Source organism: Athene noctua, chromosome 5 (assembly GCF_965140245.1).
Source record: "Athene noctua chromosome 5, bAthNoc1.hap1.1, whole genome shotgun sequence".
Lineage (NCBI taxonomy): Eukaryota > Metazoa > Chordata > Aves > Strigiformes > Strigidae > Athene > Athene noctua.
The window spans coordinates 21,918,615-22,206,972 of NC_134041.1; the positions used below are offsets into that span (position 1 = coordinate 21,918,615).

At 38.6% G+C, this 288,358-nt stretch overlaps 7 protein-coding genes and 1 long non-coding RNA gene across 26 annotated transcripts; 4 read left to right on the top strand and 4 right to left on the bottom strand.

Moving 5' to 3' along the window:
* Nucleotides 1-5,314: 5,314 nt before the first annotated feature.
* Nucleotides 5,315-6,403, bottom strand: GPR88 (G protein-coupled receptor 88). Its single transcript, XM_074908210.1, has one exon. The coding sequence runs from the start codon at nt 6,401-6,403 to the stop codon at nt 5,315-5,317; it is 1,089 nt and encodes a 362-aa protein (XP_074764311.1).
* A 3,071-nt stretch (nt 6,404-9,474) lies between these two features.
* On the bottom strand, nt 9,475-75,794 carry CDC14A (cell division cycle 14A). Its single transcript, XM_074906660.1, is given in 17 exon segments — nt 9,475-11,249; nt 19,547-19,607; nt 19,609-19,869; nt 20,801-20,929; nt 22,532-22,579; nt 23,144-23,259; nt 25,598-25,754; nt 28,482-28,620; nt 30,949-31,179; nt 34,242-34,329; nt 37,589-37,651; nt 39,835-39,901; nt 48,700-48,779; nt 55,783-55,875; nt 63,821-63,896; nt 74,723-74,813; nt 75,354-75,794. Coding segments are annotated over 17 exon segments (1,836 nt in total). The 5' UTR covers nt 75,460-75,794; the 3' UTR covers nt 9,475-11,219.
* A 161-nt stretch (nt 75,795-75,955) lies between these two features.
* Nucleotides 75,956-85,224, top strand: LOC141960723 (uncharacterized). The gene is made up of 3 exons (XR_012633685.1): nt 75,956-76,069; nt 83,661-83,833; nt 85,111-85,224. It is a non-coding gene; the product is annotated as an uncharacterized LOC141960723 (long non-coding RNA).
* EXTL2 (exostosin like glycosyltransferase 2) lies at nt 76,679-87,362 on the bottom strand. Of its 11 annotated transcripts, none has more exons than XM_074906670.1 (6): nt 87,134-87,362; nt 85,594-85,649; nt 85,065-85,134; nt 83,378-83,805; nt 81,922-81,992; nt 76,679-81,350 (listed from the first exon to the last, which is right to left on the bottom strand). In XM_074906670.1, exons 3-6 carry the CDS (start codon nt 85,067-85,069, stop codon nt 80,859-80,861), a joined length of 996 nt encoding a protein of 331 aa, XP_074762771.1. In that variant the 5' UTR covers nt 85,070-85,134; nt 85,594-85,649; nt 87,134-87,362; the 3' UTR covers nt 76,679-80,858. The 11 variants fall into 11 exon arrangements, with proteins under 11 accessions (XP_074762771.1, XP_074762767.1, XP_074762764.1 ...); XM_074906666.1 differs by having other exon boundaries at nt 85,065-85,137; XM_074906663.1 differs by having other exon boundaries at nt 86,537-87,362.
* Nucleotides 87,363-87,414: 52 nt separating this feature from the next.
* SLC30A7 (solute carrier family 30 member 7) lies at nt 87,415-122,653 on the top strand. Of its 4 annotated transcripts, none has more exons than XM_074906676.1 (11): nt 87,415-87,577; nt 87,767-87,868; nt 93,854-93,967; nt 95,170-95,257; nt 96,942-97,068; nt 97,977-98,114; nt 100,262-100,312; nt 103,034-103,169; nt 113,727-113,817; nt 114,768-114,917; nt 116,939-122,653. In XM_074906676.1, the coding sequence occupies exons 1-11, from the start codon at nt 87,498-87,500 to the stop codon at nt 116,984-116,986; spliced, it is 1,125 nt and encodes a 374-aa protein (XP_074762777.1). In that variant the 5' UTR covers nt 87,415-87,497; the 3' UTR covers nt 116,987-122,653. The 4 variants fall into 4 exon arrangements, with proteins under 4 accessions (XP_074762777.1, XP_074762775.1, XP_074762774.1 ...); XM_074906674.1 differs by having other exon boundaries at nt 93,859-93,967; nt 97,977-98,132; nt 116,939-122,652; XM_074906673.1 differs by having other exon boundaries at nt 97,977-98,132; nt 116,939-122,651.
* Nucleotides 122,654-122,680: 27 nt separating this feature from the next.
* Nucleotides 122,681-143,894, bottom strand: DPH5 (diphthamide biosynthesis 5). 2 transcript variants are annotated; one of them, XM_074906679.1, is made up of 8 exons: nt 143,678-143,778; nt 141,550-141,687; nt 140,449-140,573; nt 137,016-137,124; nt 126,904-127,024; nt 125,020-125,059; nt 123,840-123,943; nt 122,681-122,928 (listed from the first exon to the last, which is right to left on the bottom strand). In XM_074906679.1, exons 2-8 carry the CDS (start codon nt 141,664-141,666, stop codon nt 122,705-122,707), a joined length of 840 nt encoding a protein of 279 aa, XP_074762780.1. In that variant the 5' UTR covers nt 141,667-141,687; nt 143,678-143,778; the 3' UTR covers nt 122,681-122,704. The 2 variants fall into 2 exon arrangements, with proteins under 2 accessions (XP_074762780.1, XP_074762779.1); XM_074906678.1 differs by lacking the exon at nt 141,550-141,687 and having other exon boundaries at nt 143,678-143,894.
* A 253-nt stretch (nt 143,895-144,147) lies between these two features.
* Nucleotides 144,148-194,302, top strand: LOC141960726 (putative oxidoreductase ZK1290.5). Of its 5 annotated transcripts, none has more exons than XR_012633686.1 (10): nt 144,148-144,263; nt 159,635-159,883; nt 167,459-167,560; nt 180,590-180,681; nt 185,671-185,853; nt 186,388-186,447; nt 188,680-188,781; nt 189,141-189,192; nt 193,419-193,457; nt 194,076-194,302. XR_012633686.1 is itself a non-coding variant. In XM_074906681.1 (9 exons), exons 1-7 carry the CDS (start codon nt 144,179-144,181, stop codon nt 188,773-188,775), a joined length of 867 nt encoding a protein of 288 aa, XP_074762782.1. In that variant the 5' UTR covers nt 144,148-144,178; the 3' UTR covers nt 188,776-188,781; nt 193,419-193,457; nt 194,076-194,302. The 5 variants fall into 5 exon arrangements, 3 of the variants coding, with proteins under 3 accessions (XP_074762782.1, XP_074762784.1, XP_074762783.1); XR_012633687.1 differs by having other exon boundaries at nt 189,152-189,192; XM_074906681.1 differs by lacking the exon at nt 189,141-189,192.
* Nucleotides 194,303-197,443: 3,141 nt separating this feature from the next.
* S1PR1 (sphingosine-1-phosphate receptor 1) lies at nt 197,444-201,615 on the top strand. Its single transcript, XM_074906684.1, has 2 exons — nt 197,444-197,639; nt 198,808-201,615. The coding sequence occupies exon 2, from the start codon at nt 198,940-198,942 to the stop codon at nt 200,077-200,079; it is 1,140 nt and encodes a 379-aa protein (XP_074762785.1). The 5' UTR covers nt 197,444-197,639; nt 198,808-198,939; the 3' UTR covers nt 200,080-201,615.
* The last annotated feature ends 86,743 nt before the right edge of the window (nt 201,616-288,358 follow it).

The following is a 288,358-nucleotide window of genomic DNA, read 5'->3' on the forward strand; positions in this document are numbered from 1 at the left end:
GCAGTTTGCTTTCCTTCTGAACAACTCTTACAAGTTTGGCTTTATATTTATGATGAACTTGGTGTGGGGTTGCAGATTAGGTATTCTCTAGTTTGCCCTAAACACCAAATAGTTAACCTTCCTGGAGTGGTGGTTATGTTTCTTCAGAAACCCAAAGCTTCAGGCCAGAAAGCAGCCACAAGTGGTTTTTCTTTGGGGTTATTTTGTTTCTAGTTCTTTAATTTCATGAATACCTGTCCGGACTAAGTGTAGGGCAGACTGCAGAGGAAGCCTTGTCATACTGAACTCAATAACAATAAACAAACAAGGTGTCCCACACTCCTAAAGCAGAGCCATTTTCATGTTTTCCAAGACAGAAGAGAAAGTTAGATCACCTTGTAATGGTAAAGATTGCCTTGAATACTTGCATAAGGGCATGTATTCTGTAAATGAGTTCACTTTTGAAAAGTTAATCGTAATGAGCTCTTCATCTACCAAGTTCTTCTCTCCAGCCTTCAAACTAGTTGTGACTTTCTTCTGTATTACCCTTTTTTTACATAGCCTTAATCAAATACAAGTACCTGTAGATATAGACACAGCATTTGTCCACTACTCAGGAAAAAACTCACCTTCAAAACCAACTCAGTCTTAAGTAGAAATTTAAGTATGTGGGATTTGTCCCTCAGTTCTTTAGTCTTGGTTTACAATAGTCTCCCAGAAGTTACACTGCTCAGGGAGTCATGTCTTGATCAGCAGGATCAAGTACTTTTCCCTTAGTGAAGGAAATTACAGAAAACACTGAAGAAAGGGAAAAAGAAAGAAAGAAAATAAGACTATTACCCTGGTAAAATGATGACAGTGCATGGGAAGGATTGACATAAAAGAGCAAAAAAAGGTAGCTTTCTTAGAAGTTAAACAGTCACGAGAAAAGCTATTTTCGCTGCTATTTGGGAAGGGGACTTCTGAATTTAAAGAATACTGCAATAATCTAGTTCTGTGATTTAAGATGAAATAGAAAGCTAAAGTATATGTTGTCACTTTTTTCTTTAATGAAATGCTACACTTAAACGTCTTCATTTGAAAATAATCTGTATGTGGGTTTTTTTAAAAATAGCATCAATTTGGTAGTTAGAAGAAAAAGGTTCACAGTGTGCTTATGGCTGACTGAATCTGGAGGTTAGCTAAGATGTTAACCCTGCTTGCAAGTCCAGCAATGCATCTGAATGCAGTCTCCATAAGAACGCTGATGTAATTCATACCTTTAGTCTTTTTTGATTCCAGAGGTTAAAAAAAAATTGCTGGTATATTCAATGCTTTGTTAAAATAAGAAATTGAGAATACAATTGCATGTTTTTCTTTATTAAGAAAAGCATAGAATTCTGTTTCCTCACATATATAAAGAATCAAATAATTCAAGATGGTTTATTTCATCATAATCCCAGGCCTCTTTTGGCTTTCAGACTTTTCTCTGTGTTGTTTCTCAGGATCACACTGTTAGTGCCCCTGTCCTGATATTTTCCCAGCTTCACTTTGCTGCCTGTACTTTTTTATGTACCTTTGTTTAGGGCAATGATTGTCCAGTTCTGGTAGTATTATTGTAGCTACCTGATTCCACAAGCAGCTCAATGGCTTTTTACATCTTAAATTAAGGGTAACTTCAAAACATTTAAACCAAACTATAACTTCATGAACACCCTCTGCAAGCAATTTTCACAAATAACTGTATTTCTGCCTTAGGGTGTTATTCTGACACAATATTCAAAATTTTAGCTCCAAAAAGCAGGACCCACGTATATTTCTGCATGGCCAAACCACAAACTGAGTGGCCAGTTTACTTAGTGCGTAATACACCAAATGGTTATTTGCAAGCCACATCAGTACAACTGGCTACAGTTCCTCCAGCCCTATCACTAACTCCTAGCTGCTCTTGTTTCCAGAAGCCCTGAGGAAAGAGCAAAGGAATAGGCACCTATTGCACATGAACAACGTGGCTGATCTTCACTATGGTACAATAAATCAAATGTTTTAATGGGATCACCCCCCTCATTTAATATATGTGAAGCCAGCCGACCAGCCATTCTAGGAAGGGCAGCTTTAGGCCACATTCAGACAACTTACTTGGCACAAAACCAGAGCAAAGGAGCAATTCAATTCAAGCAAATCTTGCTTGAATTGATAACAAGATTTTCCACCATCTTCATTTACACCTTTTGAAAGATTATTTGGTTGAGACACTTTAAAGGACGATTATCAACATATCCCTTGCATCTGCAAATCAGTTGTCTGAGCATGACAGAAATTCATATTGAAAAAAAGTCACCATTAAACTAGCAGTGGACACATTTGAATCAGCTGTAAAAGTAAAGCATAGATGCCAAAAACTGAGAGTCAGGTCAATTTTTCTCAACCAAGAAGCAGTACCACAGAGCCAAGAGAAATTAAGCTAAGCCAAGCTTCCATTGCAATTTACCATGGAGTATTTACAATGTGGAAACACAAAGAATATGGCTGTCGAACAAGGCATACAGGACTTTTCTGAGCAGTAATTTCTCAGAGAAATTCATCTCAAGTTGAGACAATGACTCTTTCTTAATTACTTTAAATTAAAATTACTTTGCTATTTAGGTCACCTGAGTATATTAAAACAGTCAAAGATTTACAGTCAGATGTAATTACATCAAACTTTCTAAGGGATTTCCAGCTGTTCTCTGGAATTAATGCATAGCATAAGGATAGCTGACTGGAGTTTTGTACATGATAGCATTTTTTATATGTGTTCGCATTTAAAACATAGTCTATATAAAATACAGACATTTCAGATTTAACTTGCATGCTCTTTTACACGGGAAGAAGTGCAGAAGTTCCAGTTATCTGATGTCTGGACATTGAATTCTGAAACAAGTTATTGCTTTAATTCCAGACTAACATGTTCCATAACCAAAACCAGGGAGGGATGTTGTCTAATTTTTAATTTTGTTCTTTTGCTTATGAGCCTGGTACTGAGCTTTATCAAGGGTCTTCAGTTCCTTTAATCATGGTGGGAAGTGTCAATGTGCATCCTTTTGTGGTTTCCAGCCTAAGGACTACTTTACAGTACAACAGGGTCTTACCTCTGTGTGGCCCTTCATTTAGATCTATTTTGGCAGTGGTCCAGAATATTTTCCAGAATTGGTATAGGTGTGGTTGGAACAGTTTTCCTTCTCTATTTGCTGCACAAAGTTAGCAAAAGCACAGCTGCTCTGATTAGGATGAGATTACAACAAGGACACAGTGGCTCCTCCACTCTCCAAGATACATGCACAGTGTTGATTAAAAAAGAAATCTTGTATATCTTATATGTTTGTGTTTCCTTGCTAGCCCTTGCCATCATTCTGATGCTGTCACTCCGTGGCAACTGTCTCTCACACTGTCACAAAGATGGAGGAAGGAGCTCTATGCAAGCCTCAGACTCCAGAGGCTTCTCTTACTTTTTCACAGGTCCTTGCAAGTGGATAAAGCTGTTTTCAAGATGATACATTTTCAGGATGTCAAAAAAATGAATTTTTTTTATTTTCACTGAGGCCTTGGTTCCTTGTCTCTTGTCAAATCCTGACCTCAAGAGGAATCTTTTCTGTGATGATGGCAATTTTTTAAATTTAGAAAAATAAGATATTAGTATGGGGATTTTAGATACATCATTGAATCACAGATGCCTAACAGATACTAGACTTGTGAAAAAATTAAATTCTTCATCTTAAAGGAACTTCTGTTGAAACTCAAACCCCATCAGGTAAGGCAAGCAAAGTGTGGAGCATTATAAAATATGGCAATAGGGCCTTTTACGCTATAGCCATCGTGCTTGTCACTTCCTTCTTGTTGTCGCATCATTCAAATATCCTCATGAGAGCTGCCAAGCTAGTCACTGAACGCAACAAATTCTTGTTGTGAAGAACTTCCCTATGTTCCCATGTGTCCATTCTTCTCAAGACAGCACAATTTAGGTGATACTGCTTGTGGATGCCCATGGATTCAGAAAACAACTACTTTCTTTCAGTCTTTTGGGCCAAAAGGCAAACAGAGTGCTAAATATCATCACCACAAGAACAACAGCAACTGCATTGGAAAAGAGGAATGAGGTGGTCAAGCAACAGAGGAGGAAACACAACGATTTTAGGTCCATTCCTGGTAGGAATGAGGCTGCAGCACTCACCACCGCAGTTTGTTTCCTTCGCCACCCGCAGTGCGAGGAGCTGTCGCCTTTCCAAATGCCACACAGAATCTGTCATTTTATATTTAGCAGAGGCTGTGAAATCGCACTTCAGCAATAATGCATTTAATAGAAACACAATAAACTAGTAACTGAACAGGTGACAAGGTTAGATGGACAACACTGGTCTTTGTATTGCATTGTATTTTACCAGGAGCATTACCACAGGCAGAGGTCTTTGTCAAAACAGGCCTTATATAAAGAGCTCTCAGAACAAAAAAACAAAACCAGATCACCACAAAGGTGTACATGTTTTTCTTTTTAACAGTCTCCATAGACAGCATCATCCGAAGTTTGCTGGGGAAAGCTGAAGGAGGATCTTGCATGGAGAACTGAGATTAGGTAACCTGGGAGAAAGGAAGCCGTTCCTGGTGGAATTGTGTGCGCGCGTGTGTGTGTGTGTAATGAGACACTTGTCAGTTCTTCACAAGTGAACCTTGTGTTCAGGGAGCTCACTTCAAAGAATTACTTCAGATGCTGAAAGCATTACATAGATTTTATAAAAACAAACTTGCAGTAAGTCTCAAAAAGAGCTGCCTAGGTGCGTGTCTCATACTGAAATCTGTAAAGCATAACAACAGTTACGTACGTTGCCATATTTACCAGCTACCCCAGATTCCTAAGCCCGCCGCGTTTGGCTGGAGTCCTGGCCGGCACCCGGGGGCGGGCAGCTGCCGCGAGCGGGAGCGGAGCTGAGGGGGCGGCGAGGGCCGCGCTGCGGGCGGGCGGGGGACCCGCACCCCAGCGCCCGAACCGGTGCCCCGAAAAGCAGCCGGAGCCTCGGGCCGCCTGCCAGCGCGGTGAGCGGGGCAGAGGTGCGCGGGGCAGAGCGGGGCAGCAGGACAATCTATAAAAGCGGGCGGGCGCGCTAGCGGGGAGGGGGCCGGGGCGGCGGCAGCAGCAGCAGCAGCGGGGCAGCGGCCGGCTCGGCTCCCCGACGTGAGGTGACCGCCGCCGCCGGGCTCGGCCTGAGGGGCCGCGGCTGCTCCCGCCCGGCGCGGGGTCGGCCCGAGCCGCGGGCGCCGCCAGGCGGCGGGGCGTGGGGCCGCCCGGCGGCCCTCGCGCTGCCCCGCGCTCAGCCGCGGCCCCTCAGCGCGGCGCGGCGGCGGCGCCGGCGCTGCCCGCCGTTCCCCGGCGCCGCGGCAGCTGCGGGCAGGGCGGGGCGGCGGCGGGGCCGGCGGCGGGGCCGGCGGGGCGCGGGGCGGCGGCGGGGCCCTCGCCGCGGGGCAGGACGGAGCGGGCCGCCCGGCGGAACTCCTCGCTGCGCCACGTGTAGAGCAGGGGGTTGAGGGCCGAGAGGGCGCAGAGCAGCAGCCAGCTGGCGGCCTGCAGCGCCGGCGGCGCCGGCCGCAGGAAGAAGCCCAGGAGGCTCACCCACACCAGGGGCTGGGTGCCCAGCAGGAAGACGCAGCAGAGCAGCAGGACGGAGACGCTGCTGAGGCGGCGCTGGGCGCGGCGGGGCGGCGGCGGGGCGGCGGGGAAGGGCAGCTGGTGCAGGAGGTGGAAGTTGAGGACGCTGACCCGCTTGGCGCTGCCCCGCACCCGCCGCACGATGCCGAGGTAGCAGTGGAGCAGCAGCGCGGTCTGGCCCAGCACGGCCAGGGCGAGGAGCAGGGCGGTGTAGCGAGAGCTGCCGTCCGTCTGCCGCGGGGGCGGCTGCTGGGCAGGGCCCGGCGTCCAGAGCCCGGGCAGCAGCGGGACCAGGAGCAGGGCGAGGGCCCAGGAGAGCCCGATCATGCAGCCCGTGTGCCTCCGCTGGTAGAGGGCCTGGTACACACTGGGCAGCTTGGTGATGAGCACGTACCTGTTGAAGGCCACCAGCAGGTGAGAGGCCAGGGAGACGGTGAGGCCGAGGCCGAGGAGCCCCCCTCGGAGCAGCCGGTACTCCGCCGAGCGAAGGGAGGAGGAGTTGGGGGGCAGCAGCCCCAGCACGGCCTCCTGGGGCATCCACAGGGCGCACACGCTGAGGTCTGCAGCGCAGCCGTTCACAATGAAGGCATTGCTGGTTGTCTGCAGCTTCTTGAAGGAGAAGACCAAGTAGATGACCATCACATTGGATAAGGTCCCTGAGATGGCTAAGACGGCATAGAGCAGCGACAGGAAGATGCGGGTCCCGGAGGAGTCCTCCCAGAGCAGCAGCAGCGGCGAGGTAGCACTCCAGGAAGAGGCGTTGGGCATCTCGCTGAATGCAGCTCAGTTTTGACTTCTCCTTGTAAATCCCATCCTTGCCTGGGCCAGAAGATCCTGCTGCAGGAGGTGTCCCCCACCAAGCACAAGCTGAGGGACTCCAAGGCAGGTTTCAGTCATGCAAGCTGCAAGGTCCAGAAAACGCAGTTAGCAGTGTCCAAGGCAGGTAGGTGGCAAGAGATCCCACAGATTGTAGTGAGTGAAGGTGGGTCCATAGGGAGCAGATGGCTGTTAGCAGACCAGAGCACGACTGAAGATTCTGTAGCTGTGAAAATGCCAAAAGCAGCAGCACCTTGCAATCAGCAGCAGAAACGGCAGCAACCGATACAAAGCTTTGCAGTTTCTCCTGTGCCACAGTACGTACACTGTATATCATTCCAGGAAGATTCAGCCCTTCCACTCTTCATGAATTATTCAGCAGATTTTCAACTTGTTAAATCAAGAAGAAAAAAAAAAAAAAAAAAACCAAACCCTATCATGCTCCAGAAATACTGCAACTACACAGTCTGACTCTGCCTTACCAGTTTCCTGGTTCTAACCCATTTACACAACTTTCATTTGCAGCAAGCTTTCAAACCAGTATCAGTCACTTCTGTCTGAAATACAATCCATTTACTGTAGAAATTCTTCTGCTAGATACTCACTTAAACTGTTTTTTTCTGATCTTGTTAAGAGCACACTATGCTTCTGCAAGCTTGAAGTTAATTTTAGAACTGGTCTGTAATAACAATATACTTTCCAAATTAAATCTTCTGAACACAATAGATACACAGATCCTTGGTAAGACGGTACTTATTATTTGAGGAAGCTGGTTCTCAATCTAAATATTCTACATTTCATCCTAAAACTCAGTCTGTCTCAGCCCACAGGAAATCCTGCATTGCCAACCTGCTGGAGGTGAACACCGGTGTCAGTAAGTCCACCGATAAAACAGAATCAGTGTAGCATTTGAAACTGTCTCAGACCAAAATTAATGCAGAGGACAAGTTCCCTCAGAAGTGAATGACAGGTTCTGAGGTGGACTACAAGCTGGTTGAAGAGTAGGGCTTAACAGTCCCTTCCCAAATGGAGAAGAGTTAGTAGTGGGATTCTCCCAGGAGCCCTACAGTGCTTTACTCAAACAGGGACAAAATGTTAACTGTTCTTACCCCGGATGAGTTTTAATAAGAAACTGAGTAAAAGATCTTACATTTCCTCTCAAAAGCTTTCAGAAAAAGAGTGCTGATTAATTTTGTGGTGAGTTTATGAGAAAAGCTGCCTTTTACAGGTGGGTTTTATGTAGGCTAAAGTAGTAAGCAGTCTCATAAGTTGTTATCTGTATAGTGACCACAGGTATCCTTATGAGGTGTTTTCAAGATATTGTTAAACTCATTATGCTAACAAATGACAATATCAACATAATCTATCAGGAGGCAATTATCATTACAATATACATTCTTTAAAACAAGTTAATTTGTGTGGGTTAACAGATTATTTTGTTGCAATATGGCACATCTTTTATTTGACAAAAGGCTTACGTTTGCAACTGACAGGACTATTGATCCAAATGTGGATTTGTTACAAACACGAAGATCTGTTCTTTTTTAATTAATTAGATTGCTCATGTGCTTAAGGTTAAAGACATACCTGAGTGATTTACTTGATCAGGCCCTTAATTATCATATTTTTTGCCTGCTGCACTTTACAGTGTAGATCTAATCAAGTGTCAAACCTTTTGAGGCCTTTCATTGTTTAGCTGTCAGTAGAGAACAGTTATTATAGAAACTAAAATCCTCCTCTTTCTGCAGTACTGTAATTGAAAAATATTCTCTAACTCTCTAACAAGAAATACCTCCCTAACCAAAAAGCTTCATAAAGCATACTTTAAAGAGATGATTAACAGTTTTGTAAGGCACACTCACAGGGCTAGTAGAGACCTCTAGATTTATTTAATCCATCCTTACATGTTTATCAAACCTCTTTTTAAAATCTTACTTGCTACAGCTTATTCTCCCATAACAAGAAGATACATTTATATATGAAGCCACAGAAATGGTGAAGTTCAAGGATAAGTGAACACCAGATATGAAACAAATTTCAGGGTATTTATTAAAAGGGCTCTAAAGACCTCCCTGACCTTTCACTGTCCCGAAATTTGTTCTTGTTAAGAAGCGGATTGTTACAGAATACTGGGTATATTTAATATTCATTTTTAAGAATAAAAAAATATGTTGTACATTAGCTGGCATTTACATATTTCATATAATAAATCAATAGAAGTCTAGAAAAAGGCTAAGGGGGATGTTGGTTCCTGTGTACCAGAAACTTTTTTAATTGGCTGTTCTCCCTTTATATTTACTCTACACATCCAAATCACCATCCATTAGTTATCTGAATGCAGTGGCAGAAGCCTCTTATTTGGGCAACTTCCAAAGCATCCATTCTATTCCTGGCTTTGCCATTCCTTTAGAGTGGCTGCGTAACAGTTACATACTGTCCACATCGTCTATTGCAGTACAGACTTACCTGACAGGAATATTAAGCACTGTGCGTAAATAATCATGCAACACAACAAAATTGCTGAAAATCAGCAGCAGAGTTAAACAATGTTAGAACCATTTGTGACTCGTTTTTAATTGAGGGATAAAAAGCTAAATAAAAGCATCATCTTTTAGGTTCTTATGGACAAAGACTCTGCTGTTAGAGTGAGACTAGGAAACCTGTTGTACATGCAAAAAACCCAAGGTATATTACACCTCTAATAGGGGTACTTGTCCGGGAAAAAAAAAGTTTCCTCAATTCAGACAGCTTTTAAATTACAGTATTTTGAAATACAAGTTTTACATCTTAATATCAACATGATGATTACATACTTGATGTTCTACAAAGCAAATAACAAGGTTAGATCAGTTATAAGATACCTATCATGCTAATGTCTTTTTGCAATGTCATCTTATTTATACATATATTACATCCTTTAAAAGAAAGAAGGTGACTTTAAAGAGCTACTCTTTAATTAGAGATCTAATCGTAGTGGTTTACATCAAAAGATCTAAGTAAGAAAAGCCAAGAAACATGGAAGCTAGCTGATAAAGGCATTTTATTATCAATTAGCTGTATGTATATATATATATATCTACATTTCAAAATTAAACAATATTTTATTAAGGAAAACTTTATAACAAAGTACATGACAAAATTATTTATAAGAGGTAGAATTACCTTACCATTAATCTATAATTCATATACAGTATATTGTATATATATATGCACACACATATGCTACTTCGTGTGTGTATATGTTACATATACACAATTGTGAAAAAAGTACAGTATTGCATGTAGATTTTATTCCATGATTTATATAGCTGTTCTCAGTATTGCTTAACACTTTCAGTACAACTTTCCGTAGCAATTTGTCACCTTACCGTTTTAAAAATTAATGCGGTACTCTGTTTTAACTTTAGTTGTAAAGCAAATGCAGGGCATTCACAGATTTTCAGGAATAAAGATTGACAATTCAATCAAGTTTTATTTTCAGGTTTCTGTAGATATTGGAAAAACTCATAGGTAACAAATCTGGTTTTGTTTTCTAAATTAGTGGCAAATCAAGTCCTCACAGCTGTTTACACTTTTTTTGCTTAGCATGCACTTGTGGAGTTCTGAATGTGATCTCTACTAATTCACTGTAACACCACTTCATTCTAAGTCTTATTCCTCATCACGCTATATGTTAAAGAGCATCTTTACTGACAAAAATATTCTGGAATACAGGAGGTTACGTTAGCTGTATGTTAACAATAGTTTTCAAATTAAAGGTTTATGAACTGTCCAATTTAGAAATGAAAATTTAATATACTTCCAATGTGCTTTGCTAATGAAACTGTACACAAACTCCCAAATGTAGGTTAAACACATGTAAGTTTGCAGCACTGCCAGATTCATTCTACATGCACATTCTTACCAACTTGTTTGGTCTTCCTTCATTTCTGCAGTATATATCACATAGCAAAATTTAACATTCTACATTGAAAAGAAAAAAGTTAAAACGTTCCTTTAAGACAAATTGAAAGAAAGCGTTAATTGTAAAATTGAATCATCAGATACCTTTATCTTTGCAGTGGAAGATGTAAGTTACATTACATCTCAACAAATATTTTCCCTTTAATTTTTTTTCATAGTGTTTCCTTATGGAACATTAGCAGCTGAAAGTGGAAAGCAGACTATGTATCAAGTGCTTTCAGTTGATGGTGTAATAACTAGTCTCTCACTAGTTAGACTTCCATTAAGTTACCAGAAGACCAATTAGTGAAAAAGTAATTACATTAGGCTTTAAGCAAGAAGATGGACCCATAAACCAAGAAAACATCTTGTTCTTAAAAAAAATTTTCATATCTTTGATAAGCATGTAAAAATTCTTTAAAATACACATTTTTGTAGCAAAGTGAACACTAAATTAAAATATATTCTAATTTATACATAATTTTTATATAGTTTACCAAAATATTCTCTTAATACATATTTTAACACTGTACACAAGTTAATAAATGTCTTAATGAAACTCATTAGAAATATATTCAAGCTGTCTCAACATTAAAAATTTAAATCTGTATATAACATGGGGTAATAATTTCCACAAATTCATTATCAGTGCATCCGCAGTAGTCATTAACAACAAATTTCTGCCCGCCAAGTTTCCTCTTGGTGTTAAGGTTTTAATATATTGAAGATTCCTCCTCTGAGCGAGCAGCTTCCTTCCTTAAATTCTTCTTCTCCATGAAGGACTTCAATTTAAGAGCTCAACAGGTTTCACCAAAGCAGCAAGGCTTTAGTGCTGAACATACTCAGACTGAAGGGACTGTATAGAGAAGAAAAACTGATTAGAACTCACTGGGGAGATTATATTTGTATATAATATGCATTTTGCACTTAAGGAGTAGAGGAAGGACAGGAAGGAGAAAAATAAACAGTTGGAGGGAGAGCTGAATCTCTGAATAGGTAAAGATCAATAAAATAGAAGAAACTCAAAAACTGGATATAGTAAAGTTCATCAACTTCCCTGTATCTACACTTACTTTTCCAAATCAAATTCTAGAGATTCTTAAAGTGTTACAATTCCTTCAAAACACCACCTTAAAACAATAGCATAAAAATGTGTTGGGAAAGCATATGATTGCAGTTACTGTAATTGTTTCTGTTTATCCTGAATGAGAATCAAAGTGCTATAGCATACTTTACATGCTGATTTGGTTAATCACATAGGAAACGTATACTGTGTAGCTAATTACTGAGAAACTACACACAAAACAGCACAATTTTGCACATGAATACATTTATCTACAATTACTAAAACCAGATGAAAATGAAGCACTGCAAATGGTTCATTTGGATTAGGAAGCAGTCTAATTAAGAGACAAGCTTAACCTGGTCTACTGTATTTATTTACATTTCTGGTTCTACTGAAGTCTGTCAGTTTAGATAGCATCCAAACATTTTATTACCTTCCTGTGTTCAGAAAGTCATTCTTACAGATAAAAAGTCTTATTTGAGAGAGCTTTTCATGGTACTAGTATGGTTACAAACAAATAGCAAATAAAAAACCCAAACTGTATTTTAAAATGGCATCACTTCATTGGAATTAGAGAGGACTACTGGAGAACAACATGGATCCCAAGAATGCTCAGAACCTTGGAGTATTCCATTTTCCCACTACTCCTACCTTGTCACTGCAGAAATGCTCTTTGCCATCCACAGTGAAACCTATTAGTAGAAGTGCACAATAGATATATAAACCTTTAGACCCCTAACTAGTATCACAAAACCACTTTTCTTCTGTATCTTAAGTCTTAGTGTATAATTCCAAAGTTGTCTTTTAAATTCATTTTCACATCTTGAAGATCTGAGACCATCTGGATATTGTTTCCTAGGTTGAAAAAGAAGTGCTGTCAGCATATAAAGATTTGGATACCACTGACTAAAAAGGGTCTGGTTTTAGTACTGGATGGATTCAATGTTGAAGGTTTTCATTTAATAGAAAATACCATAAAACTAAACAGATGTAACAAGTATTCTTCATTATAGGCTCAGAATCACCATGAAATACACAATCATAGAAGCTTATTTTTCCCCATTCCATTCTCTAATAATCATTCTGGATTATTAGCTTTGGTGAGGGCTTTTGTCAAGCTATTTACTACATCTGTAAGAGGCAGAAGGAATAGCCCTTCATTAATGAGGACTTGAAATTTCTGCTCTCTTCATTATTCCCACAGCTTTCTCATTTTCAGATGTGTATTTTAACAATCAGAAAGATGGTTACATTTAATTAGAGCAGTGTTTGAAATGGATCCTTCAAAACTGAATTCTAAGTAGAATTGATTAACAAACATTAAAAAAATGCATGAAATTTAATTATATAGTCTCATATGTTGTACAGTAATGGATTACTTTAAGCTTGGACACATGAAAGATGACCAGAAAACACTGTATACTTTTGGTGATCTTGGGAACAGCTAGTGTTAGTTGACAAGGAACTATGAACAGCAGCCCTTTATGTAGCAGACGGTAATTCTACATCATAATTTAATTAAACAAGAAAATAATAAATTAAAAATTCTGAAGTTTAAACTAATATTCTTAAAATTGTTAGGAATCCAAGTTACAAAAATATGGAAAAAATTAACGACAACATATAAAAAAGAACAAATATTCACACTGCACAGATTGCTTGGAAATAAGATTGCATGTTTTTTAATTTTGAGTAGGCGGGGTTTATTTTATTTATTTTCAAATCGAGAAATATGTTTTTCAGTGTGTTCCCATCATCACCATAGCTCTACTTCACATAGCAGTGATTTCTTCCCAATGTTTCAAAGCCTTTTCTGAATACAGGGAAGAATTAAATCTAAGCAGCATTTTTTCCAGATTAAGATTAATTGACATGAATTCCAGTAAAATTCCTATTACTAAAAACATGGTGATAGCAGTAACAATGGAGCTGTTGTAAAGTATACAGACTAATTTTTGAGATAAAAAAATTAAATTATATAGCTGGGGAGAGTTGTTTTTTTGGTTTTGTTTTGGTTTTTTTCTTTTGCAGTTAAGTAATTTGTGCTCTTATATCTCTCCACATTGTCCAGAGAGATTGACTGTAATGTTTCAGGGCCTGTAATTGTGAATTTTCCCCCTCATTTAAAAAAAAAAAAAAACTTTGGAGAAGTTTTCTATTTTAAAATTTACATTCCTACATCCTATTTGCAGTGACTCAAAGTATGGCCTGTGATTCTGAAAGCTTTATCAAAACCAAAAATCCCCAATCCACCTTTACAAGTCATATGCTGGTGTTTAACAAAAACTTACTTAAAATAGAGGTAAAAATAGAAGGAAAAAACCAAAGAAAATTGACTGCTGAATTGCAGTGCTGAGAGTATAAAATCAGTTAATTGAGTAGAATTCTCAATGTGTACTCCTACAGCGGTCCCATGCAGTGTCAAGCTTGGCATTTTATACCCAAGTATCAGACATTTAAACAAAGAACTAAGAATTAGGTAACTTCACTACAGTTAATGATATCTAATGAAGTTCATGCTGAAGCAAGTGCTTAGATCACTATCATTTTTCTTCTTCAATAGGAGGCACAGAAAGCCTCCTGGAAGAGAAAATAAGCCACAGGTCCATCTGGGCACTAGAGCTGTATCCTCATGCATTCAGCTTCAAGACAAAGTCCACTGCAAGTTAACTTTTAAGAGGGAACAACCCCATATCATTTAGGGCTATTTGTTAGGACTTGAACATGCACTTTTCCAGATAATTGCAAAAAATAATTTAAGTTTTTTGAATTGTGCTTCAGCTCTCCCAAAACATTGTTGCAACTGGAGTGTTGCAGCAGGTAAGAATTACTGTGAATACACAAGACCCACTAAAATAAATCAGGCTAAATTTTAGAAGATGCATACACACTTGAAGTGATCCTTTGCTGAAGTTAAAGATCGGTAAGGTGCACTAGTGTTTCTCTGTTTGCAAAGGCTGTCCTATATTCATTAATGGTAAGCTCTTACTAAGAAAAACTATTCTAGAAGGATAAAGATCATGTATATGAATTTTAAAATACTGCTACACTTCTCAATTTTTTGAAATTTTTCCATCTTGCTAGTTTCCATGACAGCTATAGAAGCAAAAGGTGACTCATCTTAAGACTACCCAGCTACATACTCTTCAATAAAAATACATTTTCAAGAGTGATATTTGGATTTATAACTATTGTAAGAACAAAGTAAAAATCTTGCTGTGGTATTTTAAATGTGATTATACCCGATAAGAATATTTCTGCAGATTATAATTGTGAGAGATTCTGTTTAATCAAAACATCCAATATGTAAAATCTGCAAATAAAATATTTATTTTATTTGGCTGGAATGACAAGTTGTCTATTCTGTGAAGATCAAGCTTTTCTTCTAGCTCATCAGCACACAGCAGCATTAACACGGTAAAAAGGAAGTGGATTATAAGCTTACAGTGATGAAGCACAAAAACCATTAGGGAAAAATATATGGCTGCTTTTTGTTTGTTTTAAATGGAATGTGTAGTATTAGTAAGTGTTTTTTAAATGTTTCATTACAAAACAGAAAAAAAAAAAGACTATTGAATAACTTTCTCTTCCATACTGGGGAAAAAAAAAAAGTATTTGCATTGCATAAAAATGAAACGCCCAATTTCCCCACTAATGAGATTAAAGAACATTAATTAGAACTGAAAATTTGCTTTTGTAACCATCTTAAAATGCTCCTGCACCACTCGTGTTAATAGTTAACAAACTTAGAAAGCTAAATAAGAGTGATAAGATTATTTTCTAAAATAGAGTACCTATGGAATTACAGATGGTTAACCTGACACCTAAACTTGGATAAGTGAGATTTTGCTAATAAAAAGAAGAGGAATATAGTTCATATCATTCAAAACTTCTTTGATGAGATAAGTTAAATGAATGAACATAACCATCAGTATATGTAATAGACTTCTGTCTATCACTACCTCATGCGATGTGCTCCAATTAGAAAAGTGCAATGTAATACACTTACTGCAACAAGACAGGTTTGGCTGTCAAGACTTCTGAGTAATTTCAGCATCTAAAGCAGTGAAGTGGAAATCATTAAGCAGAATGTTTTTAACATTAAGCATCTGCTTTTAACAGAATTCTGCCAAAACTAGTATTAATGCTGCTTGATGCTACTCCATATTTTGCTCATGAGCTTAAGACCACTGATGAGTATCACCAAAAGCGAAATAGCTGGATGTCAGTGGTTGAAGTGGTAAGACAATACAATCTTCCTTGGTTGGTTAACTGGTCCCATTAAGAAGAGGGGAAGAAAAAAAAAAGGATGATGCTTTTCCACAGAGTTCCACATAAAAAAACCCCAGGGAATGCAGGACATTGGACTAAAATACAAATCAGCATCTTGGATGGCAAGAACTCTTTTTTTTCCCTCCCCCTGCACTCCCAAAGCACTACAGTTAAAGGAGCTAACACAAGCTATGGATTTACAAGCAGTACAGCACTAAGTAGCAGCTTTCTGGACCCGAAAGATGAACGTTAAGAGATTTAAACACTTTCCAAAAGGATCTTTGTGCCAATTTAGCTTATCAAAAGACAATCAAGTTGAGATGACTAGCATGAAATATCTTCCTGACAAGAAAATAAGGCAATAAAGGACTATAATGGTGACATAATGAAGAGATACAGCAAGTTTCAGATTAAAAGTAAAATGGTTTTAAGCATGACTGTATTCAACCAATGGGACTAATTATCAAGAATTATATTGTCTTCAAAATAAAACACCATCAAGACAGATCTGTATTAGCCAGTAAGTCAGAGGCTCGCTACCTTTAAACGCTGTGACATCACAGTAACTGCATTCAACTCTGTCAACTGTGCATAAACCAGGTAAGATTTTAGTGCACTCCATTGTGATTGAGACAGATGCACAGGGCCATACTGTATATTTAGAAGCACATACAACATTCAGGACATGTTTGAAAAATGTCTTCCAAGCAGGGAAGCAGTTTCACCATTGTTGAAATACAATTATTTTACAGATAAGTCAGAAACTTGTATTTTGCTACATAGACTTTGCATAGCATGATTCTTCCTAAGAAATGCTGTTTCTCACATCACAATACATAAAATCCTTTTTCTCTCACCTCACTCTTTCAGAGAAGACTGGATATAGCATCTCATTTAAAGATCTTGCTATATTTGACTGTGTATAACCTCTACGTCTCATCAGCAAATGATACAAAGCCAAGAACTGTTCAAAGGTTACATCCTTACATCCTTCCATACATTACTAAGTCCTTAAGATAAATAGAAGATTAAAAATGTTCTTAGAACAGAAGAAATATGCATTCTAGAAAGCTGTTTCTTCAAAAATTTTTCCAATTCAACCTAAAAATTCAGACTATGTATAACATATTTAAAACACCATTTTAAGTCATTTAATAGTTTTATTGTAAATGAACAATTAATTCTCCTCTTTACCGAGAGACACACAGCTATAGTCCCTCTCTGATGTCAAAATGGCTGTTCACCTGTTCATGAATTGCTCTTTTTCTTTCTTAAATTAAGCAGTAATCAACATTCTTTGCTTTTGTCCCTTTTCCTAAGTCATCCTTACTTAAGAAGGAAATGCGTGCTACAATACTAGAAGAGACATTGTTACATTGTAAAGCCAATCCTCTTCCCACATATATTTGGGGAATATCTGTGTCAGTTCCATTATGTTGAACCTTGAACATTTATGAGATTAAATAAAAACATAGTGCTAACCTAAAATTTTGTAAATATCTAGCCATAAATAAGAAACAAAGCGCCACAATTAATTAATTTCTTAGCTTATGCTTATGGAACAAGTCCACTAACTATGCTTTCACTGTTAAAAATTTTTTGTAGCATAAAGGTATGGAAACCACTTTTTTCAAAGAAGATGACAGTTCTTAGTTGTTAAGATGTTACATTTTCATTCAACCTTTTAAACCGTTTGAGAAAATGCGCTTATTATTTCTGTAATGGTTTATATTATCATTTGGTACTCTTGTAACTTCTGGCCTACTGTGAACAATGTCAGATTATTTTCATGAGGGAGTCACATTGCAGTTATAAGGCATTCTTCTCCCTAGGGTTCTGCATGTAGGTTTACATATTTATGGATAATATGCAGCTGTAACTAGAATATGGAAAAAAACTCTTAAGAATTGCTGCTGGTAGTAATACAGAAGATACAATAGAAAAGAATGGGAATGGGTTGAACTTCCAAACAATTGTTATTCAAATACATTAAATACAAGACAACATTGAAGGTGAAAATAAAAAAAATAAAAATCCTAACACTTTGCCACATAGTTATTCAGATGAGTGATTGCTCTCTACTGCTGTTGGTGTATTGACTTTGGCTTCAGTATACTCAACTAGAGCCTCTGTCAGTCCTGAGGACCTAAATTCTGTAAGTGTGTTGGATAAAAGACTGGGAATACCTAAAAAGGCTGATTTTCCAGAACCATCAGAATTCATGAACAAATGAAAGACTCATGTGTGTGTCTCAAAACAAAGATCCTCTGCTTGCTTTACAGCTTTTCACCTCTCTCCTCATCTCTATGCCTGAAGGAATTAAACCATTTTTTAAAAAAATTTTTTTTTATTTAAACTAAAACTGTTCTCTTGTTCTAGAACTGGTTTAACCATAAGAAAACTGAGAATGTTTTTATATCCAACTTGAGAAGAATCTTAGTTATATATAGTTTACCTCAGTCCCACATAGGAGGTAAAAGACACAGCCAAATTAAAGAGGTAAAACAACTTCAAAAAACTGAAAGGATGGGGCAATATTAAAGAATTCCTTTGCAAATAAGTTTAAAGTAAAGTTTAAACTCAAATTTAAACTCGGTGCAGAACACTCAGTGATCCTAAGATCATGCAACATTAACATTTATTTCCAGATAAGTTATAGTAAATAAGAAGCTAAATGTACTTTCAAACAAGGAGTCTGAAAGCATCAAGCATTTTAAAGAGTTGCTATAGATCAAGCACATCCTAGCACAGTAACTACTCCTTTTCCAGTGGAAGTATCCACTGAATTTAAGAGAATACAGAATCAAGTTCCCTCAACTAACTTCATTTTCAGTGTACTTCATATACTAGTTAGGTTTCAGTCACCCATGCAATTTAATTCCACAATGGAACAACGAGAATTTATTTCATACTGTCATCTGTCCTCAGAAAGTGCAATTTATACTCCCAAGCTATAAACATGTGGCTTCTGAACTGTAAGTGGTGCCACATCCTAGCTGTTAGCAAGAGGGTAGATCCCCCACTTCTTCAGGAAAAAGTGAGCACAACACATAAATGATATTTTTGGCTGACATCTTAGTTATGTGCAATGTGTGTATTAGCTGTTTTAAGACAGGGGACTCGCCACACTCAAAAACAGTAGCAGGTATAACACTAAAATTTTCCTTAACACTGAAATAATTTATCAGTGTTATGAAAACAGAAAAGAAAGGTGTAATATTCTGAAGTTAATTTTATGTGAAGGTAATTTTATTTCCAGCAGCTAAAAAAATAAAAATTGGAAGTGTCAGTACTACTAAACAGAGTTTGAAATATCTTGCTCTAAAATACTTATCACATTTGGTGTTAGAAAAGGAGTAGGTTTCAAATGAGCCCTGTCGTTAAGAATGTTGTACCTTCCATTTAGTATCATGGATACAAAGGCTTCTTTTAATCTGTTGCTGCATGAAGACTAAGATACATAATAAACTTATAAACTACGTTATAGATAATTTGAAATAAAAAAAAAATTTAAAGGGTAAGAAAGTCCATAAAAAAAGAGATATAATAAAGAGGTATCAGAAAAAGAGTTTTAGTTCAGGAGTGATTTATTTTCATGAACCCTCCATGATCTAGATGCTTATAAGAGATGGAAAAAAAGCAGCTGAAATGATAATTACTTAAAAAGGTAACAGACAAAGGTGCTGTTCAGAAACATTAAAGAAGTCAGAGAACTATGCTGGCTTAAGATTTTTTTGTGACAGCTTTTCTTGCAGAAGCAAGGAAGATAAGCATCGGTCAGATGCCTGAATATGCTGTTGTGACTATGAACTTACAGGAATTGATTGACTCTGGTATCGTGCTGGAGGAGTTGTAAGGTCCATAAAGGAAGGCTGATGCGTACTCATCTGTCACGGCGCTATGAAAACTGGTTTGGCTGCTCAGGTTGTTGCCGCTACTGCTGTTTCTGTTGTATAAGTTGTTGTTCAGTTCATGGTTATTTCTGTGAGGCAGCTGCAAGCTGCCATTCAAGTGGCTGGAGATATGGCTTACAGAAAAACCTGTCCTAGAGTACGATGATGTCATTTTGCTCTCATCATCATCTGAAGCGGCATACAGGTTCCCTAGAGAACTGGCTAGTCTGGAGTTTATGGAAAAGCTGAATGGAAAACACATGTGGGGAAAAAAAATATACACAACGTATGTACAGATATATACAAAAAAATAACAGACAATTCAGAAGACATTAGGTGAATAACATAGACCATTCTGAACGATTTTGTGTTTGCACACAGGTTCATCTTCTAGCTCTCAAATAATGAAAACCAGAATTCTTTGTCAGGAGTTCCCAAACTTTGTTTCTCCAAGTACTGTCACAGCCAGATTTCACCTCTGTCAAACCATATGCACATGAAGGAGACTGTGTTAAAAGGTTTAGGCAGTGGCTGATCTACATCGAAGTACTCTGTGTACAGGTAACAGTTTAAGAACTCCTATTTCTTAAAATTAATAATATGATACAAGTCTTCAAGTAACCAAGAAGTAATATGATGAAATTTGAGAATAGGGTGTCCTGAAATATCTCTTTATTTTCTTCAAGTAAATATTTCAGCACAGATGTTATTAAAAATGCATCAATCACTCTAAATTTCATTTAATATCTATAATTACTTAGTATAATAGTAACAATGAAATTAAATAGCAATAAATAAAGGGTTCATAAAAACCTTATTAATTACCACTCCGTATATTCTTCCGAGATTAATAGTACCTGGATTTGTGGGAATACCTGCAAAACTTTTATAAACTTGGGTAAGTAAAAAAACCAAACCTAAGCAACATAATACTGGTTTTGACTTGATATAATGCCACCAAAACTCTCAGACCAGTAGTATAGGTTTTGGGTTTTGTTTGGTTTTTTTAATCTGCAGGCAACTATGGTTTGACTAGTGGAACAGCAAATCACTTTGTAAATAAATTTAAGCCTTGTAACACCCAAGAACAGAAAGTGCTTCACAGAGTGCATATGTGCTGAAAACCATTGTAGTATACAGTAAGTATGTGTACCAAAATGAGAAGAAATAAAAAACCTTTTAAGGTTAGAGCCTGGGGATGTGGGAATTCTGTTTATTCTTTCTGCAGATGGTGAATTAACTGCCATCACTTTGGAGGCCTTCAGAGGAGACATGGATCCTTCGGTGCAACCTGAAGTATTCAATCTAAAAGGAGTGCAGAGTTTTAGTGAGAAGCAAGGTTTTTATAATTGAAATATACATCCCAGAAAGACATACAGTCTTTCAATAACAGACTGGTATTTTAAAAAGTGGGAATTCTCAAGTCTGAGTACTGAGAACTCAGGAGCAAAAAATCAACAGTCTGCCTGTTTTCAAATATCTTTTCAAAAAATCTTCTTGAATATCCCACTCCATGATGCAGTTACAGGCTGCCTTGATAATTTGTGAAGGTTAAATGTACATTTTGTATCAAATTTACTGTAAATTTGATTATAAGTGTTAAATATTGTAATTTTTCTTACAATATATAAATATTTTAATCGTGCTTATAAAGCAAGCATGAGTAGTAAAAACCCCTAGCTTTCATGAAAAGATCATCATCATTTCCAAATGACAGCAAAAATATTTTTACAAAGTTGCACAGAACATACAGCTCTTTAGGGTGGGACTCTTAATGACCAAATTCCTTGTACTTTGATCATGAGCTGTAAGTATGGTACACTGGACTACTCAAAAATGTTAGCATTATAGCTGTCCATATTAGTTTATTACAAACTAATAAATGAATAGCCTCACAGTAGTATGAAATTCTCTCCATCCTTAGACCAGGGAATACTATGATGATCAGCTCTTAAAGGATGGGTATAAGTCTCCAGCTACAAGCACAGAAGGAATGACATTTGGCAGAAACAGCTTTAATTCCACACCAAGAAAGGGTAAATGGACATCTCCAAGGTTAGACATCTGGAGTAACACATCTCAAAAACGTAGGTTGTCACAAAACTGAAAAGAATGTGTTCTTTTCAGTATTAATACTTTATAATAACAGAAATTTTGTCTTACATGTTTTATTTTAGATGCAATAGGGTAAAGGACATGATTACAATAACAAAAGACTCAATTTTGCTATTCCTATACCTCTTAAAATTAAGTCAATTTTCACTCTATGTTTTATTTTCTTTTTGGCGGACACTGTCAGTACCAATTTGAGAATAGTACAGATCATAAATAAACATTTAGAAAATGAGAAGAAACTATTGGCTTTATTGGCTTCACAGGAAGTTCTGAACAAAGCATGTAGTAAAGTGTACAGTGAGGACCCTGTATTAAAATATGAAAAGTTACTAAAGTTCAAGATTTATCTGGTACATCTTCTGGAAAAAAGTACTGATTGTATCCACTAAGCAATACCTCTAGTTCCTCTAACACACAGGACAAAAATTGTGATACACAGATGACATGCAGCAAATGCAGGCTTTTGAGACAAGTATTGAATTTTACAGGGCTAAAGTGGTTATGAGTTAACTAGTCATCCTTCATTACATAACATCATAGATGCTAGAAAATTTGACTGAGGAAATTACTTGTATCTGCTAATTATTAAGAATTCAAGGTATCCCCAAAGTAGAGCTGTACCCCTCTGTCCATTAGATTTTCCCCTTTTCAGGTGTTTAAAAAAGTTTGTTACCTGCCACTTCTCAGAAGTCTGAAATTGCTAATCAATTGATGTGATAAGTATAATTCAAAACACTGAAAGTTTAAGACCTGAGTAATATACATTTAGAATCATAATTTTAAAGTTAATACCTGAAAGGTTGTGATATTGACCTGGTGTGTAGTTTCATGTCTTGCAGCCTAAAGAAACAAAAGCTGCAATTTTTATCAAAGAATAAAAAGCCTTTCCACTCCCCCAAAGCATACTTGCATGGCTTGTATTAGCTTTAAAGTACAAGACTAACAAAAATTAAGAATTATTGACAATCATTATTTAAATTTACAGTTAAACAACAGAGAGGTACTTCAGGTTTATTTTCAAACTTCACATTTTTACTGGTTCTAAAAAATTCAAAGTTTATATAAGGAGTACAGGATAAGTAATTACAGAAAGATAATCAGGTTCATTGAAGAATATTCTGTTTGAGACATAAGCTTTAAAATTCTAGATAGATATAAATTTGAAGGTTTGGAGATCTTTTTTTACTTTGTCTTTTAGTACTACATAATAAGTAGGTATCTGAACAGGGAGATAGAGGAAAAAAAAACCCAGAAGATGAAATTAATAAACCAAATCTGCAACTAATATACCTACAGAAGTTTCCACCACAGAAGGTGGTGCAGCTAGTACCACTGCCTTAAACAAGGCCATGTACATGCCATAAAGATCTGATACCAAAGATTGAATTTAAAATGGCAAGTTACCTCAGAGCTCCAGTTGTAGCAGAACATGGCCGTCTCCGACTTTTTAAGGCATTAAGCTTATCTCCCTGGGTCATGCCATTCTGAGTTTCCACACCTGCTTTGTCTTCAAAATCATTCTGGGAAACACAAAGTATGCAAGCAAGGAAATATATCAAACACTTAAGCGTAGTGTAATTCCAAAGTATTGAACATCTCCTTTGCAAAGATGATAGTTTAAAAGGCTAAATACATTCTTCTGCATATATGGGGCACTACTCTGTCTTTGCCTAGTTCCAGTAAATTACACGTGTCATTGTACAAACGCACATTCACAGAGGCTTTTTGCAGAATCTGACTTCAAAGTCAGTTCAGGATGCTTGAGTCCAATACCAGTATCTATTTACTTCAAAGAAGTCTGTTTTTATAGAACATAAACTCCAACTCCTTCCTCCATAAATATTTTTAAAGTTATTATCAATGTGGAAGGGAAGCAGTAACACACAATTTTGTGATATGCACAAAATGAGGAAGGAATTTAGATAAATTAGATAAATTAGAGGAGCTAAAAATCAAATTTCCTAAATTACGAGGGTTTTTTTTTTAAATGAAAGTTTTCATGACCTCTAGAAAAATAGTTTTGAAAAAATATTGAACAGATTTCAGTTTTATCCCACTTCTTCCAGCTTTAGAAATTATAAACTCTAAGCAATATTAAAAGTGTATGCTAACACTGTTTAAATGCCTATATATAATTTCTTACTGATCTCAAAATAGACTTTTCTAAGACCCAAGTATTAAGTAGAGACAGTATCTTAAGTGGCAGAGAAATGTTACACAAAGCAAGAAGAGAAATGCATTTTTTTAAATTACCAAATGCAGAAGAACCTTATATCAATTATGCTTCATTTGACCTCAGATCAACATGTATTTGTTTGTATTGCTGCATTTCCTATTGTACATAAATGACCTCACTGCTCTGCATAGAACAATAGTTTCTGCCATCAACCAAGATAAACGATTGACAGAAGTAATAAAATAGAAGTTAATCAAATGATGTGATGGTCCAAGCGTTGCATTAATTATAGGAAAATATAAATATTTTAGCTAGATTTCGTTGAGGAGTATGTGTTAGGCCAATGTTACCTATCATTCAGCCTCAGTGCTGGTAAATTTTGTTCCACCCTTCACCTGCCCGACAATTACTGCATGTAGTTGATCTGTCTTCTGATTCTTAGACCTTAAGCATTTTTTGGACTGGGAACATTAACTTGTTCTGAGCTTCTACAGAGCCTAGTATAATGAGGTCTTGAAATACAACCAAATATCTAAAGAGATAAGGTTAAAGGTTTTGAAAACTGAATGTTAAACAGCTTTAATATGACATCTGTATAAAACTGAAATACACACATTACAGAGAGGGCTACAGTAGAAAAAAAAGCAGCACTGTGAATTTATATTGTTAATCTGTACATAAGCTGTTACACAGTGTACAGGTAGTTGAGCTACCTGCAAGTAAGTTGCCTTGAATACTGGAAGTGGTAAAGTTGTAGTAGCAGCTTATATTCAAAAACATTACTTTCACCCATATGGCTATATGCCAGCTGTTTTCATTAGGCATACAAGATCATCTCTACACAGTCTCATATTCTCCTGTTAGTAATCTAGATATTTAACTTTACATATTGCAAGCCACAAATTGAACTTCAAAAAGGGAAATAGTACTTTTACAGAAATGCATTCAAGGTGCTCTACCAGATTATGACAGATCACATGATAGATAATTATTTTCATTTACATTAATAACTATCTGAAGAAGATGCTCACTACATCTCTGGTCTTGTACATCATTTCAAAGATTCTGTCAGCAATGTAAAAGCTCTTTAGTTATTACAGAGCTAAGAAAGGATTGATCAAATGCGTAGTTCCTCTAAATTGCTTCTCACAGATACTGTAGGAAACTACAGTTTAAGATTTTTACTACCTGGAAGCAGAATTATGTTCACTTTAGTTCACACTTCATGACTGTGCTTCCAATAAATAATTGTAAGGTCCTTACCCTAAGTGTACACATCACATCAGTAATCCATAACACTGCGATAAAGGGATGGACATCTATACACTCATGCATTATTAGTTAGAAACTTGGAATAAATAGATTTCCAGGACCAAAACTGACTTCCCCCCCCCCCCCCCCCTCCATTCTCCCAATAAACAACTGAAAACCCTGAAAGAATGACTTGAAATAATGCAAACCTTTGGAAGTTTAGAAAATTACCTATAGCAGTTTTAAATATAACCTAAGCTTTTTTTTAAAAAAGATAATTTTTCTAATTATTACCTATAAACCCAAGAAGTTTAGCTGTGAAAAAGCAATCTAGTACAAATACAAGCCTAAAAAAAAAAATCTAAAAATTATAGCTAGGTAGTTACTAAAAGATCAGCTCCATGTCTGAAATTTTTCCTGTGAACTCTTACCTCCCTGTATGCATCCAGGTCTTGCACTTTATTCAAGCTGTCACTGATTGAAATGTCATTCAAACCACAAAGAACTCTGTTTATGTTTCCATCAACTACTCCTTGTTTCTGCTTTGATCTGATGAGATCTCCCTCCAGCCATAACATTGCTTGTTTCCTTTAGGGTATAAAACGAAATCTATTCATATCAACAAATTTGCATACACATAAAAACCAATATGAAAACATGCTCCTCTTACAGATTGCTAACATTTGAATCTTCTCTACATCTTTATTTGAAAAAAAAAAAATCTGAATGGCTATCACAAAAAAAAATTTCAGTGGTTAAAACCAATAAAAAATGCCAAAAAATGCCAGAATCAGCAAACAAATCTGTAGCCACCACAGAAATATAACAGGTACTAAAACTTCACAAAAATCCTACTGAGAAAAGAGATTAACTAAGCAGGAATTTGAAATGGTATTTCTCAGGTTTTTAAAACACAACTTAAAAATTCTTATAATGCTTTCAGATACGTAATGTGTACATTAAGTAATGATACAGCACTTTCTAACTTCATATTAGCATGAGTTTTGTGTATACAGATATTATGCAATAAAACTATAGCTGACCTGCACAGTAGAAGTCATCATAGTTATGTAAAATTGAACAGGACTCTAGTATCAATTTTCAGAAAATGAAAGATTATATCCGTCACACAGGTGGTAAAAAAAAAATCTAATTGCTACAGTGTGCACAGGCTAAGCGGGCTTTTGTTGATGAGACTGCATTAGTCCTCAATAAGGAAGTTTGCTGGGTAGGTACTGGTCATGCTAGTGCCTTCCAAGAACTGAGACCCTATTACATATTATTCTAATAAAATTAAATTCCTATACTGAGAAAAAAGGAATGCAGAACTACATCAGACTATACTTTCACTGAAAACTTTTCTTTGAAAATAAAATATTACGGCAAAGCTTAAAAGCCAAGTAGTCTGAGACAGCTGCCTAAACTTGTTCAATAATAAATGGGAAAGGTAAGCATTTCCAGAAAAATTTTATTATGTCCCAAGAAAACATCAAAAGAAGGGAGAAGGAGGGAAGAGTGGGAGAGGGAGCACAACTTATTCCACCTACCAGAAAACACGCTTGAATGGAAATATCCTTGAAATCTTTCAAGATTAATTGCATTCACAGTAACAAACTGATTCAATACATACTTGGGTGGGACAGTCTCTACAAAAATCCTACTCAAACCTCCCTTATTAAATCCCAAAGAACCTAAAAGATTAATCTTTGGCATCTACAAAGGTTGGGAGGTAAAGTTGCAAGATTTTACCTTTTTGTCAGACACAACTTTGCAGCCCTGAGGGCAAGATATTTTATATTAGAATGATAAAACTGATGTTAGCTCCTTTTTCCATCTCATTTTGACACTATTCATGACATTGCTTGAATCTTGTCTGATTGTCAAAACAGGTATCTATTGCCATGAGGACCACAGAAAATTCTAACTGAACAATACTACAGCTCTTAGCTATGAATAATGTAGGTATGAATGAAAAAAATCTGAAGGATCTTTGTCTATCTATAAAATCAAACCAATTATTTATACACCACTGCAGAAAAGACATGGGCCCTGTTTTTCCTATCTTCCAAGTAAACAGCACTTACTAATCACACTATCTACTACTACCTTTCTCTCCTCACTTTGCTGTATAGTGGAAGTTATTTTTAAGAGTGCATCATCCAAGCATCAGCATGGTGTGGAGAAGTTTAATCTGACTTCAGTATGCACTTGTGTTTTGTAAAAGTTTGTGATTCACAGTAGTTTGAATAATGGTGGGCCATCTCTCAAAAAAAAGGAGATCCCATTCAGTTGCACTGGAAAGTAAATAGGAATCCTCATTCATGCTCAATTTCTCTTATGAATTACAGTAATACTCCTTCTTTCTCTCTGATAAGCTAGGGATTTTAAGATGCAAGGTCAGTGCATGATTTACTGTATTTGCACAGTATCTAGCAGACTTGTTGCATTCTCTTTTTTTACAAAGAGAGACAAATTTGTGGAGGATTTTCTCAAAATGTTTTTTTCTCATAACAGCACAAAATGCCTCCAACTAAATATCATCATGGTATCAACTCAAAAAATATCAGCATAACCACTGTAATAGTAAATGTATAATGTAGAAACCACTACAAAATTAAAATTAACGTCTACACGGCTGAAGCCAGTGCAATTTTGTCATTCATTTCCTGTCAGGATCAAACCTGGAATCACCCAGAAAAAATTATCTGTACATATAATGTTCTCAACCCAAACTATACAGTCAATTTTGAGAAGGAGCTGTATTAAAACCATACATTTGTTTGCTAATGACTATTAATTTCAAATCAGAAATGCTTCATACAATATGCTAGGAATCTGATAGAGATCATAAGCTGTCCACCGCATAGTTATTTAATCTTTAGTTACAAGAAAGAAAAAACCCATATCAATTACACTATTGTAAGGTTCATTTTAAGTGTCATCATGGCTATATATAAAAGTCTATAATTTCTATGTTCATATTTAAATAAATCCTTATTGTTGATTTAATCTTTTGTCCACATCTGGACTTTACACTTCCAACACATTTGTCTAACACCTAAATCCCCCAGAACACAAACATGCAGAGTCTGGAGACCCTCTGACCCTTAAAGTGACAAAATGCATAGCACTCTAGAGAAGAAAACTGCTACTGAGTAAGTTTCATTTCAATCCCAAATTAACTAACATTAAATATATTGCAACAGGCAGTAATATATGACATCAGTAGACAGAAAGTAGATCCTATAAATAGTGCAAGATGGATAAGGATGTAGAGAAGCAGTTGATTCTTGGTAGCAAAGAAGGTATACATACTCTTCCAAGAAGTGTTGCTGGGGTCCTATAATAGAGCCTGGTCGACATATTCTTATCCAAGCAATGGCTTCAGCATGCGTGAACTTGTAGTGTTTAATTATGTAACAGGCAATCAGTGTTCCTGTTCTCCCCAGGCCAGCTACAGAAACACAAATATGAACATCCACATACAAAGACATGAGCATTTCATAGTTATCAAATTAAAGTATGGCATATGAGAAGACTTCTTTGAAATATTATTCACCACCTTAATATTTGAAGAAAGAATTTCTGATTCAGTATCCCATTTATCATATAATTGAATTTCAATGCTGTAGATATAAGAACAAATATATCAGAAAAAGTTAACAGCATTTAAGAACACATGCACTAGTGATCATTCTTGGCACTTGTGCTATTCTACTTCAAACTTTTATTTTTAAAAAGGCTGATATTTTAGGAAAAGCTGTGACAAAGCTGGACACAAGCTTCATATTTATAAAACTAGTAAAAAACAAAATCAAAGTACCTTTGAGGCCAAGATACATACTTTACAAACCAAGGTTCAAATACATGCAAACATGTGTCTTCTCAGACACTGGCTTTTTCTTTTTGACTCAGTTTTGTTGTGAAACCAACCTATAAAACTATTCACTGCTATCTGTATAAACAGCAATGAATGTTTACCAGTATATAATTTTATATATCAATATCTTAGAATAATTTAACCCATTGTCCCCCAAATCACAAACTAATCCTGGTTTTAAGGGAAGAATGGAGGCAAAAAAATCAGCTTTTATTATCAGACAAATCTCTAACTATAGAGTAAGAATCAATTTCTTTCTAGCCCTGTGTCTTATCTACTAGTAAAGCGTCACCCCATTTAAACCTTATTTTCCCACAAATATTGTATTTGTGATTTACAGTCTCATGATGGCCAGCTATTGTTTACGTACCAACAACTATCTAAATGCAAACTCTCTAAGCAGCTGGACATCCTTGCTGACAATTTTATACAAAAGTACAAGCTCTTTACATTTAATAGCTAAATAGCTAAATTTTGCTGTGACTTTTTGGAAAGTTAAGATGATTCAGGTAAAAGGATGAAGGTAAAAGTTCACAAATAGTGAGATTCTATAACTGCATATTGGAAGATTAGCTCTGAAGAATCATTTAAAAAGGAGAGGTATTGTTAGAGAGTGAGTTTTGGGCTTGTGTGGTTTTGTTTTGTTTTAAATGCAAAAGGAATGCAACATGCAAATAGATAACCAAAGGCTGTACTATACTAAATATACATCTGAATAAGAAAATGGTCTCTGAAAATTGCAGGTAACATCTACCAACTGTGTATATCACCAAGATTTCAGTACTCTTCTCTAAGTTCCTTCTAATGCACAAACTTTCCATAGCAACCCTTTGCATGAAACCATTCCATAACTTCTAGGACAAGCAACTTCTAGTGTGGGAGCTGTGCTTGGAATACTTCTGCAATAAGATTACAAGCAAAATACAGACAATACATTAACTCCAAGTTAACTGTTGATTTAACTTTGCGTAGACTTATTTAGAAGGGTGTAAAAAACTAAAAAGAATGACATTGTTTATTTCCTTATTAAATGGTCAGATGAAAGACCAAAAATATTTCAGTTTAGCAAGTGCATATCCATGTCACTAAAAAAGTATACTGTATTCCTTTAGCAACTAAGCCCAGAGAATAACAATGTACTCCTGCTAACCAATTGTTTATACTTTCATTTAGTCAATTAGCAGATGTCCAGCTTATTAATGCCAGAATTTCTGGGTTCTAGCCACAATAACAACTTGTTAGCAAGTAAACTTATTTATCTTTGATATGCGTGTTTATTGTTCATGGAAAAATTATGAATAGCACTATTCTTGTCTCAGAGCAGCAAGACATTTGTCTCCACAATGTCCTTACACAACTCTAAACATAAATCAAGCTGAACTCTTCAAAGGCTTTGTTAATCATTCTTGACTAAGCATGTTTTGTGTATTTTCTTGTTGATTTGCTGAAATAGGCTGGTTTGAAATGCTGGAATCACAATAACTCACATTAACTTGAAATGTGGAAGACATGCTCCACAGAAAAATGTAGAACAGTCCAAAACTACAAAGAAAACCTTTCAGTCTTTTGCGTTTTCTAGCCAATTATCATAATGCAGTGAAAGCATAATGCAAAAGAGAAATCTCCATGAAACTAAAACTCATGCCTTCAAGTGATATTAAGAAAAAACAGAACAATGAACAATGAATTGTCAGTTACTGTAAGTAGTAGTGTAGGGTGAAAAAACTTAAAATGCACATGAAAATAACAAGTATTTGTTATATATTTAGTCAGGTATCATAAAGCAATATTACTTTCACAACCAGAAAGTGTTATCTTTTTAAATGCTTTATTTCTGGAATAAACTCTATGGATTTATACTTATTTTGAACTTCAATTTGAGAATTAAATAAGTGCACATACCTTTACAATGTACAGCAATAGCACCATCCGCATTTTCACAGATGTTCAGGAACCTCTGAACTATACTGTCACTTGGTGTGCTTCCATCTATGAAGAACAGGTCATAATGATCAAAACCAGCATCAGTAAAGCGTTTTGCCTCATAAATTTTTTTGTTTAGTCTTATGATTGATGTGACATTATGTTTCTTGAAATAGGGAAAGTAGGCTTCAGGTGCATGAAGAGGATAACCTATAAAAAAATAAAGCAACAATCATTTAATGTCATAGATGAAGTTCAAAGTCCTACTAATCAAAACTGCCCCCAAAACCTTTTTTGAATGATAAATGTACTAATACTGAAAATGCTTTTAATATTTTATTCAGAATAAACAATTAAATGATATTAAAAATTGTCACAAAATGCTCATAAAAACCACTATAATTTTAAAAAAGGATCAGAAAAAAAAATTAAAACACAGTATATGTGAAACATTGTCTGTCTTCTGTTTAGCCCATTTCTCTCTATAAGTAAGGTTTTATACATAAAGCTAGGCACATATGGCTTTACCAAGGGCAAATCGCACCTAACGAATCTGGTGGCCTTCTACAACGGGGTTACAGTACTGGTGGAGAGCAACTGATGTCATCTACCTGGACTTGTGCAAAGCACTTGACACTGTCCCGCATGACATCCTTGTCTCTAAATTGGAGATGAGGATTTGATGGATAAACTACTTAGTAGACAAAGAACTGGCTTGATGGTCACACTCAAAGAGTTGGAGTCAATGGCTCGATGTCCTAGTGGAGAGCAGTGATGAGTGGTGTTCCTCATGGGTTTGTGTTGGGGCCAGCGCTGTTTAACATCTTTGTTGGTGCCACAGACAGCAGAACTGAGTGCACCCTCAGCAAATTCAGTCAACACCAAGCTGTGTGGTGTGGTCGACACAGTGGAAGGAAGGGATGGCATCCAGAGGGACCTGGACAGGCTGGAGAAGTGGGCCTGGGCAAACCTCATGAAGTTCAACAAGGCCAAGTGCAAGGTCCTGCACATGGGTTGGGGCAATCCCAAGCACAAATACAGTATGAGTGGATTGAGAGCAGTCTTGTGGTGAAGGACTTCATAGTAGTAGTGGATGGAAAACTGACTGGAAGACAGTAATGGGTGCTCACAGCCCAGAAAGCCAACTGTATCCTGTGCTGCATCAAGAGAAATGTGGCCAGCAGGTTGAGGGAGGGGATTTCTACCCCTCTGCTCTGCTCTCATGAGACCCCACCTGGAGTCCTGTGTCCAGCTCTGGGGCCCCCAACGTAAGAAGGACATAGATCTATTGGAGTAAGTCCAGAGGAGTTCACGAAGATCATCAGGGGGCTGGAGCACCTCCTCTATGAGGACAAGCTGAGTGAGTTTGGGTTGCTCAGCCTGGAGAAGACTCTGGAGAGACCTTATAGCAGCCTTCTAGTACTTAAAGGGGCTACAGAAAAGAGGAGGAGGGACTCTTTATCAGGGAGTGTAGTGACAGGACGAGGGGTAACAGCTTTAAACTGAAAAAGTGGATATATAGGTTAGATATAAGGAATAAATTATTTCCTGTGAGGGTGGTGAGGCACTGGCACAGGTTGCCCAGAGAAGCTGTGGCTGCCCCCTCCCTGGCAGTGTTCAAGGCCAGGTTGGACGGGGCTTTGAGCAACCTGGGCTGGTGGAAGGTGTCCCTGCCCATGGCAGGGGGGTTGGAGCTAGATGATCTTTAAGGTCTCTCCCAACTAAAACCATTCTATGATTCTATATATGAATTCAGCATTTCAGAAGAGCTGTTTATCTATAGTCAAGCTGCAGATCAAAGAAGAAGAATATGTTTTAAGAGGAAACACTGTGTTTTTGAGGAAATCAGGCTGCTGATCAAGGAGAAGAGGAACAGCCAAAGGATAAACTGCAGTACCAGAAACATTCTTGGCTCCACTGTATAGTAAAAAAATCTTCAGTGCCTTGATTCAGTTGAGACAGGACAAAGACAGGGGTGTAGGTAGAAAGGTCAAAGACCAGCCACACCACAACTATTTAGGACACTTTCACCAAACAGATGTTCTATGTTGCCAAAGGTGTGAGGGAGTGTGTGCACATGCACATGTGTCTATAGGATGTACGTACGTGAAATTTTTTTTTCTTTTCCATTAACAGTTAAGCCTTAAAAAGAAAACACAGGAACAACATGGCTACCACAAAAATCAGAAAGTCTGTCATTGCCTAAGTTCACTGGTTTATCTCTACAGTTTTTACTCCTGTTCAAACGAAGTCCAAAAGCTTCCTCACAAAACACAGGTCATTTCCAGAAGTCATATATGCATTAGTAAATGCAATTAGAGTCACAACATAATGAGAAAAATGTAGCTTTTTAATGTGTCCTTACACTCACCTAGGTGAGGCTTATTTGTAGCCTCATAACTGGATTTTAAGCATTAGTGTTAATTTAGTAATTTTCACTTATATACATGTTAAAAGTAAAACAGGTTTTCCAAATTCCATGGAGCAATTTAAGTGATTTTTGAAAAAATTCTGCAAGAAGGGACTGTAACAATGATTAAGCAAGAAACCCAAACCAACCTAAATATTTTCTCCCTGGATTTTGTTAAATCTTCAGTGGACACTATGTTATTAGCAACATTCTAGTCCTCAAGGAAACATGAGAGAGCAGCAGTGGGAGGAAAAAAAAAAATTAAAAATTCAGAAAACATGCTCACATAAACAAAGTAACATGGCACAAAGAATAAGGTGAAATTCAACAAAAATCTGATTGTAGTTTTTAAATGACCGATTTTCCTTTCAGCTAGACCAAATCTCTACTTTCACTTGTCAGTCCGGTTTCTCTCTTTTAGTCCATCAGAATCACATAGGTTCTTCCCATTATCCCAAGAATCTTCAGGGGAAAAGGCAAGCTTCTTCTTAAAGTCCTTCCTGTCCTTCGTTACAAAACTCTTAATACAGTCTCCTTGGTTTTATGCAACTCACCTTTAATTCCACATATTTCTCATATCAGGTGTCATGTTCCAGGGGAAAAGTAAGGGATCTGAATTTCTTAGGTACTTTGTCACTGAACAAAAGTCTCTGACTGTTAGAAGAATTGGAATTCTTGTAGCAAAGAATTCCAAAACCTTTGGAATTAAGTTCTATGATCATATATAAAATGTAACCGTATGATTATTTCTGAAGATGAAAATGAATCTATAAATCTCTATTATCTTCTGTTCATTTGCTGTGAGTGTTTAACATGCTGGAGAAAATAAGATCATAGAATAGCATTAAAATATATACCATACCATTTTCAAGTTTGCTTTTTGGGTGTGGTCCACTAAATGCCAAAAATTTTCCTGGAATAATCCAGTTGAAGTCACCATTTTCCACTCGCTATAAAAGTTCCAGAAGAGAAAGAGAAAAGCCTTTTAATACCTGTATGTACTAAGTTAAAAAATTTACTCAAGATTTTATTTTACTTTTTACTATGCTCTTGCTGCGTTAAAACAAAACACTTCAAATATAATTAGCTGGTTTACCTACATGGGACAAACTAACTATAAGCTGCTTATCTGAAATCTCTTAATAAAATGAAATGCAAAAAATTTTGCTGAAGTTTTCTAATAGGAGAAGAAAGATCGTACAGAAGATATTTCTTCTTTAGAGGGTTCAGCATTTTAATACACCTACTTAAAACAACACTAACAAGCACCAACATTCTTGTATGTTTTCATCAAAGAATACGGAAAAATGCTTCCCTGTAAGGCACTGGCTAAATAAGCCAATTCACAGAAAACAAATTAAAAATCAATTAGCTTTCAAAAACAATTATCCTTTCTCTGTAAGAACTGAAATTTACATATTGTCATAATCTCTGATGAGCCAGTAATCATAGAAGCAAAGTATAAATCAAATAAAAAGAGTAAATAAAAAAACTTTAGAACTGTGACATTTCACATTTCTTGCTCACTTTCAAATGAAAATTTCAAAAAGGCTCTGTAAATTCTGTCACTGCCAAAATTGGAAGGTTCTTTGGAAATACAGAACTAAAGTTCAAAACTGTTGTCTTGGGTTTTTTTAACTGAAGAGTGCTCATTCCTCATTTGGCAATGCATCCATTCTCAGCATGACTTTTAAGGACACGGCACTCAGTTCAACTACATTATGAAGCTTGTGTTTTTAGCTTTCAGCTCATCAAAACATTCTAATGAGTGAAAGGTTCTGATAATGCACATTACTGTAATCAATTCACCAACTGTTTGCTTAGCTAAGCCCATTAGGCTTGCTCTAAATGCCCTCAAACAGTGAAAACTCCTGGAAGTTAACAAGGTTGTGTAAGGACTAGTGAACCGATCTTACTGCCAAGTCAGGACTCCTCACCCCCCCGGTTTGTATCACAGACTGCAATCTCAACATTGCAGCACGTCTGTCCCCTTTAAGGAAGAAGTTCTGTTCAATAAGTTAAAAGTATTTTTGTATTTGTCTTACCATTTTTTTTGTGAATGAAGTAATTTTATACAGTTACATGGGTTATTGTGAATAATTTAAATTTTAATCAACCTGAACTACAGATATGTATGTATATATACTCAACACTACATGCAAATAATGTTAGTATTAAAAAAAAAGAGAACTTGAGGATTTTAAATCTATTCCAACAAAAGGGGAATTAGCTGCCTTCATAATGTAGTAAGGTGAAAGAACTATAAATGTGAAATAGAATTTCCTTTAGCCTTCTCCCTTTAAGTCTTATGCAACTTTTATCCACATAATTACACATTTGAAGACCTAACATAGCAAAAACCTCGAACATTTAAAGTTTTAGAAATATAGCACAGAAGATAGCTGAACATACAAAGCTGACCACAATGTGTAAAATAATAGATGACATACCAAAAAATGGACAAAAAATTAAAGATGATTCCAGGTTCCTGCTTTTTGAACTCAGACAGTGGGCAGCATACTTTAAATATCAATCACACATACACACTTTTCACAAACTAAGAAAATGTAAAGCATTAAACAGGATAATGAGATAGCTTTAGTCAATTATTTTAATACTTTTCCAGGCAGATTAATGCCTACTATATATACAGAATCCTAAGAATTCCCAACCATCATTTCTTTTTAGAACAAACGTTTTCCTTTTGCACATAGAGTAAGCAAAAAAGCAGCAATTTCTTACTTGAAATTTTAGTCACTGCTCGTTTAATTTTGGTAATTCAAAAAGGTTATACCAATTTCTCAATCTAATCATTATGGAACATTACAGTATACAGAAATCTTTCTACAACTGCTTTTAATTTTTGTGAATAGCTATATGTTATAGTGTGCCTATTGCAGCCAACCTCTACTGTATAGACTGTGTTGTTAATTAAGTTTTTCTACTGTTTATTCCTCTCCTGACTTTGCCTTCTTTTTTGAAGCATTTCCTATAGCTGGACTTCATATAGGTACTGTCACCCATATCTTCTTGCTTATAAAGCAAAATAGTTATTTATCAAATGTTAGAGATTTAAGAACAACAATTATCCCTAAAACTTGCTTGATATTAGAAATATTTAACTTAAGATAATAAATTTTTAAATGGACATTTTCAGACTAAGCAAATTTATTCTCATTATTTCTGAAAAGTTTTCTGAAAATTGCAATGGAGGGGCTGGGCGGAAGAATACTGGCTACCAGAAAGTAACATGACTCTAAAAAGAGAGTTTAATATATATTCAAATGCTTAGAACACCTCCAATTTAAATATCTTTCTCCTTAACTAATGCAACTGCAGGAACTTCAGGGAGTTCCAAAGCCAAGGTCCAGTACAACTACATGATTGTCACTGACTTCAGTAAAAACCCTTTCCCCTCCTTTGAGTGTGGGAAATGGTAGGCAAAGATCATGCAATTATTCTGGACCAGATGTATATACACCTTCTGTGCCTGTGATTTCCTCTGTACACAGCTCACTTCACAGGTGCAGCATGGGCATATTTATTTTAAAGGTTCTCTGCGGTAATACAGCTTGAGATAACTGTCTACTATTAGCAGATAAAGGCATGTATTTTACAGAACAAAACCCTAGAAGCATCTAGAGTCATTCAGAGTATCTATTCTTAAATTGAAAGAAGGCTGGCAGAACAATAAATGACATCTGTCAGCTTTCTAGGACTTCACTAGGGAAATATTTTGGATGTATTCTCATTACTGGAATCCCGATATAATGCATCTTTAATAAAAAAGCTCAAAATGCGGTTAATCTATGGGGCTATAAAAAATTTATCATATATTTGGGAAAAAGAGCATCTCATGAAGCAGCTCAATAAGTGTTGGCAGAAAACACAGATTCTGTGGGTCAGCTGAGAGATCTTGGATCATATCCTGGCAGAAGGTTGGGAAAGCATGAAAGAGGTCCCAGAAGCCAAAAAGGCTGTGAGAAAGCAGTAGACTTATTATGTGACTCACTGAAATTGCAAAGATATTCATCCTGCATGTTTTTCACATACAGCATACATGTTTGGATGTACATACCTGACATATGAACACTGGGTTTTACTTGAATTAAAATGTGTTTTCAGTATGTTTTAAGCTGTGGGTTACTGTATCTTCTAACTTATTTTAGGTAAACCAAACACATTCAACTCATTATTAAATGTACAAACCTCATAGTGTTCATATTCATCCACATCAAATGTCTTAAAGTCAAAAAATCCATGCTGCAAAGCCTAAAAGGTAACAAGGTGTCAGTTTATACTGAAATATGATATATAATCTCATTTTATAATACTATTTTTGAGAATTGAAACTAAATCACTAAATGTTTGTGCTTTTGGCTGGTTGAAGCCTCTATGTTAAGACAACATTACATTTTACACAGATTAACAACACAGACAACAAAAACTCCAACATCACTAAAGCATGTCAGGCTCATTATTTCCTCTTCAAAGACATGACAGTGAGACATAAGGTTGTTGCATATCACTTAAATCATTACATTGATTCTTCCCACCCCATTATGTATGTTTTCTTCTGTAAGGCAGATGACAAATTAAAAACCAATTCCCTTTTTGTCATACATTGCTTCAATGATTTCTATGATGAATATGTTTTTATGCAGTTGGGCAGAATGAAAATTAGAGCATTAAGAGTTTATTGATTTTTCTATACTTACTATGATACTCTGATTTTATCACCATAATACCCAGGCAAAATGGCATATACAGAATACAGTACTGTGTAACTTGTATTTTATGATTTGCTTTAATACACATTTCACTGACAATGAAGTTCACTAGACTACATTAGACAGTATTTATTACAGCACTGAAAGAAGTCATGTTTTGTATGTGATTACTGTACTATTATTAAATATGCCAATTTTGTACTAAAGATTTGTGTATAATAGCATATTAAAAACAATTCTATGAATAAGTAATTCATAGACCAAATTCCTTCCAAGGAATAGGTGGAAGAGTTCTGGAGCATATATTTATACTGAATCTGCTGCATTCTGGGAAGTATAGATATTACACAACATTCTACGATTAAGGTGTGATAAAAAGCACACCACATATCTATGATTCAAAACCCGATAATCATCAGTCTGCCATTATTTGCTACATATAGAGCATCTTTTTTAAGACAAAACAAAAATAGCTTTGTTATAGACCACATAGGCTCAATGATTGGACCTGTGATGAAACCTACGCTATCATATTTGGTTTGTCTGATTTTGAAAAATGTATTTAAGTTAAGCATGGTTGACTGGCTGCACTCCAGAATTTGTATGCTCCCTGAATTACACGTATATGATATATGTGCACACAAACACGAAATGTACCCAGGTAGACTTTAGATTAAGGCATACGGTTTCTGGTCAAAGTGTTTTTACCTCTGTAGATGAACTGGACAAAAAAATCAACAATAAATTTCATGGGAACAAAGGAGGAAAGACAGAGTCTCAAAGTCCTTTTGACGTGTTTGTTGCAGATAAATTACAGTGATTGCACTGACTGCTTCACAGCGCTTCAGGATCCGTAAAATGCCACACAAATCAGAGTCTTGCTGTTAACTGACAGCTCTTTTCCCACCCACACAGAACTAAAAATATTAAGCTTGATCTCTCTTTTTAAAATTTTAAAGAAACACTTGTTTTGCCATACTTTTAAGAATTACAAATAGTCCATAAAGTGTCTGTACAGAACTGTTCATATAGCCTGCTCCTTTCATAAATATCACTAGGAAGTGGTAAACGAAATTTCATCTTTGTTTACAGTATGAAGTATATACTATAACACAGAGTTGCCAATCGAGATATGATACAATATTTTTTAAAAAGCAATATTGGAGCCTAATATTCCCCAGGACCAGGACTGTTGAAAGTGACACATCAAAACACTAGATACAGTAGTTTTCATTCTTCTTAAACAATTCTGAAAAGATTAGTTCAAACACTGAACCGAGCATTTTGAGGGAAAGTTGGGGCCAAGTACATGCAAAAACTGCTCAGATTAAATCACAGTATACCTAGGTGTCTGTCTCACTTGACTTTATCAACCTATGTTATTCCCTTTTACCAATGGTTATAAATGATCTGTTAGCAGATCTAGTGCACTGCCTTGCACTGTTGAGAACTGCCCCCAGCCAGGCCTGGTGTGTTTGCACATTCCAATTCGGAAGATGAAGTTCAGAAAGCTGTCAAAGCCCAGGCCAGCCAGGTAAAAGCATAACATTCTTCCATTGTCACTACTCAAGCACAGTCCTCAGTAACCTAGGCTTCACGACAGCATACTACTCATTCACACACATTCTGCTTTGAAACCAGATTTTCTGTTGTATTTTTACAGTATTTTCCTTCATGTTTGAAAAGTTAATTTAAATCTGTTTTGCTAAGGAAAAGTGTTATTACCTTATTTACTCCCTGTAAACAGTCCAAGATTGTAAGATTGTACGTGCAGTTCCCAAATGAAGCATCCCTAAAGATTTAATACAAATGAATTTAATATACACAGAATTATGTTAAGAACTTATGGAAAGGCAACACACAACATAATATATTCAGGTTATTCAATCCTCTCTGAGAACTCTGAATTAAAGTTCAAAGAATACATCTTCTTAGAAGCTTTATGCTTTATGCTAAAGCACTCCCCTACCAAAGATGTAGTTCAGTGTAAATGCAGTTAGATACTGCAAATTATTTTAAATGCATATTTCACATCAGTTCACTACATATTCTTTACCAAATGCTGTCCTGAAACAGGAAGTTTTGCATGCTCTCTCAATTGTGTAATGATAGTAGCAAACAAAGCAAAACTTACTTTAACCATTATTCAAGTCTTAATTGAGTTACACTAACAGGGAAAGGCAAATAGACTACTAGTTTGTATTTCATTTACAGGCTCTCATTTTGATGCCTGATTACAGATGTGATTAAAAGTTATCCAGATATGATTAAATTTAAAATTATTTAACTTCAGTTCTGCCACTGTGAAAATAAAAATTTCTCTTTAAAAGATGACAGAATACCCCAAAGCAAAACATATTCAAGAGGTAAGGGACACCAACATAAAAGTGAACACCACCACCAAAAAAATAACAACAACAAATGCATTGTAGAAAAAAGAAAAAGTACTTTTCAAAGTGTGTTTCAGACCAGTTTGCATTTTAACAAAATTCTGCCTGGGCAGATTATTTCCTAATCACTCATTACAGAAATCTTTTATATTTTTGCTCTAAGATATTTTATCCAGAGTGCTAAGAACTGCAATTTATCAGAACAGCAAAATTTTAGATTTCAACTATATACATCTTTAATCTAAAATTGATCCAAAATTTCAATCTTTCATTGAAAACTCTCCTTTTTTCATAGTCTACTTAGCTGTAAGTAGTATGAAATTTTTGGGATTGAAGGACTGTATCTATACAAAGTACTTTAAGAATAGAATATTCCCACCCATTCTTTAAGAGGAGAATAAGTACAGCAGTTTCCAGCAAGCAGTGTTCATAGAAAATGTATTTAAGAAAATTCAAAGCTATAGTTCTGGTAGTGTCATACTGTAGGCAGGCTACTCTAGAAAAGCTTTCAAGTTATTAGATTATTAATAAAGACTTAGCCACAATTTTTACAATGTGAAATTCAATATCCAAATCCAACAAATATTTTTTTCAAAATGAATAGCCATAAAGTATTTTCATTACATTAGATAAGCAAAACACACCAAAGATGTAAAATATAAACTTCACAGACAATATATTTTTGACAGGGAAAAGTTGAGTAACAGATCATTTAAGCACAAAATCATTTTAGCAAACAAAAAGGTCTTCTGAGCAAAAAATCTTAAGGCTCCAATGAGAACACATACATAGCAGAAAATCTTTAAAAGCTGTATCAGTTTTCTGAAGGAGCTGACAGAAAAAACAAGACCTAAAACACAAAATGCAAACCACAAAGTATTTAGAGAAATATGAATGGAAGATATGATTGTAGCAGATGTGTTCTATATTACATGTTATTTTGCTATAACAAGAATATAATTTTTAGTTTATTTACATAACTATTTCAAGTCCTAAGGCACCTGATACTGCAGTACATAAAATACTGGGAAAAAAAGTCACATAATCTCTAATCCATTAATAAGAAGTGTTATGAGAGCAAGAGAGAGAAGGTAGAGGAGAGAAGGCAGAACGACATTGAACTTGACCTATGTCAAGTCAGATGTACAAGATAAGCCTATCACAATTCCAAGGTGTACAGTATTCTTAGCTCCAGTTCCCACAGACAGCTAATACCAGTGGAGTACACAAGGATGCTGCCAACTAACATATATTGTCTACATCATCCATGCCTCAAACATCTCATTTCTGTTGCTGTGCACCTAACCATTAAAGAAAGTAGCTCTGCTGACACTTGTCATCCACACACAGTGAAATAATAGAAAGACTGAAAGCTAGGAAAATTCCAAGCAGGCAAAGTTTTAGAATGAACAAATAAAAAGCTGTTTAAACCTAATTCCAAATTCCCAGAGTGTCAAAGAATAGCAGTATTCTAACATTTTTTTTAAAGAAATGCAACACGCTGAGTTATCACCTGAAAAACTCGCACACCCATCTACCTTTTGTTGCAGAATGCGATAGTGTAACCATATGAAACCATAAACAAACAATAGATATGAATGACAGTGCAGCATGGTAGCGAAATAACACCTGGAATTGGTGGCTTAATATTACCTAATGCTTTGAGGGAAAGCACGATGTCTGATGAACCGTGGCAAATGCTGAGCATATTATCTCAGACCTTGCCATAATCTCTTTCTTTCTCTCCCTCTGCCCCTCAAGTATCTTCTGGTAAGAAAACACATGCAAATCATAAAAGTTCCTTCTATCGTAATTTGGAAAACAAGAAAATGTAACAAAATCTATGTAATTTTTTTCCTTAAAGCCATAGACATTTTAATTTTAGCACTCCCAATCCTTTTCAAGGTAAATGCAGGAATATATGTACTTTTCTAGCTTTCAAAAGCGTAACTGGCTCATTAGAATCAATTCCAGGTGCAAACCTCTTTCTGAAACTTTACTGGTTTATGCTCCAGAATTTTAAGCTAAGCTATCTACAAGCATTAAATTTTACATATAAAAACAAAGAAATTAATCTGGCAGAAGTTTTATGTATAATCCGTGAAGACTCTGCATGCTGGATCCATTGATATAGTAGAGTGATATATCTGAACTACAGGTGAGGCAAGTGCTTGTGGACTCAGTATTAGGAGATAAATCCCAAGTTACTGGTTTCAGAACACACAGCAAGCAACAAAATGCACTTTACTTAAAAGAGCTCTTTTAAATACTAAACCAATATTTTTAAAAGTATTTTTTTATGAAGCAAAATCACACCGTGCTCGTGAAGTGACATTTTTTATAGTTAATCTTTCTATCAAATAGATGATTTCATATTATTCCAGAGAAGTGTTAGTATTCCTTTAGAGTTTAGTCAAAAAGCATTTTGCAGAAGTATTAGAGAGGACAGATCCTAAATGCTGATCTTACTGACGACTACATGCCCAGAAAGACCTTGAAACACTCAAAAGGCAAAGATTATTAGTTTATTGTGACCAGATTTCCTGAACGTTTTAAATAAATCTTTTTGTTTAGAGGGAGTTGTATAGGGTATTTCAAGTCACTAATTATTTTGATTTTCTCTTTGTTAAAGGCAAAACCAAAGCAAATCTCGCCCCAAGTCACACAGATGACTTCCTCCAGGCTGAGGCCGTTATCAAGTTCTTTTTCTATCCCAGAGAAATCAGTCAGAAGTCATGTCAAATCAACAAACATTTTTGGAAATATTTAAAAAACAAATTTGATCTTATTTTCTGAATCCTCCTGAATGAATGCATTTACTGGAGAAAACTAAGTAATTTAAAATTAATGCATAACAGCTAGTTTGATTTCATTGTTCTTCAGATCAAGCCATCTTCCTACTGATTTTGTATAAATTTCCAGATCATGGATAAAAACATTGGATGCTGTCAGAACTAGTACTAACCTTTACAAAAATCCCATTGGAAATACAGCTCTTTTCATACCTCACTGACTTGAGAAGTCTATATAGCACTAGATCTACGAGCATGCATTTTCTTTCTACTAATGACAGATGTATTGCAAAAGTTTTAGAGCAGTAATTAAAAATACTAATTTTACCTTGTATAAAATGCAATAGATTCTGAATGGGCCACACTTTGTACCACAGTTAAACCAAATGCAACCACTAAGTTATGAGGAAGAGCACTGTAAAGAAAAGATACCTTTGCTAACCTTGAAGAAACATAATTTTAATTCCAGACATGCTTCCTATTTAAAATTATTAATTTCCTTTGTCTACTGTACACAGTCAGCATCCTATCCTACAGAAAACTAATGTATGTGCTTATGTTTAAGACAGTACTAATTTTTAACTTACTGGGACTACTTATGTGTATACAAAAACATTTAAGTGTTTTTTACTGGTGGAAACCATGCTTTTTGTTCAACTCAGAACTCTCTGTTTAAAAAAGCATAGAACAGAAAGGAAGACCTCATTTCATATCAGAATAATAGAATAGGGCACATACAGACATCTCCTGCACAGTTTTACAGTGTGGCTGCTCTGAGTTCTGTTGCTGATCACATGTTTCACTACAGTATTCTTCCAGTCTTTCATGGCCAATTGCATAACCGCCTTGACTTTCAAATAGTGTTTTACCAACTATTACCTGATAGTACGCTATTTGCTTTCAAAATTAGAAAAAAAATGTGAATATTTTTGAGATACAGATGTAGTATGAATTCGAGCCAGCATTACAGAGCTGCAAATCCCACATCCGATTTCACAGTTACTGTCACTGACCTCAATACTGCATAACGCTTTCCCTTTCACCAAACCTCTAAACACTGTCAATAAAAAAATAGCTTCTTTCCCCAGCACTTACCAGTAAAGAAACAAAACCCAAAAGCTACTAATCTGGCTCTGAAATTCATGTCACATCTAGAGACTGAACACAATAATACTAAAATAAATGTTTTTTCTCTTTATATTAAAGTCAATACAGAATAGTATGAGGTAAAGATCTAAAACTTAGTTTCACAATAGGAAACTGGTATTTGTGATGATTTAAAATGGTGTTAGCACCATTTTCTTAAATGGAAGTGAGAAGACACAGTACAAAATCTTTAAGAGACTAGAGCATCACCAACTGACAGGGAATCAGCCAAAAATGAAATTAAAGTGTCTCAAAGACGTTAGTTCCTTACCCTCCTGCTTTCTTTAGTTTTTCTGTTCTAAAAACAAACCCCCCAAATTTCCATGCATCTTGTAATATGGGTATTCTGATTTCCTTCTGCCCCTGAACAGTATTTGCTGAAGCTGTCTTTAAATGAAATACCAGCTGAAGATCTAAGCCGATTAAGGCTTTTTGAGGTCACTGAGCTAGATGAAAGCAGATCAGTTTCCCAGTGATCAGTTCATGTAAACATAACTCAGTACTTCATAAAGAATCTGATAATCCTGCAGCTTCTACCTCTACCAACAACTGAAGGTTGCCTATTTTTTTTTGATAAATAGAAGACACTTCAGATATCAAATCAATGAACTTGTTAAATAGTCTACCTGTAACATCTGACAGATCACTGCTCACTGATAAACTCCTGAACTTGAAACTATTCAGGGATGACCTATACTACAGAAGTTATATAATATCTAAGTTCCAGGCTCCAAGAATAAATTCAAGTCAATAAGCACTGAACACCAATGATTAATACCTCAAATTATTTCCTTCCTAGACCTTAGAACAGGAGAGAAGAGGTAAGAAGAGGTAACATTTGGGCTATGTTTTTCATTGTACATAAGAGTCATTTTAGTCCCTTTCAAGACACTAAAGATGTGGAAGGAGCGCAAACTTTCTTATAGCACCAACTTGTTTTTTCACAGTATAGCCTGATGTCAAGAGATATACTACCTAAGGCAGTGCTACTAATTCCAGCACAGATTCATTTGCTTGAGCCTCTGTATCATGCTGTATTTTGCACCAGAGATGTCTCAAATGTCTTAGAATGGACAGGAAGAGAAAATAATCTCAAAGGCCTTGGAAAACCAGGGAAGGAGGAATAAATGTTTTCTTTCCCATTCCCAGTTAATCTAGATTGTCTCATTGCAGGCCCTCATCAGATCTACCTGCCCTTCTCTCAGCCCCAGTAATTCTTAAATTCCTTATGTATCTATTCCAGCCTCTTCCTATGAATTCAGCTCCCAAATATCCCCTCCCTATTAGACTCCCTATTTCTTACGTTCCTATCTTGTCAGAATCCTTCAGTTTATCTCTATGGGAGGTAAGACAAAGAGAAGTGAGGAAATAGATTACACAGCCTTCTCTCCAGGCAGGACAAACTATACCACAGGTGTAGTGTATATAGAATCTGCTTAGGCTCTAATCCAGTCCCAAGACCTGACATAGTCCAAAGCAGCTCCAAAAGGAAAAACTTCAGTGATTTCCAGCCCCACTGTCATATCAGAAAGAATGCTGAAGAAATCAAGATGTTTCATTCTTCTAGCAAAATAACACTAACTCTTCTTGCTCATAACACTCTATTCCTTCTAGGAACAGCAAGGCTCTCCTCAAGATTGACTCCCTCCCATCCTCTAAAATAGCTAAAGTTTTGTGTTAAAAAAAAAAAATAAAACAAACAAAAAAGAAAAAAAAATCCCAAAGCATACCAAAACATATCCACACCACAGAAAACCCACCACAAAAATCTCACAATCTCCCAAAAAAGCTTTTGTTTTTAGCCAATCATTTTTCTCCTAGCAACCCAGGGTTTGAAACACATGGACAAAGACCGCAGAGGAGTTACATGTCAGAAGACTGCCTACTCTATACATTAATTGCCCTTTTCTCCTGAAGCTGACCAACAGAATGAAGTTATTATTACTTTTGTAATCATTTTCACAATCCAGACTGCAAAAACTGAGTAGTCCCTTTGCTGGACATTGCCTTCTTCAATGTTTTCAGTTAGTATTCTCTCCCCTGGGAAACATGAAATGACCTTTGCATATAATACAAAGTTATCTTTAGAAAGTCTTGTTGTATCTTGTATTTTTTGACCCCTCCTTTGCTGATCTCAGAGTAGCTAACTGTTCTATTTCAGAATAGAATTTTATGAATACAAACTACAAGGATTTACTTTGAGTAACTATTTAACACTTAAAATTAAATAGTTTCATGTCATTAAATTTGTTACTGTGGTTTTTATCAGCCTCAGAAGAAATCACAGAGCCAATTACTTTCACTACTCCCTACGAGTCAAGCAGAACCAGCATTTTTTTATTATTATCACTAATATTATCATCATCGTTATTATAAGGAATTGGTTGCAAGGTGAAGGTCTGTATAGCCTTTGGTTTGAGCAAAGAGGGTCATATGAGACTGTTCTGCAAAAACACTATTCCTCCCAAGCTTTCTGTCTTACAGTTTTGGGATCTAACAACTAAGGTTCTTTACTTTGTCAGAACCTCTTTCCTACAGAACTTAATCTTGACTTTGGTGGTGAAGAAAGGAACCTAGAGACATAGCAATTTACCATAATTCCAAACAGTAAATTTCTTTAATTGGTGAACAAGATACAACTATTCTTAGGTAACGTACATCCTTCACTACTAAGAGTTTTGCCTGTTAGGCAAGTTTTGAATAAAGTAAGCTTAAGATTCTGAAAATTTTGTCACTTTAGTATTAAAAGCTCTTATATGAAAAAATACTCCTACCGAAGTTGAACCACTGAGAATGTGATATGAAAGGAAGAGTCCACTAAATGAATTAGAATGGATTAGCATCCACTAAAATGCTACATAGTAATCCCTGTAAGGAAGGGAAATATTGCAGGGAAATATTTCCCTTGTTGCTTCTCCAAAATGATAAGGAGACAGAAGAATGTATTGTCAGTTTCTGTGCTCAGAATAATAGAGTTTGCTTCAAATAACTTCTTGTAGCAATTCTCCAACAGCTGAACCTTCTGTAAATGGAAAGGACCAACATAATTATTTCAAAATGGGAGAAGGTCAGGAACCAAAGAATCTAAAAGGTGGAGAAAACTATACATTATTCATTAATTTAGATCATCACTCCTCTATTTTATATAGAATTTGGAGATGTTAAAGACACTGATATTTAAAATTACATATCTTTTAATGCATTGTACCAAGTATCTTTTATAATTAGCTGAAAAAAAAATATGGTTATCAATAGCTCAGTGAACTTCTTGGGCTTTGGAGACCTATCGATGACCAGGTCAATGTATAAACTCTCTGCCAATAAAAGCTATCATTGATTTGATATCTTTTTTAGAAAGATGTGTTCAGTGGTTTAAGATATCATAGTCAAACTGTTCTTTACATCCAAATCTACCATCCCAACAGTTTATACTGTATCTGGCTCCTGCACAAGCTATGAGAAGAGAGACAATATGATCTTCCTTTGCTGAGTGGCTGTAGAATCAGGTGAATTTGATATAGACAAGGTAGGTCTACATTTACAAATGCACTGGCTGACTGTGAACACTATTTCTAAAATGCTGACTGCCCTAAGAAAGAGGATATTGACCTTCTTGAAGTTGCCTTTTATTGCCAGTGTTTGCATAGGAATAGTGTGAGGTATTCATGAAGCACAAGGGCATTTCATTTTTCACACTATGAAAAAAATTTGGAAGTCTCTTTAACAGGTAGTCATGATAGCTAAAACTCCTCAGATTGAAGTCTCAATATGACCTTAGTATGGAGAATAAAGACAGATTGATAGAAATTATCTATGATTCATTGAAAACAGAAAGGCAAAGCAATTTAATTACTTGAACATAAGTACTTGTTCTGTAGAATAGAGAAAATATAACAGCACAAACCCTCCTTCATTCATGTAAGTCTAGTTAGGTACTAGGTAATTTAAAAGATCTGAATGACTTCCAAATTGCAAAACATGATACATGATGAAGAAAAGTTTAATTGCTAAATCAGAAACATTTTAAGAACTATTTTCAAAACCTGACAATTTGCAAGACTGCGAGTCTTACTTAAATCAATCTAAATGGCTTTGTTATTCCAACAGAACTAAAAAATATTTTTTCCTGGAGATCAGTCATTTTGATACAATGTCTGTATCAGACACGAAACTTTTTTCTGGGAAGTCAATCTGAAAAATTTATATTTAGCAAATTCCAACCAAAAACCCCAAAGTTAGGCCCATTTCTCATGTTCACATACCTAAATGGAAGATATGGTGGATTAGATCCCAACAAAAGTGTTCTGTAAGCTTCTTCTGGTGTTTTCTTCAAGTATATTACCTAAAAGGGATGGTGAGAGACGAAAAAAGATGAGCCCGGAGCCTGAAAAGTAATTAATCACATGTAAGCTTCCCCCAGCCCCTAAATTCCTAAGAATGTACACTGTACTCCTTCATGACCTTCATGACTCCTATGACACTTACAGGTCAGAAAAGACACAAAGTAAAAGATTCAGAAATCAACAGAAGTCAACAGAAACTGGGATTTCTGTTTTGTGTCATTTCCCCCCTTTAAAAAAAAAAATCGTATTTCTGCAACTGAGAGATTTTAAGACAGTCTCAACATCATATTAAGATGAAAAATACACATCTGTACTAGCTCTCTGTCCAATTTCAGATGAGTCAAAATACTATCACAGCAGCTAACAAAGGAAACATTTCTCCACCACAGCTTAATGGAAGATTTTCCGACACAAATATTTTTTGATTCTTAACTGTCAGTATCAAACTACTAATTTACAAAAATATCCAATTCAACGAGCTGAACCTGTTACTATGAGACCAACATATAGTTAATTTAACAACCTAAGCCAAGGCTCATTCTGCTATCACTGAACACTATCAGCTGCGCTGGCTTAAATAAGAAATTAGAATACAACCATATCTTGTTGCATTTCAATTTGTATTTGTCCAATAAAACTGGTCCTAAAATAAACCTAACTTGGTATACATATTAAGCAAGTGCATTATTTACAAAAAAAAAATTCATCCAGTTTGGAGTGGCATATTTCATGCACATAAACATGTTTTGCAAACAAAGCCACACAATTTTTCTAGACATTTCCCCACTACTCACCTTACAACCAGCACCTACATGGCTACCTTTTAGGTCTATATTCAACAGTTAAATGTGTGTAAAGTATTCTAATACATATATTCTTAACCAAGACATAGGTTAGATCCTGATCTGAAAGCTTTATTCAATTATTGACCTTGAACATATGAGACTATAGGAAAGTGGTGTTCACTCCCAGAATATTTGCTATTTGCTTTATGTCTAAAGTTATATCTCATGTTAATGGGAATCAGTATTCTGTAAGGCGCCAACATGGTAGGTAGATTTTCTTGCATTTCTTCCAAGTGTGGACAAGGCACACAGAAAAGGACTAAAAAAAAAAAAAAAAAATTGACTCAAGTAAAACAGTCTGAAAGCTCTTTGACATGACACAATGAAAAGAGGGTCCACAATCACCTCTGGTTTTCATCTACCACCCATTTCACTGCTTTGAACAACTGGTCTAATTTTGGACCAAAATCCTCTACACAAACTGATTTGCCTTCAATTGATCAATTCTCTGACATGGAGTTGTATTTCAGCCTCAGTCTCCAGTGCTGCTGCTCCACTCATCATGGTCACACTGATAGAATGCATCAGTATAACCAGCACCCAAAAAGAGGAATAAAGTGCCACTTATCTTCAAATATTAAATCTTAATACTGCAGCAGTGTCAACATTGCTGTTTCATTTAGCAAAAGTGCCCAAATTACATATTTCTCAAAATTAATGTCCTTGCATTTGACTGAACTTCCACATTCTCCCCTCCTTAATCTCTGAAAGCAATGCATCCTTTCCACCATCAAAACAGATGACAATTTCTACATGAATACCATCCCATTTATTCTCTGTTACCAGAACAATTGTTTCTAACTCAATTATTGGACTCTTCATCGTTGAGGTCAAACCAGTGATTACTAATATTGGAACAGATTGAGAGATTTACTTAATGGATATACATATTTACTTAATTTAAAAAGTAGAGGGGCCCATTTCTTTTTAAGCTGTAACAGTCTGTCTATAGCAATGACTGCTAACTAATGGCACCAACTTCATGCTTTCAACCCCTGCAGCACAACAATGCCATTCTGCTTTTACATTCATTTGTAAAAGATTCTGTTAGTCTGTGAAAGAAGTCTCCTTTATATTTCCTTTATAGTCTCCCTCACCACAAAGGTTTTACATTTAAGAACAATGCATCCTGTGCAAGAGATTTCAGTGGGGGGTGTATTTCAGAGAAAAATACTGATTTTATTCATGTCAATTAATGTTAATAATTTTATTAATTAGCTTCCATTTAAAGCCTAAATTCTTTCTTATAGTCAAAAGATCCTTAGAAGGTAGCTCAGAGGACTTCAGGGAAAGATGAGTTTCCATCTTACACAGTTAGGGAGTCAGAAACCTGACGTAGGGGCAAATTTGTATTATATGAATGTTTTCCCAACACTGCAGTTTTTATTTCACAGAAATTATGGTACTTCAGAGGTGTCTCTGCTCAAAGACATGTAGACATGTTTTGAACCAAACAGTGCTAGTTGTCTGTCCACAGAGCTCATAATAAAGACACCAGGATGGAAACAGAAAAAAGATATTAATACAAAAGGAAGAAGGAAAGAAACACTGAACAGAGCTCCTGAAAAAAACACAAGTATCACAGATGTCAAGAATAACGCAGTAGCTGAAGCAGTAGTGTGATATGCTTAGATTACAAGAGCACAAGCCCTTCAAGTTTCAGGGAGGGCTGAGAAGTCTAATTTGTATTTTTAAATTAGGGGAAAAGTTTCCTGCAAGCAAGTGACTGAACATGCTGCAGTAGTTCACTATTACCCAGTCATTTGCTCTGATAAAATTACAAACTTTAAGAACTCAACAGCTTTTCTACCTTACTGGCATTACAGAAGTCTAATAAGAGCTATTACTACCAAAATATACACCTAAAGTAACTGTGAGAAAGAAATATGACCAGTCCATCTGCTATCTAGGAGGAAAGCAGGAAAAAGCTCACTGAATCTATTTTCAGTTTGTCATAGTATGAAAGCATTAGGTTTCACCAGAACTGTTCAAAAGTCAGGTTTTGGTCCACTAATCACATTTTGGTGTTTGAAGAATTGCAAGAGAGCACTACTACTTGCCTTCTACATGGGTAGAATTAAAGCTCTAGGTTTACCAGGAGGAGCAAATGTCATACATATAGGTTCTCTCTTCTCCCTGCCTCATTTCTCTAGAAGTACAAGAGCAGTCACTGGTACAAACAGACTAGCATTTCTCCTGTTGTTCTCCCCCCACAGAATTCAAACCTTACTAGATACCAGAGTACACAACCAGGTGGGGGTTCCTTGGTTTCCAAACAGAAGAGAACAGTAACAAATACCTTAATAATATGGAAAGAGGGACCCAACCCCCAACTCATGCATGTTATCAGACAGGAGAAAATGCACTCTTCTTCACAATTTCTCCAAGAATTAATTCTCTGATGACAAGTGGAGAGTCCATGTGATCACTTCACTTTAATTCAGTTAAACCTACTCCCTCTCACCCCTTCCCCCCAGAAATTACTAGGGACAAATAGAATAAAACCAGGCTACTTTAGCTTTGGTATACATGAAAGTACTTGTAATATTATTTTGAAACAATTTTTGAAAATTACTTTCTTCTTTTCAAATTAACTATTGTGGTAGACTACATAAAAATATCCAAACTAAAATAAGTCTCCAAACAGATGAAGGGAAAAGCAAAGACATACTAGCTTCAGAATATTCTCTGTGGTGCTTGGGAAGACTTTGTAAAACCTAGTAGCACCCTGTTTTTGACATCACTGAACACTCTGCATTGTAGTATTGGCCATTTAGAAGAAAACCTGAACTTCCCTGTAAGATCGGAGAAGTCTGCATGTTCTTCTGTTCTTGTAACACTTTAAATATTTTTTTCTTCTTAATCTGAATTTTATGACAGAAATGATCTTTGCAGAATTCTTAAGAGCAAGGACAATAATTTAGCAATTGGACACTATCAGCCCAAATGTATTGAAAGTCCACTGTAAAACCTGAAATTTAGAAAACACATCTTACTGAGATGCAATACACAAACAGGCAAGCTATTGCCAATAACGTTTTAAGACTTAACTTTCACTTAAACTTATGACTCTCTTATTAAAACATTTTAATAGCTATAGGTTATTTCAGTACAAATGTCTAAGAAGCTGTTTAATGGAACAATCTAAGTTGCATAATCAACACTGGAAACCCATTCCTAGAACCTGACCCACTGTTTTCCACGTTTCATTTTACACTTAATGTTTTAACAGCAGGAAAAACAAAACAAGCCTTCTCAATTAACTTTCACACATTGGTAGACTTCATAGCTATAAGACTTTCTGGTTTCAAAATGCTTGTATAATCAAAGAAAAGACATAAAATCTAGAAGAGAAATCAAAGAGTACCTATATTTCTGTCACAATTTGGATATTCAAATTGTGATAGATCAAACTGCCAAATACACAGAGTTCTTTTACTGCAGAATATGATTAGATTCCATCAGGTCAGGAACCGCCCTATCACGTAACCCAAGAGTATACATCTACTGCATCTGATGAACATAGCAATTACAGGTAAAACACTCCAAAAATGCAACTACTATTTCTCGTGTGTGAAATGAACATGCCTGGATTACAAAAGCTAAGATTCTACTGGTAAAAAACAAAAATCAGATTATTAGATAGATGGTAAATAACTTTTAAGAATAAATAAATATTCATTTTATGCATTAGTATCAATGACTATAGAAGGTGAATGAATCCCATAACGCTTGCAAGTTTAGGAATACACATCTATAGAAATAACTCTGGGATGACATACTACGTAATATATTGGATACCTTTGTGGAAACTGTTTTCCAATGTTATTCTAAATTGAGATGAATTGGAGAGTGACTATAAGGTGTTTTCAACAAGAGAACAAATACTTTTTTGTACTGGTAGCAATGTATTAGTAAAGAATTACTCTTGGTATATAATATCTTCAATAATTATAAGATACTTAAAACATCTACTAGTCTGACAGGAGAGTAATACCAAATACAGATGCAGCTCACTTGCATATGCTAGCAATTAAGAGCTATAAGCAGCTTAAAACAGGCTAGGCAATGGTTAAATGTGCACACAGTTGTGGCACTCTAATTTGCCTTATTGCACACATAAGCTGCTGACTCCTTATGTGATATGCCACCTGATATCCATTATGGAGTACATACACAGTCACACCACGGTACACATACTGTGTGCTACCCCTCGACTTTCTTCAGAGGGATTTCTGCTGCCCTCCCCCCCACCCCAGACTTTCATTTTAGCTACTAAGCAGCTCCTTCAAATAAGGACTACCAAATATACCAGACTGTTCCCATGTTTAAGTCTTAAATACTGTAAGTATGGCATAGTCTTACTTAGGTGATTAGTCCTCTGCTTGGAGTTCTGTCTTGCATCATATGTATCTCTGTACCTTTCCGTTCCTACAACCTGGCTTTGCAGGAATTTCTCTTTATGGACAGCAGCACTCTTTCCTTGGGTCTAGCTAATTGTGATAAGGGCCTTTTAACCCCTTGCCACAGAGAACAGCTACTTAGTTGAGACAGTCACATAACAAGGACTGGACAAGGGGAATAAAAAGATAATCTTGTCCTCTTCAAAATGCCAGTGTCCTACTCTTTCCAAGGCTTCTAAGATGTATCAGAAGGTAAAGGCAGGATCAGACAAGAGCAATCCAGTGAAGGCAATTAGATGCTGTAATCTACAAATGTGCTAGATGTGTGTTCTCTATCTATAGGCTTAATTAGACCAGCTTTAAAACATGAAGTGAATCTTTCTAAATACAGAACTGAAGATATAATGATGCAAACACAAACCAAAAAGCAGCCTGAATGACTGAAGTTTCTTTACAAACTATAGTGTGGGAATCATTACTGAAGATGCTACAATTCAGACACATTTTTGATCTGAAGGGATAGAAAAGCTTAAAAAGATATGCTATCAGATTTGGAGGCTCCTTAAACAGAATATAAAACATAGAATTAGAAATTAATTCCACATTTTAAATAGAGCCTTGTATGGTCAAAAACATTAACAAACTTAGAACATTCTAACTAATTTGTTCTTATTATTCCTTTTGCAGAGTAGTTCCATCAGGTTGACTCCCAAGGGTTAAAAATCTATCCAAAAGATTTTAAAAATTTGAACTTAACCCAAATTTTTTCTTCATCTTTATAGATCTTCTTTCTCAAAAGCATTTACACACTACCCCCATACTTACAGTAAAACGTATTGTTCAAATACAAGAATCTGCAACCTAAATTCTTTCAATATTATCATCTGCATTTACTGAGCTTTGCCTTCAGCATGACCTCAGGCCTGAGAGAAACATACCAACTTTCACATCATATAAAGCCTGACTTACCAGAGACTTCCTGAACTCAGCTGACCATGTGGACCAGCAGCTTGTTTGCTTCAATACCTTATCAGCGTAAAACATGCTATTGCAAAGACTCTTTGAGTCTTCTACAAGTGTGCTCCAATTCTGGACAGTAGATCAGGAAGGTGAAATTGAAGTTTGAGCTACACTGCTATGAAGACACACAAGTGGCTGTGCAAGTGCCATCTTGGGATTAGCAAAACTTACGTGATATCATAATAAACTAGGCTTGTGTAACTAAGACAGCCCCATGTATTGCACATTATCTGTAATATTAGAAGGCTGAAATACCTCAATTTTTCCATTATTTTGGGTAGCCTATGAAAATTAACTGAGGAAAGAAATCCATCCAATAATCACTATGCCTCTGGTCTAATAACTTTAAGAAAGGCTGTGGAAAAAAAGCTTTCCTCTCCCCACTATGAGCAGCCATGAGCAGCGATTGACTCTACAACAGCCAAGTTAGAGGTAAGTTTGTGGTTTGCAATTTTGACATTGAAGAAAATGGTGTTCTATGGGAAACAGGCACATGATCCACCAAAGCCACTCTCTGTGTAGTAAATAGAGTTAGTCCTTTATAAAATAAAGTTAAAGTCAAATACAGGACTTCCATAAAACTCATACAGCAGAATTTTCCAAGACAGGTTAAAGAAGAATCAAATGACAATCTGCCTACCTCCCTAAAGGACCATTCCTTGAGATGCTATTTTACACATAGCAGATGTCTCCTAAGGAAGGTTAGAAGTATCCATGTGATAAATAATACTTACAGCATATGCACCTATTAAAAATGCTGCATTTGCTCGTTTGCGCTGATCAAAACTGGTATAGTATACTATCTTCTTTCTTGATAGACTGAAATACTGTTAAAAAAAAAAAGACGTCATATTTACCAAGAGAAGAATACACTTTAAAAATACTTTTAAAAATAACTTTTGCAAAACTGAAAAATAAGTCAGAAAAAATTCTTACAGAGATACTTAAAATTAAAGTAAAAAATATTACTGATACCACAAACAATTTTCTTATGTTATAGATAAGAGTGCAGGGAAACAGCCACTGTATCAGGGTAGGTCTCTCAGCTTGCTTTGTGAAAATATCCTAGAAAATGCAGTTGAACCAAAATGTTCAATATAAAATACTGGGGTTTTTCTTCTAATTTTTGAAAAATAGCTTATGAATATTGATTAAAGACACAGAAATTCTCAGACTAAAATGCCCTCCTATATGTTAAGTCTCTTTAGCACGTAATTCTGTGGAGAAGACAAGAGAAAAACTGAAGCAATCAATCTCGCAGGCATTTTATAAGTTAAACACCATTCTTCCATCTATACTACCTAAAAATGGAGTGACAGATATCTGTAGAAAGTTTCAACAGCAAGAATTAATTTTAAAAAAAAAAGCACAAGTAAAAGCCTGGGGAAAAAAAAAAAAAAAAAAAGGCTAGGCAGAGACAGAGCTAGGAACACTTGCAATTCTTTATTTAGGAAGAAAAGAAGTCTCTGTCAGAATCCTGTGGACAAAACTCCATTGAAAACAAGATCAACAAGCAGTAGAAAAGAACAATTATGACAAACTGCAGCAAAACTATTTAAAGCCAGAGAGAGATATAATTATCACTATCACTTAAAAATGGCAAGTTGGACAGTTTATTGCATTATTATATTTTTAGTGTCATTAATTGCTACACGTTCATTATATACTGCAACACTATTACTCATGTTTTTCCTGGCAGATTTCTACAGTAATCCTACAGTTTTGAGGAAGTCATCATCAGACATACTGGATTCTGCTTCTAAATATTTGAAGACCATTCCTATTTTTAAAAGTTGCACATTTTATAAACTGCCTTTATAACAGTGCTGCTGTTACCCAACTTCAGGTTTTTAACTCCAATTTGACAATCTTAATTTATTTTCCTTTCCTACTCTTGGCACTGATGACACTTGGAGGTGGGAGATAAGGTAACTGCAGCAGAATTGTGGTTTGTTTATTTAAGTAGTGCCAACTGTATTTCTCTGCCACAAATCTGTAAATGTAGACTCTCAAATCTTGCTGCAAATTTTAGGACATCTTTAACCACTGAATCAAATTGTGCAAAAAAACCTCAGGAGAAAACTGATGCATGTATCACTGTGAGCATCTTACTCCCACCTTCCACAGAAACAGCACCTTTAATAGCAGTTCTCACTGTACATTCCAGTCTGGTCTTCTTACCTACAACTTCCACAGGTGGAAGGAGGGAAAGTTAATGCAGCTGAGTATATCTAAGTAGGACTGTTAATTTCTGACATAGCTGGTTGCTGTTGATTGGAAGAGGTTGTATCTTGAGACCAAGAGCAACATCTTTCTTGGTGTATATGCAAACATAAAAAGCCCAAGTAGCTATTTAATTAGTGAGGCATTCAATTATTATTGAAACTTGAGAAAATTAATTCCAATATTTTAAGATCCCTCCTTTCTTCCCCCTCCTCAATTTTTTAATTTTAGTGTTCTCTAACTGCAATTCCACCCATGATGTGTAGGTGGGATAAGATTACAGTAGTTATGCAACAGTGACAGAATTTCAATTATAACTTGTTGACTACTACTTATTGTAAAGTGAACTTCTTTGCGACAGTTTACAGTTCACCTGAAATACAATTTTAAACTGCAAAAAGCAGATTCATTCTCATAGCTAGCCAGAAGTAAGTTCTATATAGTAAGACTATAGTTCTTGTTTAATTTTACAGACTGGGTTTTTTAAATCATATGGATATATCAAGTCATTTCAATTTTAAGACGCTTTTGCATCTGAAGTAGACAAAAAGTGACAGCATACTGTAAAAGTTCCCAAAACATCAAACTGAAAGCAATATATATTACTTCATTTTCAAAATGTAAGGGTTTAATCCTTAAGAGCCATATTGCTATATAAAATATTTAAATGTCTTTTGAATCCTGACTAAAGTTTTAACACAAAATTGAAACCTGACATTAATTAACAGCTTACAGCATAGCAACCAGAGGAAAACTGCACCAGGATTTTACTTTTCAGCACCTTGTAAAACAAACCACTGTTTTTACTTGCACACGTTACAGAAAATCAAGTTTTACATTAAGTGTTTGCTGAAGTATCAATGCAGTGCCTCTGTTACCATGAACACACAAATTCTCAACTCAATACACTTTCAATATCAATACTAAGCTATATGATCTATTTAGAAAAATATTGATTTTCTGACCATGTTTAACAAGCTGAGTCTATTTCTTTGGCTAGGTTCAATGATAACAAGTGTTAAAGATAGTTCTTTAAGAGCTCCACCTGAATTAAGGCTTTAGTTCCCACAGATGCTATGCAACTCAGAAGAACCAAAAATGTTCCAACAAAGAATTTTCAATGCAGGTTGTCTACATAAGAGCTATAGTCAGAGATAACATAGTACCATATTTGCAAATAATATTTTTTCAAAAACAAACCCAAGGCTGCACTAGGAAGGGCTAAAGATGTTTTCCTTTAACAGTAAAAAAATTTTAGCAGTTTCACACATCGTTAGAATACAAAATGTAACAACAGAACAGTATCTGTCAAGATATATCCCAGAGGAATAAACTCAAAGACAATCTTTTGAACTAAATGCAGAGGTTACATGAAAAGTGTGGCAAGTTTTGTTTTGGGTGATAAAATTCTTTGGGTGTATGAAAGAGTTCCAGAACACATTATTTTCACTGTGAGATTTATTATTTTTTTTAATAATAGGTCAGTTCGTGTTTCTTGAAGACTTCATGAGAGATTTAATTGCACAGAAATTGATGGCAGGCTTAGCAAGTGCCATTGTGGATGTATTAGATTGTACTATTATTGTACTAGATTGATACCTGTTTAGAATCACCTGATTATTTGACGGTATTTTATCTAATGGATGTGTTTTAATATATTTGCATTGTTCAAATAAGAAATTACTGCAATGTGTTTAATATGCCTGGATCAATGCAAATACTATTTTTATATATATACACACGTATATATATGTAATATGTACATGTAAATAGCAGTGAATACAAGGCTGGCAAACTGTTCATAGGAAATGATGTATTAAAACATGTACATGCAAACTGCCTCAAAGTCTAAGCTGTCCTAAAGGAGATGCTTGCAATTACTATAGTTCCATGTGTATGCCCAGCAGTTTATTTATATTAAAACAAAACCAAACTATTCTGTAATTCAGCAGCAATACAGTTAGAATACAAGAAATGTTAAATCCATATTCCATAAGCCTGCCAGAACCTTCCTTCTCCTGTCTTTGATCTTCCATACTCGTATCATTTATCTCAGCAACGCTCCCTCTCTGATTACCCTGCTTCTGAATTCATTAAAATTGTGTAAGTCTATATACAAATAAAACACAGCAGGTTTTTTAAAGCAGTTTTTATGAAATCAGACTTATTTAAACAGAAGAAAAAAATTTCTTTCATAAATGAATCACAGTTGCTTAGTCAAGCATTTTTTCCCCAAACAAAATTCAAAGAACAAGTAGGAAGATAGCATGGCCAAGCATTTCTCTTGCTGTTGACTTGGCTAGTCAAGATCATCTCCATAGCAATCAGCAATCAAAACATTACAAACATGACAAGGTCAGAAAGGTTTTCCTGTAAAGCATAACCAGAACTTCAGCTCCAACTTTCTCAGCAAATGGATATCTGAATAAATTCTTCAGCTCTTCAGAACAAAACGGTTCATTGATTCTAAAATCAGTCAGCATAAAGTTACAACAGTTTCCTTTAAAATGTTGGTCTCCCATTAGCACATTTCAGATTGGTACCCTTCACCTTCCCCACCTGTCACCCAAGACAGGAGAGGGGAAATCACAAAACTGTCTCTGTGTCTAATTCCTCTCCCAAAACAGAAAGAGATATAACTGAAAAACTTGGAGAGAACATTTGTGGGATTTGTCTTAATTAGATTTTATACACTCATTTCTCCTGTTCCTATTTATGTAAGTTTTAATTTAAGACTTAGTCGAAGTCTTAAATTGCTGTAGAGACACCATATTCAAACAAAAACTATCACATTTTGTAGATTTTTTTTTTTCCCCATATTTCTTTTTAAGTCTCTTTTCCTAAGAAAAGTTCATGAAGTGCATACACAATCAGGTATATACTAAATCATGGCAGGAGTCAACTGGGCTTAAGTACTATGATTGCCTCAGCATCCCAGAAGTGTTGCAGTATAGTAACAGCAGCCATCCAGCAGCAGAGGCTGGTTTTCCAGAGAATGATAATCTGCAGTGCCTTTTAATTCCTATGATCAGCCAACTCCTGCTGTTGGTCATAGGGCATGGTTACCCTTAATGCAAGGGTATGCAATCAGCAGGTTGCTCAACAGGACTCTTTCTCCATGTCGTTAGTCCAACTAGGACTTCCCATCTCTGAAACACTGATCACAGGCTGCCTGTGTGTCCCCTTGGTGCCATGAGAGAATTACCATACTTTTGCCACTGTAGTTGCTCATCGCATAAATGCCTTGCTGGCAGCTAAGTCACAGGTCATGAACTTCTGTCTTACAGACACTTGTTCAGGCCTCAGAAATTCTCTTGGGGACACTTCTGAAGGACAGATGTGAGAAGGTGAGGGGTAGAAGGGTAGAAACTGTGAATCCATAGCTCTCAACTTGTGAAGCTGAGCAGCAGTCTTTTGTAGCTGGACCTACAGCAGATATTAAATGCATGCTTCAGTGCAGGGATTTGGTCTTACAAGCCTACTTATCCACTGCAGATAGTATCTAAATTAGGACAGAGTCCGGTGTATATTTTAACTATTTGAGGAACAAAGCTTACATCAGCAGGTACAGACCTACCTCAGGGCCAGTGAAAATCAGACAGACTGGAATCTGTTAATGTATGAGTTTCTATACCACTCAGGTGGTATTCCAAGCTTTTGTTGTTTGATTTCAGGTATTACTTTCAAGTGGTTGCACTATCAGGTTACCCTTCTCTATTATGCACTACTAGTTTATATTAACCTATTTTGAATTAGCCTCTGGTAAGATAGCAGCAACAAAGAGCCCCTCCTCCCAGCTGAGAATGCAGCTGATCTGCAGGAGATTACTCTGTCCTGTTCTTGACCACCTGTACTCTTCACATCACACTACAAGTGTTTGCTCTTTTCAAAAAATATCTAAGTTACATTAAAATGACATCACAGGATGCTAAATCAACCATGTAAATTTCAGAGTTACTAATCAGTTTGAATTTGGCTCCCTTATATTATAATGGAAAGAATACACATGATCTTTGTATCATGATTACAAGCCATTTGTGACAAGCAACTTGTCTCATTCAATGCAGATGATGGTCTTACAACAAAAATGAAGACTGTAAAGACAGTCTTAAACAGGTTATTTTCATTTAAAAAACCAAAAGAAACAAAACCCAAACAAGTCCTGAGGTATTTATTAGTTGTGTTCTTATTTTCTGAGTGAAACTCTTGGTATCTAGGGTCCAGTTTGAAGGCATTCTAGTAGTATAGAAGTATAAAGGTACACTTCAACAGTGATACATGAGACTCTTCTCAGGTCCCAAACTGATCACTCTCAGTCTGAATCTGGAAAAAACAGAACTAAGTCCCCTAGCTCTCATAAGCACTGTGAAAGTTAGAATAGTAGGTTTATTATTGGTTCTTCTCTGGAGTAACTGCTTCACAGAACAATCATTCTCCATGGTCTTTTAAATATAAATAAAAGGTCACAAACAGCAGAATTAGGGTTAAAATGAAAAAGATACCTAGCAAGTGAACATCATTGGTCATGAGTTTGAATGGGACAGTGGCACGGGAAAATAGGTTAAGTATTTATAATCTATTGAGTGTTAACACAAAAATGGCAAACCCAGCATTTTCCCAATATTAACAGGCATTCAAAAGTATAAATACAATTAAACTAGTATTTCTAACTAACTTTCTGTATTAGGAAGGAATGTAAATTTTCACTAGAAACACTCTTCTGCAAAAAGGTTATACCAACTCTACAAAACCCCCAGTTTGCAAAATGTCCTTTTAGGACTACCTGACTTTAAGTCAGCATGTCCCTGGAAACAGCAAATAGCATGAATCAACTTGCGTAATGGTTTCATTTGTGCAGCAAATATTAGTCCCAAAATATAATGTAATTTTTGATACAGGAATCCTCTTAACAGTGGCCAATGTTATCACATCTGTTGTCCCATTTTACCCTTCTGTCAGTAACATGTCTAACATTTTATATTATATTTTAAATCTGTAATATTTAGTGAAGCATCTCCTTGCTATTTGCACACAGGTGATTAATTAGTACTTTGGAATTAAAACATCTGTTTCATTTCTTGCAGTTGATAAATTTTTTATAGATGCTGGAAGTCACTTTCACAGGCATTTGAGGGGCAGGTCAAACCTACAGCTGTGTGCTCAGTGTACTGGGTCTGGCTGGGATGGAGTGTGGTTTTCTCCATAGCAGCCTGCATGATGCTGTGTTTCAGACTTGAGACTAGAACACTGCTGACCACAAACCAGCGTTTTAGCTATTCTCAAACAGTGCCTGCACAGCATCAAGGCCTTCTGTTTCTCACTGCCCCCACAGCAAGCAGGCTGGGGTGGGCAAGATGCTGGGAGAACACATAGTCAGGACAGCTGACCCAAATGGACCAGGGGGATATTCCATCCCATATAACATCATGCTCAGCAATAAAACTGAGGAGCAGTCTTTCTAAATTAGAAGTTGCTCAGAGACTGGCCAGGTATTGGTCTGCCGGTGGGAGGTGGTGAGCAATTGCCTTTGCATCACTTGTTTTGATCCCACCCCCCACCCCTGCTTCTCACCACTTCTTATTCTCACACTTTAACTGTCTTTATCTCAACCCAGAAGTTCTTCTTGGTTTTGCTCTTCTGATTTTCTCCCCTGTCCCACAGTGGGGTTGTGGTGGGAGTGAATGAGCAGCTGCCAGGCATTTAGTTTTTGGTCAGCGTCAACCCAGATCAGGCTTATGGTTTTGTGACAGGGCATTTATGTTAGGACAAAATTACGTCACAGTCATCTTCAGAATTAACTGTGGCATCTACAAATTCTAGACAACTTCATTAAGAAAGGACCAACACTTTGCAGTCAAAAGAAAAAAGCTACTGTAGTATCCAAAGATGATATCAAAATTTTCTCTCTAGTGAAGAGCTACTCAAAAGTGCCTTGAATCAACAATCATTGTATGGAAGCAGGAAAGTAAGGAAGCTTCTACAAATGAATTGATAGGGAGTGAAACATCTACAAGACAGACAAAAAAAGGAACCATTTTTATATGTGTAAAACCACATTTCCATAACACTTATTAGAAGCAACAATTTATTAAATTGAATGACATATAGATGTTTTTACTTTTCCACCGAGTGAGATTTAGATTAAATAGTGTGATTTCAGCGCTCATGTTTTGTTCTTGTTCATGGGTGTGGGGTTTTCTGTTTGGTTGTTTTTTTAATATGTTTTTTCAGTTCATACTAGCACACCCATTTCATTAGCTGCAAACCCATGAAATATCCAGAGTGGTTTGTTACTGTTGTCTTGAAACTGTAAGGTTATGAGAAAAGGTGAACACAGCTTTCAGTGCCTCACCTGCTAAGCAACAATGAGAACATACTTGTTTTTTCCATTCTTTCAAGGGAAAAGAATTCAGAACAAAGAATAACCTTAAAGCTTAGTAGTAACCATCTAGGTAACTAGCACCTAACAACCACTTTCAAATTGGATAATACATCAGTTGCATTTCAAAATACAAAAATATAGGAACATTGTTTTTAAACAAAGCTTACCTTTAATTTCTTATTTAGTTTACAGCAGTATCTGTATAACATTGCCAAATTTAAAGGCCCAAAATCTCCATAGAAACTGGGAGAAAAAGAACAAAAAAAATGTGTTATACAAAAGAGCTAAGCAAATTTCAACATGCATGTTTGTTGATAGTTAAGCTGCAAATTGGTAACATTTGGGGGATACTGATCAGCCAATATATATGATACCACAGATAAGCCCTTTATTGATTCATCTGAGAGCACGATAGTGCACAATTAATTTGAAAGCATTTGTAGCTTCAGTTTAAGATGCTCCAGTAACTACCTTTCCATCATATACACACACTACAGAATTTTTTCTTCATCCCATGATATCCAGTGTGGTGTTGGTAAAAACTAGAGAGTACAGAACTTCAAAGCATGATCTACTCCCCTTTAAGGTGTGCTGGTGTCATCCTAGATAAAGGTTCTACAACTGCTTAAGATGAGAATGGATCATTAGATACTATGAAGAATAAGCTAAATAGACTTTCTTATGGGTAGTAAAGTTTAATAAAATCCAGTCTTGATCTCTGTCTGAAACTTAAGCTTATCTCTTTTTATCCCATGCTCCACTATTTCAGAGATTACATATATACTTTACATATAATTGTTTCTTTGTCCCCCCAGTCCTGTTGTCTCTAGGCTGTTCTTCCAATTTTTTATTTCATGAGTTCTGATTGTTCTTGCTTCTCTCTTCTAGAGGCTTCTTAAACATTCATATTACCTTTGAAGCAGCAATCACTGTCCTTAGGATAAGAACTTGTAGCAGTAGTGTGCACAGGAAAATTACTGCACAGTAGAAGTTCCTGACAGGAATTCACAACACTCTTCCTAGTTAACCCTTCATATAGGCATCTTTACAAGTAATAGCAGCCTTTATGCAAGTAACTCATAAGGACACCTTCTAGAGTTTTCTCCCTCCCCAACTATTGTACAAAACTGCTCAAAATTTAAGTTGCAAGATTTCTCCAATATTTTTCCTTTTTGTGTACAGAAGTCTTTATCTTGATAGTCTATGAAAATTTCTTGATGCATATGTTATAAATTACAGTAGGAATGAACTATAACTGTTTTAATCTGCCTATAAGTCTTTTGATAAAAGAGACAGGACACTTCTTGCCTACTAACTAACAAACAAAACAGGCCATCACCATCTGAATGTATGTTATTCAGGGAATGACAAAAGGTAATTATGTTCTAAGACTTCTGGGCTTTGAAGGAGTGAAGACTTACCAAAAAATCACATGATAGAATAGGTGGTAGTACCTTTCAAGCTTTCTTCCCCATGGCAGAGGGTTTATTTTTCAGGAATGTTAATTATGTTCCAATTAAACATAAGAAAGCTTTTTACTTTGAGGGCAGTCAAACATTGCAAAGAGGTTGTCAGAGAGGCTGTGGAGTCACAACCCCATTGTACAAGGCTGAACAACCTGCTCTTGCTGACCTTGTTTTGAGCCTGGGGGTTGGATTAGATGATCTCTGGAGGGGCCTTCCAGTTTCAGTCATTCTGCTATCCTAAGTGGACACAACAACCAAGTAGGAGTAACCCTATCCTTTTGGTGCTTATAACTTCATCCTCCTCCCCAAATTTTCTCAAACAAAAAAGCCAAGCCCAGTGCAAGAGACAATTATATTAGTCTGATTATTGTCTGGGACAAGTAGCCTGCCTGCCACACCAGTACTATTTCAATATCATCTACTTTGCAGTATCAAACAACAACGTAAGTGCTTGTTAAGATTCAGTTCAACTACAGAAGATCATCAGCTGGGTCAAAGCCCAACTACTAGGAATTTATTTGCAGGTTGCACAGAAGTTAACTCAAGGGAAAAATTGCAGTGGCAGTAAAGTAGGGTTGAGCTTTAGAATTCCTCATCATTTCTTAAATAAGTCTGCCAGATACGGTCAACAGTTATAGTTATCATACTTTTAACACAAAACCCTCCATACAGTTTTTAATAGAGATGAAATAAACAAAATTGTTCTAAGAAGGACAAGTATGAGTTATGACAAGAAGTTAAAACTGGAGCTCTAACACACTAGAGTGAATGTAGCTTCTACAAAAGCTATATAGAAGGCTTACTAACATCTCTTCCCATTCTGCTGCCCTAACACCTTCTCTAAATCAAAAACCAAAACCTATCTTGTTCCATTAACTCTAGAATATTCTTTCACTTAAATATATGATGAAAGAGTAGAATTCAGGATTTTAAAAGTATTTTTCACAAAATAAAGTATTGTGAAAGTGTGGAATATGATAATTACTGGAATACAGAATACTTTTTTAAACCACTGTGAGCAAAGCAGTTTTGATCAGCTCAAAGATATAACTGAATACACAGTTCATCTAAAGCATTGATGAACTACAGCCATGCTTTATGATAGTAAGTTTATTACTAGTTATTTGCTAGAAGTACATCAATATGAAGTCATATATCCACTTCTACTTTTCCACATGATTAAACTCAAACAGAAATATAGGAAAAGCACATTAAAATGAATTTACAAAGCAATTTATCCACAACAGATTACTTAATATTTTGGTGGGGATAAGGATAAAAATGCATTAATTGAGCCTATCCATAAAGTAATTCTATTTCTAGAAAAATAAAGCTATTCATATCCTCTCAGCTGCCAAGCTAAAGATTTCAGTCTTTCTCTTAATATGGACAGGGTCAGGTAGGGAAAAAGTACCTGCATTTAAGATTCTGGTACTACCTCTGTTTGTGCTGCAGAAACAAGATGTTTCTCAGAATCCAGAACACAATCATAAAGACACTTTCTACCACTGCTGCACCAGCATTATTGCCCATATACCAAACACTGGCAATTCCCAAGTTACTTACATAACAGCATGTAGGTAGCATAAACCAGCCATTGGCTACATTGACAAAACATTATGGTAGATATGTGAGGGAGAAAAGTTATTTGTTATATATCTAATTTTAACTTTCTCCATTTAATACCTCTAAGTTGGAATAAGCTTGGATGTCTTTTTTTAATGGGGCTAAGTGAAACAAATGCTTTACAAATCTCAAAATCAAAGAGTTCTCTGAAAGATAACACAAGGCTCTGTACTGAGGCCAATGGACTCTGATCTACAAAACCACCCTTCTTCAATTTATATGCTTAGAAATACAGTTTCTGCCATGTTTAAACAGAAGGGGGTTTAATCTTATGCACCCTCATTATTTTTAGTATAACAGGCCAGTTTTCTATTTGAATTAGAGACACTTGATCCTGACTCACCCAGAGGATTTTCTTCTCAAGAACATAATTTTAACACAAAGTTAAAGACGAGTGGAAGATGGGAAATGGGGGCTATAGGGACTGAAGAAAAGAATTACACACCAAGTCATCATCTGAATAAAGAATTTTATCTGGCAAAAGTTGAAAATAAAAAAAACATAAAAGAAGCCAAATCTTATTATATGCTAGTCCCTGATAACAACCTACCCAGTATTATTTTCCTTCCATCTCTTTTACAGGTAATAGACTTTCTTTGCATCTAGATGTTTCAGTAAGCATTTATACACAACAAGCAATCAGGATGCCTCTGAAGCTTAAGCCACTGAAGACAGCCAGCCATTTAGAATGGAGGTGGGAACCAGATATGATGAATAGAAGGCAAGTATAGTATTAATCTACATTTAATTATATTTTGCTTTAATCAAGTACTTGGATGATAGATTAAATTATCTTAAATTATTCTTCCCCCTCAACTCATGGAAACTTGCTTTCCTTATGCTTCTCAAACTGAGAGGTCACAAAACCCCAGAATATACTAGATTAATATTTAAATACTCTACTTCAAAAATACTATCACAATGCTACCTGGAAGCAGTAGCATAGGTTTCTTGTACTGTATTCTCTTTAGATTAGACTCCTAGAACCACTCCTTCCTAACAGTTCTTCTAGCATAACATCAAGGTATTTGCTGTATTGTTATCACAGGAATGGTCATCCACCTAGGAAGAACAGTCCGTAAGGAGTTCATTGGCCTACTCCATCATGCAAGCAGTTATTGTACATTCTTCCAGGGAATTTAATGGTGAAAGAAATGTAGTCCACAACTCTTTAGGCCAGCAACTCAAGTTGTTTCTGACTGCAGTTCCATGGGATGACATGTGAAGGTGCCATGGGTAAGCTCAAGCCTAGGGCACCTCTTCTGAATGCTAAAGTCACTTTTTACCAAGCATTTGAATACCATTGACCCTAGTACTGCAAAAGAACAATAAACTCTTCAAGTTCATATCTTGAACTACTGGATAAAGCCTGGTTATGAAAGGAATACTAGAACTGGCAGACTTTGAAATTATTTGATAACCTCCATATTAACACCACAGTCAATCTATTTATGGCCAAGGTATCAAGTTAACCTTACAAAAATAAATTGCACCATACTTTATCCCAGAAGCCTGAATTTTTCCCCCCAAGGATAAATACAACAGAGCAGTTTATTTTATGCTGCCATTCACTTACAATTTTGTGATACAGCAACAGAGGTATGGATGAAAGAACAGGAGATTTCTATCTGAAAAGCTATTTCAGGATTCTTTTCCTCATGACAGATCAGTCTAAGTTCAATGTTATTGCCACACTGAACACGAGGGTATGCATACATTCTTATTGGACTGTAAACATTTCCAATAGTTTAAATGTGATCCAAATCCTAGTTACCATACTGGGGGGAAAAAATAGGACAGATCCACCGAGTCAGTTCTAACAATGCAATAATGATCAAAGGGGATGATGCTACTTGCATGGCAGCTTACTCATTTATTGGTTTTGTAACTTGAAAACAGAGGCACAGTTTATCAATTGCAATAATTTTTTGAAGTATATACTTCAGAATTGGAGTACCACTACTCCTTTAGGTAGGAAGCTTGCCTTCTTGGAGGCTAGCAGCCATATAAAGTAAAACAGTAGCATCCCAAGCTTGCAATTACTCAAACCAGAAGATTAACAACAAGAACTTCAGGAACTAGCAGAAATACAGCTTCCTAACTGCAAAGCTACACTAGTTTTCCAGCATTTTACAAAGATCCAGCTTACTATTAAAATTAAGCAATGAGACTCAGAATAAGAAAAACACTCTCCACTTGCTTTTCTCTCCCCCTTTCCTAGGCTGGATTACTGGACCATTCAGGTCACTGCACTGTAAGTCCCTTGTTCCATATGGTCTGAATCTAGCATTAAGCAGTACAAGAACCAACTCCTGCAGAAGCGGCCAGCTGGCTACTACAGACAAATGCTCCAAAACATAAACCGAACACATCTTAATGCAACAAAGTTTCTGGATGAAGGCCAAGAGGATCAGTCCACACATTCATTACAGCCTAACTACTGCTCAGGAAAATCCTACCTATTCAGTCTTCTTTCTCTAACTCCTGTTTCCTAGAGTGTGTTGCTCCTTCCTACTTCTCAAGCACATGAAAAAGGTGGGATGCTCAATGGCACTGACTCCCTGCTCTAGCCCACCAATTCCAGTAATGCATGGATCTCCAGAAGCTTCCTTATGTGGGCTGAGACACAATCCCTAACATTTAATACTACATAGGGATTTCACACTTCTGAACAGACAAAGGATGATACAGCAAATATAACCCTAGAAATTATATATCACCTCACTGCTTGCATCTAAAAGTAGGAATAGTGCAGAGGCTCTGGATTGTGGAAAACACCAGGTAGTCACTTCATTTCTCCTTCAATGTTCCAAATCCTCCTCAAGATCACGATTCCTCAAAATCCAACAAGAACTAACAGATCTAAATTACAGATAATAGCTATTCCAGACATATGCATTTTTGACACAATGCTCCTTGACATCAAGAACGAAGTGTCAGTGAAGAGGTTCTCCCATAAAAAGTCTCCCTGTAGAAGAATGTTTAGACCATGTTAAAAACCCACTCTATGAAAAATCATCATCAGAGGCTAAGTTTCTCATAACAGATTTCCTATATCGAGCTACACTCCTGCTGAATATAAAACTGGAGCATAGAAAACATCTGTTTTATCCTGGTACCCTTTTACTGCAAACAAAAAAAAAATTCCTCAATACTGTTGGCAATTGTTTTTATCTTTTGCATACAAAGAAGTGAAGACAGATATGGTAAAGCAATGTGTAGGTATAAAATTCATGAAACTGTTGGACTGGAGAGAACACCACAGGTGTTAAGTGATAGCACTTTACAAGTGTCAAATGTAAAATTATGTCAGTAGTTCGTGTCTGAAGGAAAAACTGACACTCCCAGTTCATAGATCATCAGATTTTCATGTCTGAAGTAAATTTTAAATCTCTCACTTTAAGATGGAAAACAAAATAAAGCTGCAGTACTATTCTTAAAACTCATCTGTAAGAATCAGACATACAAAAGCTGGTATTAGTATATGAAGTTTTTCTGCTCTGTGTTTACATTCACATTGGCAGAAGTTAGAAGTTGGGAATTTTCCCTTTTTTTGCGTGTGTGTGTGAATTTTAGCTTACTAAGTTATCTTGGTTATCTGACAGTCAAGTTCAAGTCTTCAAAAGCTACTAAAGTGAACAAGGAACTCCCTGTTCTCTGTGTGGAACAACAGCTTTGTTTGTTGTAACTAGGCTAAGTTTTCTTTTTCCCTTCAAATAATATAAGCCACAGAATGATGTAGTAGTTCAGGTTTCCTATGCAAGGACCATTACTGGATAGCCACAAAAAAGATGCATTTAGACAAAGTAAAAATAAACAAGTTAACTCTTATTCTTCTCACAGGAAAGAAAAGCTGCTTCTTTGTGCGTACACATGCGGTGAAACAAGTCCTACAAGTCAAAGTCCAAACATTACTCAATATTATTGTAGCTAAGCATTTGAGTCTTATTCTACTGCTGCTTGAACTCAAAGTAGCAGCTAACTTTAAGATTGCTGTGAAACGAGCAAGTAACATACCATGGTTTGAAAGAAAGTTTTAGTGTAAAACATAGGAGATAGAGAATATATTAATTACTTTTACAGGTGCTCACAAGATGTCAGAGAACAGATCTGCAAAAGCTGCTTATACAAGAGACTCAGAGTCAGAACAAATAAAGACATTACGATTTATGAAAGCTGACACTAATTTATCAGTAAGAGAGTCCTGTTTCTCATTATCTAAATTTTAATTTTGTTTGCGAAAACTACTCAACAATAAAAAGGACATAAAAAGTTGCTTTGATAAAAGTATGTGAAAGCCAAAGTTAACCAGTCAAGTGTAGTATTCTCAACCCAGATCTATTTACAGAAAGGTGAAACATGAATGACACTATTCTTAGAGAATAAAAAGCTTCTTTAGTGCCTAACTCACTATTAGAGGTCTTGCCAAGGCAAGGTTTTTCTATTTGCCAAATGAGAGTCTTCATCAAGCTGGATTATTTCTCATTAACTTCATCTTCCTGAAGTAAGAGTTACCCTGGAAGACTGTATTCCCTTATAAGCAGTAGTGCAGATTTTCTCAGGAGAGACCTCAGAGTTTTAGGGGACTGACAAAATCTTACAGAAACCGAACAACCAAAAAATGGAATTCAGAATTGGATAAATTCATTCAGGTTTCTTGTTCCCTCAGCTGAGGAATTTACATACCATTTCCCTAGCATAATAGGTTCAAGGTTTAATTGTGGCACATTTAACTACAATAGTGACAGTTCTAGTAGCGAGTTCCTAGTCAGCTAGTATTTGAGATGTCCTTAAAAGCATTTAAGCCTATTTTTATTATTTTTAAAAGTGTGAATGTTTAAATAAGTGAAGACAGCATTATGAATTCGTTAGAACAGTTGACAACTTCAAGTGAAAACTGAAGGCTAAAGTACCCAAGATTACATAACCGCACTTTGTGTACAATTTAGTGATAAATCATGTGACAAGCTGCAAAGGCAAGTCAGCATTTATTAGACCAAAACTTCCAATGCCATTAGATCCAGCACTACAGCTGTTTGGTTTAATAAATGGGGTATACTATTAATGTACACTATTACTTCCTTTTATCTCTTCAAGAATAGGGAAAAAGAGGTAAGCGAGGCAGTGAGATTTTAAGCACTGTGATCCAATAACATGCTCGCTGTAATTTGATAACCCCAAATGTACATATTCATGAGTTTTTCAGATCATATATTGCTTCAGTGAAAGCAAACTGACACCTAAATAACATCAGCTAAATTTCTGTAACACTTCATACTTAAAGAGTTATCACTAAAAGTAACAGAATAACAGCCCAAAGAAAAGCAGTTTACTTCCACGCACAGCAAAGATCTTTGTCTTGTCACTAGAATGACACATCTACACAAATTAAGTCAATAAATAGTTGATTAAAAAAATCCTACATACCTCACAGGTGCTGAGGAGTTTGTGTGTGAGTAGACATCTCCTATCTTCTTCCTTGTAACAGTCTGACAACTCATTTGATTAAAAAGCAGAAGTGGCCATGAAATTCTAATCAGCAAGAAGCATAGGCAGGCCATTTTGAATGAAGACTCTGGAAAGCACTGTTCTGAGCTATAGCACTTCAAAACTCACTTCCAAATGTGTATTTTGTTATCGTGTAACAGGTACTTCTAATCACTTTCTCAGGAAGAAGGCTGCATTTCTGAGAAAATTAGCAGAAGATCCAATCTGGTGTATGAAAGTTACACTCCACTACTACTTACAGACAACCCCTGATGTCAGGCCCCTCACTTCACTGTGCAGCCTGTGAAACGTAAGACTGATGTCAGGCCCACTGATGAGCATAAGGAAAAGGGAAACTATAGTAAAATCAGTATTTCTCCAAGAACCAAGAGATTTGCATTCTATTCCTCATTTCGCCTCTAGCTTTCCAATTTCAGAAGGATTACTTAAAAAAAAATGGTAACCCTAACCTGCTATTACTTCCCTGAGACAATATAAACTTCCTTAGAGATGAGATGGAAAAGAGGAAAAACATAAAAATAAAATCAGGCATGGTTTTACTACCAAATACTGCATACACTGATAGTGATGAGTGCTGCAATACAGATATTAGGGGAAGGTTAGCACTGTTATGTAAAAGAGTCAAGCTATTACACAAAATTCACTTGTACCACCTGGTTAAGTGTCATTTAATTTCTACTCCATTTTACGTTTTAGTATTTTGAGGGTGCAAAAGGGAGAGTACTATTATGGTATCAGATATAGGATAATACCTTTAAAAGGAACCAAATAAACTAGGAACTATCATTTCAGAAAATACACCATGAGTTATATGTCCAGAATCTTTAGATGTGCCCTAGAAGATAAAGGAAACTTTGCTTCCTGCCATTATCTTGTAGTTATATCTAGTATCAAGTTACACCCTGGTATGTAGTTAACAGGTAATTGGGTTAAGGAGTATACTTACTGAATTTTCTTTACACATGTTAAAGTAAATTACTTTTTTTTTTAACTCCTCAAATTTCAGTACCTTGGGGTTTGGTTTTTTTTTTAAATGTGATACTGTCCACACACAAAATAACCCAGTTGCAGTCCTTGATTAGTACAATCATCTGTAACGAACAAAGTATAGAACTGTTCTCCCTTCCCACTCCCAAGATCAAACCCAACATAAGGTTCCTCCACCCTTCCTAGAAACATATTAAGAATGAGAAAAAAAATACCTCAGGTCAAGCATAACACAGAAGTCTGATAAGAGATACAAGATCAAATTTTTCCTTCATTAAAGAAAGTGGAATGTATTCATATCACACAAATTGCTCAGGACCTTCTCCAGTTGAATTCTGCTTTTAATGTTAGGTCAGCCTTGTCTTAGGGTCCTGAGGACCCTTCCAATCTAAATTAGTTAGTGATCATTACAGAACCAACTCCCAACCCAAGCAGTTAATTACATAAGTCAACTTTGGGAACAAATCATTGGGAACTCAAGTAGAAGGCACACAGCTTAAGATAATGAAGACTCAAAAATGTATGTAGAAAAGAAACCCTAAAACTGTAGGCTGTGCATAAAAAGTAAGCTAGGAAGCAAGAATGATTGGTTTACACCTTCACAGAAGCAACTGCAGAAGGGAAGGAAGAACGACGATGCTCACAAGTTCTTCAACTCACATGGAAAAAAACTCATTTAAAGTAAGATCACGTTTTTTTGTTTCACTTGTGCTGCAGCAAACCCTTTGTCAAGTGGCTAGATGTATCATCACACATGAAACAGTTGACCTGGGAACGCAGTGCAAAGCAGCTACTTTTTAACCACAGCATAAGAGTGATTACTTGATCTGTTTAGTGTCTTTTATGTCCTTTAATAGAAGGTCAGAAGTAAAATTGATTATAGCTGTGGATACTATATGCTGTCTGTGTCTTCCAAACACATGAAGCTTTTACTTCACAGAAAATATTTTCTGCTGTTCTAAAGCTACAAAAGTCAACAGGAAGTGCCATCTCAAAACCTTCTGCAGCTTACAAAAAAAGTTGCAGATGTTCTTTAAAAGCACATTTAAGCTGTGCATTCTTATGATTCAGTATAAAATGTGATCACTTCATACTCTATACAAGAAAATACACATAAACCAATCGTTTGTTCATACTGAACAAGTCTTCTATTTAAGACACCATTTAATAAGATGTAATTCGTCTTAAGAGATCTTCTCCACCTTATAAACAAATCTTACAGAGCTAGATACCCTTCTCCTAGCTCAATCACACTTTAAGCCATTTAACTGGTCACGCAGCTGTTTTTGTGGGTTTTTAAAATAACAATCTTGTTAAACTAGTTTGAGCTAATGTAAAAATATATCTAGGCTAACTTTATACTCGTGTTTTGTGTAAGCAGTTAAACGGGGCAAATGTACTCCATACAGCATTAAAGCGTATTGGCAAGAATCTCCGGTGATCACTTTAAGAGCGCAAAACACACCAGATCACAACACTTACTTTTCATAGACCAGTTCCTCATCGGTACAGAAGTAGTGGGTATTTACGGTACTCTTCGGTTTACTTCGTAAAGTAGCAAAGTACAACCGATCTGAAAGACAGAGGAGGGCAACGGCGTAGGACGGACAAAGCAGATCGCCGCCGACCCGCGGCACGGCTGTCACCCCGCGGGCCCGTCCTGCCCCGCCGCCGCCCGGGAGCGGAAGCGGCACCGCTGCCCCTTTTTCTCCTGCGTGCGCGGTGGCGGGAGCGCGAGTCCCGCTCCGCCTGCGGGCCCTGCCCACGGGGACCCCCCGCCCCGCTCCAGGCAGCCCTCGGGAGAGACTTCAGGCGGGCGGGGGCCGTGCCTGAGCCAGCACGCCGCAGCACATAGCAACAGGTGCTGGCCCCGCTTCTTACCGGAAAAGAGAGGAGGAAGGAACCGCTGAGGCGCGCCCCGCAGCAGCCGGGGGGCAGGCAGCTCGCGAAAACCGCAGGGCGAGGGGGGCACGCAGCACAGCCCGCGGGGCTGGGGGAGGGAGGCGGGGAGGCCGGGAAAGACGAAGCCAGCGGGTTTCCTTTCCGCGGGAGGCTCCGGCGAGCGGGCCCCCCGCGGCCAGGGGCCGGAGAGTCCTCCCCGGCCCCTTCTCACCTTTCACGAACTCCGAAGCTCCCCCCAGCACTTCGGAGGCGGCTGCCGCCGGCTCCATCTTAAACAGGGCGCGGAGCAGCGAGGCGCGGGGCGGCTCCGAACTCATGGCGCTCCCGGGCAGCCCCGGCAGGGCCGGGGCGCGCTCGCTGGTAAGGCACCGGCTGCCCGGAAGGGCCGCCCGCCCGAGGCCACGCCGCTGGGAGCGCCGCTGCCGCAGCCCGCATAGGAACGGGAGCGGAGAGGAGAGCTAGCTCCGGGACACGGCGAGCGGGAGGGCGGGCGGGCGCCCGCAGGGACTTCAAGCTCCACCCCGCCCCCAGCCAGGAGACGCCCCCGGAGCAGAGGCAGCGGGCGGTTACCAGGCGACCGGCGGCGCTCTAGCAACCGCGTTACCGAGCCTTTGTTTCGCCCGGCCCAGGCGTGCGAGTGTCCGGCGCCCCCGGCCCGGCGGCCCCGCCCTCCGCCTCCCCGCCCGCCCGCCCGCCGGGCAGCGGCTTTGCGCCCGGCACAGCCCCGCCCGCCGCCCTCGCCTTGCTCCCCCGCCCCCCCCCCGCCCCGACGTTTCCTGCTCCCCCCCGCCCGAGGGCGGCCCGTGGCAGAAGGCCCCGGGGAGACAGAGGCGGTTTCGAGGTCCAGCTCGCAGGGCCTGCGGCGGCGGGAAGCAGACCCGAGCCGGAGCGAGCGCCCCTGCAGCGCGGGTCCCGCTCGGGAGGGAGGTGAGCGCGCCGCGCGGGCGGGGCGGGGCGGGGCGGGCGGCCGCCCCAGAGGAGAGAGAGGGAGCGGGGCGGGGCGGGGCTCTCTCCCCTGGCTGGGACACTTACTCGCAGGGCCCAGCCCGGCTGGGTCGGCACCGCCATTTAGCCTGACAGACAAACCGACTCACCAATGACAAGCTGCGTTCTTACGTCTCCAGCCAATGCGCGCGCGGTGCCTGGCGAAAAGAGCGCAGCTCTCCCCAGCGGAGCCTCGGCGCCAGCCGCTGCGCGGGAGCTTCCTTTCCCGTCCCCCGGGGTTTCTCTCACCGGCTGGGTCGGTCCCTCCTCCCTCCCACCGAGGAGTTGTATCTGCCGGGCAGCGTCGTCTGCTGGGGAGAACTGAGGGGAAGCGTGATCTCGGAGAAGCCGCTTGCGAATGGGACAGGACGACGCGCACCCCTGCCCCAAGGAAGTCTCTTAACGCACTGGTTTGAGGTGTGGGCTCTCGCTCTTCCCGAGAAGTCATCCAGCCATGAGGAGTTTCATGTATGCTTCGAAGGCTGTGGTAAAACCCCACAAAATTACTCGTAGCTTGATGCTTAAAAAAAAAAAAAAAAAAAAGTGAAAGACTGACTTCCTGGTGGTCCATGTTAGCTTGCAGTCTGCAATTAACTTACTACCAAAGAAACGAAGTGTTAGAAATGCTCTTCTTCTACCACCCTTCCCTTTAGAAAGAATACGTGCCAAAGAGCAGATGGTCCATCTCGTTTTTACAACTAAACAAGCAACAGGTTGCAAAGGAGAGGTACCTTGAGATTCTTCCCCAAAACAAAAAAAAAACCACCCTTGAAACACCTTAAAAAGACATAATGCAAAGCAATATGCAGCCCTGAGGCTGCATTATTATTACCATGTTTTCCTAAATAACCTACTGTAACTACCAGTTCATGTAATTAATTCTAGTGTGTCTGCAGATGAGGCTAAACACGTGTGAAGCACTTGACTCTTCAATTTTTAATCTAGTGTCATAAGCAATGGATAACCTTTAAAGCCTTACAAATATGTTGAAGTACTACAGAAAATACTTTTCCTGTGCAATTGTAGTTGCTTATTTATTTTTGATATTGGTTCTAATAATTTGTACCTATGTTTTTACATTAATCTTTTTTCATTTTTTTCATAGCTCCAGAACTAACATTCCTAAATATGACCCTCTTTGGGCCTGGTTTTGTGAACTTAGGTAATAAACCTCATTCTCAGTAGTAAATACTATTCCATACAAGATGCTTGCAAGACTGAGTCTTCTGTAACAGCAAACTAAGTAAAGGTGCTTGGAGGGTACTTGCTTTTCATAGAAATCAATGTTTATAGTTTCCTATATTGTTCTATAGGACTTTCACTTGTCTTTAACATACTGCATTTTTTAATTTACAAGTAATTCTCTAAGGTGTAACATATCCTGTGTAAGAAGAGAGATACCAGCGTATTTTCTCCAGAACTTGTTTTTTAGCTCAAACTTTTGCTACAGTCTGTGCTGCATGCTACTAGAGGGGAGTTTGTGTGAACGTACTCACATTAGCTTTATCTAAGGTCTCTTGGGCAACAGAAGCATAGATGGAGCAGGAAACTGGCTAGCTATCCCGTACCTAGAATCCCTAGGTACATAGTTTGTGTTAAAGCCCATTATTTGTAAATCCATCTAGCTAGGCTGGAAAATCTAGGAGGTAAACATGACTAGAAACAACTGAATGTTGTTTTGTGTACAGCTTATATACCTTTTTGCAAAATTACAGATATTGTTTTGGTTGCATGCAAGTTCTCATTTGTGACAATTAGCCAGAGCCTCTGTAGGCATAGAAAATACTTAATCTTTCTCTTCTTTCCTGTAAGAACATGTACAAAATAACCTCCATGGTTTTTTTCAGTTCTAGTATTGTCTCATAGCTTTTAGTATGATTATCTAATGAATTTCACCTTGTACAATGCTAGCTTTAACAATGTTTTCACCTCATACAATTTTATTATAATCAATTTCAATTACTACTTTAAACATTTGATATCAAGTATCAAGGCTACAGTGACATCTTGTGGCATTTTTTTACCTGTAGGTAAAGAAGCAATTTTCTTGTAGTCCTGTTGCATCATTTTAAGACCATATCCTGATTTTTCCCACAAGGATTTTTCAAATATATCTTTTGGATACCATTTTTAAAATCATGTATTGCATAAACATTAATTTCTACAGAGAGGGTGATGAATCTGTTTAGACTCCAAAATATGTCCAAATGACATCTAGGTAATCTCTTAGAAGATCATCACATGCATATAATTTTGTTAAAAATACAAAGTAATACATTTCATTAAAGAACCTTAAGGCACTTTTATAACCATCAAGTGATAAAAAGTTACCAGTCAACAAAAAATAAACAAGCCCCTTTTGGTTCCCAATCACAATGAATTATGACTAGAGTTGAAGTCTTAGACTTTGAATTTTCTTTGCCATCTGAGCCTAACTGCCTAAGGCTGTTGTTTTTGATGGCTTTGTTTCCTTATGAGTGGGCCTTACCTAAATTAAGTGAATGTATGTGCCAACAAAACCATGGTTTTTAAAAACGGAAATCTTTGTGCTGCTTATATGTATGCAAACTGTGAGCTTACTTTAGACATCTAACACTGGAAAATTTGATCAATAGATTGAAAATAATTATATCACAGATCTGTTTTATGTAATTTATTTGACAACAGTACAAATTAAATTTACCAGTATAATAAAAGCTTTGTTCTATTAATTCATTCAGTGATACAGAAGAATAAAAAAAACCCACCAACCCAAAACAACTCCTTCTCCCCAACAAAGAACCCAATGCTAAGATTTGGCTGAGTTGACAGTTCATTTCGCATTTCAAAAGTAAGGTAAACAACATCTGTGAGTCTTCACAATTCTAGTTGATACTGCACAGAACAGAAATTACAGAAGACCAGTAAGTAAATGAAATGCAGTAAATTACCACTAGGAAAGCTGCATTTCTGGACAGATCGTAGACCTGTTTATATAATACTTTTCACTACTGCACAATAAATAAAAGCTGCTTTTCACTATTAAAACAAAATTAAGCAGACTTTACATTGCTGTTTCAGGATTTTTGCCCTTTAAATCTTGCAAAAGTACTAGGGAGACTTCACTGAACAGAAACCAAATCCTTTAACACTGACAGAATCTTCCTTCCATTCCCCCAAAGAAACCTAAAGACACCCAGAATCATCCCTGCTCTAAAGAACTTGTCACATTTTTCAACCACTTTGTTCAGCTACAATTACAAAAAATTATACACCATTTGTGCAGATGCTATCTGTGTACTAGGTATTAGCTGTTATTGATTACCCACAGATACCTTTGAACTGATACTAAGAATCAACTAAGAGTTGATACAGATGAAACTATATCTACTTTGGATGCCAGATTTGATTCCTTCCTGTGATCCAGGAAAATCACCATCTTTTGTTATTTCCTCCATACCACAAAAAAGTTCTGTAACTGCCATGTGAAAGGTGTGTCCTGTCTATGTTAACATGATGTTTCCAGAACTACAGAATCCAAATCTAACCAAAGCTTTTAATAGCTCTGTTTCTTTTTATAGATGAAGCCAGGGGATTCAGAGACTGATAACAGTCCAGCCCTGTCAAATATCACTGTAACTCAAAACTTTTTTTAATAATGGTTTACCCAGTCATTGCACATTTTAATTCTGTTGTCATAGCCACCAAAAATGGAGATGAAAAGAACAAAAAAGTGCATACTCATTTGAAGAAGTAGTTAAAAAAAAAGTAGATCTGTCATATTACAAAGGGTACACTCTGTAATAAATGCAGAACAGCTTGCTCTTATTAGGAATTGTAAATAAGACATTTCTAAAAAGTGAGGATTTTTTGGGCACATTTTTGTAACAACGTACATGCAAAATATCAAAATAAAACTATGTATTAAATAGAGTATTAATAAGCAATATCCCATCCATTTCTTCTGGCTGCTTATATAAGTTTCATATTTCATGTATTCATGTTCCTTACATTTCCAACTGCTAGGTTTTACTTTTCAGCTGGTTGCAGTGTTTCAGCAACTCTAGGCATATTAATAATAGGGGAAAAAGCCACATCAGAGATAATTTTCCACTATCTCAGCAGTAGTAGCTATTGCAGGCAACGGTTTTAGGACTATCTGAGATTAAGATGAGCTACTGTTTCCTGGCTGGCTTTTGTAGGAGGTTCAGAAACATCTCAGAATAAAGAACAGCTTATATACAAACTTCAAAGGTGTTTTGTACAGGAGTCTAGAAGCCTGGCCAACAATTTACTGTAGCCCTTCTATAGTTTCACTGGGAACTGGGTAGGAGGGGGTGAGGACAGGAGCGGGTTCAACATGTAATTATCAAATACATGCCTAGACCTCATTTGACTAGATACATATTTAAAAAAAAAAAATATCAAAGCGTAAGCACTGCAGGGTAGGAGTCCATTTTTGTCTTCAAGTTTCTGAAGAACTGGCCTAATGAACTAATAGGTTTTCAGATTTTAAGGAAAGAAGGTGATTTTATCACAGCTAAACATTGGTGTATATTCTTTGATTTTTCTAAAAGCTTACCTTGGAAAATTAGTAAGAAAGGGAAAAAAAATTACATAAAAAGCCATATGGAAAAAATTCAGAGGCTACAAATAAGCTGGCCAAGATGCAGTAATTGCACCTTCTTCTCTCCTTGAACTCAGTACACTTCACTGAGTATTGTTTAACATCTAACCCCTTAAATTCAATGGCTTATAATTTATTTTTGTGATTGGCGTAATTAGGAAAACCAAACTGAGAAATCATGATATTAGAATATTTTAAAGGCATGCCGTCATAAATATTAACCAGTTTATTTACACAGTAAGATCTCTGTAACAAATGCTCTGCTCGGTGCCACATTCCAGAATAGCCACTGTTAGTGTCTTTTTCTAAATTTCTTACATCAACAGGCTTCACAAACACCCCTGAAGGCTTGCCAGTATGCTTTGCTACCAGAAAATTCATGGCAATATCATCACAATTTTGAGTTTCATCTATTAAGGCATAAACAGCTTCTGGCTGTCTTTGAAAGTCTTCTAAATACCTGCTATGAAAAAATGCTGCACCAATAAGAACCATAGAATACTGATCTCCGTTTCCATATCCAGGGTTCTGCAATTCGAAGCTACCATAACTGTATACACCTGAAGGAGTAGAAATGTGCTTTCTAGGAACAAATCCAACTATATGCTCTGGAAATTGCTGAAAGAAAAAAGAAATTTGAAAAATCAAAATGAAACCCACACTGAAATGCATGTTAAGTATTTTTATAAGAGATTTATGCTTTTTTTAAATGAGAAGAGCACAAGACTATTGCCAGGAAATAATGAAATTGACACATGTGTTGCAATTACAGTTTTGTAAAACTGACAAAATATGCCTCATTCCATAGCATGTAGTGCCAGGAAACATCTATCCACAATTTGCAGCTGTATATTTGGCCCTCAAAGTAAGTTTACAGACAATTTCTCTTAGAGAGAAAAAAACCCACACACTTTTGTTTTGCAGCCTACTATGAATTTAAATAAATTCAGCAGTCAGCAACTTCAGTGTTCATGTACAAGAAAAGTTAAAAAGGTATAGATTACAGGTATAGCTGCTATTGAATAATTTTTTTTGCAATTTTGTCTATTCAATGCTTTAATCCTTCTAAAAACTAACTTTATAGCTAGAAAATCAATACTGAAACATTATGATATAGTTTTACTCTAATTAAAACCATTAATCTCAGTTGTAACTCACAGACATTGTCTGCCAAAGTGCAAAACATTACCTGCCAAACAGAAAAGGCAAAAGCAAGGTCATGAGCACTGACTAGTGTGTCATCATCCATCATTAAAACAGCTGAAGGGAAGGAAAAAAAAAAACAACTTTTAACTTCTCAAAAAATTAAATACATGAGCATAGTATGCAGCACAGTATTTGACAAATTAGCTGTGAAACTTCTATAACCATTAAGTTGAATTGCAGAACTGAACTGTAACTCCTTGAAAGTAGACTGAGAAAATTACATTTCTAAAGCAAGGTTGCAGCTTTGTGGTAATGGGAAACAAACCTAAGTTTTAGATTATTTGCTAAGCTGTAACAAAACTCAGCAACATTTGATCATCTGTAGTAGAGCTGGACAGATGTGTGTTGGGGAACTTGGAAGCGTTTGGCAAAGCAACTTAAAATTCTACTAATCTTGGGTAAAAATACAACTAAAAGAGTTAGATACCATTCTTTAGGGTATAAGATTTAGATGGGATTCTTAGTATAAAATTTTACCCGTCTCCTAACTACTTGAAAGTTTTAAATAAGCAAGCTTAATAAATTGCACAGGCAACATTCAGTATGATTAACTACAGAAGGAAGAATCTTTGCCTTGAATTTTAGGCAAAAAACTTTTGGGAAGTGGAAAGAAAAGATATTCTTAGATCAGAACTCCAGGTGCATTAAAAAGCTTTTTAAGTTTATAGTCAGAATAAATCCTATTGCAGTAAATAAAACACTTGGGAAGTTGAAGTTTCTAGTGCCTTCCTAGAAGTCACGGGTTTTGAGTAGCAAGGCATGTTAGGAAGGGGGCAGTAAACAGAATTACCTTTACTAATCATGAGTAAGGTCAGGTCTGTAATGCAACATATGGGGTTTTTTTCCACTTGAAACAAACAGGGCTTATTGTGGTGCTTCTCCTGGAAAGAGCTTAGGAAGAATATTTAGATGAATAGCCAAAAGACTAGGGAAAATACTGTTAAAAAGGATGCATAATTTGAGATAGAAAGTCAAACAGCTAGGGAGGGAAGTTTTTGTGAAGAGCAGGACATGCTTAAGAACTTAGTCTTAAAACGAATGGATTATACCAAGTCTTTTTCAGATGAATTATGTGCAGATTAATGCAGATATGCAACAAATAAATGCACTATGAATTTCAGTTTACACTATAAATGGAAGAGAGGCTTAACTACCTGTGTTTGCCTGACAAAGGAAATGGAGAACAGACACAGCTGCAAAAGCCTGTGAAATGCATTTGACATCCCTCTTATTTTCCTTACTCTTCACTGACAGGGTGCTGGTGGTGGTGGTGATGTGCATCTGATATCATAACATAGGTTTCTTCAATATTACCCACGTTCTATTAAGTGGCCCAACAGATCCATGGATTTATTACATAGTATAACTCAAATTGTACTCTCTCTTAGCATTCAGATTTTAAGTGTGAGAATAATATTAGTAGTAGCGATATGAATTACCTTTCGTTTCCAGCTCGGGGAAATTCTGGAGTCTGTTCCTCATGTGATTTACAGTTTGAACTTTAAAGACAACAGGGACAGGATGAGGCCCCAAGGAATTCCACATTTCCTCTGGTATCTTCTCACCAATGTTGTTCCACACAACGATTACTTTATGTAGGTGGGGGATGGCTTGATAATGATTTAAAAGCTTTAGCAGTAAGTCAGTTCTATTATATGTCTGCATAATAAGAGTAAATGAATCCAAGGCAGACTGACTCAGAGTTTTTGGTTCCCTTCTCAGATTGGGCATTTTGTCATCTTTGATATTGGGAAGCAAAGCTGTTAAAGCACCTGCCACAAGAAGTAAGACAACGATCACCACAGAAGTCAAGCGTAGTAGGCGGATTCCCATAACTCTTCCTGGAAGCTTACAGAAGTGAAAATACCTTCAAAACAAGTAACAGGAAAAGAAAGGTCATTAATCCCGTGCATAGTTATCTCCCTTACTTAAGCAAAAGTTCCACGATATTAGGTAGACTTTTGTTTAATTAAATGACTAAGGAAGATTTTGGACTTGGGCCAATTACTTTTAACTATCAAGACAGATACTTCTCGCACTGCATTTCTATGTTTACTTGGCTTTCACTTTTTTTGGCTAACTTTGAATTTCATTGTTTTGTGAAAATGAATCTAGAATCATTCTTTAACTCTATATTGTTCATCCTCTCTTATTTTCTCAGTACTGCATTTTTGATTGAACATTTAGATACCTCACCAAACCCATCCAGCTGAAATTAGAAAGCAGATTTGTACAGATTCAGGATTTTCAGTGCTGCAGCTCTGCCTTAGCTGGGAAACAAAAGGGAGAGAAGGTGCCTCCTCAAGAGCTCTGGCAGAAAGGAGGAAGTTAAATGCTCTTTCTTTTCCTGTTGCTCAGGCACCATACACAGAAGGAACAATCTGATTTGCTGGACATTTTGTCAGTAGTTTGTATATCTGCTCAATAATGGTTATTAATGTGGAAAATATGATTCTAATCATACTAACTGAGGCTGTAACACAGGAGGAACAAAAGAAACATGCCAAATGGAGCAATGTAGGAATGCAACGACATCAGTAACAGCTGGTCTGCTACATCTAGAGCTCAGAGGCAACTGCGAATGTCATATGCTAGGTGCTATGTATCAGCTAACTGGGGGAGCAGCCTTAGCAAATGGCAGGGGTTTCTGGATCCTCCTGATTTGGAGCTAAACAGCTCTTAAAAAACAGCTCCTACAAAGGTAGCCCTGACTTTCATGCCTCTTAGGCAGCACTTGCAGTTCTCCAGACATTTATAAACTGTAAACTCAGCAGGAACCAGCAGTCACTGCCTTCCATAGTTTGCCCCTCAACTGTGTCACCCACATCTGTTCTTCCTCCTTTACTCACAAGATTAGTAGGAATTGAATACAATATTAATATTCTAAGATTACTGCTAAACAGTTACTCATCCATACATATTACTTATGTTACTCCATTAGTAATTTCTAGGCTTTCAGCAGGAAATTCTGGTCAAATTAAGTGACCCAGGACAGCCTCGTCAATTACAACTTTTGAGAGACTGTGTTTTTTCAGACAAGTTTTGATAACTTTTTTCCAAAGTGCATATACCATGCCTGAAAATATGAATGTAAATTATTTTAGTCTAAAAAACTTCTCAACTTACCTCATTGTTGCCAAATAGGATTGGTTTTCTCCCCTTGTGTTTACAGGACAGTTGCTTGTGATCTTTGAATCTGCTGGAAATTAAAGAGACTCTGTAACTGAAGATCAACAGTTATCCCACATGCTACACAGCATTCTTTTATGAGTAAACATTCCTCTCAATCACTGATGATGTACGTGTTCTTGGCAGTTATCCAATCCCTCTTCTTTCTACTTAGTAGAGTAACTGTGTCTGCCTTTCAGTGACCATTCCAGAAAGAAGTTATTACACCAGCTGGTTAGAAAGAAAAGCACAGCATATTTCACTGCCTGTAAAATTGCTACTTTGTGCCAATGCAATGTCCACATACTCCATCCTTGAGGTCAACTACAGAGATACAAGCAGATCTCCAGAACCTTACAGCCTGTTGCTTTGTTCATCAGGCACCGCTAAAATAGGGATTTGGCTACCACAGTCAGGCAAGCAGTCCCAGTAAAACTATTTTCTTTTCTGACTCATCCCCTTCATGCTCTCCTTCCACTAAGCTTACCAGTTGTGTTAGAGGTTTAAGACCCAGCATTTTTTTCTTCCCATCTGGTTTGGCACCTTGGCAGAAGGGAAAACAAACGTGTGTGAGCACAAAAAGGACGGATATACACAATGCAGGACAGCAGCTTAAGGAACCTGTGTCTGTAAGGGTCCGAGGTGGCTGGAGGGTTTTTTGTTATTTTAAAACTAGTTGAACCAAAAAAAGTTTTAATTTTTGATTTAGGAATGATATTGTGAAAGCTTAGAGAACAAGAATTTGTTGAACTCAATTGAATAATTGAACTAATGTGAAATTTCTTAATTTGTTTAGGTTATATAAACTTGCTCCTTAAAAGCACAGAATTGCCAATTTGTCTATATACCAGCCTGAATATGTCCACACATATGCCTTCTCAAATTTGAGTTACAATTTCACCACTGACTTATTTTGTGAGGCCAGAGATGTCACTGAAACTACTTCCAGTAGCTAATCACTTGCTTTGGTTGTTTTTATAGGTGTAAATGATCACGCCCGATTTCTAAAAATCATTAGCAGCGGTGGCTGCTCAGAAGTTCCGAGGTCCACCGTATCTTGTTGTATGTGCTTTAAAAAAAGTGAACCTTAGATTCTCATTTTCCAGTTGCAACCTAGCTGCAACAATACTTACCAACATGGTAATGATTAATTAGTTAAAATTTAAAAACATACTTAAGATGAAAATATTAAGTGTTGTTTACTAATGAGACTTCCTGGCTTGCCATACATTCCTGCGTTTACTCAGCTACATACAAGAGGCTGTAATGATAAGTAAGAATGATAATATACTATTTAAATAAATGCCTATACAAAAGCATTACAATTAGCATCATGACACTTTCCGGTAGAAAAGTGCCAATCCGTTTTTGCCAATTAAGTTACGAAATTGCAAGGCAAGTTTGACCTCTTATAAAAATTCTTACAGTACCGCTCGTAGAGAAGAGCGCCTCCTCAAAACACAACTGACGAAAATAAAACCCCTGTGTCAAAACACGGTATTTGAATCCTCGTTCCAAGAAGAATGCTTCGGAAGCGGGTTGCCCCTCTCCGCGGGCTGCACCTCAGAGGAGCTGCAGAATCGCCCGGGCCCGCCGCCCCCGCGCGCGCGGCTCCGCTCACGTTGCGCAGGGCGGCAGCACCGGCGCGCACTGCCCAGCGGCCAGGCGGCGGCAGGCCCGGCCCGGCCCGGCCCGCCGCACCGCACCGCACCGCGCCGAGAGGAGGGGGGCTGCCGGCCCCGCACCCCGCGGCTCGGCCCGCCCGCGCAGGCCGCTCCGGTGACTCAGGGGTGGCCCGGGAGGGACCGCCGCAGCGCTACGCCGGCGCCGCAAGAACCGCTCTTCCTGTAGGGCGTCCCTCCGCTTCCTCCCGGCAGGCCCCGGTTTGTAGTTCGGGGTCCTGCTGCGGGCCGGGAGTTGCTCCCCCCTCGCTCGGCTCCGGCCGCCACGCAGCTTCTCGGAACGCGGCATTACGCCGCAGCCCGGGTCCGGCCGCGGGGGGGCGGGTCGCCGGCCCAGCCCCGTACCGAGGGCTGCCGCCGCCGCAACCGCTCTGGGAGCACCGGGCATCGAGAGCGGAACGCGGGCGAGCGGCTGGCGCGGGACGGGCGGCCGTTCACACTCCGGGGTCGCGGGCGGGGGGGATGTTTATGTCGGCCGCGCGCGCTCCGCCCTGCGCCCAGCACCCCGGAGCCCGGACAGCGCCCGGCCGCAGCAGCGCCCGCCGGAGCCACCGCCCCCTGCGCGGGACCGGGCCCCGCCGCGGCGCGCAGGCGCACGCTGGGAGGCCGGAAGTGAGGGTGGCGCGTGGGACGGGCGCGGGGGGAGCGCCGTTGCCCCGCCCCGCCCTGCCCCGCCGGCCCGGCACGCCGCGGCCCCGGCGCCGGGAAGATGTTGCCCCTCTCCATCAAGGACGATGAGTACAAGCCGCCCAAGTTCAACCTGCTCAGGAAGGTGTCGGGCTGGTTCAGGTGAGCGGGACGGGACGGGACGGGACGGGCGCAGCGGGGGCTGGAGCCGCGGCCGAGCCCCCGCGGCGGGGCTGGGGAAGGCTGATGCCGAGGGACCCCGGGCCGTCCGGAGAGCGGGGACTGCTCTCCGCCGCCGTTGCCTCCCGGCGTGCCGCCGGCGGCGGGTGACCCGCTGTGTGCTGTGTGCAGGTCCATCCTGGCGGACAAGACCTCCCGCAACCTCTTTTTCTTCCTCTGCCTCAATCTCTCCTTCGCCTTCGTGGAGCTGCTCTACGGCATCTGGAGTAACAGGTACCGGGGCCGGGGGGGGAAGGCCGGCGGGGCGGGAGCGGCTCCCGGCGCGCAGGAAGCGGCGCCTCCCGCCGCGGCCAGTGCCACGTCTCCCTCCCGGCGGGGCCGGCGCGGGGCGCCGCGGGCCGGGCCGTGCGGCAGGGCCTGCCCTCCCGCGCCGCCGTCCGGAGGAGCCGGGCCTGCCCTCCCGAGGGGCCGGCCGCCGTCCGGAAGGGCCGGCCGACAGGGCGTTGAGGGCTCCTGGAGAGCTTCCCCCGAGCGGGAGCGCTCTCGTGGGTAGCGACCGGCTCCACCATCCGTCCCCTCGGCCGGGTCCCCGCGGCTCAGGCGCTCCTGCGGGGGGGCGCGGCTCGGCGCCTTACGGAGGAATGCTGTTTGAAACGGTGTCTTGCCGGCCGTGCTGCTGGGCTCTTTGCTGAGGGGGAAGCCTGGCCTTGGCGTGACTTACAGCACCCAGGGGCTGTAACCGTTTCGCGCCTGCCGCTCGCCGTAGAGATCCTTTGTCTGGGAATGTGGCTTCATTTGTAAGTCGGTAGGTGGGTGGCAGAACCCAACACTGCACCAAACATCCTTGTCTCTTGAGTGAGAAACAGGAATTGGCATTTCCTGGTGTAGCTAAGTAGTACTTTATGTAGCACATAAATTCACCAAGGTGGAAAAAACAGGAGGGACTTGACTAAATTGCTACTGAACAATCTGTAGTAAAAGGTAAGCAGAAATGCAAAACACCTTTAGTACTGATGTATGGTGTACAGATAGAGAACAGTCAATGGTAGTGGTGTCTCCATCATGCTTGATTCTTGACAGAGTTGTTTTATGGTGATATTTCAGTCAGTACTTCAGGTCGAACTGGGCAGGTGTAGAAATGTCATTTAAGCCCAACAGTGTGTCCTTACATGTGGAACTTAAAAAGTAGCCTATATCAAAAGCTGTAGGATGGACATAGATTACTGGGACTCTTAATCAAGAGTCTTGAGTGAAAGCAGCAATTCAGGTTTGGAAACAGTTGCATCCTACTATTTATCGTTTTTTCTGAATCTCTCAAACTCTATTATGAAATCCTTAACCTTGATTACAGTAATTGCTACTGTAGCCCTAGTGAGAACACAGGATACTTTGGCAATGTGCAGACCACCTTGGATGTGCTTGGTTTCAACTTTGATGTTGATTCACTTTGCAATTGTGTAGGGATTGTTGTATGTGTGGCGTGTTTATTCAGGCACAGACTTACAATAGCTCAAAAGATGCAAATATTTTTCTCAGTGGTTCAGATATAAGGAGCTTTATGTTCACGTGAGTTTGTTCTGATATCTTTCTTTTAAGCATAATAACTTTATTGACAGTGTGACCAGAAGTGAAATCTATACCAGAAAAAGTCCTGTATATGAAATAATTAAACTGAGAAAATGAAGCGACACTTGCTGGAAATTTGTCACTGAAGAATTTGACTTACTGGAATTGAGAAGACACTTATTTTTGTTTGTCCTAGAGATTAAGAATTGGGATTTGCTAGATAGTTATTAGTTGGACCTCTTGTTTATATTTCAAGTCACTAATTTCAGGTATCTTTACATTAAGCCTAGATTTTGGTCTAGAACAAAACAGTATTTTAGCAAGTACCTCTTTAGTAGAGAGGAGTAGCAGAAAATACAATGAGGAATGCCTTCAGTCAAAGCAGACAGTTCTGCCTTGGAAGAAAAAAAATGTAACAAGCAAACAAGGAGCCCTGTAAGGAAAATTATTTCTCAAGTTTGAAAAACACAGCTCCTTTGCTTTCCAGATGAGACATGCAGAAATGGAACACTTCTAAAGGGGATTTTCTGTATCATCTTGGTACACTTCTTTATTCCACCATGGCCTGTCTTGGCTATGGCCAGTGCTTGATGCTGCAAGTGTTGGAAACATGATCTTGAATTCTGTTCTCTCTAGTGTCCTTGATGATGTCAGTGAGTGTAAGATAGCAAGGCTAATGGGCTGTCATGATTATTTGTGTGATTCTTCCCTTGGCTTCCACAGACTAAGGAATTTCTTTTTAACTAATTCGAAAACTGCACTTTTATCCTTTTAAATTTAAGCAAATTCCTGTGAGTTCTTTGACTAGGATATTCTTATTTCAAAATCAGATCTATTATTTCAGCCACCCACATTTTTGTCAGCAAGTTCTAAAAGTCTTCAATTTTAATTTCCTTTTTTTAATTCTTACTGCTTACATTCTCCTTAGCTTTTGTTTGCCTAGTAAGTTTTTTCCTGAACTCACATAACTGTTTTGACATTTGTATGATCCTCATGCAAATACTCTGGTATGTTGATGGTCTTGAAGCACATACAACAGAACTGTATGTGGTATTTTGCTAGCTGAGAGCTTGTTTAAATCTGCAACTGGGGCTGTTCCGTTCTAAAATACTGTTATGTGCAAACTTGAGTAATTTGGTATTAAACTTGTGTTTTTAAATCAACTATGGAAGCATCCTCATTTAGACACAATGTGTTTGAGTACAGGGTTTCTATTAGATTATACTCTGGATGATGTGTTCCAGTTCTAATGGAAGTTCTTGCATATGTTCGTGTTGCTAGTGGTTGACTGGATCACTTCTTTACTTTAGTAATCACTCTGCACCCATTGTTTTAAGGTCTCATTAATTTACAGGTCATTTTAAAAAAACCTCAGATGAAATCAGATTGGCCTCTTCCTAGGCTTCCTATTGTTTGTGCTGTTGAATCACTCATAGCTGTACCTATAATACAGAGCATCTTGATGCCATGTGGTGAGTTGCGTTGCAGGCACAGTCTGTACAAGCCCTGCTGATAAATCCATATGCCTCTGGCTACTTGGAGATGTTAGCTTAGGTCTTGAAAGCAGCACAGCTCTGTTCATGTTGCACCTATGGTAAGTCTTGTCTCTGAGATTTGCAGGTGTGAGCACAGTGCCATGATAACTTGCTGTATGATTTCTGGTTCTAGAGCTAGTATGGGATTTTGTTTCAGTAACAGTCCTTATACACTATTCTCTTTCCCAGGAGAGACTGTACAGAAAAACTGCTCAGAAACCACCACCTATCTCTGTTTTGCTATGATTACTCCTTCTATTTCATAATTATTACGGACTTGCCTTACTGTCACCTTAATTACCTTCTACCTGGACGTTTGGTGTTTTTGTGACTTCCCCCCCCCGCCCCCCAGTCTTGCTTACTGCTCAGAACCAAATGTAAAATGAGCTGTTTCCCTGGGGATGTCACCTGATTTTGGAGAGAGGGAAGCTGTCACCTACACCCTTCAAGCAGTTGATAGGGACTTCCGTTCTGGTGCTTCATAGTCATCCAGCTAAAAACTTTGGTCTTCCTTTACAGTTTGTTCAAAACAACTTCATCTATTTCCTGCTTTGGTGGCTGGAGCACCTAAGGACCGTCTATCATGCCATCATCCTCTGCCTTAAATGTGATACTGTTGTATGTATATATGACTCTAGATGTGTCCATAAAGTATGTATGTAAATATAGAGAGAGCATGACACTTCTCTCTCCTCTCCTCCAAACCAACTTCTTCCACAGCTGAGTGTTTCATCTGAAGCACTTCAGATTAATCTTGAAATTTATTTCAGTCAGGCAGAAATGCTTTGGTTTCTTAATGTGAAGTAGTCTGAACTTTGGCTAATGAAATTTTGTGTTTGACTTCAGTGTGAAAACATGGCTGCCCTCTAGAACTTGTTGCTACCAATAATTGCTTTTGGTTCTTCAGCTTCCAAGAACTGATTGTGTATGTGATTGTTCTTAGACAACCAAAGGATTGTGCAGATGGAACTTTTGGGATAATTGTTCCAAACGCTTATTAGTGCCTATTAAATGTCTTTACAAATATGAAGCAGTTTTTGTGTTTCAGTGCATGTGCTTTCCTGCAAACTTACAGAACCTGTTTATGATTAGTAATTTAGTAAAATTTGGCAACTGTTATATGTGGTGTTAAATCCAATTTACATATAGCCTACAAACTGGTATGAGTTCTATTGACTGCGTGACTTGTGAACTAAGTTAAGTTGCTTTGAACTTCGTAGGGTAAAACAGCATGCTAAACTTTTCCAGTGTTTGTCAATCAAGATTGTAGTTATGCATCGGGCATTGACATAAACCATTTAAGGAAGTGGTCTTTCAGCCTCTTCTTACCTTCAGCTTCTAGATCAAAGGGCAATGTGTGTCTTCTAGTCAATGTCTTCCAGTTGATAAGGCAAAGATTTAAGGACTGATAAGGTTTACAAGCAGTGTCTCATCATTTTTCTAATACTACTCTCATTTTTAAATGGGAATTAGCTTGGATCCATTCAGCTGAAAGCACAGATAGAACAAGCATTTGTTCGCTTTTATTTATGTGTGGACGTATTCTGGTCAAACTAGAAGAATAATGGTGATCACCAGGAAAAGGAACAAATGATTGCTATCTTAATGCTTAACAAAATGAAGAAGCAGCCATCCATAGCAACTTAGCACTCTTGTCCACTTTTTTTATTTTTTAAAATTGTTGATAGAGCTCTGTGCTCTCAGGAGTACTACTGTTGCTTCCTTTGATTTAGTGTAGCTTCCTCCCAGTATGTTAACCCTGGATGTGTGCAATCCCAGTAGAGATCAGAATGCTGTAAACCTTGCTTTTTGCTGTGAAGTAATGTAGTAACTTGTCCCTCTCTCATTATAGTCTGTGATAGTGAGACAAACTTGATGCATCTTGGATAAATACTATACTGTTTATGATTCAGGCTAAAACACTGGATGAAGGTTTGTGATTTGAAATTTGGAGACTGAGCAGCAATAAATTAAAAAGAATGTAGGTGTGGTGCTTTGTCAGTACCATCAGGGACTGGATTCTCTGCTCAGGTAAAATATAAAAATGGAAGTAAACTTAAAGATGGCTATTTAGGAAAGTTATGTAGTAGTCAAAAGTACTTAACAGTGCTTGCTGTTCTGCTTTTATTTCAGACAGAAGAGAATATGCTCTAATTCCCTGTGTACAGAAACTCCATTTTTTCTACATGCCCTGCTCATAGAAATTGTGAAGTTGCAGCAGTGTGAATGAACATCAAAGACAAATTCTCATCTGATGATGCATTAGTTCTGAAATAAGATGCTTGAGAGGAAAACTGCTATACTGAAGTAGACTTTACAGTCTTGGAATGTTTGACATCATGAATAAGTGGAAATGTCAGTCTTCACAGGCCTAAAATATTTTGTCACAGGCACATGTTTGTAAAAAATTTTATGAAACTGTATCTTGATTCATTCATTGTGGTTTTTATTGCAGACAGAAAGAATTTTTGAGACCGATTTTTCCCTGTGTGTGGATACTTCCAAAGTATCAAGTTTGAAAATGGATTTGAGAATATTCTTTCATAAATGCTTAGTGCCGTCACTATGGTGGTATTGGTAGTCTTCAGCAGAACAGTTTTAGTGTTACTGTACTAGTTAACCTATATAATAGATACTCAAAAGCTGTATCTTTAAACCCAATTTTCTTTTTTTAACTAGATGTGAAATACTACTTTTACAAACTTATGTGGGTTCAGTATTTAAGTCCAACTTGTATATATACACTTTTCTAGCCAAATTCGCTCATATGGTCAAACTATAAATCAAAATATAAGAACAGATTTCTGCTACTAGAATTATGTTGGTAAGAGATGCAGCTGTGGGTATATCTACTCAACAGGCTTTGGTTTATGTCAGTGGAAACCACCATCCACTACCACCAAAATCATATGCTAGGAGGATTTTTTGCCAAGTGCTCTTCCAAAGTGACAAAAGCTTCCCTACACTGACAAAAGTTTTGTGATTGTATTTGTATTGGTGATCTAGGGTGGATTTCTCTTCTCCGCTAGCAAAATCGTGACTGAAGCTTAGACACACAGTGCATTCTGCTAGTGTGTAAAAGATTAAATGCTGGGTTTTTTCATACTCAACGTGCAGTATATGGAACATAACATTTTTTTCCCCTGTTCTTTTCCAGTTTAGGTCTAATATCAGATTCTTTTCATATGTTTTTTGACTGTACTGCTCTATTGGCTGGATTAGCAGCTTCAGTTATTTCAAAATGGAGGTCAAACGATGCTTTCTCATATGGGTAAGAAACTTCAGGCTGTTACCTTAATATATTTCAGTAAATGTCTAGGTAGTAATTTTTCACTGTATGGATAAAACCTCTTTTTGCAGAACATGGAAAAGCTATGCTGAAAGTATTTTTTTTAAGGTGGGTTATGTAAATCTTTAAGTTGGTCTCCCTGGAAATAGTAAAAATGTGAAGGCGTTGCCTTTGGGGGGCAGGTTTATCACTTCTAAGATCTCTGTTATCATACTAGTGGAAACAAGTTACACAGCAGAAAATTGCCGAGCACTGTCATGTGTTAATGGCAGCAGTGAAGTAAAAGCATCTGCATCATGGGTTTGTCCTCATCATGCAGTGAGGTGCATTACAGGGAATCTCAGATTGCTGGTGCCCCATGCAACCTTTGAAACCGAAAGGTACAACTGAAAGGAGCTAAGTCTCTGTGATGCTGCACCTGAGTTTATAAGCCATGTTTCTTGGAACCAGCAGGATTCAACTGCAGTCAGTGGCTGCCATTAGCACAGATCCTCTAGGCTGAGGTATGTCATCCCACACTGCTCTTTATGGATATAGCTGCTGCAGCCGGTTCCGCTTCAAGGGCACTTGTTTCCGCTGCACACTGCAGTTGTGCCCTATAAAACAATACTGGTTATACAATATTATTAATTGGTGATACTGATTAATTACCAGCAAGTGAGCTGTAACATGGTTTCTGCATTCCCTGTAGCATTTCTGACCTGAATGTCAGCATTTAGCTTCAGCTGTCTTGCCTAAGCATGGGTAGTTTGAAACTTAAAGCGCTGCTTAATTAACATGGAAGCTCCAGTGTGCCTAGAAATCAGTTTAGGAAGAATTGATTGTACCATGAACTAATTGCAATGAAAGAAGGTTTTGTATTAATTACTGCTCTGCATTTAAACAGCTGGTGTTCCATTTATTAGAGAACAACCACAGTTTATTAAGTCTGATGTTTGCTACATTAGAATTACGTGTTTTTCTAAGCTGGCTGGTATTTATTGGAAAAATTTAGTAGCTGAAATAAATTAATTCATATATTTACCTGTAGTTTATATACTGCATCTTCCATGTAGCAAATCCCTGTGTAATACAACTGTTTGAGAACTAGAAGATTGTACTCCAGTCTCTAAGTTCCACTTCTAATTTTCAGCATTTAAATGGAGGTGGTAGTATTTACTCTTTTGCCTTTTTGTTTCTTGCAGGTATGTTCGAGCAGAAGTACTTGCTGGTTTTGTAAATGGTTTATTCCTCATCTTTACAGCATTCTTCATTTTTTCTGAAGGCGTTGAGGTATGTTATGAAGTCAATTGCACTATCAATTGTCTTGTTTCTATTTGTAGAGCGTATTTAATGGGGATAAAATTTTTGAAATTTTTTATATTCATAATTGGTTAAAAATCTGTGATTTGAACAGAGAATAGGGCCATCTGAAATTGCTTTTTTGTGACGGAAACCTAGCCTTTTCAGTGTATCGGTACTAGCCTCTTAAATAGTTTATTTTGACTATGTGTAAAGATTCTGTGAGATTCATCCTGTGCTTTTTTCAGCCAGTTATGGCTAAGTATGTCATAGAAAGATCTTTACTTCTCATTGTTAAAAGGACAAATGAGCCAAGAAAGGCTAGTCATTCAGAGGAGAGAATTTAATTATTAGAAATGGAAATACATTCTCTGAAGAAGTTGAACTAACTCATTAAACAAAAATCATTATCTTCCAAATCTTGAAGTCTGATATAAATGGAAAGTAGTAATAGTTTTAACATTTACAAAAGCACTATTCTTTAATTTTTTGTTTTTTAATACAAGATGGTTCAGGTATTAGTTTCAAGATCAAAATTTAGACATCAGGGGTGTCTGCACTAAAATGAGGTAGGATTAAGAGTAAAATTGATAACTGATTCTGATCAGCTTGCATTAATGCTTTTACTTTTTAATTGGAGGTGCACTAAAAATTTTATTAGACTTCTAGTTCAGAAGACATTCTAGCGATGTTTTTTTTTAATTAATAGAGAACTGGGAGCTTTCAGGAGCATATCCTCTACGTAGATAAGCCTGTAATTACTTCAAAATCAGTACAAACTGGGCTGAAATTGCCTAAAAGCTTGGGAAAACGTCAAATCTAGAATCGGCAACAAAACTTACTAGAAAAATGAAAAACTACTACTGGAAGTGTCAAGAGTAATGTTGAAACATCACTCTTCTCTGGTCTTAGCTCCCCTGCTAAGTATTCCCTTTGTTTGTGATGGTGACTCCTTTTCTCTCTGTTATTTCAGAAGTTAACATTTGCTGAAAGTTCCATTGTCTTGCTACTGCCCATACCTTTCATCCTTGTGAACAGATGATGAATGTTTCTCTCCCCTGTCAATAGTAATTTAAACTCTTCAACACTTAGCTTCAGATGCAAATTGTGTTAGGCCTATAATGTCTCATTAAAAAAAAAAATCCAAAGAAAGTAGGGTAAAAAAGAATTTAAAAAAAATTACTGTTCTAGATTTTAGACATTTTTAAAAATGGCACAATTGTTCTCACTTGTCATTTCATTCCCCTCATCACCTCACTCTTCTAAGGAGAAAGGAAGAAATGGCATTCTAGACTCTTGGAAGTTGTTTGGATGACTTGTGCAATCCATGTGTTACAACAAACTTGAATGTTTTCATATGGTGTTGCGCCACATCCCACAGCACAATGAAATCTTATAATAAAAGTTAGCTAGACTATCAGAATGTTCTACTATACTTCCACAGCTTTAATAATAAAACTTCAGCTTCAGACAGTAAGAATTAGTCTATGTGCCATCTGAAAAACTGAAAGTCCTAAGTAATTTCTAATTATGTCTTTATGTATGCCTGAGTTTATGACAGTGCTCCTGCATTTAAGCAGTTTTTTCAGTGCCTTTTAATAATGTAAAGAGATTGTTAAACTTTACATTTACTTCTTGGTTTGTTTTTTTGTTGTTTGGTTTGCTTTTTTTCTAGAGAGCACTTGAGCCTCCTGACGTGCATCATGAGAGACTTCTTCCTGTTTCTATACTAGGATTCATTGTAAATCTCATAGGAATATTTGTTTTTCAACATGGCGGCCATGGACATTCACATGGCTCTGGTAGGATATCTATACTTTTCAGTAGTTTCCTTTCTTGGCACCCTGTGTTCCAGGATTTGAGAAACCCAGGATTAAATTTTCATGTCTTTTTAGTGGCAATCCTAGCTGAATGTGTATGTGACTTGTTGCAATATTGACTTTTATGTTTTGTCACTAGCTCTAGTATGTCACTTCTGCAGTTCTCATGTTAATATCTGTTAATGTGAAGACCCAAAACTCCAGAATCTGCTTCCTGGAACATGCACTCTTTTGCATCTTATTGGAAGAGGTTTGCAGAGTGTCTTTCGGACAAAATTAAACTGGAGTTAAGTGAGGTCTTGGCTGGAAAATTTACAAAACACTGTCTGAACCAAATTTTAAGTATGGAGTGATTCTGCTTCAGGTGTTTCTCAACTTAGTTTCCTTTGAATTTAAATGCAGAATGTATTTACCTAAATATATATGGTAAACATTTTGTTTGTTTTTTTTCTGTAATGCTAATTTGTATCTCAGTTTAACATATAAATGATATAGAAGTGATGGAAGAAAATAGGTTTTGTTCTTTAAGCAGCAATTTAAGCTTTAATTTTTAACGTGTAAACAATAGCCAATTTCTAGTTTCTTATAAAGGCTATTTTTAATGTGCTTGTATCTAATTATGTGTCCATTTTTCAAATTGTACTAAGAGTAGCACAACTTTTCTCAGAAGCGGGAATGTATAAAAGCACCTGACTTCTCAAATCAGGTATATATATTATATATTATACGGCTGCACAGCATAGATTTAGATGACGGTTTGTGTTAATTTTCTGAACTTATTTAAAGCCATACTTTAAGGTGACCTAAAAGATTAATAGGTTTCAAGAAGCTTAGAAACAAATGTAAGTCAACACTTAAATTTATACTCTGATGGTGATATTTGTTTATAGGACATGAACACAGCCATTCTCTATTTAATGGTGGTCTGAGCCATGGTCACAGTCATGGAGGTCATGGTCACAGCCATGAACATAAGCATGCCCATGGACACAGTCATGGTCATGGCCATAGCCATGGACACTCTCATGGTCAGGATTATTGTCATGGTAAGTACTTAGTTAATGCCGTAGAGCATCTTGACTCGGTTGAAATTTGCTATTGATGATTTACTGAAAAAATAAGAGTGGTTCCTGCAGCTGCAAACATACATGGAAGTAGTTTCACTAAATATGCAGTATGCTATGCCACTGCCACATTCTGTGGTTCATTTTGGTAAATGCTCTTTCACTTGTAATAAATTCAGTGTTAGGTAAACCAAAACCTTTAAAAACTACATTTTTTTGAATGTTCACCATAATGTTCTGTGTTGGCAGATGTGGTGGTTTGACCTTGGCTAAATGCCAGGTACCCACCAAGTTGCTCTATCACTTCCCCCCACTTCCCCCTTTTTTTCTCAACAGGGCAAAGAGGGGAAAGAAAGTAAGATAGACCAACCCTTGTGGGTAAAACAAAAGCAGTTTTAATATAAGCAAAGCAAAGGTCCATGCGTGGAAGCAAAAAAAGAAAACATTTATTCTCTACTTCCCATGATCAGGCAATGTTGGGCCTTCTCAGGAGCAGGGCTCCCATACACGCAGTGGTTGCCTCAGGGGACCAAGGGTGACCCCACCCCCTTCCTCCTTTTTCCCAGCTTTACACTGAGCAGACGTCATATGGTCTGGAATATCCCTTTGGTCAGTTCGGGTCAGTTGTCCTCCCAAGATCTTTCCCACCCCGTCCCACTGGGGGGTGGAAAATGTCGGGAAGAGCCTTGGTGCTATGTAAGCACTGCTCAGCAGTAGCCACAACACCAGGGTGCTATCAACACCCTGCCAGCTTCCAACATAAAACACAGCACCGTGAGGGCTGCTGTAGGGGAAAACCAACTCCAGCTCAGCCAGACCCAGTACAGCAAGAAATGAAACAGATGTATGCTATAGAAATATAATAAAATTAATTATTAAGTGCTCTGTTTCAATTTTTCATTAAAATCAATAGACAAAATTAAGCCTCTTTGCTGATGTTCTTCATTTTAATAATTTTACAGATCGAGATATTAGGAAAGATGAACAAGCAGTTTGACTTTGGGTACTTAGGGATTGATATCTCCTATTTGGTTTGTGACCTCAGATACAAGATTTTCCACATCTTATGTAGTTGTTTTTAAGTGGGATATGAAAAAGATACTTGGTATCTTATCTATGCTTAAATCTTTTCTATAAAGGTGAACAGTCTGTGAAGGGACATCCATGGAAAAATATGATCAGTAGCCTTCACTGTGGGAGAAGAGACAGTGTGTTGTTTACTACCTATGTGAAACAATGCAAACGAAAGCCTTATTGTAATGCAGGGTTGTCAATTCTTCCTGCCTAAGCCATAAACTAAAATCTGATGTGACTGAAAAAGTGCATGTTCAGAGCAGAGAATACTGTGGTAACTTGCAGACAGGAGGTGACAAAGAGTATAAAAATATTTACTTGTCCTTTTCTTGCTATTTTTAGTAGAAAATCAGTGCTTGTTTTCCTGGAGTTTGATGGGAACGCAGGAATTCCCCCATCCTGTGTCTTGTTCTCTCCAGCCCCACCACCCCAGTAGAACAGGGAATGTAGCCATCTGTTTTGTGCAATTTGGTATTCAAATCAACTTTTGCATAAATTATTATATATCTTCACTAGAAGTCATTTGCTATCACTTAACAAATTTTTCTTAAAATACCTTTCTGACAATGTCCACAGAGGAATAAATCTTCTTGGATGAGAGGATTTTTTTGACTTAGTTCTACATTCTCCAAGTCTTTTTGTTTATATTGGGTATAAATGCTTGCTTAAGTGAAATACTGCTGGTTAGCAAATTTATGTGACCTTAGTTTTCTTGCTTATGTGTATGGCTGGTATTCTTGAGGGGGCCTTATTTTGCTAAATACTACAAAGGTCTTATTTCTCAGTTTGTTTTCATTAAAAAACAAATGTTGCTCTTTTTATTTTTACATATATAAAATTTATTGTGTAAAGTGGTATTTTGGTTTTTTTAAATGTGTTTTAAGACTTTTGACTTGATTGCTGCATTAAAAGACAATAGTTAAAGTATTGTGAGCAGCTTGTCTGTTCAAGAAATTTCAGAAAAGGAAGACCGTAACAGAATATACCACTAGAGAGAGCCTTTGTGTAGGTTAATATGCCAATAATTGTCTTCACAGATGACCATTCTCTTGAAGGGATGGCTGGATCCAGCAAACAGATTTTACAAGGTATGATAAGTATAGTGGTTTCTTAGTTTTATCATGATTGGCCTGCTTATTACTGTTTAGAGGGTGCCTCTGGGTAAATGCTACATTTTTCTTAGAGGAGCTATTTTACAAAGTCCCCTTCTACCTGTAAACAGAGCAGTGCCGTACCCTATGCATAGCTAGGCATCGAGACATTCACTGAAGTCTAAATGTAATGCAGTGTCAATACAGTTTAAGAGGGAGATCCCAAAAGCTGGAATTCAGCTTCTGTTACTGATGCTGAAAAATCAGATAATAAAAATCTAGGAAAGAGTGGGTGAAAGCAGAAACCTGAGGAGCCTAACTGCAATGTATGCTCCAGAAAGTGAAAAACAGTATTATTAAGTTAGAATATATTTGAAAAATGCAGATTGATTGATTTATTTGTTAAAGGGTACCTGAGCTTAAAACTTGCATTTCATCAGGCTATTACAGTTGATTTAGACAAGATGGTAATTCACTCTAAATTGCTTGAAGGAGTATTGGAGTCCATGATCTAAGCATTAGTGTAAATAAAATTACTGATAATTTAGATACCAGTTTTGAGCTTTGATTAATTATTTTTTTAAAGGTTCAGAAGTTAGAGGGAGAAAATTATGTAATGTAAGAGGGAGTATTTATTTGGCATACCAAAATGTACATACTATTTTCTCTTATTGAATGATTTTCTGTTTTGTTTGTAGTCTTTGAAAGGGAACGTTTTCAACCTCTTCTAGAAGGCATAGTATTCTGTACTACATACATGTATACTTAGTACTTCAGCAGAAGATACTTGAAAGTCAGCCTTTTCATGAAAGGCACATTTTAATTGACGTGTATTAAAAAGACTCAATTTTATATTTTAATTTTTCAATACTGTGGTGGGTTGGCTCTGGTCAGCAACTAAGCACCCAGCAGCTGCTTGCTCATTCCTCCAGGGGTACAGGGAAGAGAATTTGATGAATAAAAGCAAGAACTACTCTTGGATTGAGATAAAGACAGTTTAGTAAGTGAAGGGGGGGGGGGGGAAGAAAAGACCCCAACCCCAAGTAATGTAAAGATGTTGTGGTTTAACCCCAGCTAGCAACTAAGCACCAGGCAGCTGCTCACTCACTCCTGCCCTGCCCCCCCAGGGGGATGGGGAGGAGAATCAGGAAAAGATAGTAAAACTTGTGGATTGAGATAAGGGTTTAGTAACTAAAATAAAATATCAAAATATAATGATAATGAAAAGGAATATAATTTTTAAAAGAAATAAAACTCAAGAAAGGCAAGTGATGCACAGTGTAATTGCTTACCACCTGCTGACTGATGACTGAGCAACAATCTGCCCCCCAGCCAGCTCCCCCCACTTTATATACTGAGCATGATGTTCTGTGGTATGGAATATGCCTTTGGCTGCTTCGGGTCAGGCGTCCTGGCCGTGCTCCCTCCCAGCTTCTTGTGCAAGTGCTTGCTCACAGAGCATGGGAAACTAAAAAAGCCTTAACTTGGGATAAGTGATATTAAACAACAGCTAAAACTTCAGTGTGTTCATACTCATACTAATTCTCATATTAAATCCAAAACACAGCACTGTACCAGCTATTAGGGAGAAAATTATCCCAGCCAAAATCAGGACAAAAGGCAATTGCTCACCACCTCCCACCGGCAGACCAATACCTGGCCAGTCTCTGAGCAACTTCTAATTTAGAAAGACTGCTCCTCAGTTTTATTGCTGAGCGTGATGTTATATGGGATGGAATATCCCCCTGGTCCATTTGGGTCAGCTGTCCTGACTATGTGTTCTCCCAGCATCTTGCCCACCCCAGCCTGCTTGCTGTGGGGGCAGTGAGAAACAGAAGGCCTTGATGCTGTGCAAGCACTGTTTGAGAATAGCTAAAACACTGGTTTGTGGTCAGCAGTGTTCTAGTCTCAAGTCTGAAACACAGCATCATGCAGGCTGCTATGGAGAAAACCACACTCCATCCCAGCCAGACCCAGTACAAATAAAGTCTTGGGAAAATCACTAAAGAGCTGATTTATATTTGTACATTGTTTTTCTGAGGAGGGATTTGCAGAGTCTGGAGAACTGTATTCAGAATGCTGTTTCTGAATGACTGTTCCTGTCATTGCCAGCAGAGAGCTCCAAAGGCTAAATTTTAGCTGCAAAGTGTTTCTTTGTCTTTTAAGGTAGTGTGTTATTCTTCAAAACAAGAGTGAAGTTGTTCATGTCTGCAGTATTTTTTAAATTCTCAAAATCATTTGTCTTGGATTTATTTGCCAAATAACTTCCACAAGAAACCGTCAATAGATCATCAGCATCTTTCAGAGCTTTACAGAACTCTTTCTGTTAACAGTATTTCCATCTTACATAATACTTACTGTCTGTAGGCATTAGGGAGCATGAGCTTCTTTACTGTCTTTACTGTAATATGGGTGGATATTGAATGAAACAAAATTTATCTACATCTGTTAATCACTGCTTAAGTTGATAGCCATGCCGCGAAATACTTCTTAGTGCTAAGCGCAGAAAACAATGTAAATTTTTCACGTGCTCTATATTTTACAAGTGTGTTGAAGTCCTGTGCTTGCTTCCTGTGTTTGACCAAAAACTGACCTCAAATTTAGCAAGTGTAAATCATGTTATCTAGTTCTTGCATCCCTTCTCGGTAAACTGTCTTTGAAATACTCCATTAACTTTAACAACACCAAGTTGTAATGATACCAATTAATCTCTTGCAGGTGTATTTCTACACATTGTTGCAGACACGCTTGGAAGTATTGGTGTAATCATATCTGCTATACTGATGCAGAACTATGGTCTAATGATAGCAGATCCTATTTGTTCAATGCTGATAGCGCTGCTTATAGGTGTAAGGTAGGTGTTGCTATCACTGATACGTAAAATTTTGATGCTAGTTACAGTGCAGATTACAGCTCAGAAGAAAAGGTTTGTCTGTTAATGCTAATGACTTATGACATTAGCTTTTCTTCCAGGAGTGATACGTTACCTCTGTTACGTACAGCTGTTCTGGGTGCGCTCTTGTATCAACTTTCTTTCCTTTTGTACAGCTACAGCTTTTGCTCTTAAATCTGCATATTTTACCCCTGTTTGCATAACACTACAGAAATGTCTTTCAGGTTCAAACTGTAGAAAGCTTCCTCTCTGTATTTAGTACATGCTTATATAAACCAGTGTGCTCCAGTAAATGGAGCAGAATGGCTTGAGGGCAGCAGAGTTGAGCCTGCTGGCACAGGATGTGCCCTTGTCCTTGACAAATCAAGGCTGGTAATTTTTATTTATTTTTTTTCCTCAGCGAGAACTGTCATTTCCTTTGTATTTGTATTTTGAGACGTCCTTATTCCTTTTAAGATCTGATGGAAATCCTTCAGGTAGTTCTGGGTTTTCCCAGTTACTGCGTACCAAGATCACTGTAAATGTGATGCTCTTTGGAGTAGGCTGGACAAGCAAACGTTTCATTCAGTGGTGCTGTTATTGAGGCTTTTTTGGCAGCAGTTTCAGTGGCAACATAGGGCAGAGTGCCACAACTCCAGTTACAATGTAATAACTGAACGCCTTTATCTTTTCAGCAGTGAATGTCATCTGATTAACTGCAGCTACTTACGCTTATACCATATATGGCATGTTTGTACCATATGCATGGCAACATTCACAGAATTATTGATGTGAATCTCCCTATTTACCGGAGTAGGGCAGTGTGCTTCAGGAGCTAAATGCCCACAGAAGTCTGCTGGAGATCACCATTAAATTACCAGCTGAATATAAATGTAGTGTTTTGATTTAAACCTCTGATAATTTTATAAAGGGCAAATTATGACAAACTAAGCCCATTACTGAAATCTTAAAAAATGGGAAAGAAAATGTGCAGGTCACCAAGGGGGAAGAAACTACTGCTGAGGTAGTAGCTAAGTAAAACACAGGTTTTAATATATTTTGTGTACAGCAAAGCACAGGTGGAGTGCTGATCAGAGAATACCATGTGTGTGAAATTTTTTTTTTTTCTTCCATTCGTTTGAGAGATTGGAAGAAGACTACCTTCCATGACAGAGGCTTCATAATAAAGCTGTTTATAGGTCTTCTAGCACAATTAGGAGGAGTATCTGATGTCTTTGCTCTGTGCTGAAAATGCTGGAGAATTCACTGTTTGATGTGTCTTTTTGACCTAATACCAGACCTCAGCCTGTAATGTTATTCTGTTGGTCCAATGTGCTATAAATGATCTCTAGAATAACTATGCTGAGTGCAGTCAGCTGCATCATAGTCAGTAGAAGGAAGCTTACCTTTTGTGCAGACTGACACATCCTGGCACAGCAGTGGAGAAAACACTAATTGCAGGGGATTTCTTCTTAAATTTTTTTTTTTTTTTTAAGCCGTCCAACAGACTTAACTGCCAAATGGCTTGGCTTGAAATGCACTTAAACAAGATCATAAACAAGATGACTGTTTCAGGTGGATATTCTTTGAGAGCTTGAGTCCCTTTTGTGTTGTTTGACCTCAGTTAACTTCATTTACACTTCTGGACATAAAACCATTGTTTATTCTGCCTTATTCTTGACTATGCTATGTGTGTGAAGTGCTCTTCTAGAATTACTGCAAAAGGTTTATCAGATTTTCCCATAAGATGATCTTTTGTAACAGTAATATGAGGGTCCAGCTGATGATTGCTAGGATATAATAGTTTTGTCCATAATCTTTTCAAGTCACCTAAATCTAACCTAGAGAAAAGATTATACTGAAATTTTGTGAAATTCAAAACTTGAAGAGGAAAAGCATTGGCTGCAAAAAGTTTAAGCTGATAGCGGCAACAGGTGTGGGGTTTTTTTTTTTTTTTGGTCTGTTTGCTGATGGGGCATGTGTGGGTTTGAGGTTGGGAGGAGGGAGATGTTCAATATCTAGTATGGGGATTCCTGCCTGCTTCTGTGGATCTGTTTGCAACCTTGATAAATATCCTTTGGGGGGGATTTGGCTTTAGATTAAATAATTGTCTTTCAGAAGAATATTGTCAATTTTACTTTTGCAGACTAGCCCACTTGGGTCCCTTTTACTAGTTGAATCAACTTTGATAAGGTGAAGTGGGATAAGAGTACATGTGTGCTCTGACAAGTGTACCCATGCATGTGTGTTTAAAAATCAGGATCTGTTCTTTGTAGCTGTAATAAAGCAAGCATAGTTTTGAATCAGAGATGCAAAAGCCAATCTGGTAAAGTTGTCCAAAAATTTTAATGCTGTCTGGGGACTTTCCACTACTTGGGACTGTAAAGCTTTGCTTTTTTCAAATGGGGTTGTATAAAAGCCCCAAGGTGCTGTCTCTTCTAACAAGAGTACTTCAGCTGATTGGTTTAAATCTAAGTAGTAGTGTATTTTATTGCTGATATTCCAAAGCTCTTTTTCATGGCTCCACATTTTAAGTATATGAAATCGTCCATTTCTATTTTAATTAGCTGCTTCAACCTCTGGTTCTTACATCAAATATATTAGTTACCAACTGAGGGGTCAATAGAACTAGAGGGGTCAATAGTCTCCTTACTGCTGTTACTGGTTAACCAACAGCTCTTGGTGAAAGCAAAACCTTGAGCGTGATCTTGTAGATCTTTGAGTACTCTGAAGCTTTAAAATAAAGCAGTTGAAACATCAGAACCTGTATGGAAATGCTTTTGCTCTTGGCTGTCAAGCTGTGATTTGGGAGGGAGACTTCTTCCGTAGGACAATGTCTTTTTATGTGTGTATATCTTTGAGCTTTTGTTGTGTTGGCCTTCTGCCACTTGTTCTCAAATGCCAAACTACTATATTAGATTAAGACTTGCCTATGGTACAGGTGCTTTTCTGTCATCAGGAAAGTATCTTAGGAAACAGCTGTGAATACTGCAGGTGGCTACATGAGTGTAAATTTTAAGTCATGATGGGAGAGGGGTCCAGACTTGAATCTTTTCTTTTAATTTTTAGATAACGAGGATACACTATTCTGCATGTTGCAGTCTTGAAACTCTGCTGGTTGTATATGAAAATGAAGTATACATTGAGCAAATTATTTTCATAAAGTTGAAAATTCCCAATAAAATACAAACTGGTAAATGAATTTTTACTCATGTTGGTTGGTGGCTTTCTCCTCTAAGGGAAGGATCCTCAGACCAGTCTAGATTACAATATTGCTTTAGATGTGTGTTTGGTCTAAGTAGTTCATAAATTTTCCTGTTGTAATGAGCTTGCATAGAGATGAATTAGGACAGAACTGTAGATGTAAATTTGAGGCAGGAGTTTTCTACAGGATAAACAGCATTCTTGTAACGGTATAATAAGGTACAGTGAAAGAAGTCTTTGGATTCCAAACTTTAAAATGTAGTTTTCTTAATCAGCTGAACAATCTGGGACACTGTCACTATTGAGATTTGGGAAAGATTATATTCATTCTTGTACTATGATGGGTATTATTGGAAGTATGTATTCAGAAATATGTATGTTTGAATTATTTTCAATAAAACCAGGTTTATTTTCTAATGCTGAACTTTAGGTATATGTATTTAAAAGAGGAATTGAGGAATTTTTAGAGTAATAAGTGGAGGAGGAGCAAAGATAATGGTGTGACAGTAGTTATGTATGTGGGTTTGAGACTAGTGAGAATACATTCTGTCTTTTTTAAGAAATTACATTGGCATGTTTTTTTGGACTGATGAGAGATTGTCATAGGAAGATCTTAATAATGCATTAATGTGGTGCCATTGTATAACCAGCTCACAGCTTTTATATCGCTTTTATATCCTGTAAAGATACTATGATGCAAGTAGTAAGTAATCTAGAAAAGTAATTATATTAAAATGGAAGAATAACCATTGGTATCCATTACTGGATGTGGGATAGTGTTTATGAAATCACATGGTATTTTGCTCTTTATTGAAATAAGCAAATTAGTAGTATTGTAAACTAATAAAACTATCACAAAGAATTTCCAGGTTCTCAACTCTAGCTGCTTCACTGAGTATGTATTGAAATTTTCCTGAAAATAATTATCTGACTGAATTTTGGCTCAAATTTTACAAAAATACTTTGCAATTCAATTTCACGATTTTCATGAAACTGATGATTAAACATAGTTTAATTTTTAGTTTGCACATTTTTAGTTGTTTGAGGGTTTAATTAAGTTTATTTTTTGTGCTTTTTTTCCTGAATAGAATGTGCATATACCGTTTAACCTGGTAGTGATTTGGCTTCAATCACATATCCTCCAGGTTAATGGTCTGAGTTTGACTTAAAAGTGTGCAGGGCATGGGTAGGGGATAGGTTTGATCCAGGGGGTGTTCTTTTTCTTTTTTCTTTAAAATCTATATTCTTTCTGGGATACTTATGTATCCAAAGAGGGAATAAAGCCAGAACACAAATCCTTATTCCCTTCCGTGGAGTTATGTCATCAGTAGAATATCAGAGCAGTTGCATGCGAGGGCAGAGGAGAATCATTGCTCTTAATCCAAGATTGCTTTTATCTAGATGAAGATGATGTTGGGTGTTTGCTTGCTGCAAGTGTTGGGCGGCTCTCTGATTTACTCAGGTCTTGCCTGCTCCTATTAGTGAGTCTTCTCTGTCAGTTTTCGGAAATGATGGCAACACTTGCCAAAAGAAATCACAAAAATATCTGTATAAGATGACTAAAGAACTTATCATTGCAATATAAAGCTGTACAGCCTCTAATTTGTAACTTACTTTGCCTTGTGCAGATATATGAAGGGTTGAGCAATGCCTCTTCAGAGAAGTCAAGCAGTGCTTTTAATTCAAACGGCTGAGCCTTCCTGTAGGCAGTATCTCTAATTAGTGCAAATCGTCAGCTACTCACATGGTTGCTCTGTGTTGCTTGTGATCCTTCACGAAGGCTGCTCTAAGGTGGCATATTCTCTGCCTAACTGCTCGTGAGTTAGTGCAGAACATTCTGGCTGCACAGTGAAAATCCAGTGTGGGATTCTTCTGAGGTTGTTTTCACTGACAAATAAATACACTTCTAAGCTTAGTGGAAGCAGAAATTGGGTAGCTCTTACTAGAGTATAGACAGGTAAGATCAGTCTATTCCCTTTAGTAGACTATGACTGTCTACATCCCACTAAAAGCCTGTCTTCAGTAGGATTATTTAGAATATTGTTAATACCTATTAAGTCTCATGCTTTAAAATTTATCTTCTTGGAGGAAGAAAAATAGCTCACATATTACATATTCTGATATAGAGGCAAAGGCATCAAGTCAGATACTTTCCATAATTTCATTACGCTTTTACTTGATATAGAAAGTTGTGTTTTCTCCATGTAAGTATTTATCTGTTGAGTCTTAACAAGCAGAGGGCTTAGTACTTTGTGGTTTCTCAATTGGAGGGCTATATCCTGTAATCTTTCAGAATCTCTGCATCATCAATCTATGTCCTGAATGGTGAAGCTGGTGTGGGTGGGACATTGTAGCTCTTGAGTGATCCTGGATGCTAACACTAACATCTGATGAATCTTTCTTTGATTACTTTCTGTACTATCTCATAGAAGTGTCTAATTATAAAGCATAAGTAGGACATGCTTAAAATAGATAAGTCTATTTGGTAGTATTTTGTTTGAATTATTTTTTTTTTTAAAAAAAGCTTGGCTATTTCATAATTCTTCAGGTTGACACTCAAGCTTCTTCCAAGGTGTTTTCCTCATAATTTAATGTGCCTGAACCAATAAACAATTTCTCAAGACTCTAAAACATTTAAAACTGAATGTTCATTTATTTTTTCGCCTTAGGATTCTAAGCCTTATTCTGAAATGTTGAAGCAATTTTAGTATTTTGAACAGCTATGTGAAATTAGTCATCAAGCAAAAGCCACAACTCCAGTATAAAGCAAGACCACTATTAGAGCCACATGTTTCTAGAAAGGCACCGTAGACTAAATATGATACTAGATTGGATAGAAAATGCAGACTACATATTAAGTGGTCAAAGAGATGAGGCAGTTTACTTCAGTCATTTAATGAAGTTGTTTCCATGGGTTACATCATTTTTACATAAGAGTCTAGAGCTGCTTGAACATGATATAATATGAAACAGCTTTTGGGGAGCACATGCCTGTAACATTTTGGGTATATGCCTATAATGTTTGGGGCATAGAAGCATTAAAAAAAAAAAAATCACTTTTTAAAATGAAGTTCTGCATTCTGTAAGATATAGAAGGAATGTTCTGTAGCAAAACTCCCCCAAACTAGCATGCTTGTCACTGGTGTTTTGAGCCATCATTGCTAAATGGCATGCACTACCTTTATTTACAGGGTAATGGTACCTGCCAGCTTTGCCTGAGAGTCAAAGCACCACGTTATTATGAGAACAGACAATTTAAAATAGAAAAAGTAAATGTTAAAGCCGTGATCCTTGTCTTGAGCAAAGCTTACAGTCTGATTAAAACTGCCGTTGCCTAATAGAAAAATTTTGTTAAAGTTCAAGTTCTGAATTTGGTTGACAGTCTTGGCACTACAGTTATGGATGATGGATGAAAAAAAAAAAAAAAAATTTGAAATCTGGCAGTAGATTTTCTGTATTGGGGTTCTTTACCCCGGCGTTGTTTTCAGCCTTGCTGCCCAAGATGATGACGATGCCAGAGTCTTGCTAGCTGTGCCTGCAAGTGTCATAAACAGGATGGGACTGGAATGGGTATGAGTATTAGCTGTGATGCAAGTTGATTAAGCTCTGATGCTTTCACTCTTCACTGTTAATGAAGCCATGTGTAGCAGAGGCAGGCTGGATTTATCAGGTTCGTGTCAATAGCTTTTATCTGTTCGAACACCTTTCCTTTCCTCTGTAACTGTGTGTGTGACAGTGTAATGTGATGCGAACTAGTTCTGCATGCATTAGCTGCTTTTGCGATTAGGGCTTTTGTAGAGGATGTGTTTATGTCCCAAGTCTCCTTGTGAGTTAGTACGTATTTAAAATTCAATTGTCTTGTAATAGAATGATGTTTTAGATTCAAGGCTTGGTAATCAGAGACCATTGGAAAACTGTGTCTGTTTTAGCAACAAAGCTTACAGACTGCTTATGCATGAAAAAACCCTCCACTTAGTGAGAATTCAGCATTATTTCTTTTGCTCAGTAATCTTTTTGTAAATATAAAAAAAAAAAGGGGGAAGTACCAGTGCAATAGTTGCTGCAGAGACAACCACATATATTTTGCACTAATGACTAATCACACACACACATAAAAAGGAAAGCTTGGTCAAATTCTTTAACCACATTTTCAGCCTGCTTGGTATAATCGTATTTCCTAGTGTTTTCTTCAGTCACATGAGGTGGAACTAATATTTCTAGCGCCTCCTGGTGATTAAGTAATACTAGTTTTAGCATTTGTGAAGAGAGCATATTCGGTGGAGTTTTGTTTTTTAATTAAAGATTTTGTACTTGAGTAGTATGCATGAAACAGTGTAAAACCTGAGACATCAGAAAACTGGATTCTGTAGTTTGTCATGTTAGTTTGGCTTACAGTAAAAGACTACCTTATAAGATAGTGTCACTTTGGATGCAGAGATGTTTGCATGGGCTTCTGTGCTCTAACAGCATTTGTGAGGGCATATCACATCACTGCAGCTATCTTTTGGCCTTTTCAGCTTTGCAAAAGACAAATTTCTAACTGAACACTGTGTCTAAGTTAAAGGAAGGAGGTGTGACCTGGCATATACTTGAACTTTTATCTACAATATGAAGCCACATCCTGATTTACTTCTATTCTTTGGACTTTTAAGGTGTTGATGTTTCAGTTAAACATCATGGCTTTAGCTTTTTTGTGAAGTCTGGATAAAAGCATAATTTGTGCAGCATTTTTGCCAAAATCTTGCACAGGAGGTTTCTCTCTTAAAACTTCAGTGTGGAGCCATTGCTAAAACACGAATAGGTGAAATGTTGCCAGCAGGGAGGCTATCAAGCTGTACTACCTATACTAGGCGTGGAGTGTCTTTCCCCATTCACCTTTTTGTATACCAGTTGATTTTGAGCTAGTGGTTCCAATACTGGAACCACTTAAAACTACACTCCATTGCTGCTTAAAACTACACCCCATTGCCTGGCCAGGAGAGACAGTCTTTTCTTTGATGCGTGTACACACCCTGCTGATTGCATAGACTTAATCTTGGAAGATCAGTTTCTTGGGCAACATAGTTTTAAGAATGAAGCAATCTTAATTTTAAATGCATCTTCGGCTGAAGAGCTCTCTAACAGGATTTTAACTTCCTCTTTTCAATCCTGTTCCAGTTTCACTGAGCAAATCCCTTTTTTTTTTTTTGGAATGGATTAACATGCCCAACCTGCTAGTTTTAAATTTCAGTAGGCTGTCTCTCCAAATCTACTTGCCAGTTAATTTCCATTCCATTAATGTTCATCAGTTTTCTCAAATAATGTAAGTTGTGCAAATCAGACACAATTTGGTTAGATTTCTTTTGCAGATTTTTTTTTACTCTAGTACACTCATAGTAGTATGTTCCAATAAAAAAGGAAGGTCTTACATTCTCCATTCCTTTAGTCCTTTTCCTGGGAAAAAATATGCAACCTGTACGTGTGTGTGTTTTGAAGCCTTTGGATATGTATGTTAGAGGGGCCTTGTTAAATTCATGGGGACGGAGTCAGTGTTCAAAAATCTTGTATTCAGTTTGCATCTTGAACTTGTGTGTTGGTTTTTCAAGGGTTTTATTAAGAAGCAAACCTGCATTTTAAATAGTGAGTTAAACTGAAATCAATTCACCAATGGAGTATTTTGGCAGCTCCAACACCCTTTGATGTAATGCTTGTGACATGGACATTATTTAGTGAGATGATAAAAGAACCTTTTCCCCTAAACTTCTGTAATCCACTGACTGTAGAATGTGACACTCCAATTAAGATTCCTTTAGGCAGATTGACAGTTATTGCATTGCTAAATGTTTAATTGTCTTGGTGACAGGTCCAGTTTAGGCAACTCCTGCCTGTCCCTAATTGCTTCTTCCTATTTCAACTGATTCCTTAGTAGCAGTGCAACTGTGTGAGGCTGTGTGATGGACTGCATGAGGCAGTGAATTTGGGTGGAATAACCAGTGTGTCTGCAAGATGACTTAATTTTAGGTGGTTGTTTTTCCAGGGGTTCATTAGTCAGTAGTCATGCACCCTCTAACTCCCACTGCTGGCTAAGGATTAGCCAAGGAGTGAGTTGAGCAGTCCATCAGCCAGGACTGCTTCCATGTACAAATGGAACCATCTGCTTAAAATGGAAGGGAATGGTTAGGTCATGCTCTTCATGATGGGCAAATACACAGCTGGTCTGTGCAGTGCATTCTACATCACTTGATGAGATTTTAAGCAAAGCTTCTGTGTTTCCTTTTACAAACAGCTCAATCTCTTACAGATGTTTTCTGGATGCTTTTTATCCCATCACTCTGTGTACTCCAGCTGTGATGACAGTGCTGAACACTGAAATTCAGCTTACAATTTCTGAAATATATAATCACTTTTGGTTTAGAGTGTTAGGTGACTTTATAAACTATTGAAATTAGATTGTTATTTAAGTTTTAGTATTGGGCTATAGATATTTGTCATCCTCTTGAAAATTTTGGGATGCTCTACAGAGCCAGACATGATGCACTTACTCTTGAACAAAAAAAATCACCGTGCTTAGTAAGAGTATACATTTTTAGTGGTAGCTTCAGGTTATGGGCTTACTGGTCTCCTGGTTTTATCTTAAAAAAAAAAAAAAAAAAAAAAAGGAAAGTAATAATAATAAAAAAGGGTATTAAGTGTCACCTTAGTTTGCTGATTAAACAAGACTATTTGGCCAGGAGGGAACCTCTAATTGCTTCCAAATGTTTAATCCTTGAGCTTGGATGACACCCTACACTTCGCATATTCTTGAAGTGAACAAAGTTGTCTGTTTCTGACAAAATAACTTGGTTATAGCTGGACTGGTCCATACTAATTTTGTTTCATGATCTCCCCATTATTATCTTAGTTCATAAGAAAAATATGCCTTAAGCCAAACACAAAAGCAAAAACCATTCAGCTGCATATTTTTATGGTTGGTTGTGAGTGATTGCCATTGGAGTAAGTTTTGGTTTTGAGTTATACTTACCAGCTGTTTTGTCATATAAGTTTTATGACACTTAAGAGATTTCATCTCAAATCCCATGAGTAAACTATTAATCTTTTGTGATTGTCCACCAGTTGACTTTGTGGAAAATCAGGGGGAGAAGTAATCTTGCTGTTAGTAAGAAACCATAGCAATTTTGTCAATCCTTTTATTTAGTGTACCATGTTTTCATGACAACTTTCTCAGCTTCTCATGAAACAACTAAAGAAAAACTTCAAGAGCATTAAGGAATGTTGTGTTGCTCTTTGTTCTGCATCTTTTAAAAAGATTTTTAAAAAGATTTTAAAACAGTAGCTAACTTCCTTTTTTATTTCCAGTATTGTTCCACTTTTAAAAGAATCCATTGGAATTTTGATGCAGCGAACTCCTCCTTCCCTGGAAAACACCCTGCCTCAGTGCTACCAGAGGGTGAGCTCTTAGACTTTGCTTCAGATCAAGCTGCTGACTGAATGAGCCTCAACTGTGTGTATGAGGATATTTTGTGATGATTTTCCAGTAATGCATGTGAAAGGTTTCTTGGATTGTACAAATGGAGGTGCCAGGTTGATTCTTACTTTTCTGAAGTCCTAAATTGTATGTAGCTTCAACTCTGTGTTTTCAAACGTGCTATGCTGGTTTAGAGAAATAGATCCTGAAGCTTTTCCTCTTGAAGTACTTTGTACTGATACAAAGTGGATAATGTTTTTCTGTTCTCAGAGGTGGAGTAATGTTGGAAGTGTATTTATAAGAATATGTAGATTACTCTGGATTTAACCTCACCTGGTACTCCTGTTTAACTTACCTATTACTGTGTCATGACCTGAACATTTAAACACCTTTGCAAAGTTACAAAGAGCTGGTATGAGTGCCATCTTTCCTCAGGAAGTTACAGGATTGTACCTGTTACGTAGAAGGTTAGCTAAAACTTGACAGAGGAAAAAGAAGGGTTTCAACAGGACAAGCCTAAGCCCTCACAAAAGAGATATTAGTATATTTCTGTTAATAGAATCTCTCAAGTTGTTTTACTGGAAAATTCCTGCATTTGTAAAAATTGCTGTTTTAATTGAATGTCCTCTGAAATCAAGTAACTGACTTTTCTCTCTGGGACACCACTGTTTTCAGAAATGGTTTCAGTTAAAATATATGCAGAATGTAAATGTAGCAAGATAGAAAATGACACATACATACAATCTGCATGTCTTCACCTTCCTTACAATTGCTGAGATAGTAATAAGGAATTTAAATGAAATACCACAAATTGCACAGTGAACTAGAAGTAAAAGAATGCATTTACTTTCATTATATTTTCTGTAAAAAAACCCATAGTACAGACAAATGTTTTCTGAAATACTCTTTTTAAAATTTGCCTGTATTTTTAGGTGCAGCAGTTGCAAGGAGTTTACAGTTTACATGATCCACATTTTTGGACCCTCTGTACTGATGTTTACATAGGGACTTTGAAATTATTAATAGCTCCTGATGCTGATGGAAGGTGGATTCTAAGCCAGACTCACAACATTTTTACTCAGGTATGTCTCATTGGTGGAAGTTGGTGTAAACTGCCTGTCATGTGATGCAGCATTGCAATTCTTACCAAGAAAAATGCTTCTGTTTTTGGTATCAGTGTGTTTTGAAAAGCTTCTCTGCCCCAGCTCTATAGAACAATTTCAAAATACTCGGTAGTATAGACAGAATTACTGCTCCTCTCTGCATTGTTTTGATGCCACTTAATGGAAATAACAGCCATAATGCCCTTTCTCTGCTTCTGAGTAATGGAGAGTTCTGTACCTAAGAGACAAGTATTCCTGCTTATAGCAAGTCTTTTTAGGTAACAAAGTATTGTCAGCTAAAGGGTAATATTTGAGATGCGTAAACTACTGACTTCTCTAAGTCAGTTGGACAGTGAAAGAAGGGGGTTTCTGATTGAGTATATTTAAATTTAAATTTAAATTTAAAAAAAAGTGTCAACAGTTTAATTAGTGATTGCATAAATGTTCTTTTCAAAGTTTTTTACAGTGGGGAAAGTCCTTGTGTGCTCACATGCATGTTCTTTCCCTTGTTCTAAACGTTGTATTGGTCTGTTGTACTAGCAGCTTGAGTATGTGATGGCTTAGTGAATCATTTAGGCATCTGATAAGTGCCCCTTTTAGTAACTGTTTTATAACATTTATTTAAAATTCTAGACTTGATTTTTTTGTTGTTTTTTTATGCATCTTGCATCAGTTTCTGGACTCTCAGAAGAAACACCACTGAAGCCAACCCTACAATGTGCTGCCTGAGTCCAAGAATTCTTTTGAACTCCTCAAAGTTTAAGGAATTTTATAGTCAGTAATGGGGAACCCAATAAAAATAAACACATATACTTGTTTTTATGTTAGAGACTTAGAGAGGGAGGATTTGTTGTTACAGATATTCTAAAATCAAACTTTATTCATAAAGTTTGGTCCTTTTTGAGATGTTCCATCACATACAGCTCTAGCAATCAGTCTGCATGGCTTGTTCTGCAGACTGTGTAGTTTTAACTAAGGAATATTTTTTTTGAGCAACGACTACGCAGAATATTCTATTACATTAAAACCAATTTTACATCTCAAGTCTCTAAAGGATTGCATTTTTCAAGTGAGTTGTTAGCTCTTCAGCTATTTTATAGCTGCACCAGATATCAAGAGCCAGTGTCTAGGGAGGGAAGTTGAGAAAACAAGATCTGTCATTTTTCTTATCTGACCTTTGGTGTAAGTGGAAGAACAGTTGGAGCAAGTAGATTTTTCTTCACATTAATATTGGCCCTCGTTAATCTTAATATGATAGCTGGTTTTGCCATTCAACTGAACTAGAAGCAAGCTGATGATAGTTGAAGACAAGCTGATTTTTTGCAGTGTTCAGCCTAATGCTTTAAGTTCATGTTGCATAACCAATGACCATCACAACATTGTCACTGACCTGCCCCTGAGGTTAAAATGAATAAGTTATTTTTTTGTGCTGTTTTATACTGAATGATGATAAAACTAAGCAAGTCCATCTAAGCCTAGTTTAATAGGATTTGAGAACATAAATGCTTTAGTACAATTCACATATCTTTACCTGAAGCATTGTTTCTTGCTAAAATCTTAGTGTAGAACTGGTTCAAACAATAAATCCCACCTTTCGCTCTTGTGCTTAGCTCCATTTTAAACTGACAGCTCCTCAAGCAACTTGGGTTTTGGGAAGTTAAATGTACAAAAGTAAGAATTGCTTTTGTGCAGCTTCCCATGTGAATTATTTAGGATGAATCAGACAAGGTAATGTAGCAAAGCTAATCTGAATACATAATTACACACGTGCACTTGACTGTGTGAAGAACTATGTATTCATACAGCGCTCTCGAAGTTTGTAGGTTTCCAAATTGCCAGTATCTCAGTGAATGATGTGCTAGATGTGGAAGATGAGTTACAGAAAAATAAGATACTGAGGTTTTTTGCCAGGTAATTTACTGATCTGGACTGCTGTTCAGGGTGGTTAAAATTGCTTTAGCTTTACAGGGTTTTCTTAACTCTCCTTCTCTTTTCCATAGGCAGGAGTAAGACAGCTTTACATACAGATTGATGTCGCAGCCATGTAGTGAATTTCCAGAATTGTGCTGTTGGACCAAAGTTTTCTGTACTGTAATGGTATAACAACATAGTTTTCAAGACAGAGCCTGCCTCCGCCACTGTTCTGGAATGGACTGAAGAGATTTCTGCCCTCAGGCTATGGATGGAGTTAATTTCTAAGGAGTAAATATTGAATGAATGTTATGGACTTCGGGTCTTGTCTTTGTGTGGCCCCTAAACTTGTAAGTTTTTGAGAGTTTTTTACTAAGATTGTGGTACTGGAAACCCTGTCATGTCTTCAGTAAAGCTGCTGAAACCACTGCTCATTCCCATAAAACCAGTGTTACCAACAATTGGAAACTTGTTTTGTAGATAATGTCACAATGGCTGACATGCTTCAATATAATTGTATGTTTGTACAATTGTTTGTACTTTGCAAACTTAATGAACCAAACCATATTGGGTTTTCAAAGTGCCTTTTATATCAGGAGAGGTATTTGCCAGCATAAATATGGAGCATCAAAGGGTTTTATTACTTTTACAAATATCTTGTATGCAGTCTGATTATTTACTAGTGATGTATGGGGGGGGGGGGTGGTGTGTACTTGCATAACTGTAGATGTTAGACTTCCTTTATACTTGCATCTTACCAAACAGACAGAAAAATTCTAAATGTAAAAGGCAAAGCTGTTGTGAAGAGACTTGCTTTCAAAACAAGCTGGATATTTTGCTGCATATATATTGTGGAAATTATTTTAGTCAAAATACTAGATTTAATTGCGATTCTTAGTCTCTTCATACTATTGAAAGTAATGAAACATTGCACGATGCTACTCATATCCATAGTCATGGAAACAAGAGGCAGCAGAGGGAAGATGCTGGTGATGGACACAATGCTTGAAGTTTTTTATCTTCCAAATCATGTGGTGGGAAAAATTAAATCCCTAAATTGTTTGTGCAAGCTTAAATCGCCTTGATTTTAACAGGTTGTAATAATTTTTATTAAAGTGATTGGTGAGTTAACTTCTGCCTTTCCAAATACTGAAAATAGTTGTTCTTGGGGGTTATACCTGAAATGGAAATAAGGACCATGGTTCATGCTGGTTTAAGATTATGCTTTTTCCAGGTTGACAAGTCTGGTATTTTTGATGATCTTACTGTAGCTTTGTGTGTTTTCGTTGGGAAGAAGAAAAAATCCTCAGTGCAGGAAGTTGTTTTTCCCAGAAACATTAGTGTGTCATATTTTTCTAGCATTTATAATCATTTCACACTTTCAGATGTGAATGTTGTTTTCAAAGACAATCTGATATTAATCTTGATATACAGTTGATAATTCCACTATGCTGTAGTAGTTAATTTAGTAATGGAAGATTTTATAAGAGGAGATTTTACAAACAGAACATTGTGGAGCAAAAAACAAGACAGGCATTTTTCTGAAAAATCATAGCCGCTACTGACTGGTATGGATTTTAAGTATTCTTCTGGTGCATGATATGCGGTAATACTGAAATCAAGGCCCTCCGAAGCTGACAATGTCTGGATAGTAACTGCTAGACTATGAAAGTACTGATGATTCATTTACAGAAATAGTTTGTTTGCCACTGATGTTGCTGAATTCATGATAGAGATGAAGAGTTTATTGCATTCATTCTGTTGTTCCTATACAGCACCTAAATTTTGATCTCTCTTCATCTGAAAACACAATGGTTGACAAATTGATAGGTGGTTTCTGAATTTTCCAGATAAGATATTGAAACATGAGTAGGGATTTTGTACAAAGCTTGGGGGTGTACTCTTGTGCTTGGAACTGAAAACTGGGTGTAACGAAAAACAGCAGTAAAAAGCCACATACATGCTGCCTTTAAGCTTTAGAGTCTCTTCCAGTCTTCAGATCCTTCACTATTCCCGTTGCTGGCTGCTCCTGGGGATGCAGGTGCAGAGTCCCCTTTCAGCTGACTGCGCTGATGCTCTGCCAGGCCTCGAGTTCCTGATGGTAGGGTGGGATCTGAAAGTTACTCACTGCAGGGTAGGATGCAAGAATCTGTTGAGCAGATTTGAGTACTGCAGTTTGAGATACCATTTGCATATGTTGATAGAAAAGGTAATTAAAATATGGTTGTGATTCTAGGGCAGAGATCTCATATTGTTTTGTAGTATGTTGCATATGAACTGTTTCTTGTTGGTTGACAGCATGGTTTCTTGGGTTTTTTTATAGTTAATACTACTATTTGAGGCTAGAGAAGATCAACTGATACCACTTTAAAGGCAAGCACCAGCCAACTTCATTGCAATTGTCTGATCCAAGAGCAGGCTTTGGTTTAAATCATTTTTATACCAGTGTGTTTCAGGACTGAGTATTCCTGGACTTGCTGAAATACTGTAGTGCTGCTAAAGTTGCTGAGCTTGGCCACTATTTTTAGTTTTCTTAATGAAAAGACAACTGCTACAATTTGATTCCAAGTGAAAACCTGCCCAAGTGGCAATTGGGTTTGTTTTGTTGGGTTGTTTTTTTGGTTTTTTTTTTACGATGTACCTCTACAAAGTTTTAAATACGGGAAATTGATTGAAAAAGCCTGTAAGATGGTTATAATTACACAATATTGCTTTTAATAACTTCTGACATCTTTTTGTTGCTTACTGTGACTTACCTGACTGTTGGAATCGTATGTACAAGTCCGAGTTTTCTAACCAAGACAACACTTTCTTCATTACTTTTAAGGACAACTTCATGTTTTTATACTAAGAAATATATCATTTGTTTGTTAAATATAATTGAGGCTAGTGTAGGGAAGTTGAATTCAAAGTAGACTTTGAGCCTTTTCAGGCTTTCTGAAAAAGGGTAAGCATCACAAAATTCAATAGATAACATCCCCAGTAAGTAACTATAGTCACATTTAGTATGTCAGCAAACAGCGTGGCATCTGATTTCTTTTTTTCACCAAGGGGATACTTGCTCAGGTTTTAGAAAAGTACAAATTGTTCAATTGAAAGTGCAGCTTTTCTTATCCTGAGAGTCAAAGCACCATTATCTTGTGTTTTGCTAATTACTTAACACTTCGCTGCTTATGTAACGCTTTGATTTTAACACTTTATGGGAGATGCATTGCATCATGTAAATGAAGATTTGTGTGAATGACATCCAGACATGGGTGACCTATCTGCAGATCATCTGCTAAAACTCCAGCTTCCTGGTATCCAGTACGGAGTTTTGAACCAAATTTTCCAAGCAAGATTTTCACATGTTTTCATGTAGCTAAAGCTCACTGTCAGGTTACTGGTCTTTGTGGGTTTTTTTTCTGTGACGGAAAACAGTAACTTTCAACCATTACAAACTGCATGATTTTTACAGGACATACAGCAAAATAAGAAGATAAAACAAGTGATACAGAGTGTCTGTATTAAAATGCCTCAAATGTTTGTCATGGTAAGTAACAGTGGAAGAAAACTCCTCTTAGTCTTAAGAGTATGCACAGTGAAGAGTGGTCCTTCCTAGGCTAATTCTGTAAGTCTCTACACATGGATAGACTTGTTCTTTACATCAGTAGGGCCCCTACAGAGAGCTAAATTGTGCAGTTTGCTAAACTAAGGCCAAAAGTGCTGGTCCAGATAAATGACTCTGCTTTTTATGTAATACTGCTTACTAAAACGAAAGTTTAATTGCATCATTAGTATGAGCTGCTGACACTATTTTTACATAAAAATCGAAAATGCAGCTACTAATAAAACATACCTTAGTGATTCTTAACATTCTATTTTTTTTTTTTCTAAAATAATAAAGCTGTGTTTAAAGGTGAAGGAAAGAAAGGGTATATCTTTGTAACTGTTGTAAGTGAACCTGCTTTAGGAATGTAAACAAGATCTAAGAGGGAAGAGAAACTGCTGCTGAACTGCAGTTTTTCACTCTGCATTCACTGTGCAATCAGATTGTGAAGTTCATGGCTTTTCTCTCACAGTGCAGATTTCATTGCAGAAACCTTCATGCTTCTATAAAATGCAAATCCTAATTAATACTCCAGTAACAAGATCTTTAGATACCAGTTCAGAGCAACAGCTTTAGTTACTAATTAAGCCCTGTCCTGTTTTCCCCAGCAGCCATCAGACTGCCACTTGCTATGATTCTTGATTATCCCACCCCTTTAAGCGTGTTTGAGAATGAGCGTAGAGGGATTTTCTTCCCTTTTTTTTTTTTCTTTAAAATCCATTTCTCTGATTCCCTAATACCAAGTTGGTGGTTAATTCCTCCTTTACGCTTCTGTGAAAATCCCTGTCTGTAACTTGCTGGGATTTCCTTTTGGATTTCTTCCCTATTCAGGCTTTGTTGCAGTGACCATCCCTGTTGGGACTTCATTGGCCAGAGACCGCTATAATGTGAAAAGACGCCAGTTATGCTTCTGCTGTGCCTGGCATGTGAAGACTACATGTCTCACTGTGTGCAAATACTGGTTAATCTACTTGTCTGTTTCAGTGAGCCACAAAAGGTTCCTGCCTATGTGGTAATTTGGCGGAAATAATGTGTAAAAGGAGTTGTGTATTTCACTTCCCATGTGCATTGAAGTCTTTCATGTGTATGCTGGGATCTTGTACAAGAGTTAAATGAATCAGTACAGTATTTTGGCTGAAGTGTGAAATATTGTGAATGAAGAAATTGCCAAAACCATTCCTGGTAGCATACAGTGTTGCTTGCATTCAGCATATAGCTTGCCTTTACCTTTAAAGTACAGGAATTGCTCTTAGCAGTGAGCACAAAGTTGAATAGTACAGTACACCAAAATAGTTGTAAAGAAATCTTAATGATGACAAAAGGCAGCTCACTAAAATTCTGAAGACTATGTATGATTTTGTTCTGGAATGCTAATGTTAGTAGCTTAGCCATGACTTGTCCCAAGTGCAATATTAGAAATTTTTAATGTAATCTTTTCTACTTGAATACAGTCAATATAATATGTTAAATATCCTATATTGCTGAAAAAATATGGGATCAAATTTATTTCCAATAAATTTTCAGTTTTAAAAAAATATGCATACAGTTCTGCTTTGTTCTCATACATACTGTGAAGACTAGTTGAAATAGCAACCACCATCACCCATTAGATGATTATTAAAGAGAATTTTTGCAGGCTGTTTTCTGAGAATTGGCTTGAGGTTAATTGTGGTTGCTGCAGTTTGAGTCCAGCACTTCATAAATGCTGGCATTAACAGGGCAAATTCTTGTTTTTCTTGGTTTAGACATAAAGAACATTCTCACCCGTCTGTATTCGCTCTCCCAAGTGTAAAGATGGATCCAGACCTAACAGGTTTTGCACACTAGTGGCTTCTATTCGTGAAAGAACTACTAAGTTTCTGGAAAGTTGAAAAGCAAAACTTAACATCTCAAATACACTTAGAGCAATGTGTGCAGTAGGCTTGGTTAATGTGCTGCCGGACAGGTATCTGGTACACTTCCTCAGTTCTCTACGTGCACTTCTTACCCTAGTCATCAACGGGAGACTGATGTAGGTGTCAAGGAACTGAATCAGACACAAGGTTTTTAAGGTTTAAAGGCTTCTGGAGGCTCTACATGTTAGAAACTGACACCAGCAGGTGCAGCTTGGCAGTTTGTAGCCTCAGATAAAATGTGTTCCTACAGTGTTGTCTTTTGAAGCAATATACAATCTAACTGCACTTAGGCAAGCTCTAAATATTCACAGGAATAACTTTTTGCTGTTGTGAAATTAAAGATGGAATAAAAATTTAAATGCCTCTTTTATTTAAGTGGTCCTTTGAAATGCATTATTTTCAAAACTGGAACTATCTACAGAAAAAAGCTTAAGCATTTCTAATTCCAGAGGATGCATAGTGCCAGTAACAATCAAAGAATGTAGTGGACCCCCTAAGTCCACTGTGGACATCTGATAGAGTGTGCCTGAAGCAATCTTCTGATCTGGAGCACCCACACGTGCGAGGCCAACACAAATTGTGTTTTCAGTAATTTCTGTAAGAAAGAAGATTAAATGCTTAATTTGTTGACTAATGGTCCTATCATAGAGAAAAAAGTACTCAAAATGCTTAAACCTTAACACTGCTTTCTTAAACCTCCAATTAGTAGGTCATTGGAGCAGCCTAGAAAGAAGCTTGTTCTTTAAAGAAAATAAAGCTGTATATTAGGGATGTTTATAAGCAAAAATGGGAAGGCAGCAGAAGTAGAGTATGAAATTCATTCAAGAATTGTGTTCACTTTGAGGAAACTGCTGCTTCTGATTCATTCTATATAAAGGATAAAAGGCTTTTTATTTTAATAGTATTTAAAGCATTAACTTTTAAAAGGAGGAATATAGCTAGATGAACTTATATTAGAATTTTTCTGTGACACAAGTGCGTCATCTTTATAGCTGCTATGATTTCACCCTTGGTCTCAATAAACATCTTTCACAGTTTGCTTTTGACCAGTGTTAAGAATTCAGGGTCAAAATCACAGTTCCGCATTGCTGGGTTACGCTAAATTTATGCTGGTATTCACATAGAGCAGAGTGTGACCAGTCTAAATTAAAAGTAGCAGAGATACTTGAAGCTTGACTGATTGAAAATGCTCAGAATCCTTCCACCTCCTGCACCTCTAATGGATCAAAGAGCTCACAGTTAAAAGATAGATAGAAACAGTGCAGGGTTACCAAACTGAGGCTTTGATTAAACCTCCAGGAGCCACTAGTGCTCGTTCATCTGTGCTCACTGAACTACACTATGTTCAAGCTCTGCTAAATCCATCTCATGACTAGGATTTAAGGCAGCCCAATTCCACTGCAGAGCAAGAGAGCACCACGATTAAGAGGAAAGGAGAGAGTTCAGAGGCTCATCAGTGTGACTTGAAAGGGGTAGTAGCATATAGAAACATTGCAGTAATAGTACCTGGTTCTTCTCCTTGGAGCCTCCTGTTTTGAATAATGGCAAGAAGCTGTTCTGCAGCCTGAGTCACACTCATGTAGCGTGGTGGCTCATAAATCTTTCTTCCTCTGCAGGGAAAGAAAAGTAGACAAATTTCACATATAACCCATTTCATTATCCCTAGTGTTCTTACTGTTTATTTCAAGAAACCTCTAGACCAGCAAATTGAATTTAAACAGGCCCAGGGTCTCAGGCTGGGCCTTTCAGACAAGAGTGGAATTTTTAAGGAAGACAGAAGTTTCTTGTGCTCTCCCCCCACCTGTGAAACAGCAGGGCCTCCAGCTGGCAGATCATTTGAATCCTAAAAGCAAATTCAGCTGCTGCAAGCAATATGCAGGTTTTGCAGCTACTCCTGAAAGATTCGACTTAAAATTCAAGGGCGAACTACTGTTTTTCTCTCAAATGCCCTGTAGACAGATGATTACAGACTAGAAATATATTCTTAAATGAAATGCTGCTTTCTTTGCCAACTGTGGATTCAATCAGATTTTATTTTGAAGCTCCAGAAAAAACAAACCTCAATGATACTGTGAGACTTCACAAATGTTAATTTAGACCAGAGTTACAGCATTTGTATAATGTAACCAGTTATATTCCCCACTGTTAAAACATAACAGATTGCAGAGAGATGACAAAAATGTGGCAAAAGCTTTTTTGAATCCAGTTAAGTGAGATTCAGAGTGTTTTCTATATATTGCTTATTTAGCTGTTTAAAAAGGGTGGTGTGTGTTCAGTACTTCATACTGTTTCTAGCCAGCGTAAGGAAGAATAAATTCAGAACGCCGTTTCAGCTATTAATCTATTTCAGGATGGACAGAACAGTAGTAAAATAACACTTCGTTTGCCAAGCGGAAAGCCTACCCCATTCTGACTTAATGCTTCTCACAGAAAGAGTTAAAAAAAAAATTATGCGCTGCTGCAACTTCGTTCAGTTACTGTAACTAAAGCCAGGTCCTGTTGTAATGAACAAAAAAGTTCTGCTCCTTTTAAGAAACAAAAGACCATGGCCACTGAAAAGTACAAGAGAGAGAAGGCAGGTAAGTTCAGTGTTAGACTGTGGGCAAAGAAACTTTGTTCCTTGTACAAAAAAACCACTTTGTAAATACAGTGTGTGTTTCTATATATTTTCAAAATTGTGACTCACTTCATTAGATTCTCCAGAGACTGCTCCTTCACTTTAATATCTGTAGAACAAAACAGATATTAAAACACAGGTTCCCAACAAACTTGCCACTTAGTTTTCTAAGTAGGTAAAGCTTAATTTAATTAGCAGATTCTATAAACTTTAGAACAACATTTTAGCCATTACAAGAAAAAAGAATATGGATTACTTTCTACTGTTTCGTATGTTTATTAATCACAAAGTACTGTGATTTTATGCATGTGATTTCACCCCAAAATAGGGCACGTTGCACAGATTTCAGAGCAACATAGATGAATAAAAATACTGCTAAGTATACAAATAGCAGGCATATTTACCATAGGAAAGCTAAATGCCAGCATGTTTAAGCACACCAGGGTATCTGGACTACTCTTAAATTACGAGTACATTCTGGTCACAAAAGGTACAACTATGACTGATCGACAGTGATTACATCATTGCCATGCAGGAACCTGACTTTCGTTAGCACTTCCTTCCTGTCCCAATCAAAATTTAGAACAATCTTCTGTTAGGGGAAAAAAAAAGATTTGGTCAAATAAAGAAAGGGTCAGGGAAGATGGAACATCTGCAATTTTATGAAACTCTGATTGATCACAATCTCTCCAAGAGGCAATAGAACGTTACCTGTATTCAAATATCCCAAAAATATTATCACAGTGAAAGCTGGATACATTTTAAATCTTGATTTTTTAAAAAAAGTATTGCTTAAGTTATAGAATGAATTCCTAAGACAAAGTGACTGAAGAAAGGGCTTTAAAATGCAAAGCTTCAAGATTCTTAGTGCACAGTTTTCCAAATAATTTATACATCCATGAAGTCACTTTGAAATCAGAAGTTTATCAACACTAACCTTATCTGCTAATCTAATCTATTATAATCCTTGTTTAAAACACTTGTGAAGTCATCCTTCTTTAAAACAAATTACTAGAATTCTGATTTTTAGCCAATTTTGAAAACAACTTTTCAAGGCATTGAAAGTCTGATGTGCAGTGATGCTTACACATTTAAATTGTTTCCTGCTCAGGATCCTCCAGTTACCACAGACTTTGTTTTTACCCAACATATTAATTTATTTAGCACTGAGAGGTCCCAGCTGTGTCTAAAAGATGATACAGAAAGGTATAGAACTATACATACAAATATGCAAGTGCCTTAGAGTTGATTTGGAGGCAGTTCCATAATCTTTAAGGAGTTACCTAGACTAGTAGAGTTACTTAGAAAGGGGCTTTCAGCCAAGGACTGTTGGGTAGGATAAAGATCAGGCAGCACCAGGGGAGAGCCTGGGGACAGTGGCCAGCTAGAAGCAGTATTCCATTTCAGCTCCATCATCAGCAAGGATTTTGTTACAGCATTGAAGCTTCTCATGTGACAATCGCCTTCTGACAAAACATCCTTCGATAAGATAATTTAGGAAAAAGACTATCACCTTACAAAATAGAAATGTGGCTAAATGTACAATTTAGCTCCCCAGAAAGCCAAACATGTTGAGCTCTAACCTAATTAAGTCAGTAAAAGATAGCTGCTATTCACTACAATCTGATGGGGATCCTGAGCCAGAGCTAGCCTAAAATCACAGTGATCTTCAGAGCAAATATAGGCTTCCTGCTCCTATTTGGCTTCTACAAAGGCATCATTTCTTACAGATTTTCTGAAGAGGAATTTAATTCTTGGCCGCGGTGGCATGAAAAATGGCTGAACTGACTCTTCAGTACACATACACTAACATTCTAATTTTTGGTATATTTTCAAAGATACCTGTTAGCTAAGAACATTTGTTTTATCGCAGACTTCATCTTATTCCTATCGCTATTGTCTCTGGATGCTGTGGAAGATGGTAGCTAAGGAACCGACGTAGCTGCTGCTTACCAAGTAAGCACAGGGTGTGCATTCCATTCTGCCTGTTCTTCTCGATCTTGTCAAAAAAGCTTTCTGGCTTCCATGTATCTGTCCAGAAAACTACAGAAACAGTCTCTCCAAAATTGTACAACTGCAAAACAAAGCAAATACAGTAACACATATAGAATTAAAAAAAAACCCAGAGCATGCAATAAAATGCTGTGAAAATCATGAACAACTGGCAACACTGAAAAGTCCTGAGCCTAGGTAAGAAAGAAGTTTCATGCCACAGGGAAAGTACTCTCCTATAAGATGCCTGAGTTTGTTCTTTCATAGATACATTACAAAACATTGCATTAAAAATAATGCTTCCCTTTAAAAAAGCTGCCCTATGCTTCTCTCCCTTGACTAGTTTTAGTGCGTTCCTTTGCATTCCCTCCTTTCTTTTTAACATAATTTGTAATTAGTGGACTGTTTTTTCTTCATAATAGAGAAGTGCTGTTGTTCTTTTACTTTCCAAACAGTAAAGCATGGTAAAGAACAACTAATGAACTACCTGTGAAGTTTTTGCCTATCTCTGCATCCACCTTTCCAATGTATATAACTGACTTCCAATCTACCTTCTATTCTTTGTAACTTAACTGTGAACTCCTTTTAAAGGCAAAAACTTTGTGAGATTAGCACCAAAATTATTACTTATTATTTTTTACTTTGGTTAAAGCTAAGCAACTTCTAATAATTCCATAATACTTACAATGTACTGATTCTACTGATACAGTAGTATTTGTATTAAAACAGCACTTCCCTGCAGATGAAAGCTGTATCATGCAAAAGAAGTTAACAGTCTAAAGAGAGGGTGGATATGAAGATCTGAAGACAGGGACAGACTGTGCATGAATCAGAGAGGTGCAACATTTTTTATGTACATATGGTAAGAATATTGTTAGCAGATTCTATGTCAAACATACTGACTGATTTTATTCTCAATCTTAACAGTATATATTACTGTAAAACCTTAATCTCAGCAAAGACATTTGAAGCAATAGTCTTGCCAATCATTTCCAGTGATGCAAAAGTTGAGGTTGTATGAAGTTGGCTTGGAAGTTTTTGTAACCAACTTCAAAACGGGCAAAACCATGCATCAATTTTGGTCAATTCAGCTCTGGGATGGGGCGATCCCAGATGAATTTTACCACTTGCCAGTATTCTGTCTGCTCAAGTCCACCAGAGAAACAATGGCCATACAGACCAACCTCCCCCCTTTCTCTGTAAACCTGGAAGGAAAAACTGCTTTTCCAAGCCCACTACAGGAGGCACTGTGTGTGCTGTTAGTAGAGAAGAGGACCCTATGTAGAAGCAGCTCTGGCAGCTCTGTGCCATCTGGGGATTCCCCTACACATACTTATTTTACTGTGGCATTGGGTTGTGGTTTTAACTCCTTTACACTGGCAGAGCAGAATTTGAATCAAAGCAGAAACATGTTTGTTTTCAAGGGACCAAATGCTCAAATTTTAACCATTCTTGCTGATAGGAACAGTGTTTATTCAAAGATTCCTGGAATATTACTGAAAACATTTCCTCTTTTAAGTATTTCATTCTAGCACAAGGAAAAGAACACACAGCGTACATTTCACAACCTAAAGGTTCTTGCAGTAAACTAAATAGAGGTTGAACCAAATGAATTGCTCCTGATGTAACTTTTTAACTATTTCAAGGCTGAGTGGCTGTGTTTTAGAAAAAGAAGCTACATTTTGACTGTTACTCATGTGGCTTGCTAGAACTTTTTCCATTTTGTACCAAATCTGAAACTATTAGAACAAAGAGTTTCTCTTTCTTCCCTTCACTGTTAGAGCATCTGGGAGCAAGTTAACCTCTCATGTTATTGGTAGTATACTTTCAGTCATCAATGACCACTGAACTGTCTGGTAACAACCCAACTAACTAGCTTACCATCTGCTACCTGAAAGCTTCTGCAGTCATTTCCCAAAGAGCATCAGCCCTCCTTCAGGACAGAAAGTGGCCTCAATTAACCTCAAATCTTATTCCCGTCTCTTCGGCATTTTGATAACCTGGAGAGAACCTTCCACCTCTGCCTTTTGGCTAGAAAAAAGATGTGCAGAAATGGGCAAAATGTTATCATCTGTTAAGTATTTTGTTGGGCATTAGATCTTTTAAACCATTCTGCTACATATTAAAAACAAGTTGGGCATTCAACTTTATACCCTACAGCATTTGTTCTGATTGTTATTTTTCTCTTTTTAATTGATCATTACAAAGATTCTCCATCATCTTTGCCAACAAGAAGTTAAGCAAGTTATGCCTTTTGTGCAAGCACTGCCAGTCAGATTCACTGAATCTGTCCTTTGTTTACCAGGTTTTGCATTAAAACTTAAGTCTGAACGTCAAGAAAGACTAAAACCTTTTTGTCATAAACGTCTTGTCTATTCAACAGAAATAACTTCAGAATGTTTTAATGAAGTATTGCTATCACAGAAAACTGTACTTACAAGTCTCAAAAAATACACTTGTTTTCTCAGCACCTGGACAGCACAGAAGTAGCTTCTACACCAACAAGATGGAATGGAGCATATTTTATTAACTTCCTAGAAATGCCTTTGCAACTTATACCTCTCTACTAACTAAACTAAGGAAGAGATTTCCTAGTATTAATGCATACATGTTTTTACTTTAATTTAAAGAGGGGAAAATACTACTTTGGAAACTTTCTGGTACACCAACAATCTATGAATGCTGTGGAACTGAAGCAATAAATGGATACCCCTATTGTGCTTGACTGTTTGTAACCAATTACCTTACAAGCACTCCAACAGACACAAACAAATATTTCTTTCTCATCCAGCACTTGATCTCTGCAGACATGATATTTATGCAAACACAGGCACTGCTCCTTCCACCAGAGCAAGATTGCACATAACTATATCAGAACTTACATTTTTAACTCTCTACCTGTATCTCCTGAAGATTTAGTTTGTTCCTATACAGTTTCCTGTGCTGTGTTCTAATTTCTACTTCTTGAAATCTAGTGTGAGTTTTCAGATTTTCAAGAAAAGCCTTGCTGCTGAGAAAGCAGAAAATACCAAAAATTCCACTATTATCCTAAGGATTCAGCAGTTACAGCGGTCAGCAGGTCCACTAGAGTCAGAACCCACTGAAATTAAATTATTTCCACCAACCATAAAAGACTGAATAGGGCCCCAAAATTCCATAAATCATGCTTGTTGGAATAAAACTGTGATGTGTTTGTTAATCAAGGTGGATTACAACACAACTACGGATTAATGTCATGCTTTGAGAAGTTTAATAAGACAATGAAGAGCTCTGTATATTTTCAGTGAAACGATCATGCTGTACAGTTGCTGGCACAGCTTTAAAGAGAGGCAACAGCAAATGAAGTTTCACAGCGGTCTTCTGTGTGCTGCACTCTACATTAAGCAGATGTGGTTTAGGAGTGGGCAAGATCTGTTCTGTACAAGCTAAAACATCTCAAGCATCACACTTGCACTAATCATCAGATTTGTTAGAGTGCCTACACTCTGCTCAGGCACAAAAGTGCTAGTATTTCAGAGGGGCTCAGTGAAATGGTTGGACAGACATTTCATGCTCAGCTTGGTAACTAACTTTCTTACCTTCTCCCTAATGCTCAAACACTTCACAGAAAAATTTCAAAAGGTCATTTTGAAAGACCTCAGTCTTTGGAAACACCCCTCCCCCCGCCCAAGTAGTAATTGGCTTAAGCAAAGCTTTGTGCATTTCAAATTTTGCAATGCAATAGCTGAAGTCAGGAAAGGAAGCCAGAACTCTCTCCTCCGAGGCCATGCTGTCTCTTACTTGAGTTTTCTGTCTGTCACAAAATACTGCAGAAAGCTGTTCTTCAGCTCACACTTTCATCACCTCTGAAAAAGCTAGAACTTCCTATTTCATTTTAACACATAATATGAAAAAATGTCTGACAACTTCTGGTACTGAGGTACCTGGTTTGCAGTTAGTATTTTTAACCCTTCTGTTAATGACATTTCTTATTTTACTTGTCTATATAAGCAGAATGGATTACAAATTGAGAGGCCAGAATAAACTATGGGCAAAAAAGTGCTGTACCGTTACCTCAGCTTGCAAAGCCTTCATGCAAGTGAAATTTCAATGAAACTACTGATCAACTTCGTTAGTGGCCAGTCTGAATAACACCAGACACCTGAAGCTGTCCAGATCAACAGTCCTCACTTAAAATACTGGTGTGGCTTATCACCACAAAAATATAGGGCATAAAAAGAAGGAACAAGCTGAGACTAAATAGGGAAATTAAAAAAGGAAGATCCTCTATCCCCTCTAAAAAGTACTAAAGCAAGCAGGAGAGAAGAGCGAGATAATATTAAAGGTCAGTAGGGGAACAGCTGCAGAGAAACCAAGAAGTAAACATTTCAAAATACAGACATTTATTTTTACAGCATCTTTCCCAGAATTATTGCTGTATCAGCTGCAATGGTGACAAAGCAATTCTTCATTTATGAGCCTATCTCCTTTCCTAAAATTTCAAATGGCTTCAGAACTGGATACATGTCAGGAAGAAGCTAAAAAGGAGTCTTACTACATTTTTCAGACCTGGCACCTGTATACACATGCAAATGCCTTTAAACCCTGTAGGACTGAAATGCTACTCAGCTATGTTTGGTGTTGAGATGGTCACAGGTTACACTGCAGATAGTTCTCCCAGGGCAAATGGAGATACTGCACAGCCTGATCACACCCCACTGACAAGACACCAAGAGGCTTTTTCTCCTAAGGTTATTTGGACACCGTAGAGCACATTGTTTTATCCCAGCTTGCTTCTTGATAAATCCCAATGAACATACACAGAAAAGCTAAGACATGTTTTGTTTATCCTTGTTATAAGAGTTTTGACATGATGCTATGCAACATTCATCCTCAGAAAAAGGAACCTTTTTCCCCTTATCCTCTATAACCAGTTAACAACCTTCCAGACTATATACATCAGACTAAAGGGCTCCTACTGTTCTTTATACTATATACTGTTGCCAGGGAACAGCTTAGGAAGTAGGACAATCATCAACAAAGAGGCAGCAAGAGGCAGTCAAGCTTCATTTTTTTCTTGTAATTGGTCATATGAAACAACCACGAGCCTAGCTCTAGCCCTTTACACTATCTTATTTTAGTACCACAGACCTTTAGCAACTTTGAATGCCTCTCATGAGAAACTTCACAGGAAATTGAAAGTTTCTACCATTCACACACATGGGGCTATGACTCCTTTTTGTACTGGAAGCTGACAGATCAGCTCAGCTATCCCAAAAACCTCCAGTCCCCTTAGTACATGCCAGAGAGAAAGGAACTGTGAAGAAAAGGATGTTTGGGTGAGGGAAGCCCACTCCACATGATTGCAGTCTTCAGGAGGCAGATGAGACAAAAATCACATAAAAGCAGCTGAAGAACACATTTTTCTCTTGGCTGCCTCCTGTATCAGCACTTAGGAAATAGCCATTCCATAAGCAGAGCAAAATTCATCTATCAAAAGACTCAGAAACTCCAAACAAACTTGAACAGGGCAGGATTTTCCCTCCAAGGTAATGTCACCTTATCTTTAATAACTTTCTAAGACTCTTCCCAGCAATATCAAACAATGATTCCTTCCCTCCCTGGTCACTTGGGTTATTAATCTGAAATTAAAATAACCAAATGGAGAAAAAAATCTATTCTGATTAAATGGATGTTTCTGGGTCATGTTTGCTGGCACTAAATTGAACAGCAATTGTCAGTAATGAAGTTCTGTGACTAGCACTGATTTAACCTTTAATTGGTTTGAGAAACAAATGCCAGCTTCTAAAAGGCTCAGAAGTTGTTAGTAAGTGAGAAAACCAACCAGTGATATAAAGCAGTTTGTTTTAACTGTCAGTGAATAAAAAACATTTTGCATAGAGCCCCTATTAGGGCAAAGAGTATTTTTGAAGATTAGGGTACAGAAGGTGGAACTCAGAGGTTCTGCTCCTGCAGCTACTACAGGTTTTCTATTTGACTATGAGCACAGTGAGTAATGGTAGCATTTTTCAGCTTCCTTATCTATAAGTAATATTTTTCTGCTTGACACTGAAAATGTACTTACCTGTTCAGTACAGACTCAAAAATAACATAGTAAGCACTGCTTTTGCATTTAAGTGATCAGCTAGTAGTGAAAAGAAAAACCCTATTTTATAACTGTATTTGTCTTATAAGAATTAACTGGATTGCAAACAAAAAAATCGAGATGAGTCACTGAAAGAAACAAGAGGGCATGCAGATGTTTGTTCTGAAGCTATTCAGGTGGAAAGTGGGTATGTCTCAAAAGAAAGGCAGGTCTTTGCCGTGACATGTTTTTTCCTAGCTGCCCCACCAAAATATAAAGTAAATGCTTTCAAAACTAGCATCACCACTCTCCCAGAAATGAGTGGCTCATTTTAGCCTGTTGTCTCATCCCGTGGCTTGTCTCCAGCTTTGCACTTCAGTCCTCAATCCTCTTTTTCTAGAGTAATGCCATTTCAAGCTATTTCAAGTTGTATCATTCCTTCACATGCATCACAGGTCAGTATGATGCAGAGTCTTCCTCATGTGTTTGACCATCTGTACTGCTACCTCCAAGATACATTATGAGAACTGGCTCAGAGAGAATTCTGTCCTGAGAGAACTACTCTGGTCAGTGACCTTCCCAAACCTAACCCAGATGTCATGCAGGTTAGGAAGGAAGGAAAAAGGTGTAAATTAAGAGATTCTGAGTTTTATGCCGCTTTATTCTAGCACTAAAAACCTTAGCAATCAGCCCTATTCTGAAAAGCTGAGTGTAGATACAGATAAAGCCATGGAAGTCAGGCTGGGCTCTCCCTTTGTTCTCAGCTCACAATACTGAATCCTTGTTGGACAGAGCCAAGGTGTGTCATGCTCGCAGGGCAGCTGAGCAGTGGTTAGAACAGAGGTAAGCTGGTCACCTAAAATACTAATCTTTCCAAAGCTACAGAACTACAGTGTAGCTGCTTCTCAGGAAAGCTGAACTCACTAGTTACCACCCACTAGAAGTGCTCTCTTAGAATTTCAGCCTTTCCCGGGGGACTTCTGTCCCCTCTCCCTGACTACCCTGGCAGCATGCGTAGATACCAAACTGCATATCTTTCTTCACTGGTGGTTGTTCCCCACTACAACAGGAGTCAGAGTAACCAACATACATGTTGGATTCCAGACAAGAGAGGTGAACCTGCAGAGAACGTGCTAAGAGGCACTCAGACAGAGGCACTTTTCCTGTCTTCTTCCCTGCTAGCCATATTCATTTGTTATTGAGGGAAAAGATGTTCTTCAGCCTGGAAAAAAAAATCTTATACAGCGAAGCACAGCAGGAATAGTGTAAAAGAGGGAGCCACAGCAAGTCAGACTAATACTTTGCTGAGTTACACTATCCCCTGCTTTCAATAGCTATAGCTCATTGTATCAATCTGTGAGAACTTTCTCAAAGTTCTAAAAGTTTAATTTTCAAAATGAAAAAAACCCCGTTCTTTGTACAAATACAATCCTCACCTGCTCAACCTTCAAAACAGCCACACTGATTCTGTTAAATGGGCAAGACAATTTAAAAAAAAAAAAAAAAAAAAAAAATTGAAAATAGATATTCACCCTTCTTTACAATTTGGCAAGAAATATGTCCATGAATTGAAGTCAACAAAACATCACTAATGCTCTACTGACTTCAGTAACTTACTACTGTACAGGAAAACTGCGCAACTACTAGAAAGTTGTTGGCTGCACAGAAACATTGCTCTGATGACAAAGAGACATGTTCTTTTGTGAACAGGCTGGGCTGTAGCTGTGTTTTACTGAGGGTCTAATCAGCAGTTACAGCTCACTACGCACATGGCTTTCAGAACAGCGTATAAAGGTGTTTCCTGTTTTTCTCTAGTAAGAAAGAAAGAGGTTTTGTATCACAATCAGATTAAAACAAGAAAAAAAGCCAAGTCTTTTCTGTGGTGAAGCAAAAGAGGAATCCCTCCTATACTTGACAGCAACTTTGCAATTTGAAACACAGTAACTCCAAAACTAAACTGATGGCAGGAGACAGCCATGAACATAAAGACTGTTGAAAGAATTTATAAACTTCCATCACAACTCTAATTAAATCACAGGCTGCTTTTTGTAAGATACCCCTCACTTGCTGTTTATGCCTGTAAGGAGCAATGAAGAGTTAAACATACAGCTGGTTATAGTCTGTCCAGTAATACAATACGATCACTATTTCCTGAAACGTTTTATACAACAACAGGAATGTTGACTTATGAGAAGGCAGCCCCTCCCAAACCAGAATGGAAAAGGGGACTAATGCCAGAGTGAATAACATCACATTTCCTTCATGGTCTGTGCCTTTCAGCATGGAATAAGGAAATAGTAAACTAATCTCTGAAACTCTGCATATGTGAAAAGCCTTGTGGACTGTTTGCAATATACTTCCAGTTAGTTTTCTGCTTTTTTTCAATTAACCCAGAAGGTCTACACTCCTCCTTCCTATGCCTAGCTGGAGTTGTGGTAGAAGCAAACTTCCAGAAAACTTAAGTCTCTTTGGGAATATGAGCTTTGCATCTTCCTTCCCAATGAATGTAAAAGAACAGTAAAAAGCAGTTAGTAGAAACTACTTGTCAACAGCTTGACAGCAGAAGCTAACTGTAACACCATGAAGCCAAAAGGGGAAAGGGTGAGCCCCAGCCTCAACTCTTGTGTTACCCACCCCAGTAAGTGCAGTCATGCGACAGCTGCCATCTGTCTGTTGTGCATGTAGATTTTAGACACCAAGGAGCCTATTTCCTTCCTATGAGATAATTTTGCCCAAGCCTTACAGCAATAGGCAGGTATCACCAAGAAAGTGCTCACAGGAAGAATTATAAAGACTGAATCCTGTGCTGCATTCCCTTTAGCATTAGCATTCAGACCTCAGAACAGGTGTCTATGCAGTGTTGCTGAACTGCCAGTTCAGACAGGGCTCTGGCATTTCTAAACCATTCAGATGCCAGAGATAATACCCAACTTAATACAACAGATTTTCTCCTGTCGGGCAGCATTGAAATAGAACTGTTGGAGTTTGTCAGTGTAAATTTGAAGGTGTCAGTTGTTTGTCAAAATTTTAAAAAATGGCGTTCTTTTATGTTAAGCTAGGAAGGAATGCTTCCTCCTTAAGTGATGAAAACTTAATGTTCAAACCCCCAACTCTTTCCTGTAGTACACTTACAATCCAGTGCTTGCTTTTGGTTTTGGTAAAGTGGGGGAGTTTGGTTTAGGGGTTCCCATACACAGGGAACCATTTTGAACCTTGAGAGGGCACATTCTATGTTAAAGTAATGAATGAAAACAAGAGGGGGAAGCTTCAACTAATTTGTATGTGATTAGTTATGACATATACACGGCCGTAACATTTTTCATGCCGGAAAAGTAGTAATGGTAATAAATATATGTAATAAAAGTAATAATTGTATGTGTGTAAAAGGAAGTAGCGAAGTATTTTCTTGGGAGACACTAGACCTTTTCTACTTTAGCCATTCAAGAATCACAAAAACTGTCATTTGTTCTTCTAGTCCTTGGCTAGGCAATCCCTCCTCTCTTGGCAGATGGACAGAAAGTGAAGACAGGTCAACCTCAGAGAGAAAGAATGCATCATATAGAAGATTTTGGAATTAGTTAGGATCCGAGTTGGGCATACAGACAGGCTTGTGCATGTATTCGTTTTATGACAAGACCAGCATATTTCTCAACAGGCTAACAATCTAATTTAAAATAAACTTATCAGGTGACCATCACTAATAGAAGGAAGCCAATATGAGCAAACCTTTATTTGTAAAATAACTTAAACATCAAAGTCTCCTGAGGCAGAGGGAAGTTAGAGATCAGAGAAGAATAGAAGTATTACTATTCATCTGCACATGCACTCATCAAAAGGGACTTTCAATGACATGTAGCACTCTGAAAAGGAAGTGTTAACAAATTCTGACAACAGAAGTGTACAGTTGCTACAGATCTTCAAACTTCAGATTGCAACATGCACATCTGTAGCAGGCTCACCAACTCTTAAGTTTAGCAGCTGTGGAATAGCATATATACAAAAATGTTACCTGTAAACCACAGCAGCCCACTGCATTCATTATTGAAGCATTATGAATGACCTTGTAGGGAATCCCCAATTTTACTGCACGTAGTACTAAATCACTGTGCGTCGTGGCCCTGTGTTAAGAAAAGGAAGGAATTAAAGATCAAAAAGATAAAGTGACCAAGTGTAACTAGCATTATAGTTTGTTTTGAAAGTAAAATTAAACCCTTCACAACTAGGGCAATGCAGAGGCACCAAAAGGGCAACAAAAACTTGACTAACTGTTATGGGAAAGTAAAAACTCCAATAAGGCTTCCATATGTTATCTTCCCCAGCTGAAAATACAGGCACCCTCAGCATGCTACGGTTGTTTGCAGCCTTCTGGCATCATTAAAGCACCAACACAATTGTTACTTTTTAAAGTAGCCTTGGCAAGTACTTGAAAAGGAAAGTTCCATTTATCCTTTGTCTTCTGCAGGTGTCTGTTGGACATCTGTTGAACTGTAAAGGTCAACGCTATTTGGCATAGACTTCAACAAAACTCCAATATTTCCTTATTTGCTGCACAGCCAGGCCTTCGCCCATCTGCACCAGTGCATGCCAGGAAAGCAACACACTCAAACAAGAACTCTGAACAGACGGAGGTAAACTGCATGCAGTACTTCTGCATGGGAAAAAACATCCTTAGACTAAATCAACCTGTATAACATTTAAGCCAAATTACTCGAATTAACAATGCCTAAGTTTGAGTGATCAAGTTTATTCTGAAATAATTAACAAAATTCTAGTTAAGCTTAGAACTAAATTTGGCTCCAGGTCTAATGCTCCATAAACACCTTGCAGTGGCTGGTGCAAGAATTACTGGGCTTGTAGTTAACAAAACTGGGATTAGAGTTTTAAAATGGTAAGCATATTTATAGATCCAGCAAATGTCTGAACTGCAACAATGTTTACATATGTATCTTGCTTGCATGTATGCTTACATACATGTTAGGCACTCCATTTTCCATGTGAAATATGAAAACATCCCTAACCCTTGCCTAAATTTATCAAACCCAAACAATGGTCTTAGTCATCTCATTCCCAAGATGTAGCACACATTTCTGTGTGGCCATTCCAGAGAAGGAAGCAAAGAAAGAAATCACATATGTCAGTAAGAATAATTAAATTGTAAGACGACTTTCACCCTGGCATGGTTCAGTTACCCTAACAGAATTCCCCTGATCTTCAGTGTGATAATTTTGACACTACATGTCTCACTAGCACCAATGGGCAGATCAGGTGCTTCAGACCAGAAAACCAATGTGGCAGCAGCTAGCAAGACTTGTAAACATCATTTAACCAATCATTTAAAAAAGAAATTTCACTGGAGGAAATAAAAAATACAGGAATCTGAATTTGGGAAATCGGACACCCTGATACAAAGACTCCCAGACCTAGAAGAATGCAGTAAAGAGATCTAAAACAACACTTTGATTAGTAAACAAACTATGCACCTGACTTCCATAAGCAAAGCTGATTTAACAATGCCTGCTCTAAGAGAAGAGGGGACTAATTCTATGGCCATGTATTATTCCTTTCACATACATAGGACAAGGAGCACTAGAGGATTTTGTGGTTATGCTAATACTGACCAAGGGATCAGCTGGCTTTATTCATTGAAATTTGCTCCAGCCAGTATTTTCTCCCAATAGATCTGTCCATAATGGCTGTAGCTAAAAGCAGAAGTGCCCTCATGAGCACTCAGCTAATACTAGCAAAGGCTTCATAGTCAGCCCTCTGTACCCAGAGCTATACTAGTATTTTCTGTCACTGATACAGATTTTAAGTTTTATGGGATGTAACAATATGAATGTTAGCACCAGCTTAGATGAAGGTGGGCTTTGAAGTATACTACTAAAATTGTCAGGTTCCTCCTAGCACATCCATAGCTGTTATCACATAAGCAGATAAAAACTTGCAGTGAACAGCAGTGACAATGACAGGGGCACAGCTTGTTTTACCACTCATTAACCACCAACACCTGAGATTTCCCAGGGCTGCCAAGTACTCTCCTTACCTGCAAATATACTTGAAACTCTACAATCTGCTGCAGTCACATGGTTTATATCCTCCTGCCATATGGCTTCTCTTGGGACAAAAATATTCAGTACTCTTTCCTAGTAACCTCATGAACTCCTAAATCCTTACAGCTCTGTGTGGGCATAGGAGCAGTTCTTGCTGCAATATTAAGAGCTAAGAACATAAAAATTTAGAGAGAAGCAACTCATTCAAAAATAGGGTAGTCTTCTACAATGATGTAGTATGTTATTCCGGACTGAAGTATTTTGACGCTGAAACTAATGATAACTGAGGCAGATCAAGATACTGCTTACAAGCAGCATTACATTTCAATACATGTAAATTGTGGTTTTTTTTTTTTTCATCTTGTGTACTTGTATCAGTCACTGGATCAGAGCACAAGGGTACAGGTAATGTGGCTCTACACTCTACATGATTCCTAATTTTAATATTCACATGCACTGAAAGTATAATTAATATTTCTGCAATACAGCATCATCTGCCCATAAGTACTAGTCTAATATAGTATTCTCTTGCCAATTCCCTTCAACCTGTATTTACATAAATTACCCGCTTTTGACAGATGTGCACACTGCTCCTCTTTTTCATAAACTCTCTCTATTTCTTCACTCACAAATAGGGTGCTCAGTGATTTGATTTTTCTTGTGCCCCGTAACACTGTGGGATAAATCTTGAATCACCAGCTGGAGACTAAAAGCTCTTCTGTATAGCTTGACATTACAGATTGATGATGCCTGATTGAAAAGACAGAAGGAAATCCTTCTGGTGATAGAAAAAGACTATACTTTTCAGCAGAAATAAAAAGTGGAAACAAAAGGCTTAATAAACCAAAATAAGAAGACATTTATAATGACCTGAGTGATTTTAAAAACTAGCACATATCAAAGCAGAAGCACTGTACCACCAATAATCAGTATTCAGTATTCATTCTAAAACAATTGAGCACAAAAGCTGCAGTTTATAAGTACAAATAGCAACTAAAAGAATACTCTCTCAAAACACAGCACATTTCTTATTTATGTAATATTCTAGAATTTATTCTGTTAGCAGATAAAACCTGGAACAAAATATTCTCTATAAAAGCTAACATGGAGAATTAAATGATAAGTGACTGCTGAAGGAAAGATTTATATATCCTGGAGGATCCACATTCCTATCTATAAGGGATATCTAGGCAAAGAAACTCCCAAGCAAGATGAAGTGTATATAACTGCATGCATATTTTTAATGCGGTAAAAAATACAGAGACATAAAAAGTGCTACTTGTCTGAAAAACAGCTTCTTCCTAAAGAATTACAGTTATGGAGCATGGCTCCTTCCTATTGAAAAAAGAGCGATCAAGCTACAGCAGTAATTAAAATGTTGCTTTGTCTTACCCAAAAGGATCACCAACTACAAGAAATGCGACATCACAAATATCAGCTTCTTTTAAAATGCTATCTGCCTCTTGTTCCACCGTTTCTCGGTCAGCCAAAATCAATTCTTTTCCATAAAACTCCTCCTAGAAATTCAAATAAGAAACACCAGAACAGTCTTATTTTACTTAGGAGTGGTTTTGTATCTCTCTCTGTGCTCACTCAGGAGCACAGACACTGGAAAGGCCAACTTTATTATTGTCCCCAGCAGTCAAACCCATGTCTTAGAGAACTCCGCCTCCCCTTGCAAGAATACCTGAGCTTCCCATAAAGCAGCTCCTGAATTGACAAAAGTAGTCAAGTATTCTGATACTGCCTTTGCTTTTTATGCCTTCTGTGACAACTGACACAGAAATAGCTCCAAAAATAGCTCAATCGCACCTGCATACTGAAGGTACCTGGGTGGAATCTAGGTAGTTAATTTAACTGGTCATCCTACTGTAAGGCATCCCCTCACACAAGTCTAACTGTTTAGGTTAGTTGTAATGCTGACATCAAACCAGATACAATACGACACTAGCTGTACCACAACTTAGTGTTTTAGATTTTTTTCTTAGTACATTGTAAATAACTACATCTAAAGAATGATTTCATATTAATTCTTCATCTTCAGTTCTCTGCTTTACTATGTATACAGGTAAACACGTATTTGATCGTGTCCTTTGCTTTTCTTCAGCAGCTTAGTAATCATAGTGTCTCTTTGTATGTTTTAAATGCCTTTATTTCCAGAATCAACCTCTTGTGTAATAAAACTTCAGTCAGTTCTAGAACACGTTCTCTGACCATCTGAACATATCTGTCTCTAAGTCATGTGTCACCATACATTTCACAGGCCCTTTACACAATTAGATAAAGTTTTTTCCAGGACAAAGACCAAGAAAGGTGGTTTTGTTCTAAACAGTATTCAGAAAATTTGTGTGGTATTACAGATATTAACAAATTGATAGAACTATTAAGTCAGTTGTGGTCCAGAAAGATTTTCCTTCAACTTCTCCTGAGACTCCAGTGACAACTTCATCTTTGTCCACAAACAATAATGAATAGACAAGAGAACCATCATACTTGTACAGAAGTGGAGTATTGCTTCCATAAAAAAATCCATTCCATAGCCAGAGTACAATATATGGGACCTCTGTTACTAGGTTTGGTTCCCTTTTCTAAAGATGACTTCTTCACCATTTTTGGTACATTCCTCTATCTCTGCAGAAAGAGAATATTGTTTTCCTTGCGAAACAGACTGCAACCTGTACAGAATCGATAGAAAGGGGACCAGATAAATGTATTGGCAAATCTTGTATCTGTGATTCGGAAAGGTTGACAGCCACCCTGGAGTACTGCTGAGGTCTATACTAAACAAGCTACAAAATTTTGACACCCCATTTGTTTTTATTAGGTATCTTACCCTAGATACACATTAGCAAGTAGTACAGCACAACAGGAGCTGATCTGTAAAGCAAACCACTTGGTGCTAAGAACTCAGTAACAATGCTACATACGTTTTGGTGGGTTTACCACTGGAGCACACTTTAGTGCAGTACTGTAAGCAAATGCACACTATACAACATATTAGGTGCATTCCCAAAGGAACACCTTGCAGTTCGTTTTCATCTAAAGGAATTCATTTGCATGCTTTGAGACTGCTCCACATTGCAGATCAAAGCACACTAGTTAGAAAATTTATAAAAAGCACTCTCCCGACAAAATCTAAAATGTAGACTCACTGGGAGGTCACTGGATCCAAACACGGGGCCTTTCACCAAATTGAGGGATGATTTAGATAGTCAGCACCAAATAGCTTTTAGCATATATTTTAGGCCAACAAGATAAATTAAGCAAGTCATGTCATTTGAATTTTAAGATCTGATTTTAAAAGCATCAGCACAGGAGGATTTCTAGAAAATCCCTGCAGGAAAGGATCTGTTCTGTCCGAGAGCTTTCCCATAACTTTTCATGTTGCTTAGAAGACACTGACCTTCAAATTACTAAGTAATCCATTCAGCACCGGCACCTGTACGTAAACTGGGCTGTATTATCAACATTTGGTGATTAATTCCTATATTCCCTCTTAGACAGTTTCAGATAAGACAACATCTTTTACTTTGTTTTTATTGATTGCTTTCTCCAATTACCTCATCTCTGGGACTTCAGGGTTTCAAAAATAATTATATCAATAAAATACCAAAACAACCCCCCAAAATTAACCACACCAAAAATAGTCAGCATTTCTCTATTATTCGTTTTGGTTTCTCTATTATTCAATGTTTTATTGTTTTGACTGAAAAAAACAGAAAAACATGAAGTATATCTTCATTTCAAAATACAGCAGATATACCAGAGATGGCCCCAAATGATGATGGCCTAGCTCGCATCTGGAAACCACATAATGCTGACTACAAGCCAGAAGTCTCACATGGTGTAATGTACATACAGGTACGCATACAAGTACACTATTGCTATACAACATCCAAGACCCAGAGAGCATCTTTGTGTAGCACTACACAGTTTAGTTGGAAGTGAAATCCCTGTTCTGTGGGTAGGTAAGCTCTTTTTTCAGTATTATTTAAACTTTATCTTCCTATGACCAGTAAACCCATCAGAATTGTAATTTGTACATTTTTACCACTGTCTTCTCCCATAAGGTATGTTTACTTAAAAAAATCTTATCTCTGTGTTGTTGAACAGCCCATCTGTTGACTGAACTGTGTGTGTTCTGGAAGTCTCAAGATGAAGAGACAGCTTGGCCCACAAGGGAACATGAAACTGTGAGACAGTCAAGTTATTATTCCCAGCAGGCACACCATACTACCTCAGGCTGACTTAGAGGTTCAAGGCTCCAAAACATGTATTTTTCTGGTACATCTTTTTAATTTTTTTTGTTTTTAAACAACGCAGGCATTTTTCTAACCATTCTCCAATATTTCAGGGTCTCTATACATTGTTAAAATTTGAGATGAAAACTAGTATCAATATTCATAAGAAGGAAAATTCTATTTTCATTCCAGTCTTCTCACAAGGTAGTGAAATGATTTATCCCATACTATATAGTATGTGGAGCTCATGTACTACTTTTTCCAAGACCACGCACCATTCGTTTCTCCTGCTGATGCTACTGAGCTCCAGCCCCACACCCTCCTCACTCCTGGGTACGACAGGCGTTCGGGCTCTGCCCGACAGCAGTGGCCAGACCTACCAGCGCTTCCTTGCCAACCGTGAGGACAGAAGTGTAGGCCTCCAGGTACACCCTGCGGCACCGCCTCACCGCCTCCAGCCCCTTCACCGTGATGTCCTTGGCATCTCCCAAGCCCAGCCCGACCAGATACAGCATGCCTGGGGAGGCCTTACACCGCCCGGCCCAGTGCCGCCGCCGCCACCACCACCACCTATCACGGGAGGGAAAGGGCGATCAGCCGGGGCGACCCACCACGCCAGCGACCACCGCCACACCCCGAGACCTCGCCTCGCGTCTCCTCGCTCCTGTCACCCGCCTCTTCACACCTCCGCGCCCCCACACCCGCCGCTGAGGGCTCGGCCCCGGGGCTCCGGGCTCCGGGCTCCCGGCTCCCACCTGCCGCCCGCGCGCCGCCCGCGGCCACGCCCCTTCCGCGCTTTGCGGCACCCTGCGGCCGCAGGGGCTGCCGGGAGCTGTAGTGTTCGCGCCCGGCGGGAAGCGCGGGGGCCGCTGCCCTTCAGGATGGCCGCGGCGGGGGGGGGCGGGGCGCACGGCTGCCCCGCGGTGCTGCTCGCTAGCGGCCGGAGCATCCCGGTGCTGGGGCTCGGTAAGTGCCGCGCCTCGCGGCGGAGCCGGCACTGGGCCTGGCCGGAACTCGCGCCGCTGACGCCTCCCTGAGGGACCTTGTGAGATGTGGGGGTCACCGTGAGGCCCGGCCCGGCCGGCTCGTGAGGGTTTGGCCGTGCCGTTGGCCCACGCCCGGGCTCTCCTCGGCGGAGTCGGTGCTTGAGCTTCCTGCTGAGGCTGCCTGCGCCGAGCTCGGCAGCACTCGCGCTTCTCCAAAGGCTTAATTACAACTGCGTGAATCTTCGCGGTCCTGTTAGTTGGGCCCTTCTGGGGCTCCTGCTACCCTGCAGCTTGCCTCGCTGTGGCTGGCAAAAACAAGTGCTTTTCTGCTTGGGACTACAGAGCTCCCCTTTCACTTCCCCCAAGGTGTTTATTATTCGGTGGTTTGATGTTGTGGGTTGGTTGTTTTGTTTGGGGTTTGGTTTGGGTTTTTTTTTTCTGATGAGGTTTAGAAGCAGGCTTTTCTTCAAAGCAGACTTTCAAGCACGAATTAATCTTATTGGCAGGTTTTTTTGTCAGCTGCACCTGTTGCCATCAAAAGCCTGTGTAGGAATTTCTGAGAGTCAGAAGGCCTGTGCCTGGTGGTTGCAGGGACACATGGTCTGTGTGGATGTTGAAAGAATTCAAATGCTGTTCAAGCCTGGCAGCATGCCAGAATCTGGTGCGTCTCTTGGGGTTGGTTTTTTTTTCTTACTGAAAACCAAGGTTTGCTGACATTATATCGAACTTTAACAAACACATGTTTTTGGCTGTGACTCGTACAAATGTGTATGACATTTTTAATATGTTTTTAGTAGAAAAAGGTCTGCCTGAAAATACAAAAATGTAAAGGGAAATTAACTTTTTTGTAACTTACACTTTATTATCAATTGTGCAGTGAGAAGTTCTCCAACAAAATTGGTTAAACACTTAAAGAATTTGTTTTCTAAAATATGAATATGGGGAAAAAATTAGAAGTCCTTATAAAACCATGTTAGTTGTCTGAGTTAATGCTAGTGATAGTTCAGGAAAGCTATTGCATTCAGTCCTAGCAAAACAAGACTACAGGCTAACCAGAATACACTCCTGCAATGAGAATTTGAGCCTGAAAGTGTCTGTAAAATCAGAAAGGATTATTTTTATTCTCTCATATTTTTTTTCCCCACCCCCACGAGGCAAGCAAAGTATTTTTTTTTCCCTCAGCTCTTTCAGAAAAGGCAGAAAGGATTTTCTCTTCTACTGAACTGTAGGTGGTATAAACCCAAGACTGGCTTGCAGTAGGATACTACTTCTAGTTGTACATGAGAATATTTGGTTTATACTATTCTGAATTACAAATATATCTAATTGATGGATTTGCTAATGGTTCAAAAGAGCCAAATTATTAAATGGTTGAAGGCTATTTCTCCAAGTCAGCATAGGGCTGTAGTGTGAGCAGAGGGGAGTTAATGCCAGTAATTCTGTGGTGTTAGAGCACTATCCATGTTGTAGGCACAACAGATGAAGAGACTGTTAACTCTCCCAAAAGGGGAGATATAGCAGAGTGCCTGGAAGGTGTGCTACAAAGAGGCAAACGCCTACCATGCACATACCAATGACCACTGCACACTTGACCAGATCTTTCTGTGTTTTTTTGTTTTTTTCTTATAGTTCTCTTTTTATATAGTTGACATTAATTAATTCGTATTTCTCGTAAAAGGGGTTAATTTATCTCTTGATTAAAGCCTCAGATACTTTTGGCATAGGATTTGAACATCTCTTTCTATCTCTTAAGAGTCTTTCCAGAAGCCTCTTTCATTCATAATGTGTTCTACAACATGAATACCCTTCCCAATCAGTCTTTCATGATGCAGTTTTAACATGGGTCAATTTGACATCCCAGATTTACCGTTATTTTACATAAACATACAAATCAAAGGCACTTATGTTCTTTGTCTGTGACACTGGTGTTAATCAGTCACACAAGTATCAAGCTAAACTATAAAATAAAATTAACCTTGTGCTCTTTTCACCTTTATCCTATGAGTGTATACTGACTTCAGAGCAGTTATTTAGGATTTTCATTAGTACAAAGGAGGGTGAAATTGGAGCTGTGGATTTTAGAGCATATTAAGCCACTTAAAATCAAAGGCCAACTCCTATTGATTTAATAGAGCTGTGTTTTCATCCAGAAATACTGTGAATAGATGGAGCTTGTAATGCTTGTTTCAAAGTACCTGAAGTCGTTTGAGCTGCACATATTAGTTAAAAAGTCTTAGCAACAGCACATCCTCAGCCAAAATACTTAAAAGGCCCAATCTATGAATTTGTTATTTTAGTATCTATTAACCTTAAGAAAACTTGATGCAAATGCCCCTTACACAGTCCCTATAATATGCAAAAAGGACCATGTTGTTTCAGACCGTCTACAGAACCATTTTTTTTTATTAGGGATTGCAGTACATTTCTTAGGTTATTGAAAGAATAAGCTGACTAGGAAGTAGACAGGCAGAAAGACTCCTTTATACTCTCTGCCAAATAGCATGCTGCTTGCTGTCCTTCTGTTGTGTTAGTAAGTACTGAGTAGTTGATTGTCAAGCCTGATCTCAAACCACAGTAAATGGATAGTAACATATTAGCTCAAAAGAATTAAGTTTGAAATTTTCTGACGCAATAACTTCTGTCATATATGGCTTTCATGGAGCTACTCTTGTCTTACAGTGGTGTCATGAACAGCAGGATTTGGTTCTTTGACTTCACTAACCTATTCTTGTTTTGCTAGAGTAACACTTTATGTATTGTTTATACATTCTGTAGCTTTTTGAGGATCTTCTACTAGATAGAAACCAGTCAGGTAGTTTTAAGAAATTCTTGATGTAAGCTGCAAACCATTGAGGATTTAAGAAAAGAAGGGGAAAAGAAAAAAAAAAGCTCAAGACTCATGGCACTTGCATCTGTCATCAAGCTATAAATACCATGCTAAGCAGCCTAACACAATGGGATCTTTATCTATGGTAGGTATGGTAGGTGTTCCCACTTAACTACTCTTTTACAAATTAATGGTTATTTTTGTTACAGCCTTAATACATTAACGTTTGCAGTGCAAAAAATGTACTCAGCTATAAGGTAGAGGAGAACTATCATCAGTGAGGATTCGTTTTCTGCAAGGCCATTTTCTGCAGGATTTAAGATTTGGTTGTTTCTTTGTCATTTCTTATCCCACTAAACATGCAGACGTAATTGTTATCTATGAAAAGTCATCTTTGAGAGGACAGATATGTATGCCGCCTCTGTTGCTAGATAGTCTTTCTAAAAGCTTCAGAGAGAGATAAGTATGCTGTGTTAAGATGGTTGCAACTATCCAGTCATGTCAGCTGGAAGGCAGCTCGGATAGGTACGCAACTTATTTCAAAGTGATGAAACTGCTCGCTTAGCAGCTGAGAGCTGGAGTAGGAGCCATGCAGCATGTTTGTCAGCCAGAACATTTTACTCGAGAGAGAGGGCAACAGCAGCCTAGGATAGCATACTGTCAAAAATACTGTTCTTTCTGTTCAAGCTTCAGTTGTTAAAAGATTATGTTCTCGTAATTTTTTTTAACTGGGCTTCCTTTTTTTTAATGGGTTTCCATGGCATAGCTGCTTTGGCTTCCAAATTTGTATAGAAGTTCAATAAGTTTTTCATGGTCTGATGCAAAAGGGGAAATGGGAAGGAAGGAGGTAAAGTGGTCTTTCATTAGGTTACCATTCTCTTCCTGATGCTCTGTGCTTGCTTACACAAGCTGGTCTTGGTGAGGTGGATCCATTTCCATTAAAGTCTTTAGTGAGAAAGATGGATTAGTACACCAGAGAAGACTATGTATTGTGCAAAACTTATGATCAGTCTGAAAGGTTACTTGGAATAACATGCTAAATTCTGTACATCCAAAACTATGTATTTACTTACAACCCAGTATGAACATATATCTATCTGTCTTGTGTCCAGCAGAAAGACAAGTCTACTAGCAGTGGTAAAACAAGCCAACTTTCCTGAGACACCAACCTGTTATTATAAGGCAGCTCACCTTTGTGTTAGAAAGATGCTGTATAGCTAAAGTTTTAATTAACAAATAAAAGTTATCTGCATCTTGTTTATTGCATGATTATGAAAACCATTGATAACTTTATTTCTTATTGTTCAATTCTAACAGTTGTGTTAGCCAACGTTCATATCCAGAGGGCCGGACATGTTTACGGTCAATGACAGTTTTCATTACAACAGCTGCTTCTGACTAGAATAGGCTTAAGTCTAAAATGAATTGGCATTTTGGCCCTAATACTTGATACAAGTGTAAAGCTATGCCCCAGAGAGTACATTACCTCATAATGGCTTTAGAAAGTTGATACATTCATTATCTTGCTAATAAGATAGCTATACTTTCTTTCCATATTTGCAAGACTTTGTTTATTTAGAAATACAGGGCAAATAACTGATATAAAATGACACTGTTTTGAAGTTGGTGAAGCTGGTGTAGTTATACTTTTCATAGGAGGTACATGTATCTGAGAATCGCATACTTTGTGAGTCTTTGAACTATATTAGAGAATTACATATTGTTACGTTGTTTAACTACAGGATACTTGGTGCTTACCTAAAGCAACATCCTCAAAAATGGATCACTTGTCAAAATGGTATACACAATATCATCATCTTCAGGCTTTGGAAGAAAAATGCATAGTTTGTACTGTTCATGCTTACTTCTGTTAAGTAGGAAGCCCCCACTTAGAAAGCTGTCACTTCCTTTTTAAGTCTGAGGGGTAAATACAACCCTCTAAAGCATTTTAATGTAATTCGCTAGTACAAGGGCTTTTCTTCCTGTAACTGGAATATTAGGAAGCTTTTTCAAGGTCATGTGCTCAATGGTTAAATTCACCATGGCATCACTGTTTGTTGGAAGGTTTATGTGATATAAGGGAAACTTCGTAAAGTCTCTTAGGGGTAAAAAGTATTTGATTTGTTCATGAACTTTGCCAACATACTTTCTTTATTCTATTAAAAAAAAAAAAAAAAAGAGCCATATTACAAAAGGTCCCCAAAACACCAATTATAGACATCTCTTAAGGCTTGTTCTGTCTCTCTCTAGTGAAAATATTTTCATCCCCTTGATATGGTAGTTATATTCCCATTAGAAGAGGAGTTTTTGTGTTTGGGTTTTTTTTTTTTGGTTGGCTGGGTTTTGGTTGTTTGGGGTTTTTTAGGATCAGTTGTAATGAGATTCAGGAGGTTTATCAAATAGCATGTGATTTCCTGACAAGATGTACTGGTGATATCAGAAATTCATAGAATGTTTTTGTGTCAAGTTGCTTTTTATGTAATCCTTGGTGTAGATAGAATTAATAACAACTTGATGAAATAAAAAGTTCTCTAATGATCCCCCTCCTATTAAAGTATAAAATAAATTACATGCTTGTTTGGGAAGAGGCTTTAGGACAGGTAATTATTAAACAAAATATTCAAGTCTTTATACTAACTGTGTCTTACCCATGTCACATACGGTGAGTCTTTTATTAGTAGTAATGATGTTCTTTATGGAAGATCATTCAAGAGTGGACAGTGCCATTATGCTAGGCACTGTAACTGGGAAAGCACACAGGTACTGCTCTGAGCAGCTTGAGTCAGGTAGCCAAAGCCTGGGAGGAATACAAATCAATCCCAATAAGTAAATATTATGGTGGTTAACTTATAGCACTACTATCTTGCTTAAATTGCATTTTTACTGCATTTGTTGGTATGTCGCACTACTAGCATGGTAAAATAATACCCACAGGCACACATGTAGAGTCCCTCCACGCTCAGGGGAAACCATTAAAATCTCTCTGTCATCGTTTCAGGGTGTTCCATAGATAAGATTCCTGATATTCAGCTGTAACTTTAAGTAAATACATCATAAAAGTAAGTTTTTACTGACTTTGCTGATTGCATTATTTAAGACATTGCATCATTTGCAGTGCAACCATACAAGACTTCTTGTATTGTTCCCAGTTCTTTTCACAAGTGGACTTTTTCTGGAGAAAAAACATGGAATTGGATTACTCCACTTTCATTACATCACGTTGTGTTGAGGTTTTTTGGGGGGGTTTTTTGGTCTAAATGCTACATATAACTTGAATCTTAATGTTGAGTGGAAATATTTTAACATTTCCTTCCATTATGTATTACTAATCCAGTTACATACTTAATTGTTAGTCCTAGAGTTGCTCATATTAATTCTTAAATTTAGCCTTGGTCAAAAACCAAGCCCTGTTGAGATTGGAATCAAATGAGATTTTGCTTTTCAAATCAATGGCAGCAGAATCAAGCCTTCACTTTTTGTTCTTCACTGTTACTGCCTTTTTTATTCATGGCTTCAGTTCTTAGGGAAATTTATGGAACAGTGGTCCTGATACCAAGACCTATGGCACTCCCCCCTATTAATCTTACCCTGTAATAAGAATTGGCTGTCTATTTCTTCTCTTTGTTTTATGTCTTAACCATTTTTTTTATTCTGTCAGGACTTTGCTTCTCACCCATGGTTACCAAGTTGCCTTAATAGCCTCTTGTGATGAACAAAATGCCACATCTATAAATCTTTCTGCTCAATTCATTTACCATTTCAGTAGATCTGACCTTGAGAAGTTGTACTTGAGCTTTGAGGGCCTCAAGATATTTAACTTCTCTCATGTACAAAATGTGGCCATATCCCAGGCAGCTGTGTATTTGTAGATAGTGGAACAAAGCAGTAGCCTCTCCTAACCTGGCTTAACCTGCTGAGCTTCTACCTTCCTTGCTTTCTTCTAACTTTACCTTCTTCCAGTCTGGTGGTGGTGTATTCCTTAAAAAAGACTGAATGCTGTACAAATGATGTTTTAAATGGTACTAATAAATACATCTGGGGCAAAATGCTGGGCCAATTTTTGCTTGTATCAGAGTTTACACAGTACAGATTTTTTTTTCCCTGGGGAAAACTGCTGCTTTGTCTCTGTTCTCTTTGTACACCTACAAATCTGAGGTCAGCTTTTTATATTTTTGCTGGGGATTTTACCTTATTTATATTTTGACAAATGAACTGTGATTTAATAGCAGAAAGATGGCTTCCTTTCTCATGCTGGATTCCTTTTGGTAGTCACCCTGTTGCTGATGTGATACAAATGAATTTTAAATGTCCATCACTAAGTCCAAGTTAATAAAAAACAAATTTAAGTTTCTATCACTGTTTAATAATCAAAGCCTCTACAAGTAGAGGCACTTTATGTGTATGTTTTTAAATTTCCCGTTGCCATTAATACTTTTAAATGTTGCAAGCTTAATCACCCCCTGGATGAACAAATTATTTGTATCCAGGTTGAAATGAACAGAGAAGCAAGCTCCAGTGTATTTCTATCTTTCACCATGTTTCTGTAATGTGGAAAAATGTTACCAAACTTTATATCGTATACAAATGATACCAATGAAAGCTGACTTTTATCCTTTGACCTTCATGTAGCAGATTTTAGTTAACGCTTTTTTTTTTCCTTTGCCAGAGCTCCCTAGTGTAATTTTGGCAGCATTGAAAGGTGATGTCACGTGCTGCTGTAACCTAAATTGCAGTAGTTCTCATGCCTCCAAGTGGGGAGGAGGGAGGTACTGATTCCCAAACTTCCTTCAGTTCTTCTAATGCTTATGTCAAGTACGAACAGCACAGAGAGTGATAAAAAAATCCTCGTTCTGGGGGGAGAGGGGAAAGAAAGGGCAAAGCCATCTTTGTGGCTTTACATCAGTTTCGTAACTATTAGGTCTGTTCCCCAGGCTTAAAGCCTCAATGGAAGTGCTTTGCATTCTAATACATGCTATTCTAAGGTTGAAAGTGCAGTGTGAGAGGAGGGGCTACAAGAAAAGTTTGTCCTGGAAACCTTGAGAAAATAAATTTTAAATTTTTTAAATTCTTAGGTGAAGGGGGGGGGGGGGAAGCATAGGATCAGAAACATTCCTTATTGCTCAGTTTTAGTTTGCACTACGGATAGCTGGGTTGCTGCTGTCCTTCGAACTGATAAACACAGTTAGTTAAGAGAAAGACACTGCAAGTCTCAGACCTTGCAGTGTCACAGGACGCTGCAGCGGTAGGATCTTGTCATGATTCACAGTTGAACTTATTGTGAGTAGTCTGGTAGGTGTAAAGGGCTCTGTGAAAAGTTAGCCATTAGCTTGAATGTCATCTTGAATTAGGATTTTACAATGTTGAGTTATTATACATACATTTTCATCTTGTAAGCTACAAGTCACTATAAATTGCAGTTAAGTGTTTTTCAATTATTAGTCTTATGGTCAACTATGCTTTTTTAAATTGCTGTCTCTACTAATTGTATGTTCATTATGCTTAATTGTAAATTATTTACATAACTTTAAGTCAAACTTTCACAGCAGGTATGATTATGATAATGTCCTATTTAGGTACAGAGTATGGGTTTAATTTTTTTTATTGTTCTTTTTTTATGGAAGTTGTTTGGAGGAGAGAAAAATTGTTGTCGGTCTGTCTCATTTATTGTAAAGTATTTCCAAATATCAAATGTTAATCAATTAATGTAATCTTTATCAGATAGTTTAAGGAGATGTATTAAAGGGGAGGAAAATAAAATTAATATATTTATTTGCTGTACATAGTACATATCCTTATTAGCTATGAAGTTGAAAGTTCTATCAAGGTATGATAATACTGGAAGTCATTTCAATTGACTTGACAAAGGGAATAGAATGAAAATCATTTAAAACTGGTTCACACCAGCAATTCTTCGTGCACTATTAACTGCTAAGATCTAGTCACAAAACAGTATTCGGAGGAGAAAAGGTTTAGTGAACCCTAGAAATTGGATTTGATTTATGCCAGAAAATCTGCCTTTTCACTGCTTGAGATTTCTATGGAAGGAAGCCACAGTCTTTTACCAAATGGTTTCTAAGGTAACATCTTATAGCAGAGCATCTGAAACCAATTTGGTTGTTAATGAGAAATAGTTCTCAGGGCGGTGGGAAAGTGTGGAGTGAAAGAAAAGGCTTCAAGATTTGGCAGTCTGTCTGTAAAGGCTTTTAAATAAATGTGTGCTACTGCTCTGCTTATGAAATTTCTACATGGATTACACATTCATAATTGCCTTTCAAATGTGTAGGTCACTTTCCAGAGTTGTCTTTCCCTATAAATTTAATTGAGAAGTTCTGCATGATAAAAATATTTGTATACAACAGCAATATTTTAAATAGCTGGCACTGTCCAGTGGAAAATGCTTTACTCCTACAGAAGAAAATATTTGCATTTTTTGGGTGTTAGTGTATTTTTGCTGCCAGAAATACGCTAGTGAATCAGTGCCATATCAGAGCCATAGCGTCCCACTGATAATAGATGCTACTTGCAGACTTCCTGGGCTTGTGAGACATATTCTGAGAAGTTGTTTTTATACCTCCTTTTCTAAAGTTCTGACTAGATAAATGGTAGGTCAGTGATCAGGGATGTACAGTCATTTTACAGTAGATGATCTGAATATCCTTTACAGTCAGAGCCTCTTTGGGATGGAGGGAATAGAGTGCTTCTGTCAACAATGGCTCATTGCCATTTCTTCCTTCCTCTCAGGAAGAGAGAAAACTAGCAATTCTGGTCTCCCTTTCCCTGGATACATAATAAACATGTAATGGCTCTCTCTTACCCTTTTGCATTAAGGCAAGGCTGCATTCCTGCATTCTGTTTCTTGGTGCCTGTGTAGAGTTGCCTGAGTAGAATCGCAGAGTTTAAAATCATGCTCACATACCTTTTTTCCTCATGTTATTGAATTCTGTGAGCTTATTCTGAGTCGCACAGGAGAAAAACTGCCTTAGAGTGGCCCCTTTGTACTAAGCAATGGTTCATATTTAGCAAAAAAAAAAAAAAGAGAAACATTGCCAAAGTAAGATTTAAATATATATAGTAATATCCATAATCCAGACAGCTTTTACAGAGGCAAGAGAAACGTTACGGTATCTAGGCCAGGTCTATTAACAGGGTCTCATTAGCATAGTGATATTTAGGAACATGAAAATAAATACATCCATACAGTACAGCTGTAATGGTGTAAAATGTGTATAAATGCAATGAAGACCTCTATCAGGAATTCTCTGGTGAATCATCTTATACCAGTATGTTGTTACAGTATGGAAGTACCTACTGTAATGCAGTGCTAGCAGGGTGGTCCTTGCTGTCCTTTGAGGTTTGCAGAAGCAAATTCATGCCTGTACTTCAACTACTCTAGCTCCTGTTGCACTGTTTGTACACAATATAGATTCGGCCTTAAATGACTTAGATTTAGATAAACCTGTGTGTTGCTTTAGTTCTGACCAAAATACTGGTTATATAATACAAATCTGCTCGCTGCTTTTCTGTTATTGATGTTGTCCTACCAGTTCTTCTAGAAGCCCATTATCTCTACAGGTTTCATTTGTGCAAGGGCAGCTGCTCCATTATTTATACATTTGATGCCACTCTTGGACTTTGAGTAAAATGTCCAAGTTATTTTGTAAAAGTGATTGTGACTACATTTTGATCCCATAACTTGAAATACTCTGTAGTTGCTTTATGAAAATTGTAGAGTATAAAAGCTTCATAATAAGCTTGACTTTGATTTTACCTGCTGCAGAGGAAGGTGCTACACTCTATATAGGAAGAGAGGATGTTATGAATACTTTGTCATGTGATGCTAAACATGATTTTTCAGAGTAACTGACCTTGTTAAGTAAAAACAATACCAAAATATAGCAATAAGAACACTTGGATTCTAGTGCTGTGGTTGTAGGAAGTGTGAAGTTATCTGGTTTTCTTAGAGCAGCTCTAGGGATGATGTTGGGGAACATAATAAAAAGAAAGGCTTCAAGAGCCAGGTTCATGGAGGAGGTGTTTCTGATCATTTGGTGGTTGACTTGAGCACAACTGTGATTTGTTTTTTGTTTGTGTCTTTTTAATTTTAATAGAACTTCTGAATAAATTATTTAACTACTGCTGCTAAAGGGGGACTTTTCTTGCCTGATCCCTTGCCCAGAATTTAGTGGGTTTTCCCCTCTGGGGAGTTATTCAGGTTCATGAATAATTCTAAAACTGTACACTTACTTGGTCATTTAACAATCTGAATCAGCTTATGAGAGGATCATATGATTACAGAAGTAGGTAGAGAAGGAGGAGGAGGAAGTAAGACAGTAAGCAAGGCCAGCAAGTAAGGGTTGTTTGTCCCTGAGCCATTCCATAGAAGAGGCATGTGATTTTGTGAATGGGTTAGCAGTAGACCTTGAAATGTGTTATATGTTCATTTACTCTATGTATAGGCAACGTTTCACGTTTTATCATCAAATTTGCTTGTAAGATAATTGGTCAAATCAAACTATATTGGTACCAAAAACTTTAATATATCCATAAGATGCATTATGTGGCCCTGTTGTTGATGTAATGTTGAAATAATAGAAGTGAAACTAATAGAACAAGACATTTCAAGGCTATTATGGTATACAACACCATATATACACAGTGAGCAATGTAAACATGGGTAAAAGGATGTTTGAGCTTTTGCTTTTGAGAGTTCTTTTCTCAAGTGATTACGTGGAGATTAAAATAAATCAGCAAAGGAATGGGCATTTTTGTAGGTGTTTTGTTTCTCAACTGTTTTAATTTAGTACTGAGTACTGATGTCAGAAGATCATTAATCTCTGATATGATCTCTAAATATCCTGGCTGCGGTTTCACTAACAGGAACTCTTCTAATGTAAGTGATTCCATTGATTTCAAGTAGCCAAAGTTATTAATGTAACAGAACATGAATATATGTTTATATATTCAGATAAATAATACTTTCACATTTCACAAAGAACATGAAGACATGCTCCTCCACAAATGGAGGGAGAAATTGGGGAGAGAAAGTAGGTCCTGATTCTCTTTTGAAAAACTGTTGGTGCTTGGATCTCTATCTGTAGTTCTCCAGCTTCCGTGAAGGAGAACAGAATGTTTAATGAGGCTGAGAGTCAGCTGAGATGGTGCATAAAACTGAGGGGGGGGGGTGTGTAGTGTTTTGGTTTGTTAGTTGGCTTACATTTTGGTGGGGTTTTGGGGGGAGGGAAGTTGTTGGGTTTGTCTTTTTAGGGGGTTAGAGGGGGTGTGGCTGATTGGGGTTTGTTTTCCCACACACACATTGTGAACAGGATTCTGCCTTTTTAATAATCCTTAAAACTTTTTATTAATTGCCAGAGCATGTTTCTCATCCCAGTTTTGATAGCAGTGTTCTTCAGGGTCTCAAAGTGATGAGTAGTCACAACAAAATAACAACGTAACTAATTATGCCTAGTTTTCAACAAATTCATGTGGTTTGACTTATCCATATTTCCCCTGCAGTATCCTTGTCCCTCCCAACTACCAGTTTTCAAAAAATCTGTAAGAATGTAATTATCTCAGATATCGTTAGATCTGTCAAATTTGGATTAGTTCAGTCAGTGAGATAACAGTGTTTTTCCCCTAGGAAAACAAGCTAAAATATTAGCTAAAAAATAGGGAGCTTTTCTAGACTTATTTGTATTTGACTTCCTTTATTAAAAGGAATTCATATTTTTATCAGAGAATTCTAGAATAAAAATATATTAATTCAATATTTTTAGAAACAGTAAGGGGATGGAATGGGTGCTAGTCCATATTTGTTTCAAATGCAAGATTGGATTTTGTCTTTAAATGTACATGTACAGTGTGAATTGCATCTTTGTGAACAAAGGGTAATGCCAAACATGTAAGAATGTTAAGGTGTTCAAATAACATTGTCTGGATTTAAAATATAAAAAAAGGCATTTAAGTCACTCCACCTTCTTTTGTCACCATTCTGCATCTATGAATAACATGTAATCACACGAGTAAATAAAAGAAAACTGGTTTCTAAAGTCTAGAAGCTGTTACGTTGGTAGCATAATTAACTCAGAAACCTGTTGTTTGTTATTAAGTTGACTTGCAAAGTAGTAATATGAAATAATTAAGCTTTCTTTTTAATTACTGTTTAGTGCATCAGGACTGTTATAGTTCATTTTCAGGCATAAAAATGGAGATAATTCCCTCCAGACTGATCTTGACCTCTTTATTTCCTGTGAAACAAGAGTGCATGCCATCACTAAATGGGGAACAACAGCAAAATTATTCTGAATTTTCCTTCTTTTCCACTCTCTCTTTAACTTTAAAAGAGTTAATTTTTTTTAAGTTGTTTGTCCTAAATGTTCTTACTGAAATCCGTTATGCATGAAAAGAGTCCGAGTCCATTTGCAAGACCTCTAAATGAACTCCATTCATTCTGTGCTTAGAAATGTCCATTCAGCCAGAAACAGACACAATAGTTACAACCTCATTTATTTGGCACCAATACCAGGTTATTAAAAGTGAAGGGATTGTTATGAAAAAGTATAGTAATTTTTCTATGCTAGTTATATAATTAAGAGAATTCCTTTAGTATCTGAATAATGTAATTATTACATATACTTTCCCCATAGTTGCAATGTAGTGGCATTGCATTAATCAAAAATTCTTAAATATTCATGAAGATTTTGAAATAGCTATTTTGAAAATGTAAGTTGATCTAGTTTGACTTACTTTGATGTAAAACAAGTTATAGGGACATCTATTTCTAGATGACTCAAGTTAATCGACAGTAGTAATTGGTGCCTATGGAGGAAAGAAGTTTAAAGTTTTGTCTTTTAAAACATTAAAACTTTGTTTACATTTGGAAGGTAAAATACTTATGATGCGCCTGTCAAAATGGTAAAAATATAGTATTACAATTTCATCACTTTAAAATCCATGAAAATAAATCAAGAATTCAATACTCCACATCTTGTAGGTTATAAACATAAAGTGGGGCTTGTCCTACTGTGATCAGCAGAATGTTACGATCCTCAGGTGTATGTGTGTGATATCAGACCATATTATATTTTAAATTACTTGGAGTGTTGAGCAAGATTGCAGAGGTATCATTGGCTTTCCTTCTAAGATTAGGAATGAACAAAAATGCTAAGCATTTAGGAGAACCTGGCTTGGTTTACATTCAAGCAGGACTTTTGCAAGTTCTTCTCATTCTTGCATGCATTGTTATGACGTGTGAGAAAGTTGTGCAGACTCCCATGGGCGTTCGCTCCCCGGCTCAGGTATGGGAAGTTCTAAGGATGAGTCTAAGGTAACTGTGTGTGTTTTCAATTGTTTCCTTTTTCTGACAGTCTGGGTGACTATATACATTTATTAACTTCATAACATGCAGATGGTGTTTGATGTAGAAATAATTAGGTTTGGAGGGAAAGAGAAAGTTAATAGAGATACAGATTTCACTTTATACTATCCTTTTTTGATCTGGAGTCCTTTATTTAGATTTAGCAGTGGCTGAAGACCCTGTTGCTGTCGACTGTCACAACTGTACAGGGCCCTTCTGAAGCTAGTAACAGCCATTTGCATACCGACTATTGTTTACAGCACTAGGGCCTTTAAGTGCTAATCATCATCTTAGAAGGTGGCTTTGGTAGCTGACTGGAACTGATGGACCATTTCCTCCAACAAACTGTAGAAAATACTGTTTGTGGGAAGTGTGTGAGTGAGGGTGAATGGGTGAGGGGCTCATGGCAGGAAAAACAACTAACAGGAAAGGGTAAGTAGAAACATCATCCTCCTTGCTCTCAACCAGTTCTTTATCTGACAGTCCTCCTGCCGGTTGCCTTTCCTGCTGAGTCTCCTCCTCCTTCCGTCCCCTTGACATGCAAAATACGCATCCAGTGAATACCTATACAATGAGAGTTACAGTACTTTGTTACTAAAAATCCCTCTATGCCCATTCTGTAACTCTTGTGTAGGATTCCATTGTTCTGGTTACTGTTGAGCTTGACATTATGTGAATTACACCTGTGGTATGGCCTGGTCTGGGGTTGTACAATGCAATAATAAGTTGAAGCTGACAAGAGTTCAACAGATTAAAGGTTTCAGGATAAGCTTTCTGAAAAGTAAATTGCTTTTTAAGTTATATTTTACATCTTTTGTTAATATTTTAATCTGTAAATGTTGTGCTCCTATATGAAAATTAAGTGCCATATACTAATTTTCCATAAAGTATGTGTTTTCTCTTTGATGGTCTTCAGCCTGACTTCTGAAATCACTTCTTTGCAGCTAAATGCTGTTGATATATGATTTTTGTTGGAGTTATTTCTTATCAGTGTCATCATTCTAGCACGTTATGTATTTTCCCAACGTAGAGATCTCTGTTTCCGTTCTTTACTATTAAGAAATGAAAACTGAATAAGGTTTTGTGACTATATACAAAGGAATACAAAAATTAAAAAGATGTCCCTCATAAATTCACTGCTGACAATTCACTTCTGATTTCTTTTGTTTAGGTACTTCCCATCAAGGTGGCTATTCCCATGATGCTGTGGTCCATGCATTGCAGAAATGTGGCATTCGTCATATTGACACAGCAAAAAGATATGGCTGTGAATCTCTCCTCCAAAAGGCCATCAAAGAGAGTGGTGTGAAGCGAGAGGACCTCTGGATAACTAGCAAACTGTGGCACAGTGATTATGGCTATGAGAGCACCACCAAAGCCTGCTTGGAGTCATGTGAAAGACTTGGTGTTGACTATCTTGGTATGAATCTTTACATATAGCTCATTTATTGCACCTTCCATGTGAGTGTTTGCAAAGATAAATGAATTCCTGAAAAAAATGTAGTACAGATAGATCACAGAAACCAAATTCTGTCTTTATTTAAAAATTTGCAGATTTCTTCTTCTGTTTGCTCTCTATGAAGTTCACACACATATAATTGAGAGCACAGAATTTTTCCTTGTTGCAAATGTTTTAAAACAGATCAGGATATGTTTTGTAAAGGTATGTTTAATTGTTAAATTGATTTGAGAAATCACTACATGAGTTTTATATATTTTGCTAAAAGCACCCAAAACCTATGAAACAAGGATTAATAAATGTTACAATAATTTATTGGTAATAGAGTGACAAAAATGCCTGATTTCTTCTGTGGTGTCTCAATTTGGAGGAATGGGTGTCCTTTCTGAAACTTATTTTGTAGGTCTATTAACCTTTAAAATTCTGAATAATTGCCTTTGGTTTGGGCTATCTGATGCAAAATACTTTTGGGGAAATGTTAGTAGTATCTACAAGACTTTAGAAGGCTGAATCTAACACTGAATTAGACTTATGCACTTTTAAATTTACCCTGATCATAAACTTCTTGTAGTCAAAGATGTAATATTGTTGCTCCCTTATTAGACAGGCAAAGAGCTGCAATAATGATGCCAATTAATTCTTTGCAACAGGTCGTAGGAGAGGAGGTACCAGGTAAAAATAAGTATGATATTTTTTAAAACACTTCTACTGCTTCTCTAGCTGGAGCAATGAAAAGAAAGTAGTAGAGGTAGAGAAAGTTGAATTTAAAGTAATAATCTAGAATAAGGACACTGGTGGAGATAGTGTTTATGCTGATAATCAAGGAATAATTGACCTAACCATCAGATAGTCAGTGTCCTGAAAACCCTCATTTTGCTTTTTTCCCCTGTCTCCCTGTTACCAATAAATAAACTTGAACGAGGAAGTGAACAGCTTTTGTGAAGTACAGATTTCACAGAATTCATGGCATATAATATGAGTGGCATCTGTGTGCTTTATTCACTGGCTTTTTTTCCTGGGTACTGTGCAAGATGAAGGGGGAAAAAAAGCCCTATATCTGTCAAAGACAGATATTTGTATGCACATCTTTGACTCCTTTCTGGAAATGTATCCCTTAACTTCCTGCACAGGTACAGAGTAATGCAAAATTAATTAAAATCTCTTTTTGTCTGTCCCATGCAAGTACAGGTCACTGCAAGGAGACTTTCATAAACAAGGTTTCAAGCCTGACTTTCTCCTTTAAATTAGGAAATAATGTTTCCTCCTCTCTGCTTTCTGCTTGTTATTCTTGTGTATGCTTTCTTTTTAATTCTGCTTGCTATGACACTGGTGCTGGAAGTCGATGAGAGGAAAACTTGACTCACTTCCAGGAAGTAATTTTCAGTGATTCCTTTTAGTACTGTAATTTGCTTTTATTTTCTCAGGTAGTAGACTGATCGAAGTAGATGCTCACACAAATACTCAGTTTACACATTTCTGCTAAGCAGAAATACATGAAACAAGGAAAAAAATACATGAGAGCAAGAAATACACAAATACTATCACCGTGTGAGTGAATCCTTGGACTGGCATAAACAGAACTTCAGTTTCTCAGATATGTTCGGCTCTGAGACTGTTGCAACCTATGCAGTTTGCCTCCATACTAGACTTTTTTCTCTCTTTTTTTTTTTTTTTTTTAAATATACCCTCACCCATTCTCCCTCTTTCCTCACCTTTCTTCCACTGATGTGGATATGTATGAAAAATTTATAAATCTCTTCCTGAACCAGCACTTAGTCTGACATAGTGACCTAAATCAATGCTGGCTTCAGCTTGCTTTAAATTGATGATTTGTAAACTGCGATGGCTTAGGAAATGCTTCCCATGCGATTCACTGACCTATCAGTGAGGAAGGTGACCTCCACAAGAATGATGGAATGGCGAATGGAGTAACGGTTTTGGCTGCTTGAGTTTATTCTCTGTTGGATCCACTCCACTGACCGTTTTTGTTAAACACAGTATGGTCTGCACTCATGTGAAAGAAATGAAGTTGAGTTCTGTGTTTAGTGCTATACATGCTGGTGAACTAGACCCTTAGAGGAGGTACAATACATGGTGTGTTTCATGGTGTTCATAGAAAGCATCATGTTTTACGGAGTGCTGTATCTCCTGTCTGAAAGCACTCAGCTGAAAGGCGCTGTTGGAAGGATTTTCAAGCAAAAAATGGCAATATCTTGAAACGAACTTTTCAAGTGTTTCAGGAATGCTTAGCATAAGAGCTTTTTGTTGGAAATCGAGGCTTATCACAAGTCTAACAAAAGTAACTGGAATGCAGAAGATTGGTTTGAAAATACGGTTATAAGCTTGTAGAACTAAGCTTAGATATGCTAGCTCTGTTTTCATTCATACCTGCATTTTGTGTCACTTTTCTGCTGGCCAGTCTGTACTATAGAGAGAACATGAAATCCATAACAAGAAAAGATCTAGTAATAACAAAGCAATTCACGTCTGAGCTTATTTAGGAAAGTAAAGGCTTTAGTTTCAAGCGTGTGTTAGAGCTGGTAGTTTTTCTGTGAAATAAGAATGTAAACTAAAGGTACATGAAATGTACCTAAACCAGAATTTCCTGATTTCATTATATGATGTTAACCAAATATGTTTCGCAGCATTTCCATAAAGACACATGATTCATACAGAAAATGGAAAGATCCTAACATCTGTGATATTAGACCTTTATGTTGGAGGGAAAGTTATCCAGAAGATTGCAAAAAGAAGAAGCTATGGGAGACCTGGCAGCTAAATGTGCAGCTAAGCTCTTTGTTCCAAGAAGGTCTTGTTGCTTTTCTTGAGGATTCTTACAGGCTACACAGTCTATCCATGCAGGCTGAATTAGAGACGGGAAATAATCTAACAGGAATTGATAAATCTGTGCATTAGCAGTATGTAGAATGCCAGCTGTTGAAACAGATGAACTGTTGAAAGCAGTCACAGCTTTTGAAGAGAAAAAGTGTTCCATGTGAAATACTGTTATGAAATCTTTTTGATAAACACTTTTCAGGCAAATGGTATTAGGAGAGCAGTGTTCCAGGATTTTTATTTGAATCAGTAGATTATATATCCATGAGAAGCTGGAAATTTGTATTATTTGTGGGCAGTGGTTGTAATGGATATTCTGCTCCTTGCATTTTCTAAATGTGGTCTGCAACTAGCAGCCACAGCAAACCAATATGAAATGGCAGCAAAACTTACAGGTTTGGCAGTAGTAGAATGCATTCCTTGGCATTTGGATCAAGCCTCTGAAGTAACTTCTTGAATGTGATTTGTGGGTTACTGAATTCATAAACAATTTTATTTTCCTTTTGACTCTTCAGAGTCTGTCACATTCAGGCAGATCTAACCTATTACAAGTCCCCAACTGGAGTTGGACTAATGTTCTATCAGCATATTCAGTGTAATGGATGTATCACATGAATTATGATAATACACACAGTTCAGCTTGTGTATTAAGAACACTTTGGAGGTTGCTTCACATTGATCCTTGTTCCAATAGAATAAGAAAAAAAGAATACTGGATGGAAGAGAAAAATACATCATGTACATACTAAGTGCAGTGCTGATTGAGAAAAGAAGGGAAAATACAATCATTGCATTAAGATAACTGAAAAATATACTTTTAGGTTTGCTATGAGCCAGGGCTTGTTCTTCAAAACTAGGTTTGTTTTAGTTAACTTTGACCTTTTCTAAAAATACTGTATTAGGAATTTGAATAGACTTGCAAACTTTTATTTCTATGATACACATTTAAAAGCCAATAGCATGTTAAAATGTCCCTGTAGTTTTGAGATAAGAAGAACTGCTTGATTGTAGGTGCTTAGAAGTAATAAGTCACTTGATTTTAAATGTCTGTGTGAAAGCAGTTCATATGTTAATTTTAGTTTTTCTGCAGCACCGTGTTTTGACATTTGAACTTCAGGCCTTCACTTACCCATGGCACCAGGACAGCTTGAGTGTCTGTAAAGGATGCTTTAAAAAGCTGATAAATACAAAATTTGATTGTGAGTGTTTGGAGTTTTTTTTTCTTATTTCACAAGTGCATCCTGATACTGTGAATCATTGGGGTTTTTTTTGCTTTGAGTTAAGGTGATTTAAAAAAAAAATGGGTGGAAGACATCTCAAAGTATTGATTAATCTATTGCACTACAAGGCACAACCCCATTGTTCTCAGCAGATAAATATGTAGTCTGTTCTTAAAAACTGCCAGTAATAAAGTTACATATTTCTTGATTAGTAGAACCTTAAGCTATTTTAATAAATAATTTAAAACTAATTTGTTGCCTCCAAAGTGAAAATAAGAGTGTTTGTGTTCTTGTAATTCCCCAGGAGGGGAAATATTTTAAGCAAAAAAATATGTAGGGGTGAATGTGTGTACAAATGAAGATGAAATCCTAGACATTGGTTTGTGAGGTGCTTACTGGTTTTACTGGCCTATAAGCTATTATGGGAAGTTTTCTAACAGATGCAGTAAAAGTAGGCAGATCCTAATTAAAAATGAACTATGCTTAGGTTGTTTTTTTTTTAAATAGAGTGGCAGCTCCATTGCTTATTGCAAGGTACATTGTATTTCTTCCACTTGTAGCTGTGGTGGGGTGGTTTGTGCATGACTGGCAGAAAGGCCATTCTGCTCTATCTTTGAGATAAGGTACCTTTGCCCCACATCTTCATGAACACTTCTTGCAGTCAGGAGGACTGCACTTCATGATTCGGTAGATGCTTTCTAGCATTAAATGTGTATATCTCTAACTGTCAAGTAACTTCTATTTCAACAAAAAGCCTAAATTAAATATATGTTGTGGTTTAGGCCCAGTCGGTAACTAAGCACCATGCAGCCGCTCGCTCATTTCTCCCTCCCCACAACAGGATAGAGAGGAGGATTAGAGGGGGGAAAATAAAATTCATGGGTTAAGATAAGAAAAGTTTAATAACTAAAATATTATTGTTGTTGTTAATATATTTTAAAATAATTGTAATGATAAGGGATATAAGTAAGGGAGGCATAAATAAAACCAGTGGAAAGAAAAGTAAACAAGTAATACACAATGCAATTGCTGACCAATACCCAGCCAGTCCCTGAGCAGTAATCCCCAACTTCCAGCCAGCGCCCCTCAGTTTATATACTGAGCATGGTATCTGATGGTGTGGCACATGCCTTTGGCTGGTTGGGTCAGCTGTCCTGGCCATGCTTCCTCCCAGCTTCTTGTGCACCTGCTTGCTGGCAGAGCATGGGAAAGTGAAAAATCCTTGATTTAACATAAGCCCTACTCAGCAACAACTAAAACATCGGTGTGTTATCAACATTATTCTCATACTGAATCCAAAACACAGCACTGTACCAGCTACTAGAAAGAAAATTAACTCTATCCCAGCCAAAACCAGGACAATATAATAGGCTGTCATGGACATCACATACCTGATAACGTCACCTTTCTAAAATAAAGGACCAACAGCTAATCACATTTGCATTGAACAGGTCTCAAATACTAATACAGGGAAGGGCCATATACTGCATTTTTTAAATATCCAAGGCCAGATAATCTTTCAGTTATCAAATATGTTAAGTCATTCTTCTGAGAGTATTTCAGTTTCTTGGGCTGAGTACAAAACATCTTCGTATGTGGAAATCTATGATGTAGTTATTTCTGTGAGTGTTTGCAAACTGTGATGTCTAACTGAATATTCAGGCTTTTGGAAAAGTAGCTTTTGGTGAAATTCTGCTGAAGTTTATGATTATTTTTTGTTGGTGCTATACGACATGTTTCTGCACATTTAAGCAGTTCTTATTAGTCTGATTTGGAGAACATAACAAGTAGTAAATAAATATAAGTAATTCTTCCATTTTTTTCATGAGGTAGGCATCAGATACCAGTAATTTACAACTACTTGTATATGACATTTGCTTTATCCAAGCAAAAAAGTTTAAATTAAAACATGGCAGTCTCTCTGCAGCAAGTGCCACCAATGGCATATATAATTTTGGATCAAAATGAACACTTGACATTAGCAATTCCTAATGCTAATCCTTGAGATTGCATCTCATATAAATCAGAACGAATTTTAAGACACTTTATTGGCAACAGAATTAGAGTAGTCCTGAGTTGAACATAACCTTACCAAATGCTTTAGTCAATACCCCAATATTAACTTTCACTTAAATGTCACAGGAATTGGTGTGTATTCCAGTACCATATATTCGTATTTATTCTTAATAAATACAACTTAATAAATAACTTATTTTTTCAGAACAATTATAGAAGAAGTAGTTATTCGCAGATCAGTGATGAACAAGACTGCATGTGATTTTATTTTGGTTTTTTTTTACTCTTTTCTAAATTGGGAATGGATTATAAGTATATAAGGGCAAAGAATGAGCAACTTTTTCTTTAAATGTGACATAAATCCATATGCTGCAAATCATTTTACATGAGTGATATTTGCTTGTCTGAGCAATTGTGTTTAGAAGTCTAGTGGGTTATTGATATCAGAAAGTGCAAATTTAGTTCATGATTTTTGTGATACATTCAAAATAATTTTTTCTCAATACATCTGTAATGTATCTTACTGTACAAAATTCTGTACTGTTCTAATTAGATTCTCAGCCTAAGCAAAATACTCTTTAACAGTGTTGCAATGATGTACCCAAATGAAAACTTGTGTATTATAGTGAATTTCATGTTATGTTTTCCTCCTAAATCGAGGCTGAATTTGTATTTATAGAGGCGGAAAGCAAATACACCAGACCAGTGTTACAGTAATCATTAGTGCAGTCATTAAATGTGAATACAAAAAAAAATATGGCAGAGGATCTGCATTTTCAAAGAGGTGCTGTAAATAATGGTGTAATGCATTTAAAGAAAAAACTCTGCTCGTTGCAGAATCTGTTGTTTTTCTTTAATGTATATTTGAACTGCTAAAAAAGGAATTTATAAAGCACAAAGACAATGAGGCACATCTCAGTCATGCATTTATTTCCTTTTCCTGTTTTGTGTCAGACTAATGTGTGTGGCAAAGACCAACACCTCTTTGACTGGGATGTCTAGTTACCTGTTTAATCTGCAGTTAGAATTTAAATAAAAAGTCACACTGCTGAAGTTGTATAAAATATCTGTAGAAATGTCAAACATATTTATCTTCCATAAACTCAAAGATTTGTATTAGTTAAGTCTTAATTTCAGTGACCAGATCCCTTTGATTTAAATGGGGACTGTTACGTGTTGAAAGTTTATTAAGTGCATATGTGACCATGAAATGTTGATTACAGTGTCCTAAACATGTGCCACATGTGCAACTTCTGCTACCTTTACTTGTTACTGAAATGTTGTCAATTTAGTTTATTAAAACTAAATGCATGTATAGAGTAATAATCATGGAGTAGTAATTGTAACTATTTGATGATGATGATATGTTAGGGGCCATTATGGAGGAAAATGCTGTTTCACATAGTTTGATGTGAATATATTTTTGGTCACTTTAATGAGTAGTCTGGTTCTCTTTCTTTTTTAGATCTTTATTTAATACACTGGCCTGATGCATGTATTCCAGGTAAAAGCAATCGAGAGGTCCGAGCTGAAACTTGGAGAGCAATGGAGGAGCTCTATGAGCAAGGTGATATAATCATGAAAACCTATCTTGGCAGAAGGAATTACGGTGAATTTTGGGATTTAGGAGTTCATAGTGAGAGATGTTCAAAAACTTAATTTGAACTGGATGCTCATATTTTAGTAGATTTGGGTGTGTAAATTATGTGAATCTGTCTGAAGGTTTCAGCATTAGCATTTTGGTAAATAAGAGACCTTTGTGTGGCTTGTAAAGACTACATTGCCAAATTCTGCCCATGAGATTAATGGTGACGTGCATACTTTCATGAGGAAATCTACAGATACATTGAAATCTATATGCCACCATAGAACCTCTTTGTAGTAGCCTTCTCTGTTTTAAGTATAAATCATATTGACTTTTACTTCCTTTAGATTTCTTTTTAATTGTATGATGCCATTTTCCAATTTATCATATATTGTGGTACTTTATAGATCCATTTGTGTGTTAGACAATGTCAACAAAACAGCTCTAGACAAGGAACAAATACTCAACTGCAGACTCTTTGGTATTAGCTTTTGAAAAAAAAATTCAAAGAAGGGACCTATTCTCTCAATATCTGATAACTTTCAATTTGACTTTTGGTGCACTGCAAACTTCAGTTTACATTCATAGCAATAGGAGTAGTAGACTGCCCAAATCAAAATTTATCATGTAGATTTAAGAGAAGGATTTTGCTCTTGAAGAATGCAGTATTATTTACAATAGTGTTGTAAGAGAAGTTCCTGTCATGCAGTTTACAGCTTCAGAGAAGTTCTGTGGACAGGGAGAAGAATTCTAGATTAAGTAGTCTCTCCCCTAAACCAGAGTTACTGAAATAGTGATTGTAGCAGTAGAGTTGTACAAAGTCAATTACAGACTGAGTGCCACTACCGGTTTTATCAGAGCAATAAACAAACCTGTTCTCTTATACTTCAACCCTTCAGTTACTTTTGGTCTCACTCTGGAAACACAGAAATAAATTATCTTTGATACATCTTTTGTTTTTTATATTAAGCATAAGGGAAGTTGCAAAAAGTGTTTTCTGCCATGTAAGGGATTACAACATTCAGTACACCGACCTAATATTTCAAAGTAACAATGAGGTTTAAGTTCAAAGATGGATTATCTGACAAAGTACTTCATCTTTCACTTAAGAAGCTTTTTTCTGATGAGTATTTACATTAGTGCATGTCATTTGTGCCTAGATATGCCATCCTAATTTGGTGCAAACAGATTGTATTTTCACCTTCTATTAGTATTATTCCTATCCTATTGGCTTTATTCTGCTTTTGCATGTGTGTTTGTGATCTTTCCTGTGTTTCACAACTCTTTGTCTCTATATAATCTTCCTAATGGGAAAGACTATGAGCTATTCAGTGGTCTTCCAGTAAGACACTGGAAACATTATTTCTGGCCTCATAGGCAGAGGAAAAATTACTGTTATTTTTTGTTCCTGTGCTTGATATCTCTTTACAGACATCCTATGTTGTATTTGTTTTTTCTCTAATTGCATTTCTTCAATAGTTTTGACAATTTGCATGTTGCTACCCTCAGTCTTTTTCTGAATTTAAGTATTCTCTAGACGCATGATTCATTTAGTTGAGTGTAAGTTTACCAGCTCTGGTTGTCTAAATGACTTCACTTAGATCATCTGCAAGGGAAGGAAAATTTATTAATCTGGTTGAATCAAGTGCCTTAAAACATTAACCTCCACATTTTTGCTTTAGGGAATACACACTCTGGATGTTCTGACCATAACTATGTGTTACTGAAATGACACGCAGATGTTAACCACTCTGGAGATGGAAATGCAATGATTCCCGAGGAAAATGTTAAATAATTTGTTTGCATGGTTAACCACTAGGCTTTCCACTGCAGATTAAACACTTGCTGCCTATCTTTGTGACTTTCTATGTGTTATGCGAGCAACATGTTAGCCTAATTGAAGATAGGATTTGGTCAGAATCCTTGCTTGAGGGGGGAAAAAAAGTCATTTCATTTACTGGGGAAAAAATTGTAAGTTCTATACTAAACAAGTGACTTTGTCTTCTCTGAACTTTGTGTTGGTTCAGGTAGTCATTGATTCCTGTTTGCAATCCTGTTACTTTTTTTTTTTTTTTTTTTGGAAATGTTTATTCTGAAAAAAAAGTCAGAAACTAAAAACTTCACATTTAAGGATTGACCATTTAAATGAATAATATACTTCTGCAGTCAATTCATGAAGGAAATACTAAAATTATTCAACTTGATAATGGGTTTAGCAACTAGCTGTGTCCACACTGAAGAGTGTCTGAAAGCGCAGTGACACTGTTCTCTGCAGAAAAAAATGGGACCGATAGTGCATATCTATCTGCAGGAGACTTATGAGATGGTTAAAAGATCTCAATATTTTCTTTAATCACTTCTCTGTATTCACAGATCATTTGAGTGCAGATATTTGAAAACCTCATTCTTTCAACTTCAATTTAAATCCAGTTTAATATTTATTCTGAAAAATTCCATTTACTCGGGGCAAGCAATGTTTTAAAATAATGTAAATTATTAATAGTCTTTTTTATTGTTATTATTGATTGCCCTAGAAGGAGGGTAAATAAATTGTTAGTACCTGAGACTGTAGAAGTCTTTAATGCAGGGGTTTTTTAAGACTGTATTAAGTTTTAGATTGATCACACTGGTCAGAAGTCAGCACAAGCAAAATCCCAACTGCATCTACATTCATAGCTTTGAGATAATTTTTTTTTTATGTCATGTCTACAAAGATAGATTCAATGAGGTTGATCCGAGAGGCACCACATAGCAGCTGAGACACAGGACTGCAGTAGCACAATTTGCAGGGCTTCTGTTCTGAAGTATCTTCTCACTCAGCTAACTGAGGAGAAACCAGAGGTTCTGGGTCCATGCCTCTGTCCAGGTCAACACACACTAATTTGTAAGACTCTTCCCCCAGATAATAAAAACTCTGTGTGACAGGATTAAAAGAAAAAACCAAAAAACAACCAAACCCCAAAAACCTGTTTGTCAAAAATTATTAAAATAAATATTTTAGGGAACAGGAAACTTGCATAAAAAGTTAAAAACCCTCAGATTATAATGAGTACAGTTTTAGTAGACTCGTAAGTACCTCTGCCTGTAGAAAAAATAAGTTTATTGTTATTTGAACGCAGCGTGCGCCAGTGAAATTGGTGTGTAAACTGGCAGATGTGCATTCATTGAGATGTGTGGGCATCCTTAAGCTTACTGTTTATTAATGCTTGATTGCTTAGTAGTACTTCCTACATATACTCTGAATGAAGGCTTGGAGTTGAGCTGTAACATCAGAATATTCTCATAAATAGAAAATAATAGATTCAGGTGATGTGAGAGAACCTTTACTATCACTGAAAAATTCCCACTGTGGCTTAACCACTATACTGTTTTTGTATTTCATCAAAAGGAATTTGAGGTTAACGTTTTTCAAAAGAATCTTTAGTCCTGATACGATTTGAACTGGAAACATGAACAACTTAAAATGAGAATCTGAATAGTATTTGTTAGAGATCTGGTTACCCTCTCCAGTTGATTACTTTTGCCATACTGAAGTTTTGGACTGTGTTCCTTGGATCCAGTGTGCTTTATATCTTTGAAAACTAAACAGAATCTGGTTACTGCCCCAAGCCTGGGGTCTCAGGAACACACTTGAAAGAAGGCTCACATTTTAGCACTCTCATCCATGTGCTTGAATCCACTGTTCAACTGCATAATGCAACTGAGCAACTATCTCAAGATCTCACTTCACCTTAAAAACAATTTCCCAGAATCCTGGACATTTCTCTTGAGATTTTTCATGAGGAAGACCATGACAGATATGAGAACATGCCCAGAACCACTTGCAGAGATTCTGAAACCACTGTTGTCCTTTACTGTAACAGTATGAGATAATACATTTATTTTCTATGTGAAAGCAACACAAACTGAAAGTTTTACCCACTTCAGGTGTTTTAATCCCTCTGGTTTGTGACTGGAACATGATCCTGGATCTTTCTGATTTGCCCTTGAGCTACAGAATCTTTGGCTAAACATGCTCATCTTTTAGTTTCTCCTGGCTAAATCCTCCAGCATGTTTCTTGGAGTCCACTAGAAGTCCTATGACCATCTTTACCTCTTTTACCTGAAATTTGTATATTTTTTCCCTACAAATAAGGCAAGGTTATACTTTTAGTTTGCTTTTTTTAGTATTCCTGTTGCATAGCCAGCACTCAGTCGTTAAACTTATTGGTTTTCACTTAATATCTTTCCGGGTAAAAATGTCATACAGTCCTGGTCAACAAAGGTAGATACATACTTACAGTGGTATACAAACCTATAGCAATTGTATCATCCCATAACATGAACGAAACATTACAAATTGTATGTACATTTTCCCAAATCGTACAGAAAGTGTATTAGAACACTTATTTATCATATTAATTATTTATAACACTGCTTGATTCACAAGACTTTCACATGCTAGTTAAGAAAGGATTTGTTGCAGAGATTTCTATTTTGTCTTGCAGTCTTTTGTCATCCATAAATCTTCAGATTCTAGGATTTGCATATGTTTAGGCTTGACCTTGCTTCCAGAGGGAATCATCTCTTACGGTAGCTGACTACTAAGACCAGGTGCAGAATTCTGCACCTAGTCCTGGTAGTCAGCCCAAATGTTCAGAAGGTTTTCTAGTAGAAAAGCTCCTGAGGAACTGCAGCAATTTCCACTGATCAGTCATTGTTGCTTCTTTATGTTGAGAATTAGGAGCAATTGAATGGGGGAGGATAATTATTTTATTTACTTTTTTTAGCATTGTAATGTGTACCTGACAATACAGGATAAAAGCACTATCTGCACTAAAAATTTGAAAAAATTCACTCATTTGAAAATGCTGGGTGACTTCTGATAGAGAAACCTGATAATTCTCTATTCATAGTAGGAAAGATATTATTAAACTGATTTCTACTAGACAAGGAAAATGATACAGTTTCAATAATTAGTTAAATGCTGTTATGTCTGAGAATGTAGCATTTTTTCTTCTTTGTTATCTTCTGTGACTTATTAAGCTGCTGCAGTTTGATTGGAGCTGTTTCACAGGAGCAGGGAGCCAGGTGACTCCATTGTTGTATATGCATCTGTCTTAAGGTCTCAGTCAGAGTAAAGAGGTTTCTATCTGTATGGCAGTGCTGAGAGGCAGAGAATTCTAGACATCTGTCTTTGTTCAGCATCTTGAATACATGTTTTCCTTTAAAGAGTTATGGCATAAACAGTGCTGAGGGAAAAGGGAGAAAAAAATACTTAATTTTGGTCAGTGAGACATTTGTGTATAATAACTGGTTCTTTCTGTTGTAACAGCTGAAACCAACTAGGATTCTTGTAATATCAAGGCTATGGTTTGAATTTTTATGGTTTCATACATTGTAATTTTGTGGAATTATCTTCTCCAATACTTCAAGACAGAGGCCAGACAGCCTACAGAACCCATTCCAAGATACATACATTGAGTCAAATATTCCCTTGACAGCTGCAACATTCTTGTATAGGCATTTGTCTGCTGGCAGATGAAAGCAGTGTGGCAAGCTGCTTTGACATCATGAATAGTCATTATATATGCTCACTGATAATTGGTCTGTTCCTAGCAAAATGACCCTTTCCATATGCAGTGTCTTTAATGACCTTGATTTTGTCATTGTGGCTAGCCCATCATCTCGGCAAGCTTTTCATACACACATGAACATGATTACTTGTCCCTCTGTCTAAAAATGCTGGGAAGAATGAGGGCTTCCAGCCAGATTTTGCCTGAAGTTGGCAAGAGTAATAACGTGGTGGTTGTTCTGGGTTTAGATCCCACTGGGACTCTGTGCCATTTTACTAAGAGTAAAGTTTTTTGCTTATCTTTTTAGTGTAAACAGCGCAGCTTATGCTTACATGAAATATTCATACTTGCATCAGAAATTCCTTAATGTGTTATATGATTTTGTTAAACATAGAGAAATGGTCTTAAAAATAAATACAATTATTCCATTAATATGTTAAATACTCTTTGTGCATGATTTGAAGAGTCCCATAAAAGTAACAGAAATTGTTTAGCCCAGTAATTGAAGCTATGTCACTGTGTTCTTGGAAAAAAAGTTGTGTTTTGCCTAATTTCAAATGAGAGAAGAAATCTAATTAACCTTAACAATAGTCTTGTCTTTTTCATCTTTGGGCAGAAACCAGTTCAATCATCATCTTTTCTTCCTCCACTTTCTATCAGTTCTTAAAAGTATGAGTGAGGATTCAGTAAACCGAATATAGTTTTTTGTGTAGGTGGCACAGATTTCTAGTACATCCTTTCCTAGGTGACTGAAAAATTACTTTAAATCTATGCTTATATTGTCAAATGATGAACAACTGACAATTCAAACATTTGTGTTACAGCTCCAGAAAATGTTTATCTTGTGTTTATGTTGGTAGAAGTCATATGTGAATGTGCATGTGTAAGTTGCACTAAAGTTTTAATAAGTAACAGTAAGTAACTGATTTTCTTAGCAACACCTCTTTTTCACATTATCTTTAGTATTCTCTCTGTACAAATTAAGATGTCTCATGGGCTTGTTATTATCAGAAATGCAGTTCAGAGGTGTGTTTCCATAGGTTGAAGGTGGTTGCAGTTGGTGAGGATGTTGGTTGCACCACACCCTGTTGATCAGATAAGACAGCAATTAAAGACGTATGCAAAAAAAAAAAAAAATACTATATATATTTCTGCTAAAGTTTATAAAGACGTCTTCATAATGTGCAGTATCTTATTTAAGAATAAGAAATTGTAATAAGTCATTTTGGTGCAGATGTAAAAGTGGGAACAAATCTAAACGCATGAATGTCTATCCTCATTTGTTATGTTTTGCTCTCTTTTTTGCTTTTTTTAGGACTTCATGGGTAATTCTAAGTGTAAAACTAAGCCCTCAGACTTCTTTGTTTCATGATTTATTACAGTGTGTGGTTTGTGCTTTTTCTACTAGCAAGTGAATCTTTTTTGTTAAAATCTTTTTACTTAGCTTACTTAAAGCAAATGTACACATTTTTGTACCCACACAAGTGCCTAGAGGTCCCAGTGTGAACACAAGAACTCTGGGGAAGAAGGCAATGCTGAAATACATTTCAAAGGAAAGTTCTGGCCTGAAATAACTTTTTGTCTCAATAGATGCGGTACATGATTTGGAAAAAGGTATCCTTTATCTGTTTTGCATATGTTGAATTTAAGCTTATTAGCTTGAATCTTAGTTTCTTAGCCATTGTAAATCAGTATTGCTTTACTGACATCAGTCAGGTTGCTCTTATTCATACCAGTTGGGAATCATTATCCCCTCTGATATGGAAATCCAAAAAGTATCCCAGTTCAGGAAACTGTGGCATCATAGTTACGTGGGGAGTGGGGAGCAAACTATTTAGAATCTAACTATGCACTCTCCATAATACTTTCAAAGCGCTAGTTTTAAGGGTATGTATTGAGCTGCTGATAATTTTGACCACATTTTCACGACATAGTGTGTGATGGCAATATTGACTTAAGGTATAATAGAATCGATTATCTACCATGTTGCTTTTGCAGTTTTGATTGCCCAGCTGTTTGTGAGCAGCTGCAGAATGTTCTAGATATAAAAATGTATTTTCAGCTGTTTTATAAACCTGTGTGATTCTACATGCTTAAAACTGGCATAAGAGAAAGGAAAATCTCTAAGAGTATTGTGGAAATTGATTCAGTTCTGACAACAACCAGACAAACAGCCTTTTGGATGGATTTTTTAAATGTGATCCGGTCTATAATGTGAACTTGAGGGGGGAAAAAAAAAATGTCAGCCTAACTAAGAGAGTGCTTCATCGAAGTAGTGAGAATGAGCAGCCAGGGTCAAAGAGACAGAATACATACATTAAGCTAGTATTTCTGCATTACGCTATTTAGCCATTTAACAGTAGTGTAAACTGAGTGGTTATAATGAGTCTTCAGTCACAGTTGACAATTTGACTTCTACTCAAGCCTCCTCTCTCCTGTTATCCTCACAGTTTATCATGGTTCACAGGTGATCTGTAGCAGGAGTCATGATCTGTAGTAGCAGGAAAGTCATTTTAAGGCAGATAAGCACCTATACTGTGGTAATGAATAGGATAAAAAGAAATCCTTTGGGGGAGGAAGCATGATTTTTGTGTTTTCAATTTTGTTACAGTCTTCCTGTGTGTCTTAGGCAGGACACTTAGCCTTTTGGTGTCAATGTGTTTTAGTGTATGAAATGGGAACAAGTGTTACTTCATAGATTTAGAACTTAATTCCTTATTGGTTCTGTCTAAGAGTCATCTGCTTTATTTATCAAGGCTTTGGCTGCATGTGGGGCACACTTGGCCTATAGCTCTGATTTAGCAAGCAGTACTGAAATCAAATCTTATCTGGTTTCTCTGTGTAATACCATTCACCCACAGAGAAGTTCTTAGCGTGCGTATCAGAGAGCATGTAGACCTTTCCAACCTGTGTAACCTCCTGTAGTAAAGATACAGTCACTGCAGTTGACCTCTTGTGAAAAGTGGATCTGTCTGTGTTTTTATTCTGTGGCCTGAATAGAAGATACAACAAAATGGGCACTGTTCACTGGACGTGGGAATTCTCCCTTGCTCTGACTCATGTAGAGCAGCAGGGAGGGGGAGGAAAATGGGCTCCACAAACCCAGTATCCAGTTTTGTCATTTAAAAAAACCTTTTTGATCTGAACTTTGTACATTTAATATTCCAGAGGGTATTTAGAAGTTTGATAACAGTCCATAGTAGTGCTAGAGAAAGATAAGGCTCACTATTGTAATAAAACAATGTTGTGGTGCCAAGACTGTATATTTATGCTTTTTTGTTGCAAGGCTAACAGCGCCCATCAAACTTTGTATAATTTGGTATTATACTAAGTAAAGGAAAAAATACCCAATCATTCTCTAGGTTGCCATAAAAAAAATGCTTTAAGCTTGATACGCAACTACATTGCAAACCAGTCCATTAGCATGATGTATTGCCTCACAGCAGCTGGGAGTAATCCAGTGTTGTGAAGCTGCTGGTGTGATGGAGGCCAAGATTGTTTTGTGTAGAACAGAAAAGATACAATTTTTTTTTTCCATTATAATCAACCATTATTTTGCCAATATGTTTTCTAATGTGTCTCGCAGAGTTTCATGATAGTTTTTCAAAGCTGGATCAAAATTTCTGTCCACCATTGTGGTCAGTCAATTTTTAGCATGCGTAAAATAAGCATCGTTGCCAAGTTTTCCTTCAATCCTGTGAAGTCAGAGTCACAAGGAGTAGGACAAAGCCTCAGTAAGCTTTGGGAGAATAATGGGGAATTGCAAACTCTGTGTTTATTGCACCTGACGCTTTCTCAAAATGTGCTTCATAGGGGCCAAACCACTCATTTCCTCAAGCAGATAAGGAGGATGCTTTCTCTCCCTCAGTCAAAGCTCTGTGACTTTGTAAATAAGGCAGTATAAATGTATATTTTAAAAGTTGTAGTTCCTAGAGGAATTGCAGCTAGCACGTTGCGAATTTTTACCTCAGAAGACGTGAACTTCAAGACTAGTTAAACTGGTTAAGTTAAAAAGAAGTATAGACTTTAAAACCACCTGCTGTCACAACAGCTAAGACATGAATTACACAGGGATTGTCTGAAATGAGATTTTTAAGCACACTAAACAGGTATTAAATTGAAAGTAAATGGGGTTTTTTTGCCCCTTCCAAGAGCATTCTAGTGGTTTTGAGACCTGTGGCACAAACTCTGTGGAACCCACCTCTGTCACAGCTTTGTGAGAGGGGAAATATAAGGAAATGTGCCCACCCCAGCTGCTTCAAGGCAGGGAGTCAGGATCCTTTTACACAAGTTTCTCAATATGTAATTTTTTTATTTCTACTGCTGATGTGATCATTTCATGGATCTTGTTTGATATACATAGTCACAAGTGTTGGTCTGTCAGAAAAGGCCCAGGAGCTAACCAGAGCTTCATTTTCTTATCCATCATTTTCTATTTCTTCATTCTTAGGAAATAACCCAGGAAATGTAAATGTGGAAATAATTCTGAATAATTTCTTGCTTTAAGACAGTCTTTCCCAGATTTGGACAATGCAGAAAAACGGTTAATCTTCCATCAAGCATATGTAAGCAATGCTCTGGAGTAGAATCCATTGATTGATTGTTGAAATTTAGACTTTATTTTTCAGGAAATTCCAGTATTTTGAATTCATGTTTCCACCATGCATTGGCCATGCATTGAAATAAGATTTTTTAATACAGTCAGGCTGTGCAATTGTTTTCATGTTTATTGTATAAGTCAAAACACTTTAGACTGTAACTAAAACCAAAGTCATTAAGTTGAAACAAAGGGTTCTTACTTTACCAAAACAAAATATGTGGATTTAATGAAAATTAAATGTTTTAGCTGTATTCCTTTAAAAAAAAACAAACCAAACAAACAAACCCAAAAACAAAAAACCAAAAACAAACAGACAAAAAAAACCAAAACAGTGTTAAGAAATGCTGGTTCCACAAAAACATTGTAATTCTAATTATTGTTTCTCTGTTGTCTGGGAAAACTTTTACTTTCTTGGAAATTTTGAATTTAGCTTTCTCTGTGTGACATCACTCTAAATACAGGAATACCATAATATTGATTTTAGTAGGAGTGACTCAGATTACTTTTAAGACAAAGCATAACTGACCTGAAATTTCTTGATGGGAAACCTACCAAAAAACTTCCCAGTGGATGCAATGGGACTATAGAACAGACTTCAAAGTCTCCTATGAGAGGTATCCTAGAAGCAAAGCATCTTAAAAGTATACTGTAGGGTGAAAAAAATGGAATCTTTATGTGGAAGTGGACAAGTTTAATAAGCCCTTTCATCTTTTATGTCTGTGATTGAGTTTTGTTTTATTTCAGCCTGAAATTAAAGCTTTATTCTTCAAGGGCAATAACAGCATTTTTTTTGTAACTCCTTAGCTTTCAACAATAGAGTATAATATTTTGGTTCCCCATTGTTTTAAAACTGCAGGTGTTTTTCTGACTTCTTTGGCATAATGATTTTATTCGTGTTGACACTCCAGTGTTGTTTATCAGTAAAAGTCAGAAGCTCAGGTTTTGCTCCTTCTGGCAGATTACATACAAATTATTCAAATTGCTGTAGTGCAGGTTATAACCTAATTATATTATACATCTTTAAATTATAATTTCTGTAAGGGAAAGCTGTCTAGCATTTTAGTTGTTAAGGGTTGGGGGTTTTTTGTATTCTACAGAAGAAACCACATTAAAAAGTGATTGTATGTGTGCAGGTTTTGCTGCTGTGCATCTTATCTGCTTGTGCTGCTAAAATATGTAAAAGTAACAAAGCAGTCATACTGCCTGTATTTATACAGTTAGTGGCTTTTCTAATGCGAAACTGATAGTTTTCAGGGCTTTAACAATCTGTTCATAATAGCAATAAACTAACTTCACTTACAGAATTTCATAAAAGACTAGAAAAATTTAATTTCTTGGTTTTGTCCAGGTAAATCTAATCTGCAAATTCAAGGTACTTTGTAACCTTGTAGCTCATATTTTTGTACAGCAGTTTATAGCCTACTTGCAATTTGGGGGTTTTTATACATAAAACATGCATTTTAGGAATAAGTACTTGGTTAGTACATTTTTTCTCCAACTTTTTTGTTAGTTTTTGCTTCAAGTGAAGTTCTTTTTAATGTATTCATGTCTCTCAGTTGCAATAATAAGTACTATTTATGTGTTTGTATTCCAGCTACAAATCAAGGCGGCTCCACATAGGTCCCTGCTGACCTCAAGAAAGTAGTGATTGTAACTGTGGAATGAGGGCAGTTTCAGTCCAGAAATCATTCCTTTGACATTGAATGGCTGAAATTACCCAATGACATCTCTTTTTTTCTGAAAAAAATAGCAGTATAACTTTTTGCTTAATTACTTTATTTTTTGCTATAGATACTTGTATGCATGTATGTAGATAAGCACATGCATATATGTTATATAGAATTGGCCAGCACAAATACTGGGTTAACAATACTGATTGGACTTCAGTTTTCACACACCTTGGGACAGACTTTCCATCTGCAGAGTTACAGATTGAAATTCAGATTAAGTCAATCAAGATGAAGTTCACACACTGAAGAAGTGAGTCAGATTCATAGTCCACAGAATCCACAGCCTAAGGAGACCCCTACTAGCCTGACCACATTGGTTTCGCTATTAGCTGTGTTTAGCACAGAATAAGGACCAAACTGTCAAAGATGAGCCAGAGTTGAGGGGTGGTGGCAGGCCAATACAGGGACTTGTGCTTTATCATATCTGAGGCTTGAAGGAAGACATCTGATTTCAGGACTGTCAGCACTTCATTTATACACTTACATGTGCACTTAAAAAAATAACCTTTGTATCACTTTTATGCCATTTAACTCGTATTTGCATGTCAACAGGAGCTGAGAAATCTAGCTATATTTTTAAGCTTTTAAGCTTCTTGATTCTTGTTAGATACTGCTCGCTTAATTGAAGATTTTATACTGAGTTTTATGTAATGTCTTGTAATGATCTGATAGAAATGTGTAAGCAGTGCTACAGAGTTCATTTGGGCTGCATGTCCTTGTGTTGTATTGCTCACACCTTATTAGTCTTCAGCAAATGTTCCACTTTTCTTTAGTTTTGGCAAGCTGCTCAGAACACTATTTCCTCCTTTTCATTCTGGTGGAGTCCAATTGTTCTTTGCTTATACTACATTAGCCTTTCCCAGAATTTAGCCTGGACTTTTTATACACTGGGGAGTTTCCAGTGTGTTTAGATTATAAAATTATTTCCTAGTGTGACTGACAAATGATGCTTTCAGATAATACTGTCAAACTAGATTTTGGTGCTGGTTTTCTGTTTTTCTTTGCAGTATTTTGCTATACAGAAATTATGTGTACCATCTTTTTGTCTCTTGAAAGCGGTATTTTTCAAGTCCTCCCAAATAATTAGGATTGCCCCAAAACTACTTCTTGTTCTGTTTCTTATTAGGTTTATGTAGATCAATTGGTGTAAGCAACTTTCTTATCAGTCATCTTGAGCAACTAAAGGAAGACTGTGTGATTACTCCACATGTTAATCAGGTGAGTGGATTAAATATATTTAAAGTATCTGGGTTTGGGGGTTTGCTTTGGTTTTTTTGGTTAATAATCTCTTCCCCACCCCTGTGCCTGAAAGACTACACCCAAACTAGCTTTAGTCATACAGTTTTTTCTCTTCCATTTCTATATATATATTGAAAACCATTCAGAAACATGACCTGATGTGGGGGTGGGAAGGTGGGGGCAAAGTCCTTCCTCCTTTCCCCAGTTTTTCTCAGGCTGCTTGTTTGTGGCCGGTTCTAAGGCACAAACAAATGGTCCACATACCAGTTTTTGATGATAAACTAACTTAGAAATAAAATTCAAGGTGCACTGAACATTTAACATCTTCAGAGTGAACAAGGTTTTGGAGAGTCTGTGCTCAAGTACTACATACAATTCGTCTAAGCAACGTTGAAAGCCTCAGGTGATAACATATCCATGCAAGGGTGCTGTTTCCCTTGCTCCCCTGCCTTATTTCATATTTGTATTTCAAGATCACATTAAATTCAGTGAACTTCTCATTTAGGAAGGTGCTGTGAGAGCCCTGGCAACATTTTTTTGCTGCCCTAGGCAGATAAAAAATGGCCACCTACACATCAGCAGACTTCCAGGACAATGACAACTCTTCCCTTGTTGCATTTTTCAGCCCACAGCTGTGCCGGAAGTTCACGCTCCCATTCCTACCACCTCCTGACAGTGAAAGTGTGCTTATGCTAACATGGATGAAGTGGAGGCACATACTTTTCCCCTCTGTACAGGTGTGAGGATTTCTGGCAGCTGTTTGTGGTTTAATGTCATTAAACAGCCATAAAAAGATTGCTTAGAAGTGAATGTCATGATCTAACATCTCTGATTTTTGCTGTCCACTAGACTAAAGGTTACTAAAGGACAACTATGAGTAATGTTCAATTTACGTAAACCCATATAAAATACTTGAATTAAATTATTAAAACTAAGCCACTGAAATATGTCTTAAGACGGGCAGGTTGATGACTGTTTAAGAATGGGTGAGTTTGCTAAGGTTCAACTGTGAAATTGAATAAGAAATACATATCTTCAGTCTTACTTAAGTTTGGCATAAGTTGTTAATGTCTGTTAAATGAGAATATCCTTTCAGTGTTCTACTAAATCACTGCAAGGAAAAAAAAAAATAATCTTGGATTTGTTTAGAAAATTCCTCTTTTTTTGTGTGTGTGTGTTTCGAAATGTTACCAGTCCTACTGTGTCAGTAATGTTGATGGTGAACTGCAAACTGCTCCACTTTGAACAGTTTTGTTATAGCATTCATTTACACTTTTTAGAGTTGCAAGAATCTTATAAACCATGGTTCGGGTTATACTCAAAAGAGTATTTATTCTGTTTCTTGCTTAGTGTTGGAGAGTTGCTGAGTCTGATGGTGAGATTACTTAGGCTTTATCAATTAACAAATGAATTCTTTAAATTGGGAATGGAAGTGCTGTACAGAATTCTTATTTCACTGTCCAGAATTTATAATACAAAAGATGTTTGCTATACTTATGTATCAAATAGCATACTCTTTCAATTAACTTATTTCTAAATACAAAACATTTGCAAACAATCATTGTATACAAAGTCTAAATATTTAAGAAACAAGTGAGGGAAAATCACTTCCCTCTTAGCTATGTTAAATTTGCATAAATAATTTAGGGTGTTCTTACAATTCTAAGTTTTTATGATGTTAAAACTGAAAGTTGGGTTTTTTTGTGAAGAGGAGGAAGTAGGAAGGCAGGAGAAAGGAGGTTCTTTATTAGATTTTTATAGTCTTTGCAAGCCAGGTAGTAACAAGTGCTTCTATTTTACAAACGAAGTTGTAAATACTTCCTCTCTTCTTGGGTCCTGGAAAAAAAAAACAAACATAACCATCATGGCTTTTAAAGAAGTAAGAAAGGCCTGTCTTTTCAAGAAGATGTTATTGTTAACATATTGTTATATGTTATTTAATAGTAAGCAAGCACTTTTTAAAATTACAATCTCCCATTAAAAATACTGTTAAACACTGTAAAATGATGATAAATATTTTTATTCTAGCATCATGTAGAATGAAACCTACACCCTAGAAGTTACAGGTTTGTATTCAAGAGTTTGTAAAGACTTGGCAGTAGTGAGTTTGGATTTATGCTTAAGTCTTTGAAGGCTCTTATATATGTCACTCATTAAGGGCAAAAAAATTACATTTTATAAGAATTTAATATATGTTTCATTTAATAAAGTGTTTCATTGAACCCAGATATAACAGTTCCTCTGAATTTCATGTAGGAATGTTCATCAATATTTTTTCTACTTTTATAAAAGTACAAATTACTGTGTAATTGCCTCAGAGAGATTTAGTAATATTGTGAATATGTTAATATGTTCTGTTACGTAGATTTGTACAAGGTAGAAACATACTTTAGTATTTAGAGGCATTAAGAAACAACACTTTCGTACATAAACTCATCCGAATTGTACTCTATAGAGAAAACATTTCTAGGCTTGTATTTCAGTTTTATATAGAGAAATAATTGTAAGATTGTGCATTCCCATTGAGAAACTAACTGAAAACCAGTTGCAGGGAAACTTTACCAGGTGAAAAGAACCCACAGCAGGTTGGAAAAAGTAAGGCTTTTGTATACCATCATCCAAGGTATGACTCTCTAGGTGTGTGTATCAGAATTGTGATTAGGCTCAACTTTTTCCCATTGTGCTATGACTGTTGTGAAAAAACAGTGCTTACTTGAGTTCCCTTGTGGCTGTCCAGGTAACAGCTGTGAAGAGTTCTGTAATGTGAACTACAAACTGTTTTATTAAACAAATGTCAGTTTGTACACACAGATCATTTGGGGTGGGGTGCCAGAAAAGATCAAGATCTTCCTCAACCACCATCTGATGGACAGCCCTTGCCAGAGAAAAGTTTAGTGACTGAAATAGCAAGGGTGGGGCAAGCCAGGAAGTAGGAAATATTTTGAGGGGAAGCACATGCTGGCCACTCACCCTATGCTTTTCCTAGTTAAGGATGCTAGTCCCTTGCATTCAGATACTGCTAGAACCTTCCAGAGTTTTCACATGAAAAATAAATTCAAAAGTGCTTATTTTATGCATTTGATTATTTTAGCAATATATGTAAGAAGAAAAATACCTGCTGCTACTAACACACAGCTGCATGTGCCAACATTCAGTTCACAAAATTTGGGAGGCTCTTGATTCAGTGAAAGGCAGAAAGTATAATCTTCCCAGGTGGGAAGCAGTTGTTGCTGTGCATTCTGCTTGTGAAGCAGGCAAGTGACATCTGAGCATGCTGGTCATGCTTTAAAAATTTCTGGAGTAACCTGTAACTGCGCTGCCTAGAAATCTTGTTAGACCAGCAGGTAAATTCTGCCTGCAGTTATATTAGTAGTAAATGCTGAATAAGCCACCTGATGCCATAGGGTTTCAGCATTTGATCTTAAATACATCATTCTGTATTTAATATTTTCTAGCCTATGTTATTTGTTACACTCGGTGTAAAGAAAGTCTCCTAAAATTGCTTAGTAGTATTGTAATAATCAAGTAATACACCCTGCTTGCTCTTTTTTCTCCTTACAGTTTTGCGTAAAAACAATGAGAATATTTTCTAGTCAGCTCAGATGCAAACAAGTGAATAACTGTATGACCTAAACACTGGTCTTACACATATAAACATGAAATACAAAGACTACTCAAAGGTCAAGAAACATCAAAGGTTGAAGACATGGATGTCTGCTGCTTGAACCTTGTTCCCGAGCCTGCCTAGTAATTTAGATCATAGCAGCTTTAGGCTGACTCAGCCCAGCCTTCGAGTGGCACAGTTTTTTCTTAGCCCATATTGAATGACTGCCAGCCTATTGTTCCCAGCTATTGTTGTCTGAAAAGACAACATGTACTAAAGATGAGAAACAGGAAATGTTCATTTGTCCTCTTTGTGGCAGAAGAAACTTTCCAGATTCCATGTGTTGAGGTAATTGTTCAGAAGAGTATTTTTCTTCAAAATGCGCAAGAGTTAGATCACTGGAACAACAGTGACGACCAGTCACAAAAATATATCACATGATTATGTATTTTATAAAAGAAAACACTACCCATTTTCATCTGAATGCAGAGGAAGGTATGCTTCTTACAATGTATAAACTGTGAAATATTTATTTAAATAACATATTAAGGAATGTTACAGAAATACTTTTGGCTTTTGCTACATGCCAGGATATGTGGCTCTTCTGAGATCCTTACTTTCCAATAATTTCTGATTGCTTTTGCTTCCAAGAGCTATGTCTTTGTAGCTTGTTACTTTTCCTCTTTTAACTGCTTCTTGGCAATTTGCGATCTTCCTTCCTACAAAGGATCTCCTTCACACTTCATTCCACAGTGTGATTACTTCCCTGCGTAAGCTATTGGTGACACCACACACAGAATACAGGATTTTCCATGTGCAATCCATGCCAACAGGCTTTGCTTCCAAGGTCAGGCCCTCATCCTAAGCAAATTGTTCTGGTTGGTCTCTTACAAACCCAGTTCCTGCCCATCCCCCTTGCCCTGGCCTGTGCAACTTAAAGATCATTAGTAAAGAAACAGGAAAAGAAGTAGATTTGGGAAAGAGAAGGTAGTCTCAAATTGTCGGTAAAAATGACCTGATGCTGACTTCCACTATGCATTTACATATATTTCTCAAACACAGAGCAGAACAAGAGTGCAAGTCCAACTGCAGGTAGGGCAGACAACTGCTCCATGCACCTTACTTCTGGGGGAAACATAAAATAGTAGCGATAAACTATTGTGCCAATTAATAGCAAAATGCTTATGGATTTATCCTTTGCATGTCTCCTAAAACTGGTAACTTACATCCGTCTCCCAGAAGCAGTGAATTCACTCATGTTGTATTTTTAAAACAAGAGAAAAAATATTTTCATTTATCAATTATGTTTTCTACTAAATGTACTCTCAAGGTTTTTACTAAAAGTTTACTTGTATTTATCTAAGGTTGAATACCACCCTTTCCAAAGACCTCAGGAGCTGGTCGATTATTGTAGGAGCAGAGATATTGTTTTTGAAGGCTACTGTCCTTTAGCCAAAGGTGAAGCACTCACTCATCCTAGTATCACTCAGCTGGCAAAGAAATACGGCAGAACCCCGGCACAGATTTGCATACGCTGGAGTATACAGGTAATGGAGGGTGGTAATAAACGTGTCTTCTCTCTCAGGAAAAAGATGCAGAGAATTCAGGGTTTGTGCATCAAACCAGAATTTATACAGAAAGTATATTTTGCTGTCAGTATGTTGATACTGTGTGAACTAACTGTGCTGTACAGGAAATTTGGAATGTAGTACACAAAGGATTGCAGTATTTTAAATATGCAAACAATCTGACTGTAGAGAATAAAAAGAACCACCAATACCAGATGTTTTCAGACTAAATGATACAGGCAGTATGGGGCATCATTCCATTTCTGTCACTCAACACAAAATAGTAAGCAGTGAAATAGTGTATTACATTGACATAAATCACATAATCTGTGTTGGAATTTAATGCCATCTGTATAAGAGCAATTAAAAATAGCATACAGAAATGTCAGTGTCCTCTGAAAAATGAAATTGAAACCTCAGAAGGCACGAGGAATGTCTTGAAATGTTTTGAAGAGAGGTTATCTTGTTTGAAACAATGTAAATTTTAATGATGAGAAACATTATGTTTTTCAGAATGGGATTGTCACTATTCCAAAGTCCACAAAAGCAGAAAGGATACAGGAAAACTGCAAGGTAAGATTTGATTATGCACTGAAGTCTGACTAACATGTGAATTATTGTTTTTAATACTTTGGTTTGCCTGCCTATTTTCCTATACCAGTTTTATATTGGGGCAACTCAGTTAAAATTGGCAAATTACAGTACCATAAAATCACATATTTACATTGCATACAATATAGCAGAAAACCATAATTCGCAAATCTTAAAAATCAACTGGAGAGCTAGTTGCTGAATACAAAAACATATCCATAGAAAAGACCTTTCATAGTTGATTTTTATTATTAATATTTGTATTTATTACTTGGCTGATAGTAGAACATCCTAATCCAGTTATGATTTGGTCCTTTCTGCGATAGGCATGTAGGTCAACACTGTATGAAAGCTGTAAATCTCTTGGGATGTCCCAGATAGGGACCTTCTAAGGAAATCACAGTCCTGCCAGAGCTGACTGTTCCCCTACCTTCTTCACTCCACTCGACTTGCAGAGAAGGTCCCAGCAGGAAGAGGATGGACAAAGAAAAGTGGGGAAATGAATGAAGATTGGCAGCATGATTCCCTCCACCCTTTTAAAATTTCCTTTTCATACCAAATGTTTTTAATTCTTTACTTCATTTTTCTCTCCATTTTTTCTAATCTGAAAGTGTGTTTGCTTTGGGGGAGGGGAAACCACAACCACCTGATTGTTACATCCAAAAATATCATAGGGGTATGAACTGTTTGGCAAATCAAGAAGAAAATTTGCAAGAAGATAGGAAACGTCTGTCTGTTAATTAAATCACTGTGTGTGCATGTGTGTGTAGGTGTAAATCAATATACATGTAATGAGGATTTCTCCTGGTGGCTATGCCTCTTTATATAGCTCCTGCCTTGACTGTTTGTTCTGACATGCCCACTGCCTTCCTTGGTACAAGCACAGCTGTTTGTGGTACTGTATTGTGAACCAGATCAGAGAATAAAACCAGGTTAAAAATCCTTCCTTATTCTTTCTATTTTATTTTCCCTAATAATATTTTAAATCCAGATTAATTATATTTTTTAAAGAGTTTATGGCCCTAACAATTTTGTACAACTGAAGGAATGCATTGCAGCAAAACTTTGAACACTTAAAATGGAAAGAGGGGAAAACTGGCACATTTATCAAATGTTACTGCATATCCCTTTTATTTTCTTTTTTTCTTTCCCCTGTGCCAGTGTGTTGGCCTGAGTCCCTACCACTTCTAGTCAAGCTGGTAAAAGCATGAACCTCATTAAGCCCTCACTATATAATATAATATAGCATAACATAACTTGTAGTATTTCTAGTTCTGTGACTGGTCCCTGGTTTAGGTTTAAAAAACTTGAGCACTGTGGTTTGACTACAAGGGTCATTTCAGCAGACAGTAATTGCTGGATAATGCAGGATGGGAGTTGCTCATTTGGCAGCAGTTCAGGCTCCACAGGATCTTTTTACTGAGTATGGCGGAGCTCTGACAAAGACAACAGACCAACTTAAAGCAACTTCATTTCTGAAGTGATAATGTCTGAATAAGACACCTGCTAAGAAAACACTGACACCATCATTCTTGTTGCAAGTCTCACAACAGAAGTTGGCGGCTGTAAGAGCCTATGCATGAAGAGAGGTGACTGCTTTCAAGTTTGAGTTAGTACTAAGGCACTATAGCACTGTGTCTGCTTCTGTATTAGTTGATCCATGAGTGTTTTATCTAAGTGCACATAGAAAAGATAGATAGAGCCTTTGGTTTGCTAGCTTTGTGAATGTCCTGATAGGTTCTAATAATTCTCTTTAACTAAAGTTCTGAGGAAAAGAACTGTAACACTCAAAACTGAACATTGGGATAGAAGTGAAATACTGAGCTCAGGTTTCCAGAGGGATTGCTGTCAGGGTATACATATATACAGGGTATATACATAAATATATATACAGGGTATATACCTCTGGTGGTGACCATATAGAGTGCTGTCAAAACCAGCTTTGATACTACCATTGTCTTGGACCCTTGCCTGAGGCCAGAGTGCTACAAAACTGAGTGTACAAATAAAAATGAGTCACAAAAGGAGCAAAAGACCCAGTGGAGCCTGTCAGTTTAATGAAATATTTGTCTATGACAAAATACAAGAAGAATTATTAGAAGAAAACATATAGAAAAATTCTGCCTCCCATTTAAATGAATGTTGATCAGTTTAAATAACAGAAACACTCCTGATTCTATGTTCATGATGTTAACTATATATACATTCCCACAGGTGTTTGATTTTACAATAGCAGAAGATGATGTTGAAATTCTGAATGGAATGCATGATGGGAGACATGTTTCCTGGGACCCAAGCCTTATTGTGTGAACGAAGGTTTGAGCTTTTTCCTCTGTCAGTCATCAATGAGTCACACCATGAGCTTAAATTCAGGGAAAGTTACAATGAGAATATTATTGCAGGATTAATGATAACGGATTTGAAATCTTTAATGCCGATAATGGAAAAAAGAGGTATATTTTTGGGAGTAGCACTTCTGTACAAAGGTCTTCTTAAATTTCTGTCTCAAATCCTGATCATTGAAGCCCATGCAAAGCCTCCTATTTACACCATTGACCCCATATCAGGCCACTTAGTCAAAGAGCATGAGGAGATACCCCTTCTTTAAAAATGTAAGAAAAAATGTTACCTACTAGTGTACAAGACAGGTGTTAAGTATGAAATAATTTTTCAAGTACTTTTTTAGAGGGACGCAATTTATGAAGAAGAAAAAGCTGCGTGAAAAAAGTATGTTTTATTTTTCTTATTATTACAGTACTTATACTGTACAATATACTGCAAATCTCCATCAAAAATACAATCTCACTGTAATAAGCAATATCTCAGTGTCACCAAAAAAAGTTTTGTGCATATTATTGCATAATAATGGCATTAACCCAGAGAGTTCTATGCATATTATTTACTAGCCTGTAGTTATAACAAAGTAGAAATCTTTCCAGAGAAGTCCACATACAGATGAACTATCTGCATGGCTAAGAGTTGAGCAGCAAGCTCTAAAAGCCAAAGACGCATCTTTGTTACTACTGATCTTCTTCTCTTACTGCAAATTCTGGTAAGTTTTGTGTAGCTTTTAGTAAGAATTATGTTAGCTTTCATTTTGGATTTGTCCAGGAAATCTCATTAAGACTATACTGTTCCTCAGATTTTTTTATAAAATATGTATGTATATGAAGAGCTAGCTAGCTATAGATATATGTAGTTTACAGATGTGTTTTGAGAAATGAGTCTGCAGAGTCTTTTATCGACTGAGTATTCCACTTCTAGTCACATTGGTTTGATATTTTAGGAGTTCCTGTGTCTAGAAAGGTATGGAAAGTCTGACTGTGATTTATATTGTGTGTGGACTTCCTGAGGCAGTTTTCCCAGTGCTGTTCTACTTTAGTCATATCGTGAAACAAAGCTCCTTAGTTTTTATCAAGAAGTGACTTACAGTAATCTTATATTCTAGCCTGCATTGTTTGTCCTCAGAGTAGAGCTTCTATACAGCTTGACTAAAATACAGACAAACTTACCTTTTTGATAACAGCTCCTCAGAATGTCTGTTTTTTCCTGGTAAACATTTCTGCGAAAATTTGTCTATAGATTTGCCTCAGGAATCATTAATCTATTATTATTTTAAAATACAAGATATTTTATTAAATGCTGTGCTCACTCATACCTGTACAATGTACGGTTCAAAAAAAAGTACACAATCCCCACAGCAAAGTTATTTTCTAGAGTTTCAAGTGCGGTGTGCTTTGGTACATGGGAGTGCCACTTTAGGTGTCTAAGAACAGCTATGTACCTGGCTTACTTGTGATGAGGTGTTCAGAAGTTCCACAAGATAAAGTTTATTTATAAGCTTAAGGTAATTTTTAGGCTTTGTTTTAGCTTTTGCAGAAAATTATGGCAATGACTTAAGTGAAAATTGGAAAGATTTCCCAGAAATAAACCTTTCTACCAGTGCTCATCAGCTAATCCTGCTTTTGAAAAGTCACTTTATAGAACAGTACTTTATCAATATGAAAAAAACCTGTTACTGTGCTGTGGAGGGACACCTTGCTTCACAGTGTATCTGAATTCATAGAACAAGGACTAGAAGTGAACAATGTGACTAGTATTCACTTGTTGTGGCTTTTTTGGCAGTAAAGTCTTTCTCAGAAACTATAAAAGAGAAGTTGGAATTTCACCTCTACTTCTCTTTAAAGAAACAGACATCACATCAACATAGTATTTCCAACACAAATTGATGCATACGAAGTGAACCGAATCTTTATGTATGATAGCAAATTCTAGCTTCAGTATTATCAGAACAATATCAGTTAGGGCTAGCTATGTGGCTAGAAGTTTTATGTTGGTCTGAGCAGCTCTGGTTTTTTCTGCACTTATTTCTGACTGAATACCTCCCTGTTCTGTTTAGTTAAACAGAACTAAACCAGATTTTTTTGTTAATCCCCTACATAGATGACTTTAGGCTACAGTGAGGATGGCTTACTAATTCATTGATATATTTCATCATTTCCACTGTCAAAGAGTTTTACAATGTTTTTTGTGCCTGCGTCTGCTTTTGCTAGGAAGTCAAGCTACCATTTTCTCTGATGTAGATCATAGTATCTAAGCAGTACAATGAGTAATGAAAAGAATAATCAGATAGAAATAGTGTTATTAAAAAGCATTCTTCTTAAGGAGCAGTTGTGGCAAGTTACAGTTTTATTCTGATACTTACTTTTCTAACTACCTTCAGACTTTTAATTATTGTTGGTTCAGAACTTTTTTCTGGGGTTTTGGTGTTTGGTTTGGGTTTTTTTTTTAATCTTTCCTAACAATTCCTTTGCTAGCAGGTAGTGGCTTTAGAACTACAGAAGAGTTTAATTATGTACAAAGTTGAGTGTAATTTGAGGCAATATAAGCTTTTTAAGTGCCAGGACTCAGCTAACTCATGCTACCTTTCTCCGAGGTGTGGTGTGCAGTTTTGCACACTGTGCTATCACTAACAGCCACTGTTTTCTGTTAGAAGCTGTAATTGCCCAAAGAGACTGGAACCCTGTTATCTCCTGTGTACTTGGGATATATCACTGGAGCCTCTTCCTTTGAATGTGGCCTTCACAAGTTTTATAGTATGTTACTTAATTTTGTGTCATTGAGCAAATTCTCTTACTTTTGATAAGGTTGCAGAGAGAAAAATAGACTCAGTGGATTCACATTTTATGCTCCTCTCTACAATTAAATTGACATTACAGGTGCAGTAGATAGTTTTCTTTTTAAGCAAAAGCTGCTAAAAAATAAGTCCACATCACCTCATCTAAATGAACATTTCTGAAGTACCGACAACTATGATCACAGTATAAAGAAATAAGACAACAAATAAGAAATTAAAAAGTGAACAGTAGTGAGATTTTAGGGGTAGCAGTGAGGAGTGATATTCTGTAATGCAAGCAGAACTTAGAGGACCAAAAGGATATAAATGTGCGGAACATACAAGACCAGGAAGTTTAACTCCATTTTAAAATTTTTTTCTTTGATCACTGAGCCTGGAGGTACTCATGTTTTAAGATTATTTTTTTTTTTTTTTAAACTCAGAATTCATCCCTCAAATGAATTATTTCCAGGGCTGAAATTCCTCCTCTTGTCCATATTTCTGTAAGACAAGGTTTCTCTAGAGAGAAAACTTTTTCACCATTCTGCAATTACCATTTTTAAGATACAGCAATGCATCCCTTTTATCAGTGTAAACCGTCATCTTGCCAGTAGGAACAGGGAATACACCTGAAAATGAAGGCACTTTTTCATCTAGATTATGTAGGTCATTTATGGTAGTGACTGATTGGGGCACTCCTTTCTACTTGAGATAAACCATTGTTTAAAGTAAGATACAATTTATCAGTGTTACCTACCTAAGTGCAATCAGTTGCCTTTTCAGGAGCACTGTGACTCCTAATAGAAGGGAACTCTCTTAAAACTAATAAAGCAAGGAAAAAAATAAACTGAAAGCCAGTGGAAAGGGTGAGGCCATTTTCTGTTCAGTCAGGTAGCTTCCTGTCTGACTCTTGAGTGGCGCTCTCTCCCCTTTTTCTTGCCAGTTTCTGAATTTCATCGTTTATTTTACTGGAGATGAAGGCACCTAAGAATATTTAATTGGGAAATAATGGGAATTGTTTTTTAACCCATGAATGTTCCCTGGAAGTGTGTACTTTAGGATTTTTTTTTTAATCAGGATGCAGAAGCGTTTCTACTGCACCTGACCCCCAACATAACTTTGAAGACATTTTTCTGACTAGCGTGTGTAATAAAGAAACTGTAACACTAGTAAGCTTACAAATCCACTAAACCAATCGGACTGCATAATATTAACTCTTCTTTTTACACTGTGGTTAACACCAACTTTTTAAAATAGCAGTGCTGAAATGTTCTGACAGGAAAGCTGACAACCCCATGTTTTTGAAAATGGGGACAAATTCCACTATAACAAACTAGTGCTAAGTTCATAACTTGGCTGTGAAATTTGGAGGAAGAGTGTACAATTACTTTCATGGTTTCCTGGTAACAAGGAGAGCAGAGATTGTTTGGTTGTTTTGTTCTGTTTAGTTTTTCTTTTTTTCTATTAATTCATTCTTTCCTAGTGGTTCTTCATGACCTGGATTCATCCCATTGAATATCCATAAGTATAATGTTGCCAAGATGAATTTACAGTAAATCACTTGCTTTGGGTGCGATATAAAGGTGGTGGAAGATTAATCCAAAACACAGCTGACAAGGTCATACATATACTGTGGTATAAGTTCACTTCCCTAATGTTGAAAAAAGACATATTTAATGGACTCTATGTTAATGAAACAGCAACCAGCTATTTTATATCACATGGTTTGTGAGATTTTATTTTACATGATTATCATGAATGCCTTATAAGCCAAATATAAGTACCTTTGATTAATCTGAAGAATTATCACAGGTGGTTTGGTTTTGTTTTTTTTCAGGAAATTGTTATTTTACTGCTTTGCCCCCTAGTATTACGGGTAAGTATTATCTGTAATCTACCAAATAATTGTGGATTTTCCATCTAGACTTCTATTTCTTCAGAATAGCATAAGTTCAGTTATCATGTCCATTAATGTCTGTAGTTTACCCTAGAAGAAAACATACAGCAGGACTTCAGATGACTGATCCATATCACTGGAAAAGAACAAAATAACCTTCAAAAAGTTTTCTAATGCTGCGTTATACAGTTTCATTACTTTAGAACTTCTGCTGTATTTTAATACATATGAAAAAAACATAGATCATTATTAGATATATTAAAGTGTGTTATGGTTTTGAGTGCAATGCTATCCAGTAAACTATTGCATGTCACTTTCTAAACTACTTCAGTTCTGTCCACTTGGACTTAAGCTTTTCCTACTGTTATGTTCAACTTAGTGATCTAAAAATAAAGTACAAACTCTCACAAAAATGAATATAGCAACCTTTTTTTACAATAGCCTTTTAAAACAAAAAAGGCCATTTAATTAATATTAATTAATCAATATTGAGAACTTAAAACTAGACCACCTAAATTATAAAATGCTAATACTAAACAAATATGCATGCTTTAGTCTCTGCAGTGTTCTCATCATTTTTTTTTTTCTCCAAACCAGGTTTTTGATTCTGAGGGAAGGAAGATACAGAGTTTTTGAACACTGTGAATAACAACAGAAAATTGATTCAACTAACCTATACACAGTGGAAAGGATAATTTAAAACCAGATTGTGTTCTGTACTGGAAAAGTGATACAACTGAAACATTAATTCATTTTAAACTGAACAATAAATCTAAACTCAGTACCTAACGAATATCAATCAATAAAAAAATCAGTATCAATGATTTTTGTTTGCTGTTATGTTAACAAAATAATAAAATAATTTAGTTTACTCTTTGTTGCTTTCTTACAGGTACAGAAAGGCTTACTTTCAGCAATTTCTCTGCTTTCTCAGAACTTTCTGGCATATTCTCACAGTATGGGTTGAGCTATCTCACAATGTTATAATTTATAAGTTTCTTCTGCCCGCGTGTACTTAATTTAAGGTGTCATTTTTAACCCATTGCAACAGATTAGTTTGGTTTTTCCCTTACAGATTTTGAAAAGTATTAGTTACTTAAAGGCACAGATAAGAGCATGCTACAATGCATGTAAATCTTGAAAAATGATTCAAAATATGGAATATTTGTTCTGGATTGCAGCAGAAATCAGAATCTGACTTTTTTACATTTCTTCCAGTCATGAGAACTTTGGGGTATTCTGCAGGCCACTCCTGGTATTTTCTTGGTGAGCAAACCTGTTGGTACTCTTTCAAGGTTCTCGTATTGACCTAGAACATCAGGGAGGAATAGCTCTGGTTTGTGGCCTAAGTTGTGTCAGGATGAATAGAAGTACTTTTTGCTTATATAGAGAAAGGTTTTTTGAAAGTGCAGAAGATTAATGTATTGGAGAAAAAGTTTTCACTTATCTGTCTTGCAGAGATTTTCTGTATCTTTTCAAGATGGATAATGTTCAGACACTCCTCGGATGCAATCATGTGTTGTTCAGCAGCACTAGCACTAAGACAGTAAGGTCTTGTGGTTGTGTCAAAAGCCACCAATCTATTAGTATGCAGGCTTTGGGAATACCCCAGCACCTTCTTTTCTGACAAGAACAAAGCATTTTCCTGCAAGAAAATTGCCCTGTGACTAGCCAGGTTTCTGAAATCCCCACCACATTAAGTTCTGATAGGGAGTTCTACAGGAGCTTTGGTTGTCACGGCAGAATTTTTTTTTATTTTCTTGATACCAGACCCTAAAATATCATATACTGATTCAGGATCCCTGTGAAGAAAAGTGTCTGCCTCTATGCTTGTGTCCGTGTTGCAAAAACATATTTTTTAACCAGTTTACCCAGGTCAAGCAGCTCGTAAGGTATCAGTTTGGTGTCCTGGTGTGCACAGCCCTGGGGCTGGCACTGACTGAGGCCTGTGTTCTGGCTGCTTCTGAAATGGCGTGTGAGTAACATTGTGTCTTCCTTTCTCCTTATTCTGACTGTAGGCAATTCCAGAGTCAAGTTCTTAAAGGAGCTATATATATATATATATAGATATATACCCTGGATTTGTGTAGTGTATCTCATAGAAGTACAAGCTTCCTTAACACTGGATGGACCTGGCAGTTGGGGAGGTACTAAGAAAATAGTTCTTGTTCTGTCAGTGGGGTTAGAGCATAACCCTGGCGTAAATCACCTCACTAAACACCAGCAAACTTCTGGCAGAGTTGGCTGGACCAACCTGAATTTACCTCTGTGTTTCAGCCTTTGTAAGCAGGCTACAACCTGTGCAGCTGAGCCACGTTAACCTATCATCTCTGAGGTTTTAGACAGCCTTCAGCACAAATCCGGCTGATCTGGCTTCATTTGCCTGGGAAGACTGAAGCTGTATTTCAGTCTCTGCTGAGGTCTCAAGAGGGCTATAAATGTGTGGGGTCATCTGATTTGAATGATGCCTTTTGTAATACAAATACCCAGATATTTGCAATGGAACTGAAATTGCCCAGGTATTTTACACAGCCTGTAACAAATAATTTGTTGGATGTCACATCTGAGTTAGAGCCCTCCCAGTGGGTTAACCAATAACCCAAACATGAAAGCCTGTACTGACTGCTGAAACCCTGAGTCATTCTGTCCTTTAATTAAAACATGTTCCTTTAATATGTTCCTCTTGCTTAAAATGACGCGAGAATTATTTCCTAGAGGAAAATGCCTAATGAATGCATTTCTATATTTCGTATTTTTTATAAATTAGCTAAATAAGGGGGAAAGCTTGAAATATCTAGGGTATGTCGGGCAGTTGCAGGGGATGCATATGTCAACCTCAAGCATGATTTATCTTACATGCCTTTTCTGACAGTTGTAATTTAACGGCTGTATTTTCCTCCAGGCTCTGGGGAGGCAAAACATCTTTTCAAGTTTCTAGCTTTGTGGTGGAAGAGTAAATGTCTGTTTGCCAGTGTAATTTATCTGAGTCATTCTGGGAGAGGCATAGAGCAATTGAACCATGACTATTAGCATAAATAAGAGGGACTCTCTTCCTTCGGGTAAAGAGTTACTCTTGTCTTTCAGATGAGAGCTGCTTCCCCATAATAACTGCTGCTGCTATTAAGTAAAACACCTAATAGACCTAATATATTGTGCTCTGGATATTCTTTTGCGTTTCAATTTGAAGTTGAGTTGAATAGAACAGTGAGGAAGGCAGAGGAAAATTTCTGCAGTAAGTGCAACAGCAGCTTCACAACAGAGTTAGCAGGGGTGGTTTTTCTTTCAGAAGTTGGGAGGAGGTTATAAAACTCACTTCTCGGTCTCTGTGCAACAGCACTGTTACCACTGCAAGTAGTTGTCACGGCCAATTTTGTTTTAAAGAATTTAAAACTTTTCTTCTCATTTTCGAAGACGTAGGTGTCCTACAGCATCTTCTGGACATTCAAAGCCGTTCCTTGCATGTGGAAACAGCCGCCAGGGCCGTGTTCGAGGCAGGACTCCCGCCTTCCCGGCGCGCTGGTTGCCCCCGGCCTTGCCTGCCGGGGCCGGTGCGTTGCCCCCGTTGCTGCCGCAGCCCCGCAGCTCGGCCCCTGCCGGGGGTCTCCTTCAACACCACTTACGCGGCGCCCGAAGAGCGTGGACGGAGGTGGCAGAGGGGCCGGTCTTCTGCCCTCAGCCCTGCGGCGCCTGCTCCGAGCGGCAGGAGAGGGGCCCGCCCGGCCCGGCCCGGCTGCACCCCCTCTCCCCTCCCCGCGGCCGGGCAGGGCGAGGAGGGTCCCGCGGGGGCGCTCCCCGGGCTTTCCGCTGCGGCCCCTCGTTCTCCCGCAGCCCTGCGGGGTCCAAAAAAGCCCCGGGACGGCAGCGCCCGCGGCGGCTCCCTCGCCGGCGGGCGGGGCGGGCCGGGGCGGCGGGGCCGGGCGAGGATGCCCCGACGGGCGGCGGGGCGCTGCGGGCGGCCGGGCGGGGCGCGCAGGTCCCTCGCACGAGCCGCCCCGCGGCCGCAAGCAGGGAGGAGTTAGAGGGAAGAATCGGAAACGGGGTGGGGAGCAGCAGCTGCAGAAACACTAAAACCACCGAGCCCCCGGCCCGGCCGCTGGAGTTGCTCCGCGGGCACGCAAGATGCGCAGGGCCGATGTGGGCTCCGCGCCGCACTTGAGCGAGGTAAGGCTCGGGGAGCCGCGGCCGCGCACCGCCCCGCACCCCCGCTCCGCCCCGCGCACCGCACCGCGGGGCCGCCCCTGCGCAGCCTGGGGCCGGCGCGAAGTACCGGCGCCGCGGCTCGCCTCGGCGCGTCCCCCCGAGCTCCCGAAACAAAACGGCCGAGGGCGCTGCCCCGGGGCCGTGGCCGGCGGCGGTGGTGCGGGACGGGACGGGGGCCGAGCGCGGGGTGCCGTGCCCGCTGGGCTCGCACCTCCTGCTTTGCGCCCTTTAAACTGTAATTTAACAACTCTCTGTGTTCATCTTTCCTTGCGTGATTTGAAATCTTTAATTCTCTAAAGTTGTCCACTAGAAAATGTTTATAATTAAAGGGAGTTCCCCCTATATCTGCATTCCTTAATCATGTCCATTTCAAAAGCTTGCGATGCGAATTATTCAAAAGCAAGGGTTTGGGGTTTTTTTGGCCATTCTTTGTTTCAGACCTACGGAATGGGCTTGGCTATCCAACTTATTTACATATTTTTATTGATTTTCTAAACTTTTTACTGCTCCAGGTTTTGTAAAGATTTCTTATTTTTATTTAGCAAGGGCACCCCTTTCCTGTTTACAGCTTTGATATGATCTCTTGCTTATATATATACCTCAGTGGATTCACCACTGTTTGAGATGGCATCAGTAAATTGCGTAACTGCCCCCTTCCACAGCACATTCAGGCATTATTTAATGGAGGAGAATACAGGTCTCCCGTCAAGTAATTTCTCTGCAGGCTTTCACATATTTGCAGTTATATCAAATCAAGCCCTTTCCCTTTCTGAATCTCTGCTGTTGTATTACAAGGTGTGTTTCCTATTGAAGAAAAAGGTACACTAGAACTTAACTGCTGGGGAGCCTTGAGATCTTTTTCATTAGAAGTCGTCCAGTGATGCAGCCCTTGCCGACTCCAATTTACCTGTTCAGCTCTGCATGACAGAACTTTGTCTTACTAGGTTTACCTATTGAATACACCTATTTTGAATGTATTTTAGCAGCTGCATGAAACCGATGCCCGTGTGAATACATTTGTGACTGTGACATGCAGTTAAACTAGCAGATGATCTTAAAGTGTTTATCATTTGTGACATTGTTTTGCCTTCCTTCTGTTAACTCTGGGCTTTGTGCCTCTTGTTCTCAGGGCTGCAGTTTCTGAGGCTGTGCAGCAGCGCCCAGCAGGCTGCGGGGCCAAGGAGCTGCGGGGCAGCCGCCGGCTTTGCGCTCGGCGTCACTGTCCGGTGGCCGCTGGGGAAGCGGCGCCCAGCTGGGCACCATGAGCTCCGGCACCACCGCCCCGCTGAAGGTCGTCAGCAACCTCGCCAACACTGATGTCAACTATGTCATCAAAGAGCATTATAATTACACAGGGAAGCTAAATGAGAATGCGGACAGTGGAATAAAAATGACGTCGGTGGTTTTTATCATCATTTGCTGCTTTATAATCTTAGAGAACATTTTTGTCTTGCTCACCATCTGGAAAACCAAGAAGTTTCACAGACCCATGTACTATTTCATTGGGAACTTGGCTCTTTCAGACTTGCTGGCTGGTGTGGCTTACACTGCCAACCTCCTGCTATCCGGACACAAAACCTATAGCCTCACCCCCTCCCAGTGGTTTGTAAGAGAAGGCAGCATGTTTGTTGCCTTGTCAGCTTCTGTGTTCAGCTTGTTGGCCATTGCCATTGAGAGATACATCACCATGCTGAAGATGAAACTGCACAATGGCAGCAACAGCTTCCGCTCCTTCTTGCTGATCAGTGCTTGCTGGGTTATCTCCGTGATACTCGGGGGACTCCCGATCATGGGCTGGAACTGCATCAGCCTCTTGTCCAACTGCTCCACCGTGCTGCCTCTTTACCACAAGCACTATATTCTCTTTTGCACCACCGTTTTCACTGGCCTTTTGCTATCTATTGTTGTCCTCTACTGCAGGATCTACTCCATGGTGAGGACTAGAAGCCGCAGGCTGACATTTCGGAAAAACATTACCAAAGCTACTAGGAGCTCAGAAAAGTCCCTAGCCTTGCTCAAGACAGTGATCATAGTCCTGAGTGCCTTCATCGCCTGCTGGGCTCCCTTGTTCATCCTGCTTTTGCTGGATGTGGGGTGTAAAGTGAAGACCTGCCCAATCCTCTACAAAGCAGAGTATTTCTTAGTACTGGCCGTGCTCAATTCAGCCACGAACCCTATCATCTACACCTTGACAAACAAAGAGATGCGGAGGGCTTTCATCAAGATTCTGTGTTGCTGCAAATGTCCCCCGGCAGATTCTGGGACCAAATTCAAGAGGCCGATCATTGGAGGGATGGAGTTCAGCCGGAGTAAGTCTGACAACTCCTCTCACCCACAGAAGGAGGAAGGTGACCGTCCTGAAACCATCATGTCTTCGGGCAATGTGACCTCATCTTCTTAGGAGTAACCATGGGGGTGTATTTCAGACCCTTCCTCTGAAATTGGGGAGCTGAGGCGCCTCCTGCTCACTGCAGCAGTGCTGGGCTAAGTGAGCAAGTAGCATTAGTTCTAATGAGGCAAACGGTGCACTTGCGAGGCTGGAGTTCAAGAAACGGGACAGACTGTTCTGGCTTGAAAATCTTTTTCCCTGGAGCATGTTTTGTCTTTGCACTGAGGCAGCTCAGGATTGTCAGGCGCATTCATATCCTGAAGTCTCCTTAGTAACTCTGAAAGACTGATGCCTTGGTGAAATGATGCCTGGTGTGTGTGAGAGAAAGAGAGAGGGGGAGGAGGGAGAGGGAGAATGAATCTTTTTTTTTTTTTTTCCATGTGAGAAGAATGTGAAGTTATTTCTCCTTTACTTGCAGCAAACCACTGACACAAAGATCTTTCTGTACTGAACTTAGTGGTGGCTCTGGTATAGTTGGTCAGAAGTGTTTGTTTAGCACATAATGAGGAAAGAGATCACACAAACATAACTTAGACCACATAACAACCATAATTTGGCATCACTTTTGAGATTTTTTAATTAAGTTATAAGGTTTTATTTGAAGAGTCCAAAGCTGTTGGGGTTTTATTTAGCAAGATCATAGCTGTGAATTTTTGCTGTTGGTCCCTGTTACATTTGAAGACCATGAGCCAGACTCTGCAGTTACTTTCACGTGTACAATTCTGTTGACTGGGTCAGATTTTACAGAGTAGCTCAGAGAAGCATTTGGCCCCGTACATTGATTGCCTTGTTATTCTATAGCATTAAATAAACTGCATTATCATGACAAATGCAAGGTAGAACTAAAGGTCACTTCTCTTTAAGATGACTGAGAGTAAATCTAATAGTATAAGATGCTATTGACAACAACAGGGTTTTTGCCTAAGAAGAATTAAAAACTGAAGGGGCATTTCAGTGTCAGGTTCATAGTCTTTCCAAAGGTAAAGACCAGTTGGAAAAGAGTACCTTGAGTTTCAGAAATATCAAAGGAAAGTTGAAGCGAAATTACTATAGGTAAATGCACTTCCATAACAAAATGCAATACATTTTGGCACATTTTATTAATGTTTATAATTTCAGCAAAGATGTCTGTATTTTATCAGTTCATGGAAGAAGTACCTGTCATTAAATTGAATGTATTTGTTTTACAGCATCATTTTTACTCCTCTATTTTTCTAACCTGTGCTAATGGGGTTGAATGTGTACAATGTAAATAAGTTAATAAGAAGCAGGAGTCTTCATGCACCTAGAGTATTACTATAACAAAAGTGGTATATCTGGGATAGCTGAGAGCAACTGACTGATTTACAGTTATTGGCAATTCCTAGAAGTGGTATTTTGTAAAGAAAATTTATTGCCTTTGTAGTAAAATTTTCAGTGCAATTAAACTGTTTTGGTTTGTTTTTCCTGGTTTAAAAAATAGTATTTAAAATGTTTCTGACTTCTGTTGTTCAATTTGCACATAGCTTTATTGACTTCTAAACATTAATAAACTGATTTTTTTAAAGATTCCGTTATCAAGTTACTAGTAGTTTTGTGCTATTGTGGGCTTTTATGCCAGGTGTGGCTTCTTGTTGACAGAAGTCAGTGAAAGAATTACTTGATTTCGGTACATGCTGGGCTTAAGCCAGTTCTGTGGGGATGTAAGATGCATAATGCCATTTACAGCATCATGTAAAATACAAAATGAACACTAGAATATAATTTTTCATCAGCACATGCTGTATTGATGAAATGCCATTAGGAGAATCTCTGCAGTAGCAATTCTTCTCCAACAGCTAATGAAGTACAAACAGAAGAAAGAACAGATGCCTGCCAGTTTTACCATGACTGCTTAGAATAGAGTGAAATATAAATCACTTATATCACTAATATAATTAATAAATCTAATTCTTAGCTGATTGCAAACATCAAGAAAGTTTCTGAGATGTAAAATGGTGGCCTCAGATATGTAACTGCTGCAGCTCTGTCGGGTCCACCAGCAAAGACCATGGCAGTGTAGCTGAATCGGTGCTGTGTTACTTCTTCCAGAGGCTTGACTTCCATTTCCTCTCTTGCGGCCATTCCCTCTCAGTATTGCTTTTAAGTTCCGTGAAGCTCACACAGGATGCAGTTGGAGTGTGAAGATAAACCTCACCTTCTCATACTGTATGTCATCGCCATGCAAGGTTTACTGTGGGAAACGAGAGCCTACTCACCGAGGAAGGCTCTGGGTCATAACCTCACTTCCTGAAGGAAATTCCAAAAATGCCCCAAAGACAAAAGAGTGGAAACAGGCTGGAATTTCTCTCCATCTGTCTGCCTGTAAGGAAGGAATGATTTCATGTGTGCTCACTTCCTAGGCTTTTAATTAGTGACCTGATCAGGGCTGGAAAAAATGTAAAATCTGTATTTGCGCACAAGATAAAGTCTCTCTTGGCTCAGGCCTTCATTTGGGCAGGGATGGTTTGCGCTGGGTGCTGACAGTCATGAGGGAAAGCATGGCTTTGTCCCAGGGATAAAGTCACTTCTGTGCAGAGCACCAAAAGTATATAAACCATGAAAGTCCAAGTTAAACCCTCAGCGTGCTACCAGTGAGTAAATAAAGGCAATGTATGGGGACACGACAATGTATGGGGACGTCTGAATTTGTAGGGATGTTTTTATCCAAAGGATGAGGGCCCCTCCACTCTTGAAGTCTTACGGGCATTAAGGTTGCTTGTCCCACACGGGTCTGAGATCCTGTGACAGGGGACAAGTTATGTCACAGCATGGCTGTGTCACTGGCCCCTTGTGACTACCACTGGCCTTTCTGTATTTGTAGCTGATAGCCCACAGGTGAGTCACTTCCCTTCGCTTTGCCTTTGTTTCTGTATCTCTCACTTATCTATCTCATCTAACTGCACTTCTGGCCTTTGCAGAAAATGACTGTTTCCCTGTGGAGGGGACTATGTGATGGGAGCCCAGTTTTGGTAGGGAACTCAGAGCCCTACGTAATTCACGCAATAAAAGAAATGCAAACACCAGAGTGTGGCACTGGGCCATGGGAAGCATTTCCTATGCTCTTGATCATGTTGACTGAAATCTGTTTCCTCCATAGACAGGCTGCATCTATGCAAGACTCAAACAGGCAACAGTAACTGTAATAAAATAACAATAAGTGTAAGGGTTCCTGCTGGGGAAAAAATTAAAAAAAAAACGGGCAATTGGCATGGCTCTTCACTTCCTACAGGTGAACTCTGCAGCTCCTTGGCCACAGACATGCCCTACCCTACCCCAGCAGGTTAGGCCAGATGCGTAGTGCACAGCTTTGAAGTGTGCAGTGTAGAAAGCACCCTTCCCAGGCCCCAGACTGCTTTCTGTATGCACTGAGAGGGCATGCGGCTTTGTCCTGCTGTTGGCCATGTGACAAATGGGCAGAGAAAATGAACTGAGAACTGAAAAGGTGCATTATACCAAATGTCTATGTGAAAGAAAACAGCCTGAATTACCTGGAGTAACCTGGCCCTTTGATTTATACTTTTTTTCCTAGCTGTTCTTCCAGTGTAATGAATATAACAGGGATGGAAAATGATCATAAAATCTGTCTGTTGCTCCCCTGGCAACTCCCTGACTAGGTAGGCCTGCACGAGACCCAGGTATAGCACGGTATGTATCAAGGAACAGAGGGGCTGCAGCCAGAATGCCCCACAGACAGCTCAGCAGGAAAACCCCTTGATCTTGCTTAACAATGCAGGCAGCCAGGACCCAAACTAGGGGACATAAAAATGTAAAAACACTGTTATCCATCCTTTTCATACTCTGTCAACTAAGAAATATAGGGATTGCCCAACAGTAACATTTCCTAATTCCCAATTTGGCCTGGAAGATCTCAACACTGATTGCATTTTGTATGGGCTGAGGCATTATCAGGTGTTGTAAAAATGGTCAGACTGACAAAGCATCCAAAAATGCAGATATGTAGACCAGAGCTATGTAACCTACACAGCTCTGAAATGCTGGAAATTCCCCAAGGACAGGCTTTGTCATTTATGGAGTTCTGAAATTCCCCAGGAAAATGTCTATTACAATAATTCCCCATACTATTTTTCTTGGAAAACGAGATTAATCTGACTACAACTGAACCTTCAAGGATTTAAGAAACAAATGACAAAATTCATCTAAATTCAGTTCCTATAGCCTGCTTTCACAAACTTTTCTAATCCCATCTTTGCATTTACAGATGGAAAGGGTTTACTCATTCACTGTCACCTAATTTATTCTGATAGAACCTTATTTCTTTTTACATAGTCTGCAAGAATCACATAGGGTCAAGAAATCTCCCTTCAATTATTAATCTATGTGCAGGGGTTATTATGATAATTAACAGTATCAAAGTCACTCTGCACACGGGAACCAGACATAGGAAGATGTGGTACAGCTACGTTGTTCCAGTACAAGTTTTCTGCTGAACTTATATGTGCCTAGAGTGATCTCAAACTCAAGCATTAAGATATTAACAAAAAAAATGTGGTTTAACAATTTATTTTTTTTTTTTAAGTGGGGAACATAATTAGTGTAGACTTATGTGATCTGCTGAAGAGAATTACAGTTAAGGACCCTCTCCCCTGCAGGAACATGGTGACACATTCCTTGTGTCTCCCCTACTCATCCACAAATTCTGAGAGATGCCGCAGCAAAGCAGCAATTTCCACACAAACCCTCCCAAGCAACGCTCTGCATGGCCAGATGTCTTACCCTACCAAAGAATCTTATATGGGAGTGAAGCAAGAACCATTTCCTTGCACTCAGACCCTCCGTGCTCCCTTCACAGGACAAAAAGCCAGGAAATCCCATCAGCCACACCCAGGAATGCTCCTGCATGGAAAAGTCCTAATAAAGCAGAGCTGACAAAGCTCCATCAACCCTCTCTGAAACTTCCACCAAGCCTGGTTTAGTAGTCGAATAATGGAAACCTGATACAAAGGCCAGTATTTATTTTGAGCTTTTGTGAATGATTGTTTGAAGAAGATACATTTTTAAGTACATGGTACAATAGCTACACATCAAAATGGGTTATTGGAAATGCATGTGACCAAAGCCACTTTAAATATGACTATGTCTATGTAGCATTCAGAACCACTCTTCTCAGCTAAAAGCGGATTCAAAATACAGCCTGCATAATTTTTGGTAACTAATGAACATTTTGAAAAGACAGGACAGAAGGAAATTGCTGAATAAATAATGGGTTAAAATTATCTGCTAGCCTCCATGAAATCATTGATGAAAGCAGTATCACTACCTGAGAAAAATCTGTGGTTTGAATCAGAGCCGGCAGCTGACACTTTCTGGTGCTGACCTGAGCTGTCTGCTAAAGGTAGTTTTGCTCTCTTAAACAGAGATATGCTTAGCGTAAGCCAAGACTTCTTGATTTAGCAGGACACTGTTACAAGTTGCTGGAATACTGTCTCAGGCAAATTCTTGCCCATATTAAACACCTACAGTTGTATAATGTGAAGGTGGGGACATGAATTTCTATAAGCAATAGAATTTATATGGTTACAGAAAAAGTGCAGTAACAGATTTCATGATGTAAAAATTGGATTTGACGCAAGATTGTGATTGAGAGTGCACTGGAGAGCAGGTTTCAGGGACAATTTGGGATTGGTGTGCGGGTTGGATTTCAGTGATATTTTCCACTTGAAATGAAGGAAAGTAATCTCTCTGGTAATGCAGACACAAAGCTGAGGATTTTCACTTATGAACTCTACCCTTAGATCTGCAATTCTTTTCTGAGCAACTCTGGGCAAGGTCTCATGAATTCTCATCTTTCCACAAAGATATATACATAATATATATACAAGGATGTTTACAAGTGAGTACTTTGAATTTTGTGGTACTATTCAAAGAGCTGGTATCTGTGGCATTTCAAATGTGGGAGATAGTCTGCCACGTCATTTATTGCCCAGCTACTTGCAATATTTCCTTGTGCTTTGATGAACTGGATGCTGCTGTATCACAGTTCCTGTAAGGTGGGAGACAAAAAAAATTATAGTAATATGCAACTGTATCCTCGTAGTTGGAAGAAGGATAGAGATCTTGGCTGAAAAACACATTCTTGAGAGGCTCTATTATTGAAAAACAACTTGCCAAGGTCTGCATTATTATCTTTCTTACTTTCAGGGAAGACACAACTATGGTCTAACGATTTCTTCTAATCTGCTGAACATTCAGATGCCTGTTGCACAAGGAATATGTGTGAGCTGTTTCCCAAACACCGGGCACTTTTAGATGTTTTTAATTTGCATTACAACTCCCACTTCTACTGCTGGTTTAGGCACAAAATAAGAAATGGCTTGTAGCTGGTTTGTAGTTTCTCTCTCTGATCAGAGTTATTTGATTAATGTACCTTTTGAACAAATCCTTTATGTAGGCAGAGATGCTACTTCAAAGCAGTTTACAACTCCGTTCCAAAAAGTGTTAACAACTTTTCCTTTTTTTTTTTTTTTTTTTTTTCCTTTTCCTGGTCTTAGAAATTCAACACATTTTGCATTTTATCAACTCTTTGTTTTTATACATCATATTGCAAATGTTGCTTGAAGAAATATGAAGCAGAGGCTGTCCATTTCCCAGGTGAAAGTGGTTGTATTTTATTTTTCTAATAAATAATTTAGGTGTGAGGGAGAGAAACTTGTCTTCACAATTGAGGTGATAGTGAAGGAATACTGAATCTTTTAACTTGTCATCAGTGGAAGAGGCTCTAGTCAGGTCTCTAATGATATGGGTGAAGTTTTGCTTTTCACTGAACTTGATGAAAAATGCAGAGGCATTAAAGAGGGTTCAGAGGACAACAAAGCAAGGCGCTTTAATAGGATGAACTAACATAAAAGGCTCATAGAGCAAAGCCTTTTCCCACCAGAGAAATGAGAATGGGGAAACACAATGCTCTGCCTAACAGCTATGCTATGGAAGTGTGCTGCGTGATACAGAAAGAAAACTTTTAAAGTTCCAGAGAAAAAGCAATCTGCCTATAGAAACCAGAACCAGGGAAAACATATGAAGTATTTCAGCTTAGGATTCACCTAGATTTTGATGTTTGAAGACTCAGAGTACCTTAGTATTTCAGAATATAATTGTTTTAATTCCTTCTAAGAAGCACGAGTCCTGTATTTGACCATCAGATCTTTCCTACGGCACCCGCAGTCACACCCCACCGCCACCACCTCCTGCCTCTGCACAGAATGTCCGCGGCGGGCGTTCGCCCGCTGCGGGGGCCGGGGGCAGCAGGGCTCCCGCCGCCGCTCCCGCCGCCTCCGGGCCAGGTGGGCACGGAGCCGGGGGAATAGGGCCGGCTACGAGGTGCGTATTTTGAGGCGAAACCCACGCTCTCTTCCACCCCAGGCCCCTTCCAAGGCCACTGAAACCGCGCCCGCTGCCCTCCCCCCGGTCCCCTTCCTGCGTGCTGCTGCTGCGCTCCCCCAGGTTTTCCTGCCGGCCCGGCCCGGCTCTTCCTGCGCCGCCTTTCCCTTCACTGCCGCTTCCCGCCCGGGTTTGCTGCCGGGGCCGAGCAGGGCGGGCAGCGGCATCTCCGCGGCCGGGAGGCCCCCCGGGTCCCCCCGGGTCCTCCCCGGCCGGCAGCCCCGCGGGCCAGAGCTCCCCGAGCGCCGCAGCGGGGGAACAACAACAACCAGCCCCCAAACCAACAACAAAAACACACACACAAAAACCCTGAAAAACACCTTTATCTCTGTAATAAGTAACGGGAAGCTTAAAGCGTCGTGCAGTAAGAGGCAGCGGCGGGGGTGGGTGGCGCTGCCTGCCCGCGGGCGGCCCCGGCCCCGGCCCCGGCCCCGGCCCCGGCCCCCGCCTCACAGGCCCCCACCGGGGTTCGCAGCTCTCGAAAGGTTAAACCAGCGTCTCGGAAAGCGTGAGTGCCGCTCAGCCTCCATCGGTGCTGAGTTAATGGGTGTTAAACCTGAACCGTGAAGGTGAGAATTTAAGCGCAGCAGCTGTGAAGCAGGCCAGCCCTTCACAGAGCTAGTATTTTTGTTGGAAAGTACTTAAACACTTCTATTTACTGCTGATTATTTCACCAGGAGCTCCAAACCACACACAGCCTTCAGAGCGCGGTGAGGAACGCGGCGGGCTGAGGGGACAAGGCCTGTGCTCGGGAGGAGCAGAGGCCCGGCCGGTCGCAGCTCCCCGCGGCTCCTCAGGTGGCAGCACGGTGTGTCCCCTCCAGCTCCACCTGGAACCTTCGCTTAGTACAGATGAACAACCCTGGGTGTGCTTTTGGGGCAATGAGGAAGCCACCAGGGTTGTTTTATTGGCAGAAGTGCATTTCAGGTCTTGCGCTGTTTATGAAAGGATTTTTGTTGAAATCTCGATTTTTATTTTTGTTTTCACTTAGCTGAAGCAGCACAGACTCTGCAGCCAGCTGTATGAGGTGGTACGGCTGAGGGCCTGCCAGAGAGACCCCCCAAACCTGCCATGCTCTGGGTGCAGCTCAGCATGGGCACTGCTGGAAGGGTGGTGGGAGCAGAGGGAGCCTCTGCCTGAGGTGCAGGGCAGTCAGCAGGGAAACCTGCATCCGTGGGGTGGTAAGGAGGGGGAGCCGGGAGGGCTGAGGCCCAGCACAGTGAAGCTGTGTGAGGCAGGGAAGTCCCTTGGGTGTTGTGTCCAAGAGGAAGGAGGACCTTGGGCCTAGCTTGATTTCTCCCCTCACAGCATGGGGGAATGTGGCGTTCATGTTGGATCAGTGTAGACCTACAGTAGTTGTGGTGCATTTGTGAGCTCTTATGTGTGGCTGCAAGATGCTTCCGCTGCTGAAGTGCAGGGAGAGTGGATGATACTGTGTGAAATTAAAGCCTGAACTAAGAGTCTTGGTAGTTGATTTTAATTAAAAAATCCACTGAGCCCAAGTGCAAAAGCTGATCACAGACAAAATGCTTATTTCAGTCTTGCCTTTACTGTAGTTGTCTAAACTTACCTGAGTATTGTCTGTGATCCACCTGTGGGCAGCCTTTTGGGAACAGGTTATTAAAGACACAGGGCACAGAACGGGTCAGTTTGACATCTTGGGAATTATGGTATGAACTAATGCTTATTCAGGCAGAGGACCCAACTTTCTCACACAGGTTATCAAGCAGCCTTCACACCATCCTCTGCTGATCTTGTGTGCATTTATGCAGACATTTTTTTGATAAAATAATGAGAGTTTTGATCTTTCTTCCTGAAAAAGTTTCCCTGGGACTTGTTCATTTCATCAAAGCATTTGTTTGCAGGGATAGAAGGGACTGCAAACAAACAAATTCACTCAGATACACTGGAGAAAGCCTAAGTATTCTTAGAGGTCATGCTTTTCATCCCACTTGACAGTGTCCCCACACAAAATGAGGTTAGTATGGCGGTGAACCTCACCTGTCTTCAGATCAGAGTAGAACAAATAGCAAAGCACGTTTAGCTGTGTTTAAAGGCATTTTGGTATGTGCTACTTGCAGCCTTAGCCTTGTGTGTGGCCTCTACTCTATTTCTGTCATGGGAAATCAACCTAATAAAACTTCTCCTTCCCTTCTAAATGAATGTCATTGTTATAATACACTGAATCAAAAAAGAAACAATATTAACCACAAAATAATGGCAGTCTAAACACCAGCATGATTTCTCCCCCTGTCCATCAATCAAGTGCAATACCTTCATTGTGTTTCCTCATTGTGATCATAATTTGGCAATAATTTAATGAAACTGAAAGTGGAGGAATTCCCACAAATCAGAAGTAGGATTTTCACTGATATAATTGGATGCATGAGACCTCCTATTCAGAGCCAGGGAACAGATGAAAGCTTGTCACCTATGAGCATTGCCTGGATACATCAAGCAGGCCCATGTCCCTGGGTTTTGGAGGTAGTACTATGATGGCTTTAACATGTTCAGAGTTTTGATGACATAATGAATGAAGCCTTGATACATACTTAACACTGAATTTAAAAAGTTTACAAAACCTGCAGATTCAGGTGACACTGTAATTAATCCCTACAATTTGTTGTGCTGTAGCGGTGGAAAGGATGTCAAATACGAACTCCTTACATGAGGGCAGAAACAAAGAGGTCTTAGGTTTCTGCTCGGTTCTATCCCAGGATATCCCTGGCTGCTGAGCTGCCTTTGGTCTGTGACTGTGACCCTCTGACACAATGGCATGCTGGCCTGGAAATACTCTATTTAAATTGACAGCCCTTAAAGGTTGGTAATACTCTGCTGTTAGCCCTGCTATTAGACTTGGAATTTTTGACGAAGGTGGAGGTAGTGGAGGATTTGGACAAGCCCTGCAATTTAGATAAAATGTTGGTCTAACAGAGATGGGCACAAACATAATTCAGAAGGGGTTCATGAACAGATTTCCTAGGTTGTCAGAATGATACTTCAGGGGTTCAGTCACACTCACACAGGTTGTATGTTACTGTTGTGTCTATTACAAAGAAATGTCTGGCCTGTTTGACTAGTTGTGGTTGAGGTACAGCAGTTTCTGTCACTGATGATACATGAGAGGAGAATGTAAACACTGTCAGTCATTTGCCTTTGACTCCTTATTCTGAATGGCTGTGTGTGTGTTTTCATTTGAGTTAAGTGATCGTGACTTGGAGAGTGATTTAGGAAGAAGGCTTGGACTTGCATCTGCCTTGATCCTAGCAATCTTTAAAATGCTGCCGTGGTATCCTGTGAATTTATTAGAGTTCACAAAGGTGAAGTTTGTAAGAGTAAGTGAGATGAAAAGGAAAATGAGACCAGAAGAACAGGCTGCTCTTCTTGTTTCCATTTGTAGCTACACGTTTCTGGAGGTTTGTGTTTGATTTTAATTTACCTTTCACATAGAAGGTATATTAAGTGCAGACACATCCTTTGTGCTTTGACCTGGTCATCTGAGCCTGAAAGCTGTATAGTTGGGTAACCACAAGGCAGCCTAAGCTAATGTACCATATTTTGTGTGGCTCACTAGTTTCAGCAGTGTTAACATGGCTTGCTGGTGTCTGGACTTGATCAGTCTTGTATCCTGCCAGCCCTAGATACTCTAATTTATCTGCCCCCAGGCATGCAGATGTACCCAAAACTGTTTTGATTGCAGAGACATTACTACAGTTCCGTTTGTGGTTGCCGTCTGTATTTCATAAGAGAGCTTTTATATGTAAAGTGCTGGGGAAGCTGAAATTGCACTGTTTACTTGTGTTCTCTGGAGAAGGATGAAAATTTATGCTTTTTGTCTTGTTTTTCTGAACTGTTTTGTTTTGTTGGTTTGTTTTTCTAAGCAGGTCAGGCATCATTCCCCATTACTCTGTGTTCAGTGATCTGTCACGGGATCCTGCTGGTTGGTCTCTAAAAAGCACAGTTGCTTAGTCTTTGTTATTATATAACAGTTAATTAGCAATGGGGCTATGAATAGAAAGCATCATAAAGCAGAAAGGAGACTGCAAGACTGGTACAGCGGCAGTACTCATTTAATGCAGGTCCTATGCTCAGATCAAATTTGTTGGCAAAAGGTGGTGGAAGTTCTATCAAAGTTCTTGAAAGTTCAGCCCACATATACCAGACCTGCATCTGACCCTCTCAGTGGTCACAGACTACTACACTGATGCTGGCTCTGGGTCAGACCTTGAACTCTTGCTGTCAGTGAAAGACTTACCATCAGTTTGCACGGGAGTGGTGTTGGAACTGTGGTGAAAAATGAGTGATTGTTGCACTTCTTAATTTTTCCTGTGCTGCTCCTTGCATGCTGGCTCAGTCATTGCTCCCAGCATGAAAGGGAAATCCTGCAACGTTGATCACGCCTTAAGTTTCAGAACGACAATATGAGATGTTTAGAAAAACCAAACTTCAGCCCCACCCTACCAGACACGGTTGAATGTTTATTTGAGCATACCCAGAAAGTCTGCATCAGCAGAAAATAAGCTGTTTTGTTCACTCATTCTTGAGAATCCAGAATAGTGCAAAATGAGTGAATGGCAGCTGTGCGGCTGTTAGTTTCTCTCCATGAAATTGAATTCATGTCACAGTCATAGAGGTATTTTGTGAAATAACATTTGCCCCAATTTATGGTACAGAACATGCACTGCAAATGGTGTGCTTCTTTCTCCAAAAGTACCAGTAGTTAATGATTAAGTCCTGAACTAACTCAAGTCTCTGCTAACTTAGTTAACTTGCACAAAATCATAACCTGAAGAATGGGTGGATTGGGGGGCAGGGGGGCTGCTGGGGAGTGAAAGTTACGGGAGATCAGAAGAGAGACTTGATTGGTCGGGACAGACTCTGAGGTAAACTTCCCATGTTATCTGCACAACTAGAGTGCACTTCTCTGCAGAATCACAGGACAAATTATTGTATTTTACGTATGAAACCATGTTTTTTGATAAGGTCTGGGTGATCAGTGCTATGATGTGTTGTTCTTTTCATGTACCTCAAAAAAATTATGAAAAACAAGAGTCCAGGGTGCTCCCAACTCACACCTTGTAAGAGATTAAACACTTAACCTAATAGTAGTTTAGGAAGTGAAGTTGAAGGTTTTCCTGTGGGTCAAGGGCATCTGCCCCCTCTTTTTGTGTGAGATGGAATTTTCCTGTTCCAAGTCTCATACATTATGTGAATGATGGGAATATCCTCTTAAATACATTTTAGTTTTCTTTAATCTCCAAGAATGTGCTAGCATCTTTGTTTGAAACTCAGATTCTGGGGAAGATGAACCATCTCCAAGTCTGTTGAGTTTTTGCTCATTCTTAAACATAGCTGATTCCTGGAACTTGACTACTATTTTTCTTTCACTTCTTTGGAACCTGCTTCTGCCTTTCTTGATTCTGCCAGGCATGGAAGGAGAATGGCAAAAGTCCATGAAAAATGAGTGTTCCCATGGGGTTATAGCATGACTGGACATAGGGAACACTGCTGTGTGTTCCATTAAGGATCAGTCAACATGATCTACAAACTTGTGTGTTATGGAACTTGCAATATCACAAAAATCTTAATGTTGCATAAAAACATGTAACAGAAAAGATGACAGAAAAGTCATCTAATATGTTGTTGTACCTTCAATCATAATGAGTATGCAAGGTCATCCTTGAAAGATCTTTGTGGGTGAAGACTTGCAAGTTCTTCAGGCCATCCATCCTAGCACTTTGCAATTCTTACCGCTAAAATCCCTAAAATTCTCTTTTTGCAATTTAAGTCCATCACTTCTTATTCCACCTACTCTGCCTGCAGAAGTTAGTCTTCCATTTGCACTCATGGAAAATTTTTATGTATTTAAAATCTGACAGGCTTCCACCTCATTCTCTTACTCTTTAGACTAACTGATCCCAATTAATGCAATCATTCCTCAATGTTTTTTTTTTTTCTAGACCTACAGTGATTTTTATTTCTTCTCTCTGGACTCTCTTGAATTGGATAATATTTGTATGTGAGCATGCATATAAACGTTTTAAGAATAAAGTAAAAGGTCTTACGGCTTTGAGCAGGTAGCATTGTGCACACCAAATAACAGCCTGTGTGAAAACAGCATGTTACTAGTTTTAGAACTGTCTTTAGAAATTTTTTGAGTGTGACCTCTTTTAACAAACAGTAGTGATGAGAGTATACAGGATTGTTCCAAATGTTGCAGATTTTTCATCAGCTTATCAAAAGCTGTAATAAGTGTCAGTTCAGATGAATGAGAAATACTGGTTACTTAATGGGGACATTTTTCTAATAAAAGCAGAAGAAATGTTTCTGACAGCATTTGGATTTGTGTGCAGATGCTCTCTTAAAGGGTGGTCTGGTTCTTCTCGGTATTTGCTAGTGAAAACTTAGGAAATTCTGTGCTAGTGTAAGTGCACTGTCTCTCTTGTTTGGTACTTTGCTTGCAGCCTCTCACCTGTAAAGATTGCAAAGGATTTGTTCAATCAGCTCAGTTTATGGCAATTTAGCAAACCGTGACTTTTCCTGTCTTCACTGCTGTCTGCCCCAAAACCTAATTTAAAACCACATTCCTCCGTGACTGCTGAGGGCAATGGAATGTGTTTTCCTATGGATATGTGCTCTGTGCCTGCCCTATGGGACCATTTCAGGTACCCTCATGGTTCTTAAGGCCTCCCTGACATCTCGGTGTCATCCCCCGGCAGCCAGGTTAGGGACAGGGCTCCCCCAGATTTCGGCGGTAGTGACAGCCCTGGAAAACCCCACTGCTTCAGGATCTGCCCGTTCCCCCCACCTTTGCCTGCGCTCACCTGCTACTTCTTCTAGTCTGTCCTGCTGCTCATTTTCCGTTAAAAGGCGCTTGCTCTGTCTGGCAGGAGAGGGCTGCCGGGAGGGGGTGCTTACAGCCTTGCAGGGGGCGGCGGGGGCAGTGCATTGCCGTCCTGGAGAGGGGAGAATGGTCCTACCCCAACAGTTCATTTTCCCAGGAGCCTGAAAGAGTTGCCAGTGGCCCTTGTCCCATTCCTACTGCAGCCCTGGTTTATCCACCGGTGGGGTGCTGGAGTCAGGGGGGCCGTGCGGAGCCCCAGGATTTCGAGGTGCTTCCCCGGACACCTCGCCAGCTTTCAGCTCTGTGGGAGAGAGACAGCGGTGATCCCTTCGTCGCCAAACGACCCTGCCGGGGAGCAGCGGCAGCCCCGACGGCGGACGCTGGGGCCCGGGCCGCGACGGCTCCCCGACGGCGGCGTGCGCGCGCCACCTACCGCCGGCGGCGGGAGACAGCGGGAGACAGACAGACAGACAGACACACATCTACCGTCGGGAGACAGACAGACAGACACCTACCGTCGGGAGACAGACAGACAGACACACACCTACTGGCGGGAGACAGACACCTATCGGCGGGAGATAGGCAGGCAGACACCTACCGGCGGGAGACAGACAGACAGACAGACACCTACCGGCGGGAGACAGACAGACAGACACACACCTACCGGCGGGAGACAGACAAACACACACCTACCAGCGGGAGACAGACACCTACCGGCGGGAGATAGGCAGGCAGACACCTACCGGCGGGAGACAGACAGACACCTACCGTCGGGAGACAGACAGACAGACAGTCACCTACCGGCGGGAGATAGACACCTACCGGCGGGAGACAGACAGACAGACAGACATCTACCGGCGGGAGACAGGCAGACATCTACCGCAGCCTCGCCACGCTGTGCGCCAGGTGCTTGCGGAACTGACCACTGGACGCGGGAGTTATAAACGTTCCCTTCCCCCCAGGGGTGTAATCGCGTATTGCGAGTGCTACGGGCGAGGAATTGTGTCGCGCAGTAACTCGGTCCCGTGTGGCATTTTGGTACAGAAAGCAGTGTGGTGCAAAATCAAATGAATACAGTGAAAGGATTTGAAATAGTTGGTAGGTCATAAAATGTCATTGTTTACAGGGGAAGTTTTCAGACGCCTGTTCTGGGACTTACGGTATTTAATGTTTCTGTTATTCTGGCTATTCTGAACTAGTCAGGAAAAGAGGGAGGTATGAACAGAAAAGAGGATGCTCTTACCCAATTTTTGTTTGTAAAGGCAATAGAAGAGATGAGACAGTAGTTTTTATAAATGGCCTGTGGGGCTGTGACTGCAGATCTATTTCTAGATTAGCCAGAATGTGCCACTGAATCTTATGGAATCTCATCGGAGACAATAACTCCCAGATTCCTAGGATTTTTATGGAGACTCTGTGTATGGTACCTAGATGCAGTAGTAAACTGTTAAAAAAAAATATATATATATATCTCAACGTTACACTTCTGCTAATGATACTTCTCAGTATTGCTGTGGGCCACTGTCTTCTTTGAAAACAAGTATTGTTCCCATTGGAAACAGTGAGAAATAGTGAAAGTGGCAGTTTGTAGTGAAATTGTCTGAAATTAAATTTGTCAGCTTCATGTGTTGGAATTACACCCCCCCCCCCCCCCCCCCCCCACACACACACCAGTCACACACCCCCCCCCACCCCCCCACCCCCCCCCCACCAGTCTTATGCTATGTAGAAAAGTTATCAATTAAGAACAAGTTACTTTTAAATGTTATTTAGATATACAAGTTTAATGAGATTTAAATACATAGAAGGGATTCTTCTACTCTTATTAAAGCCAGGGCAAAAATAAGCACTGAATTTTGTAATGGATTAATTTCAATTAATCTCCAAATTAGTAAGGGCGTAGAAGGCTGATTAAGTGAAAAAAAAAACTTTTTTTTTTTTTTTTTTTAAATTAACCCCTAATTACAGAACAAACAGTATTTTACATTGGAGAACAACCTATGCATCGAGAAAGATGTTAAAAGCAAACAATGAAGGAAAGAATTAAATATGTCAGATCTTAATCAGTTTTGAGGGGAGTAAAACGTAGTCAGTGCAGATATACAGCAGTACAAAATCCCATATGCAGTATTCTTCTACCAGCACTACACATTCAAGGAATATTGACATGTAACAATTAAAACCAAAAAGGGGACATGGAAATGCTAGCCTGAGAGTTTCACACAGACTAGCAATTATGCCTGAACCTGTCTGAGCATCACGTGGAAAGTGTGACTCTGGGTCAGTTGTTAGTCTGCGCTAAATCAAGGTTGGCTGGTGACTGGGGAGACTGCATCCAGCTCTCTTCCATCTCTGCAGCCTCTCCAGCTCCATCCTCCACAAACAGAACTGGAGCTACCTTGCCTACTGTACCCCTGCAGAGCTTCTGGCCCAGAAACAAGTTGCTACTTCTGCTTTCATATGGACGAAAGAAACAGTTGGTGTCCTGAAACAGTTGTCTGTCCCCTCCTAGTAGCAATTTTGGATAACACTGCAATAATTATAGCCTGTACCCGAGAAACATGACTTCACTGTCTTGACATTCTCTAGGAGGGGAGTAGATGCTGTTTTCTCTGAGACCCACTGCGTAGGCACCCTTTACTCTTTTAAAACCTGTTTACATAACAGTCCTTGATGTGTACAGCTTCTCTTCCCTGTGTGCTGAAACATGAGAACTTGCACATGCACAGAGGACAATGAAGGTCATAGGATGAAATTAAGAAGGGGAAGTTTAAGCTGAACACCAGGAAAAATATCTTGCCAGTGAAAGGTATTCTGTAGTGAGTCCAACCTCCCCAGGGGAATAGTTGGAAGGTCCATTTGCTTCAGTGTTTAAAACTAATGTAAAAGTCAAATAAATAGGCAGTAGGAACAGTTTTGCCTTGGCAATGAAATAGAACAGATGGCTTAGCAGATATCATCCATCCCTAACATCTGTGGTTTTGTCTGTAAGACGTTAAGTCTCTAGAAATATCCTGTACAGGGCTTGTGTCAACTGAAGCTGTGTAAGCCATTACAAAAATCCATATCCCTCTGGGTTTTGTTTAATTTCACTTTTAGAACAGAAATAACGGTTAAAGTAAGGGCATAGACTGGAGATAAGTAACTGGCTGGGATTAATGATGCTTGGTTGTATGCTGTGCCATCACTTTTCAGCAGCTGATCATGAATTGAAAGGGTATGACTTCTGCCTCAGTCTCTATTACTTAAAAGAAAATTTTCCCTCTTTCCCCTCCTGGACACAATCAGCCTGTAAACCTCACATGCTCACTTTGGTCCAAAATTGTCAAGTCATATGTTGGATGCCTGTTGCAATTTATTTATATAATTTGATTGGCCCAGATATCCTTGGCAATAGCTTAGAAATGTACTGCTATAATAAACAGGCTTATCACAGCATTGTCCTAAGAGAATAAATCCCCACTAGACCTGAGATCTTCTGCTGAGCCTCACCCATCAGTCATGTCCTGCCTGGCTGCAGAGAAAAAGGTGGGGTTTGCATTGCATCCTGATGGTTAATACGTTTATACTGTTACAGACTAAAAGGGGGGGGAAACCCCAAAGGCGAGGAGCTGTGCTGCAGGATGTGTCACTTGTGTGCAGTGTTCTGTGCAGAATTTGTGTGTATCTGTAGCATTAACAGACACGCATGTGTACTGCTGATTTGTGTATTGTACAACCTGCAGTATCAAAAGATTCAGCAGAGAGTTTTGCTGATCTGAAGCAGTTGTTAACCTGAAATGTTTACACTGGAAGTTGACCTGGTAGTGAAAGTAGTGAAAATATGGGATGTTTTTGCAAAATGCACGTATGTTTTCATGTGTCTTATACTGCTATCAGGTATTGTACAATTACGTAATACAGGCTACCTGGATGTAATGTTAAAATTGTAAAGCCAAACACTCAGGAAGTCAGAAAGCCCAGAGTACCACTTGCGCCACAGGAGATCCTTGACTTTGACAAGTGACTCCTGGGAAGTCCCACCCCAAGTGTTGCAGCCTTGTCTGTAGGCTGGCGAGTTCATGGTTTCATTGCCTGGTATGAAGAGCTGGCATGTGCTCAGTGGGAGAGACTCCTCAGATAATTCAGCTCCGAAAGTCCATTAAATTTTGACTGAACTACCATTGGTTAAAATTCTGGGAGGATGTAGTCAGATTTTGGTCATGACAAAGCATAACAAAAGTGTACTTCTCAGCTGGACCCACTTCAAAGGTAGACATGTTAGAACTTCCCAGTGAAAGTGATAAATTTGCAGTGATGAGAAACAGGTGATTTTGAGTTTTCCTTTTCCTTTCCTTTCCTTTCCTTTCCTTTCCTTTCCTTTCCTTTCCTTTCCTTTCCTTTCCTTTCCTTTCCTTTCCTTTCCTTTCCTTTCCTTTCCTTTCCTTTCCTTTCCTTTCCTTTCCTTTCCTTTCCTTTCCTTTCCTTTCCTTCCCTCCCCTCCACTCCCCTCCCCCTTCCCCTTCCCCTCCTTTTCCTTCCCCTTCCCCTCCTTTTCCTTCCCCCTTCCCCCCCTTTCCCTTCCCCCTTCCCCCCCTTTCCCTTTCCCTTTCCCTTTCCCTTTCCCTTTCCCTTTCCCTTTCCCTTTCCCTTTCCCTTTCCCTTTCCCTTTCCCTTTCCCTTTCCCTTTCCCTTTCCCTTTCCCTTTCCCTTTCCCTTTCCCTCTCTCCTCTCCTCTCCTCTCCTCTCCTCTCCTCTCCTCTCCTCTCCTCTCCTCTCCTCTCCTCTCCTCTCCTCTCCTCTCCTCTCCTCTCCTCTCCTCTCCTCTCCTCTCCTCTCCTCTCCTCTCCTCTCCTCTCCTCTCCTCTCCTCTCCTCTCCTCTCCTCTCCTCTCCTCTCCTCTCCCTTTTCCCCCTGAAACCCCTTAGTCGGATGGAGACAGCTGTGGTAAACAAAGGCAGAATGCTTAAAGTTTGGCAAATGAGAAACAACAGGGGGGTTTACAATGAAAGAACAATTGCTAAGCAGTGTTGGCTGTGTATTTTGTCATTTTTCCTTTATGTGTTATGAATATTGGACCTCATCCTCTTCTTTGTAACAGAAAGCTTCAGTCATATAGAACAGGACCAAACTTTATAGCAGAGTAGCTAGCTGGGGTTTTTTTTATACTTGTATGCTTTAAAACAAAGAAAATGTTAGGAGGAACTTTCTAAAATATGCATGGTAGATGGATTCCTAACTGCTCTTTGCAGCTTTGGAAGCCTCCTGTTTAATACAGAATCCCTTTCAGCAGGCCCAGAAGGCAGAAATGGATTGTAATCCAAAGCACAGCTCAAATACCCATCTAGAAGCTTGTAAAAAGGAAGAGCATCGTGGTTGAAGCTGATACCGGAGATAAATGTGAATTAGAGGGCTTCTGAGGAGGAGCTTTGGCACTTCGTTTAAACTGCCCTTTTAGAAATGCTTTTAACAGTATGTGATAAGTGTATGTTTAAAGGAGGAATGTATCTGGGGTAGGAACTGATTAAAAATTAATTTATAATAACAGCATGAAAGGTAGAAAAGGACAGGCTAATGTTTTATTTAAATGGCTTTACCATCCTGTTTCTCTAGTGTAAGTTTTGTTACAAAAGTGAAGTCCATAGGATGCAATTCAGTCAGAGCCCCCACAGGGGGTGAAATTTTTTCTTTGAGGAAAGCAATTTTAAAAAAAATATTCTATTATAGATACAAAACTAATAGGATCAAAGCATCATGTAAAACAATAGGAGAGAGTTGTGTTAGTTTTGAATATGTTGTCATTTCCCATCAGTACAAAAAACCCACAAAGTGTGAAGCTTTTTGCTAGGTGAAGCCAAGCCAAACCCAGAAAAAGTCCTGCATGATGGCCATTGCAGCATTTTTGCATTTTTTATTATGATAAACCCTCTGAATGCTGATCTGCTACCACATATGGACTAACCAAATATATAGTGAAGCACAAAGAGCAATGCTGCATACATGCCTTATAATCCTAAAGGTTGTCTTTTGGAAAAACATCTGGGCTCTTTGAGGTTTGGCTGGTCTGAATCAACTTATAGGAGGAGAGAGCTAAATCCAGAGCAGCCATAAGAAGCAGTGTGATTTTTAGAATATGATCTGCATACTAATTAGTAGTTGTGGTCAGTTTTAACTAACCATGCTTTTTCCTATACATTAGCTAGAATTCTGGGTTAGGATGATGGTCTAATGGATATCACAGCTGGACCTGAGTTAAAAAAGGTAGTACTACTGCAAGAAAATCTTCTGCCTTGTGACTGCCATCGCTAATAAGTTACAGAAAAATGCATGTTTCATTCAGATACTTGAATCTCTGTATGAGTCTTCCCGCAAGAAAAAAAAAAAAAAAAAAAGGAAAGCTGAAGCAACTGATGGAAGCCAAGAAAATAGAAGCAAATGCTTGAGGAAAAATAACATTTCAGATATTGTTGATTATGGGAAGGAATGACTTCGGAAGAATGGTATAATGAAAATAGATTTCTGGCAACATTTTTTTATTTTAAATTTCAGGTGCTTTAGGATTTCATCCACTTGGATCAGTACTGTATTTCCACAGACATGGATGAACGTTGTATATAAAAAGTGCCTCTATCGTGAATGTGGCAGTTCATATTTACCAGGTACATTTCTAACAGTATAATTCAGCTTTCATTTAAACAGTTTTGTAATAGTATAATTCCCTTGATTTCCACAGAGATACATTTTATTTACCCCAGTTCAAGTGGGATTAGACTGGATCCCAGCATTTATATGGTAGAGTGAAGTCAATACTGAACAAATAAGACAAAGTTTATTTTGACTACGTGATTAAACAAAATCCAATTCGCATGTAACTGCTGAATCCATTATGAAGTTGGTCTTCTGTATGTGGAGGGGGAACCATTTTTGCACTGTGCAGGTAAGTGTTGACAGTGCCGTATATTTGCTGTATTTTCCAGCAGAGGGCAGTTAAATACGCCTTTTCCAACCTCTGTAATTGTAAAGGAAAGTTCCCCTGTAAAAACATGAGCAGCAAGTTTTATATATTGCAGCAATAAATTATGAACCTGTAAAAAGAAGAAGAAATAACATCAAACCAAATATTTCGTATAAAAGCAAAGAGCCAAAATTTGCAAGATCAGCTTTTCAGCTGATGTTTTAGCATCTTCCTTTTTTAAACCTTACTCTCTTGATATATTTAACCCTGCTCTAATGACATCAGCTGTTTTCTGTCCAGTTTTTCCCTCTTCGGTTAGTACTGTAATTTTCTAGCATTATATAAATGATACATAAGAAGGGGAGAATTATATCTACTGTCAGTGTTCTCTGTTGTGCAAGGTCTACTCTTTCTTTTTCCTTAGCTGCAGATTCTGGTTATCCACAGGTTTCTTGCCAGATTTCTTCCAGCTGGTACTGCAGCACTCTTCACATGACCCAGGCACAGCATATGTTTCTCCCTTGGACACCCATTACTTCTTTCCTTAAGCAAAATCTGAGTAATCTCAGGATCTGAGAATTTCAGTTTGGTTAGTTATAAGCAGTTTATCTGACCTGGCTTTTCAATATCTCACCAGACTGACCATATAACAGGCCCTGGTGTCTTCCAGCATAGAATCTGTGGCTTCTGGGAGAGTGGGAGGATGTCAGTCTTGCAAAGAAATTAATATGTTTCCTGCAGAAAACTGATTCTCCAGCCAGAGACAGCCCCTCTTCAGGACATAACGGGAGAAAAATTTTTAGCTACAGGAATTTCACAAACCTGCAGTTGTCATGCAGAGAAATTTCAGAGGTTCACTTCAGCCCAGTGATACCTGCTGCTTATGTCTCTGACTCCTTGTCTTTTGAATAAAGATCATCTTAATTTCCTGTCATCTAATGAGAAGACTATGCAACCTTCAAGAATTTGGTTTTAGCTTTGAGAAAATATCCTGAAGAATTGTTCACCTGAATAAATTTGTTGTTTTCTCATATTCAGACATGGCACAAATGAATATAATGTAAGCACTATGATTTTTATTAGGTCATTGTAGTGAACATGTCCTATCATTTCTAGGACCTAAATCAGTATAAGAATGCCCATGTGATTATTTTATGTATTTGAAATATACCTGAATTTCCTGTTAGGTTTTAGCTAACAATAAGTATATCACAAAAAAGAAGAAAGATACTTGACTTACAGCTCTTTTAATGTCTAGATGCAATACAGTTGTATTTTCACTGACTTCAACATTTCCAAGTGGTGTCCAGGGACTCCAGATCAAACTATATTTTTCACATTAAAGTAATTCTCTCACTTTCTGCAAAGTAAAAGTGTGTCACGTCAGCTGATAGCTGTGTTATAATATTGAAATATGAGGGAGAATTCCAAAACTTGGACTTTGCCATGTTTGTCTGCATGATGATGTTACTATTTGTTTGTATCATCATAATGTCTACAGATTCCAGTGACAGACATCTCTGCCTATGTGCAGTCAAGTGAAGAATTACAGTCACCAACAAAGATGTTAAACATCACTGGTCCCAACACCGACCCCTGAGGTACACCACTTGCCACCGCTCTCCATGGGGACATCGAGCCTTTGACCGCAACTCTTTGAGTGTGACCATCCAGCCAATTCATTATCCACCGAGTGGTCCATCCATCAAATCCACATCTCTCAGATTTAGAGACAAGGATGTCATATGGGACGGTGGCATCCAGGTAGATGACGTCCATTGTCCTTATTCACAAATGCTCTAACCTCGTCGTAGAAGGCCACCAAACTGGTCAGGGATGATTTGCCCTTAGTGAAGACGTGTGGCATGTCACCAATCTTCTCCTTATTTTCCATGTGCCCTAGTGTATTTTCCAGGAGGATCTGCTCCACGATCTTGCCAGGCACAGAGGTGAGACTGACTGGCCTGTAGTTCCCCAGGTCTTTATTTCCCTTTTTAAAAATGGGGGTTATGTTACCCCTCTCCCAGTCAGAGAAAGTCATTACTTCTCTCTTGGAAAAAAGTGGCATATCTATAATCAAACTCCCTTTGTCTTTAAAAAGTACTTATTCAGCATATGGAGGGAAAGAAAAAGGGTTTGGGCTGAACTTTCCACAGCTGGTGGTCACACAGGATTGCTATTGAAGGGAAGTGTAGGCTAAAAGCCACTGTGTGATTGTACTCTATGGTTAGGTCAGAAATAGTATCACCGCGGGCTTCTCAGTTCCCCTCTTTTGTTGAGCTGTAACAAGTGGCATCAGTCTGAATAGTCAATAAAGTAAGGTGAATCTAGAAAATGGCCGCTTTTTTTTGCATCTACCCTGCTGTTGTTTCATGTAACTATACACATAATACAAAAACAATTACAGTGTAAATTACTAGCCCTTTACTGACAATTTTGTCTTTTACATGCTATTCCTTTCCCAAAGGCTTATGCCCTCCTGCATAGCATTAGATTGCTCCTGGAGCCAGCAATTAAGTTGTATATGAAGGGCCTAAACCCAGAAAAGAAAGCTGGAATAGAGCATGGATGCTGGTCTGGCATAGGAGGTGGCTGTTTGGCTGGCTGCAGCTTTAGGCTGTTGTCCAAGGAGAAATTAGACATTAAATGTAAGAAAAGCACTTTAATCCGAGCTGCTCCTTGAGCAGTTTTGCTTTACTTTCCTCATGGCACAGTTTAGTGTCACGTCTGTCCAGTTTCATAGCCTGAGAGAGCTGAGAGTTTAATAATTGCATGTTTACAATTCCTAAGGCATTCTGACTGTTTCTGTGGAGACGGGAGCAGAGTAAGATGTATTCTGTAATAGAAGCAGATTCCTTCAGTAAGAAAAACAGAGAACATTTTTATGGGACAATAGAACAGTTGGATATTAACTCATAGATGTCAGATGATGTCATGCCTGCATGACAGAGACAGCCTGTTTGCAAGCCATAGGGGCTATTTTTTTTTCTTCACTCAGGACATGTAAGGCTGTTTGAATCATTTTGTCTGGCTTCCAGCAAGGCAGTGGTGATTTCTATGCTAAATGGGTCGGGGTTTTGAACTATTTGGAACAGATGGAGAGAAAATTGGACTGTTGTGATAAGAATGTGAAGTTTCAATGCAGATGGATTAAGAGGTCACTTTTATACTCTAAACTGCTTTTTTCCCCTCACCTGTGCCCAGCATATAGCTAAACCTTTGCATCATCTATCCTAGTCATACTCACAGTTTTGCGAAATCAAATAGTTAAAAAATCCACCTTTTCTATGAACTAATAACACCTTCAGAAATATCTTTCCGCTCTGTCATAACCAAGAAATACTGCTCTTTGTGCAAAGTAAACGAGACAATCTAAACCATTTCCAATTGCCCTGTATTTCTGTGGCCTATGGTAACTCAGGTGTAAACTTGTCTTCCTCTGGAGCTATTAGGGGAACACAGCTGTTTACCTGGAGTGTTAGGAGTTTTGGTCACCTACTACAAGTTCTGTTTAATGGTTTACTGACATTGTTATTCTCCAGTTACAAAGAACATAAAGTAAAGGAAAAGTCATAAACACCTTACCTTTCTCTCAGTTAGTGGTGCTTTTTGGCAGATGTTAAGCCCTCGGGGTATCTGCTTTTGTGGTATTAACCTTAATTACTGTGCTAACTATAGGCTTTTAAAATATTAGCCTCAGCTAAGTGGTGGGAACAGAGGAAAACTGTCGGGTTTTTCAATTGCCTCTTCATAACTGATTATGGATTTCTGGACATTTCCTGTATCCTTACAAGATGTCCATTGCTTAGTTTTTTGGGGGGGTCAAGAATGTATTTTTCTCAACAGTGTTTCCCATACCCAGGGCTTTTCAAATTTATCCACAATAATTGGTAAATATTTGAATATGTTTGTGGAAATTGTAGATATGATTGTTTGGCAAAATTTCAGGGGCTTTTTATAAAGCTTTTTAGTGTTTCTCAATCTGTTTGCCTGGAAAAAGGCCAAACAATAATATCCTCACATAGCCTGCACAGTAGCACAAAGTCCTACTGTTTCTATGACAACAAATAGCTTTTTTTCATCTCCCCCAAATCAGTTTTATGACGTACAGTAGTCTGTACAACAGATTAGTGAGAAGATGGCAAGCCTTCTGGATTTGAAGGTGGACAGGTACCTGTAAAGTCTCATATTTCTCATACTTCGGTTATGCTAATGCTATGGTAACAAGCTGACTGCAGTGCAGCATGGAGATGCCTGAATGAGCTTCAGGTTAGGTAGATCAGGTACAGACAGCAATCTACCCAGTGCATAAAGAACTGTGAGTTCATTTGCTCTGTTGAGAAGTGACTTATGTGTGTTGGTTTGTCTTGTTCAAATACTTACTACTAAGTAAGCAAGGAAGCTGATATACAAAAGGGAGTTTTTCTTAAAGAAATAACCTGTTTGTTTATCTCCTTCCCATCAGCATTCAACAGGCTCACATATCACACTAAAAGAAATTACTTCAGACTAGGAGCAAATTTTCACGTTTCTCATGTCTTCCCACGCTTTTGCTTCCACATTTCTGAGAATGCTTTATACAGCCCACTCCTCTGTTCTTCCTGAATCTCCACTGAACATGTCTTTTGTGGTCTCGCTTCACCAAATTTGCACTTTGCTGCTTTTAACAATAATTTTTTTAGTGGTCAAGTTCCAGGTTGTCTTATCCTTCCAACGCCTTCTTTCCTACCTTTGATCCTCACTATTTCTTTCTCCTCATCTTTCAGAACTCAGGATTTTTTGTTATCCCTTGACCCAGCTTCTCAGCATCTTCTCTGGCTGTCTGCTCTGAATACCAAAGCTGTGACAGCAGCTTGTGGGGAATTCCTGGCTGTCCTTTGCACCGGCTGGCAAGGTGATAGGCATCAGTGCTGCTGTGTGCTGATAGCATGGGCTTGCTGCCCTTCAGGCGCCTCCTCTAAATCTAGTTCATGGAGCTGCCAGAGTGGTAGCCCTTTGTGGACTCTTTCTAGATGCTAGTCTCCTTGTAACAGTTTAGAGGAGAAAAGACAGGCAGCTTGCAGCTTGCCTTCCCTGGTGGCAGCGGCAGCAGGCAGTGAACATGGCTACATTTACCTTCATTTTTCACTCTGCATCCAGGACAAACACACTTCTCACCCACCTGTCATTACAGCTTTAGAAAAACCTTCCTTTGCTGCCTCACTGGGCTGAAATACTACTGGTTGGCAGCAGGAGACAATCTTTCTTCTGCATCGTCTATCGAGATTTTAAGCTTCAAAGGGAACACATTGTATTGAAGACGGTGCTGAACAGACTTTTGTCCGTACTCAGAACTGTGTGCTGTGGACATACATCTGTAAATGTCATTCCGTGTTGCATGGAAAGAAGGTATCTTTCTTAATCTATTTTGCTTCAGCACCTGGTGTACTGTATTTATTGAAGCCCTTCCAAATTATAAACTAAATCAAGAAAACAGCTTCCCTTTACTGTCTTTTAAACAAGCACTCTCTTTTATTAAAGCATGATTACTGACGTAAGTCATAGAGGGAGAAAATGAACCAATAATATAATGCTATTGAAATCTTTTCATGGAGGAAAAGCTGTTAAAATTCCAGCAGGGTGTGACTTTGACTCTAGTATCTATAATATTTTCTTAAGTGCAAATGTGCCAACTGTAATCTGCATTATGTCCTGGATTTTGCACCTCAAAATGGTGCATATGATTATCAAATAGACTGGAATGCACACAGCAAAAAAATATTAGTATTCCAGAAGTAGTGATGTGCCAGGGTTAAAATACCCCCTTGTTCCTCAGGGAGACCCAGAGTCATGCTAGAATCCTACTGAAATTCAGGTCAGGTATTTAGAGCTAGAATATGAAATGAAGACACAAAATGAAGAAGAAGGATGGGGATTTCAGTATTCTTAATCACAGTAGATTAATCTTCTCCTAGATTAAACTAGCTATGCAGTTTTTTAGGAAGAAAAATAGTGTTACAGGCTCCTGTAGTAGACTTTATGTTTGAAAAGCCTTTGCCCAGCCTGGACTACCTGGAAATGAGATGGGGGCAGCAGAACTGCCGTCCTGGACTTCCAAAGGGCTGACTTTGATGACTTTGACTTGTTTAGGCTACTGCTTGACAGAATCCCTTGGGAGGTGGTCCTAAAGGGTATAGGGGTCCAGAAAGGCTGGATATTCTTTTAGAAGGAATTCTTAATGGCTCAGAAGCAGTCGGTTCCCAGGTGCTGTAAGAGAAGCCGGTGACAGAGAAGACCACTCTGGCTGAACAGGGAGCTTTGGCTCAGGGAGAAAATAAGAGTTTACAGCCTTTGGAAGAAGGGGCTAGCGACTCACAGTGATTACAAAGAGGCTGTGAGGCTATGCAGTGTGGAAATCAGGAGGTCTAAAGCCCAACTGAAAATTAATCTGGCTTCAGCAGTCAAAGATAACAAGAAAAGTTTCTATGAGTACTTGAACAGCAGAAGAAAGACTAGGGAGAGCCCCCATCCCCTGCTAGATGTGGGAGGAAACATGGTAACAAGTGATGAGGAGAAGGCTGAGGTGCTTAATGCCTTCTTTGCCTCAGTCTTTAATAACAAGACTAGTTGTACTGAGGGAATCCAGCCTCCTTAGCCAGAAGACACAGACTGGGAGAATGACCCCCCCACAATCCAGGAGGAGATAGTCAGTGACCTACTGCATCACACAGACACCAACAAGTCTATAGTACCAGATGGGATACACCCAAGGGTGCTGAAGGAGCTGGCTGGGGTGCTCGCCAAGCCACTTTCTATCGTTTACCAGCAGTCCTGGCTGACCAGGCAGGCCCTGACAGATTGGAAATTGGCCAATGTGACGCCCATATATAAGAAGAGTCAGAAGGATGATCTGGGAAATTACAGGCCTGTCAGCTTGACTTCAGTGCCTGGGAAGCTGATGGAGCAGCTCATCCTGAGTACCATCATACAACACATGAGGGACAACCAGATGATCAGGCCCAGTCAGCATGGGTTTGTGAAACACAGGTCCTGCTTGACAAACCTGATCTCCTTCTATGACGGTGCGACCTGCTTATTGGATGAGGGAAAGGCTGTGGATGTTGTTTACCTTGACTTTAGCAAGGCCTTTGACACCATTTCCCACAGCATTCTCCTGGCAAAACTGGCTGCTCAAGGCTTGGATGGGCACATGCTTCGCTTGGTAAAAAATTGGCTGGGTGGCCGGGCCCAAAGAGTTGTGCTGAACGGAGTTAAATCTGGTTGGTGGCCGGTCACAAGTGGTGTCCCCCAGGGCTCGGTTTTGGGGCCACTCCTGTTTAACGTCTTTATTGATGATCTAGAGGAGGGGATCGAGTGCACCCTCAGTCAGTTTGCAGATGACACCAAGTTGGGTGGGAGTGTTGATCTGCTCGAGGGTAGGGAGGCTCTGCAGAGAGACCTGGACAGGCTGGAGCCATGGGCTGAGGCCAACTGGAGGAGTTTCAATAAGGCCAAATGCCGGGGGCTGCCCTTGGGCCACAACAACCCCCAGCAGCGCTACAGGCTTGGGGAGGAGTGGCTGGAGAGCTGCCAGTCAGAGAGGGACCTGGGGGTGCTGACTGACAGCCGGCTGAACAGGAGCCAGCAGTGTGCCCAGGTGGCCAAGAAGGCCAATGGCATCCTGGCTTGTGTCAGCAATAGCGTGGCCAGCAGGGACAGGGAAGGGATCTTACCCCTGTACTCGGCACTGGTGAGGCCGCACCTCGATTCCTGTGTTCAGTTTTGGGCCCCTCACTACAAAAAGGACATTGAATGACTCGAGCGTGTCCAGAGAAGGGCAACGAAGCTGGTGCAGGGTCTGGAGCACAGGTCGTACGAGGAGCGGCTGAGGGAACTGGGGGTGTTTAGTCTGGAGAAGAGGAGGCTGAGGGGAGACCTCATCGCCCTCTACAGCCACCTGAAAGGAGGTTGCAGAGAGCTGGGGATGAGTCTCTTTAACCAAGTAACAAGCGACAGGACAAGAGGGAATGGCCTCAAGTTGCACCAGGGAAGGTTTAGACTAGATGTCAGGAAGCATTTCTTTCCAGAAGGGGTTGTTAGGCGTTGGAATTGGCTGTCCACAGAGGTGGTGGAGTCCCCATCCCTGGAGGTGTTTAAGAGTTGGGTTGACATAGCGCTGAGGGATATGGTGTAGTTGAGAACAGTCAATGTAGGTTAATGGTTGGACTAGATGATCTCCAGGGTCCTTTCCAACCTGGATGATTCTGTGATTCTGTGAGATGAGAGAAGCTGAATCATATTAAAAGAAGAAAAAACTTTCAAAACTTCCAATGCCATTTTGTCTTTTTCCTGCTGAAAGGCCTGGAGAGGACTGTGCTGTCATAGGCTGGGGATGTGGAGGGCAGATGAGGTAGGGATGTGACACAGACATAAGGTACAGTGAGTAAAGCATCAGCCAGTAAGACTGGAGATTGCTTTTTTATCTCTGCCTCTCAGCTGATTTTCAGATAAGAGGACAAAAAGCATTTATGCAAGCTGGGGATGCTGGTGCTTGGTTGCACTCTTGAAGACTGGTCCAGACCCATTGGTAGGACTGGAAGTGTTTCCACAAACTTCAGTCGTGCTCAGACTCCAGGAGCAAATTTGCAATGTTCCAGCCCTTACATAGACTCTCTGCTCCAGAATGGGATGGACACTTGGAGGTATTCCATGGTCTGTTCAAATGCCTAACTGCTGAGGTGTTTGTGGCTCATTCTTTAGGTCACATTTTTTTCTGTGTTTTTGTGGAAATAGATCCATGATGCACACTCTATGAAGCTCTACTGTATTGATTTGAGGTTGTATTGATTTAAGTGGAGGAATGTATTGTTGGTCAGTAACAATGCATTGCGTCAGCTCCTACTAGCCTGTGACCTAGGAGCTGGGCTGGATTCAATATTTGGACTATAAATTTACGTGTTGCAAAATAATGATACGCTGAAGATGAAGACCGTTTATTTATGTTATTTATTTCTCTCTGACCTAGGGATTAAGTTCAGTTGCTTTTAGGTACAAGAGAAGAAACAAATGTTCTTTAGTAGAATTAATCTTAAAAGATGTCAACCAGAAGATGTCTTTTGCTGCCTTGTCAGCAAATTTCAGGGAGATATTCCAGGACAGGAGGACTGATAGAAAAGGAGTTGTCAGGGGAAATGTAGCAGGAGTTTAAAGCATATTATATTTTTTATTTGCCTTCTGTTCAGAGACAAACAAAAAAATCAAAGCAATTTTCCTGGCTGCAAGCTAGAACTGTAAACCTCATGAATACAGAATATGTAGATAATCCAAACACATTTGCAGTCATGGTTTGTACAAGCAGATAGGCCATTTCTGTGAGCCTCTTGAGGAAATCTGCAAGTGCTGTGGCAGGGTTTGACCTTGCCAATATTTTATACCAAAACAAGGAATGTTGTAATTAGGAGGTACAGACTTGAGAGGAAAAGGTCAGATAATTCACTAAAACCACTATTTAATGTACAATTCTCTTAGCACAAATGCTGATGTATGAGAAGTACTGTTGATTAAATCTGGTGTGTTATATCCCTGCTAATACTGTAACACTTAATGGATTACCATGGAAAATCATAAGCATGAAAAAACACTGGAAGAACAGTGTGATTCTTTAATTATGCAAGCAGTAAAAAGGTTGGCTGTTTTTTCCTAATCAAAATTACTAGAAGCTAGAGAAAATGTAAGTAGTTGTTGGTTTATATGAAACTAATTCAACTTTCCTTTAAAAAATATTTCTTGCTAGTGATACTTAAATATTCAGCAAGCCAGTGTCCGTGGAGATAGGGCAAACAATGCTACCCAGCAGCACCTGCCTGAGACTTGGCTAGTGGGTCTTGTTGCAGCTTCTCACTGCCACAGATAGTGTTAATAAGTAACATCATGATATGGATGTCTGCCTCAGCACCTACTAACACTTTTGACATACTCTTTGTTACTGAATAAATGAATAAAATGACCCAGTCAGATCTGAATTGACAGGTTAGGATTTGAGCCAGTCTATTAAAGTCACTGCCATATTCTGGGAATGGCTTTGGAGTTTTGTAGCTCAACAGCTCAACTTGTGATCAGAGAGATGAGGAAGGGCACAGAGAAGTCTGTAGCCCACTCATTCAGTCTTTCTGTGCTTGAATGGTACTGTCGCGGATGAAAGTATTGACACGGTAAAGATTTAGAAAAATAATCTAGATTTATTAATAACTAACAACTATTTGTCAATACAAAATAACTCAGAAAAGCGACTTATTCAGATTCTAAAATGACAAGATTCACTCTAACTTACTTAACGGTACCTTAATTTATACACATATGTACATGCGCATACACAAACCAGACATATACGTACAGAAACAAAGGGGTTTGGGTTCGGTAAAATGAACACAAAAGGGACAAACACACAGGAACAAGGGTAAGGGTACGTACCCACACACACGCACACCCACCAATAAACAGGTGAAATAGAAGCTAGCTCAAAGAAAATTTCCCTCTCGAGTTTAGAGCAAATACTCCCAATGCCTTGGCATTCCTCAACGGGCGATAATAGAGACTCAAGCAGGGGGACTTCGCCCTGGCCTTCCGTATGGAGCAGACGATACCTGAGAGGCGTCCCAACTCAGGGGAGATGCTGGTCACAGGCCGCTGCGATCCAGGAGAGCTCAAAGGGCCTCTCTGGTGGTCGCAGTTTATAGGGTCCAAGACGATTGACTTTTGTCAAATGCTATCTGGTGCCTTCCGGCAGTTGCACAATATGCAACCCTGTTATTGTTCCATCTGCCCACATCCCAGGCACAGGTGTGTCAGGCCATCAGGAGATGATGGGCCATTATAACCTTTTCCGAGCAATCAGAGGGGGGCAGGAGCCAGGCTCCTCAAGGTTATTCAGTCCTTATCTCCATAGATTGGTGTATAGCTCGGGGGAATGTGGATGGAATCACACCTGGCACCAAGCAGCCCAACAAGGACGGCAGGGAGGGGTAGGAATTGCACCACCACAGGTACATGGTCCCTTGAAGCCTGCTGTGTTATGACACAGATTAAAGCCAGTCTTAGCTGCACTGTAAGCCTGATGGAGAGTCACTTAGCTGTACATCCCCAGTATATGTCCTATGGTATATTTAGTCCTGTGCTCATGAGTAAATTTGAGACAAAAGCTCACTTGAAAAGTAAAGCTGTTTCTTAAGAGCTTCTACTGAATCCCCAGTGCTGCCAGAGGGGGTGTGACTTTCCTCATTGTGGAGTTTGTGGCATTTGGCTAAACATGACCCAGACCAAAAGCATGTTTTTATAAGGAGCAGAAGCCATTACCTGCTCTACATTAGCCCTACGTGGAGGTCAGCCATCAGTCTGGTTAGAAGAACAGTAAGCATCTATTCCCCAAAGCACTCACCCGGGAAAAAAACCTGTGATTTCATTATGATAGGGGTCTCAGTCCCTGTCTCATGTCTCATTTTTGTCTCCAGGAATTTTACCCTTAGAATACTACTCCCAAGTTCTACAACAAAACTATTGGATGGATTTTGAAACTTCTTCCACCTTGCCTTACTGTTGCATGAGTATTATTTTGCAAGTGAAACACGTCAACTTCCCCTAGTTCTTTTGCAGTATTGAGCAAGTGGATTTTGCAACCTGAGGATTTCCTATACTCAGAGCTCTTCTTAGCGGATCCTGTCATTAGGTATAAAGCTCTTCAGCTGCATCATGCAGATGGTAAGGTCTTTGTAACAAAGTCCTTGTTTTCTGTTTGCATGAGTCTTTTGAGATAGAATTGCATCAACAGCAAAAGTAGGTGATGGGGTCCTTGTGTCAAGTGGTAAAGGCCCATAAAGTCCACAGTGACATTATGGATGAAGAATACTCAACAAAGCAAAAATTTCAGTGCTTTCTCTTTTGGTTGATGGGTTGGTCTCTTTCTCACCATATCACAGTGTCAATCTGGATTATTCTTAGGAAACAGACTAATTTTGGGTTTGCTCTTGCTACATAAAGAACAAAAGACTTGTACATAGTTTTAGGTGTTGAGTTTCGGAGCAAAGTCTTCTTTCTTCCTGACTTGGCTTTAAGTTTTGACAAGAATAGAAAGACACACGGCAGAGTTTCTCCATCAAGTGCCATTAGATATATTGTTTAGGACTGATGTAAACTTTAGGTGTTCTGAAAGCAAGTTAAACTTTAACTATAACTGAATTTTAAGCTTCTCTCTCTAAGACTGCATCTTGTCAAAAGCCTAATCTGTTATGCTTATACACTAGCATAGCAACCCTTTCTACAAACAGGAAAAAGTGATGAAGACAAATGAACCAAAACTGCTGTTCTCTTCCATGTTGCCAACCCTCACTTTTTATGACACTGGCAGCAGTGAAACGGCAAATAGCAGAAGGAATGCTTAGTTTGTAAGGGCATCTTTTTAAAAGGTGAAGAGGTATGCATAGCTAGATTGTTCCACAGGACTGAAGTAACAGTCCATTGGAATGGATCCTCCAGTCTCTTGAAAAGTTTGTGAGCCCTAGATAATATCCCATGGAACTCCTCCACACTTGCAGTTTGTAGGGAAACTTGAAACCAGGTAAATTACATATGGGATTTCATTATTCATAATTCTTGTAGGGCTATGCCAATTAACACATCTTTTCCTTATAAATTTTCTTCACTAACTCTGTTGTGTTAGTCTAGAAATACAAGCCTAAGGGCAAAGGCTCCTATTTTTATTCACAGCCCTCAAACTTTTTTTTTTTTTTTTCATTTTAACTTACATTGCATCATTTGTTGATTTCTAGACTTTTCCTATTTTATTTACATCTTCTACCTGGCATGCTAGAAGGTCACACAAAGAGTTCCAATGATCTTGGCTCCTCTACTCTAACGTGTAAGTTAAATGTTCCAGTAGAACTTGCCTTAGGGAATGGAAAGGGGATATGGCAACAACTCTTTTTTTCAAGCTTGTATCAGCTAGTAATTTAAGTCTGGGCAGCACGCACTAAACATCTCAAACCCCACTGCCTCACAAGTACCGACTCTCCATTTTTCAACATCTCAGAGACTTTCTCTTGATGTTACTCAGCATTCCACAGCCAAATATTGTGTAACTGCTGCTGCAGAGTGATTTTAATCCCTGCAACAGATGTGGCTGTTTAAGCCATATCACAGGTCTAGCCTTGTTGAGGAACCCATTTGTAGCAGAGGCTCAGCATCTCTTCATGGGTGGGTGTTAAATGGGATCACCACTTTGCAGGAAATGCTCTAAAAGGTACAGACATAGTCTTTGTGGGCTCTCTGTCCATGTAAACAAGCACTCAAGCACTGTTGAATGCCACTAGAAGGTTTTTGTAAACACTAAAAGTGAGAATTTGGGTATACAGTTGTTCTGACCATAAACTGACAAGCAAAAAAATAGTCCTAGCATGGTTTTGGAGAAACATCTGCTATTGTCTTAACATTTTTAATTCTGACATTGACAAAAGAGTCATATAGCAATTATCCAATTTTAATTTTTAAATCAAATTACAGGGGAACAGGGCAGTAATGGCTTTGTTCATGCACTAGCAGTTATCTTCTGTTTACCACTACTCAAAATATCCCTGAGTCATTTGTTTTATCTGTCCTCCAACTGTGTTAAAACTAGGACAACATTGCACTGAATTTTGCATGCAGACAATTCAGTTGCTTTGTGCTAACTCAAGGTATGAGTATAGTCAGGCTAAAATACAACTGTCCTATAATATGTGTGAAATAAAAAAAAAAAAGAAGCTAGTTTCAATCAGAAATGTGCTGGTAATAAATACTGTCTGTTAAAAAGGGCTATGAAGAATTTAAAAATATGTTCACAAAATACTGTAAATTTGCAGAAAACAAACTGATTTAGACATCCACCCAAAATGAACTTTTTTCCATTTATGACGCATCACTTTAACGCCAGAGTATTTTGCAGATAAATAAAACTCTGCCTTCAATAATAAGCCAAAAGCACTAAAGAAAGAAGAACTGTTGGAAACGTGTTAAGTTTTTAGGTTTACTACTGGTTTCCTAACTGGGAATTAAAAATATCTTTCAAATGATTATTTCATCATTTGACTTCATTAGAAAATCATACATGAATGAGATCATAATTGATCTTAAATTACAAGCACTTGTTTATAAAATGTTCTAAAACTGATAAGCTATGAAACTGCACACTGTGTCATTTCCAAAATACTGTGAAATAAACTGTTACTCTGAGTTAATTGCTCCAGACTCTACAGATTTAAAATGCTGAGTGGTGCTAATGCTTGTATAGGTTGTACTGCTCCCTCCGAATGTACAAAAAGTTTGTCTGCTGTGGAGAATAAGAAGTAGGAAACAGGAAGAAAATTACTTTTAAAATGTATTTGAAAGGCCAGACTATATTATGTTCAAAATGAATCAAATTATGCAAGGGATTAAGGATAGGGTGTGCTAAGAGAGTTTTGGGCTAGCTTTTGAAATTATTCATCCTTTCTTTGCTGTGGTAGCTCACCATCTGCAGTCTCTCCAAATGGCTCCAACAGCAGAGTTCAGAAAACACACGATTTATTAAGAAGGTGACCTTTATTCTCTGGCCCCAGTGAGATAGCTTGGGTCACTGTTACAAATGTGCGCTTTTCTAGAAACAGGGCAGGAATCATTATGTATTGAATAATGGCCATGTTACATTTGACTTTAAAAAAAAAAAAATTAAACACATTGAAAATAAATTCTGCTGACAGCCAAACGCAGTAACTACAAGGAGAAACACAGTAATGGAGAAATTGCTCAGACAGAAGATAGTATAAACAATCTCAGCCATCTGAACATATATGAGAGGTGTGTTTATGAGAGATACCTGCCAGTAGGAACTTTCTCTGTATTTTATTGGTTTTCTGGTTGCTGTAAAGCAGTTGCCTTTGCAGAGACCTAATTGATTCTGGAAGAGATTGATTCTCCTTGGGTGAAATGATTTGCAGGTTTTTTTCTTTTTTTCCATTTATACCTGAGCACAATCTTAGCAGCATTCTGAATGTCTTGTAGATAAGAAAATCACCTGTCTCTTTTGTACAACACATTGAGTAGTGGTGTAGAATGAGTTCAGTGGAAACCTGTCCTATTAGAAAGAGACAAGTAATTTTACTTTTACTTTTTACTGAGAGCTGTGCTGTCCTTTGAGCAAAATTCTTTCTCCACAAATACTGGGCAAAAAAAAATTTCTCACTATTAAAAGCTACTAAATTGTCATGAAGAAAGAATTTAGTTAGACTGAGAGATATAGGCAACTTCATTTGCCCCATTTTCACCAACCAAAAGTTATTTTTCTGATTTTTTTTAATGATACCACACTGAATGGGAGCACTAATAACAGATTAAGATTTATTCCTCACTAGTTGTAGTTCTGCAGGGTGAATGATATGCTGCTTCAGACAGTGAGCTTCAACAAGCCAACATCCAACTAATTTCAGGGAACCTCTTATCAGATGCCCTGAGGCACTGATTGTTGTTAATGGCTCAAATGAGCTTCACCTGGGGCCTTCTAGCCCCGCCCATGGGCCCAGGAGCACTATTTAAACTCAGCCAGGGGCCATTAGTCTTTTTTTGAGCGATGCTGTAGGGGTGGTGGTTTCCAGTTTAGCTACAGCTGTGTTTGTCCCTGTTGGTGGGCCCTGCTGATGTGGACCCTGGCACATATATAGGCTTCCTGTCTTGGTGACAGCGCTGTCCTTTTACTATGGATCTGTCTGGTAATATCTAGATTGTGTCTGACCTGTGGATTGACCACCAAGCTTGGCTTCAGACCTGTCTCATCACCATGAATTTACCTGATGGATGGAGGTCATGGTTCAAGTCGGCTGCCATCTCCAGAGCTGCCCTGCTCTCTGGGTCAGGTACCCGGGGATGGGCCCTGCTGTAATCCCCAGCTCCTCTCTCTAGCTAGTTTGGGCTCATGCATTTGTCTCTAGGCTTAATATCTCCCACTACTTACTATTTCCTATGCATGTAAAACCACATTCATTAGAAATTAAGACCTCAGGAAAATAGTTCTTAATTTCTTTTTAATTCAGGAACACAAGCATTTAGCATGTGTAAATTGCAAAAGACAGCTGCAGGATATCAGTAAGAAAGAAAATTTCCTGCTATGTCTGCATGTTAAAGCTGTAAAAATTTTAGCTGTATAAAAGTTATATAAATCCAATTGTTTTAAAGTTTATGCTGGTTTGGTAGCTGTCTTGGATTTAGGGTATTCTATTTCTCATATCTATTTCTCATACTGGAGCAAGAAGTTTTTTCTAGTTTTTCCTAAACCTAGTGTCTGTTTCTAATTTGATTTGCAGAGTACTCATGACTCTGTATGGCTAAAAATAATAATGTATCCAAATATTAATCAAATCACTGGAGGCTGAAACATGTCTTTATTCATCTAGTCTCCTTGGTTTAATACCAAGAGAAAATACCATAAGAAAAAAATACTGCTGCATGACTTAACTGTAGTGCGAACTAAATTTAAGACAACTTTACCTAAGCAAAGCATCCACAACAAAAAGGTGATTTGGCTGTAAAATCAGAAGGTATTTGGGTGCAGGGATCTAATGTGGTTTATTATAAGATGTTGAAAGATGTGTTAATTTACCAGGAAAGACATATTATTTGTGACTAAAGAATGAGACTAAGTTGTGTGTAAATATGTAATTTTTTAAAATAACTGCACTTATGCTTACCCATGTGACTTCCTGCTGGAATTCAGGGTTATACTTAACAGGACTGGAATTGAAAATTTAACTAGAGCTAAAAGAGTCGCTATGAGAAGATACACTCCAGAAAATGCTGAGGGTGCTTGAGGGCAATGAAGCGATGAAATAACTTGTGATTTATTTTTGTAGCATCTTCTAGCCTGGTGAGGTTTAGTCGTCCTACACTTGCAGCTAGGATCAAAGGGAACCTTTAAAATGTTGGCATAGGGAAAAGATTGAGCAATTTGCCAGGGGCTGCCCATGAGTCTCTCCAAGGGCTGATGAGAATGCAAAAATGAATGAGAATGACATCAAGTGAAGCAAGCAAGCTGTCTTAGCCCATGGCTGAGGTGGAGATAGCTGGGTTGAGTAAGACTTACTAGTACTTTTAAGGAAAGATTAGTTTAGGAAAGGGTCAGTGTGCAGTAAAGGAATAAATACCACAGGAACAAGTGCAAGTATAATTTGGGTTCAAGGCTTAGTTGAACTGACTAGTGAAGCATCTTTGTGTCAGGATAATTTCCCCTGTGTGAGGGATTTTCAGTGATAGCACTATTATAATTGCCTTTATTTGTACAATGAGTATTTACATGTGTTCACCATCTGTCTTGTTTTATAATTTTTTTAATTGGCTCTGACTTCTGTTCAGAGGACCATTTATCTCCAAGCAGAGAGAAGACTTATCACCCATGAAAAGGTGGTGGAGCTTTTCCTGAAGGTTTTTTTAGACTGGGTTAGACAAGTATTTGTCAGGAATAATGTATGTATAGTTGATTATTTCTTGAGGTCTACTTCCAACACTGATTCTAGATACATTTGAAGTTGGAGCTTCAGATAAATTTTAAAATTAATTTTTTAATCTTTTAAGAATCCTTGCTTTGTTGGCTTAAGTGACATTCTAATTTGATGTCATTTCAGCCAGAACTGGCCCTCTGATGCACTAAATTTGGCTCAGCACCCCAAGTGCAGCTCTATGCATTGTCCATGCATGAGGAAGCAGTAGTGTGGGCTTCCAGAGCTGCTGAAACTTGGCAGCCTGCTTCATACTGAATTCTTGTGGTTTGTGAAGACAGATAAGATTACATGTGCCCATAAACAAACCAACCCCAGCCCTACTATAGTCAGTATTTCTTTTCAGATAGTAGGGTTTCCTGTATTAAGTGCTTGGTATTCTTAATTGGTATCTTATCCTTCTTGTGATCTTTGTGGGTTATGCTATCCTCCCCCCCCCATCCAGTAGAAGCTGCCTGCAGGCTGTTGTATTTGCATATGCTGCAATCTCATAAATTCATGTGATTCCTCCTTTGTTATCCCCTGAGCACTCGTTCTTTTTGATTGACTTACTGGTCTTGCTTTCAGAAGGACTGAAACAGTGTGATGCAAGACTAGCTGAGGAAAATACAGGCAGATACAGAGGCTTGCAGATGTATACTTGAAATTCCACTGAGAGATGGCTATGGCTTTGCAAGGCAATCCCTTTGCAAGCACTACACAACAATTTTTGCAGCAGCCCTAGCAGTTGCCTCAGCACAACAACAGGAGGTTGAGATGGGGAAACAGTGTTGTCCAGCTGTCCTCCTTGTCGTGGTATTGTATCTGGATCCATGAAACAAGCATCACATAGCATTGGAGAAATTTTCAGCAAATGTTTATCTCTGCAGAATTACTGCAAACTGGTAGTAGTTGTGGAATGTAACATCATCAAGGCAGTTTGCTGTAGATGTGTGGTGATTTGACCTTGTACTGCAGCCAAATGCCCACCCATCTGCTTACTTGGTCCCCGTCAACAGAACAAGGTGAGAAAGTAGGATGAAGCAGCTTGTAGGTTGAGATAAAGATGGGATTATTTACCGTGATGGGAAAACCAGATTCAATTTGGGGAATAGTAATTTATTGCCAGTTAAAGTAGAATTGGATGGTAAGAAATACAGGGAATTAAAACAACACACTGAGTGATGAGGGCAGGGCAGGGTGGGATAGGGGATTGCAGTCAGTCCATGACAGCTCCTCTTTGCTGCTCCTTCCTCCTCACCTCCCTTCTCCTGCGTGGGTGCTCTATGGGCTGCAGTTTCCTTCAAGGGCATCTCCACCTGCTCCATTGTGGGGTCCTCTGTGGGTTGCAGGTGAATAGCCACTCTGGTGCCAGGAGTGCCTTCTCTCCTTCTCTGGCCTGGGGGGCTACAGGGCTTTTTCCTCATGCTTTTTGCCTTGCTTCCAGGCAGTGTTTTGCCCATTAAATATTTTTCACAGGGGCACCACCAGCTTGGCTGAGGGACTCAGCTGTGCCCTGCTGTGGGGCTGTTGTGAAACCGGCAGCTGCTGGCACAGGGCAGCCCCAGCCTCTCCTCACAGAGGCCGCCCCTGCAGCCCCAGCTGCCAGCGCCTCCCCACAGCCATTTGGTACGAGAAGTCTGACAACTCACCCCAGAGGTGTTTGGGAGCAGGGGAATGCCACCGCCCTGAGACCTGCCTCAGCATGGCTGTGATGACTGATTCATGGTTAGTGTCAGGTGGGAGCCCCACTGCTCATGTGGGTTGTTGGCCTGTAAATGTTGGGAGCTATTTGGGGTTTAGGAAGCTATTCCCTGTTGCATTGTGACAGTGAAGCTCCAGGTTTTGAGCACAAAAGGAAAATCCTCCTTGATCAAAGACCTGTTTCTTTGTCAAGGAAGGCTCATGATGCTGGGGTCCAGCATGGTCTTGGTTATGGGTTTGTTGCCATGGCCACCATGTGTATGAGTGGTGGTTGTGGCCCCTGTTGTTCTGGGGGACTCTGATCATCTAATCTATCACTAGTCTTAATCACTTGCTGCTGATTTTGACCACAGAAAGAAAACGTCTGAGTATCTAAGCTACTGCAGAATAATAGTAATGTGTGTTGGGGGTTTGGGGAAGGATGGTTTTGGTTTGTGACAAGAATTAGGGGTCTAAGGCCTGTAGAGGCAAGGGCTTTTGTAAGCAGATGCTGAGACAGCCTTGTCAAAACTGTAGTGATTGAGGGCACTTGTCATAAGCACAGGAGCTGATTTTAGTGACTTCTGGGCTTGTGCCTGTGGTATGTATTTTTAATGCTTTATGAAGTTATTTAATGAAAACATCAGGAATGTTTCATGAAAGCATTTTTGAATAATATTTCTTGAGTATGCTTATGAAACCAGAAATGTTTTTGTGACATGTGAAAATTATATTTTCACATTTGGTATGTGAGTTATTTTCTGCAACTTTTTCTGCATGAAAAGCTTGTGTGTGTGTTTATTGGACTTATGACTTCAATTTTTTTTATACTCCATTTATATTGTAATAAAATATGAAAGTTGCAAAAATAATGGAAATGTAATCTGGTGAGTTCTTAATGGGTACTTTTCATGAACTTCATTAAATATTTCAGCAAAACCAGCTTATTCTTTTAGTGTTTTAAATAGAATTTTAATAAATATGAATTTGAGTATTTTTCCGCTTTAATGTTTCCACAGAATATCAGAAATAGCTAATGTCAAGGATGATGTTAGGGAATGGTCTGTAAATATATTTTAATGAATGTCCATGTTTTGTTTCATGTTTGTTTCACTCCGGCCCCATTTTGGGAAGTCTGATCTTTGTGGAACTTGAACATTTTTGCCTTTTCACAAGTACAGATATGTATATATTGCTGAGGAGAGGGGATCCGAAGAGGAGGACAGCAGTGGGGGACCCTCCTGAAAGCATCAAAACCCATGTCAAAACTGCAAGATGTGAAGGCGGAAGCCCAGGGAAGAGGGAGAGCCTCAAGTCACCTCCCCCCTGAGCAGGAAGACTGAGCTGCCGCTGATGCGGGCAGCGGGGACTCAGAGCCGGTGGAGACTGCAGTGACAACGCCCCGCAGCCCCCAGGGAACGCAAGCAACGAGGGTGGGCAAACAGGGCGTGGTGCGGCCAGGGCACAGTCAATCTCTGGGCTTTAGAACATATCTGAGCTAGTTTCATTTTATTGTCCTCAAGGAGTAGACTGAACCATGGTCTCCACTTGTGTCAGAACCACCACCAGAAAAGAACATGGTGACCCAGATGGAGCTGCCACGCAAACATGCAGTGGTGCAGGTCCCGGGCTGCAGGATGTGCCTGAGCCTGTCAGTCCTGCCGGAGGGCAACAGGGACAGCACCCGTGTGCGCTGCGATCAGCTGGATGACCTTTCTCAGCTTGGTGGTGGAACTCAAGAGGTCGAGAGATTATGAAGTATTAGGGAGTATGAAAGGGAAATTGATTGGTGGAATAACACCCTAGCACCCCTAAAGCAACAGGAGCAAATGGAGGCTCCAAACAAGGCAGGTAATCCCTCATCCTCTTGCTACCAGGCATAAGGAGGGGACCTGGGGGAGACTGGAAACAGGTCCCCACTCGGGGAGGCAGGAAAATCCTCTCCTGCCTTCCCACATCCCCTATGGTGCCCCTTCACAATAGATTTGGGGCCCTGGAACTTTTGAACGAAGAAGAGAAGGAAGAAGAGAATGAGACAAACAAGGAGGAAGACCAAGGTCCATCAAGGCCTGGTCATTTTAGACCAGGTATTAAAACCAGTTCTAAAAAGAACCCCAGAAGAGTCATTGTAGTGGGTGACTCCATTCTGAGGAGTGTCGAAGGCCCCATATGCAGACCAGACCCACTTCATAGGGAAGTGTGCCACCTCCCTGGGGCCCATGTCAAGGACCTCATGGCTAAACTCCCTGCTCTAGTAAGACCCAAGGACTGCTACCCTCTCCTGTTTTTTCAGGTAGGTAGTGATGACATTACCAGGAGAAGTCCTAAAGCAATGAAGAGAGATTTCAGGTCCTTAGGGAAACTTGGGGGCACAAACTGTGTTCTATGTCTTTGTGTTTTATGTCTTTGGCAAATATATTAAAACACAGTTCTGCAAGAAATACTTGAACAGGAGGGGGTAAGTGTTCTCAGCCTCTTGCTCCTGCAATGCTGGTACTTCTCTGCTTTTGTGAATTCTCCTGTGAATGCAAATCACTGCTACATCATGTTTTCCCAAAAGAATCTCTCTTGCCTGTTCCTATGTTATGCAGCCTAAAATATTCTGTTAAAATGCTATGAAATGGACTTAAACGCTGTGAAGTGCTGTGGCCTGTGCTTCATAGTGTGGTAGGGTGCAGTGCTATGAAATGCTCTCCCCTTGCTCCAATGTGCAGTGGAACCTGTTTCAACAAAATATTTCCTGGAGTTTAGACTGCCTCTGTCTCTTGTGATCATCTGAAAACTGGAGTAGCAGCTGAGATCTTCCCTCCCACTCCCCCATCAGTTTGGGAATCTCTGTGATCTTGCTGACCCATGTACTGTGCCTTGCAGCTGGGAGAGGATTCTCTCTGGGCCCTGTCATATTGACAAGGAGCTTCACTGCTGCCAGAAGTCTGTCTTGTTTTGATTCTTTCTTGGTTGTCTTGCAAGTGTCCTTCAGTTCTTTGATCCTCAGGACCTCCTTTTTGTAACCCCTTTCAGCCACTCCATTAGCAGTAGCTTGGTATGTGTCCTTGTGTTGATATTTTTCTGCAGTGTTTCTCTTTTTAATTCCACAGGGTAAGGAAGTCCATGTTTCAGCCTGACTCCAACTGAACATGAGTGCTGCAGTGCTGTGATGATGACTGTGGGTACAAACAACTGCAAATGGATATTTGCTGCCTGTGTCAACATGACGACGGAGCGGCAGCCAGCCTAGAGTTACATACACACTGAAGTTGTAGTAGGATGTGGAGTACTATGTCGTGGTAGGTGTGGGTCTAAACCATTACAGCTGATAGTCTGTGGTAATTTTATAAGCAGAGACTTTAGTATACTCTGAGAGGAGTTTGAGAAGCAATATTGTCAGGTAATATGCCTGAAGAATTGCATTCATACATAATTCAGTGGGATTACGCTGAGATTCATGCAAACTCTTCCCCCCTTTGACCTCCGTAAGATCTTTGAATCATAGCTAAATCAGCTTGTAGAGAGACTGACAAGAAAACAAGTCCCTGTATAGAAAGTTCTCCTTTTCTAAAGTAAAAAAAATAAAATAGCAGTGCCTCCAGTTAAGTTCAGACAAAACCCAGTAACAACAGTTTATCCACTTGTTTATTGCAGTCAGTGGGTAGCTATTCTTGACTGTGCATTGGCTATTTCCAAGGCCATAGTAATACCATAAGATAGAGGATTTGTGCTGCTTTGACAGTGTGACTGTTGACTCCTTAACTGTTCATTTTCAACACCAGAGAATTTTTGTTGCTAAAATAATTTTGTGGAAAAAACAAAAACAAACCACAAACAACTTTGCTGTTTCCAGTACCCATTACATGCTGTTCATAGTGCCCTTTCACCATTTTTGCTGACATTTCCCATAACCTGCAAACATATTTGCTAGGTAGGTTGTTTCTATGACTCCAAGGATAAGTTTTTCTTGCACTGTAAAGCCATACCTTTAATTAAAGGATGCAAATAGCTGAATAATAGAGAATTATATAGAACAGAATGCTAAGACCTTGAACATCTTGGGAACTCTTATGGACACTTTAGGGCGTTTTCACAAATACTGTATAGGTCTGTCCTGGTTCAGCTAGGATAGGGTTAAGTTTCCCCAGCAGAGAGAGGGGGAAGGGATCTCCAGCCGGGTTATTCACACCATGCTGATGTCAGGTCTGGTGTGGCAGCGTGGGAAGCTTTCCTGTGTGGCTTTGGTAGCGGGATGCATGCACGGCGGGCTGGCTGTGTTCACTGCGGTATTTCTCTGTATATTTTTGTCTTGTTTACTGTATTACTGTTTATTGTTATTATTGCTATTGTTGTTGTTCAGATTGTTATTTATTACACTATTGTATTAAATTTCTCCTTATTTCAACCCCGGGTTTTGTGCCCTACTTGGTCTGAGGGTGGGGGAGGGACAACAGCAATGTGGTCTCCGGTCCTGGCAGGGCCTAAACCACTTCAGCCTTCTTTGGCACACCAACATGGGGCACAAGAGGGTTGAAATAAGGCTCAAAAAGGGACAGACCCTGACCAGAGTGTGTTGGAGCAATCTGCTGGGTGCACTTTTTTTTTCTGTTTGTATTTGTACTGTTTGATAAGAAAAGTTTGCAATGCTGGCCCACTTGCTTACATGGTGGGGCTGGATTATTCCTTATATCCACTGTGTGTTCCCAGTGCTGGTGTTTGTTGTTGGTGGAAAATGTATAAAGGGGATTGTTTTGTTATACTGGCTCCTGACTGCTTATAATGTGTTTGTATCGCTATGTGTGGGGGTGGGCCGGTACCTGCTTGCTGCCTGGGCTTTTGTTAGGGGTCTCACCCCCTCTATGGGTGAGCCAGGGGAAGAGATCCTCTCGGGATCACACATCATGCAACAGATGCCACGTGGAGTAAATGGGTTGCGTTGATAACACAACGGGCTCGAATACGGAACCCCAGCTGCCCAGGGATACTAGAGGTGATTACAATCTAGCCAGAGAGCAAAGATTCTGGGATGTCACCAGAGCAGGAGTTGACACGTGCTAAGGAGGCCCCACCATATAACGAGCTGCCGGATGAGGAGAAACGCTATGCCCTGTTCACTGATGGGTCTTGTCGCATTGTGGGAAAACATCGACGATGGAAGGCTGCTGTGTGGAGTCCCACACGATGGGTCACTGAAGCTGCTGAGGGACAGGGTGAATCGAGCCACTTCGCAGAGGTGAAAGCTATCCAGCTTGCTTTGGATATTGCTGAGCAGGAAAAGTGGCCGAGGCTCTACCTCTACACCGACTCATGGGCAATGGCAAATACCCTGTGGAAATGGTTGTAGTAATGGAAACAAAGCAACTAGAAATGTAATGGTAAAACCTTCCGGGCCGCTGAGGTGTGGCAGGATATTGCAGCCCGTGTGGAAAACCTCATGGTGAAGGTGTGCCATGTGGATGCCCATGTACCCAGGAGTCTGGCCACTGATGAACATCAACACAACCAGCAGGCAGACCAAGCTGCTAAGATTAGGGTGGCTCAGGTGGACTTGGACTGGCAGCGCAAAGGTGAACTGTTCATAGCCCGGTGGGCCCATGAGACCTCGGGCCACCAAGGTAGAGATGCAACATACAGGTGGGCTCGAGATCGAGGGATGGACCTCACCATTGACACCATTGCAGAGATCATCCACGAATGTGATATGTGTGCTGCAATCGAACATGCCAAGCGGGTGAAGCCCCAGCGGAATGGAGAGCGATGGCTGAAATGTAGATATGGAGAGGCCTGGCAGATCGACTACATCACACTGCCACAGACCCGCCACAGGAAGAGCCATATGCTCGCAATGGTGGAAGTAACCACTGGATGGCTGGAAGCTTACCCAGCGCCCCACGCCACCGCCCGGAACACCATCCTGGGCCTTGAAACCCAAGTCCTGTGGCAACACGGCACCCCAGAGAGAATTGAGTCAGACAACGGGACCCACTTCCGAAACAACCTCATAAATGCTTGGGCAGAAGAGCACAGCATCGAGTGGGTCTACCATATCCCCTACCACGCACCAGCCTCTGGAAGATCGAGCGCTACAATGGACTGTTAAAAACCACACTGAAAGCACTGGGAGGTGGGACCTTCAAAGACTGGGACATGCATCTAGCAAAGGCCACCTGGCTAGTCAACACAAGAGGATCTGCCAGTCGAGCTGGCTCGACTCAGTCAAAACCTTCATGTGCTGTAGATGGGGATGAAGTCCCTGTGGTGCGCATGAGGAATATATTGGGAAAAATGGTCTGGTTTAGTCCTGCGCCAGGCAAAGGTAAAGGCAAACCCATGCACGGGATTGCTTTTGCTCAAGGACCTGGGTGCACCTGGTGGGTGATGCAGGACGATGGAGAGGTCCGATGCGTACCACAGGGGGACTTGATTCTGGGTGAGAACACGCCCTGAATTATGCTGTGCCTCTGTTAATTGTTATTTTGTTATTGTTAACTGCTAAATGGCAGCTGGACATGACGCAGAGGGTATAGAATAAAGGGGTGGATTATGTCCTGGTTCAGCTAGGATAGGGTTAATTTTCCCCAGCAGAGAAGGGGGAAGGAATCTCCAGCCGGGTTATTCACACCATGCTGACTTCAGGTCTGGCGTGGCAGCGTGGGAAGCTTTCCTGTGTGGCTTTGGTCCTGGGAAGCATGTGCAGCGGGCTGGCTGTGTTCACTGCAGTATTTCTTTGTATATATTTTGTCTTGTTTACTGTTATTACTGTTTATTGTTGTTATTATTGCTATTGTTGTTCAGATTTATTACACTGTTGTATTAAATTTTTTCTTATTTCAACCCCAGGGTTTGTGCCCTACTTGGCTTGAGGGTGGGGGAGGGACAACGGCAACGTGGTCTCTGGTCCCGGCCGGACCTAAACCACCACAAGGTCAAAAAGAAGTAGGAAGCAAATGGAAAGTCAAAGAGTGTGGCTGTATTCTTACTTACTGATGTCAAGTGGTCTCTCAACAGCTTGTCCACCAACAGCCTTTCTTTAAATGTCATCTCTTCAGTACAGTAGCACTGACTGTGTACTGAGAACAGCACTGAAATACTGTATCTCATTTTGCTCTGAATGAGGGGGGGAAAAGCTTTTCATTGAGGGTTTTGTTAATATAGAGCTGGTCACATTGTTTTATGACTACTAGTAAAGAAAGCATTTTTGGTTTATGTACCGTTTGCCATCCAGTACCAGCTTCTGTAAATCCTCTTGTAGTGCAGTGACCAGTACTGAATAGATCTTTTAACAGGTTACTTTTAAACTGCTGTTTGTGCGGGAGCTTGGAGTGCCCGACTCAGTTGTTTTTTCATTAAGCATGATTGGTCAGCTTAGTAGTATAGGATTGGACTTCTAAATGTGGTTACTAGTTTTCAGTGCCTCAGTATTTGAACCTTCCGCTTTCCATAGCAGTGTGGTTGCATGTTGTCCTGTCCTCTTCCACCTCAAAACCCCAATGCTATATAGGTAGTTCTGATAGGTGAATATCCACCTTTTTAATGAAATGTGTTAAAGATTTATTGTTTGGCAAAACTCTGGGAATTTGATATGTCATTGTTTGAAACTATGGCTGGATATATATAGCATCATTTCCTCTGAACTAATGGGTTATGAGAAACAGAAATGATATTCTTAGAAGTACCTTTGGTTTATGTCATCTCAAACTTGGTTCACATTGTGCTAGAGATACTCATGCGTGCTGGAAAGCTCTGTAAAATTCAGGGAGCATTCCTGCTTTCACAAGTGGTGTGATCCAGCATGTGTCTGTCATGCATTACTGTACCAATGAAAATTAAGAATACACTAATCCTTAAAGAGATATGGATATTGCTTTTCTGCTATTTTTCATTGAAAGCTATGCTTCTGAGAGGGGCAATTTTGGGATCAGGGGGAGGTGGTGTTTAGAGCCTTTGATTTCTATGGTAGTTTGTAACTTGATATGTTAGTAGGCTAAATTGCTTTGCAAATCATGTGGGGCCTGTGAGCTGTAAATTAAGAAATCCTGGTCTAGACTATCTCTGATATTCATCTATTCATGCTCTTAGAATCTCTCATGTAAACGGGTTCTATCACCTCCATAAATCCAATTTTCCAATGCTTCACCGTTCCTGCAAGGCAAAACATTTCTCTTTCTTAAAATGGAATTAATTAATTTTTAGTAAATGAAGTCACTTATTACCTGTCTGGTGTTAGCTAATTCCAAAACAGTTGTTGTTGGGGTAGGCAGCAGGTCTGCTGAACGCCTGGCAGAGCAGATGGAATTCGACCTTGGCCAGATCGTCCCGTACCTGTGAGAAGCCTGCATGCAGGAGGGCATACCACAGATAAGGAGCAAGGACAGTGAACATCTGCTGCAAGAAACATGAAACTGTTGAGCACAGATAAGGAACTGTGTGAATTATGTTCAGAAGTAAAACTTTAAGAAAGCTATCCAATCATGTACCGTTGCTATGGGTGTACTGTTGCTATGGGTTTAGCCAATTATGTTAGAGCTTGCAGTAGTTGTAAAAGATATATAAAGTATGTAGAAAACAATAAATCTTCCACTTCTTTTGCTTCTGACTTGATTATTGATTGTCGCTTGACCGTCTCTACCGCGACAAGTTGTTGCTAATCTGATCAGCAGGCTTTGGCAATCAGAATTTGCTTCCTTCAGCTGTGGAGTTTGTGCATATGTACACATACAGCTGTTCCCAGCTGCCCTGGAGAAGGCTGCAAGGCCACTTGGCAGGGACTAGGTCCTTGGCTCAGGATGTGTGCACTTGTGGGGTAATTGTCATTGCTGTAGGGATATTTGGTAAACCAGAACCCTGAGAGAACAACAGAGGGTCTAAAGGTTTTAAAAGGCTTAGTTGGTATATCTGCAGTGGGATTGCTTGGCTTGCAGTTAAGGAAGTTGTAGAAAAGCTGACTGGCTTAATGGCTTATTCTTTGTGCAGGGCCCTAGTGGGTAGCAGTTTCCTACAACAGCTGGATGTGTGAAATAATTTGAGGGTGGTTGATATCTACAGCATGTTGGCTTTTAAAAGCAAACCATTACATGCTCTGGGTATCACAGGCAGGAGCACCGGGAAAAAAATGCTCGATTACGGTTTAAACACAGCAATCACTTGTTTGAGTACTGTATATTTAAGTCTTAATGAGAAAATGACTGCATGTTAAATCACATAAATCCAGTAAGTGAGAAAATTATATTTTGAGGATTATCTTTGAAATGGATGTCTATTTTGTCAATTACAGAGATGCTGCCTGGAGTTAAATATGCTTTAGCAGACAAACATTCTTTTATGGTGGTATTTTAACTAGTTGAGTTACCATTTCTTTGGTTATGGCAGCTGGCAGATATTTCATCAGCATTAACGTTGCAAGATATGGCAACCCATACATTTCTCAGTCAGAGTTTAACCTATAGAATCCTTAAAATTCTTGTACCTGTGCTTCAGTTTTGACTGTAGATCAGTTTTCACCACTGCTAAGATTGGAGTCTTGGGTAAAGCAGGTTAGGTATGACAATGGGGTAGATCTTTCCTGTTAAATCTGAAGTGGATTGTAGAGTGATTATTACATGTTTGGGAATGGCAGCCTTCTGCATGGTTCAGAGTCCTTTAATTTATCTATAGCTTTGTAACAAAGAGCAGAAAAATAGTGATGTTACATTTGTCAGACTCTGCCTTGAGTTCTAGGGTATGTTGCCTTAAGTGGGTAGTATAACATACTATGCAAAAATAATTGTGTGTGTCTGAGTGACTTTGTCCAAAATTATACTACATGCCTGTATTTAGACAACTAATTCTGTTCACAATGTCTGAAGTCAGGAAAGCTTCTTAGTAGGTGGTAGGATTGCTAATTTGAGTGTTGTAGAATGGGGTCCTATAAATAAATAGGGAATAGTAGTTGGTAGACACTAGCATGATAAACTAGATAGGCTTAAATATATTTCCTGAGATAATATTCTTTAAAACTGTGGCAAGCGGTGTTAGGAAAAGATTCTTCTTGCTTAATGAAATTTGTGATTTCTGCATTGAGAGAATTTTATTCTGTTTTCTTCTGCTTTCCTAAGACCTCTTAAAAACTTGTCATAGAACATCTGTTGGTAACAGATATTCAAATAAATAGTTGATGCAAGCAGTCCTTAAACTACAATTTATGCTATTTCAGAAAGTTGTTTAGAAACAGAACCTGCTGATACAGTCAGCACTTCTGTCTGGGTAAAGTACGTATTTCCATTACCTTGCACTGGTGTGAAAGTGGGCAGTTTAACAGAACTGTTAAGCCTTTCTGTGTTAGTAATGGTGTAAAACTGGCTGTATAACTGTTAGTATTATGATGCTGTAGCAGTTGACCAACACTTTAGTGAGCATTTTGGAAGCAAGAGGAGGATAGAATCCATCACAAAATCATGATTTTTCATTGTTTACTACATATTAAATAGATCTAAACACCAACGGCACACTTGTGTGAGAAGGCTACATTTAGTCACCTAGCTGCATTTTGAGTTCTCGTTTTTCTCGTGTAGATAGCAAAGTAAAGTTTACGGATCGAGCCCTGTGGAATATAAGTTATTTCTACTTGCCTCATGGGGTAGCTAAAACCTTTTTATGAAGCAGGCCTGACTTCATAGTTTTTATTCTTTTTTTCTTTTTTCTTTCAAAGCGTAACTGCAGGGCATTTTAGAAAACTGTTTCTGCCTGAGGATTGATCAAAAATCCTGTGTAGCGATTCTTAGTCATTCTCCATCTCTAGGGGTTTGTAGATGAATTTCTGTAGAAGTCTCTGTGCCTAATTCCTATGAAATTTTACAGAACTTGCCTGCTTGTGTCCAAGTTGCATTTAGGTCTTCAGGCAGAGAAAAATCTGTGTATTCGTGTTGAGTTCAGTGAAGCTATACAGATTTCCACCAAGTAAGGATTAAATTTAGGCAACCTAATCTTTTCAATAGCTTTTTTTTTTTTTTTAAAGAAAATCCCTACTGGATATTAGTTCCTGTAATCACTCAGTAGTCTGAATGTTTTTCTTTGGAACTTGCTCTCTCACGTGCATACCAGAAGCTTAAAAATTGTTCTCACTCAAGCTGTCGCCTTCCTGGATTTGTGACAGATGCAATCCTTCCAAATGACAAAAAGGAGGAAGCTTCACTTCTGAGCTTTCTCTGTGGTACCTTAAGTGGCTTGCTGGGTTGGTGACACCACTTTATCCCTGAGGGTATGGACTCTTGCCCTGTGTAGAAGTGCAAATCAGAGTAGTGCCTTGTGCTGAACATTGTGTGGCTGCAAGTTGTATGCTCCCATATTGTTTTAATACCGAGAGATTTAAGCTTAATAGATGCCAGGAAACATCGCTTTGGCAACTGCTATTGTGGAAATATAATCTAGTACATGCATTTTCATTTTACTTAGCATTGCCATACCCCTGGGTTTTCCTGGATGTGACTGCTTTTTCTGCTTTGTAGGTTTTAAAGATGGGATAGCTCTGCTTAGAGTTTCTAGATGTCTGGGGCCCTAACGGCATATACACAGTGATAAGGTTTTCAAACTAGTAGCAGTCCTCAAGTGGTAATGCACTTGATGTGGTGTGGTGTGCTGAGCATGATAGCCATGTGCAGGAGGCCAGATGCAGGTTTCCTTTAAATACCACCTTACTTAAGATCTGCCCAAGGTAGAATGCCTGATAGCAAAGGCAGAAGAACTGACACCATGAATCTTAGCAGCCTCTCCATAGACCACGGCTATTTCCTTGTAGTTTCAGCTATGAGTTTCTAACCCAAACGATTATCTTTTATTGGCCTCTTGCTGTTCCTATTTAATTTTGCTTGAAACATATCCTTTAAATGCCGCTTATTTTTTTCAGTATTTTTCACGATCTTCTTTTTGTTTTCCTAATTCTATGCAATGTAATCATATATTAAAAATACAAGTGATGTCTTCAAGTTGGCAACCTAGAAAAGTAACTGAAAGGGTGGAAAACTCGACTTTTTAGAGTTGCTTCTTGTTGCTTCACCACAACTCTTTAGTCTCGGCCATCCAGCCACACACAATCAAACTGTGTTGCATTGGTGGTCTGTAGGAGTTGTGGTACTTTGTATTTTGAACTTTATACAAGTCAATTCAAAGAGTGTCAGTGATGTATCTCCCTGTAAGAGCATGGTATGGAGTGAAGAACTTAGCGTCCATCTCCTTGTTATGATCTAGGCTCCAGAGTCAGTATTTCTGGCACCTGGAGGAGGCTGGTTATCGCTGGACCCTGTGATGTTTATTTTACTCAGTTCCTCCTTAGTAATCCTTTCCTTTAGTAATTTTGGATAGTATTGCATCTAATTCCTTCACAAGTGTGTTCATATAGATGTGCAGATAAACTGTCTCTTTGGAATCTAATTTTTTGAGTAAATAGTATTAATTACACTTAATTTCTATACTTAGGAGAGTTTGCAGGATGACACACTTGTTGCAGTGGTCTCATGGTGCTCTATTAACACAGTGCATAAAAGTAGCTTAATTCCGCGATTTCAACAATACTGATGCTTGGGGAGCTATAGAAAATAAGGTCTCTAGACTTGTCGAGGCATTTTAAAGATCATTTAATGGCCTTTTATATCTTATTTTGTTTTCCTTATTTCAAGTATATACATAAACTTGAACTGGGTTTGTATTCCACTATGTTATTGTATGTTAAAATACATCTGTATAGGTTTACAGCAACATTTTCTACAAGCAACCGTTTGTTTAAAAAGATACTTTGATCGTACAGTTTATGTAAAATTTAATTGGATGCAATTATAGAATCAGATTATACCATTCTTGCAAAACAGTGGCTTGAGGTGATGGGACATAAGCAGTGATAAAGTGATGAGTTTTGTAAACTGTTTACAATGATGAACAATAACAAAAAATCTGCTTTTTACAATAAACTGATTTTTTTTTCAGTAATGTCATCCTTGTTGACTATCAAGTTAAGCTGGAGTTGAAAGGAAGCCAGTAGTGTTCCCAACTTCCCATCTAGTTTCTTTTAATTAAAAGGAAATCAACAGCACAGGTGATAACAATCTTTGTAGGAATTATTTACTATGAACACATATGTAATTGGTAATTAAAGGGAAAAAAGTCTAAGTCACAATAGCTCTAATTGTTGTTTTAGAGTGAAAAAAGAAAATGGGGGAAAAAAATGAAGCTCCTGTGGAGATAATTGAAGCTGAAACATTTCTTGCGCTCTTGACAAGAGCTGCAGAAAGCAAATTGTATGAAAAGGACAAAGGGGGAAATGTCATGTGTCAGCCTGCCCCATTTTCTTGGCTGTATGCCCAGTTTCTAAAATCATATTAAGCTTTGCCATAGCAACGATATCAGTGAGGTGTTTTCCAGTCCAGAGTGTACCTCTTGCTAAAGGTTTAGGGAGGTCTTGCAACTTCTTGTCTGTAATCTTATACTTCACTAAACATGAGCCTTTGGAATAAGTGGGTGACCAGAAAGGTTAAAAAAAATCTTCATTCAGAAAGGGAAATAGACCCAACTCTGCAATAAAATTGTTTTATTTTTTTCCTTCGGAAGAACTAAGGAGACACCATGCTTGGAAGGGCATGGAAAGAACGCTAAGCTTTCTGATATTCCCTACTGAGAACTGCAGAAAAGAATCCCCGAGAGCAACAGTTTGAGGATTGCAAGGGTGACACAAATTCAGTAAGAATACAGCTGATACTGAAGACTTAAAGCTATTTAGACACATGAATTTTCTATGGACAGGGAATTATATAATCTTAAGCCTGGATTCTTGCTTTGAATCACTCTATATAATCTGGGAAATCAAACTCTGAAGAGGCAAGGATGCAGCTCAATATCTGCAAATGAATTCACACTGAGGCCATGATACTGTGGCATTACTACTTTTTGCTGGTATGTCAGTTAATTGAGAAAAAGCATTAGAAGGCAATGATTCCAGCATCAGACATTCTAGAATTTTGTGGAAACAAATACAGGATTCCTTAAAGTTCTGAATTTGTACAACACTCTTCTGGTCACAAATCCAAAACATAGCACCAAACAGCTACTCTGGGGAAGATTCACTGTATTCGAGCCAAAATCAGTACAATCATCTCTTCCCATTCTTCCCCCCTGCCCCTTACCAGTTGTGTCATTGTAATTATTTAAGGAAATATTTAGTGAATTGACTTAGGTAACTAAACAATGTAAAAAATATAGTCTATTTTTACCTCAAGTGCCATCTCCTTGTATGGTTTGCAATATACTCTCAGGAACAGTTGTACATCCATAAATGAGGCAGGACTAGTGTGGAAATAAGTGATAAGGTGTAAAGAATTGTTTATGCTGATGCTGCCACTGGAAAAACAATACTCAAATTATTCCTCACAGTTTAGGGTCTAATATGAATGAATCATGTCTTGAAGGGGAGTGCAGGAGGACTAGCTGTGGATGGAAAGGATAGGATTTTTTGAGGGGGGAAAATGTATTCAGAGTTTGCACTGGAATATGAATGCATATTTTAATGAGTAAGTACATATTGACATAAAATTTTGAAGTATATGTCCTTGGTAAAAGAAAATTGATTATTCAGCCTTTCAGTACAGGTTTAGAAATCCTCTTATCGTTACCACAGTTTAGAAATTTCCATCCTACACATTTAGAACATATAAAGTAGGATACAGCTGAGTACAGATACATTGTTTTTACATCTGTGTAGTGTTATTTCATTGAATATTCAGTCATTTTAATTGTTAGCAGTCAAGATTTCATGTGGAGAAATATATCAATTCTAGCTTGCTAATGCCAAGAGCAAGCTGCTCTGTTAGGATTGTTATTTTAGGGTGGGAGAGAGCAAGCATGCCTCTCTCACAGATCTTTTTATCTGTTTTGGTTGCCAAAGAGAATAGCTGGCTGCTTGAATAATATTTATCCAGAAGATTGCCTCTGGATAGCCCAGGACATTAGAAGAGGGTCACAGGATGGCTGTGGGTATCTCATCCCTATCATCCCATCAGCAGTACCATATGAGCACTTGTACAACTTGGTGATGACCTAGAAGAGAGGATTTGCTTTGAGTGATCCCGGCATTGTTGTATGCCTGAGGCGGTACACAGGCACTGCAACAGTCTGGATCAGGCCGTGATGACTGCTTTCAGTTACTTCTGTTTGGATTAAGGACAGTTCTTGTCATCTCATGAGTTGGAGCCCTTGTATGGCTGCTTGGCAGCAGCGGTAAGGTCTGAATATGAAGCATATGATATGCTTATACACTAAGGATCCTGCTGTATCAATCCAAAGTCCTCTGGCATTATCCATAGCCTTGGTTTCTGGTGGTGGAGTAGTAGATGTGCAAGGGGTTTAAAGCTTTTTACCATGTTGTATGGAGGCTGTGTGTAGTACTTGTCCTTTCCTGTAACTGCAGCCTTCTCCTCATAACTGCATCAGGCTGTGTATTCCAGGGACAAGGTCTACCTGGCATAAGTGGTACCTTGTTCAGTGTGGCTTGTCTTGCAGATGACCTCAATCTAATTTTTGGTTAATGCTACTTTGGGGGAAGACTGTTCACAATTTATAGTTTGACTGAAGCTCCAAAACTGAGCAAATCAATAAATTGTTGTTCCATTTTCATAGGGGATTTGCTTTTAAAACATAAAAATACGAGTTATTCCTCAGTCCTTACTGTGTATGGCTAAGACAAACTGAGGAGTTCTAGGAGACTGGTAGACTGCTTTTTGGAGGAATCATACCCCTCATTACCTCTTTAAAAATGAATCTTCTCTGTAAATTAAGCCTCAAAGTGTGTTTAAATTTCTCTCTTTGCATTTGCAAGCTGTGGGGCTTTTTTTGGTGAGTTTTTTCCCTCTATATTTAGGATTAACACTAATACTCATTTTGTCATTTTGTTACATCTGAACTCAGAAAGCTGTGCTTCTGTGTTGCTATTTCCACTTCTGACATGAAACTAGAAGCTTTATAATGTTTAATATCTAAAAGGGAATATTTCTGTTGATGATACTTATTTACCTAAAGAGCAGGTGTGTTTTAAGAGCTCTGGATATGGATGGGGGAAATCTGAGCCTCATTCTGAGCTCTGTTGTGTGCTTGTAATGTATCCAAAGGTAATAATGCATTATGACTGTTTCCAAAGGTAATAATTCATTACCTACAATGATTACATACAATAATGCCTATTTGAGACTTGGTGTTCTCCAGTGTAAAACAAACAATACTTTTCCACTTGTTAATCACTTAGTGATCTAGTGGTAAATAATGCTATTTAAAAGCTAGGTATACTGGCATGACTCGGCACATTAAAAATTTATTTGAACATACAGCTATAATAATGCTTTCTTTCTAAGAACCCATGAGTAACTAAAGTTACTGAGTTAAAATGAATACCCATTGACAAAACTTCAAAACCTCCTTAAAATACTCTTCTGCATCTTTATCTTGATCCATGTCCCTACTGATCTCATCTCTTGATGGAAATTTGCCAGCTGGGGGACATTTTAACTTCTACACAGCCAAATAATAGAATGGCTGTATCTGTACTGGGCAGATGCACTCTCCTGTGCCCTGCTCTGTCTTGTTTCTGATGTCACATCCTAACTCCTGTCAGACAGGGTCATGTCTCCTAAGTTAACACTCCTTTCCTTTGAAAAGCAACCCAAGCATTTGAGCCAAAAGATGATGGGAAACGAGGCATGTACCTCAGCTTACTGCTTTGTAGCGTAGAGACAGCTTATCATATGAGATCACTTAAATGTATTTTATTAAGCTTGCAGATTCACAAACATCTTTGTCACCCTATTGACTGTTTCTGTTGAGGTAGCTTGTAGAAGTGTTTGTGGGGATTAGGGTGTCATACATTTAGTAAATAGAATTATAAAGGTGCTGTATACAGCAGGTAGTTCAGGCTCTGACCTTTCCAGGTAGCTGCTCCAAATTAGAGCTCAAGCTTCCTCAAAATTGTAGTAGCATTTGAAACAAACCCCCCTCACCCAAATCTAAACAAAACCCCACACTTTTTACTTGTGTGTAGTTGTGTGCATATAAAAGGTGTAGTACTACAAAAAAAAGCATTAAGAAAATACTTCACTGTATGTTTAAAACTATTCTGTTTACTGACATTTGAAGCTTAATTCTTATTTTACTAGTTTCTTTTCAAGTCTGAGCTAATTCCCTACAGGAGAATCAAAGGCATGTATTCACAGCAGCAAAGGATAATGTAATCGGTGTGGTCGTAACAGAATGAGACAATACCAAAGCCAGTAAACCTGGATTGATGGCAGAGCTTAGCCTGAGTGCAGTAGAGTAGTATAAGGCTTTATGATGCTTCACTGCACAATATATATCCCCCAACTAGTGCTTCTGCTAGTTTAGATATCTCTGCATTGCCCTTCATTTTGAGATACAGACATGCCTGGCAAAATATGATAGTTTGAGGTGTTATTTTAGCTGCATGTATTTCAGACCATGATGCAGATAGTTCTAGCAAGGAGCACTGTAAAATTTCCTATTTTGGGGCTGCTTCCTGCCTGGAGGAAAAAACCTTTTATTTGCCATTTTAACAAGTAAACTTTCATTGATATTTTATAATTAGAGGGAAAAAAAAAGAGTAGTTGAGATTTTATAGTTATTCCATGGCTAAAATGAAGGACATGGAGAAGGCCAAATGGTGAGTGGAAGCAGTATTTTCTTTAGATGAGATGATTTCACTCTAGAGATTTTTTTTAAACTTCTAGTGTCAAAAGGTAGCCAATCAGGTCTATGCCAAAGCATATAATTAAATAGTTTATTTTTCAAAAACTACTGAGGCCAATAGAGCAGATGGTTCTCAACACTTCAGAAATTTATGCTGTTTATTTCAAGTCCTCAGTGCAAATGGAGATGCCTAGCTTTACAGCCTACATTTGAGAATATTGATCTTGCCTATTAAATACAAATAATTTTACTTTTTTACTGGGTATTTATAGATGAGGCCATAGTTTCAGCGTATGGCCCACAAAACTTGTAATGCACCTTTCTGCATGAGGAGACTCAGTGGCAGTGAAGAATCTTTTAAGAGCTTCATGCTGTTTCTTTGTGGCAGTGGTTCCTGAGAAGGTGGGTATGTGGCTCAGGCAGCACTTGACAATGACAGCCCTCAGTTGTTCTGACAGCCCCATGGCTCTGGTTTCCACAGTTCCAGAAAGCAAGCTATAGCTGCTCTGGGACTGGGCGTGTGGAGCCAGTTCTAGGCCTGTGAACTGTAAAGGTGGTATAAAGGTATGCAAATCGAAAGCAGCAGGAAAGTCCTCACCTCTAGGATCTGTGCTTATTTCCCCCTCCCCCAATCAGTAAATTAATTTACACTGACAGCCCTAGTTCTGTTAGATCCAGCTTTTCTGTGCAAGCAGAACACTGAGCTGAAGTTGCCAGACAGGGTAAATGCTGCTGTAGCAGAATGAGTATCAGATTTAACCCTAAGGCCAAGGATGTGGTAAATTATTTCTGGCTTCACATGTCCTGATTGTTGAGTGAGTAGTCAGGTGTGTACTCCCTTGAGTGCTCTGGTGGGATCACTTGTATGACAACTCACTGATCGGTGCAGTTGAGTAAGGGCAGGGTGTTCAGTGAAACTGTCTGGAGGCGACATCTATGAGAGAACAGCAAGAGGCTGAGAAAAGAACTCAGCAGCACAGATTTGGGGTGCTGTGGTGAGGGAAACGGAGTTGGGGCCTGTGAAGAGAAGACTTATGAAACTGCCAACAGTCAAAATTATTAAAATTTGAGGGCTGTGCAAGTGACTTGTTCACAAGAGTATAAAAACAAGTAGTTGCAATCAAATTCAAGTTGGTGTGGAAAGAAATAAGGCTGTAAATTGGCTCCTAACTTGGTGGCACTGCTGTGTATAACCAGCTTCTGCTTGTTGAATCCTTTTGAGTTCCACACTTACAAATTGTATTTGTGTTGTTTGTGTGCTGTATGCATTCTGAATGTGTGATGATATGAAATCTGTGCACCATTAACATGTCATAACAAATGCAAGTGTTTAAAGACCATCCTTAGGATTGCTTGGAAGTAATTATAGTGCTTTTGTAGATCTTCACAGATGTAGACCCCCATGTTACTATTGATCTTTGCAGCTGTGTTTTCAGATATGCAAGCACACTGGCCACAAAAGTGCCATATTAAAAATACAGTTGCTTGTCTGAATTTATTAGAAGACCTAATGTGATACTAATATTAACATGTTGACTCATTCCATAATATAATTTTTACACAGAACATTTTCAAATGTCCCTCTAGTGAGGAAAATACAACAGATAATTTTAGTTTAAAATATCAGTAATCATTTATCACTAGTATTCCTCTATATAATTGCTGGCAACACTGTAGTAGAAATTCCTTTTACTGCAGCTTTTTAGAGATGCAGCTAGTGATTGCAAATTGTAGTTATTTCACTCTGGTGTGTTCCTCAGTTATAAATGGTGTCTTTTCTCTAAATTCACTGATAAAGCATTGAGAGTCACAGTGCATCAGATCTATTATTTAGATATTTTTTTCTGCCAGAGAAGAAGAAAAAAAAAATCATCAGATGTTGTGGATAATGTTCTATGATTCTACCCTTGGCGCTGATGCATTTCCTGATTACAGTTAACATCACTTCTATGATGACCCCAGTTTTGGCTTGTAAAATTGCTCCCTATCTCTGTACTGCTGCAGTCTTTTTATTTATATACACACTGAGCCCAGTGATTCAGGTGTGCTGATGCAGGGAGGAGCAGGGTACAAAAATTACCATCTTGTATTGCTGCTGATGAAAAAAGTTCTGTATCACATCAGAACTTGAAAGAATGTTTTTAACTTAAACAAGAAGAAAATGAATTTGTAGTATGGATCTTGAAGACAGAAGATCATGGTTTTTTAGTATTTCCTTGATATTTCGGTAATACCTTGATAGTCAAAGATGTTGTCAACTCTTTAGGTCACACAAGGGATCACAAACTTGGCATTGCTGGATCCAGTATATATCGAGAAAGAACTTCAAGTAGTATTGTGGTTTTGTTTTGGTTTTTTTTTTTGAACTTGTGCAGCTATTTGGCTGTGTTTCTTTGTTTTTATTGCAAGAAGCCAGAGAGAATTGTGGTGAAATCCTCCCAGCATCTAACATGTATAATCCTCTCTGCAGTTTTTTGTTACAGGATTAATAGAAATCTATAGCAAAGTGCCAGGAAGACATAGTAAGTCCCAGGATTGTCTATAGAAGCAGATCACCTCATAAATGCTTATCATTGCATACAATGCATTTTAATAAGATATCTGGTTTGCACAAAATAGCCTGACAACAGTGAATTGCAGTTGTTCATTACTTGTTAGTAAAGAAGGCCCCTTGCTTCTAGTCATTCTTTTATATCCCTAAATAGGCTGCATTCCTTTCACTTTCTTAATAACTGGTTTATGTCTTTTGAATAATAAAAGGCCTGCTACTTGGCTGGTGATGTCAGGAGTACTTCAGTCTGTTTTGGAAAAGGACAAGAGAGCCTAGGGAGTGTGGGGGGGGAGCAAATCACTAGGACGCTTACTAATCTAGTGTGAAAAATAGTCTCAAAAGTTCATCTTTATCTATATTATGTGTCTGTTATGCTTTGCAGCTTGCAGGAAAATGTGTTATTTTCCTCCTAGTTCCATTTCTTCTTTTCATCCCAAGAAAGAAGACAAAATTAGGTTTTGAGCCTGGATGGCTTCCTAACTATCGCCTCTCAAGCATTTACTGTTAACTAACATGCACTGGTTAGAATGGATTGCTAGTATTACTGTGAATGGCACACATTATCTGGGCCATGATGGGGTATTTTGCATCAGCTTTGGCTTTTACTCTGTAGCTGCGTTCTATCATTTCATACATTCCGCATATTCCATCATGCTAATAAAGCAGCTCTTTGCTATGCATGACCTGCTCTGTAGTATGCCTGACTGATAACTGCAGCATTTTAAACCTAGCGCTATATTAGACCTGCTGCCAGACCCTTGGTTATATGTCAGAAATATTTCTTGCCACTGCAACTTTAGACAGATGGAAAGGAATTTTATAGGGTCATTGCAAACTTGTATGATGTAAAGTGCTGGGGTCCATCACAGCTAAAGCATAAACTACCAAACTTATGGGTGTGGAGATGTGTGTTGATACCAAACCCCCCAGGAAAAGGTATCCCCCGTGGTACTGTGTCATTGTCTGTATTGGGTATGAAATCACTTCAGCTTTGCTCTTTGCAGTAAAGTAATGCATCTAGCTGCAGTGTGACGACTTTTTTTTTTTTTTTTTTTTTTTTAATATAGATATACCTTAATTCAAGGCAAGTAAGATGCAGTTTGGGGAATATAGGATGGCTATATTCCCAGCCTGTGATGAAAGTGTATGATTGCTTAGGAACTTTCAATGGGAACTCAATCCATTTGGCACATTCTGAAGAAATAAGCATCTTTAAAGGCATCCTCATGAGTCTTTTTGATAAAGACTCAACTTGGTAGATCTGATTTAGTGCCTGTTAGAAGATCCAAACAACGTTGAAAATGCATTGCTGCTGTACCAGGGCATTGTAAGCCAAAAAGTTACAGTCTTCCTACTGAAGAAACTGCTCTTTCCTCTGACATACTACTCAGCTGAGATCTCCAGACTCTAGATTCCTCGAAATAGAAAGGGAATGTCTGTCAGCATATTCCATAAAAGGAAATACGTCTGTCTTTTTTCCAGTCTGAAGTAGCCAGTCTGGTACACGGAGCAGTTGTCTAGAAGGGCTTGTGAAGCTGAACATAGTACTTATTGGTGCACCAAGGAAGACAAAGGTGAAGGAAAAAACTGTTTCTTCATGGGAAGTATATAAAATGTATGTTTGTCTCTTGCTAAGCTGTTTCTTTTCTGGTATGTGCAAGTATTTTAAGAAATATTTATGATAGCTTCTTGGGAAGAATGGAACTACTAACTCAGACTTCACCAAGGATGATGTTTTTGGGTATGATTGCCAAGGCAGGAATGTTGAGGACAAAGTAATGTTTGTTTAGAAACTTTAACTTTCATTATTGACTCAGCTTGTGCAAATAATCAGTAAATCAAGAAAAGTTTGACTAAATACAATGACAAAAGCTTACCTTGATACTTTGTGATTAGTGGTGAGGGCTCCAAGTAAAGTTTTTTAGTTTTATATAACTGAAGAGAAGGACCTGAGTATGTGTCATGTGAAACATGGAACACTAAATGAAGCAGTGAGAGTTACCATGATTCACCATTTGTTTTTATGGTCACTGTGTACTGCTTTCCTAGTAATCCTACATCAGCCTAAGCAGGCCCCACCCTCCACTCTTGGGCAAGGTAACTTTTTCTAAGGTCAGTGTATCAGAAGAACTCGAAATAATGTGGAGAAAGGAACACGGTACAAAGATGTTATGACACAGGTATCTGTGGGGAATATCAGCACTATGCTGAAGCAGGAACACAGGTGACTCGCTTGATTTCTGGATCATGACTTTTTCTACTCCTTCACTCATGTGCTAAAGTAAAATAACAAGTTTTGAAAGGCAGACTTGAAAAATGGCACATTGGTGCTGTATGGTAGTTTAGTCACTGATAAAGGAAGGTGCCAATAATAGAAGAGAGTAGGAGATTACAGAAAAATAGAAGCTATATATGTACATGAAGAATCTACTTGCAGTAAACAAGGCAAGCAATTACATAGGATGAAATTCTTTGACTTAGATATGCAACTATCCTTCATTTGTTACCTTGGTACATAACTGTATCTTGCACATTCTAAAGGCAAAGATCTTAAGGGCATATGTAATGTAATATAAGTAATACTCTCATCATCCTATTAGGGACTTTCTGGAAAATCTGTCAATACCAATGTAAAAATACAAAGTAGAACAGCAGTAGAGGATCTGTGAGCATGGGGGACTGTTACAGAGGCAGGCATGATTTGCCTTCAATTACTATTCAAATCCAAATATCAGATTTGACCTGCTTGTTCTGGGTGGCATGTTCTTGAATAAGATGGAGAATAATACACTGACAATAAAATAATTCAATCCTATGTTTCCTGTTAATATAGGTGATTTTATAAGAAGTTAGTGTCAAAGACTGAGATTCAGAAGCAGCTTGGATGATCTAATTTTCTGAGCATCCAGTATCATGCATTTGAAGTCTGTTTTATTTTCACGAGTGCCAAAGTGCAGAGATATGTCTCTGGTTTTTTTTTCTAATTTGTGATGCATCATGAATTTTGAAACTCCAGCCAATATTCATCTCATTTTGCTTCAAGAACCATTTTCATGTTAAAATGGTACTCCTGTTCATGCTATTTTTTTATTACAAGCTCTTTGAATTCTAAGAGTTGCAGTGCAAAATAATTATAGTAATTTGAAGAGTCTTATTTCTTAGCATGTGGAACAATGGCCTTCTCAACTGCCTCATGGTGTCTAGAAAAATGAACTAATTAATGAATCTACTTAAAATATTTTTATAGAATGTGTCTGACCATGAAAGAAAAAGTAGGAAACAAATCTCATGTCTCTTCAGACAATGTCTGTCTGCATGTTTTTTTTTCTTCACTGAGAAGTAATTCAGTTTGTAGTCAGTTACTAGGTGGCAGATGCTGTACAAGTATAGAACAAAGACATGATCTCTGTCCCGAAGACTTTATAATCTGTATATAAACAGGCAGCAGGTGGGTATAGCAGATGTGGGAAAATGGAACAATGAGACGAGAGTGGTCAGCATTGGGAGGATCAGAGCGCAAGAGCTGCCTGTGTGTTGTTCAGGTTTTTGATGGGTATCATGGCCAATGGCTATTTGGGGAGATTTGGAAGAGTATAAAGAGTTGTGGTGGAGACACATCATTTACTATGTTACTTATGCTGTAAAAACATCATTAACAATACAAAGCAGAATTCAAATACAGGTTTAACATTCTGTTTCCTCAGAAAAAATATTTGTCTCACTTATCTCTTTGGTGTCTTAGGGTAGAGCTTTATGGAATGACCTACAAGATTAACCATCAGTTTCTCAATTCTAGCAGTTATTTAGATAGGATTGGAATATGCTTCTAATATAATCATCTAATTTGCAATTCTTACCTGCAGCTGTTTAGAATTTATCATCTTGAACTGTGGAGTCATATCTTATTATGATCTGTCATGCAAAGTTTTGTTTCTGAATTAATGTACAATAATCTAGTCAATATATAATAGGATTAAAGGATATCACATAATATCTAGTTATTCAGTTATCATGGCCAAAAGTTATGCTTAATTACTTGCTATTGCATGCTGTCTTTTTATGCCAAAATTCTATGCCTTGTTCTTAGAGGTTTCATCCTCTTGTCTTTCTTGTCACACTTCCTCTTTTCTCTTGCCGTCATTAAACCAGGATCCTTTCCATTCCTCGCTGTCTTAAACTTCAGTTTCCCTGTAAACACTAGCCATACCTTGTGTTTCTACTGAGCTAGTTGAGTACTCACAGCATTTATTTTCATTTGTTTATATCTAGAAAGTTGTCTATTCCCTATACTAAATATCTGTGACGCATCTATAATAGTCTATAAACCTACTTCCAAAACAGCTACACAACTTGGTCAAAATGCCTTTTAGTAGTAATAGGACTTTTTATCTTTGGATTTCCATACTAATATATGAAATAAACATGTAAAAATCAAGCTATGCAAGGCAAAAAGAGATATTCTGCTACTGACTTAGGTTTGGATTGATGTCTTTTGAAGTCACAATGAGTTTACAGTCTTATTTTTCCATGTCACATGATTGGTTTCACTGCTGAACACCGTTAAAGCTGCCTATTGGAAGATACTCAGCATTAAAAGTTCCAGAACCAAGGATTGATGGAAAAAGTTGAGAGAGTATTCAGAGAAGCATCACTTCACATTTACTCAATTTTTATGCTTTTTCTGGATATTTGTGTTTGGCTACTCTCGTAGAGGGGATATGACTAAATGAATTTCTATTCCCATCCACAGAGGCTGTCCTTACGTTCTTAATCAGTGTACATTGACAGGACCAGAAGTGCATTTTACAGCTCTGTGGCAACACACCTGCACTATTTTAATTTGAGAATGTTAGGGTTACCCTCTCACTTCAATAAGCAGTATTTTTTTTTCCAAATCTAGTTACAAATGAATAAGCAAATTTATGAAATGAGGGAAAACAGGGGAAACCAAAGATTTATTTGAGTTTAAGCCTTGCTCTAAGGCTCAAGGGATCTGGTGCTAGTGGTGAGCTCTACAGTACACCTAGGGAGTCCTAATTATTCTAAGCTTCAGTTGCTCATCTGTAAAATGTTTATAATATTATTTCCTTCCTTACTTCCTTTGTTTATTGAAAAGTTCTCAGGTAGCTCAGATGGAGCCTTGGAAGATCAAGTTTAAAATAAGCAGTTATAATGAAAACAAAGTACTCTAGCTGTTGTTTAGGGCATACAGAATAATCAGTGTAAAGCAAAGGAGTTGAAGTGTGTGTTTTCAGTCCCATCTTTAATTTAAACTTCACATATTTTTACAAATATTGAATCATATGCTATAATTCTAAGGAATGCTCTTTTCCTACGAGAGAATCTGTCAGCTCAATTGGAGTTTTATCTGTATAAAGTCTTCAGCACTAAGTCCAATGGGTAAACAAAGGCTACAGGACCAGGACTATTAAGTGTGACCTGCAGGTAAACGTAGTCAGACATTGTAGTTGAAATGGAGCAATAGTTTTAATTCTCTGTTTCTGCACTTCTGCTACTGATTCTGAACCTTAATGTTTCCTCAATGTAAGCTTTTGGTGGTGTTTATTAAACATACGCTCACAGTCACTGCACAACCTATTCTTTTTGGCCAGACTGCAAGTGTTTACAGACAGCAAGCTGTAAAGAATGAGTGACTGCTTTTTACAAGTATAACAACTGTAAGAAAGAAATAAAAGCTGGTAAACCTCTTTAAGCACTCATTTACACACACTTGTAGCCTGTGTGGGAGAGGTTTTTGTATTCTCTCTTTCCTTACCTGTGTACATTTATATTTGCACTTAGAAAAATGAATTCCCACTGAAGCTGGCGCCAGCATTTTAAATGTATTTGCAGTTTTGTACACAATTGGATATATCAGTATCTGACATGACATTAAATTATTTTTAGTGAGAGTAACAGCTGAAGCAGATTGCTACCATGCTGTGATTACTGAGAGGTTTTTAGTTTTTGTTTTATAATGTTCAATACTTAAAGAGCGTGACAGGGTCTGTACCAGCCACTTGTCTGTAAAATAAGATAGAAATCATATAATACTTTAAGGTTTTTTCAGGGTATCATTAAATATTCTTGTCACCTTTATTCTGGGTGGGTGCATCTATAATGCATTTACAGTGGTAATGGCACATGATATTTGTATTCCAGTCAGTACCTACAGTACACTCAGTTGCTCTGGTGCAGCTGGGGATACTGCAGAGGAATTATCGGGGCAGCAGGCTGTTGGAAAACCTCCCTGGGGATGTGGCAGGAGAAAAAGCTGCAGTCTAGTAGGGATTTTTGGTTCTGAGGTATTGTTGGAGAGAGCAGTGAACAGGGTTTTAAGAAAGCTGGGCTTCTAATGTGCAAAATAAATAAGCAGAACAACTGGGAGAATGAAAGTGAGGATCTCAGCTGGGAAACATTTTTTCCTTCAGTTTCCCAAGCTACCACCCCTGGCAGCAGTGCTACTTAAAGGAAGTGGGATGTTGTTCCAAGGGTGGGAAGAGAATTGTGTTATGTGAAGACAGAGGCAGCTTACTAATGTGGAAGAAACTGTCAAGCTTCATAGATTTAAATATCTGCTCCCAGTTCTGGTTAACCTTCTACACATACACATTTATAATAGTTATGCCGTGTATGCAAACAATGACTTTGTGAATCTCATGTTATATTCATACATAACCATAGTATCTTCTAGAAGAATTGTTTTCTCATGGAAAACATCACTCGTTGGATCTTTATGCTTGATGTTATTCCAGTTGAATTCAATGCTACAGTTTCTTCACAGGGCATAAACCTCTAACCCTTAAAGAGTGAGGTATGTGTTCTCTGCTTGAGACAAACATATAAGTGTCATTGACCACACATCGAGGGTGCAGAAGAATAGATCTTGGAAGTGCTGGATTATATTTGAATGACCCACAGAATGCTGCATTTGGTTTTCAAAATGGAATAAATTACTTATTTGGAGGGGGAAAAACCCCACACCCAAATCCTCTCCTAATAGCAATGCTATTAATTGAACAGGGGAACAAAAATCAGGGTTCAAAAACGTTTGTTCAGCAAAAGGATTTACCACCTTTGCCTTCTATAATTTGAAATCCCACTAGTGAAAATCTTCAGTACTGTATGTGTAGTCCTCTGGTTTATTAGGCCAGCAAGCATTCCTCCTTTCTCTAAAAGTATTGAAGAAAAGAAAAAAGTCATGTTTTGTTCATACTTTTAAGATGCTCACAGGGTGAAAGTTAGATCTTTAACTGGGCTCCATGGTGTAGGAAAAAGCTCACTAACCTTGGTATAGGATTGTCTGCATTTCAGTGGGAAGAGCTGTAGTGTGAGGATGGGTGTTTGTTCCCAATTGTTTTCAAAAGGAAACGAGTTATGAGTACTGTACCCCTTGCCATTCTTAAGCAGCTAAAGAGCTCTTATTTTGCAATACTGACCACGTTGTCAAGTAGTGTACTGTCAGGAAAAGTGTTTGGATTTGTTTTGTTTGGTTGTTGTTTTTGTTTTCTAAAACAGATCCCAGTTTTTAAAGGTATTTGGGTATTGAAGCTTCTATGGGACTGGTTTATTTCTTTCAGTGGGGCTTGTGCACCCATACACCTTTTACAAACTTGGATCCAGGCACTGTTATGTTTCTTCAAGTGTCTGAATGCCTTTAAAAATAGGGTTTAAAACGCCTAGTTAGCTCTGTTCTGTTCTCTTTAAGGGTGGAAGCACAGGAAGCTACTGGAGCATGTGCTCTGGGAGTCTGTTGTGGCTGTCTCATCGCAGATGCCCTAGAGCCTAGCTAAAAGCTTACTGAAGTTGATGGAAAGACTCTTTAACCTTGTAAGCTTTTTACTTAGCCCATGAGTTTGTCAGGCCTGTAGCTGTCACTTTATTTTATGTTTGTACAGTTCTGAGCACCACAAGACTATTCTCCATTGATCTCTGGGCACTGTCACAGCAATACACAGTTAAATATATTTAACAATTATTTATTGTTTATCTCATTTCAGTTGTGTTGCTGTTGCTTTGGTGTACTTGTCATGTGCTAACAATTGAGGGACAGGCAGCAGAGAGGTTCAGCTTTTCATTACTACTTTTGTGATTTTTAGGTTCTAGAAAATGTTTTTGAAGTCACAAGGTCACAATCCATGAAACCATGGTATCTCCTTTTATGACATGCTAGAATAAAAGCAGACTTTGTAATGTGTCTGCTGCCTTGCAGTGGAATGGCAGTCACCTCTAAGAAATAGATTTATGTTGTGGGAATCTCCTGCAGCAGGCATAGGTCAGTCTGTGCAGCAACATCTAAAGCAATGGGTGTTCAGTAGTGGCTCCTGGACATCGCTATAAGATGCGTATTATTCTAAATAAGTATTATCTTTATTGGAAACAGTGTGCTGCAGTGGAAATGATGGGTATTTAGAAAGCTGTTGTCCTGCTGCTGCCCTGCTCTACAACAGGAGCAAAATAATTCACCTCACGGTACCTCAGTTTCTCTGTTACAGTAAGGACAAGTGCTGCTTTCCTCACAGACAGCAGAAAGAAAAGAGGACTAGTACTATTGAGTACTGTTGAACAATTAGGAGAAACTCCTGAACTCCTCATGCTTCAGTGAGCACTCTGCAATGGTGAATGCTGGTCAGGGTATTTGCAGGAATAAGATAAAACAACTGTGGGGGAAAGCCAAGTTTTGTATTCATGCTGCTGTAAGGTTTGGCAACTTGCAGAGAAGGTAGGTGTCTGTTATACGGTGTAGTAAGATAGGGAGAGAAGAATGAGAAGCTAAGAAAGGGAGAAGTATAAGGCATAACCCCCCACAGTTTAATATGCATGAACTCACAGACAGCTCTGGAAGCAAATGTTTTGCGGCCAGGCTCTGAATGCTTAGTGTGTTTCTGTGCTACTTGCTAAATAGCTGTACATCAAGCTGATTTGACATGCAAGACTATGGCTGAGGTTTTGACATGCTGCCAGACATTAAAGGCTCTTTCATTGGCTCAGCTGCATCTTGACAATGTGATAAGGCTGCGAAGTCAATAAGCATAGGTATGCGCACAGTCCAAATCTCTTTGAAGGATTGAGGCCTAGACCTCCCCCATAAACTGGTAAGACTTTCTGTCTGGATGAATTTTTGGCTGTCAGATTGTGTCTATCTCATTCAGGCAGCATCCATAATGTTGACATCTGTGTGCTGAACTGTATGTGACTAAGCAGATAATGCAAAAGGCTTGTACATCACTGTGGCAGTAACTTAACTGTGCTCAGCATCTATTTGTAATTTGGTTCTGAAGCAATCCATTATTATGCATAGTAAAAATGTTTCTATAGTACCTTAAAAAAAAAAAAAAGCTTAAAGTATGGAAAACCTTAACACTTACCTCCAAATAACACTTTTTCAGCTTCCCTATCTTTTTGCTTGCTGAGCAGAGTTGCTCAAATCCCGCAAGAAGGCTGTGCTAAAGTTCTAAAAAGTTGGAGTTTCATGACCTGTGGGGTCTACTAGCAGTGGTTTTGGATACCAGAGTTGGCAAGAGGGTTAAACAGCCTAGACAATGCCACAATGAGGTAGCTACTGATGTATAGCTACCTCAGGTGTGGACTGTCTTTTCTGGTCTAATTTACTTTTCTACTTGTGAGAGTATTTCTGTGACACCAGGAAAGTAACATCTTATTTCATGTGTTGATCATTACATTTCTAGATATATTTCTCTTTGCAGTTGTTGCATTAATAAAAAATCTGACTTCTGTAAATCAGTTTAAGCTCAGGGACTGAGCTTGTTTCATACTGCACTCTCTAAACTGGATTTAGACGCAATAATAAAAAGCAACTCTCATTAGCTTCCTTAAATAAACAACTATATTAAAAGTAGTGTTATATTTTGCTGCTTATCTCAGAAAATTGAACTTACGTTAAATTAGAATCATAGAACGGTTTGGGCTGGAAGGGACCTTAAAGCTCACCTAGTTCCACCCCCCTGCCATGGGCAGGGACACCTTCCACCAGCCCAGGTTGCTCAAAGCCCCGTCCAACCCAGCCTTGAACACTGCCAGGGAGGGGGCAGCCACAGCTGCTCTGGGCAATCTGTGCCAGTGTCTCACCACCCTCACAGTGAAGAATTTCTTCCTTAGATCTAATCTAAATCTCCCCTCTTTCAGTTTAAAACCATTACCCCTTTCAGATTAAACCATTACCCCTATAAGGTCTCCCCAGAGTTTTCTCTTCTCCAGGCTGAACAATCCATCTCCCTCAGCCTGTGCTCCAGCCCCCTGATCATCTTCATGGCTTCCTCTGAACCTGATTGAGCAGGTCCATGTCCTTCTTACATTGGGGGCCCCAGAGGTGGACACAGGACTCCAGATGGGGTCTCATGAGAGTGGAGTAGAGGGGGAGAATCCCCTCACTTGACCTGCTGGCCACACTTCTCTTGATGCAGTCCCAAATACAGTTGGCTTTCTGGGCTGCGAGTACACATTGCTGGCTTACAGTTTTCCATCCACTACTACACCCCAGTCCCTCTCTGCAGAGCTGCTATCAATCCAGTCTTCACCCAGCCTGTATTTATGCTTGGGATTGCCCTGACACATGCAGGACCTTGCATGCGGCCCTGTTGAACTTCATGAGGTTTGCACGGGCCCACCTCACCAGCCTATCAAGGTCCATCTAAATGACATCCCTTTCCTACAGTGTGTTGACCACACCACACAGCTTGATGTTGTCAGTGAACTTGTTGAGAGTGCACTCAATTCCACTGTGTATGTTACAAACAAAGATGTCGAATATCACTGATTCCTGAGGAAAACTGCTTGTCACTGCTTTCCACTTGGATATTGAGTCATTTGACTGCAACTCTGAGTGTGATCATCCAGCCAATTCCTTAAACAGCAAGTGGTCCATCCATCAAACCCACGTGTCTCCAATTTAGAGACAAGGATGTCAGGCAGGACAGTGTCAAATGCTTTGCACAAATCCAGGCAGGTAATGTCAGTTGATCTTCCCTTATCCACCAGCACTGTAACTTCGTTGCAGAAGGCCACCAAAGGCCACCTTACTGTGTGCCCTTTTTGCTGCCCTAAGGATCGTGAATGTTCACCATTTCATGGTTACTGCAGCCAAGGCTACCCTTGAGCTTCATGGTCCCCACCAGCCCCTCCTTGGTGAGATCAAGGTCCAGCATAACACCTCTCCTCATTGACTCCTCTGTCACTTGCAGAAGGAAGTTATCATCAATGCATTCCAGGAACCTCATGGATTGCTTATGACCTGCTGTGTTGTCCCTCCAGCAGATATCATGGTGGTTTCAGTCCCCCATGAGGACCAGGGCTTGTGAATGTGAGGCTGTTCCCATCTGTCTATGGAGGGCCCTCATCTTCTTGTTCTTGGTCAGGTGGCCTGTAGCAGACTCCAAATATAACATCACCTGTCCCTGCCCTCCTTTTAATCGTGACCCATAAGCTCTTGGTCAACTCCTCATCCATCCCCAGGCAGAGCTCCACGCACGCCAGCTGGTCACTCACATAAAGTGTGACCATCCTTGTGTCTCCTGCCCATCCTTCCTAAAGAGCCCGTATCTTTCTATTTCAACACTCCAGTCACAGGAGTTGTCTCACCACGTCCCTATGATGCCAATAAGATCATAGCGCTGCAGGCGTGTGCATGTCTCTAGCTCCTCTTGTTTATTCCCCATGCTACACGTATTTGCATAGAGGTATTTAACTTGAGTCCCTGTGAAGCTGACTTACTGGCTGGAATCCCTTTGTGCTGTTCTTCAGGTGCTCTCCTGCTGACCTGTGACTCCTCTCCAGGCTCTGGGCATCTACTGCTGGCACTGGCATCAAGCTGGTAGGAGTGGGATGGACTGAAGTTTCCCTCCCTCAGTAGCTTTTGTTGAAAGCTCTCTTTAAAGCTACAGGGGGAGGAGAACTTCAATTACCTTTTGTTATTTTTGTCTCTGTCTTTATATTTATAAACATCTGGTCACAAAGTATGAAAATTATCTTGTTCTACCTTCTCTTACCTTCATCCAGTTTCTGCAGGTAATTATATTCTTGGGGCAGGAGAGGTCTAAGCTTTTATGTAAGAGTGAATGGTAAAACATGACTGAAAATAATCCTACTTTTGGAACAGTAGCAAGACATAATATTGGTGCATCTGGTAAATAAAAGCATGCACAAAACCCCACTGCAATGGCCGCTTTTTTTTTTTTTTCCACTATAAAATTCCCCAAATTCCAGCAGATGGCAGTGAGCAACAGTCTGAAATTCGAACACTACAAAAGTGAAGGTTAATTTCTATTGCTGAAACTGAAAGGATACTGGATTCATTTAAGAACTAAATGACACAGATGCGGCAGGTACATGAAGGCATCTAAACAAATGAAACACATTTTTCACAGGCTGGTAGCTTCTAAGTCAGCCTTACAAGGTGACATCTTCTTGATCCCTCTATTGCCTCTTTGTACCTTCTCACTGGGCAGGTGCTATAGCTTTATGCTGTGATGCGGTGCTGTGCAGACATGGTTGTTAACTTCACAGTATAGAAAACAATTCACTCTGTTAGATTAATAGAAATGCAGAGTGTGTTTTTGAATAGCTCATTTTACATCTAAGTCTTTTTTCATGGAAGGCATAATGAATTGAAGTGGGATAGGCAATTTAATTTATTACAGCTGTCAACCAGTGAGCACTGCTGCACTTGATTTGTTTCGGTGCCTCTTGCAGGTTGCTGCTGAGGTGCTAGTCATTACACTTAATTTTGTGAACTACTCAGGTGGCGAAAACATATAAAGGAAAAGGTTACTGGTCAGAATGGGAGCAGAGCTTCTTTTTCCATAGATGTAAGGAAAGTGCTGGAAGAAAAAATACAAGTTATATGCTGGTGCACTGAGGTAAACTTTGAGCCTTTTTTTAGTTATGATGTTGGTGGTTAAATCAAGATCTAAATGCATCTTCTTGTCCCCTGGTATAATTTACCTTGCTCTGAAGGGAGAAAGTAAATGATTTCTGAAATAAGCAAAATAGACCCTGAAAACTCAGGTTTATTAACTGAGTCTGTTATTTGCCCATGAGCTCAAATATAAAAGTCTAAGTCTTGGTGGTGCTCTGACAAAAACTGACATCTGTGAGTGTAGAGGATCACTTTCTGTTTCTACCTTTCTCTGCCTAGGGCATCTGGTCTTCCACCACTGAAGTGCAGGGGACTTTTATGTTTGATATGTCCCTCAGTGTCACTAATTTTTAAGGATCTGCACAAAGTCCTCGTCTTAAATTGAAAGACTGCAAGGTGAGACACACTGCCTTTGCAGATGCAGATTGCTGAGAAGGTTCCTCTTTACTAATTGCAGTTGGATTAATCTGTCCTTTGGAAAAAGAAGGTGGGTTTTCTGTTCTCTTTGTCTGGAGCTTTCCTAGAAGTCTCATCAGTGTGTCTGCCAGTGCTAATTAGCTCATGCTAATGCGTAGGCTAAAATGGGCCTACGCATGTCCTTGGCTAGAGTTCAAGTGTGTTTGAACCACACTTGTCCTGGAAGAAGCACGGGTAGCTTCAGGAGTTAAAAGTGAAGCCTAAAGGATAAAGGAACATGGTTCCTTTTCTTTCATCAAATTTAGGGGTAAATGGTGGATAAGATGTAGATAAGATACGTTTAGCATCTGCTGTATGTCACATTGTAAAGAAAAGGCTGCTGCATAATGATGCTGTTGAGAGAAAAGTGATATCCAGGAAACCATAGCAACAGAAGGTGGCAACCATGGCTGGAGCTCCTTTGAAGGCATGGTATGGTGTCACTGAACTACATGAGCATAGTCTAAAACTTTCTGAAGTGAAGGGGGTAATAATATTTACCTTGCTTCACAAAAAATCTTACTCCTCTGGGGTATTTTTTGGTTATGTGTTTTTTTTTTTTTTAATTTAAATAAAACATCACTTCAAGAATACATATTTCAGACTGCTTGAAGTGATTTGTTGTACCTTCTGTGCTTGGTGGAAAAGTTCTGCATCCTGTGCTGAAAAGAACAACCAAATGTTATGTTAGAAGACATAGTTACAAGTGTAGTTCCTCACCTAGAGAAGATTTGAGATGTGATTTTAGGTGATTTTTGTGAATTAAATAGAATTAAAATCTTTTGGCTGGAGGGAAAGAGGGGAATTAAAGTAAGCTCTTTCATTTTAGTGTGCTTGAAGCATTTTTTGATATTCAGGTTTTACTCATTTTTTCATTTATGCATAAAATGACAGAAGGTGCACAGGGTAAATCACTCTTAAATAAAGCCCAAATTTTCTTTGTTTCATTTTGAACAAAACCTTTCAGATTGAATCAGTTCTATATTTTTTTATTTTTTTCATATTTAAGCAAAAGTGTCAAGAAGTCTTAGTTCAGTTGAACATAGTGTGCTTTGGGTCTGTTACTTAGCTATTGTGAAAGGGAATAAACATAAAATACTAGAAATACCTAACCAAACAGCCTAACTTATTACTTAGCAGTGCATTTGCTTTAATTGGGCTAATTTATTTATTTTTGAGAAAAAGGTCATTACTGTGCAGAGTATTAAACAATACAGATAATATATTTATTGGCACCCAAAGGAGACGGTTATGAATGTTAGAGAAGGACAATCCTGCTGCTTCCAAATGTAAATCAAACAGTTGGTCCTAAGCATCTCACCAGGACTGGGCAGGTATCAGAGAATTTAATGTACTACTAGTAACAGAAATTATTACAGTCTTTCTGTAGATATACCCACCATTCCTGCCATGATTGATTGCCAGTGCCTTGGAGAAAAATAAAATCCTCCCTTTTCAACTCCTCTTAAAAGTCTAATTATACACTGGGAGCATTGGGAACCCTTCCTTTCTCTGCAGCTAGTGAGCAGAATTTCTGCATTTGAGATGCATTAAGTAGAAATAAAGAGCAAGGAAATGGTCACTTAATTTTTATTCAGTCCCTCCCTAATCCCACTTGGATATCCTGGCACTTTGCATATCCAAGGCATCATGTCACAAATAAATTCTCAGTTAGTGCTCAGGGAAGACTGTCTCTCTTGCAGTAGTTTTAAGTAGTTGCTGAAACAGGAACTAAAATCCACATCTCTGCTCCACTCCAGGCTACTACCGCTGGATAAGAAAATCCTCTACCTTTTTCCCAGTCTTCCCCTGATCAAATAGTAAAAGATGTTAATACATGAATTTGAAGACATTCAAGATGAGGGAGTACAGCTGCTCTCAGTTGCTCAGACTTCTTTTGTGAGAGATAGGGGATGAGTGTGGCTGTACTGGATCAGACCAAGGCTTCCTCAAATCTGTTGTTGTGTCCCTGACAGTGGCCACACCTGGAATTTAAGAAGGAGTGTGAGAACAGGGCAGGCATGTATGGTACTTTTCCAAGTGCTCTCTCAGTTTTCAAGTATTTCTGTGATTTATATTCCCCTAGGAGGGAAAACAAAACTGTCTTCCTCAATGTAATCCTCTATTCTTCCAGTTGTGCTTGGTATTTGTATCTTGCTTGACTCCATGTGTGGATAATTCCCAGACATGGCAAATGGAGGGTATCAGTTGGATGAGACTTGCATGTTATTTCTCTCCTTGAGTCTTCTTGTGGTCTAGCCCTTGTTTAGCTAGCAGACTTAAATGGTATGTGCCTAAGTTCTCCGATGGACCTTACGAATTATCCAGTTTTGGGGAACATATCATTGCTTTGCAGAGTAATCAAAAGCTCACAAAATGAGTTTGTTGGCACTGTGAGCTGATATGATCTGGTTTCATATTATGGGATGAGAAAATGACAGTGCCTTAGCTCAGTTAACTCCAGATGCTGATTTTTCTGTTGCCAGAGAGGCGGCTGCCTCAGTGACCTCTCCTGCTGTCAGTAATGCATCCTTCTGAGTGATTGACTGGAAAGTGCACTCTGCTTCTTCACATGTCAAAACAAACAAATCTCTTTTGGTATTTGAATACAGTAGCCAGTCTGGATGTAAAGCGAAAACTGAATTAGAAGAGATGATTTATGCCACTAAAGTCATCATGGTGAAGCAGGACTGAATATTCTCTTCATAAACTTGAATACTGAAAAAAGGACAATGAAAAAACTTATTTAGACAGAGCCAAGCTCCTCTCTGTTATACCTGTGTGATTTTGGCAGGGCACTGGTGAAATGGGTCCACTGGGGGCATGTACTAATCCAACATGGAACAGAATTTGGCTATACTGCACAGAAGACAGCTATTTATTTAAACTTCAAACACTTAAGTAATCTGCATTTGAAATTTTTTAAGGGATTCAAATCTTTGGATACTGTTGGGGAGATGGCAGGCTTTATCACCAAGTTGTTATGGATTAAAAACCACCCCCAAAACTCAAACCCCAACATTTTATTGTTAGATATGCTGTTCTCTACAGCAAATATCTGTAAGCTTAACAAAATATTTTCATACAGCAGCTATGCTGGTAGTTTCTAAATGTGTGTCTAACACTGTTGAAAAGGTAAATTTTAATTTTCTTCCAAAATTAAATTAATGTACAAAATTGATTTTTTTAAAAGATGTTTTGATTTTTGACTAAAATGTCCATCTTTCTTCCATCATTCTCATTTCAGCTAAATGTTTCTGACCCACATTAGTTAGTAAATGGAAACCTGAACGTCATATTCCCATAGGGCAGAAGTTGGGTCCACTTAATTCAATCTCTGGATGGATAGAAATTTAAAGTAATTTGACTGTTGCAGGAAGTCACTTGTCTTTTGAGTCTTCCCAGCATGTTAGTTTTGCACTGACAAACCCCACAAACCTCTTTCAGCTTACCCAACCCTCCTATGTTTTCCAAGATTTTTCACTCTGTGGTCTTGGTCTTAGGAAAAGTACTCCACTTTGGTCTGGATGGAGCCGGTTACAGTAGTTTACTGTGTACATGGCACATCTTTGTATCATTGCTTATTACCTCTGAGGCCTCTGGTAATCCTTGTCATGTCCTTCACTTAACTCCATGCATCCATGTGCTAGCAATACAAAACTGAGCAGGCAGAATCCCGCACAATATTTAAAAGTTCATCATACAGAGTAAAGGCATTTGAAAAGAAAAAGAAGAGAAATTTAACACTGAAGTTCAGCAGTATAGATCAGTAAACTCCTAGTCATCAAAACCCTACACTTTCAGCATGTTACAGTGTATTTATGAGAACAAGAAATCTTACTTTAGCAGCTTCATGAATTAGTATTTGAAAGACACAGGAGATTTAAATAATATTGGACAAAATATTTTTTTGGCCACAGTAACAGAAACTACATATTTTGGTGAATTTAATCTTGAGACTGTTTGCAAGTTGAGATAAATTACATTAGTAGTTTTAGACACACTTCTTAAGGAGGAAGTCAAAGAGCTGCTCAAGGTGCTGCAGCCTGTCTTACTGTACTCCCATGAGCAGCTGCTGTGTCCAGGTGAGGGAGACATGGGTGCTTTGAAGGGTTTTAGACTCTTTATCCTAATTAAAGAGCCCTGAGCACCAGAATGTGTTTGGAGATGCTTCTAATTTTTCTAGTATTTGGGAAATAGAGCAAGAGGTCAGGAGTGATCCTGTAGCCTTTAGCAGGGGAATTAATTTAAGAGATGCTTAGATTCCAGTCCAGTGACAACTTAATTACGCATCAAGCAATGATGTCAAAATTTGAGGGTATGGGCTCCCAGCTCATACCACTGGACAGCTTGACTTGCTCCTTGAATCAGGTCTGTATTTTAGATTTAGGTCAATGAAGGGAGAAGGCAGAGCTCTGATACCACCTCATGATTTACTTAATTTATCTTTTAAGAACACGGGAATTGGTATATAAGTGTTGGTGCCTTTCTGGAGCTATCAGCAGTAGCTCAAGTCTCTCTTAGGCACTGCTGAATTAGCTGTTCAGTGCATACAATTACAATATTGTAAAATGAACACTTAAGAAAAAATTTCATTACTTAAACTATCCCAGTTAAACACTTTTTGAATGGCCTGATAAGAGGCTGACTGGCTCAGTTATGTTGTGTGAAGAAATGTAGCACATGGCAAGATCCACTGTGCTACCATCTAACTTTGAGAAGTATTTTAGTGGTGAGTTTAGAAGGTGAGGAGATAGGGTGAAGAAGTGTTGAAGAAGTGTTGAATATCCTTTCTGAATATCAGAAAAGGAAGATGAGGTGAATCTCATTAGATTTTATTTTCTGTTACTCACTGTTTTGGCCTACTTGTTACTCTCTTAAAAAGAATAGGTTGGCTGCAGATGCATGTGTTCCTGTAATTAACATTGCAGTGAGATGTGAAGAATTTAGTCTAGTGCAGCAGGATGGATGCCAGTCAGGTTTGACTTTTTTAGCTTGCTGATATCTTATTGTGACACATTCATAAGCTCGTTTACTGCACCACTACTTCTATAAGTGATTGTCAACTAGGAGATTATATCAGGGTGTTTACAACAGCAAGACGAATTGTGATTTTTCAGATTTTTTTCCTTTGTTTTGAGGAACTGCTGACAATCAGTCCTGTCCAGTATCAGATTGATGGTTGCTCTGCAACCATTTCCTATCACTGCTGAAATGATGTGGCCCCTTGATGGCTAGAGGCTTGAGTGGACACAGTAATTGACAGTACTAATTCTCTAGTGGGGTTTGTTTACGTATTTGCAGATAAATTGTCTGTTGACTGGTTTTAGGAGTAATTTTATCTCATGTTTGAATTGCCCAGCTGTTTTTTGCCAGAGGCTTTTTTCTGTAATTAATTATAGGATTATAATTGCCAATTAAGTGATAAGCCACAAAAGAGCTTGTATTCCTGAATTACTGGTGCATGCATTCAGCGTATTGTGCAGCACAAGTAGCACAGGAACTGACACAGGATGCTTATGGCTGTTTTTTATGACCTAATTTTTTTTCCATTATATATTGTGAATTAAAAAAAGACACAAGATGTGAAATGGAGGTGGTATTTCTTTGTGGACAGTGCAATTAAAAATGGTAACAAAAATAGGAGGAAAATAATATTTTTTTTTTCCGAAATTCACCTTCTTCCCCCTGCTCTCTGAGTCAGTCCTTCCTTATGATTTAGTATCGGTATGGGTCAGCTTGGACTCAATTCTGTTCAAAATACTCTTTTAAAGTGGAGATGCTATATCATTCTTTGGTTAGTTTATAGTGGTTAGAAACAAAAGCAGTAGAAGCATTGTCTTTAAATCATTCTTTGTGTTCTTTGAAGCTCTGCAACAGCTTAGCTGAGGTGCTCCAGAAAAAAACAAAAGCAACAAAGTGGTGTCTAGCATCAATAATAAAATATAACTTAGCTGAAATGTTAATTCCATATTTGTTTCTGCTCAGAGGCAGCAAAGCTAGAGGACTGAATTGGAGGAACATGGCATTTCTCTGTAGCATGAGGTGCAAAAATAGCTTTCCTGTTTTTTAAACCTTTTATACTTGAAAAAGTATGCTTATATGCATGTTGATCATAGAGATGTTTTAGCTTGAGAGAAGATGATCAGGGAGAATTTAGTTATGAGAAGTTTGATATCAATGAGTTGCATTTTGTGTGTGTGTTTTTAATAACAAGGAGTAGGTTGAGGAGAAGCTACTGTGTCACCCACAAAAGTAGAAGTATTTTTGTCTGTAGGAAAGAAAAATATGCACGCAACTTTTGCTAAGGTGGAATGCTTTAATTGTTTGCAATTCATTAGTGAGCAAAATCCATCCTAACAAATTAAGTTCTTGTAAGAATACGACCATGGTAGTGTGTCACATCCTGATTTCAAAGGCAGGATACCAGACTGAATACCCTCTCTGTTTTGTTCAGAGTGAAGAAATATATTTGCAGCCAAGACTTTATTGTTAACCTAAGTATGGTGGTAACCATCTAATCAAAGAATTGTCCAGTCACAATGCTAATACTTAATATCCAGATTATCTAGTTACTACAGCTCACTTGCAATGATGATATAAATAGGTATGTGCAAACTTTGTCATCTTTCCCCAGTTCTGACACTACTCTTTATTCTCATGCTGCTTTGGCTCCTAAGTTTTATGAGCTAATTTTCCTTGAAAGGAAGAGGAGGTGGTTTTACAATGAATTGTTAGCATTCGGAGCCCTTTGCTGAAGGAAATGGGATCATGGCTTCTTCCTCTACTGTTCTGCATCTTCTTCAGATTGTTTTTGTGTGATTGCTAACAGTGTGCTCACTTGCTTTTCCTCCACTGATTTGTAATGTGATGTTATATCCATGATGTGTTATTTATATTATGTTTTATGTATGCTGCATATTTGTTCATTACTTATAAAACAGGTTTTACTCAGCTCCCAAACTTGCAAGCATATAATGACTGTAAATCAATCGTTTGTTTTGGTGGTTTGTGGTCTCTGTTATCATTCTGTGCTTGCTATTTCAAGGCCGCTCTTGTAATTTTCTGTATTTTTTGGGACCACTGTTAAAACATCTGTTTTTCTTAGATGTCACTCAGGCTGTGGTTAACTGAAGTTTTGTGAGCACAAGTAGTCCTGTGTTTCAGTTCTCAGGTCACTAAGAGTTCACTCTAAAAATAAGTGATCCACTAGAAGACATACGTGCATATAGACACATAGAGGCACAATGCTGTGGTAACTCCTTGCTGCCAATATCTTCCAGTTATGGCAATGTCATTCATTGGTATGTTATAGAAACTGCAACAATAAATTATTATATAAATTTAATGATAATGGCTAGGCAATAAGAATTATTACTTAAATATATTAGTATAATTGTATGAGAAGAAAAGTAAGATAAAACCCATTTGATTTGAGCAATAAATTTTAACACTGCTGCTTGACTTCATTTCCAGTAAATCTCATTCTGTAATAGTTTTATTGTGGCTGGTCAGAAACAAGCCTTGCAGAAGTAACTCTAACATCAACATGATACCACTGTGCTTCTGCATGAACCAAAAATTAAAGATTTTCACAGGACAAAAGTGGCCTGCAGTAATGATAGTCTATTGAAAAGAATATTCACTTGGGATTTAGGGAGGAATGCAGAGTAAAATCCACAGTTTGACTCAGGCTGATCAGGGGACTTATTCTGCAGCTCTTTCAAATGACAGAATGCATCTCTGTCATCAGAGAATACTTTGCCTTGGAATTTTCACCAACATTAATATGTTATTACAAGAAAAATTCCTTCACTTTTCATTAAACATTTGCTAAACAAATGTTTTGCCATGATATTTCCAGTCTTGTCTAGCTTTTTTGCATCTGGACTCAGTTGAAATCTGTTAGAAGTGATGCAAAGACATCCACAAGCTTCAGAGCACTATTGGGTAAGCATTTGAATAAATTGGGAGGATGGATTTCAAAGGTCATAAACATGTACTTTTGTTAACTGGGCCACAAAGCTTTATAGGCTCTTGGGTCTCTGCTAAACAATACTGTTTCTCAGCAGATAAATGCTTTCTGCATTACTGTTATTCTAATACAGTTAAATCTGACTGTAGAGAGCTCAGCACAATTTCTGTGCTATGGAACAATGAAGTGGTATAATTCCTATTAGAATAAGAATTCCTTATCACCAGGTTCTGAAACCGGATTTTAAATCAATGTACTGCTGAAACAGAGAGCAAGGCAACCAACATTTGCCAACTCCATCCTGGGCTGCATCAAGAGAAGTGTGGCCAGCAGGTTGAGGGAGGGGATTCTCCCCCTCTGCTCCATTCTCCTGAGACCCCACCTGGAGTCCTGTGTCCAGCTCTGGGGCCCCCAGTGTAAGAAGGACACGGAGCTGCTCAAGCGGGTTCGGAGGAGGCCACAAAGATGATCAGGGGGCTGGAGCACCTCCCTTATGAGGACAAGCTGAGAGAGTTGGGGGTGTTCAGCCTGGAGAAGAGAAGGCTCTGGGGAGACCTTATAGCGGCCTTCCAGTGCTTAAAGGGGGTACAGGAAAGCTGGGGAGGGGCTCTTTATGAGGGAGTGCAGCAATAGGATGATGGGTAATGGTTTTAAACTGAAAGGGGGGAGATTTAGATTAGATCTAAGGAAGAAATTCTTTCCTGTGAGGGTGGTGAGACACTGGCACAGGTTGCCCAGAGCAGCTGTGGCTGCCCCCTCCCTGGCAGTGTTCAAGGCCAGGTTGGACGGGGCTTTGAGCAACCTGGGCTGGTGGAAGGTGTCCCTGTCCATGGCAGGGGGGGTGGGACTAGGTGATCTTTAAGGTCCCTTCCAACCCAAACCATTCTATGACTTTAAATGTCTACAGGAACTGGTTTTTAAGACAATATTGGTGCAACTTACCAAAAAAGATTACACAGTTCTACAGTGAGAATGAAAGAGAAAGTTCTAAGACATATTAAAAAAAAATTTAGAAGAGAAGAAATTAGAATTTTTATAAAAATCAAAATTTTATTAAAAATCTATAAAAATATAAATATAAAACTTTATAAAAATTTGTAAATAATACAAATTTATCAGATTTTTTTCTATTCTGCCTACTTTCCTCATTTCACAGTTTTAATTTTTTTTGTTGGTGTGGGTTTTTTGTCTGGTCAATCATGCATTCACTATTCGTACAAACCACATGTTTACTGAGCATATATTGTACAGTTTTGCCCTTAGACGGTAAGGACTTGTCTTCAGGACAAGAAATTTAGGACTGGGATCTTATCTCATGTCTTTGTATATTTATATGAATCCCAAGTGAATTTGAAAGAACTAAGAGATCTGTCAGATCAGGAAGTATTGTTCATCCACTCACACAGCTGGACATTACTACAAAAAGGGTTAGTTACTGGAGAACCAGATTCCTTTCTTCTAAGATGTAATGTCGAAGCTGTAGCTCTAAGAAATGGAAGGCAATAGCCACAGGTGCCCATCATGAGGTAATATGAAAACTACTTGAATTTCATTTAGAGTATGCCAATGAGGAAAAAAGTATGTAAAGGTTACAGGCAATGGCAAGTTTTAATGATCCCATCTTTTCAGTCATTTTGCATGGAACAAGCCTATGTATCTGGTATTGCAGTTAATGTGAACTTCAAGTCCTTCTATATTTGTGTTTTTGTCAGAACTTTAATTTTGCTGTTTACTTTGGTTTACCTGTCCATGCTGTACTCATGTGTATTCCTTTTAATGCCTAAAGTGACCTCAGCAAGAACACTTGTAATAGTGTCAGATTAGCTGTTGCATACTCGCATGTTTCAGTTCTGCAAAGCAATGATTCCCATTGCACCTTTGGCACATGCCCTTAGTATTATGAGCAATAAGAAGTGAGAGTTAAGTTTGATTTTCTGTTGTAGGATACCCCACCGCTGTGGGAGTGATAGATTTCAAAGCAAACAGAAAACACTGATTATCTGCTCCACCTTGCATCGCATAGGCCACACTGTTTATAAACTGGTAAAACATGTAGGGAGAAAAAAAACCCCAGGGGCTGTCAGTCCTGGTGTTGATCTTGCTCAGTTGATGCACTAGGTCACTTAGAAAGAGTTTGTGTCCCTTACTAAGTTCATTATGCTTTGTTTCTGATGCTGCATTGGTGCTTTCTTGAGTCAGTGTCTCAGTGCCAGCTTCAGGCATGTGGAGGAGAATATTATTTTATGTTCTTAATATCTGAAGGGAATGAAATAAATAGATGCTTGGTTGGTTTGTTGTTTTCAGCTTTCCCGTTTCAAGTCTCATTTTGCCTCTAATTTGATTCTGAACTTTTTTCTTCTAACAATAAATTAATAACATAAAAGAATAGTGAGTTGGCATCTGCTGTTGGATGTCACACAAATTGCCTTAGGAAAGGAAAAGGTTGGTGACAAACTTCTTACAATGATTTGTTAAAATACTCAAACATTTGATGACTAGTGCTAGTAAGAAATACTTAAGGATGTTATGGAAAAGATACTTTTTTAACTGTACCTCCATTCAAACAAAAAACCTCCAACAGCAAATCCCCCAAACCAGAAAACAAAAGGCCCCAGAAATTCCATGTTTGATATATTTTTAAAAGATTTTTCATCATCAGATAAAGAATGCCTTATCAGGTTTCATACAGGACCTACACAGATAAGAAGTCAGATGCTTAATGTGAATCAGCATAGCATCAATGACATTAAAAGAGAGTATTTGCTTTACTCCCTCTTCATATGATACGCTAGGTATATGCCTTGGTATATGCAGCAGAGAGGAAGATGCATCTGTATGGGATCCAGCTTATGTACCGATATCAAGAAATTATTCACTCATGTCCTTTTTTGTTGTGAGCATCATACCAGGTAGTCCAGAAACACACATAGAGCTCTGTTGATTGTGGTGGGGATCTGGCATGGACAGAGGCCCCCACTCGAGTGGAGCTTGCTGTAGGAGTGGGGCCTACACTTACACTTAGTGCAATCTATCTCAGCAGAATTGTGTTGCAGACTTGAAATGAATCATGATCATGTCTTGGAATCAGGGACAAGTGTTTTGATTAAAGGTATCTTCAGTTTGTAAATAGTGTTCAGTATTGTCAAGCAGGCAGCATTTATCAGCCAGACATTTTCTGTTCTGAGCAAACTAGAAAAGAAATCTCATGTGCTGTATAACATGTCTAAAAGCGATTCAGTACATCAGGGAAACAGATGGCCAGAGCCTAGCAGGCTTGTAAAGCTGTGAAATGAGCAGTGTGTGCTGGTGGAACAGACAACAGGGGAGAGAAAAGCAGTAAGAGACATAGTAAGTGTTGGCTGTATTTGAGTGACAAGCAATTGGTTCTGGATCATGTTTATCTCCTGAATAATATTGTTCATATTTCACAATCAAGAATGACTTTGGTAGGAAGTTTTTGTTCTTAACCATAGGAATGTCAAGGCGTTGAGGCATCTACAGCTACACAAAAGAGTTAAAAGGCATTATGTCACTGAGTAAATTTAATGTACATTTATAGAGTAATGACAATTTTTTGGCTGAAAATATCTCATTACACAAAAAGAAAACTGCACAAAAAAGTGGTATTCTGTGAGAATTACTTTTTGTCAGTGTCATGTTTTAACCCCAGCCAGCAACTAAGCCCCACACAGCCACTCTCTCACTCCTCTCCTGCTGGGATGGGGGAGAGAATTAGAAGGGTAAAAGTGAGAAAACTTGTGAGTTGAGATCAAAACAGTTTAATAGGTAAAGCAAAAGTTGTGTGTGCAAGCAAAACAAAACAAGGAATTAATTCACCACTTCCCATCGGCAGGCAGGTGTTCAGCCATCTCCAGGAGAGCTGGGCTCCTTCATGCATAATGGTAACTTGGGAAGACAAAAACCATCACTCAGAACACCCCCCCCCCCCCCCCCCACCTCCTCCTCCTTCCCCCAGCTTTATATGCTGAGCATGATGCCATATGGTGTGGAAAATCGTTGGGGTCAGCTGTCCTGCCTGTGTCCCCTCCCAACTCCTTGTGCACCCCCAGCTCACTCACTGGTGGGGTGGGGTGAGAAGTGGAAAAGACCTTGACTCTGTGTAAGCACTGCTCAGCAGTAAGGAAAACATCCCTGAATTATCGGTACTGTTTCCAGCACAAATCCAAAGCATAGCGCCATGCTAGCTTCTATGAAGAAAATAATTCTATCCCAGCCCAAACCAGCACAGTCAGTAATTTAATTTTTTTCTTAATTCAGTTTTCAAATAAAACTTTATTCTTTAACATAATTTAATTTTATTTTTCTCCCCCTTCATTAAGAAGTTTTCCAAGTTTTTGAAATAACCAAATTAAATATTTCAGTTGATCCTTAAAACATATGCTTTATTTTGTTGGTAACATACAAAAAAATTATTTTGTTTCATCCTTGAATGAGAAGTATGCTACATGTCAAATTCTTAAAAGATTGAGGAAAAGTTTCCTGCTCATTCCTGTCGATTGAGCAAAGTCAGAAAACCAGAATATTTCAATTATTTGATAAATGTGTTAATTTAGCAGTAAATATAGTTATATGAACAATCATGACCTACCCTGCTTAAAAAAAAAAAGTCAACCTTGTGACTGAATTACTCTAAAAGCATTTAAAATCTAATTTGGAGATCAGTAACACTGAATACTAAGGAGAGTGGCTTCAAAACAGCAGTTGCTGGTAGTTAAAGATTGCAGATGCCTGAAAAATCCTATATAGAGTCTGGGTACAGATTTTTTTTTTGTCTGTTTGAAAATGGAGAAGTGCTGTATTGTAGATCAGAGTTAAATTGACAGCTAAATTGGTGAACTGCAAAACTGGCATCTCATATTCAGTAATAACAACAAATAGTATCTCATCAGTCTGACCAAAGTTAAGTATCTTCTTGTGGCTATTGCCATCAATTGCAATGCTAAGAATAACAGTATTTTATTTTTATGGCTTTGAGGCTCAAGATAAACAGAAAAATGAGATGCTGCATATTATGGATGAGGCTTGGATTAGCTTTCTGCTAAATTTGTTTTAGTCAAGTTTTTGTTGTTGTTGCTTTTGGAGTCACTTACTCTGAGTCACAGAATGTTGTAATTTATTTCCATTAATCAATGTTACACCTATATATATGGGGTCTGAACAATATAAAGGGGCAATGAGGCATGATGTTTACTTTGATGCATTTTGTAGGAATACTCATCTCTGGAAGAAATGAACTGAAACTTCTCTCAGGGAGTACTTACTAATGCATTTCACTGAATATGCTTTTTTGTTTTTTACCTCCCTTAGGAGAAAGCTTTTTTTCCTTTGGTCAATTGAGTATGGCACAAGGGTAATAACAAGTCTAATGGATGCTGTAAACCACCACTTTTTAATGCATAATGTAATTGAATCAGAATATAGTGTCTATACTGATGGAGTCCCTGGTGCTTTAACAACTGAAATTATGATTAGAAAGATCCAGATAATGCTGACTTCTCATACATTAAGCCCCTATTATACAATTTCCTTTCTACAGCACATTCACTTTTACTTTTGAATTATGCAGTGCCATTTTAAACAGTTTAATATCACACTGGAATCAAATTCAAAGCTTCAAGAGGACTTTATCATTTTTTGTGGAAATACATACAAAATAGATTTGTAGTGGTGCTGTATGACTAATATTTCCTCCAAACAGCTCTCATATCCAATTCCTCATTTAAAATTGCATTCTTTGGCAGAAAGTTTATTGGAAAGGCAATGTTCCTCTGTTAGCCAGTCATTACTGAATAGAATGTAGAACAGAAACTGGCCTCGTGTTGTGTGCCAGGTGTGAGCAAGAGGGGCTTCTGCGGACTCGGGGAGAAGCTGGGTTCTTCTCATTTTATCTAAAATACAAAATCTGAAGGCAACTCCTAAACAGAAGTGGTTTGGAGAAGGTGATCATAAAGTCTCCTTAGCTCAGCTAACCAGTGAGCTGCACATGAAATATACTGTGTTTTCACACTTAGAAACAACTCCTGTATTACTGTTAGCTGATAAAATACTTTGTATTGATGCCAAAACCAGACATTTCTAAGTTATGTTAGTTTTGTCTGAGTTGGCTGAAATATTTTCAAATAGTCTGAAAAGAAAACAATTCTATTCATTATTTCGACCGTCAAATAAAAACGATGATCAGATGAACCAGTTACTGAAATTTTGGATAAATGCAAGGCCATGCGGGTGGAGTAAGCACTAGTGCTGAGTGGGAGCTGCCTCTGCTCCAATTAGCTGACTGAGCCTACCCTGAAGCCAGGGGATATGCACAGCGCAGGCCTGGTGGCCAAGCTG

Bases quoted from the DNA above. Each gene is read 5' to 3' on its own strand.
- GPR88 (XM_074908210.1), bottom strand. From the start codon at position 6,403: ATGCCCAACGCCTCTTCCTGGAGTGCTACCTCGCCGCTGCTGCTGCTC.
- EXTL2 (XM_074906670.1), bottom strand. The intron at 81,993-83,377 runs GTAATTCATATC...CCTTCCCTTCAG, and splicing joins CCCCGAGCTGGAAACGAAAG to CTGTTTTAATGATGGATGAT. The intron at 81,351-81,921 runs GTAATGTTTTGC...TTTTTCTTTCAG, and splicing joins TTGCCTTTTCTGTTTGGCAG to CAATTTCCAGAGCATATAGT.
- SLC30A7 (XM_074906673.1), top strand. From the start codon at position 87,498: ATGTTGCCCCTCTCCATCAAGGACGATGAGTACAAGCCGCCCAAGTTC. The intron at 100,313-103,033 runs GTATGATAAGTA...AATCTCTTGCAG, and splicing joins CAGCAAACAGATTTTACAAG to GTGTATTTCTACACATTGTT. The intron at 114,918-116,938 runs GTATGTCTCATT...TCTTTTCCATAG, and splicing joins CTCACAACATTTTTACTCAG to GCAGGAGTAAGACAGCTTTA.
- DPH5 (XM_074906678.1), bottom strand. From the start codon at position 143,812: ATGCTGTATCTGGTCGGGCTGGGCTTGGGAGATGCCAAGGACATCACG. The intron at 127,025-137,015 runs GTAACATTTTTG...TTTGTTTTGCAG, and splicing joins TGGGCTGCTGTGGTTTACAG to TTGTACAATTTTGGAGAGAC. The intron at 125,060-126,903 runs GTAAGCAGCAGC...TTTGTTCTACAG, and splicing joins GCACACCCTGTGCTTACTTG to ATATTAAAGTGAAGGAGCAG.
- LOC141960726 (XM_074906681.1), top strand. From the start codon at position 144,179: ATGGCCGCGGCGGGGGGGGGCGGGGCGCACGGCTGCCCCGCGGTGCTG. The intron at 159,884-167,458 runs GTATGAATCTTT...TTTCTTTTTTAG, and splicing joins ACTTGGTGTTGACTATCTTG to ATCTTTATTTAATACACTGG. The intron at 167,561-180,589 runs GTGATATAATCA...GTTTCTTATTAG, and splicing joins GGAGGAGCTCTATGAGCAAG to GTTTATGTAGATCAATTGGT.
- S1PR1 (XM_074906684.1), top strand. From the start codon at position 198,940: ATGAGCTCCGGCACCACCGCCCCGCTGAAGGTCGTCAGCAACCTCGCC.